We start from the raw sequence: 288,358 nt of genomic DNA, 5'->3' as shown, positions 1-288,358 counted from the left end.
ATGTTGGGCTCTGCACTGACAGCGGGGAGCCTGCTTAGGATTTTCTCTCTCTCTAAATAAATAAAGAAACTTAAAAACAAAAAACAGAAAACAAAAGCTCATGTAGATCAATAGTCAGAGGCTTGCCGAGATCCTCAACCCCCTCACTTTCCAGACAAAGAAACAGAAGCCTGTAGAGGATGAAGTGACACTCTTCAAACAGCTGCTCAGTTGCACAGCTAGAACGAGAACGTGGGATGCTTTTCATGGGAACTCTGCTTTCCTGAAAAGGGCAAACACACCAGGCTGAGTATTTCGGTTGCTTCACGTAGAAATTCACAGTAGAGTGTGCTCAAAAATATGCAGCAAGCTCATAACAGAAATAATCAGGTTAGGAGGAGAGTATACCCTTTGTAAGAGTGTTAAAAAATGGAAATGTTGGGAAAATGGACCCAGGAAGAAGATGATAGGAAATAAATCCTGTATAAGCAAAAAAGAGAAGTTTTCACCCTGTTTCTTTACCCCTGTGAGCCTTGAAATGCCACTATTTGTAAAAATATGAAAACCATGTTTGTAACATATATGCATAAGGGGGGTAATCATTTAAAATATCTTTTCCGTAGTATTAGCATCTCCTAAAATGATTGTTGCCCTGGGGTTCTGAAGCCATTGAAACAATGGAGTTCAGAGTTTCAGAGGAAGGGAGGGGACCAACTATAACAATAATTTCTCATCTCTGAGTAGCAAATAGGATTTTTGAGTCACTAGCAAGATAATAGACTTCAAAGCCAGGCTTTGGTGAGGAGAAATGAATTTCTAAGTCCTTGAGCTCCCATTAATATATGAGGAGCTAGGGCTGGCGGAGTGGCCTAGAAGTTTCTATGAACCTTGAGAAGTGAAGACTCTGGATATAATGTAAGGGAAGTGTTGGTTTCGTGGATGACCAGGGAGAAATCCGGAGTCTCTGGACTTGAGAGATTGGGGAAGAGGAAGGTAGGGTTGTAAACACAAATGTGGGTTTATGGTTTCCTCCCTTTTGGGAGCTCTTGAGTGAACCCAATACTAAAGTTTCCTCCCTTTTGGGAGCTCGTGAGTGAACCCAATACTAAGGTTGATGGTCTGCTTCTCGTAGCAAAATCTCTGTGTTCTGCAACTCCAGGGGCACACGCTCCATTGTATTCTTTGGGAATGGCCCCTCCTGGAGTTGTGTAGTGTTGTGGCCCGGACCCTAGGCATGGCCTGGTGACCACTTCAGGTGTCTAGGAGAAATGATGCTGAAGGAGAGATTGTGGCACAGTAGAGGGAAGTTATCTAGAGAGATGAGCCTGAAGGAAACTCTCCCGGCTCTGCTGCACCTTCGTGTATTGGGCAAAGGGTCTGAAACTTGCTGTGTCACCTGGTGAGAAGCTTTTGGGGTGCTAAGAGGAGAGCCAGGCCAGCAGCATCCTGGGGGTCAGAAAGAGACAACTGCATAGGCAACTGCCAAGGGCATGAAATTCAATGATAAAGGCAACCATGAGCCTCAGGGACACTATTTCGTGCCCGAAGACCAGATGAGACCATCCTTAACAGATGACAATTCTGAGACTAGATCATCATGGCCCTGAGTCCCAGGCTGGTACCTGGGTCCACCACCTCTCACTGCCTCATGCCCGGCTTGCATCCTCCCAACTCCAGTTATTAAAAAGACCCTTGAGCTTTACCTTCACTCAGAAGCCATCTTGAAAAAGAGGACAAAGAAGGGAGAAATGGCTGTTTAAAGAGTTTAAATATAAGTTAAGCAAATATTTGTCCAAAAGAGTAATTTTAATATGGAGACACTGTTAAGTGTCCAGTTAAATTCTGCTTCTTTCCCCTGCCCTGTTTCTCCACTAACTAGCAGGGCTGGAGGGAAGCTGGTAATGAAGAAGATCAAATCAGTTACAGCATTTAAAGAAGCTCTTTCATGTTTGTATTTGTTAGCACAGTGGAGTACGTCTATATTTGCCGTATTGTCCTACCAGCTTGGTTTGTAACTCCTGGCCCTTTAGATGAACAGCTTTCAAAATATTCTATTGTAATTTGTCTGATGTTCCTAGAAATGCCCTGCTGTCCCAGAGAAGGAGAGATTAATTGCGGAGTGCACACGGTCTGTGACAGAGTTCAAGTGTGATACTCTTGGGGCTGGAGGCAATCTAAGAGACCATCTCATCAATGCAATGCTTTTCTTTTCAGAGAAGAAACTGTAGCCCAAGAAGCTTCCACTTCTTGTCTCCCTGAACAGTCTCTGGGAACTCTGAGCTGCTGCAAAAGAGGACATACCTGATGCCAGGTGTAGGTGTCCGGACGCCAGCCCCCACTGAGCCCAGCCTCCCACCAGCCCCACCAGTGTGCCAAACATTGAGCCAGCTGTGGTGAACCAAACTTACTCATTCACCAGATGAATCCACCAAATGATTTCGGTTGATGGCACATGGAACAGAAAAGCCATGAAGCTAAGCCCCGCCCAAATTCCTGCTCCACAAAATCATGAAATAAAATAAAATGGTGGTCATTTTCAGTTGACTAGTTTTGGGGTGGTCGGTGACCGCAACCGGGTGTCAGGGAAGATGAGGTCGATGCTAACTCTGAGGATCTCTGGGATGGAGGAGGTGGAGTTTAAGTATGACCTGGAGGATGGGGGGGCCATGGGCAAGTGGAGTGGGTGGGGACTGGGGGAGTCGTGCCCAACGTAGAGAGGAGATAGAGGAGGCGGTGCACGGAGAGCTCATAGACAATGTGCCGACTGCAGTGAGGCTGGTGTGGGTGAAAACAGCTGCAGGAAGAGATTTTTGAAAATAATCACCAGTTAATGTCAGGGCACTGCCTGAAAGTGGAGATGCTCACTGCCACCAAGAAGGATGTTTTAAGATGAAGGCCTTGCCTCTGGTTATTGCTTCAGTGTCAGAAGCTGTTTAAGGAATTATTTCATGGTGAAAGACAAATTCACTGGCCCAGACTGAACCCTAATGTGAGCGAGCTTTCCTCAGGGAGAGTAGGAAAGGTATGGCTTGCCTTAAATCCGTCTCGGCTCGGGGTGGTTTCCCGGTCATAGATTAAATCTGAAACCCGCATTCCCAAGACTCCCAAAAGGAGTATCTCATTGAGCCTCTGGCCGGTCTCTCCACAATGTACTCCTGCAGCCATGTGTGCAATTCTGAAATTCCAGCTTTCAGAATTCCCCTAGTAAGGCATAACCGTTCTGTTCATTCACTTGTTCAACACGTATTTCTCGGGAGCCTATAATATGCCAGGACCCGTTCTGGACACTTTCCAACACTGAGTAATGCAGACGACGCTCTGGTCCTGGGAAGCTCACATTTTCCTGGGGGAAACTGATGGCAAACAAGTAAACGAGCACGATAATTACAAGAGGTATAAAGAAAGAAACCAGGGCAAGTAACCCACAGTGGTTGAAGGTGGGGGTTGAAGGTGAGTGATCATGGAATACCGCCTGCCTGGGGAGATGATGTTTGGGTTGAGGTCTAAATCATAAGAAAGGAAGGGAAGGGCTTCCAGAAAGAGTGAGCAGCACGTGCAAAGACCCAGAGGCTGGAACCCACGGAGTGTCTCCAGAATGGGAAGATGGTGAGAGCCAGGCCAAGGGCAGGCAAGCAGATCAGGGAGCCAGGTTCACACGTTGACCAGGTAATGCTTTGTGGGGACCAGGGAGGAGCTGGATCTTATTTTAAATTTCATGGGAAGCAAGAGGAGAGAGCACGAGTTGGTTTATTTCTTCAGCAGATTTTTGGCTGATGGCCTGAGTTGTCAATATCAGTTATGAAGTCACTGGGGAGAGATCAAGTGTTGGCAATGCTTTTTTGTAAGAGCCAGGTGAGTACATATTTTAGGCTCTGGGGCAGCCTGGTCTCTGGTGCAACTACTCAGCTCTGCCTCACGAAAGCAGCCATAACTAATGTGTGAACAAAAGGAGTGTGACTGTGTCCCACTAGAGCTCTTTTCTAGCCAAACAGGAGGTGGGCTGGGTTTGACCCAAGGGGTCCCAGTTTGCAGACCGCGAGATCAGGCCATGGGTGTGGACACGCAGCTGAGCACCCCAAGTGGGAGGTGGTGAGTGTTCGGTGGGGGCACAGAGAATTCTAAGACGTAAGGCCATGGGCTCTGAAGGGGAAGGAGTAAAACGATGTCAGCCACAAAGCTTTCACATTTCCTAATTCTGCAAGGGCGGGTCCAGTGAGAGCGTGTGTGTGTGTGTGTGTGTGTGTGTGTGTGCACCTGTCTATGTTCAGGCGATGGACCAGGGCGGTTGAGGTCGTGGAACCCGAAACTTGACAACTTTGGACTCTTCTTCAAGGAAATGGAGATAAAATTACAAACACAAAATTCCAGGACCAGGGCCCTGAAAAGAACCTGCCCGAGTGACAAGCCCCGAAGCCTGTGCTGTATTAGCTGCAGGGTGAATCCACCTCGGCTTGTGTTTATGTTTTTATCCCCTTGAGCTCTTAGCAACAATCGAAGTCTCATTCTTTTAAGTCAGATTGTTTCCCAAAAAGCCTCCTTTAGTGACATCTGGTGCATGACGAATACTTTGAAACGCTCAGAATCCTAAAGATGAAAGAGACGCCTGCTCTGGGGATAGACTGCAGGGTCCTGCTGCGTCCGATTTGTCCCTACGGGGGGAGGGTGTGCAGGCGCAGCCCCATCCAAGTCCTGAATGACACAGGCAGTGGCGGCTGGACACCAGCCTGCTGGCTGGTGAGGCTGCCGTCCTCCGTGTGTCCTCACTCCTGGATTTCCAAATGCAGCCAGGTGCTTTACCAAACGAAATGAGGGGGCTCAGTTGGTTAAGCATCTGACTCTTGGTTTCGGCTCAGGTCATGATCTTGTGGTTTGTGAGTTCGAGCCCCGCATCGGGCTCTGAGCTGAGGGTGCAGAGCTTGCTTGAGATTCTCTCTCTCTGCCCCTCCCCTGCTCATGCTCTCTCTCTCTCTCTCTCTAAATACGTAAATAAATAAACTTAAAAAAAAAAGGAAATGAAATTAAAGACATTTTATGGACTGGATTTCGTCCGTTTTACCCTGAAAGATTTTACATGTGACACTCAGTGCTTTCTCCTGATTCCACGAATCCTTATCGGGAAAGTACTTTGCTAAGCACCTGTAGTGGGAACCGAGTCTCCCAAACATCTAAGTGTGAGCACAACTGCCCTGCGGAGGTCGGGGGTGGGGTAGGGTTTGCTCAGTGGTGTAAGAGAGAGAGAAGAGGGACAGGGGTGATGCAGCCACTGGATGGTGGGAGCAGGTGTCTCTGCAAGTTCTCTCCCTTTGCGCCCCACTCTGTCCCCTGCCTATTGTTCTGTCATATAAACTGTCAGTTGACTCCACAGAAGGAAGGAAGGGAGGAAGGACACAATGTGCTTGAGGGGCATGGATTTCTTTGGAGACAGTGGAAGCTGAGCTCTGCAGCAAGAATGTGGAGGAGGGTGTTGGAGGCGGGCGAGCGGTAAACAAAGCAGGTAAGGAAATGGGAAGCCATGGAAACTCACAGAAATTGGGGGGAAGATTTAGATGGCCACGAAAGCCCTGGAGTGAAGGTTGGTTCCTAACCTAACCGCGGCGATGAAACACAGAGGGCCGCGCCTGTAGCTCTAATGGCAGTAGGCGCATGGTGTGTCCTGTGAAGTCCCTGTGGGGAGTGGTAGCCGCCGGGAAGCCCGGAATGCTGTTGAGCACATAAGAGTAATCCCCGGAGACCCCCAGAAGTACTGGGGGTTTGGCAAGGGCTTGAGTGTCTTTGTGAACAGATGCATCCTTGTAAATCAATGAGATGTGGGTATAAATGTGCTGTGACCCCACTGGAGACCTCACCCGAACGAGCTTGGGACATGTGACCTGCTGTGGGTTTCGTATTTGTCCCCTCCTCTTGACTATGAAGTCACCGAGGTCATGACCCTTGCCTCATTGATTTTTGCAACTCTCCCTGCCCCCCAAGCACCCTGATTCCTTCCTCCCAGGGCTGAGCAGGCCCCCGCATAGTTTCACTCAGTGACTGTATGCATAATAAATACATGAATAAAGGATGCACGAATTAAACACTCTCACGTGGAAGTCTGTCCACGGGCCCACGCCATCCTTCATGCCTGAGCAATTCTACTTCCTTCCTGAGCTTCTGGTCCCTGTTGATCTGCCACGAGAGAATAAATGGTGCTTTCCCGGCATCGTTCAGGCTGATATTTAGAATTCTAGATTGGCGGAGCTGGAAGGGACCTGACACACAGGAGTCCAAAGCTTTTGATGAGATCTGAGCTCCTTATAAGAAAACCCAAGGCAAATTTCAGTAAACTTCCATTTATCTGAAAGCCAAACGACCAGGAAAGGCAAAGGATTGGAATCTCTTACATAGGCTCTGCCATAGTTTTATCTGTAGGAATATGTTATACGTGAAAAGGTCCTCATATGATGTTACGTCCTTTCTCTTACATAATCCCATTGAATTCCCACATGATCCTTTTAGCTAATGAGATCCCTCCAGCCTATTTTTATTTATTTATTTATTTATTTATTTATTTATTTGAGAGAGAGAGAGAGAGAGAGAGTGCATGCAAGTGGGTGAGGGGCAGAGAGATAAGGAGAGAGAGAGAATCCCAGGCAGGCTCCGTCCTGTCAGCACAGAGTCCCACGCGAGGCTCGAACTCATGAACTGTGAGATCACGACCTGAGCCGAAAGAAGAGTCGGACGCATAAGCGACTGAGCCACCCAGGCGCCCCACCCCCATTCTATAAAAGTTAAATTACTTGCCCCGAATTATCAGCTAGCAGGTGGCAACCAGAGTTCAAGGTGGTCTACAGATTATAGGTTTAGATGCTACCCACCGTGTGGTGGGAAACTTACCATTCCATTAACAACCAAGAGGCAAGCTGATCTCAAGTGTCCCCTTGATAACAAACACAGCGTCTAGCTTCTCGCAATCTCGGTTTCTTCTGCAGCCCCGGAGCCATGGGGTAAAATCCCCAAATACAAGGTCACACCACTGTTCTGCTAATTCTCCTGTGTGGTGACCGGGTCTGAAGTCAGTGTTACCCTGGGTGAGGAGGAGGTTTTTGGTCACCATGGCCGCTGCAAGAAATTACCACAAACTTACTGTTTGAGAAGCCTTCCAGTTCTAGAAGCCAAAAGTCTGAAACGAAGCTTACAGAACTCAAGTCAAAGTGTCCACAGGGCTCGTTCCTCCTGGAGACTCCAAGGAGAATCCATTCCTTTCCCCTTCCAGCTTCTGGAGGCCCCATCACATCAGTCTCTGCTTCGGGCGTCACACTGCCTTCTCCTGACTCTTGTGCATCCTGCAGCTTTTCATAATGGCCCCTGTGACCAGAGCAAGTCCGCGCGGTAATCCAGGATCATTTCCCCAAAGCAAGACTCTCAGTTTAATCATCTGCCAAGTCCCTCTCGCCATACAGATTCTGGGGGTTAGAGCACGGCCATAGTTGAAGGTCAGGAAGAATTACGTTGTCCTAACATTACAGGTTCCATGTTTTCCAAAGAAAGATTTTTAAATGTCACTTCCCAAGGGGTTCGTCTGGGAAGACAATGGGAAGGCTATAGAACCCAAGGCCTGCACTCCCAATAAGGGGAAGAAGGTATCTAGCGTGTGGAGAATAGACTGCCTCACAGATCTGTCCCCCTTCGTCTCTGAGTCCAGGGCGGAGGGGACGGCAAATAACCAGACGGCATCCGTGAACAGAGACCACATTCCTCAGTCCTTACGCCTGAGCCTCTGCCATCTGGAAGTGGAAGGAATGCCAAATGCTAGTGCTTACGTGTGTATCGATCAGCCTTTGGTATCAACGTGGGGGAAGGCAGGGGGCGGGATTCGGGTCTCAGCTTGAGAACCTGGGCTGCCTCTGTCCTAGGATTCAAATTCTGTGAACACGTCCAGCGGGGTCTGTGGGGCTGACCCACCAGAGGCGTCTCTGCCTGCAGAACCCAGGAGCCGCTGGACAAGGCTCACCTTCCTGGCGGCCGGAAACCGTGGAGGCCACATGCTCAGAGCGCGAGAGACTGAATGGCTTTGGGGGACGGGGGTCACGCCTGTCACTCACATCACCCCCTGCGCCAGCCCCGTGGGCTCACGGCCAAGGAAGCTAGACAGGGAGCACACGCTAAAAGAACCTTTTTCTCTAAAATCCCTGGGGACAGGCAAGCCCTCATGGACCCGGCAGCCCGGTGCCATGGCTTTGGGCAGCAGTAGGAAGTGGCACAGGCACCTTTTGTGGCGGCCTCCGGGGCTCCCTGGGCAGTGAGCAGGGGAAGAGAACAAACATGAAACCCATTTTAGGACTCCCCCTAGGAACAGTGAAGAGATGGAGAGCTTTGAAGGGGAGCAGAGGCTCCTGGAATTTTGAGTTGCAGTGAAACCAGAGAATGTCTGCAGCAAAATCATACTTTTAAATGTTAGTAGCGGTCTTGGGGTGCCTGGGTGGCTCAGTCGGTTAAGCGTCCGACTTCGGCTCAGGTCATGATCTCACGGTGCGTGAGTTTGAGCCCCGCGTCGGGCTCTAGGCTGACAGCTCAGAGCTTGGAACCTGCTTCAGATTCTGTCTCCCTCTCTCTCTGCCCCTCCCCCGCTTGCACTCTATCTCCCTCTCTCTCAAAAATAAATAAACTTAAAAAAGTAAAATATTAATAGTGTTCTTAATTTCCCTGTTACTTTCTGTTACCCCACAACCCCATGACCTTTCTCTGTTTCAAGCCCAGACTTTGAGGTGTTCATTGCCATGGAGAATTGATGTTATTGCAAAAAAAACAGAAAGAAAAAAAAAAAGCTTTGAGTTTCAAAAGCCTAGCCTTGAGGGTCCTTAAGGCATAAACAATAGATTTGGACTAATACTTGGTGAGTTAGGGAAAGGCATCTTCCCTCAAGACTAATTCAAGGTTCTGGGAGTTTGCTGGGAGGGGTGAAGAAAGAGGAGAAGCCAGGAACACGGGTGTGTGTTATGTGCTGGGCGGGGGTCGGGGGGTTGGAGTGTATTGTCCTCTACTCGTCACTGGTCTGGGGCTGAGAGCATGTCCAGGTCCTGGGGGAAATCTGAGAACAAAGAGACTTTCAACCTGTCTGCCTTAAGTAGCACCCGAGGGGAAAGGCCAGGCCCCAGAGAAGCACAGGATGTCTTACACAGCCTCACAGGGGCTGGAGTCCCAGAACTGCCTCTCGCCCTCCAATGGAGCTTAGTTAATAGCTGAGGGACGGCCCAGTCATTGCTCTGATGCGCAAATCAAGTCCTGATGGGACCAGAATGTCTCAGCAGATGCCGACCCGCAGACGATGCTATTTCCCCAATGATACCATTGACTCCCCTCCCTTTCCAATTCACACACAGCCCCAGAAGGGGAAATCCCCAAATAGATTGTGATTCAGTTTATGCTATTCTAGTATAAAAAGGACTCGAAATAAATCAGATTACGTTGTAGAAAAATAAAGAAAATCACATTCTGCGTACATCTGAATTAGAGGACTAAACTTCACATTCTCTGCTTACTGCGGATGCATTTACAGCAGGCCCCAAAGTCCCCGGCTTATCACAAGGTGTCCTTCTGACAAGGCCAAAGTTTAAATCCTTCAGGTGGGGAAATGAGCTTTTCATGCAAGATATTCATCTCCCTGCTCACCGGCATCTCAACGCTGCTCTCGTGTGTGAACTTATGCTTCCTGAGGGTCCGAAAAGATCATCTAAAATTGCATTTGCATTTACCTATTGCATCATTCAGGACTGGGGGGCGGGGGGGGGGGGGCAGGGAAGGTGGCCAGAGAAAATTCTACACTGCTGGGATGTCTGTGGACTTGAAGATTTGGAACTGCTTTGGGATATATATGGCTCAGAGGTCGTCTGTGCTATGTTGGACTGCTCAGAAACCTGGTTTAAGCAGCAGAGGCTAGTTAGGAAAATCTGCGACTGGTTTTTGAATGTCTTGTGTGCAATTTTGCACACGCCCCAAATTAGAACGGCCTGACAGCGTGACAAGCCCCCACGTTCCCATCCTCGAGCTTTAATTATTGCCATTCTGCCAATCTGAAAATACAGTTTTAAAGTGGAAACACTTCGTTTTAAAAGTGAGGCGATGCTGGGCTGAGGGGCACACGGGGCCTCTCCGCTCGCATGCCCGGGATGCGCGTACTTCTCCGAAGTGAGCAAGATTGTGCCCTGATCGATATTCAGGATTCAGTAGTGATAACATTCCTCGGTCCAGCCATCTGGGGAAGGGGGTGTCGCCCCCCAGCCTTGATCTAGCGTGACCCATCAGACAACTCCCAGAGTAAAGCTGGTCATGCGTAGAGCAACCCAGGGTGGGCTCTCAGCTAAGGCAGAGAGGCACCCAGGGTGCGACAGTTAAAGGACCCTCCGTCTCGGGCTCATGCGTGCACTGGGTGGGCACCTCACTCACCTCCTCCACCCAGCCCTGGGGCCACCGTTTGTTTGCTCCGGTTCCTGACTCAGGTCAATACCGGGAAGCTCAGACGTGTTTCCCAACAGCCTTCCTCACGGGATCGCACTCTCGGGGGGTGTGCAGGTGATAGTGGTCACTTGCCTTTCAGACTCCTTCGACACCCGCTAATGCACCTGGCACCAAGCGTCACCACCTGTGAACCAGACACGGGGCTGGATGCCGGGAGGTGGGTGAATCCAGGGCCTGGCACTTGAGGGCGCTGTAGTCTGGAAGGGGTCGTCTGAATGGCTCATTTGTCCATTTAGGTGTGAAGGGGTGGGTTTCAAACCAGGCTTCACTTACCCCGGGGACCCCCTTGGGCTGCCGCTGGATGGCTAAGGGCCTCTTTGCTCTGTGCTTCCGGAGGATGCTGGACGGGGCGGTAGTGGTTTCCTGTCACAGTGTTTTTCACGCAGGTGTTCTCACTTGGTTCTCACAGCATTTCTCTGAGGTGGGTCCTTCATCAGACCATCTTTGTAGAACTGAAGATTCGGCGCTCAGCGATTCTGAGTGATTTGCAAGACATTCCGCAGCAACAGACTTTCCCTTGTGATGTGAACCCTTGCCCGGCGCCTTCAGTTACATTCTTTAATAACACACCCACACACCCAGATGAGGGGTTTTTAGGCGGGTACGCAGATCTTTGCTTTCAGAAAAAAATACGTTTCTGGGTCGGTCAGGACGGGAAAGGTTATGCTATGGTAACAACCGCAAGGACAAGGCCCTACTAGATGACGAAAGAAGGTTGAAAGCCTGGGGACTTGCGAGGGACATGCTATAGAACAGGCACCTGGGCAGTGGAAGGAGCCTGGGGCTAGCTCACAGACACCCCAACTTCTTAGCCTGACCCTCCATTCTTCCCAATTTCAGAGTCTGAGGAAGCAGCCTTCCATTCATGTACTTTCGAAATTCCGTGTGTCCCCAGAATCGCATCTGCTTCCTCTCCCGACGACAGAGAGCTTGTGTGACCAGCAGCCTCACAGGCAGTAGCCACAGAGGGGAAAATGGGATCCTGCCAGCTTGTACCTCCCGTCTCCCCACGCAGCTGGTTTCAGCCACTGAACTGGGCCTGGGGAGTCTCTTTCCAGAAGATGAAGGATGCTGGCCTCTCAGATCTGAAAGTGAATCCAATTCACTCCTAGTGTCACTAATGGCCCCAGTAGAGTTTATCACAGACAGAGTCTTTCATGGGCAGGGTGTGCAAGAAGGTCCTCACATTCATGACAGGCGTTCGCGGTCTCGGGGGAGACTGGACACAAACCCATAGGTGGAGCTAGCAGGCTTGGCCGATGACCATTCCAGGGCTCTAATGGGTCCCATTCTTTTTTTTAATGTTTATTTATTTTTGAGAGAAAGACACAGAGCATGAGTGGGAGAGGGGCAGAGAGAGAGGGAGACACAGAATCGGAAGCAGGTTCCAGGCTCTGAGCCGTCAGCACAGAGCCTGATGCGGGGCTTGAACTCACGAGCTGCGAGATCATGACCTGAGCCTAAGTCGGATGCCCAACCGACTGAGCCACCCAGGCTCCCCTGCCCAAACTTCTTAATTGTGTAGGACACCTGGTCCCAAGAGCAGGGTATTGTTTCATAAGCCATTGATTTATTCAGGTTCTAGATTTCATTTATTAACGTCTCCAAGTCCCACCAAGAAATTACTAATCTGCTGTGTCTGCTACCACAGACTGACTTTGGGGAATTTGAGGCAATAGTTGGAGTCATTATGGCTCTAAAAATTTTCATTGCTTCCAATCGTGCATCATCAGGGAAATGCAAACGAGGCAACGGGATACCACTACACCCATATTAGAGTGGCCAAAATCCAGAACACTGACAATGCCAAATGCTGACAAGAACGTGGAGCAAAAAGAACATTCATTCATTGCTGGTGGAACAGCCGCTTTGGAAGACAGTTTGGCACTTTCTTATAAAACTAACCCTACTCTTACCATATGATCCAACAATCACGCTCTTCGGTATTTACCCAAAGGAGATGAAAACTCAGGTCCACACCAAAACTTGCACATGAATGTTTATAGCAGCTTTATACATAATTGCCAAAATGTGGAAGCAATACGTTGTCCTTCAGTAGGTGCACAGATAAATAAATGGTGGTCCATTCAGACAATAACATATGATTCAGTGCTAGAAACAAACAAGCTAGCCAACCATGAAAAGACATGGCAGAACCTTAAGTGCATATTACTAAGTGAAAAAAGCCAACCTGAACATGCTCCATACTGTAGGATTCCAATTGCATGATATTTGGGAAGAGGTAAAACTTTGGAGACAATAACAAGATTAGTGGTTGGCAACGGGGGAAGGGATGGGCAGAGAATAGGCTGAACAAAGAGGATTTTGAGGGCAGTGAAAATAATCTGTATGATATAATAATGGTGGATATACATCATTACGCATCTGTCCAAACCCACGGAATGTACAACACCCAGAATGATCCCTTATGTACACTATGGACTTTGGGTGACTATGATGTGTCCATGTAGGTTCCTCCTGGGTAAAGAACATACCATTCTGGCAGCTATGCTGATAATGGGGGAAGCTAAGAGTATGTGGGGGTAGGGGTATATGGGAAATCTCTGTATCTCCCTCTCGATTTTGTTGTCAACGTGAAACTGCTCTTTTTTTTTTTTTTGTAATCTTTATTTATTTTTAAGAAAGACAGAGTGTGATGGGGCGCCTGGGTGGTGCAGTCGGTTAAGCGTCCGACTTCAGCCAGGTCACGATCTCGCGGTTCGTGAGTTCGAGCCCCGCGTCAGACTCTGGGCTGATGGCTCAGAGCCTGGAGCCTGTTTCCGATTCTGTGTCTCCCTCTCTCTCTGCCCCTCCCCCGTTCATGCTCTGTCTCTCTCTGTCCCAAAAATAAATAAACGTTGAAAAAAAAAAAAAAAGAAAGAGTGTGAGCAGGGGAGGAACACAGAGAGAGGGAGACATAGAACCTGAAGCAGGCTCCAGGCTCTGAGCTGTCAGCACAGAGCCTGATGTGGGGCTCGAACCCATGAAACCATGAGATCACGACCTGAGCTGAAGTCAGACACTTAACTGACCGAGCCACCCAGGCGCCCCAACCTGAAACTGCTCTTAAAGATTGTCTTTAAAAAGTAAAAAAACAAACAAAACTGCCTGTTCATCTCAAATGTGCAGATAATGGACACAGGATGCCTTTACTTTCAAATTATCTGCATAATAGCCTCAGTTCCCCCATAAATTGCAGTAAATAAGTAAGTTATATAGGTGTGTGTGTGTGTGTGTGTGTATCACCATAAAACATAACATTGAATAAGATGTTTTGATACGTTATTAATCACACAATCAACATTGATTCTTTTTAAGAACAATCCCCCATAGGCTACTTTGACATGAACATTTCTCATGCTTTCTTTTATATCCTATCTATTTTCCAACCAACATCTGCATTGTTTGATTGTTTAAGTTTGGAACACATGCTCGGTTGGTTCACTTTAGGGTTTGGGTATCCCCAGCCCAGTCATGTAGTGATGAATCCAAGGTCTCTACACTTAGGTAACTGTGATGGTCATTGGTGCTGGTCACCACTTTCCCCGACACTTTGCTTCTGTCACTTCCTGTCTTCCCTGTGATAGGGGAGGTCATGGGATCACTCTAGCTAAGGAGTTGTAAGTAGCAGCATGTGCTCCTGGTCCGGAGCATTCGACTCCTGCCATGAAACGTCTGGGGCTTTCCTTCCCTTTGCCAGGAAAACCGGTGACCTTCCAGATTATGGCTGCTCTGTGAGTTTGGGTGTTGGAGTCAGGATGCCCCAGAGCTGGGATGGACATATAACACTAGAGAAAAGTAAACCTTTGTTATTTGAGCCTGTGAAGACTGTTTCCTCCTGTAGCCTAGCCCAACTTGATTGATAGAGAGTATACTGTATTTCTCAAGAAAGCATTTGAAACAACTACATTGCTTTCCAGTCTGAGGTGATGCTATGTTAAATTTCTTTTCATATATTTTTTTATCTCTATTGCAATCAAGAGATCATATGACATTGCAGTAACGCTAACGGGAAGCTTCTAATCACAAGGACAAATAATCATATATATTTCTATCTATATTTGGACACATTTCCTCAATATTCAAAACAAGCTTGTTTTAAACTGCATGCCTCTGTCAATTTCCCACCATAGGAATGGTGGGTAATGAAAAAGTTTTATGGGAGTGAGTGGGTCATTTTGAATCTGGATTCCTTCTCTATAACCAGAGAAGCGATTCCACCATCTCTACATAAACTTGGTTTCTAAGAAGATTTTACTGTAAGAAATAATCTCATAATATGAAATAAAGTTTGAAGTCTTTCTGGCTGATGACTTCAACAGCCATCATTCTTTTTTTATTTTTATTTAAAAAAAATTTTTTTTCAATGTTAATTTATTTTTAAGAGACAGAGTGTGAGTAGGGAAGGGGCAGAGAGAGAGGGAGACACAGAATTGGAAGCAGGCTCCAGGCTCTGAGCTGTCAGCACAGAGCCCGACATGGGGTTCAAACTCATGAACTGTGAGATCATGACCCGAGCCGAAGTCGGACACCCAACCGACTGAGCCACCCAGGCACCCCGTCATCATTCGTTTTTAAAAAAAAAATTCTAAAGTTTACTTATTCATTTTGAGAGAAGAGCAAGTGGATGAGGAGCAGACAGAGAGAGAGAGAGAGAGAGAATCCCAATTCCGATATGGGGCTCAAACTCACGAATCATGAGATCATGACCTGAGCCGAGACCAAGAGGGGGACGCTCAACCGACCGAGCCACCCAGGTGCCCCAACAGACATCATTCTTAATCTGCTTATGGAACATTCTAAGAAACACATCATGAACTGGGAAGAAAAAGAGTATAGGAAGTCAGACAGACCTGGAAGCACATTTCAGCTACTTAGCTGACTGCTGTGTGATCTTGGGCAAGAAGCATAGTCCCTCTGTCCCTGCTCTAACAGCAATAAAACTGGGACAATAATGTGTCACGATGATTAAATGCAACAATGCATATAAAGTGCTTAGCACGCAGGGTGTTTACTAAGTGGTGGTAGTTGTTTTTGTTGTTACTATTATTTGGCAGATTTGTGAAATGGAAGCAACTCGAAGGTAGAGAAATCATTTTCAGAGAAGAAAGGAAGAGAGCCTTGGTCACATCTAAACTACTTGTTATGGAGTGATGGAGATATCCATTATCAACATTGGGATGGGTAACCACAGAAATACAACTTTCTGCAATGAAATTGCTTGTTTCAGCCAGAGGGTGGAAAAAGAAATAGAACGAAGCTGTGTTCGCTCCTCTTTGGCATCCGGCACAACACGTATTTGTTGAGCGCGAGGAAAAGGTGGTGTGGTCAGAGAGGAAAGCACACCAAATTCAGAAATAGGTGGGATTCCGTGAGAGATCTCGCCTTCCTCCTTTTTTTAAGTTTATTTATTTATTTATTTGAGAGAGAGAGTGTGTGTGTGTGAGCAGCGGGAGGGGCGAGGAGAGAGGGAGAGAGAGAATCCCATGCGGGCTCTGTGTTGTCAGCACAGAGCCCGACCCAGGGCTTGAACTCATGGACTGTGAGACCATGACCTGAGCTGGAATCAAAAGTTGGGTGCTTAACTGACTAAGCCACCCAGGCGCCCCCTAGCCTTCCTTCTTCCCAACAGTAGATAGTAGAGAGTAGAGGGTAGATAGCAGATAGCAGATAGTAGATAGTAGTTAGTATTCTCTTTTCACCTCAGGAACCCTCAGCAGTACGTAGGTATTGGCAAAGTGAGTGTGCCTCCTCTCAGTTTAGCTGACCCGGGGCTGCTGTGAGTCATAGGAGTGATGAACACAAAGTAGATGAGATAATTGAGGCACAGAGGCACTAAAGCTCCATAGCTAGTAAGTGGTGGGACAAGACTTTGAGACTGAGAAGTTTCCAGAGTCTGGGCTCTTAACCATTGGGTTGCATTGCTTCTCCTGCTAGTGCCTGTCAGGCCAAACATCTTGTAACAGAAGCTCTCCCAGCATTATTACATCTCTTCTCTAGCGTAGAATAGCACTTCCCATCCCCCACAAATTTTCCACATCAACCAGGGTGCAGTCAAAGGCCACGTCCTTTAAGAAATGTTCTATCACCTGAGTTTCCTTTGTTCTCTTTCTCTCAAGCCTCTGAGGTACTAACTAAGCCTCTAAGGAGATCTATCCATCAGATCTATTCCATACTGTCAGGAGGCCCGAGTTCTTAAGAGTCAACATTATTCTAAATATTGAACACAGAACACAAGTTTGGTATTATAAATCACCCCACCCCGTTACATGTGGAGAAAGACAGTCTTACCCCCAACAGCTCAGGATGTGTTTCCACTTTGATGGCAGAAAGCTCTGGGACATCTGAAATGAGTAGACATGCACGCCTTTTCAAAAGCTCCCAGCCTATTAGTGAAGGTGGTGATGAGTTATTTGTCAAATGTTTAAAGTTCTAAAGGAACCAGGAGTAATTGGAGGCTCTCTGACCCATTAGTTCCTTTTGCTTTTGATGAGAATTATAGCCACTTAAGGTCCACATCTGAAGTGCTGATTGGTTCTTAACCGCAGGATTTGTGAAACATAAATGACCAGTGGCTTTGACAGAGTTCTTGGAGCCAGAATTAGGGAATGACAGTTGTCTGAGCAGCACGCTTCTGGGACGGGTCAAAATTGAACAGCATCCCCAGTGCAGGGCAGGGCAGTGGCTCTGGCCCAGAGTCTGTTTATCCACAACTTGCTTATTAACCTCGTAGCCTGACCTGGGTTTAACTGATTTTACCATTTCCTTGGTGTCTTAGTCTACTCCAGTTGCTATAAGAAAACGCCATAGACCTGGTGGCTTAAACAACAGAAATGTGTTTGTTTCTTGTGGTTCTGTAGGCTGAGAAGTTCAAAATCAAGGTGCCAGCAGACTCAGAGCTGGTGAGAACTCTCTACCTAGCTTGCATAGTGGCTTCCTGCTGTCCCTTCCTTCCTGTCTTCCTCACATGGGGGAGAAACAGACAGACAGAAAGAGAAAGCTCTAGTCTCCTGCTCTTCTCATGGTTCTAAAACCATCATGGGGTCACCACTCTTGTGGTCTCATCTAAACCCAGTCACTTCCCAAAGGTCCCACCTCCTAATATCACACTGGGGGTTAGGGTTTCAACATATATATTTTGAGGGGGGGGGGCACAAACACTCAGCCCATAACGCTTGGCAGTTATGGCTCCTTATTGAAAATTGGGACCATTAATTGCATCTTGCTGGTTTCTCTCTTTTCTCCTGTTTCCTGGTCCCTGAGTTCCATTCTCCTCCCTTCTTTATCCTGCTCTTGCCCTAAGAGGCCCACCTCAATACACTGCTTGTTCTCTGGATTCTAGTCAACTTGGCCAATGAAAAGTACCAACAGAAGATCAGAGGGTGGAAGGAAAAAAACTACGTCTTTATCCCTTCATACTCCCTCGCCTTCTTTGTGTTGTTCTGGAAACGGCGGCTTCCCTCTTTGAAGAGGGAAGAATCGTTCAAAACGTGGGATCCACGTTTGGAAGAATCGTTTTCACACAGTTTTCACACACTGGATTTCCAAACATTTTAATAGATTCAAAATCACAAGTTTTGGCATGGACTGGGGATAAGTGACATGGGTATAAGTGACAAAGTCTTTTTGGAAAACAGTTTGAGAGGACTAATCAAAATTTCAAATACATCTCTTATGACCCAACAGTTCCATTTCCCCCCCATTTGTATCCCTAAAAACACATTTGTATATAAACGAAGACACAAGGGCAAAGTTGTTCATTGTAACATTCTAGGTAAGGTGAAAGATTGGAAACTACCAGCATGTCATTAGAAGGGGAATAAATGAACAACCAAATATCTAAGAAATACTAGCAGCAGCGAAAAAGAATATGTTAGATGTACATATGGACCAGCTCAGAACTTTCTGACATTGATAGTTTAAAATTAAAGCAAGTTTCAGAACAATAAGCCCAAAATGACATCACTCATATTAAAAACGACACCAAATTTCCATACGTTCGTTATGACATGAATACAAAGAAAATAATTTTGATCATACCTATCACACTGATAATAATTGCTATCTCTGGAGGGGTGTGAAGGAGGATTGCTATTTTTCTGTACTGGTTGCATTTTTTGCAGTAGAAAGTACTGATGTATTTTTTATATAATTTCAATGTAACATTAAGAGTTTTAAGTTTACAAAACATACTTTCATCTCAAATATTAGAAGTTAGTTTTGGGGATCCTGGGTGGCTCCGTTGGTTAAGCGTCCAGCTTCAGCTCAGGTCTGATCTTGGAGTTTGTGAATTTGAGCCCCACATTGGGCTCTGTGCTGACAGCTCAGAGCCTGGAGCCCGCTTCAGCTTCTGTGTGTGTGTCTCTCTCTGACCCTCCCCTGCTCTCTCTCTGTCTCTTTCTCTCGAAAATAAACATTAAAAAAAAAAAAAGAAGTCAGTTTTGAACCTCGTAATGTTAACTGTGTACCTTAAAAGACAAAAATTACAAATTACAAAGCAGTAGGTATAACAATTTAAATTTATATTGAAAAATTAAATAATGAACTCTTACAATATTATTTTAATCTGTAACATACAATGTCTACTCTCAAGACAAAAAGTGAATGTATTTTATATAAAGTTAGGTAATGGTTCTCTGATAAGAATCTTATGCTAATTTGGATAACACAAGTAGATATGAGGTCTAATTTTAGCTCATGTGATAGTTATTTGAAAAGCAATGATATATTATTCTTTCATAAAATATTAGCTATGTTACTAAACAATTCCCAACAGAGTGGGCATTGTGCCTCAGTATTTCACAGTAATAACCAAGGGGAGAGAGAAAGTAATAACAGTATGATTTAATAAACATAGTTTCATATAAAAACTAACAAACAAGTGGAAATATTTCCTTATAATTTCATTAGAGAAACTAAAATGTCCTCTAGGCCATCCAAAGGTGAAAATTATCTTCTGATACTTTTATTACACAGATCAATAACATATATAACTTTTCATGGGAAGGTTTCTTGCTTTCGAGAAAAAACAAAATTGTAATATAATAAAATCTCACATTTATTTTTATTCTTATGTATGAGTTTAAGCTTTTGTTTTTAATAGAAGAAAGGGGGAAAAAACTGCCTTGCTTCATCATTGGGAACACCTTTCTCAAGAGAGTAAACTATTCTGGGGTGTCTGGGTGACTCAACTGGTTAAGTGTCAGACTTCTGCTCAGGTCATGATCTCGTGGTTTGTAGGTTCAAGCCCTGCATGGGGCTCTGTGCTGACAGCTCAGAGCCTGGAGCCAGCTTTAGGTTCTGTGTCTTCCTCTCTCTCTGTTCCTCCCCTGCTCTCTCTCTCTCTGTCTCAAAAATAAAGATAATAATAATAATAAAGAGAATAAACTATTCCAAGTCAGCGAGAGCCCTGTCCCTTCTGTAGTGATATAGGTCCAACAGGAAGGACCTCTGTCTTGCCATAGAGCATGATTTCCCCTACATTTTCACCATCCTGAATGTGTACCTTTTTCTGTCCATCCCACCCGACTCTCTTGGCCTGGAACTTCTTTATTACTTCCCATTTTATGATTCCTCATTCAAATACCCAAACTGGAGCTGGCTTTGTGGTCATCTACTCTCAGGGATCCATGGTCAGAAGGGCCCCGTGCTTGGGCTCATGCTTTGCTGTTACCTGTCTTGAGGTATTTAACACTCCTATCCTTGAACTTGTGTTTTGCACGTGAAGCCTGATGGAACAGTGGGGTATGCACACGAGGCATGCAATGTGCGTGTCTCCCTTCCTTGCTCATTATGTTCCAGATGTTTCATGAGCATAGAATTCTGGTCAGCCCACGATGCAAGAGAATTCAAGGTGAGTACAAGGCAAGAGCCCCCAAACGGAGTGGAGGCGCTGGGTGTCTGAGAAGACACATGCTCTGCTCTAACAGAATTTATTTCAACCCAGAAGGAAGGCAGTGGTTTTCTAAAAACCAAGAACAACGAAGGAATCCCATCGTACCCTTCCTTATCCATGTGACTTTATAAACTCAGGCCACCATTTCACGACACCTAATGGTATTATATTAGCCACCCAGTTTGGCTGAAAATGATATATGACAGGAAAAGGCAAGAGTTCTTTTTCCTTTGGTCCTTTCCTTCCTCAACGACAGGCTGAAGGTAGAACCAGCAAGTAGCAAGAAGTGAAAGCCTAAGAGTTCAGTTAGTTTTGGGCAGTGTTTCCACTGTTCTGGTAAGAATGAAGTACAAGGGTGCTTGGGTGGCTCAGTGGGCTAGGCGTCCGACTTCGGCTCAGGTCACGATTGCGAGGTTCAGGAGTTCGTGTTCGAGCCGTGCATTGGGCTCCGTGCTGACAGCTCAGAGCCAGGAGCCTGCCTCGGATTCTGTGTCTCCCTCTCTCTGCCCCTCCCCCACTCATACTCTGTCTCTCTCAAAAATAAATAAACATTAAAAAAATTTTTTTTAATGAATGAAATACATACACATGTACAACCTCCAAAATATTAATGGTGTAATGTTGGTGATTCTGTATGTTAATTAGATGCCCTTAAAGTTGTATTTAAAACTGGCCATGGCCGAGGCGCCTGGGTGGCTCAGTCGGTTAAGCATCCATCCGACTTTGGCTCAGGTCATGATCTCACAGTTAATAAATTCGGGCCCAGGTCAGGCCCTGTGCTGACAGCTCAGAGCCTGGAGCCTGCTTCAGATTCTGGGTCTCCTTCTGTCTGCCCCTCCCCCACTCATGCTCTGTCTTTCTCTCAAAAAATAATACATAAACATTAAAAAATTAAAAAAAACCTCTGCCATTGCACAATACAAAGATGAACAGTAGAATTCATGCCAACAATATTATTTTTAAACTTTACTTAGAATGTCATTAAATAGCAAATCGAAAACTCCGTGACAAGTTGAGAGACTGAGAAAGGAAAAAAGTTTTTTTTCCTAATTTTGGCACAAAGGACCCCAGGTTTTCATTGTTGCATTGGACCACGCATATTATGTAGCTAGCTTTGGCTCGGACACTTCCTTGGCAATAACGTTGCCTTTGGTTCCTACCACGGCTCCTTCAACATTATTTATTCTGTGCCCTTCACTTCTAATTATTTTTAAACTTGTAATTAGACCTGTATTTCGGCCACGCTGCTTGGAATTACTGTGTATTTCCTGGTGGCTACCGCGAGCGAGGTGTAATTTCCTCCAAATGTCACCTGTGGGTCGCCTACTTCAGAATCACCTGGGAGTGGCTGGGGCTTGGGGCTCTCATAACAAGCTCCCCCTCGAGTTGGGGGACCCCTGGCTGTGGGGCAGAGGGCTTCCAAGTGTGGTCTGAGGACCAGCAGCCCCAGCCTCACCTGGGATCTTATTAGAAACACAAATGTGCCCCCCTTTCCCCACCTCTGGGGCTGGGGCTCAGCCCTCCAGGGTGTTTGGATACATGCTGCCGTCCGGAAACCACTGATGGAGTGGGCAGAACATGAGCCTCCCTCAGCAGCTAGACTGGGGCTTGAACCTAGCCGAATCACTTGTTGACTTTAAAAAAAAAAAAAAAAATTAGGTTATTTATTTATTTATTTATTTATTTAGAGAGAGAGAGAGAAAGAGAGAGAGAGAATGTGCTTGCGAGTGGGGGAAGGGCAGAGAGAGAGAGGGAGAGAGAGAGAATCTCAGGCAGGATCCCAGCTGCCAGCACAGAGCACGGTGTGGGGCTTGAGGTCGTGACCTGAGTTAAAACCAAAAGTCAGAAGCTTAACCGACAGGGCCGCCCAGGCGGCCCTCACTTGCGGACCTTTGAACGAGTTCCCTCTCCCCAGGACAGGCTGAGACTCTGACACCAGAGGAGAAAACTTGTAATATCAGCAAATGCCCTATAAAAAGTCTCCGTCTTTGTTGAGAAACTATACTTTGTGCCTTTAATGTTGCTGTTCAAGAATAGAGAGAAATTTAATGCATTGAGAGGGTTCTCATTGATATTCACAGGCCCCCGGGGACCGCCCCCAGGAGAGCACAAGAAGGAATCAGAACACATGCCCCTCTTGGAATGGGGCCGGGGTCCTCCTGCAGAGCAGAAGGCTGTGGGAAGGGAAACCCTCTCAGAGGTCAGCATCCCGGAGCCATAGAGAGAGCTGATCAGCTCCCGGGCACTCACTGAGGCAGGGAAGGCGGCCAGGCCCAGAGGTCCAGAGGAAAGCCATCACATTTGAGTGTAGCTTGCTCCACATTTATCAAGAGCCAAAACACACAGTGCGACTCTTTTCTGCCAGCTTTTCTCTCCTAATATCTGAGAATTTCTATGTCATTGTGACACAAGAGAATCTAGCTTACGGTTTTCCCCAGATTGGAGCAATAGCCCTAATTTTGATAAACTGTACGAGCTTCTTTCAGCATTCAGTTTAATCAAATGGTTAAAACTGACACATAAGGGAAAAAGATACAGAAACCCTAAGTCCTGAACGGTCCCTCTAAAGTGTGTGTGTCTGTGTGATTAGGGGTTTGTTTATTGTCTTGTTATTTGGTGATTACAATACCAAAGTAAAATGCCAGTCTCAGTAATTCAGTATTATTTTGCATAACATTGAAATATTAGTATTGATCCTGGCATTTTATGGTTTTTAATGTATTCAGAGTTCATGAAATAAAAAGTAAAACCAAATATTCAATAGTAACTGTTTAAAAAATTAGGGGCACCTGGGTGGCTCCGTTGGTTAAGGGTTTGACTCTTGGTTTCAGCTCAGGTCATGAACTCACGGTTTGTGGGTTCGTGCCCCACGTTGGGCTCTGTGCTGGCATTGCAGAGCCTGCTTGGGATTCTCTCTTTCCCTCTCTCTCTGCCCCTCCCTGACTTGTGCTCTCTCTGTCACTCTCAAAATAAATAAGTAAACTTAAAAATTAAAAAACAATTAAATGCACTCCAAAACAAGTAAAAATTTTAAAGTATGCATATTAAAAATACATTGATATTCCAAAATCTCTTATTAGCAATATAATTAATAAAATGGAGTAATATTCAAAAATGCTATATAAAAGGAAAAAATTTGTCAACCATGAAAAGTTACAAATTAAATATTACTAAAAAGTCTACATTGAGTCTACATTGAATTAAATATTGATTTAAATACATTAAATATTACTAAAATGTCTACATTAAGTGTACATTGAAAATATACAGTGTCACTACACTGTATGTTAACTAACTTGAATTTAAATAAATTAAATATATTATTTTTTTAATATATGAGATATATATATATAATCACTGTCATGATGACAATACTTTGGTACAAATTTTCTAGCTATTGATACTCTGATTCTTTGCAGCAGGGATAGTGGTGACGTTAGTTAAAAACTGACTCCAAATATTTTCCTCTGACTTCACATTTTCACATAATGTCATCTCTCGCTGACAATTCTGAGAAGGTGTTTCTGAAAAGCTTTTTCTTCTGCACAAAGCACAATCTTTTTATCGACAGCAAGCTATAGCTTTGTCTCAAAGACATCATCACCAGCATGCCTTTGACTCTTCTGGTTTCGTCATGTGTGTGTGGAATATCTTATGCAGGCTTACTTGCATCAGTTTCAATTTTGTCACGTTTATTTCCCACTTTTTCAGAAAATCTTTGAACGAGAGTAAGAGGTACTCTTTGCAATGGAAGCCTGCTTCCTTGATTGTTATTTTCATTCTCCTCCTGAGGATTGCAGAGGCATAGATGAACGCTTTCTAAGTGCGTGCCGTTTTGTTGGATTTGAAATTTTAATGCAGCGAATAACTCTCGGTATATCTCACGTGGTAACAAAATAAGATTTCAGAATTAAATAGGTGTGCGTCTATTGCTCTGGGAAAAAATACAAGTATTTCAATACGTAAAAAAAAAAAAAAAAAAAAAAAAAAAAAAAAAAAAAAAAACAACACTCCAGTTATTTACATAGATGGCACCATGATCTCAACGTGCTTGCTCACACACAAACACCAAGTCATTTTTAGCAAAAGTTTTGTTCATTTCACGGTCATGTTATGATGATGTAGTTTCAGCATGAGATGTCGGAAGAAAACATATCTTCTTTTGGAAGCAGGAAAGCTCCCGTGAGGTCTAGCCACAAGACAGAGTTGATTAGAGCATCACAAAGTTTGAAAACTCCCACATACCCACTTTGGACTCACGCACATGCCAAGGGCTTATTGTGGCCCTCCCTGGCCTTGGGGCAGCTGCGGTGGGTACCCAAGCCCCTTTTCAAGTAAAACACTCTGGCTGATTCTCCTAGTGGCCCACCTGGAGGCCCCGTGTCGGCTGCGAAGTGGCCACCCCAGCAGACTTAACGTCAGATCTGAGCCCTTTGGATTCTCAGCTCTGTTTCCAGCATGGCTCTGGACAGTTAGACTCAGTGCAGTTAGGGAACTATACACATGAAGTTAGGCCAGCTGCATCAGCAATACAGAGCAAGGAGACCAAAGCAGTTTTGTGAGGGGCTGCCCACAGCCTGCTTCTATTCCTCTGCTCCATAAAGCAAACATGAAGTTTCAAGCGAGAATAATCCATGGTTCTCTAGGAATTCCTCAAGTGCTGAACCCCGACCACTGCCCACTCCAGTCTGGCCTGATTTTCAGCAGGTATTTGAAATGAGGACAGGTCCAGCATTTCTACTTTCCAAATGATCCAATCGTCCAGGGGAATCTCTACCAGCTGAGGAGATGAGGGAAGTTGCTTTTTCAGCAGATCAAATCCAAAGCAGATGGGGACAGGAAAGTCATGGCTAAGAGGTCTGGTGCTTCTCCATGACCCGCTTTCTCGCAGGAGGCTGGAGCCCATCCAGGATTGCATGCCCCCCCCCCCTCCCCAGTAGCCATGGCACGCTTTCTGGCGGCTGCATCTCTGGACATGACTCTCCGGATTGAATTCTTGACATCTTATGAATCTGAAACCGCAGTATGCGATAAACAGAAAAGAAATTGGAGTCCATTTGAAATGTAATTTGATGACCATTTGTGCACATGTCAGGCATTCTATTAGAGCCTCGGATATAAAGAAAATAGAATAAATACCCAAGTATCCAAGAAGCTCACACTGCAGAAATGTAAATACACGGCAATGAATGAGATGGAGGTGTGGCTATGACATTAGAACGAGAAGGTGAGGCAAGGCTTCAGGTCCCACCAAGTAAGATGATCCGAGCTGGGTCTTAAGAGGCGGGCAGACCTCATCAGATGCTAACAGGGAAAAGACATCTACATAGGAAATTGATAGGGTCACAGGTAGGGAGCAAGGAAAACCATGACTGTGGTCCAAAATCACCAGGAGGCGCCATGCAGTTGGGTATACAATTTCAGCAGGTAAGAAATGACTTGAAATAAGGCAGGTCTCTCTCACCAAGGGCAAGGGGCAAGGTCTGTTCTCGATTTCTATCTGGAGTTCATCTGGAGTTCTATCTGCCAGTTCTGTCTGGCATCACTAGATTCCCAGCCGGGGAGTGCAGGCACAACTTCCGTTAGCTGCTAGCTCACAAGAATGAGAAATGGAGGCAGAGAAGACAGTTCAGGGCACCTGTGACGAGGAAGAACGGAGGTGGGGTCAGGTGCGCTTCAGGGAGAAGAGTCTTAAGAAAAGTTCTGTTTGGAGATGGGGGAGATTTGAACACATTGCAGGCTGCCGGCCCGTTGCCACTGACGATGGGGGGATTGAGGAGACAGGGGAGAACAGAGATAATCCATGAAGCCAGATTTGTACGCATGCCTGGCCTAGCCTGCAAGTTTCTCTTAAGTCACTATGTGCAGTGGGTCAGTATCAGTCATTGTGCAGAAGACCACACTACAGACTCTTGGCCGTGACAATGCCGCACAACAAGGTGAAGAGAACAGGAGCCGTTAGAGAAACGCCTTCATCTCAGGGTGGATGGAATGGCATTGATGAAAATAGCCGACCAAGAAGCGGCAAAACGATGGACTAGACGAGATCTATCACGGAACAAGTCACGTTACCGGGAAACCAAAGAGCTGTGCAGGGTTGTGGAGCGGGAGGGCAGGCAGGAAGGAGAGAGTGTAAAAATCAGACAAAGAGCAGTCAGGTGAGAAGATAAACAAGGACACAAGAGTCCCGGCCTTTGTGAAGGGAGAATAATGGCTTGAGGTTGTCAGCAGCTAGCAAATTCCATGGCCCCCTACCCGGCCCTCCCCTTCCCTACTGGGAAGGCTGCGAATGAGACGCCAGCTGCAGCTTGCGGTGTCAGAGCCAGGAAGCCTGTGGGGCCTTGGGAAATGGTTTGCGGTATCTCTGGCTCTCTTGGGTCGCCCCACGGCGAGTTGGCTGTCCGTCTTTGCAACCTGGCCGACCACCACCCATGACTGTAGAGAGAGCTGTCCACAGACGGCCTGGCCCCGAGCTCCTCGGAGACACCGGGATCACTCGCCACCTTCGATCTCCTCTTTGATCTCCTCAACAATGAATATCAAGGAGTGTTTATCTCTCTCCAAGTGACAGGTGGGGACAGTGATGGGCACCGCTGTCCTAATGCTTTCTGGACTCCTTTGGGACGTGTGTTCAGAGCCCCGCTCGGTGCTTCTCAAAGTTTAAGGTACAGGAGAGTCACCTGGGAATCTTGCCGAAAACATGGGTTCTGATTCAGCAGGTGTAGGGTGGGGAGCTGCGATTCCGAAGTTCTACTCAGGCCCCAGGTGATACCAATGCTGCTGGTCCGTGGACCACATCTTGCATAAAAGGGCCCCGGAGCCGCCCCTCAGTCTGCTTGCGAAGAGCTCGTGGTCCGTGTAGCAAGACGCCTGTGCTTCTTGACCACTCGCCGGACGCCCCCGCGAAGCTGTCCTTGGCTCTGCTCAGCCCCGCAGTGCACTTGGCCTGAGTGTTTCTGACCCAAGCTTGTGGAAGTTTGTAAGTACGTTTTCTCCTTTCTTAACAGCACAGACAAGGCAGGCCCGGCGCTCGTGGGATTCTCCCACTTGGCAGAGAAGAGTAGTCGAGCCCACAGAGAAATCAGATTTCCAAATGACTTTTGCTTATGACCTGATTTACATTTTCGTCAAGAACTGGGGAAATGAGCTATTGTGCTGATCCAGGCCCTACCTCCTTGCTGCACTCTGCTTAGGGAGAGGAAAAAAACCCCACAAAACTTGAGGATTTCTGCAAGGTTTACTCGACTAGCAAAACAGAGGAGGGCGAAAGTTTCCTGGAATGTTTATATTTCGGTTCTGCCCAAGGGGAGTTCTTTTTATCACCTGAATGTGTCACTTTAATTTGACAAACAGTGGGAGAGAAGAGACTGGCATTGAAAAATGCTTATAACACTGTGTAATGCTTCACTTACTCTGGCACAGTGGATCCTTATAAGAAGGAAGCTTTATTTTCTGTCCTGTCGTGTCAATTTCGTTCAGTTCAACAAACACGCGTGGAGTGTCTATTATCTAGCAGGTGCTAGGCTGGGTGCCGAGCACACGGGGCAAAGGAGGAAGGGTTGCTGTCACAGGGGAACACTCAGTGCTATGTGGGAGACAGGAAAGCAGGGGATCGTGTCTATGCAGTGTTGGTGGTGCAAAAGTTGAGGTAAGTGTCTGGGGTGCCTCTGAGGTCTCCTTCACTAGCCTGGAGGTTGGGGTGAATGGGAGGCCTCTCTGAATGGATAATACCTGACCTGAATCTAGCATTTCGAGGAGGAATTTGATGGGTGAAGTTTGGAAAAGATGATCCATTAAGACGCCTCATTGACGTCCCGATTGACTACTCGTTGAATTCCTGATTCTTCTCTCTTTGGCACAGGCTAGAATAGGATACCCCTGACTCTTGAATTTAAGTGTGGCCGTACTCTATGCTTGAGCCAATGAAATGTGAAAGGAAGGAGTGTCACTTCTGGGTAGAAGCTTTAAATGCCAGTATGTGATTTATCATTTTCCCTCTACTGCTAAAGAAACTGGGGAAACATACGTTAAGATGAAACTTCCATCTGTCAGGCTTCTTGAATGACTACAATGAACAGAAATAAATCATTTTTGAAAGCCATGAATTTTTCGGTAGTGGGTACCACAGCATTAGTCTATCCTGCCTGACACAGACGGGCATTCGGGGTGGGGAATTTTATTGACAAAAGTTCTGAGACCTGTAATGTCTTTGATCTGGAAAGTGGAAGTGGTTAGTAACACCAGAGAATGTGGTGGAGACTGGGGTGGGTGGGGATTGGGTGGGACTCCACCTCACTTAGGTCTCAGGAAAAGAAAAGCTTGGTTGATTGAAGTAAGGCTCACCAGATGAGCTCTTGAGTTTCCTTTATAATTAGAAACTTTGATTTTTTTTTTTTTTTTTTTTTTTTTTTTTAACAAGACAGGATGCAGTTAATGATGGTTTTCTTTGGGAACACCTTTTGCCAAATTCTCTTACGTGGTTGGAGTTCTTCCTCTTGAGAGCTATTTTTTTTTTTTTTTTTTAACCCATGGTATAGTCCTGAATACTACGCAAAGGGTTTATTTTGGTATCTTCAGTAGACAAAGTTTCCAGATGGCAGTAAAGACTTCAATTGTAATCCCAAGATCCTATACACTGTCTAGGAGTGTAATAAGTGAACAAATGAAAGCGTCCGGCTTTGGATTCTTCATGAGACCTAGTTTTGGTACCTCTTCTAACTCTTGGGACCTCATCAATCTGCTAATCCATACGCTACATGGTTCTGCCTAAGCTACTCTTATGGTCAATTGACTCCCTGTGAGCCCTGTTGGCTGTCCTCCAACAGTAAAGCCTACCAAGACTCTGACTCCTGTTGGCACTTTGAGGCACTGAACCACCTGACAGTTTTCCAAGTACCTGATGAAAAGACAAAGACCCCCCCCCAAGTCAACCTGTGGGGCATTTTTTTTTTTTTTTTTTTTTTACACTGATGAGTGAGGGGAAGGGGATAGCAGATAAATTATCTTTCTGTCTCTACAATGGACTTTTCCATAGGATCACCTATATGGAGTTGTCCCACATGGCTGAGCAGGTACCCTGCCGAGTGATTGGCCACATGGCAAATGGTGTCCAGTGATGACCTGTCCCATTACCCCATTTCATTGCTTCTTCTGTGCCTCCGCTCCATTTTCCTTTATTGTCACCGGGCTCCAAAAAGTATTGGCACATGATCTTTGGTTCTGACTCTACTTTCTAAGGAATGTGAGCTAAAACCATTCATTTCAGAACAGTTTGTGGTTCTAGAAAACAGGTTCTAGAGAACAGTCCCTGGTTCTAGAGAACAGGCCCGCAGAGGAAGATGGGGTGTGTACTTGTCTATGGTCAGAAAACAATAGGATTACATTGGTCGTACTAAGTGGATTGTTAATAACCCCTCATAGTCAATGATCTTAGAAGGACTTCCTATGAAACCGTCTTGTGTTAAGTTCAACCTGGAAATTCTCCCAAGTTGCCCTGGGATTTCTAAAATGTTTAGTATCTAAGCGAAAAATCAGTCAGGCTATGAAACCGAAGTCTGCAACAAAAATCCGATGGCTACAACCTTGACCAAAGAAGTAAGGAACTCCTGGGGGGACAGGAGGTTGCAGAAAAGTAGTCTCAGAAGCACACACCATGGATGGGCCCAGAGAGGACGTGGCCGATGGAGGACCCTGAATCTGGGGTATGAAATGCGGTGAAATTGTCAATGCAGGTGGTTCCAGACTCGCTAAATAACCTTTTGCTGAGTGGTCCTTCTCAAAGACCTGGAAAGCAGACTGCGTCCCCTCAGTTGTCACACTTCCTAAGGGTGTGAAATCTAAAATCACAGCCTGGGCCTGTTGTCCGTTCCCTGCACGGGGCTGGGCATGCCAAGGAGCTGGGTTGCTCTGGGGCCAGTCACCAATGCTCTCTGTGCCACGGGCATGGTTAGCCTTGGCCTTTGTTCTCACTAATGGCTGCTGTGAAATGCAAGGGGGAACTAGGGGGGAGGGGGGACAAAGGGCCAGGGGAGACTTGGCCTGGTCCCCTGTGCCTGAGCCTCCCTGGCGCCATCTGTAAAGCGGGACCGGATGCCCGTGTTAAAGGGGTGTGGGAGTGAGTGACCGTGCCTGCCACCGGTCCTCACTCCTGACTGCTCTCTCCCTGCAGCTGCCAAATAAGATTTGAATTAGAGTATGTTATTTGAAAGAGATTTATGGCTTCAAATGTTAATTAAACTCTGCCTATAAAGTATTCCACGGTAAACACTCTGAGAAGAGCTCCCTTATTAAACAAAGGGGAATGATTTAAAAATCAGTTCCCCCCCTCTGGGGGTGGTGGGGAGCAGTTAGCTCCAGCCCGGAGACTGGCTAGGGGGTGGGGGCCAAGTTCTCGGAGGGGTTGTGCGGGGGATGGGGCGTCGACGCCGAGAGTCACAGAGGCCTGGTCTCCTGGCTGGCTGGCCATCTGGCCCACACAGTGTGCATGCAGGGTCGCCCAGGCCCCTGTAGCCGACCCCGTGGGTCCCACAGCCCCCAGGCCTCGGGGAACCACCCTTCCCCCTTCAGCTCTCCAGGCAGACAGGAAACTGGTGGTGGCATTTGCAGGCACAGGTGCTCAGGGAGGCTCTGTGGCCCAGATGTGCCAGAATATGCGAGCTGGAAGTGAGGATGTGGGCCCTTGGGCATAGAGCAGCAGAGGAGCGGAAGGTGCACGGTGCAGAAGTGGTGCAGGGAGACCAGGAGGATGAGGCCAGCTTGGAACTGGCCCTGACTGGGGCCCACAAGCCTTCATCCTGATGGACGACTGGGGAAACTGCAGCCAGGAGCTGGAGGTCCCACAGGGAAAGCTGCTGGGCAGCCTGGCTAAGCCCCTGCTGGAGAACATCAAGACGCTGAAGGTTGGGGGACCGTAAGCAGGCCTCTGTGTTGGCAAAGGGCAGGTGGAGGATTATTTGTGGGACATGGGAGTTGCCATGGCCAGCATGTGGCCGTCCTATTTCAGGAGCCTCTTCTGTCCCAGAAAGCCCCAGAGGCAAAGAGCTACCTCCTGGGCTTGTCCATGGGTGATGTGCCCATGGACGGCCTATGTGTGAACAATGGGTTCTGTGATGCTCAGCCTGCTGAAGATGGCACAAAAAGAGGTTGGCCAGAACATGGGGCTCAGTGCTTACAAGCACCCCCTTGGAAGCCTGGGCTGTCCTGCTCTCTGGGCACACAGGGAAGTCCTCAGGTGCAGTGCCACCATGACCCCAGAGGATGAGAGCTAGCACTTACCTGGAACCCCGGACCTGGCCCACGCGGTCCCTTTCAATGCCCTGAAACCTGACCATGGCATCCAACTGACCCTGAGGCTCAACCCCGAGGTCCTGTTGCTGTAGCAGCACAAAGCAGACTTGGCTGGGCTCTGACCCTGCCGCCTCTCGGCCCCATCTGCAGGGACGGGAGATGCAGTCACAGTCACCTGGTCTTAGGTGACAAAAAAAATCACAGGCCATTGTTCTCATACACACAAAAGAAAGATGAAAAAGTCAACATGAGTTACTTGTAACTGGCAAGAATTTGGAAGCTAGGGCTCCCAAGTAGGTTAGTCTTTCCTGTCTCTTTAAAAAATTTTTTTTTCAACGTTTTTATTTATTTTTGGGACAGAGAGAGACAGAGCATGAACGGGCGAGGGGCAGAGAGAGAGGGAGACACAGAATCGGAAACAGGCTCCAGGCTCCGAGCCATCAGCCCAGAGCCTGACGCGGGGCTCAAACTCACGGACCGCGAGATCGTGACCTGGCTGAAGTCGGACGCTTAACCGACTGCGCCACCCAGGCGCCCCTTTCCTGTCTCTTTTAAATAAATCGTTGGTATAATCCCTGCTCACAGGAAAAAAAAATCTTCAATCAACACAGCTGGAATGAATGACCTTGGTTGTCCTGCTCTAAAGTATTAGCTCTGCTTTCAAAGGAACCCCATAACTTGTATTCACTTTCTTCATACCACAGGCAGAGACCAACCTCATGTTCTGTACTTAGCAGGTACTTAATGAACATTAAATTAGTGACCAGCCTCCTACTCTGAGGTATGATCTGTCCTTAGGCTGAATCGAATATCGTTCGACTCAAATGGTAACTTTGAGGTGGCGTTGTGGCAGGGGAGGGGAAAGGAGGCTGAAAAGCATGGGTTACTTAAGTTTGCAGATCTTCTAAATTTTAGCAGGTTGGAAATCCAAAATTTCTGAATGTAACTGGTCACTTACATCGGGATTTGATCACCAGGATTCCTCCGCTGCATTTATAATTCCACTTCTAGCCAAGCCGCTCAGGCACCCGGTCTGGCAGTTGACCATTATTAGGCAAGTTGTCTCTAAGAAGGGTGAACGGTGTCTGAAGCAAGTAATTTATCATTTCCAGCCTTTGGTTTCCTTGTCTTTATGACGGCACACTGTCAAAAAAAGATGATTCTGGAACTCTGTTGAGATGTGGGAAATACTTGACTGCAATGAGGCCTATCGTGAGGTGAGCCATTCGGGAGGTGGAAGCCGAGGGGAAGGCATGAATATTCATGGGGCACCTGTTCTGCCCCAGTGGCTTTAGCCATTTATTTTCTGTCCTTCTTTCCAGAGCAACCCTGCGAGGGAATAAAAAGTGTTATTTATTGAGGGTTTACTCTGGAGCCAACCCTTGAAGGTCCTCGCCATGGCAAATTGTCAAAACAACCCAGGGGGAGGTGTTAGGTGCATTTCAGAGGTCACGTGTCAAGGGTTCCCTATCTTGGCCAAAGTCACCCAGCTACTTGGAGGTGGAACCAGAACTGAGAGGCACTTCTCCCATGTCAAAGGTTTTTTTTTTTTTTTTTCTCAAAATAAAAATGCCTTTTTATTTTATAAATAATGTATGCTTTTGACAAAAAATCAACACGGAAAAATTCTGAAATCTCTTTGAATAGGTAGTAGATTCACCTAGAAAAACAATTTTTTTTAGAGCAGCCCTGTTATTAATCTAGGCCTTCTTCTGGAGCATTTTTATGCATATATGGATATGTTTCTATTTTTATACTCAAGGCTGCTTGTGCACACTATCTTAGGCCTTGCCTCAGCCTGACCCCAACTTGACTATATTTTGTAGACCTTCACAAATCCTAGCATGAGACTTCGTTTTAAAGGGCTGCATTGTTTCAATTTTCTTTCTAAAAGTGAATTCCATAATTAACCAGTTCTTAATTTGGCATTTTGTTTTCCATTTTTTTTTTTTTTTTTTGCTCTTGCAGACCGTGTTGAAATACACAGACCTTCCCCTGTCCCAGTGTGTTAACTTCAAGTGCTACTGTGTCTGGGGTGGATTGCTGGATCAGAGGTAAAGACAGGCACTTGTAGTTTTGGTAGATTCTGCCCGACTGTCCTCCACGGACTTAGCCAGCTTGCCCTCTTGCAAGCAGCACTGAACATGTCTTTTCCTGTAGCTTTGCCAGCGGTTCTTATCAAATTTTCAGCTTTTTTTTTTTTTTTTTGGCCAATCTGATAGATGAAAATTGGCAAGTCCGGGTAGTTTGAATTATTTCTTTTTTACTTTATTTTTGAGCGTGTGCAAGAAGGGGAGGGGCAGAAAGCAAGGGGGACAGGGGATCTGAAGCTGACGGCACCAGGCCCAATGTGGGGCTTGAACTCAGGAATGGTGAGATCATGACCACAGCCGAAGTCGGATGTTCAACCGACTAAACCACCCAGATGTCCCAGGTATTTTGAAATTCTTTATCCTAAGATGAAGTTGAATATCTTTTCATGTTTGAAAGATAATTCAGTTTTCTTTTTAGGGCAATATCTGTGCATACCCTTGGTCCATTTTTTTTCTGTTGGGTTCCCTTTTATGTATTAGGGAGTTAGCTTTTAGTGATGGGAGTTACAAGTACTTTTTCCTAGTTTCTCTTTTGTCTTTTGACCTTAAGTAGGTTTTTCCCATGGAGAAATTATTTTTTTTAAAGAGGCAAGTTGACCAGTTTTTTGTCTCTTCTAAGTGGGAGTTCTCATTAGATCATGACTGCTCCAATGTTAAAAAGTAAATCTCCCATATTTGGGTCTGGATTTTGACTTCAGTGTAGGCATAGAAATCTTGTGTCCATTTGGAAACAATCCCACAGTGGGGGGATTGAAGCATGCATCTAGTTGTATGTATTTCTAGGTAGTTCTCCAATTCTAGTATGTTTTATTGAATCATCTCATGACTGATGTGAGATTCCTTCTTCATCATACACTCAAGTTGCTACAGATGGGTCTGTATATGCCTTTTTTTGACTTTGTATTCTGTTCTATTCAGTCTCTTGGTAGATCACTATTCTCTTGTAATAACTAAAGGTTTTAAACATGTTGGAACATCTAGTGTGACTAATTCCACACCCCTCCCACTTCCCCCCATATTGTTGGTTTTCAGAGTTTTCCTGGTTATTCCAACTCCTCTTTCCATATAAGGTTTGGAATCAGATTCTCTAGTTGTGGTGCTTTTCTTAAACTAAATGTGTAAGTATTGGCGTATATTAAACCTACCAATTAGGTTTTGGAAAAGTTGCCTCTAAGTCATGGTGCACGTTGTCATTTTTATTTTTTATTTTTTTAAGGTTTATTTTTATTTTTGAGAGAAAGGGAGGCAGAGCATGAGTAGGGGAGCAGCAGAGAGAGAAAGGGAGACACAGAATCTGAAGCAGGCTCCAGACTGTGAGCTATGAGCTCAGAGCCCCATGCAGGTCTCAAACTCAAAAATGATGAGATCGTGACCCAAGCTGAAGTTGGACGCTTAACTGACTGAGCCACCCATTTTAAAAAGCCGTTTTTTTTTTTTTTTTTTTTTTTTTTTTTTAGGGGTGTGGGGTGGTTGAGTTGATGAAGCGTCTCTCAGTTTTGGCCCAGGTCATGATCTGCTGGTTCATGGGTTTGAGCCCCATGATGGTCTCTGCATTGACCGTGTGGAGCCTGCTTGGGATTCACTCTTCCTCTCTCTCTCGGCCCCTCCCCTGCTCGCTCATTCTCTCTGTCTCTGAAAAATTTTAATCTTGAGGTGTATTGTGAAGTTTCTCTTCTTGTGGCCCCTGTACAGTATTATTTTAATTCCTGATTTGGTTGTGATACTCATAAAGCCTTATCTATGTGGTTGTGTATATGTGCATATATATAATATATATAGTATATGTGAAAGATAATGTATTTATTTTATACTTCTCAAGTGTTTATGAATTTCTTAGTGGTTATGGTAGCTTTTCGGTTGTAGTTTTCATTTGCCAAGTATACCATCTGCAAATAATTTTTCCTGCTCCTTTCCAATTTCTAGTATTAGGATAATAATTTTTGTTACCTAGTTGTGTTGGCCATTACTTCTAGCACAGCATCAACTACCATTTCTGACTTTAATGGTAATGTTTCTAGTGCTTAGCACTAAGCATAATGCTAGCTTTGGGATTATGATAGGAAGATTTTATCTTGTTAGAGAGTTATTTATCTAATGCTATTTTACTGCAGTTGTAATTTATAAAATTAAGAATGTATATTGAAATTTGCCTGGTATCCTTAAATATCTTCATTCCCTTGCTTATATATTCTTAAGCATTGGGGTTTTGTAGCTGACTTAAGTATATATGGCAAACTTTTTTTTTTTTTTTATCAGTGGTTTCTCATTCTCCCTACATGATACCTTGTAGAGTTCTTCCTAAGTTACCTCCTGTAGACGTAGCTCATTGTTTGAATTGCTCCATGATACTCCATGGTGTGGATATTTTCCATTTATTCTGCCAATCCCCTGTGATAGGCATCCACTTTTCTCCCTTTTTCATTTCACTATAAACAAATAGGTAGTAATAATCATCCTGGTAAGTGTAGTTTTATGTGATTGGTCCTTTAATTTAATTTCTAAGGACTATATTCCGAGGGATGGGTGTGCTGAGTTGAAAGTTGCATATAATTTTAATAGCCATGCTGCTATACTCCTCAAGATCACAGAGCTAGAGCTGGTATTCAGTGAGGGCTCTCTGACTCCAGATCTCATTAGACCAAACTGCTGTGCACATCAGAGCCACATAAAGCAAATCCTGTGAAATTACCGTGGCCATGCTGAGATTCCTGCCCAGCTTCTTGGAGTAGATGAAGTGTAAATCTAAGAGAACTCTCTGAAGAGAAGGCTGTCCTCACGAGCATTTGTCTTTGTGACTCTTGGGAGTTAGATGAGCCTTAATTTCTGTGACCTTGGACATGGTCTTTGTTGTGTCTCTCTGATGTGCCCTTTTCATCTGGGAAATGAGAATGATTGTACTTGACACAGGCATGAGATTGGAGCCCATAGCATGTAAAGCCCATTGCAAAGAGTTGGGATTTTCCTGATACATATTTAAGAGTAATAGAAGTTCAGGCTCAAGCCCCCCCCCCTTTTTTTTTTTTTTCACTGTGTGCTTTGAAGTTGTCCAGGCTGGCAGGACAGGTGGAGTGGGAAAGTGTAGCTGTTGGTTGAAACTTGGACTCTTGGGCCAGGAGTAGCCTACAGAGTTGTGACCAGCATAAGAACTCAAAGGCTCCCAGCACCATGGGGCACTCCCCCCCCGCCAGCCACCCCCTCCCCCAGGGCAGCCCTGCTGAAGCAGGGTTGTGAGGCATTGGGGAGGGTCAGGAAGGAAAGGGAAATAGACAAGGGGAAAGGGTGGGGGGAGGGATGTAGAGAGGGGTGCTAAAGACAGTGTATTAGTCACATATGGCTGTTGTGACAAAATTACCACAAACTTGGTTGCTTAAAAGAACACAAATTTATTAGTTACGGAAGTCAGAATTCCAAAATCAGCCTGACCTGGCTAAAGTATGGTATAGACAGGGCTCGTTTCTTCTGGAGACCCTGGAGAAGCTCTTTCTTGGCTTTCCCAGCTTCTAGAAGCTCCCAGAATTCCCCTGCTTGTAAGCTGTGCCTCCACCTTCAGGGTGCATTGCTCCAAGCTGTGATAGAATAACCACGTTTCCTTTTCCTTCTGTGTCCCTCCTGTTTGTCTGATAAGGACCTTCATGATTCCTTTGGGTCTACCCAAATGATCCAGGAGAATCTGACTGTTTCCAGGTTCATCCCCTTAATTACACCTGTGAAGTCCCCATGTGAGCTTTCTGAGTTAGGGGGATTGGTTTGTGCATATCTTTTGGAGAAGTGTGTTTCTCTGCCTACCACAGATGCCATCTGTGGAACCTGTGGCACCAATGCGTCCACATTGTGATGGGTGGGGTCCTCTCCTAATGTGGAGGAAACCCTGGTTTGTTCATCTGCCCTCTGTGCTTCCCTAAGCACTTGATTCTTGATCAGACAAGTTCCCTCCTCCTGCTCATAAGGAAAAGACTGGATCCATTTTGTCCTACATGAGATGGGCAAAGCCTACGTTAGGCTTGGTCATTTTTGCTGGTCCCGGCCTCTGGGTCTTAGAAGAGCCAGCTCCGGAAGCTGAGGAGTTGGAGGAAATGGTCAGAGGAAATTGACCATGGGCCTGATATCAGGTGTGTCTTCTGAGCTGCATCGGGTATCCTCCAATGATGAGATTCCTGGTCTGTTTCCACCAAGAACCACCCTCTTGGCTGGTTCACTTTGTTGCCTTGCCTTGACATTCTATCAGGCTGCTAGGGTTGCCATACTAAGACACCACAGACTGAGTGGCTTAGCCAACAGAAACTTCTCACAGTTCTGGGAGTTGAGAGTCCAAGATCAGGGTGTTGACAGGTTTGATCTCTCCTGAGACCTCTCTTCTTGGCTGAAAGATGGCTACCTTCTCCGTGGCTCTTGACACGGTTTTCTCTGTGTGCTTGTACATGCCTGCTGTTTTTCTTGGTGCTAATCTCTTACAAAGATACCAGTCCATATTGAATTTGAGCTCACTCTAATGACTTCAGTTTAACTTCATTGCCTCTTGAAAAAGGCCAAATACAGTCACATTCAAAATTATTGTGAATTAGGACTTAAACATAGGAATTCTAGAGGGATACAATTCACATAACAACCTTTATGTGCCCCTCCTTTGCCTCTGCTTGAACTTGGGCCATGCATAATGCATGTCAACCCTGATCTCTTGAACCACCGTCTGTTGCCATCCCTTCTGGTGATCTGATAGTCCAGCTGAGACCAGCTGCCTAACACTAGGACCTGCTCAGAATGAAGTAAACCCAGAGAACCTATTCATCATGCGAAGCCATTATGGATCTAGAATAATGCAATTGGGCATTTCCTAGAATAAATTTTGGTTCCTGCACTGATAAACATGACCTCTTTTAAATAGAGAAGCCCCCAAACACCAGTAATAGCATAAGAGTACAAGACACATAATGAAATAATGGTGGAAGTTTCCATGGTTTCACCTCCCACAGGGTAGCTTGACCAGGTGACTGTTTGGGGGTAACAACACTTTGACGGCACAAAACAAAAACTTCACATTGTTGGATTCTGAAGTAAATGTGTAACCATGAAACTTTGTTTAGGAAAAAAAAAACAAAACACCCCACATTACCATGCCCTAGATTTTCTCTGAGTCCAATCACACCTTAGGAGAATGAAGCACAGATTGCCCTCTTACCTTAAGAGGGAAAGTCTAGAAAGAAGATGGTCATTCTCCTTGGCCCCTAATGTGAGAAGTGACAACACTGAAAGCCTGATGGCAGGAGAATTTTCAATTCCAACTCCCTAAAATGGATTAAGGAACAAGGAGAGAGGAAGACCAGCAAAACAAAGATTTTTAAGTCCTAACAGAAAAATAAGGTTTCTAGAAAAACAAACCAAAGCATAGACTTGATGGATTGTGCCTCAGGGATTTTCCATTGTGCAACAATGTGCCACTCGGATGCGGTTATGTGGGGCCTGGGAAGCTCACGGGTAGGGTAGAGAGGGCATATGTCCTCTGAACAACTTTGCAAATGGGCAAAGGATTATCCAGGAGCAGGTATTAGAGGTGTCCTTGACCTCACCTCTAGTGAAGGTGGTTCCTCTGTTTCTCTTCCTGGCTTGGATCTTGTTTGGGTAGGTGGAGGTCCAGGTGGGTGCAAGGAGAGAGAGACTCAGGGAGAGATCAGAGCCTGGGGGGAGAGTGAGGAGTGAGACAGGAAGATAAATCTGGCCGCAGCCCTGTGGCACATGCTGAAACCATCTTACAGGCTGATCTTAATTGGGACTCTCTATCTTGAGGAAGAACCTGAACATCATTTTCAAAAACCATAACCTTTTCCAAATGACCTTCTTTTCCTGGCCTTTCCACAAATGAGTTTCTGTTAATTTACAATGAGGCTAAAGAAACTTGCTATTTTGCCACTTCTCACGGTGAATTTCCGCTTTCTCAAAACATATTTTGTCTTATTTTGCACAGCCCTTTACCCTGCATAATGGTGTATAGTATACCTGTGCAAATGTGCAAGAAATGAAGAAAAATTAATCAACTAGCAAGAGGATTGGAGGGCACACCGTGAAGGAGGGTGAAGAGCTAAATTTATATAACCTAGAAAAGGAAGACTCTGGAGGAACATGATGAAGTTATACTTCACAAAAGCAATATAAATGAAGGCAGGGAATTGTTCACGGTCTCCAAAGATGGTGGGACAGAAGGGCTGGCCCCAAGCCAAGGCCATGAAAGGCAGTTATGATGGATGATCGAGGCAGGAGAGCAGAGGGCGCTCCTGATGTGGGGACCGGGCTCCACTCTTCTACTTAGTGTCAGACAGACCTGGGATCTGGCAACAGCCAATGATCAGCGGGGTGACTCCTCGTGCACCTTACCCACTCATCACTCCCCCCTGGGTTGGGAGGGGCCCCTACTCTGCCAGGGACCGTGAGGTCAGGGAGACAGAGATTTTTTATTTTTGTCTCCAATGTGGACAAACTTCCTCTGAAGGAAACTTTAAAGAACCAAACCTCCCTAAATACAGAGATAATTGCAAGCATAACACTCTAGTGACTTGTGTTCCTTTTTATATTCTATCTTGTTCCGTTTAATTTTTGATCAATTGCAGCTATTTTAATGCTTGTGATGTTTCTCGTCTAGCCAAAGGAGGAGGACAACTCTTTTTATTCTGAGCTTGGGAGCATGAATGTCTGCTGGCTGATTAAAGGTGATCAAGGCTGCCAGGGCCTGCACCATATGGAGTGGTAAATGGAAGGAAGGAGGTCAGGATTCTATTTCTTATTCCACCATTGTATCAGTTCTCTGTGGCTGCTGTGGTACTGCAATGTATAATAAGAAATGTATCTTTGGTCCTCATCTGTTTCTGGCATAAAGCTTTAAAAACCCTTGGAATTTCCTAAGCAAGAAAAAGAATAAGTGTTCTTGTTAGGTTAAAGGAATTGACTTTTGGTGCCCACCTGAGGATGGAGACTGGCTTTCCAGAGTCCCAACCATAGAATGGGAGGAACTTGTAGTCCGTATCTCCAACCGCGGGGAGGAGTGGGGGTTGAATCAATGGCCAATGGCTGATAATTTAAATAGTTGTGCTGATGTACTCAAGCCTTGATCAAAAATCCAAAAGAACAGAGTCTAGACTTCTTCCATGTTGATGAATACATGGGAGATTCTGGGAGAAGGGCAAACAGAGGGCAGGGAAGCTCTGAACTCTTGACCTTGCTCTATGTATCTCTTCCATCTGGTGGTTCTTGAGTTGACATCTTTTTCTAATAAACTGGTGCTCTAGTAAGCAAAACTGAGTTGTGTGAGCCATTCTAGCAAACTAATGAAAGCTGAGGAGGTGGTCATGGGAACGTGTGACGTGTAGCCAGTCTGGTTGGAAGTACAGGTAACATGGTGGACTTGGGATTGGTGGGAGCGGGTAATTGGAGGCTCCAAATGACAGATGGGCAGGAAACACAGATAACAACTTGGGCTTGTGACTGGAAGTGGGGGAGTGGAGGTCTCTCTTGCAGGACTGAGCCCTTAACCTGTGGAATCTGTTGCTGTGTCTGGATAGATCGTGTCAGAATTGAGTTGAATTAGAAGACACTCAGCTGGTGTTCTGGATAATGACTTGGTGCTGTGTGGGGAAGCCTCCCTCAGATAATTGCTTGTTGGTGTGGGAAATACCCACCCCTCAAACACTGGATTTGGTACCAGAATATTTTGTTAATGTTTATTTTTTGAGGGAGACCGAGACAGAGCACAAGCAAGGGAGGGGCAGAGAAAAAGGGGGACACAGAATTCGAAGCAGGCTCCAGGCTCTAAGCTGTCAGCACAGAGCCCGATAAGGGGCTCGAACTGACAGAACGAGAGATCATGACCTGAGCTGAAACCAAAAGCTGGATGCTTACCAGCTGAGCCACCCAGGCACCCCAATACCAGAATGTCTTGAACAGCATAATGAATGACTACAAACTTTGTGGTTTAAAATAGTGACAGTTTCTGTGGGTCAGGAATGGAGGTGTGGCTTAGTTGGGTCTTCAACTTCTGGGTTTCTCTACAGCTGCAATCAAGGGGTTAGCCCAGGATCTTTTAGAAGTTTCCAATCAAGGTTTGGGTTGGACCACATTGTCTCAAGGCTTGATTCAGGGCAGCAGCACCTAATGGTATGCCCACTCAGTGATTTTGGCAGGATTCAGTTTCTCAAAGCTGTTGGAGCAGGGACCTCAGTTTCCTGCTTGCTGCGTTTACCTCTTGAACTTGGGAACTTGGCTCATCAAAGTGAATGAGCCAAGAAGTCAATGGGACAAGAGAAGGCCAGCAAGAGAGAGAGTAAGGAAGACAGAAATCCATCTCCTAGAACCTATTCCGGGAGGTAAGATCGTATCCTTTGCCTGTTGTTCGGGTCTTGGAAGGAAGTTATTAGATCCAGTTGCCATACATAGGATGTAAATTGTATGAGGAGTGGACAACAAGAGGTAGGGACCATTGGAAGCCATTTTAGAATGCTTTCTACAACAGTGTTAAACAGACAAGTGACCTTGGGCTTGAGTACCTTTCTGTTGAACATCCTAATAAAATAAAAGTCTTAAAGATGGCTGCATCCAATCAGGGTGGCAAATCCAACTGCTTGTCAGAGCCTCGTGGGTCGCAATAGTCTCTAGACCTGTAACACTCTAATAAAATTGGTGAGAAAGATAATGCTGATCAGAAAGAATTTCTCAGTCCAGATGGTATCTGTAGGTCATTAGTGTGACCTGATCCTAACTAGCATGTTTTTATAAATGAAGGGTTAATTCTAGGCATGCTTGATAGGTTTTCCTTTACATACTCTGATCACTTGAATCACCTTCCAACTGGCCAAAGCAAAGGACACAGGCTCTTGTGTAGGTCACCGGTCCTGGCACTTGTAAGGAATCAAACAGCAGTAATGACCCTGAAGAGGAAGACTTGGTCAAAACAGAGTGGATCTTGTTAAAACCAGTGAACATTGGTTGTCAAAGAGGAAAGAAGGTGGCTACACAGTTTCCTGGGTCCAGCTCAAGCCCTGAAGGTACTCATCCCATCAAATGAACATGTAGGGGAACAGCCTAAAAGTTAGGTTGAGTAGAGGCAATACTTTTGGTTGATAGAAATGTTTGGTATAATGTCATTTCTTCAACAAATGTTCACTGAACACCTGCTATGCCTGGAGCTGTATTACTGGAAGACACCAAGACCAGACCTGGTTCATTAAATTCTTCCAGTCTGTGGAGGACCCATGGACAATTCAGTGAGGCTCCTGCCACAGAGAAGGGCACACAGGGGACCAAGACAATAGGGGAAGGAAAAACTAGATCTGTGTGGGGTAGTTAGTGGGAGCTTCAGGGGGGACAGTAGGGAGCATTTCTCTATCCTGAGGCATAATCCACAACTGCCATTTGTGCTTTTGTTTCAAAACGTTTTATGAGATTACCTCCGTTATCTTGCTAGGATGGGTTTGCCAGAAAGACCTAGGATAGTATGCTGATAGAAGGACAGCTGCGTAAGGATCCTGCAACATAGAAGCCTCCCTAAAGACCACTCTGGCATCTAACAGGGGATATGATCTGGCAGTGGTTGGTTTGCTGAGCTCTGTTGGGCTCCAGAGGAGCTGATTTGAAATCCTGTTTTTCATGGCATTTATAGATTGCCGCTTTGGGATTATATACAGCTATCTGTGTGACCATTACAGAATTGGCAAGTAGCAAAAAACTAAAACAGCACCGTTTTATCCTTTGTATGCTATTAGCAACATTTCTCATTTGATAGCAACACAGAGATGAGATTTTAGAAAGGGAAGGTATTCTATTCTTTGGAGCCATCAAGGGTTCAGATCCAGAGTTCTCCTAGAAATCACTTCAATATTACTACTGAACCACCAAATCCGGGATAAAGAACAGGTGCTTATATGGTATGTTTAATTTTTAGATCTAGGAGACTCATATTGTTTCTTACTTAGTACTTGAAACATGATAAAGTGGTATTGTTTCCCCCTTTCTCATACCCTAAACTGTCCTGAACACAGGCGTTATTTACAAAGCTGCTCCTTTGTCATTAGATACCTGTTTATACACACACACACAAACACACACACACACACACACACACACACACACACAAACAAATTGGCGTATTAAATTTTACAGGAAATTGCCTGATTTCTCTACTTTGTGTCCATCAATAAACCCAAAGTACTGCTTCTCTATGATCAGAAGGAAAAAAGTTCGGTGTATTTTTTCATCTCAGAGCTGTATAATCAGTAACTCTTTCTTATAACCCCAAAAGACAGTTCAAACAGCATCTACTTAGTTCGGAGACCAATTAAATAATTATCAAAAGCATCAGGAAGACAGCAAGGGTAAGACTCAGAAGAGCGAGTGGAATCTGGCAGGAAAACCTAATTGCCGTTTTGAATTTTTCCCTCACTCGCCATCTATTAAATCACGACTTGCACTGACCCCTGCATGTCAAACGGACCTGGGCACCTTTTCTTTAAGGCACCAACCTCCCCGAGGAAACAAAGTAGTTTCCGGGGGTTTTTTGCAGGCTGAGAGGTAGATGGGTTTCTCACCACCCAACCCCCCACCTCCCCCTGCTAAGCTGCCAGGCCATTCAGACTGTGAAAATGAGCATTTGGTTCAGGACTGAGTGATTTCTGCCTTCTGGCTGCCTGCGCATGAGGAGTTTGCTCCTTGGAACTCCTCCCGACCTCCCCCACTTAGCCAGGTCATGGGGCCATCACCTCTAGGATGCTCAGGTAGGATGGTAAATGTGGCCCTTCCTTTCCACTGATGGGTTTCTTCTCATTGATTCCTTCTCATTCTGTTTCTGCCTTGCTTAAAGAAGCAAGCTCAGGAACATCGGAATCAACACCTTGGATGAACTGAAACCTGCCTCCTCCATCCCATGCACCTGGCTCGTGGGTTTCATGGGCCTGCCCCCAAAGGCTGGCCATTATCTCGCAGGCTCCCCATTACCGAGGCCGAAGGAAAGCAGTGTGCGGTCATCCTGTTGCAAACAAGCTCCACGCATTCACTCTCGCTACAGAAACAAATGGTCAGCAAATGGCCTATTCATCCTGGGTTTGGAACTCATCATCTGTGTCAGAAAACGGGAAATCTCTGAGGTGGCCCGACACAAAAGGATGCAAATGACAAAGGGTCAACAGCAGATGGTGAATAATGGAGCGGGAACAAATAGCATTCATGGGCTTCGTGGTTTTTTTTTTGTATCTCCCACAAATGGTGACTCATTCTTCCCACGTCATTTTCAATTTCAACTATTCCTATTTTTATGTCTGAGGGGAGCGTGAGGGGCATCTGGACTGATTTCCGCTTGATGTTTTCCGCCCTTGGATTGAAGCGGGCCTCTGGTTGCCTTGCCGAATGGTGACCTCGGTCTACAGAGCTTTGTAACGGCCTCCCCCTCCTGTCCCGTGTTGCAGAGATGGCTATATTTTCATGCCTAGTGCAAGTGACTGATAAAAAGTTTGCAGAACGATTTAAAATCCTCTGGGAAGAAAAGGTGGGCCTGTCAGAATTGTCATCTGACCTTGAGCTTGGAGTCCAAGTACGGGGTATATAAATCTTATTAAAATGAGACCATTCTTTGGTGTCAGAAAGCAGGGAGAAAAGATGTATACAAATAAAACCCCTAGCCTCTCTGTGGAGGAGGGGGAGGTAAAGTTGGTAGCTGCGTCTGCCTTGTCCAGCACACAAGATGAGTGAAAGGAGCATTTAAATGAAATCGCACGCAGAATAATCTCAGACCTAGTCAACGTAGGGACCGGTTATTCTTTCCGAGGTAATGTGATCATATTTAATGAAGACTGTTCCAAGGACACTTGTGAGAGCTTCATGGTATTATCTTACTTGATCCTCTTAATTACTTTGAGACAGGTACTCTATCCGTTTCTTACTTGAAATTAAGCAGGCACAAAGAGCTTGACACTGAGATGGGGGGTGGGGGGTGGGGAGAAGGCCTAGGACCCCAGGAAAAGTTGACCCACACCTAACAACCAGAGGGCTTCATCAGCCACAGCTAGGAAGAACTGTGTATTAACAGAAAATTGAAAATCCGACCCAATACATGTAGGGTTTTTTCCTTTTTTTTTTTTTTTTTTTTTGTTGTTGTTTAAAAATTCCTTTCTGGTAATAGAAGCCTGGAAGCAGCCACTCAAGGGTTATTAGAAAAATTTCTCATCACTGGGGATAAGGTTCCTTCTCTTTTCTTTCTTTCTTTTTTTTTTTTGTTTGTTTTGTTTTGTTTTGTTTTAAGTAGGCTTCACAGACAGCACGGAGGAGCCCAATGTGGGGCTTGAATTGACAACCCTGAGATCAAGACCTGAGCTAAGATCAAGAGTTTGATGCTTAACCGACTGAGTCACCCAGGGGCCCCTAGGGTTCCTCCTTTAATTTCTTGTTCCTTTTTCTTCTCATTTTTTTTTTCTTTTTTTCTTCATCTTGTCTCTTTCTTCCCTTTGTTTTTGTTGTTGTTGTTTTGTTTTGGTTTTTTTTTTTGAGAGAGGGAGAGAGAGAGAGTGAGTGCATGGGTGGGAGGGGCAAAGAGAGAGAAGGAAACAGCATCCCAACCAGGCTCCACACTGTCAGCCCAGAGCTCAGGGTGAGACTTGAGCTCACCAACAGTGAGATCATGACCTGAGCCAAAAATCAGGAGTTGGATGCTTAATCACCTGAGCCACTCAGGTGCCCCCATAGCGTTCCTTCTGAACTTTCATGCCACCATCCTTACTTTGTGCTTACACTTAATTTTTAAGTTCATCTCATGGAACAAAGTGTTTTTAGAATCTGTCATCCTATCCAATTCGAGGAAGCAAAGAGGAGGAAGGGAGAAGGGCAGGAAAGAACCCGGTGAACTGGCTGCTCCCGGTGGAAGAAAAGTTTCCTGAAGCCCCATCCACCCCCCACTTACATCTCATTGGCTGGAGCTTTGTCTAGGGGCCCACCTATGTACAGGAGGGGGGTGTACAACTTTTAGGTGGACTGTATCGTCACCGTGGATAGAATTTCGATTTCAGGGGCGCCTGCGTGACTCAGTCCCTTGAGTGTCCGACTTCAGCCCAGGTCATGATTGCCTGGTTCGTGACTTCAGGCCCCACATCAAGCTTGGTCCTGTCAGTACAGAGCCCAGTTTAGATCCTCTGTCACTGCCCTACCCCCTGCTCACATGCTCCCAAATAAAATATTTTAAAAATTAAGAACTTAGATTTCATCTTCAAAGAAGGGGAGAGTGGTTTCTATTATGTAATCAATATATACCAGAGCTGCCGGTTAGTCTCAACTGAAGCTTGAGATCCAACAGCCATAAAGATATGCCCTCATCCTTAATGCCCATTTTTCTCCTTGTTTCTTGGATTATCATGGGCACGGAGGAACCTCCTGGAAACGATACTACATCTAACAGTGAGCTATACCATAAACCACCTGGCATGCCCAATGGATAGGTATGGAGGGACTCAGAAGCCTCTGAGAAAATGGTTAGGTCCCTGAGCGAGTTAACTAGGAGGAAGGGGGTCTTCCAGTGTGAGCATGAGGTGAGCTGGACAGAGTGAAGCTTGGTAGTTGATGGTAAAGTCCTCTCTGTGGATTTGTGTCCCCTGGGGGCAAAGAGGTTTTTGTATATAAACTCAAATGACTCAATTATTAAACTGTATGACAAGCTTGGACCCCAGCAGTTGTGCTGGAGAACCCCTTTAGAGGGTAAAATGGAAGGAGGAAGCCATTTCTTACTGTCCTCAAGTCATTTTTGAGTGAATTTTTCATGACTTGAGAATTGAACACAAGGCAACCAGAGGGAGGGAGGGAGGGAGGGCAGGCAGCCACAGAAGGGCAGCATGATTGAGATCAGGATGGAGTGGAGGACAAGGTCAAGTGATAAGTGTTGGGTAAGCCTGGGTGCTTTTCCAACTTCTGGGCAGGAGGTTCTCGTGGGGATGGAAATAGTGGTCAGAGTATTAGAGTTATGAGCATTCAGATTTAACTGTTAAGATGTCCTATATTTATAAGCTTACGGGAGATTTGGGCTATACTAAGTTCATACAGGCTTTAGCTGAGTTTTAGTTTTTGCTTAAACACCAGACTTTGAGCCTGGATGCCCAAATCCAGTGAAATGAACCACCCCTCTTCCTCCATTCTACATTTTCCTTCTCAATTTCACGTGCAAATGGAAAGCTTCATCCAAATGCAAACAGGGAAGAAAAAATAAAGACAGGATGGGAAAAAAAGTGAAGGGAGGGGCAGAAAAAGTCAAAAGGGGAGGGAAGGAAACCAGCCCAACTCTTGAAGCCGTAATCTTTATTCCACTCTGTGCTGAGGGCAATAGCCTTAAAAGTCATGGTGTTTATTTTGAGGATGGATGGCAGTGTAGCTTGTGTGGAATTGGACTGCTGTTGTGAGCACCTGTTCTTTCCCACACATCCTTTAGCAGCCCTGCAACAAGTATTAGGCAGTCCAGCTCTCTACATGGCATCTTGAGACTCTTCCAGAGTTTTGAGTACAATGAGCATTGAGGGTAAAGGGCACTGAATCAGGAGAATGAAATCCTGACTCTCAGCTCTCACTGCCCTCCCCTCCGTGGAAAAGGAGTACCTCGTCTTGTCCTGCTTAGCCCATGAGGAGGTGGTGAGGGTCAAGTTAGAAGACCATGGTTAAGGTGCTGCATAAACTTAGAAGTTTCATGGAGATACAAGTTACCTGTAGCAGAAACTCAAAGCCTTGGGCTAAGTGCAAGGAACTCAGATTCCTTCAAGCCATTTGTAACTCAACAGATGATTTTCCCTGCATGGTGTTGATGAGGTCTATCAAAGGAAAGAGAAAAAAGCAGGATTCCTCAACAAGCCACATTCTGATTGAAATGCAACCTCTAACAAGGCTTCTCAAAAAGAAAAGGGAGATGACCCAAATAGATAAAATCATGAATGGAAAATGGAATTATTACAACTAATTCCTCAGAAATACAAGCAATTATCAGGGAATACTATGAAAAACTATATGCCAACAAACTGGACAACCTGGGAGAAATGGACAAATTCCTCAACACCCACACACTTCCAGAACTTAATCAGGAGGAAATAGCTTGAACAGACCCATAACCAGTGAAGAAATTGAATCAGTTATCAAAAATCTCCCAACAAATAAGAGTCTAGGACCAGATGGCTTCCCAGGGGAGTTCTACCAGATGTTTAAAGCAGAGATAATACCTATCCTCAAGCTATTCCAAAAAATAGAAAGGGATGGAAAACTTCCAGACTCATTCTATGAAACCAGTATTACTTTGGTTCCTAAACCAGTCAGAGACTCAGTAAAAAAGAACTACAGGCCAATATCCGTGATAAATATGGATGCCAAAATTCTCAAAAGATACTAGCAAATCAAATTCAACAGCATATAAAAAGAATTATTCACCATGATCAAGTGGGATTCGTTCCTGGGATGCAGGGCTGGTTCAACATTCGCAAATCAATCAATGTGATACATCACATTAATAAAAGATAAGAACCATATGAGCCTGTCAATTGATGCAGAAAAAGCATTGGACAAAATTCAGCATCCTTTCTTAATAAAAACCCTCGAGAAAGTCGGGATGCAAGGAACATACTTAAACATCATAAAAGCCATTTATGAAAAGCCCACAGCTAACATCATCCTCAATGGGGAAAAACTGAGAGCTTTTTCCCTGAGATCAGGAACACGACAGGGATGTCCACACTCATCGCTGTTGTTTAACATAGTGTTGGAAGTTCTAGCATCAGCAATCAGACAACAAAAGGAAATCAAAGGCATCAAAATTGGCAAAGATGAAGTTAAGCTTTCACTTTTTGCGGATGACATGATATTATACATGGAAAATCCAATAGACTCCACCAGAAGTCTGCTAGAACTGATACATGAATTCAGCAAAGTTGCAGGATACAAAATCAATGTACAGAAATCAGTTGCATTCTTATACACTAATAAGGAAGCAACAGAAAGACAAAGAAACTGATCCCATTCACAGTTGCATCAAGAAGCATAAATTACCTAGGAATAAATCTAACCAAAGATGTAAAAGATCTGTATGCTGAAAACTATAGAAAGCTTGTGAAGGAAATTGAAGAAGATATAAAGAAATGGAAAAGCATTCCGTGTTCATGGATTGGAAGAATAAATATTGTCAAAATGTCAACACTACCCAAAGCTCTCTATACATTCAATGCAACCCCAATCAAAATTGCACCAGCATTCTTCTCGAAGCGAGAACAAGCAATTCTAAAATTCATATGGAACCACAAAAGGCCCCAAATAGCCAAAGTAATTTTGAAGAAGAAGACCAAAGCAGGAGGCATCACAATCCCAGACTTTAGCCTCTACTACAAAGCTGTAACCATCAAGACAGCATGGTATTGGCACAAACACAGACACATGGACCAATGGAATAGAATAGAAACCCCAGAAGTAGACCCACAAATGTATGGCCAATCCATCTTTGACAAAGCAGGAAAGAATATCCAATGGAAAAAAGACAGTCTCTTTAACAAATGGTGCTGGGAGAACTGGACAGCAACATGCAGAAGGTTGAAACTAGACCACTTTCTCACACCATTCACAAAAATAAACTCAAAATGGATATAGGACCTGAATGTGAGACAGGAAACCATCAAAACCCTGGAGGAGAAAATAGGAAAAGACCTCTCTGACCTCAGCCGCAGCAATTTATTACTTGACACATCCCCAAAGGCAAGGGAATTAAAAGCAAAAATGAACTATTGAGACCTCATGAAGATAAAAAAACTTCTGCACAGCAGAGGAAACAATCAACAAAACTAAAAGGCAACCAACGGAATGGGAAAAGATATTTGCAAATGACATATCGGACAAAGGGCTAGTATTCAAAATCTATAAAGAGCTCACCAAACTCCACACCTGAAAAACAAATAATCCAGTGAAGAAATGGGCAGAACACATGAATAGACACTTCTCTAAAGAAGACATCCAGATGGCTAACAGGCACATGAAAAGATGCTCAACATCGCTCCTCATCAGGGAAATACAAATCAAAACCACACTCAGATATCACCTCACGCCAGTCAGAGTGGCTAAAATGAACAAAACAGGAGACTATAGATGCTGGAGAGGATGTGGAGAAACGGGAACCCTCTTGCACTATTGGTGGGAATGCAAACTGGTGCAGCCGCTCTGGAAAACAGTGTGGAGGTTCCTCAAAAAATTAAAAATAGACCTACCCTATGACCCAGCAGGAGCCCTGCTAGGAATTTACCCAAGGGATACAGGAGTACTGATGCATAGGGGCGCTTGTACCACAATGTTTATAGCAGCACTCTCAACAATAGCCAAAATATGGAAAGAGCCTAAATGTCCATCAACTGATGAATGGATAAAGAAATTGTGGTTTATATACAGAATGGAGTACTATGTGGCAATGAGAAAGAATGAAATATGGCCCTCTGTAGCAACGTGGATGGAACTGGAGAGTGTGATGCTAAGTGAAATAAGCCATACAGAGAAAGACAGATACCATATGGTTTCACTCTTATGTGGATCCTGAGAAACTTCACAGGAACCCATGGGGGAGGGGAAGGAAAAAAAAAAGAGGTTAGAGTGGGAGAGAGCCAAAGCATAAGAGACTCTTAAAAACAGAACAAACTGAGGGCTGATGGGGGGTGGGAGGGAGGGGAGGGTGGGTGATGGGTATTGAAGAGGGCACCTTTTGGGATGAGCACTGGGTGTTGTATGGAAACCAATTTGACAATAAATTTCATATATTTAAAAAAGAAAAAGAAATGCAGCCTTTGGAAGTGAAGGTGGCCCTATGGATTTCAAGCCTGACAAATAGGTCCCCAAATAATATCCTCTGTCCATCATAGGATACAGCATTTCAAAGCTTCTCTCCTAACCGTATTTCATGGGACAGCTCTAAAAAATGCACATACACAAACTTAATTTTCAGATTCTGAGAATGGGAAGTTAAGTGATTTGGATCAAAACTTCAGGTAAAAACATATTTTTAAAAAATCCTTTAAAACCTTAAACAGCTTGTCATACCTAACAGAACTACCCCAGACCTGGTATAAGTGAAAATGAAACTTGAAAAATTAAGAAGAGCTTGGGAATCAAAGCTGCTTTCATTTTCTGGGCATTTGACAATTCTGGTCGTTTTTAAAAACCTCCCAAATCAAGGGAGTCAGAAGTTCAGGCTATATCTCTGTTGGACCCCAAAAGGAAAACTCTCTGGATAAGTGTGAACCAGAGGACCCACCAGAGGATTTCAGGACATAATGCCTGGATGCCCCACAGCAGGAGAGAAGGGAGAATGTCTTCATGAAAAGCTGTGGCCACAGCCAATCTATGTACAGATTTGCATCCTGGGTTTATGCTGCTACAGGTTGACCCACGGGCCCTCCAGTCGTGACCTTGTGTTGAGGATTGATGACCAACAGTACGAGCAAGCAGAAGTAAGTAAAAAGAAATCCGCTTGAAAAGAAGGCACATTCATTCTAGGCTTCAAAAAAAAAATCTCCATAGAAAAAACTTAAGGGCAATTAATGTTCTGCAGTTAAAAATAACTGAACATTAAGGTACTAAGTCACCGTAAGTGACAATCAGGAAATACAGACAATGAAACAGAGCCATAATGATACAGTGATTTTAAATATTGTAATTTGAAAAACCTTGATTATAAAGTAACTATGATTGCAACCTATAAATTAAAAGATAAACCTTGTCGAAATTTCTACAAAGAGCACTGAAGTACAAAAAGGGACCTATTATGTTAGGGAAAAAAAAAAAACACAAATAGGTCTTTTCCAAAGAATTGTTGATGGAGTGAACAAAAATAAAATGTCAATTGATGGGTGAAAAATCAGAGCTGAAAAAAAATAGCCATGGGGGAATTATCCTGAATGCGGTACAGGAAAAAAAAAAAAAATATGAAAGAGGAGCTTGAAGGGTAAAGTGAGAACATTTAACCCGTGCTTTATCAGGTCTAGGAAAGAAGGGGAATAATGCGGACAGACAACATTAGGACCCAACACTGGACAATTTCCTCAAATGATGGCACCTCTCTACAATTTCAAAAAGCCTGACCAACCCAAGAATGATCATAAAAGAATTCTCTACTTAAACATAACATGGAGAAACTGCAGAAAACCAAAGACAAAAGTTTTGTCACATAATTTTCTTTTGGGAAGAACATTTGAGGATCTAGTCTTGTAGCAACTTGGACGTTTATAATACATTGGGTAGACTGTGTTCACTATGCTGTGCGTTAGATCTCCGGGATTTATTAATGTCTTAGTTACAAATTTGTACCCTTAATATCTCCCTGATTTTTTTACCCCCAGCCACTGGTAACTACCATTCTGTTCTTTGTTTTTAATGAATTTAGCTTTATATACATTCTACATATGCGTGATCTCCTACAGTATTCATCTCTCTGACTTCCTTCACTTACCATAATGGCCTCAAGTTTCAATTGTGTTGTTGTAAAGGGGAGTCTATTTTTCTTCCTCATGGCTCAATAATTTTCTATTCTGTTCATAACCACACATCTTTTTCATCCATTCATCTGCTAATTGACACGGTGTTTCCGTATCTTGGCTGTTATTAATAATGCTGCCACGAACATGGTTGTGCAGATATGTCTTTCAAATAGTGCTCTCAGTTCCTTCAGATGTATACCCAGGAGTGAGATGGCTGGGTGATGTGGTAGTTCATTTTTAATTCTTTGAAGAACTACCATATTTTTCATAATGACTGTCACTTTTTATGTTTTTCCTTATTTTTTACTTGTATTGAAATATAGTGGACCCATGGTGTTATATTAGTTTCAGGCGTACAACATACGGATTTGACAACTGTGTACATGATGCTATGCTCACTACAAGTTTAGCTGCCGTCTGTCACCGTACAATGCTATTACAGAATCATCGACTGTATTCCCTTCACGGTGTCTTCCATCTCTGTGATTTGTTTATTCTGTAATTGGAAGCCTATCCCTGCCACCCCCCTTTACCCATCTTTTCCATCTTCTCCTCCCCTGCCCTCAAACTGGCAACCACCAGTTTGTTCTCCGAATTTATGGGTCTGTTTCTGCTTTTTGTTTATGTGTGTGTGGGGAGGGTTGGTTTTTTTTCTTTCGTCTAAGATTTCACATATAACTGAAACCATATGGTATTTCTCTTCCTCTGCTTGTTTCACTTAGCGTATCAACACCAATAAGTTTTTGGTGTTGAATCACTCTCTAGGATCATTCATGGTGTTGCAAATGGCAAGATCGCATTCTTTTTATGGCTGAGTAATATCCTATTTTATGTATGTGTATGTACATGTACCACAACTTTGTCCATTTATGTATCTGTGGACCCTTAGGTTGCTTCCCTATCTTGGCTGTTGGAAACAGTGCTGCAGTAAATATGGAGGTGCATTTATCTTTTCAAATTAGTGTTTTTGTTTTCATTAGGTAAATAGTGGAATTATTGGACTAGATAGTGTTGCTTTTTTCTATCTTTTGAGGAACCTCCATTCCGTTTTCCACAGTGGCTGTAGCAGTTTACATTTCCACCAACAATACATGAGAGTTCGTTTTTCTCCACATCCTTGCCAACTCTTGTTATTTCTTGGTTTCTTGAGTTGGCCATTCTGACAAGTGTAAGGTGATAATTCATTGTGTTTTTGATTTGTATTTCCCTGTAATTAGTAATGTTGAGCATCTTTTCATGTGTCTGGTCACCTGTATGTCTTTTTTTTTTTTTTTTTTTTTTGAAAAAATGTTTATTCTGGTCCTCTTTTAATTGAGTAAGTTTTTGGTGTTGAATTGTTTAAAGTCTTTATATTTTAAATATTAACTCCTTACTGGATATGTTATTTGTAAATACCTTTTCCCATTCAGTAGGTGGTCCTTTTGTTAGTGGTTTCCTTTGCTGTGCAGAAGCTTTTGATTTTGATGTAGTCCCAATAGTTGATTTTTGCTTCTGTTGCTCTTGCTTGAGACTTAACCAAAAAAGGTTGCTAATGCTGATGTCCAAGGGATGACTGCCTATGTTTTCTTCTAGAAGAATCATGGTTTTAGTCTTATATTTAGATCTTTAATCCATTTTGAGTTTATATTTATGCAGAAGTCATCTAGTTTCATTCTTTCACATGTAGCTATCATATTCCCAGCATCACTTACTAACGAGACCGTTTTTTCCCCTTGTAGGTTCCTGCCTCTTTTGTTGTAGATTGACCATAGAAGCGTCAGTTGATTCTGCACTCTTGATTCTGTTCTGCTGACGTATGTGTCTCTCTCTGCACCAGTACCATGGTGTCTGGTTCACTGTAGCTTTGTAATGCATCTTGAAATCTGGGTTTTTGATGCCTCCAGCTTTGTTCATCTTTCTCAAGATTGCTTTGGCTACTTGGGGTCTTTTGTGCTTTCATGAAAATTTTAGTAGGATTTGTTCCAGTTCTATAAAAAATGCTGTTGGTGTTTTGATAGAGATTGCATGAAACCTGGAGATTACTTTGGGTAGTATGGACATTTTAACAGTATTAACCATCCCAATCCATGAGCATGGAAAATATTTCCATTATTTTGGGTGATCTTCAATTTCTTTCATCAATGTTTCATAGTCTTCAGAGTAGAGGTCTTAGTGGTATTAACCTCAAATTTAAATTTTTGTTTTTGACATTTATTTATTTTTGATTTTTTTTTTCAACGTTTATTTATTTTTGGGACAGAGAGAGACAGAGCATGAACGGGGGAGGGGCAGAGAGACAGGGAGACACAGAATCGGAAACAGGCTCCAGGCTCTGAGCCATCAGCCCAGAGCCTGACGCGGGGCTCGAACTCACGGACCGCGAGATCGTGACCTGGCTGAAGTCAGACGCTTAACCGACTGCGCCACCCAGGCGCCCCTATTTATTTTTGACAGAGATGGAGAGAGAGAGCATGAGCAGGGGAGGGGCAGGGAGAGAGGGAGACACAGAATCCGAAACAGTCTCCAGGCTCTGAACTGTGAGCTGTCAGCACAGAGCTCAACGCAGGGCTCGAACCCAGAAACCAGGAGATCATGACCTGAGCCAGTCAGATGTTTAACCAACTGAGCCACCCAGGCACCCCAGGTATTAACCTGATTTTTTAAATGTTATTTGATACTTGCAGTAATCGGAAAAACTGGAGAAACTATGTAAAACTTCCATTTTAGCCAAAGGAAAAATAAGTAAAATGAGGGGGGAATAAAAGGATTAAAGGTTGTGAGATTTGAAACAAAGAAACTATAGAATAGTCCAAAATAAAATTGAAACCACAAAATAAAATGTTAGATTGAAAAAAGCATATAAGTAATCACATTAATGTAAGCAAATCGAATTTTCCAGTTAATAGACATAGATTGTAGGCTGGATTAGAAACTGAAAATAACAGGGGCGCCTGGGTGGGTCAGGCGGTTGAGCGGTCAACTTCGGCTCAGGTCATGATCGTCATGATCTCGCAGTTCATGAGTTTGAGCCTCGCGTCGGGCTCTGTGCTGACAGCTCAGAGCCTGGAGCCTGCTTTTGCTTCTGTGTCTCCCTCTCTCTCTGCCCCTAACCCACTTGCATTCTGTCTCTGTCTCTCTCAAAAATAAATAAACATTAAAAAAAATTTTTTTTAAAAAAAGAAACTGAAAATAACATTAAAATTTAACTATATGTTGTTTACAAAACAGATGCCTAAAACAACAGTAACAGAAAAGTTAAAAATTAAAGAAGATGGAAATACTAAGGTATAGTTGATTGGGCTTCTCCTATATTAAACACATTTTAAGACAAGATAGGCTTCTACAGATGAGTAAGTTCCTTCAAGTAGTTGAAGTCACCAGAAGGCTATTCTGCACAGTTTTAAATGGGTCTTCATGTAATAATTTATCTTCAAAATACATAAAGCAAAAGTTGATAAGAATTATAAGAAATAACAATCATAGTGGGAGATTTTTATCACATCTCTTTTAGGAACTAATAGAAAAGCAGACCCAAAAATGTGTGATGATCTAAAAGATTTAAACAAGATGATTAACAAATTTACTAAACTTTTGTGGAACACCACACTAAAAAAAGAAAAAATGTGCTTTATTTTTTTGAACTACACATGGACTTTTCACAAAAATTTACCATGTCCTAGACAAGGCCAGTCTCAACAAATTTTTAAGGATAAAATGATCTATTCCATGTTCTAGGACACATGGCACTTAATTTAGAAATTCATAGCAAAAAGATAATTAGAAAATCTTTATTGAATTACAAATTAATAATTCTACTTCCAATCTATAGGGCAAAGCACAAATCATAAACAAAAAATTAGTAACATTGTTAATTGAACAAAAATGACTGTCCTACCTATAAGGGGACCAACATAGCAGTGTTGGAAATTTATAATGTAAATATGTATGTGAAAAAAAAAAATTAAAAGTTCAAGTTAATGAGTTCAGCATTTATGTGAAGAAATCAGAATGAAAGCCAAATCCTCCAAGTGCTGGGTGGCTCATTCAGTTAAGTGTCTGACTTGATTTTTGGCTCAGGATATGATCTCATGGTTCATGAGTTTGAGCCCCTCTTTGGGCTCCGCCCCATCAGTGTGGAACCTGCTTGGGATTCTCTCTCCCTCCCTCTCTGCCCCTTAAGCATGCTCTTTCTCAAAATAAATAAACTTAAGGGGAGAAAAGGAAAACCAAACATCCAAAGACAGGAATCAAGCTAAATGAAAAGTAACTTAAAAAACACACACAAAACAAAAGGCATTCATAAAATTGGAAATAGATTTTCATAAAGACTACTAAAATTGTGAGACTTGAGGCAAGATCAAGAAAAGGATGCCAATAATTAATATTAGAAATAATTTATATCCTATAGATGTTGTAAACATTTGCAAATGTAATAAGGGGATATTGTAAGTAGCTTGATTTGGAAAATTTTGAAAGGATCAATTCCTTCAAAAGTTGATCCCAACTGAGTTACAGAGAGGTAGAAAATCTGAACAATCCTACACCATTAATAAAATGGAACCATAAGTCCTAAATCTCTCTCCAAATAAAATCATTGGTGATTTCTACAACAAATCTAAGGAAAAAACACCTTAAATTTTACATAGGTTCTTCTAGAGAATAGAAAGAGAAGGAACATACTGTCTATTAGTAGGGCTAGAGCACAGCCATACTCTGTCTAGAAGAAGTGGTTCTTCAAGAGAATGCAAAGAGAAGGAACATACTGTCTATTAGTAGGGGTAATTAATGCTGTGCCCTCACCTTTCTCCATTTTATAATTTTGCCATCTGAAATACGTGTGATCTCCTGTAGGAAAAAAGGAGAAGCTAGGGCCACTCCTAAATGAAAGTCTTGAAGGGCATGTCTTTTTCATTCATTTCCCTGTTGGGTGATAAAGTCTTAAACGTAGAGGATGTGGAAATTGCATGGTCTTTGCTTCACACAACCCTCGTTCTGTGAGTTAACATCACCACCTTATTAAAACTTCACAAGGACAATAAAAAGAAAGGAAAACTGTAGTCCTGTCTTCCTAATTAATACAGGTACAAAAGTCCTAAGCAAAACATTAGCAAACTTAGTCTAGTAATAGGTAAGTAAAAAGGATAACACATGAGGACAAAATGAGGCTTTTTCCGGGAATGCAAGGTTAGCTTAAAAAATGGATTAGAAATCCAATTAATATAACTAACCGCATTAAGGTATTAATGAAAGAAAAAGTACATGGATAAAGAATAATCAATGGATAAAGAAAAAGATGATAAAATCATCACTTATGATTGGTTAAAAAAAAAAATCTTGAGGCTACTAGTAGTAAAAATGCAACTATCTGATGCAGATAAAGAGTATCTATAAAACACCACTCAGAAAATGTTATGCTTAATGGCAAAACATTGAATGTTTTCCCCTTAAAATCAGAAGCAAGAAAGTGACTGGAATTAATACTGCTATTCAACACGGCACTGACTAGGACCTCAAGTACAGTAAGTCAAAAAAGAAATTAACAATTGGAAATAAAACTCCGTTTACTTACGGATGATAAAATTTTATGATTATAAACATACAAAATGTATTAGGATTAGAATCTAACAACATTCGAGATATAAAATGTGATACAGAATCATCGTACTCCTATGTATCTTCATTACAGGAAAATTTTAAAAATAAGCTCTTGAATAAATCTAACAAAATCAGTGAAAGACCCATAAAGACCATGATTAGGTATTCTTTGAACTTTTTAAAAGAAGCTTCATCAATAGAGAGAGAGCCTAGGTTTGCAGACTGTAAGACTTGTTATTATAAAAATTGTCAAATCTCTGCAAATGGGTTTATAGATTCAGTAGAGCTTATGGAACTTGACAAGTTAATTCTCAAGTTTACGTTCTGGTACAAATGGCTAAAATAGCCATAAACTCTCTTGAAGAAGACCAGATGGGAAGAATTTTTTTTTCCAGTTTTCACAACCTATTTTATAATCAAGATGTTACGATATTGGGTGTGAAGATACACAAACATACCAATGGGACCGTAAAGAGAACCCAGAAAACACATCCATGCATGTATGGCCACTATGTTTATGGAAGAGAAGTCCTGAGGAAAAGAGGAAAGTATATTCAATAAATGGTTTTGGAACCAATGGTAGCAACATGGGTGGGGGTGGGGGGAATAATTGGACCCCTATGTCACACTACAACAAAAAGAATTCTAGTTGAATTAAAGATCTCATGTGAAAGGCAAAATTAAAAAGCTTTAAGAAGATAATAAAGGAGAGTATCTCAAAGATGAGGAAGAATTTCTTAAGACAAATAGGCCTTACACAGAAAAGAGAAGATTGAGGGTTTTCTTTTTTTTTTTTTTTTTTTACACATGGCCAAGTTGAAGAACTTCTGTTCATTGAAATACAACATAAAAGGAATGAAAAGGAAAGCCCTAGAGTGAGAGAAGCTATTTACATTACATATAACTTGCAAAGGACTAGGATCCAGAATGTATAATGAGCTACAAATCAAGAAGAAAAACAGAAACAACCTAACAGAAAAAAGGGCAGAAAACTTGAAGCATTTCTAGAACAAGGAAATCCAAGTGGGGTCAGTAAACCTGAAAAAAGTCCTCAATCTCACCTGTTGTTAGGGATATATATATTAAACAACAATGAGATCATTTTACCTTGGAGATAAACTCAAAAAAACTGGCAAAGAAAACTCTCAGGTACTAGATAATGTCAATGTCAATGGATACATGGACCAGTTGGTTATACCATAGAGTGTAAAATGGCACAAACCCTTTGGTAAGTAATCTGGAATGATCTATCAGAACTGGAAATAATGTGTTAGGATCCAGCATATCTGCTACATATATACCCGAATACACGTGGACTAGGAAATGTGAATAAGAATGTCCATAGTACCAGGACTCGTTATATTGAAACAATCCACATTTTCATAAATAAAAGGAATAAATTGTTTTATCCATACAATAAGAGTATAATTTTATAATGAACAAACTACAGCTAAGTGCAACAGCATGAATTCATCTCACAAATTAATCTTGAGCAAAAGAAGCAAGATGAAAAAATATCATATGGTATGCTTGCTTCTATTCTTAAGTTCAAAAACAGGCAAAACTGAATTATACACTTCATCAACATTTAGGTTCTAAAACTATTGAGTAAAAAAAAAAATCATCACAAAAGGCAACATAGTGGTTACAGATTGGGTTTTGGATGAGAAGGGCATAGAGGAGTCTTTCAAAATGCTGGCAATGCCCTTGTCCTTGATCTAGGTCAGAGGTCAGCAGACTTTATCTGTAAAGGGGTAGATAGTAATTATTTTAGGCTTTATAGGCCAGATGGCTTCTGTCACAACTACTTCACTCTACAATGATAGCCTGAAAGTAGACTATAATATGTGCAGATTTGGGCCCGGAAGAGTTCAGATAAAACTCTGAGGGGGGGCCCCGGGCTCAGTTGGTTAAGCGTCCAACTTCGGCTCAGGTCATTATCTCATGGCTGGTGACTTGAGCCCTGCATTGGGCTCTGTACTGATGGCTGAAAGCATGTGGCTTGCTTCAGATTCTGTGTCTCCCTCTTTCTGTCCCTCCCCTGCTTCTACATGCTCTCTCTTGCTCGCTCTCACTCGCCCTCGCTCTCTCTCGCCCTCGCTCTCTCGCGCTCTCTCGCTCTCTCTCAAACATTAAAAAAATCCTTAAAAAATTTAAAAAATTTTATTTGAAAAAAATAAAAGGCAGTGGGTTGGATTGGGCCAATGGGTCATATTTGCCAACCCTTGTTCTAGATGATGGTTGCATGGATGTTTGCTTTATACATATCTGTTTGATGCTTTTTTTTTTTTTTTCTGGTATGTGTGTCCTACTTCACAAAAATGATTCAGACCCAAGAAAGAAAATTAGCTCGGGAGTTAAGCTTTAGGGCTGTGGAAGTAGAAAGACTTACCCACTCAAAATGTATTGGACCTTGGACAAATATATAATGTATACCTATAAAACTATGGTCACGATAGTACTTACCCAATATGTTTGTTAGAGGGTTAGCCGAGATGGTGAGGTTAGGGGCTTAGTAGAGCTGCTAGCATATAGTGAGTGCTCAAAAAAATTTTTTTTCTCAGGGTATAATTAAGATATTAACCACTCTTAATAAGACTTTAAAGAAATTCTTGCTGTTCATAAAAACTATCTCCTAGGGAAGGAGTTTATGGATGAATAGGAAATATACATAATTCTCTCTATATATAATATGGAAATCACAAATAAACATCACAAGCAAAAATAATATGCTGCCTACTATTTCTTGGAGAGCACTTTTCCTCAGCATACTTTGGGTGCTCAACAGAGGACGTGTGGAAAAATTATTTTTAAATGTGTTCCAAATGTAAATTATAAGAAGGAAAAAAAAAATAGTGTGAAGGAAAAAGTTCATTCCAGATTCCCAAACCATAATGACTGGGCTTTATACTTCAAGGAAGTCTTACTGAGGGGATAAACACCTGATTTTGTCTACGGAAGAGTAGATAGAGATTTTCATACCCTGATTTCTAGAGACTGAATATGTTCCCTTACCTGACAAGGGAGACTTTGCAGCTGTAAGTAAGCTAAGGATTTTGAGGTAGAGAGATTCTCCTGGATTACCTGAGTGTTTTTAATTTAGCAAAAGGGTCCTTATAAGAGAAAAAGGGAGATGGGAAGATCAGAGTAAGATTGGAAATTACTATGCTCTGGCTTTAAAGAAGGGAAAAGGGGTCACAAGCCAAGGGTTGGAGGACTCAAGATGATGGAAATGGCCAGAAATGGATTCTCATCTAGAACCTACAGAAGAAATGCAATCTGCCCTCCCTGTAACTTCAGCCTACTAAAAGGCATTTCAGACCTGTGACCTGCAGAATTCTAAATTGTGTTGTTTGAAGATACAAAGTTTGTGGCAATTTGTTCTAATAACACATGGAAAACTGGGTGGAGTATCTGAGTGGACCAAACATAACTCCTTAAATTCCTTGCAAAATTTTTGGTTACTCCTTTTTATTAAAATGAATTAGCGACTTCCTGGATACTGAACTCTGGGGTTACAGAGATGAATAACCATGGTCTCAGTCCCCAAAGAGCTTCTAGAACAGTGTTGGAAACAGTCTTCGGTGTTTTGGTGCAGCTTGTGGGCAGAGGCACTGATGGTTTTTGGTCAAGACTATCTTTAAAGGAAATCTGTCTGTAGAGCGAACAGCCTTGGAAGATAGAGTGTCTACATCCAGGGCACGGGCCAGACAGGCTTGGAGGCCAATATAAAGGATTCAGGTTTCCTAAGCTCAGGGTTTCTTATAAGGCAACCCACTGCGTGAAAGTATCACCTGGCCCACTTTGTGCTGTCCTGTGAGAACTGGGATTGGAAAACCAGCTCAAGGAAATGTTGATGGTCTGGCTCCTGCCATTTCTGTGAGTCAATGGTCCTTTGTCTCTGACCCCAGGGTTTTAGGTCTTCCCTCTGCATCCACGAAACTGAAATAGGTTAACTTGTTAGCTTACAAATAGGGTAAAGTGTCAGATCTTTCATAGTTGCTGACCAGCAGTAACCAACAATGCACAAATCTCTATGATCACCATGGGTCAGGGTCTCCAAATATATTTATAATCGATATGGAAAAGAGACACTATGTCTATCAGATTCCAACTACTCTGCTAATACTTAAATACTGGTTGAGTGTCGACAATGCTCTGTAAGAGATCTACCGCCATTTTACTGGCCACTTAGATGTCAGCTACAATAACCTAGTTACTTATAATTCAGGTAAAATTGACCCTCCACATCCTAAATGCCTCATTCATCACATGTCCTTTAGAAAATCCAGAGCCCCCAGAAGAGTTCTGAACAGTGGTTCTCAAAGGAAGTGATTTCCCCCTTGCCCCACTTGGCAATGGCTGAAAACATTGTGGTCACAACTTGGAGTAGGAGTGATATTGGCATCTAGTGGCTAGAGGCCAGGAATCCAGTCACACATCCTATAATTACGGTAAGAGCTACCACAAAAAGAGAATTATTCAGTCTAAAATGTCAGTGGTGTGGGAGCGCCTGGGTGGTTCAGGTGATTAAGCTTCCAACTTCGGCTCGGGTCATAATCTCACCGTTCGTGAGTTTGAGACCCGCATCGGACTCTGTGCTGACTGTGCAGAGCCTGCTTCAGATCCTCTGTTCCCCTCCCTCTCTGTCCCTCCCCTGCTCTCTCTCAAAAGTAAATAAACATTTAAAAAATAAAAACAGGGGTGCCTGGGTGGCTCAGTCGGTTAAGCATCCAACTTTGGTTCAGGTCATGATCTCACGGTATGTGAGTTCGAGCCCCGCATCGGGCTCTGGGCTTAATAGCTCAGCCTAGACCCTGCTTCAGATTCTGTATGTCCCTCTCTCTGTACCCCTCCCCTACTCGCGCTCTATCTCTTTAAAAAATAAATGTTAAAAAATTAAAAAATTGATAAAAAATAAAAATAAAAAATGTCAGTGGTGCTGAGGTTAAGAAGCCCTTAGAATATAATCCTCTCTGACTCTGATTTCCTGCCTTCATTGTTATCTTTCGCCCTGTTTTTTATCCATTGGTTTCTTTATCCCACCTTGGTGTGTGTGCGTGTGTGTCTGTGGATACAGATTTATCTCCAAATGTCCAAGGCCCCACTAATGCGGAGTTACTGCATGCAGAAGAAATCTTACTAAATCTTTATAGGTCAAAGGGAGAGGGTGCGAAATCACATTGCATAGCAAATGAGCCAAATCGTTCATAAGGTGACCCTGCTCTTGACTCCTTTCAGCCACTGCATCATTGGAGTGAGGGGGCAGGGGGTGTCATCATGCAACCGCTTGTCTTCTTAGCACCCTGCTGGCTCCAGTCTTCATATATTCCTTTCCCAGTCTGTACTAGGAACTCCGGATTCCTCTCACTCTTTCTAACAGACCATCATTCCATTCTTGTGAGCTTCCACATCGACATTCACATCCAGGCCTTCATTTACCTACACGAGTGGTTCCAAATGTGAGCAAGTATCTGAGTCCCCCAGAGCCTTATGTAGGACACACCTTTCTGGATTTTAAGTCTATAGAGGAGGATGAGACGTTGCATTTCTTACATGTTCCCAGTTCCCAAGTAGTGAGGATGCCATTGGTGTGGGAACAACACTTGGAGAACCACTACATATTTAAAAAAAAAAAATCCAAAAAAAGACCCATTGATTTATGTGCCAAAGGACCTATAGAAGCCCTGAGATGAATGTCTTTTCCCTTAACCTTGATCTGCCTACTTCAGAAAGTAGTATAATTCTGTATAACATTCCCCATTCTCCTGAGTTACAGACAGAAGAGGAATTTGGGAATCAGGGAGGTTAAGTGAGGGTGACCAGGAGAATATGACCCAGAACCAAGATGTGTCTGGTGGTAAGTCCTGGCCTGTGTGAGTGGTATTCAGCGGGAGGTAAGCAACAGAGTCTTATTAGACAATTATAAATTGTTCAACAGTGTGACACAGGTGTGGTAGGTAGACTTCACAGATATAACCCAGAACTGCCTTTAAAATTAGTTTATATACTAGCAGTGATGATGTGAACCCTTTCTTTTAGGTTCCATGATAAATCATTCCTTAGCACAAGTGGGACAGCAGTGCAAACGAATGGATGGCACTTGGTAAGAAGCTGTGGGGTGGTCTTCAGTGACAGCCGGTGGACCTACACGTGCTTGTGTTGTAGGTAGGAGGAGCTGCCCTCAATGGTTAAAATTTCTCCCAAACCTTTGGGTATTAGGCATAAATGATCTTCAAAATGAAGACTGAACAAATGACAGGATATCAGGACACGATGTATCCTTTTCAGAGAAAACAGGCTACTGATGTTCCTCCCTCTGGTCCCCCAAAGAAAACCAGGTTAAGTTTATTGTCTGGGTCACTGGAGTAATTCAATTTAACCCTGACTGGGAATTTGGCTTCTAAGATCAAGATTGATAACTCGGAACACAGTACTTTCTGGAAAGTACTGCTTTCTAGGTAGTGTGATATGTTGCTTTGGATTTTTTTCATCTATAGTCTTGACAGGTTTCTACATCAAAGTGATCTCATATGTAATTCTGACTGCCAAGATAAAAATCAATTGCTGTCAACATGAAAAAGTCTATTTAATTATTAAATGGGCAGAAAGCAAAATGGCTTGGAGGTGCTTGATTATCATAGATAATGACATTATTGATAGTGCATAGAGTGTACAGAATTCAATTCTTTTTGAGGCAAATGTTTTGTGTGCACTCATTTCTTACTTAGAAGGTGCTTGTCCAAATGTGAGTTTGGATGGGCACTAGATACTACATGGATTCAAAATGTTAGAAATAAAGCAGACAGGCTGGCTCTGGTAATGGCTAAAGTATAAAGAATCCCAAAACATAATGACCAATTCAAGGGTTCTCCAGACAAGATTTTTCTCCTCTTTGGAGGTTCACTGGGGTCTGGATTATTTCACTGAAGACATTGATCACATGTTTGACTATCCAATGCACCCAAAGCAGAGGACAGAAATATAGGTGGTCCTAGGACAAGAAAGGTCAGAGGAAAGAAGTAGGGGGGGAAAAAAACCAAAAAACAAACAAACCCGGGCATGGAGCGTGAGAAATCAAGAGCTTGGGGAAGGAGTCAGATATATTCATTTCCTAGAGCTGCTGAAAAAAAAGTACCACAAATTTGGCAGCTTGAACACTGGAAATACATAGTGTGATGGTTTTGGAGGTTAGAAGTTTGAAATCGAGGGCTCAGCAGGATTGGTATCTTCAGAGGGCTGTGAGGAAAGGTTCTGTTCCATGTCCTTCTTCCCGCTTCTGGTAGCCTCAGGCATTCCTTGACACAAGATAGCGTTCTTCTTGTGTCTTCACATTTTCTTCATTGGGTCCCAATGTCTTCTTTAATGAGGACACTATACTATAGTGTCAAATCATATGGGACAAATAATAAATCAGGGCCCACCCTAGTGACGTGATTTTCACTTCAATGCTTCTGATATACCCTATCTCCAGATAAGGTCACATTCTGAGTTACTGGGGGTTAGGAACGTCAATATATCTTCCTTATTTGTGTGTGTGAGGGGTGTGGTCGACACGACTCAACCCCTGAGAGGAAGAAAGAGAAAATTGTGAGTAGGAGAAAAGAAGAAGGGGAAGGGGGTGCTAAATGGGGAAAGAGAAAGAAAAATGAGCAGAGAAATGGGTGAAATCATGAAGAAAGAGCAATTTCCTTACCAACCGTTACCATCCATGGCACCTGGCCAGCTGCCAACACTCAGGACCACTGGTAGCCCATGTCCAGTGATTGTGCAATGTAGAGTCTGGCTTCCCCTTGGGAACATGGCATCTATACTAAAACAGTACCGTGAACTCCATTTCCTAGTGGCTTAAGTGACAGAATTGTCATTTTTAAAAAGCCAATAAATGAAAATACTGTGCAGAATTTTCTAGTACTTGGATTATAAAACTTACGACCTCTGGAGATTTTGGTTTGATCCAAGGAGCCACCACTGAATGGGATATATGGTGCTATTCATCCATCAGTCTGTTTTTCACAAGTGAAAATATATGCCAGATTGAGAGCTTTTAAATATTAATAGGTCCTTATCACCGCCTATATGACAGATACATAAATAGAAGAGAAATCTCAGATTTCAAATGACCACTTCCTGGCTCACCAATTTTCAAATACACAGCGAAAGTGGGGAAGTTCCATAGGAAAGAAATATTTATTTTTAAGATGCATTTGAAATTGTGGGAAGGGCTAAAAAGCTGAGAGCCAAAGCTGGAACAGTAGAACTGTATAGCTGGACAGACTTGCTGGGTCGGTCATATACAAAAACTATGTGTTTTATATAGTTGTGCAAGTGTACTCTATACAAAATGGGATCATGCTATGTGGATTGATTGTCCATTTTAGAAAGTCTGGAGAACACCAGAGTAGAAAGGAGTGGAAACCTATCCATAGCTTATTATACGTCCCAAAGCCAGCCCCTGGGAGTAATGGGTATATTTTCCGGTGGTCTTTCTCTTATCACACATGCTTGGTTTGTTTTAATCGTGATCCGACTGAGCGTTATCCCTCTTATCATTGGCATATAAATCCTATACGTTCAGGGTAAAAATTCAATTAAAAAGCAGGACCTATAGCTGAGCAAACGAAATAAAAATTACCTAAATATCTGTCCCTAAAACTGCATTTGTTGTTTATGTTTTTGTGTATGTCACAAAGGAATTTTTTAACATATTTTGACTTCGGCAGAAAAGGTTAAATATCACCAACACATCCGTGTAGCTTGGGCTATTTATATAAGACATCTGCATATGGCTCTAATTCTTGAGAAAAAGGGCTAACTTTCAAACCTGCAATTATCATAGTTGGCATCTTAAGATCAATCCCTTCTTCCTATTTCCGCCCCCCCCCCCCACCCTCCCTGAATCCAAGAGCCTTTCAGGGAAGGGGATCTTTGCCACCTTTTCATCTCTTAGAGGTATTGTTGAGGTGTTTTGTTTGTCTTCTAATCAGGTGAAAGCAAAGAGTATATAATTCCACTTGCAGGTAGATCAGAAGTAGAATTTCTGACTTGAGAGCAAGATGTTTGCTTCCACTGGCTTTTAAAAAGCAGATGTCTTTTCAAGCCTCTTTAAACACCCAGATTTTTTTTGGAAATTTCCATACTGCATTCCACATAAACCCATCTATCCTTACTCACCCTATCACTAAAGTGTTTAAGGTACACTAAATAATGTATTTTTAAATGTTTTTTTCTGGCAATAAACACTCCTCATTTAAACATTAAACATTAAACATTATAATTCACTACTTAGGATGAATTTTCGGGGCGCCTGGGTGGCTCAATCAGTTAAGCGTCTGACTTCAGCTCAGATATTGATCTCAGGGTGCCGGGGTTCAGTCCTGTATTGGGCTCTATGCTGACAGCCTGGAACCTGCCTCAGATTCTATGTCTCCCTCTCCTCCTCTACTCCTCCCCTACTCATGCTCTGTCTCTCAAAGATGAATAAATAATGTTTTGAAAAAAGATGAACTTTAAAACTCCTTATTTAAACACTCATTATTAAAGAATCACCCATAATCCTACTTCCTAGGGATAATCATCATTAATATTTTGGCGTATTCTACATGATTCAATGCACATATATGTTTGTAATCATAATGTATACATGATTTCAAGTGCTGCATAGTTTTTCATCATATATTGTGAATGCTACCTTTTTTTTTTTTTTTAACGTTTATTATTGAGAGAGCATGAGCAGGGGGAGGGGTAGAGAGACAAGGAGACACAGTATCTGAAGCAGGCTCCAGGCTCTGAGCTGTCAGCACAGAGTCTGAAGAGGGGCTTGAACTCGCCAACTGTGAGATCATGACCTGAGCCGAAGTTGGAGGCTTAACTGAATAAGCCACCCAGGCGCCCCTATGAATGCTACCATTTTAATAGAAATTCAAAAATCAGCTGAATTAAAAAAATATCTAGCTAAACATTAACATTTCTTTGCTCAGTGTATTCCCATCCTGATGAACTCGATCAGTAGCTGTTTTTAGACTCCTCCTCTTGGCTCTTAGCCCAAAACTCCGGAGTTTCCATTTACTGTTTCAAAGACTTCAGTAGACTTTCCTTCCCATCTCCAAGCTACAGACTTTGAAGGGTTTGTGTGTGTGTGTGTGTGTGTGTTTTCATTTTAATTAATTTATTTTAGAGACAGAGGGCGGAGGGAGAGAAGAATCTCAAGCTGAGTGTGGAGCCTGATACGGGGCTTGATCCCACAACCCTGGGAACATGACCAGAGCTGAAATCAAGAGTTGGTTGCTCAAAACGACTGAGCCACCTAAGCGCCCCTGATGTTTCATTTTTGTCTAACATGCAGTCTCTCTCCTGCCTACTTTTCAGTAGCACTAGCTAAGCAAGGTGTTTTTGCCTTTACCAGGGTCCTATTTAACTTCTATTCCCTCCACCTCTCCCTGCAAGACTGCCGAAGAATCAGAAGCCTGACTGGTCTCTGGTCTCTTCATGTCTCCCTTCTCTGTTTCATCCTCCAGCATGTCTTACTGGGCACCTATGAAATGCAGGCTTTCGTTCAGATGCCCAGCTGTAGCATTAACTAAGACCCCCACCAGCTTGGTGCCTCGGGTCTGAAAGGCTACGCTACTTATCCAACTGTAAGCCGCTTAAAAACAAGATCTATGTCTGTTCCATCTGGGAGCTCCTTTGTCACAGTAGTAACTTAATACTGTAGCTATTTGCCAAATGAAGGGATGGAAGTAAATTGCTTTGGAAAATAAATGAGTTTTGCCACAATCCTTGCAGACGTATTTCTTTAGATGAGGGCCATCCAGTCCTAGTAAAGAAAATATGAGTATCTCTAGGATTAATCATAGTAAAACACCTCTAGCCATTAATGGGTTAGCGGGAATAAATTTTCCAACCAACTTCAAAATTTGAACCGGGAGAGAAAAAGGCAACACCTGCGTTGAATTGTCAAGGGGTGCTTAGGAGAGACCTCGGAGCAGTTTGGGAGTAACCAGGTAGCAAATCATGGTGCCTAGTAGGGCCAGAGTGAAGGGTAGGAAAGCCTAGAGGGCTAACTTCCCTAGTCTGGCAATTATATTCTCAAAATTCTTAAAAAGGGAAAGGTACCCAACCCAAAGAGTATTAAAAATGCCTGTAAAGGGCCTCTGGCAGTAACGAATCCTATGCCTTGGCCCGCTTGGGATTTGGGAAGCAAAGATAAAATGAGGTTCCTTTCCCTGGTATCCTGTTGCAGAGAAAGATCCTGCCCTGGAAACGCACATACTCATACTGATGTATCTTCATGGTTTACAGAAAGTAACCCACTGGGAAATTCTCTTAGAAGCAGTATTCAGCTGCTTGAATTTGGGATTCGGGGAAAGCCAGAATGTCCTCAAACTCAGAAATATCAGCAGTGGAGGTAAAAACCACAGCTTGGAGGTAAGCTACAATGTGACATCCTTGTAAATAAGCCCCATAATTTCTCCTCATTGAGATCCTGTTTGTTAATCACTCATGTAAACCTTAATGGAAAACAGATGCAGAAGCAATTTGCAAGAACTGGCATCCATTAAAAAAATCTATAAAGGTACTTTTACTATGGTGACAAAAACACACAATGATAGACCCTAAATCTTTTTAAAAATTTGGAGCAGAATTGGCATGAGAACTGAGTATGGAAAGAGTTAGAACACGTTTCCTGTAGGATCTGGTAAGTTTCCAAATGACCTATTGACTCGCCAGCTTGAAAGTTGAGTATCTTAGGTTTCATCTTTCTTTTGGAAGCTTTTGATTGTCTTTGGCCAAGTGACTTTATCTCAGTGTCTGGAGCAAGAAAAAAAATGAAATAAGGGAAGACAAAGAACATTTCAAATTTTTTGGAAGCATACATGCGTGTATATTTACACAAACACTGACAGACAAGAGCATACAAACATTTAATCTTACGCTTATTAAAATGTCTTCGTATAGTTTAAGGTATCTACCTAGAGAACCAGGCCAGCTTTTTAAAATTCAGGTTTAATTACTTTATTTCCCTGCTTAAATCTTCCAGGGATCCCCACTGACTTTGGATTCAAGTTTATATTCTTGACATGTTATATCTTTTATAATCTACTCTTTACCCTATCCTCATGGGCAACCCCCATCTCCACCATGGCCCTGGCTGCCTTTTTTTCCCTGCCATATATAGTACCTTTTCTGGAAAGTCTATCCTGAATTTCCACATTGGGCCAAATGCCTCCCCTGTAGATCCCCACATGACCCTCTGCATAGTCTATCTTATTTCGTAGTGATCTGTCCTCATGTCTGTCTTCACTAAGCCATGTGTTCCCTAAGAGTACAGATGCTGTCGGGGTGCCTGGGTGGCTCAGTTGGTTGGGCGTCCGACTTCGGCTCAGGTCATGATCTCACGGTTTGTGAGTTCGAGCCCCGCGTCGGGCTCTGTGCTGACAGCTCAGAGCCTGGAGCCTGCTTCGGATTCTGTGTCTCCCTCTCTCTCTGCCGCTAACCCACTTGCATTCAGTCTCTGTCTCTGTCTCTCTCAAAAATAAATAAACATTAAAAAAATAAAAAAAAAAAAAGAGTACAGATGCTGTCTATATCATCCCTGTAGCTCTAGGGATGTAGCCCAACACAGCATAAGTTCAAAATAATTGTTAAACTGAACAGAATTGAATTCATTAAAGCACTTCCTGTATATAGGTGGCTAAAAGCCACCCAAAGTGGATTGGAAGCTAGGGTGACCCTGTGATATTGGCAAGTATCCACCTGGGCAGTCAACAGGAAGCAAACATGCACTAGAACAAAGACGGGCTAGCCACAAGGTAGAGGCAGAACTGACCGGTTCCATTTTCTTTTGTTTCTTGTATCTTGTCCTGTTCTCTCTGCCTCTATTCCCTGCACTATTTTCCATCTAAACACATGTGTATCCACAGGCATGCACCCACAGTAAAATGGTCAGCTGGCCCCTAGTCTTGGCTTGAGTGTGGGAAGAATTTAGTGACCAACTGGTTTGTATAGAAAGCTGGCTTCGATCAGGGGACATAGACTTCTATGACTTCAAGAGATGAGCAGATGTGACTATGTGAAGAACATTCAAACCCAGACTTAAATATATAAATATATATCGTAGGCTGCTTCTGTTTCAATGATTGGTTGACTAGTTGGAAACCTCTGGTCTAGACTCTTGAGGAGACCTCCAATGGTAGTTCCAGGGAACTTAAGCCAAAACTCAAATCACAAATGGCAAGTATTTCAAGGCCAAATGTGGTGAAAGAAAAAAATAGATCCTGACATAAACATAGTTGGAGGGAATGTGCCTCCTACATATAAAATGATCCTACGTTGAAGATGGTGATACTGGGATGGAGAAGTAAATACACGTGATTGCTCTCCTCAAGGTCTTACAGGCTAGTTGAGGAAGACAGATATCTACGTTAAAAAGTTTATTGAAATGTTAGAGGGAACAGTGGGGTCTATGGTAGAGAGTGATCATTCCTGCCTGGGGAAGTTTGGACAAGTCTCCCCAAAAGGATAATCCTTGTGTTGAATCTTTGTAGATGAATGAATAGGATTTCCTAGGGAGATAGGGGCCACACTGAGGGAAACTTAAACGTAGTTGCTTAAACATGAAACAGGCTTAGAAGAATATGGGATTACTAGTAGTTCTGCAGGGTTAGGGAGAGAAAGACTAGCAAAGTAGACAGAATCCAGGTTATGAAGGCCTTAGAAGTCTAGCTACAAATTTTGAACTCTATTCTGTAAAAGAAAAAAAAAAGTATTTGAGGGTGTGGCAAGATAACTTACTCTGATTATTAACTTGCATTTGCCTTTTGTAACAACCCTACTCCACCCCACTCTTCTTTCCAGAAGGTAGCCTGAGCTCTTCTCTTTCCTTACCCTGGGGCATTGGTAGGGCCCAAGGAGAAGCTATGGGAAGACCAACATTCTTTTTTTTTCCAAAGACTCCTGTCTTGGATGAGATTATGCTCATTATCCTGGGTGGGGAGGGAAAGAGAGTCCCTCTGCTGGGAAGAGTAGAGGTTGGACTTCTCAGTTGTTGCCTTCTGGCGCTCCTCTAGGGAAAGAGGAGAACCTCCATTAAGTATGCTGATTGAATTTCCTGCCAGCTGTAACAATAGGGGCTTAGAATTGGATTTAATTGGATTTTTTAAAATGTGATATTTCTCAAACCACCCAAGTCTGTGGAGTAACATTTAAGGAGTAAAACCACAAAGTATTTTCGAAAGGAAAATAACATCATCAGATTGGCGTGACAAAAGGATAATGATTGAGAGGATTTATCCAATATCTGTGAACTTTACTGCAATTGGAGAATCAGATTTTTCCACAAACTGGTAAAAGGGGACAAAGGAACAGAAGTTGCACAAAGAAAAAAATATTATTCTTCTAGAAAAGTCAGCCCTTCCCAGGTAGGGTGAGCACATCTTAAAGACTGTGCCCAAGGAATGAGAGATCAGAGATGGAGACCAGCTTTGGGTGCACCCTCAACAGCTTAGAAAATGCCACTGTCATGCAACTCAATTCAGTTCAAACTTCAAGATGTGTCTCCGGTAGCATACATGTTTACATGGTGGTCAAAGGATCCAAACTTTCAGTTAAAAGATGACTAAGTTCTGTAATGTACTGTAATATAATATATCATATACTTGAAAGTTGCCAAGGGCATAGATCTTAAGTGTTCTCACCCTCAAAATAAGAACAAAACCAAAAGCTATGGAGAAGTCATGGCCATATTAACTAACTTGATCATGGTAATCATTTTACAATGTATAACTATATGAAATCATCACTTTGTACACCTAAATATATATAATTTTTGTCAGCTGTACCTATATGTACCTGAAAAAACAAAATTAAAAATAAGTTTTGATAATAGGACTTTAATAAAAATAAATCTGGCTGAGATACATATACATCACATAGAAATACATGGAAGTTTCAGATGCGATCATAGATCTAAAAAAAGAATCTCAGTATTATTGGTCCAAGCTCTTTCCTTCAGGTATAAAGTATTATTATTCCCATTTTAGAGATAAAAGTATCCAATCTCAAATATTAAGTGCATTCACTGAAGCATTTTTTCAGTGAAAGTAGACTGATCCCCACCCTCTTCTAGATACTTTGCTAAGAACTGCCATTGAAGAAGTCTATAGATGGGAAACAAATGAGTAAAAACGGGTTATGTATTTACATAGATCGATATATGTAAGTCCTGAACACTTGTACATTTCCTTTGGAGCATCTGCCCTCCACAATGACCCCATCTCTCTGAGAACTCTGCTTTTACTCTCCCCTCAGTATTGACCCCTGGCAGATGTGTTTTGCAACTTAATCCAACACTCTGGTTTTAATTGTGTCTGGTGTGGTTGCTGGACTAAAGAGAGGGCCGATTGAATTCTCTCTTCAGGGAATTTAGAATTGGGCTTGAGAAATAGTGTCTTGGTCTGAGTTTGCCTCTCAGGTCAAAGATATTTTTAGCAAATTATGTATTTCTTTGAATTTCATCAAAACTTTTTGAATTATTCACACAAAATTTAGAATAACTTATCTTTTTAATATCTGCAGCATCTACACTGGTAGCCTCTTTGATGTTGATATTGGTTATGCCTTATTCCTCTTTTCCTAGACTGCTCTTGCTAGAGGCTTGTCTATTAGCTTTTCAATAAACCAATATTTGGATTTATTAATCCTCTCTATTTTATGCCTCTCCCATTTTATTAAATTCTTTCCTTATGATTTCCTTCCACTTTCTTTAGGTTTGTTTTATAGTTTTTTTTTTTTAATATCTTGAGAAGGATGCTTTGCCCATTAATTTTTAACCTAACTTCTTTTCTACTACAGGCATTCAAAGCTATAAATTTCTAAGTGCCACCGAAATTGCATCCCATTTTGTTATGGTTAAGCTGAAAATGTTTTTCGTATCTGTTAAGATTTCTGCTTTGACCCCTGGGCTATTGAGAGAGGTATTTTTAAATTTCCACACATGTAGAAAAATTTCCAGGTATCTTTTTGTTACTGACTACTAGCTTTATGGCACTATGGTTGGAGAATACTGTTTTGATCCCTTGAAATTTGTGAAGAGATGTCCAGGATATGGCTAATTTTTGTGAACGTTCCAATCTTGCTTGAAACAAGTATTCTGCAATATCTAGCACAACATTCTATAAGTATCCATTAAGTCAAATTTGTTAATCATGTTGTTAAAATATTCTGAATACTTACAGAATACTTACTTAAAATATTCTGAATACTTTCGTTTTTTGTTGATCTGTGTTCCATTAGTTCTTGATAGAGGTGTGTTAATATCTCCTAGTGCAATTGTGGATTTGCTTATTTCTTTTTGGAATTCTTTTGTTCTTTACTTCATACGTTTTAAGGCTGTGTTACTATGTACATGTACTAAAATGTTATATCTTCTTGGTAAATTGAACTTGTATTACGCAGTGACCGCTAACTTAAGTAATTCTTTTTGCCTTTAGGTTCATTTACCTGATATTAACATACATACACATTTTTATTCTAACTTCTGTTAGCATGATATATCTTTATTCTTTAACTCTTTAACCTTTATATATCCTTTTATTTTAGGTATCTTATAAAAAATTTGTGTTTGGATTTCTTTTTATAAAGCCAGTAGGATAATCTTTATCTTTTAAGTAGAGTACTTGGTTCATGTACAATTAATACAAATATTCCTTTGTTTGGATTTATTACGTACTATCATATTTTGTGTTCTCCATTTTGTTTTCCTTTGGCTTTAAGTATTTTTTTCTTATTCTCTTTTGTCCCTGTACTTGTTTGAAAGTTGCCCATTGTATTTCTATTCATTTAATGATTAACCCACAAATAACAACAGATATAGCTTATCAAATCTATATTTAATAAATACCATTACCATCTCCCTTACAAGTTCTTAGACCTTTTTAAATCTATTAGCTACCACCATTCCCTAACTGAAATGCCATTTATAGTCAATATTTGTTTAGATATCCCACATATTTCTATTTCTTTATTCTTCCCTTCTTGCACCTCAAACTTTCCATTTTAGATCACTTTCTTTTCCAATGACCAGCCTTCAAAATATCCTATAGTGAAGATCAGTAATGGCATATTTTCCCAGTCCTTGTTTCTTGAAGATACTGCATTTTATCTTACTGGTGGAAGATACTTGGATTGCTATAGAATTCTAGGTTGGACTTCATTATTTCTCAGCGCCTTAAAGATAACACTCCAGTAGGGGCACCTGGATGGCTCAGTCAGTTGAGCATCTGACTTTGGTTCAGGTCATTATCTCACAATTTGAGAGTTCAAGCCCTGCGTCAAGCTCTGTGCTGGCAGTTTGGAGCCTAGAACCTGCTACAGATTCTGTGTCTCCCTCTCTCTCTCTGCCCCTCCTGTGCACTTTGTCTGTCTGTCTCTCTCTCTCAAAAATAAGCATTAAAATTTTTTTTCTTAAACTAAAAAAAGATACCACTCCAGTATATTCTAGCATTCATTTTTACTGTTGAGATATCAACTGTCAGTCTTTTACTCCTAGAGGATACTATATAAATTTTTTTGTGGCTGTTGTTAGATTTTCTTTTTGTCTTTAGTGTCTTACAATTTTTCTGTTCCCTGTCTATCTATTCTCTTTCTTTTTGTGTACCCTGTTTGGGATTCATTGGGATTCATAAGAAAACAAAACAACCCCTATCAATTGTGATAAGTATTCTGCTGTTAAACCTTTAGATATTGCCACTACCAAATGCTCTTTTTCCTTCTTTCCATGAAATCTAACATAAATATGTATTTTAGAACTTGTTATTCTTCTCTTCAAGTCCTTGAAGTTCACTTTTACTTTTCCGTTTTATACTCAGTGTTGCATCATAGATAAATTTTTTGAGAATTCAAATTCATCAACTCTGCAGTTAAATTAATTTGCTATCAAACCTGACATTTTACATTTAAATTATTCTATTTTTTATTTCTAGAATCTCTGGGGGTTGAAAAATAGCTACTTGGTTATATTCTTGATTCCTGTAGATGTTTTAAACTTTGTCTTTTATGAGGTAAAAAAGAGTAGACATAATTATTAAAATTCTGTTAGTGAAAATACCAATATCTGAAATACTTGAGTTCTTTTTCTGTTAATATTTTTGTTCATGAAGCATTATTTCCTTGTGTTCTTAAAACTTTTCTACATTTGTTGTAGAGTTTCCTTGGAGAAATTATTTCTGGAAATTCTTTGAGAATTGTGGTAAAGATGCATTCCTCTGGACCAAATTTGCTTTTCCTTTGCTATAAACCCATGAGTACTACCAGTTGAGGTTCCTTTAATAATGATATTTTTAAAAGGTTGATGGTTGGTGGTTATTTTGGATTTTCTTGGTGATTTGAATTGGGGCTGCATATTGACATGAGGTAGTTTATTTCCTGGCTGCTTTTATATTGAAAGTATAGCCATTTGGGGGGTATTCCAGCCTTATGGGAGATTTACCTCTTAGACTTACTACTTTGGAAAAGTCTGAGATTTATCTTCTACCCCTTATTGATGATCCCATGAATACTTAAACCGAAGTTCATTAGATCTGATAAATGCCCTCAAGGCAGAAGCAACTTTCAAGTTCCTCTTGCATCTATGGGTCTCGACCTTTACTAAGATTTAGTACTGATAAAACCTTTTTTCCTTTTTGCCTCTTAGATATTTTCAAAAGGCATATTTTCTATACATGATCATTTATTTTAATTGTCAACATTAGAAGAGTTAGCCCCAATACCAAGCCAAATCTATTTACCAGAAAGAGAAGTTCCAATTTGACCTTGGAATGGTAATTTAGCTGTTAATCTTTGAAGGTAATTTTCTATTTTCTTTAGAAATCTGGGATGGCAATTATTTCCCACAAAATTGCAGATATTATTTGCTACGTATTGTTATTTATTACTTTCACTCAATTTTTGGTAATGTTTAATATTACTAATGTTTTAAGGCTCATTACTACATCCTCTGCCTAGTTAATTTTAAGATTTTTTTCTTTGTCTTTAAAATTCTATCACAGTGCTATTTTACCTATACACCACAAGTTTTAATATGTTTTATTTTCATCATAATTAATACATTTTCTAAAACTCATTGATTTTTCTCCCTTTTGTCTTATGTGGTATCTAGAAGTATATTGCTCAATTTGAAAACATTTGGGAATATTCGACTTACCTTTTGTTAGCGATTTCTAACTTCCACTGTGGTAAGAAAATATACTCTATTTTTCAATTGTTAAAATATGTTACTACTTGCTTCATGGTCAAACATAAGACTACTCTATAGAGGAGCCCTTGTGGCAAGGAACTGACAGAGGCTTCTTCTGGCCTACAACCAGAGAGGAACAGAAACCCTAAGCCTAACAGCTGGTGAGGAACTGAATCCTGCCGATAATCACATTGGAAGTAGATTTTCCCCCAGCTGGACCTTCAAGTAATATTGCCCTATGAGAGATGTTAAGTCAGAGAACTCTAAGCCATACCATGATTCATGATCTACTGAAACTGAAATGATAATTACTCTTTTAAGCTGCTACTTGCTTAAAGTACTTACTTAATACCTGCTACATCTTGGGGCCATTTGTGATACAGTAATAGATGATGCAAGAGAGATTTCATGGTGGAATTATCTACTGTATCGTGTTTATAAATTTTTTTAAATTTTATTGTAAAATCTACATAACAAAATTCTCCATCTTAACCATTTTTTTTTTTTTTTCAACATTTATTTATTTTTTTTTGGGACAGAGAGAGACAGAGCATGAACAGGGGAGGGGCAGAGAGAGAGGGAGACACAGAATCGGAAACAGGCTCCAGGCTCTGAGCCATCAGCCCAGAGCCCGACGCGGGGCTCGAACTCCCGGACCGCGAGATCGTGACCTGGCTGAAGTCGGACGCTTAACCGACTGCGCCACCCAGGCGCCCCCATCTTAACCATTTTTAAACATACATTTCAGTAGTGTTAAGTATATTCACATTGCTGTGCAACCAATCTCTGGAGGAAAACTGAAATTCTATATCCATTAAACAATAACTCTCAATTTCCCCCTTCCCCTAGCCCTTGGCAACCATTATTCTACTTTCTGTCTCCATGGATTTGATTCCTTGAAGTACTTTATATAAATGGAATTGTACAATATCAGTCTTTCTGTGACTGACTTATTTCACTTAGCATGTCTTGAAGATTCATCAGGGTCGTAACATATGTCAGAATGTGCTTCCTTTTCCCGTTGTATCTATTCCCACATTTTATCTATTCATCTATCAATGGGCACTTGAGTTACTTCTAGCTTTTGTTAATAATGCTACAGTGAACATGGATGTACAAATATCTCTTTGAGACATTGCTTTCAATTCTTTTGGCTCGACAGCTAGAAATAGAATTCCTAGATTATATGCTAATGCCATATAATCTAGGAAAATTTACATTTTTGCTATGCTGTTTTTTATAGTAGCTGCACTATTTTACATTCCTACCAGTGGTACCTGAGTGTTGTAATTTCTCCACATTCTTGAAAACACCCATTACTTTTTCTTTTTTTTTTAAATAGTAGCAATGCTAATGGGTGTGAAGTGAATTCTGTTACTTTTTTGCTTTATATATTTTGAAGCTATGTTAGTAGGTGCACAAACATTTATAAAGGATTTATTGACCTCCTTAGAAATTACAAAATACCCATTTTTCTCTTTAATGTTTCCTTTTTTAGAGTATACTTTGTCAGTAATAATGCTATTGGACTTCTTCTCATTGGTGTTTTATATTTTTCTATGTTATTTTCATACCCTGTATCTTTATATTTTTTAATTAAAAAAATGTTTATTTATATTTGAGAGAGAGAGAGACAGTGTGAGTGGGGTAGGGGCAGAGGGAGAAGGAGACACAGAATCTAAAGTAGGCTCCAGGCTCTGAACTGTCAGCACAGAGCCCAATGTTGGGCTTGAACTCATAGACCTGGAGGTCATGACCTGAGCTGAAGTCACATGCTTAACCAGCTGAGCCACCCAGGCACTCCAAACCATACGTCTTTGTGATCCAAATATAGCAGATAATGAGGCTGATACATTAAATATCTAATCTGATAATCTTGGTCTTTTATAATTGAAATGTTTTGTTCACTCACATTTAGTACGATTACTGATGTATTTGGATTTTGTTTTCTCTTTGTTTTCTATTTGGCCATTTCATTGGGTTTTTAAACTATTACTATTATTTAAACTATTAAACTATTAACAAGTTCTATTTGGTTCTGCTTAGTCTCTTTTTATAGTATTCTCTTCTTTCACTGTGTTTTCCTTTAATTTTGTTGTAATGATTAGGAACACCTTTATTTTATAATTTCTTGAACCTTACTACCTCACTTTTTAGGGGGAGTACAAATTCCACTTCATTTTATCAATTCTTCCTTGTGGCAGGTACGTTTATATGTTTTATGGTTTATAGATTTACAAGTTTTATATTGAGCGCATCAGGTTTTTTTCCCCTTTCCTACTTTTCTCCTTAGAAAATCCATATGCACTAAACAAAAAATATTTTCTTTCAGATGAAATAGGAATTTTCTTCAACCAGGACCCCAGGTTGGGTTTTATTTTACCAGAACCAATTCACACATTAACTCATCTGCTTAGGATTTTCATACCACATGGGTAATCTAAATGAGGATATCATACCTGTATTTTATATGGTGTATGTATATTTGAGCTTTTTTTTTAATGTGTAATAGGAAATTTTTAGTCCAATCTCAAGGTCAAGAGATTTCCTGCCACTTTCCTAGGCCAGAGTATAGGGTTTTTCTAATCTTTCTTCTACGAAGGGGATAACCATTTGGTATCCTTGCTTTATGAAGTTTTGGTGCAGGTTTCCTACTCCACTTGAGCTATAGACTATGTCTCCTATCCTTGCATGTATGTTACAATTCTAGGCAAGCCTATGTCTTTCCAATAGGACCCATATCCTAGTTTAATACCACCTTGGGTGTCCCACCATTAACTTCTAAACTCATCATTGTAGACATATACTCTAAGTATTATTCTTTTTATCAAGCTCAGTTATTTTCACTGTTTTTTTTTAAATCTTGCTCTTAGACATATTTGTGTCAGGAAGGGGAATGGAGAAATCCACATTCAATTCATGATGATGCTGGAACTGTAAATCCCATGCTAACAAAACAAGGGATCTGTGTGGGTCCAAAGTCCCTTGTATGTTGGAAATTCTATTTGTGGTGTTCACATTGACTCTGATGTATGTATATTCATGTTAAATTCTGTGGTCTTTACCTGTTACTGATTCATTAAGACCAGAAAATTTTATCTTAGGAGTTTCAACCACAAGCCTCTTAGCAAACTTAGGATAGTGTGACTGACTACCTTGTCTGTCTTCCTTTCCAAAGAGTAACCTCTGTGCTGGCTATCATAGTCACTAAATCTGTTCACAGTAATTTCCTCTCTTTTGTCTTTGAAGCCTATGGTGGGATTGTTATACTCCTCTCTCTTTAGCTTAAATGTGGCCATATGACTGGTAGATGATACTCTTTCTTGGAAGCTATAAGAGTTAATGTGTGCTTCACCACATTCTTTTTCCTCTTTCATAGAAACAGACAATGGGCCAGATAGTGCTGCTGCTTTGGCGTAAGTTCCAGTATGAGAACTTAGCAGAGTTTGTATCTGCATTATAATTGACATGGAGTCTGGGTGAGAAATAAGCCTTTGTTGTCTGAGGATTTAGGGTTGTGCGTTACTGCAGCATAACCCAACCTTTCTTGATGGATTCAAGTAAGTGGGATAGCTTATTTTTCATTGTCTTTTCCGTATGCTAGCACAAGTCCTGGAACAATAAGTGTAGATTGTTGAGTCAAAGTTGAGAACCAGAGCTCTCTAAACCCAGTAGTGACACTGCAATGATGGGGTCTCTGATCATCTGTGAGAGAGGGATAATTATAGTTGACTTAGCCACAAATGAAAATCATTTTGTTTGGTACAAAGCCCATTGGAAAAAGCAATACAAAAGATGAGTCACCTGCTACAGTATTTCCTAAAAACACTAGATGTTCTATTGGCCTTTGAGAAATGATTCTAGGTAAGAGAAGAGGTAAGGTTTTTGTCTTTTAGCTCAAAAGAATGAGGAAACATCTCTGACTGGAGAATTATGTGCGTGGGAAACACTTGGGCATTCATTGAATCCATTCCATTCCCTACAAGTAATCTATCTCAGAAAGGGTATTTGATTTTCAGAAGATATGAGGCCATTCTTGTTCTATGAAATAAGATGATTGGATCTACAAAGAGGATGTCCTAGTCTCTTGGTCACACACATATCTTAGGGATTTCTTTTTTCTCACATGGGTGGAAGAGCCATATTATTTATTCCCAGACATAGAGATGTTTGAGAATGAAAGATTATACCAGGAAAACTAGCATAAACTGATGTTTGCCAGAGTAAATGGTTAGGAACACCTTACCAACCACGACCTTGACCAATGTGCATTTCAAAACATAGAATTAAAGCATTAAGCCCTTTATTCTAAGGGAAGCCAGCTGAGGGACTGAAGAGCCAAGGGAAGGAAATTTCATCCCCCGTTACCTGTTGAAATGGGTAACATCATGTTTCCATTAGCTGATTATCACTAAATTTTTTCACATAGACCCCTAGTGATTTGATACCTTTGTAAAAATGCCTGAACTATTTGCCTGGCATGAAAAGCCCGTTCTTGCCCAGGAATCCCTTGTGCCAAGACCCAGATGAAGTGTTACTTCCTCTGGAAAAGCTTCTCTAACATCCCCTAGATGTAGCAAGGCTTTGGCAACTGGGTTTCCCCAGCACCATGTGGATACTTCTGCATCGCGCTTAAAACATTACATTTCAATTTCCCTTCTATGTCTGCCTTCCCTCATGGGCTGCTCAAGGGCAAAAACCACATGTCATTTTCTCTTTCTAAGAAAAACCTTTCCCCCCCCACCCAAAGTAACTGCTCAGTAAATTATTCCAAGTGTGAACCCAGAGAACTATTTATTTAGGAAGAGATTATGCTTAGAAGGCCTTCCCAGCTTGAACATGAGCTAGAAGAAATAAAAAGGATGAACTAGTTCACCAGCTGTTTCCTGATTCATAGGGGAAGAAATACAGAGCGATTCTGAGCTGAGGGTGAGGGAGAAATAAAACCCAGTTCTTTCATTTTAATTACATTTGGCTGTGGCACCATTTCAGGATGAAACTCACCAAGTTGTAACTGCTTGAAGCTGTGTGTTTATTATGTAAGGGAAAACAAGGTAATGCAGTAATCGTTGAGGGTTTTTTTTTAAAAAGACTTTTGTGGCATAGCTTCTAGGAATAAAAATGAATGTAGATCATATTCCCCAAGTGGTAATTACAGAAATTAGAGATGCAGAAAATTCATCTGGTCAACTCCCCAGCACAGCGTGCATTTTTATGTAGCTCCTGTCACTTCCCAGAAGTAGGCAGTACTCTGAGGGGGTCAGAGCAAATGGCTTCAGATATATAAGGCAGATACTTGGCTCCTTATGCTAAATGGCCTTTGTGTGAGGGATCAGGAATTGACTAATGCTAAATTAGCAGAATTCTCCAAGCCAGGAGTTAAGACTGAAGCCTGAACAATTGAGAAGTCGTATATATTTAGGCAGGAGGAGAGCCCGCTCTTCTCGGCCAAGAAGTGGGTGGGTTAAAGGTACACGAGCCTTCTTAAGCTGTTGTGCAAGATTGGAAGAGCTGATCGCACCAAGGCACGTGACAGGACAGGGCAGCTCTTCTCAGAATCAGAAGTAGTATGGTCTATAAAGGATGGCATGGCACAGAGACTCGTGGGGGTTGCTTTGGGTTTTGATTTGGGGCTGACGTCTGAGCGGGGTGGAAGAATTAATTGTTTGTGTTTTTGTCCAGGGCTAGAGTTTTCATAGCACTAGGCTGGGGGAGGAGTCTCGGTAACCAGGGGTGGTGGCGGCAGGAGATAGCACAGAAAGGGCATCAGATACCTCTCCCTGCACTGAGCGGCATCTGCCCCTATCGTCAGCCTCTTGCTCCCTTCAGCAAGTATACCCCAGGCCTCCGCTAAGCTCGTGGCATGGTGCCAAGCCGTCATGGCGCCAAGCCGTCATGGCAAAAACGACAGCCTTGCCTTTCGAGATCTCCCAGTCTCTAGGAGAAGGCATCTACAAAACCAGATCATCACCATTCACTGCCATGGGTTTGCTGTTGGAAATGCGTACGGGAGGTTGTGAGAATATGGAGGAGGAAGTTGCTTGTTCTGTGTGGTTAATTATAGAGGAATTGAAATTTGGAGAAGCCTTCACATATGGCTCCCATCACAGACCCCAACCCTTTCGGTGGGGCATTCCAGGGTCTCCAATACATGTGTCTTTTTCAGTTTGGGCTGCTGTAACCATTCCATATACAAATACCATTTACTGCGTGGTATAACAAATACCAAAGACCTGGGTGGCTTACAAACAACAGAAGTTTATTTCTCATAGTTCTGCGGGCTGGGAAGTCCAGGATCATGGCACCGGCAGATTTGGTATTTATTTGGTCAGGGCTTCCTGGTTCATAGACTGCTCTTTTGCCTGTGTTCTCACATGGCCGAAGGGACAAAGGCTTTCTCTGTGGTCTCTCTTCAAAGTGCACCAGTCCAGGATACCTGGGTGGCTCAGTCAGTTAAGTGTCTGACTCTTGATTTCAGATCAGGTCATGATCTCACGGTTTGTGGATTCCAGCCCCTCATTGGGCTCTGTGCTAACAGCATGGAGCCTGCTTGGGATTCTTTGTCTTTCCTCTCTGGCTGCCCCTCTTCCACTCTGTCTCTCTAAATAAATAAATTAATTAATATATACTAGTACTCCAAAGGCCCCACCTCCTAATACCATTATCTTGGCTATTAAGTTTTCAACATATGCATTGTTAGGGGAGACAAACATTCAGTCACTGTGTCTACCCTAGTCCAATTTCACCATCCACGATGCTTGACACAATCTCTTACTCCACTCAGCTTGTGTTATTCTCAGTTTTGTCCTCTTGATTCCCCAGTTGGATGCCCCACTTCTCTTTACTAATCCTGAATCTTCTCTCTCAAAGATCAGCTTATGTCACACCTCCTCTGTGAAGCCACCTTTGATTAATACAGCCCTCAGTGGTCTCCCCAGTCTGAACGCATCGTTTAGAATCCTACTTTGACACCTGGTTTTGTCCTGCATTGTAACCTCTCTTGTGTTGTTATGTAGGTCCTCTGTTAGTGATTTAATAGACATGCTTCCTTTTCTGTTCAACTGAAATTAAAGGCATGACGTGGCAGAAGACATTATCCAATATGCTGTATTAACTGTAGTAAAGCAGAAGACACTGCAGTCAGTAAATACTCGTTGAATGAATGAATGGGAAAATGCAGGCATTTTGTTCCTTAGGGGAGATTCAGGATGAAACTCTTTTTTCTTTTTTTAGCACCCATGTTCAATATGAAGAGTCTTCCTCCCTTGTGGCTATTAATTGGCTAATGGTATATTTCCCTGAAGGCCATACATCCATTTACCCATCCATCAAATATTTACTCGGGACTTCACCGTGAGCTACTGCCTGGTTCCCCTGAAGTGAATACGCTCCAAGAACTGATGTCTAAAGGGGAAGGGCCAGCATGTAAAGGGATTTATATCTGTCAGGGTGGGGATACAGAGGACTGAAAGTCAAGGGGAAGTAATAATTTCAAGAGTCAGGGGATGTTCATTCCTGTGCTTGCCGGGGAATGATGTGATCCGACTGGGGACTTGGATGGGGAAGTGTGAACAAAGGAGGAGAGCTCTCTAGAACTTAAGGCAGCCCAGGACAACTACCCACCTCACAATTCGTACACCCAAGTGAGGAGCCTCATCGTCAGCTGGTCGCCTCAGTTTGTGGTGCCTTCCTTTTGCATTTCTGAGTTAATTCCATTGCAACCTTGCACATCTGAATATGGCTTTATTCTACCCTTTATAGATTGATACTTTGGCAGGAGATAACAGTTCATGATGGGAAGTTTCCTTCAGAATTCTTATGGCATTGCCCACTTATTCCTGGCTTTCACTATGTGTAGAGTTATATGCCATTTCTGATTCTTCATATTTTTTTCATTTTTTTTTCCATGTGTATTTATTTTTTGAGGGGGAGAGAGGATGAGCTGGGGATGGGCAGGGAGAGAGGGGGAAAGAGAATGCCAAGTAGGTTCTGTGCTGAGGGGCTTGATCTCATGAACCATGAAATCATGACCTGAGTCAAAATCAAGAGTCGATGCTTAACTGACTGAGTCACCCAAGAGCTCCTGATTCTTTGTTTTTTATACGTGACCTTTTCCTCTGCCATTGGCCCCATTAGTTAGTATCATCTCTTTGCCCCTCATATCAATGATAATGTACCTTAATATGTTTAGTTATTTTGTTGATAGTGTTCTTTTTTGATTCCTGCTTTCATCCATTTTAAATTAATTTTTTAATTTACATCCAAGTTAACATATAGTCAACAATGATTTCAGGAGTAGATTCCTTAATGCCCCTTACCCATTTAGCCCATCCCCCCTCCCACAACCCCTCCAGTTACCCTCTGTTCTCCATATTTAAGAGTCTCTTATGTTTTGTCCCCCTCCCTGTTTTTATATTATTTTTGATTCTCTTCCCTTACGTTCATCTGTTTTGTATCTTTTTTTTTTCAACGTTTTTTATTTATTTTTGGGACAGAGAGAGACAGAGCATGAACGGGGGAGGGGCAGAGAGAGAGGGAGACACAGAATCGGAAACAGGCTCCAGGCTCCGAGCCATCAGCCCAGAGCCTGACGCGGGGCTCGAACTCACGGACCGCGAGATCGTGACCTGGCTGAAGTCAGACGCTTAACCGACTGCGCCACCCAGGCGCCCCTGTTTTGTATCTTAAAGTCCTCACATGAGTGAAGTCCTATGATATTTGTCTTTCTCTAATTTCAGTTAGCATAATACCCTCTAATTCCATCCGCGTAGTTGCACATGGCAAGATTTCATTCTTTTTGATTGCCGAGTAATACTCCATTGTGTGTGTGTGTGTGTGTGTGTGTGTGTGTGTACACACACACACACACACACACACACACACACACCATCTTTATCCATTCATCTGTCAATGACATTTGGGTTCTTTCCATACTTTAGCTATTGTTGATAGCACTACTATAAACATGGAGGTGCAAGTGCCCCTTCCAAACAGTATACCTGTATCCCTTAGATAAATACCTCATAGTGCAATTGCTGGGTCTTAGGGTAGTCCTACTTTTAATTGTTTGAGGAACCTCCAATCCGTTTACCAGAGCAGCTGCACCAGTTTGCATTCCCACCAGCATTGCAAAAGAGATATCTTTCTCCACATCCTTGCCAACATCTGTTGTTGCCTGAGTTGTTAATGTTAGCCATTCTGACAGGGGTGAGGTGGTATCTCTTTGTGGTTTTGATTTGTATTTCCCTGATGATGAGTGATGTTGAGCATTTTTTCATGTGTCTGTTAGTCATCTGGTTGTCTTTGGAGAAGTGTCTATTCATGTCTTTTGCCCATTTCTTCACTGGATTATTTGTTTTTTGGGTGTTGAATTGGATAAATTCTTTATAGATTTTGGATACTAACCCTTTAATTGATATGTTGTTTGCAAATATCTTCTCCTATTCCATTGGTTGCCTTTTAGTTTTGCTGATTGTTTCTTCCACTGTGCCCAAGCTTTGTATTTTGATGAGGTGCCAGTAGTTCATTTTTGCTCTTGTTTCTCTTGCCTCTGGAGACATGTTGAGTAAGAAGTTGATGCGGCCAAGTTCAAAGAGTTTTTTGCCCACTTTCTCTTCGAGGATTTTGATAGCTTCCTGTTTTAAGTTTAGGTCTTTTATCCATTTTAAGTTTATTTTTGTGTATGATGTAAGAAAATGGTCCAGGTTCGTTTTTCTGCATGTCACTGTCCAGTTTTCCCAGCACCATTTGCTGAAAAGATGGCCTTTATTCCATTAGATATTCTTTCCTGCTTTGTCAAAGATTAGTTGGCCATACGTTTGTGGGTCCATTTCTGGGTTCTTTATTCTGTTACATTGATTTGAGTGTTTTTTGTGCCACTGAGTTCTCTAATTCTTTGATCATGCTCTTTGATCATGATCTTCCTCTTTTTTTCAGCTTCATTATTCTCCATATGTTTGTCCTCTGTATCTGTGATTCATTGCTCTACTTCATCCATCATTGACACCCTGGTATCCATATGAGATTGCAGCTCAGTTATGACATTTTTTTATTTTATCTTGACTAGCTTTTACCTCCATAGAAAGGGATTCTAATATGTTTTCAACCTCAGCTAGTATTCTTATCATAGTGATTCTAAATTGTGGCTCAGACATCTTGTTTGTATTTTGCTTGTTGATTAGGTCCCTGGCTGCCATTTCTTCTTGTTCTTTGTTTTGGGGTGAATTCCTTCATTCTGTAATTTTGAAGGAAGAAAAGGAATTATTTTAAAAAATTAAATGAATAAAATTTATAAAAATAAATTTATAAAATTTATAAATAAATTTATAAAAAAATTTATAAAAATAAGAAAATTAAATAAATAAATAAATAAAGATAACACACAAAAAAATCAAAGGATGCTTTATCCTAGGTGTATTTCGGTCTGGTTGTTGAAAGAAGCTTGATAGATTAGAGTAAAAGGGAAAGATAAGGGGAAAAAAGGAAAAAAAAGGAAAACATTTGAAAATTTGAAAACATGAATACAATAAAATAGAATAAAATAAAATGGAAGTAAAATAGAATTTTAAAAATTTACAAAAAGATAAAAAAAAAGTAGAAAAAAATGAAAAACCTTTTTGATAAAAATGAAAAATAAAAATAATTTTTTTCTAATTCTGTATTCAAGAATAAGACAAGAAAAAGAAAAAAAATTGAATAGATGGACCAGCAAACAGAATGAAATACTATTGAAATTACAACCGGTTTCCCCTAGAAGTCGGACAATGAAGCACTTTATCGTCCATAAACTAAGCAGGCAGAGAGACTTGTGCTGTTCCTCAAGTGCCCAGTTGGCCCAGTTGGGTGGGGCTTAGTGTAACAGCTCCGTTCTCCACTAGATGGCACTGCTTAGCTTACTGGGGTGGATTGTTGTGGTGCATGTATGTGCCTATGCACATGAGCGGGAGGGGTGAAAATGGCATCACCAAGATACTCAGTCTCTAGTATCAGAACTCTGTGCTTTCCCTGACAGGCAATCAAGCGCTATTCCTTTGTCTCTAGTTTCTGTCCACTCTCTGCTTCTACACTGTCTGTGACCAAGCCCTTAGGCTGCCAGGAAGCATTTGCCTCCTGAGTTTTATCTGTGTTTCCCGACCCCTCGCTTCTGAGGGACTGTGGCTTTGACCTGTTCTGACCCTTTGGGTCAGGTCTCACTGAGCAATGGCCAGGTGCCAGCCCACCCCCAAGAATGTCCATGAGACTGTGCCAATGCCCAGAGACTGTGGCTGGGTGCCAGCCCACCCCAGAAAAAGTGAGATCGTGTAGCAGCAGCATTTCAGGGATTATGGCAAATCACACCTTGTCTCTGTCCTCTCTCCAAAAGCAAAACAGCTCCCTGCCCTCCATGAGGTCTCTCTCCCCCAGTTCACCTTTCTGCACCATGTGTGTGCTGAGTTCTGTGGTTCAGGTTGTGCAGATTGTGTTAATCCTCAAATCAGTTTTCTAGGTGTGCAAGATGGTTTGGTGTTGATCTGGCTTCATTTCAGGGATTAGAGACACACAAAAAAACATTCCATGCTGTTCTGCCATCTTGGCCCCCTCCCTCTGTTGAGTTGTTTTTAAGTCATGACTTTAATTCAGTTAAATTAAAAATTGGATATTTTTAAAAACTCTTGATCAGCCCTTTGAAAATTGAGATTCATGTTCTTATTTTGTTTGTTTCAAATAATTTACCCTTCTTCATTTTTCTCCCTTTTTCTTCCTGGAATTTCTATTGGGTAGAGGTCTAATACAAACTGTTTCTCTAGTTTTCAGCCCCCTTTCCTATTTTTCATCTCTTTGATCACTTGTTCTTTCTGAGGTTTCTTTAACTTGGCCTTCTGATCATCTTACAGAAGGTTTTCTGTTACCCCATTTTTTATTTTGTATTATTTCTTGCTCTGAATCTTTTTTAAAAAATGATACCTCATTGTTTCCTTCATGCAAAACATTCTCTTATTTCTCTGAGATTACTAGTTAAAATTTTCCTGAAGGTTTTTCGTAGGCCCTTTTATCTTTTTCTGTTAATTTTGGGGTCTCTCTCCCATTTTCGAAAGTTTCCCTAAATATCATTCACCCCTGGTGGTCCATCCCTGGCTAAGAATATGGTGAGAAGAAGCAGAATGAGTGATCTATCTGCAAAGGCAGGGCTGGCTGATGGCAGGTAGTATGGTAAAGCGATAGGTCAGGGATCCAGTAATTTTCCTGTGAATTGCTTGCAAATATCAGTGGATGTTTTCCCTTAAGCTAGGGTACTGGCAATCTGAAGGAAGGGAGTGGGCATCTTAGCATTTGCGGTGTGGACCGAAGTATTGTGTTTTCAGCAGTATTGTGTTTTCTTCCCTGCTTTTCTGTGCCTGATGTGTTCAGCTACATAGCCTGTCCTGTTCCTGTCCTCCAATATACCTGCCAGTTCCTCTGAGTTTGGGGCAGTGAAGGTGTCTGGGCATGACTCACTTCTAGGCAGACTAAGCCTTCCCCACCCCCAATGCCTTCTGAGGCCCCTGGGTTCCCCTAATTGCTGGACTTTCTAGATTTTTGCAGCTTTAATCAGTTTCTCCCCCTGCAGGCTTTATCCACTATGTAGTCAGTTACCACTATTACTGTCTATCTCCTCCAATTTTTCAAAATCTGTCATCTACTGTCATGCACTACTCTATTTGCCTTCATAACTTGGGGGTTTTCTTCTTTATTCTCTGTCATTGTGAAAATTTTCCTGGACAGAATTGAGATAGACTTGCAATGTTCAGATGGCCATATTTAACTGACAGTTCTTTTCCTTACACTGACTCCTGGATTTCTACTCCTGACTGTCTTTGGAGACCCCCCTCACCCTCACCTTCCACCCCACACCCAGCGCTATGGAATAGGGTTGACAGGTTTGGCAAATACAAATACAGGATGTCCAGCTGAGTTTGAACTTTAGAGAAACAAATACTGTATAGAACATAGGTCAACTAAAAAAATTATTGTTTTCCTGAAATTCAAATTAACCTGGTCATCTTATATTCCATTTGGCAACCATGCTAGGAATGAAGCTTCTCACTCTGGCTTTGATGCTATAGAACCCAGTCCTTCCATCTAACCACTTGGTTGGTGCTCACATAACACTCCCTTGTTCTGCCTGCACAGAGGGCAATGCTAGACCTCTCTGTGTTCAGGGCCTTCTGCAACCTTCTGAAACAAAGTGGGCAAAGGTTGGCTCTTTCCAGATTGCATACTCAGCTAAAGAGTTTGAATTTTAGCCTTAGAGCTTGGAAGAATCTCCAAATAGTTTTAGCAATGAAGTGACCTGATCAGATTTGGATTAAAAAATTATCTTAATGTTATACCTTAGAGGCTAACAAGCCTGGGGAGCAGGGAGACCTTTGGATCCCTGTTGTAGTGAATAATTCAAGCAATAACAATATGGCATCCTGAAGCAGGGCAGAACACATGAGAATGGAGAAGAGACATGAGTGGAATATTGAGGAGGTAGGAGCTGCTGGCCTGGGAAATTGAAATCTCTGAAGGGATGGGGAAGGGTTGGAGACGTTTGCTGAGTTGCTGGCTTAGGCAAATGATGGGGAGTAGAGCCTTTCACCAAGACAAGAAACCCAGGAGAACAGATTCTGGGGAGTAGATGGCTTTGCCTTGTCTCCTAAATGATTCTCATTTGCACAGGGGGGAAAGGGTTTTCTTCTGGGAGTCATGAATGTGCTTGGACTTGTCCCAAACTCCAGCAAAAAGAAACCACAAGGATGTACCCTGCTTCGTGAAATCATTTGCAAGTTGTCACTCCTACCCTGGCTGCGAACTCAGCTATTGAGGAAGGCTGCTGATTTCCCAGATACAAGCATTAGAGGGACGTGCTCACGTGATGGTCCTAGCCAACCAACCAGTGGGTGACAACTGTGGCCAATTGTCAGCTCAGCAACTTGGGGACAGAGTTAATCTCATGTTACCTGAGCCCATGGTGAGAGCACAGGGATGGTGGGAGCTGTTCTGTACTCAACCTGAGCGGAGTAACCCAGCCTAGACTGAGACCTGTTAGCACCTGAGGGCGGGGCGGGGCACTGGACCGACTCTCTCATGGGACCATTTTCCTAGCACTTCAGCAGCCTCACTTGCTCTGAACTTTCAGATCACGTCCTTTACATCCAGTTCTCTCCCTGCCCTAAATCACCTGCCTGGAATAATTGTGGCCGAGACAGTTTATCAGCTGCCGTCAGCACATGTCACTCCCCAAGGCAGTGGAAATCCTACGGACTCCTCTGTGGGTGTTCATTTTCTGGCTCACACCAAATCTTATTATTGAATCGAGATGGTTGTGAGTTGAACATTAACTTCAACACCAGTTCTTGGCCCTGTTGATAGTCAAGGCAATGAAGGCAACTGCTCTCTCTGTTAAGCTAATGAGGCAGGGGAAACACTGGGGATGGCAGGTGCGGCCAGCCTTCATCTCTTGAGTGTCTGCGTTGCCCAGGCAACTTCTCCCACAACTGCAAATGGCAGTGTTTTGCTTTTCAACGTTCTTCCGTCTGTCCTGTGTTAGCAAATCAACTGGCCTCTCGTCTTTATTGTCTCAAAGAGGATATAGAATGAACTTGAACGAGCCATCATCTTGGCGATTCAAGGCATGGCTTCCCTTTCTGTTTCTGTTGCCGTTGGTTTAATGTTTTTGTTGTACAGCACAGAAAGCACAATTCTGCATGTGAAATTACCAGCAGAAAAGCGGCAAATTGCCACAGGGCCCGGGAAAAGGAAAGTGGAGTGTTGGGGGGGTACACTTTTAAACTTGTGGGCTGGGGGAAGGTAGTTCTAAAACTCAGGTTTCCAACTGAATCACTGAGCCCATCGAGAAAGGGAAAGAGAGTTTGCAAAACCTGAAGCACAGTTAATTCACATAAGCATTACTGTGCCTGAGTTTGTGTCATTAGATTGTTCATCTTAAGTCAAAGGACAGGGGAATAATAGGTTATCAACAGAGTAGATTGTTCTAAATGGAGAGCTGAGCATACAGAACTTGAGTGGAAACAGGGAGACACTTCACCTTAGGTTATATGAAAAAACATTCATGAACCATGTGAGCTTGCTGTTAGTTTTTTTTTTTAATTTTTTTTTTCAACGTTTATTTATTTTTGGGACAGAGAGAGATAGAGCATGAACGGGGGAGGGGCAGAGAGAGAGGGAGACAGAATCGGAAACGGGCTCCAGGCTCTGAGCCATCAGCCCAGAGCCTGATGCGGGCCTCGAACTCACGGACCGCGAGATCGTGACCTGGCTGAAGTCGGACGCTTAACCGACTGCGCCACCCAGGCGCCCCGCTGTTGGTTTTTTAATGGGATCACCTTTCTTGAGAAATCATGGACTATGATGAATTAAATTCAAGGTTCAAGTTCTTAATGCGCACACACACACACACACACACACACACACACACACACACACACTCTTAAGCATGTTCTGAAGCTAGCCCACTGGTTTCCAAGAAGCACTATCAGGCAGTGGTGAAGAATCTGGCCTCTAGAGTAAAAAGGCCAAGAGGCATGTCCCAGGTCTGTAATCAGCTGAAGGATTTGAGGGAAATTATTCAGTGTCTGAGCCTCGGCGTGTTCCTCTGAAAAGTGGGTGTGACGAAAAGAGAAAAAGCCAGGAGGCATTCAGCAGGGTGCCTGGTACAGTCAGCTATTTTGGGAGATATACCTACATCCTTTCCATCTCTCTGACTCTGCAGCACACCGTCCCATTTCCTCTGTTTCCTCTTGGGAAGTGCTTTCTACATCTCTGCCGCCCCGTTTCGTTGTTGCTGGCCAGGCGCGAGGCCTCGGGGCTCTGGGTCTGCAGAGGAGGCTTGGTTACTTGCCAGGCTGCGAGGACGGGCTCCCCTTGAGGACTGTGTCTGAGACACTAATGAGATCTCTGTTTAACCGTGGCTGTGAGCTCTGCCGGCAGGTGGGGGAGAGCAGAAACACCTTGCACAACAATTAGCTTTTCACAGCCATTAGCAATTTGTAGTCATTAGCACCATGGAAACATTGCAAATAACACTCAGGAAGCAAATACCACTCTGAGCTGGAACAGGGCTTCCCAGCCACATCAGTCCCTAGTGAGTCAGGGGTCTTACAGTGTGATACCCCTGTGCTTGGTCACTGCTGCAAAGGGGACATACAACCCAAAGTGCCTCTGTTCCTTCCCATCACATCTCTGGAAATGGCTGCATCAAAGCTCATGATTTGTTGCAGTGAAATACAAATCTTTCAGAAGGAAAGCCCAGAAGATGAAGTGCATAATAAGGCAATTCTGAACTCCTGCACAGACCCAGAAATCTAAACTGCATTGGAATGAATGGTATGAATAATTGAAATGCAATTTGAACGAAACCCCAGCGCCGTGCTACGATTTAGCCCCAAAGCTGTTCAGAGCCACACTGCCCAACACTGGAACCACCTGTGTGTCTTACAGTAGGGTTTGGTTAAGTAATTGTGCTGCACCTGTTTAATGGAGTATAACACAGCCTTTAAAAATAATAGCCTGGAATTTGGATACCATTAAAAAGGTTAGAAATTACTATTAACGTAGGATTTTTTTTTTTTCTTTGTAAAAATGATTCACACCTAAAAGGGTTGTTTTTGACTGCCGGGAATGATAATGGATGGGTTTTAATTTTTGTTCTTTTGCTTTTCTATTTTATACTCTTTTTCTAAAATAACTGTGTATACATGTGTAATCCTTTTGAATCAGAGAAAGCAAGAGAGAAAAGGAGCTGAGTGAGGCAGTATGCTTTGTCTGGCAAAGAGGATTTAACACACATGCAAAAATTTTAAGCAACTACCTTATTGAAGTCTAACATGGCCAGAAAAAAAACACACAAATACTAAATACACAGTTTGACTCTTCACAAGGTGCATAGACCCAGATGCAGAATGAATCTTAAATACAGTGGTGGTTCTGCTTGTGGTTCCCCACCATGAATCTGGATGGTGAACAATTAGAGCAGAGAGGAGTGGACAGGGAGTCAGTGATCCACGTTGGCAAATTGGAAGCCGGTGATGGTGACTCTGGGAGGAGAGGTGGTGAATCTGTGTTTTACAGAAGCCGTCACGGAGAGAAAGGGAGTGAGAGTAACTTGAATCCCGGGTGGAGAAGCTCAGGGATGTTGCTAGGCTGTCAGGCTCTGGAATCAGTGCTCCTCCAAGAAGAAGAAACGACAGCTGGGCAGCCAGCAGAAGACCAGGACGTTCCTAAGGGCTGGATGACTAGACGGTAGGGGAAGGGATGGAGAAAGGTATATAAGGGAAGTCGGGAAGGCTTACAGGTTAGGAAAGAGTGATCACAAAACCAGTTCCTGGCAATGTGTATAAAAGGTAGAACAGCGGGGAAATTAGAAAGTCTACCTCTGTGCACTGAAGGCCCGTGTGGAACTGAAAGTTGCTCTTGGGGCTAATGGACCAGGGCTGCAGAGCACAAGAGCTCTAGCCTTGTTCAGAAAGCACAGCTGTGTAGGACAGTGGGATCTGACCTGTTTTTTCTTTTTCATTTACTGGTGCATAGGCAAGCACGGCACTCCTTACAACCCCCTTCGCCTAGAAAAACACCCCCCCCCAAATCTTCGCACAGTTACCAGACTTATTTCCCCCCGTGAAATAACTACTCTGTGTGAGCTGTGCAGAGGGTGTACTCTGGGCAAGGGGTGCCTCTGACAATAGGTGGTAAATGTTGAGGACTTTGGGTGATGATGGCATAAAAGCCACCCCCCCCCCCACACACACACCCCAAAAGAAAGTCAGCTGGGGAGGACCATGCTTGGGAAGTTTTCATGGACGCCATTTTGTCAAAGGCATGCGCCTACGAATTGATTTTCTTAATTAACTCAGCGGTGGCAAGTTGGCATGCATACTCCGTGATCTGACAGCTGGATGTGATACTTTGCAAATACCTCTGGTTAGGTCGTAACGTCCTGTCTTGTCGCTTTCAGATTTGCAAGGATAGGGGCTCTGTGGTAAATCATTTCTACATCCCAGTGCATCCTAAAGTGCCTGGCAGGTACAACACGTTGACTAAATGCTTACTAAATGTATAAAACACACGTCCTGAATTTTCCAGGACAATGCCAGTTTAAATACTCCATCGGTTATATACGCTGATTTAAATTCAGAACCTTTGATCCCTGTAGAGTTTGATCTAACTGTGGTTGGAGAAAACTGCTGAGGATTCTCAGGAAATACTTCTCAGTGGTAGCTGCAATACCAGTCAGTGTTGATCGTTCTTCTCTAGCATTCTTTGGCTCTAGTGAGGGTCAGACAGAAGTAAAGAAGTTCCTAGCAGGGAGGGAAGCAAGAATTTTGTAAAACCTAAAATTGAATCCTAATCTTCATGCTTCACCAACTTCAGAAATTTGTTTGTTTGTTTTTAATTTTTTAAGTCTAGTTGACACACCGTTAAATTAATCTCAGGTGTAAGCATAGAAATTCAACAAGTTTATGCCTTATGCTATGCTCACCACCAGTGTGGTTACCATCTGTCACCCTACAACGCTGTCACAGTCCCATTGAGTATATTCCCTATGCTGTGCCTTTCACCCCCATGGCTTATTCATTCCATAACTAGAAGCTCGTATCTTCCACTCCCCTTCACCCAGTTTGCCTGTCTCCCTATCCCTCTCCCCTCTGGCAACCGTCAGTTTATTATCTGCATTTATGGGTCTCTTTCTGCTTTTTGTTGACTTACTCCTTTTTTGTTAGATTCCATATATGAGTGGAATCCTATGACATTTGTCTTTCTGACTTATTTCACTTAGCGTGACACCCTCTATGTCCATCCATGCTGTCGCAAATGGCAAGATCTCATTTTATGGCTGTGTAATATTCCACTGTGTGCATACACACGTTCCAGAAGTTATTATAACCAAAACACCTCCTAAACAAACATTTAGTGACTCTTCCTGAGTGCCAGGATCATACCCAAAGTTAAAAATGCAAAAGTTAGAGGGGCGCCTGGGTGGCGCAGTCGGTTAAGCGTCCGACTTCAGCCAGGTCACGATCTCGCGGTCCGGGAGTTCGAGCCCCGCGTCAGGCTCTGGGCTGATGGCTCGGAGCCTGGAGCCTGTTTCCGATTCTGTGTCTCCCTCTCTCTCTGCCCCTCCCCCGTTCATGCTCTGTCTCTCTCTGTCCCAAAAATAAATAAAAACTTTGAAAAAAAAATTAAAAAAAAATACAAAAGTTAGACACTGAATCTACAGACATGAACTAGAAAAATGGTAACACAAGTTGGATAGTGTTTGTATCCTGTAAGATGTGTTTGTTTACAAGTAGCAGGAAAAAATTGTGGGTAAAACAGTAGAAATTTTTAATCATCTCACGAATTATCAAAGTCTAGAAGTCATTGGTTCCAGATTGGTTCAGCAGTTTAATGATATCATCTAATCTAATGATATCATTCTGTCTTTTCACTGTTTTATCCTGTGCCCTTTGGCTTGTTGCCTCATGATCACAGAATGGCTGCTGTAGCTCCAAGTATCATGTTCCCATGCAATTACATTCAAGTCAGGCAGGAGGGAACTGGCTGTTACTCTTTGTAGCAGAAAACATAAATCTTGGGAGAAGACATCATCAACAGATTGTCTCTTTAGTCTCACTGGTCAGAATTGGGTCACATGCCAGCTCCCAAGTCAATCATAGGGAAAAGGGAATGGAATTGCCATGTTTGGCACAAACCAATTATGTTGCATTCTGTCAGGCTGGGGGAAAGTTGCTCTCTTCCTTGAGCATGTTCCACTCCTTAGAAATGGGGACTTCATGACCTAAAGAAGATAGAAAGAAGAGAAAGTCACCGACTGTGTGTGCCCCTGGCTTAAGCTTAGAGTTGTGCCAGGTCAACATACCTGATTTCTCTGATTTGATGCCCTGTCTTCAGCTCTCAATCCCTTTTCCAGAGTAAGGCAAACAGTCCAAGGCTACTGGCAAACTCTGGCCCTTCACGAACACTGGCCTGAGTGCTGTCAGACTCTGCTTTGGCCCCATTCTTCTTTTTTTTGTTGTTTTTAATTTTTTTTAGTGTTTATTTATTCTTAGAGACAGAGCATGAGCAGAGTAGGGGCAAAGTAAGAGAGGGACACAGAATCTGAAGCAGGCTTCTGGCTCTGAGTTGTCAGCTCAGAGTCCAATGCAGGGCTCTAACTCACAAGCCATGAGATCATGACCTGAGCCGAAGTGGGACACCCAACTGACTGAGCCCTCCCAGGCCCCCCCAGTGCTTTGGCCCCATTCTTGAGCTCTCTTAACCTTAACTGCTCAGTCTCAACCAACTCTTAAAAATGCAGCTTGTTGATGTGAGTGGGAGCCTGGAATGCTGGAGGGGAAGGGTGAAAGTCAGGTCAACAGAGGAGATCGAAGCTGATTTTCTTCCGCAGACACAGAGCTCCCTTGAGGATTCTGAACCCCCATGACTTCTGAGTGGGAAGACGGAGAAAGCCCTGCAAGACAGCCAGGATTTGCCACGGATGCAGCTGAAAAGTCTGAGAAGAAGGACAAGTAGATTTTCTTCGTGACGAGCACTGCGTTCTACTTCGTAGAAGCACCCAACAGAGAACTAAGGAGTGGTCTTGAGTCTGGGGAAGAAAGTCAAGAAGCACTTAGAGGACATATTTTTGAAGGGTGTTACTTTGGCCAACACACCGATAGACACAGGTTCTGCAAGGCAGTGTAAATTTACTAGTACTGTATGTAATATGATACGATACAGCGCCAGGCAGTGCAATAAACGCAATACACAATAAGGTAGGGCATGTAATAGGTAATGTAACCTAATATAATCCTATCTATCGATACAATATAATATAACAGTAACTAAATTTTATTGAGCACTCATCCTGTGATAGACCTGCTACAATGTATTCTCCTTGCATGACTACTTACGATATTCACAGTGCATGTTCCATTATGACCCAGAGATTGGTAACCTGCCCAAAGCCACTTCATCAGATGGTGGACTTGAGACTCTAGGGCCCAGGGCTGTCTGCCTCTGGTTTGCCTTTTCCCTACTGGGGTGTTAAGGAATGTTGTGGTGACAAGACCAGGTGGTGGCAGCAGGCAAGACGGGGAGAGAGTTGAAGTGAAAAATAGCTCATTCGGCTGGCTAGGGAAATAAAAGAAACAACACCAAAGAGTTATTTTAATTCTGCCCAAATGTTCAGAGAACAAAATAGTTAAAGGTTTCTTGTTAAACACAGTTCAGGAGAGTAAAGAAGAGGAAATGCTGTACCGATAGGAATTATACAAACAGATAAACTTCTTTTTCCAGCATAGAATCATGCAAATTTATGCATGCATTATGAAGGTCTTGCAATTCATTTGTACATCTCCACAGTCATTCTCTGCCTGGATAGTTGGTTCATTTCGTCACTAACTCCAACACTCACTTTATTCTTTCCTTCCTTCATTTATTTACCCAGTCACTTGTCAAATGTTTATTCAGACTCTTTCATGCACCCCTACCAAAAAGGATAATGAAGGTTTAAGACTTAAAAACAAACAAACAAACAAACAAACAAACAAACAAACAAAAAACAAAAAGCTGTGTCCTCTTGACTTAGATGGGATGGAATTAAGAGATAGAGATTTTCTTCTTTAGTTCTGCTTTCAGCTCTCCAGTATTGGGAAGGGCTGTCTGCTCTGGACAGACCTCCTTTAGTTCTCTGGCATTGCCATACTATAGAGAGTTGCCTGTCGCTGATTTGTGACTGGGACACTGTGAAGAACAGAGGACGTATCTAATGCCCGGTGTCTGTCTGATTGGAGCATATCCTGGTTCAGGGACCTCCTGTGAGTTTCCATAGGATCTCGAAGACATCAGAGTGTCCTGGAACTAATGAACACAGGTTGGTCCCTTTAAAATTTCCCTCCCCAGGGGCACGTGTGTGGCTCAGCCAGGTAAGTATTCGACTTCAGCTCAGGGCAGGATCTTGCAGTTCAGGAGTTCAAGCCCTGCCTCGGGCTCTGTGCTGACAGCTCAGAGCCTGGAGCCTGCTTTGGACTCTGTGTCTCCCCCTCACTCTACCCCTCCCCCACTTGTGTTCTGTCTCCCTCTCTCTCAAAAATAAAACATCAAAAATAATCAAAATTTCCCTCCCACCTAGGGAGGGCACTAGACTATGGGTAGGGCAGGTGCCTGGGAATTCTCTAAGCCCATTCAAGAGCTACCTGTGGAAACTGGATGGCTGATGGCCATGTCCCTGATCTGGCCTTTTGTCTTGACTCGCAGATCCGAATGAAGGTCTCATCTCTCCAGAGCATTGCTCTCTATACTGAAAACCTAGCAATGAGCAACATTCTTTCCCCTCTAGAATCGTCCACACTTCTATTTGGCCTCTCTTAGAGTTCCTGTTACACAAATTCCTCAGACTAAGACACTCCCCCCACCACCCAAAAATCATCCCATCCTGAGAAGGTGTTCCAGATCACCCAAGAGGACCTATGTCGAAATGGCTTGCTACAGTGATGGCAAATGCCCTAAGCAGGTTTCTCCATCTGAGTCAGGCAATCTCCATAAGTTCCATCCCATTACAGCGATGCTCTAGAAAAATGTGTATTGGTGTGATGGAATGGACACTGGAATGAAACTCAGAACACCACCCCCACGACCACCACCACCAAAGCCTGGGTATTTCTTCCTGCTCTTTGCTATGCCCAGATTTTCTCTACAAAATAAATAGTTCAGATTAAGGCTCCAGATCCTGTCAAGCTTGGAGAATCTATGACTTTTCGAGGGCTTTGTACATTATCTGCTTTGGCCGTTTGCACTGAGTACCAGACTTCAGAGACTTAGCACACCCTAACGTTCATTCAAGTGGCCAGTGTGTTTGGGCTCAGTGGTATACATCTACCCAGCGTCTCTGGCCTTTGGAGTGCAGGAGGTAGATGGAATTCCCACCCTCATCCTGGGGGAGACACAGCAGTTACTTTATAAAAGGACGCTATGGTCTCTGTGGGAGCCAGTCTGTCCTCGTGGCAGAGGGCACCCTGAGCAGAGGACCTACTCTGCACCTCCTGGGCAGAATGCTCTGCAAGCCCACAATCTCAAGCAACTAGGAATGGAGAGAGGGCAACAGTCAGTTGCGGTGTGCTTGTTTGGAATCCTAAGTCCTATTTGATCTCAGAGATTCGGAAGCCTGTAGGACCTGGAAATGCTAATGCCCACGGGCAGTGCAGTGTGGCGGAAAGAGAACTGGCTTTGGAATCAGTTCTGGTTTGAGTCTCAGCCCTGCCCTGACTGGCTACGTGACTAGGAGCAGGTCTCCTCAACCTGCTGACTGTGGCTTTTCTTGTCTGTCCAATGAGGAGAATTGGGTCTTCCCTGATAATCTCACGCACTGGTCTTGGTTGGTTACTTTTCCTGCACACAGTGTACATCCCCTCCCCCCAGTCATCTCTGTCATGGTCTAAGGACATTATTAGGGCAGAATAATGATAAAATTGATACTAGTTTCTGTAGCAAATACAACACTAATAACTTGCTACCAGCTGTTAAGCTCCTAATACCAGACACTCTGCTAAGGATTGTAGAAACATTATTTCATTGCCTGAGGTCATCTGGCTATGGTAAATCTTCGGGCAGGACTTCACACAGACATCCTGAGTTCAGAGCCAAGATCTTAACCCTATGCGTGCTTCATTCCTCGTGACCAACCAGCCAGATTTCTTTGTAGTCCTGACTGGCAGAGAACGAGACGTGCTGGGTTCTCCACGAACATTAGTGAACAAAACCAATTAAATCCTTTAAAACAGGCGAACACAGCAACTTTAGAATATCGTATGTTAAAAGATGTTTTGTGGAGAAGAATGAATAGGAAAAAATGGGATCCTATGTTCACTAATAGTTAAACAACACTGCCTACTATCTTAAGTAAAGCTTTCTCTTTGGCTCATACAAAATGGGCATCCAATCCAACCATCCACCCCCCTTCACCATCTCTAAAAGAAATAATTTGTGAGCACCTGCTTTGCTCCAAGCCCCCAAGCAGTGGTCAGACCCAACAGTGAATGAGGTGTTCGTGCCCTCCAGGATTGTTCCAGAGGAATATGTTAGTAGGTATACAGTTAGATCATGAACGTCCTGTGTTAGGGCATGGGCAGGGTACCAAGGACAAGTAGACAATAAAAAACTAACACAGTCTGAGATTATTAATGAAGGCTTCCCAAAAAGGTGACAGCTAAGTTGAGTTAGAGTCAAACTGTTGCAAAGGAGAAGATGAGGCCTTGGTTGGGAAGGGCGAAAAGGAGCAGCACACTTCAGGACGTGGGAGCATCCTATACGATGGCTAAGAGGCAAGAGAGGCGAGATCCAACCAAGGAGCCAAAGGAAGTTCCAAATGGCTGGGGAACAGGGTCCAAAGACAGGGTTGGTGAGAGCTGAAAAGAGTTTGAATATCCCGCGCAAGAGTTTGAATTTCATTGCAATCACATCTGGAATTAATTGAAGGGATTCATGCCATGGGGGATGGGGGGTAGAATGTAGGTCAAAATGGGATTCGTGTGTTTTGAAGGTGATTTTGAACACAGCATGGAGAATGGTTTAATACGGGGGAAAGGAGGACGACAGCATACAGAAGATAGAACCCTTTCGAGAGCATTTGGAATAGTCCAGCCCAAAGATGAAAATGACTCAGCCTGGGATTCTGGCAGTGGGGCTGGGGAAAAGTGGGTGACACTGAAGGAGGTTGAGAGAGGTGCTGTGATCAAGACTGAGTGAAGGTGTGGTGAGGGAGGGCACAGCTCAGGGTGGCTATGTCTGTGCCAGGCTCTTGGTCCCTGAGAATAAGGGCTGATATGTTTTGTTCCAGGTTCTTTCTAATTGAGGTAGAATTGCTTTGTGTCCCCAAATTTATGAATCCACCCTCATATATATATATATTATATATTATATATATATTTATATTTTATATTTATATTTATATTTTATATTTATATTTATATTTTTTATTTATATTTATATTATATATATATATATTTGTCTTTAAGTGTGTTAACTAGGGCAATGTGAACTGCTGTATCAAACTCAAAACTTGCAGTGGTTTATCCTCATAGAAGTTTCTTTCTTGCTCATGTGGGACTCTTTGCAGGTAAGCCAGTGGCTTCCCTCTGCATGCAGGTTCAAGAAAGCAGACTTCTTTCCATTGTATGGCTTTGCCACTCCCTAGGGTCCCAGTGTTCTTAGCATTCATCTAGTAGAGGGGGCAAGAGAGAGTGGAGAAAGCGTCTTTGCTGCTTAGAAACCTCATTTATATATCCTTAGTGAGAGCTTGTCACATTTAGCTTCTCCTAGTTGACAGTTGTTGATCATAGGAATGACACAAATGTTTCATTTCTCTGGTTCAGATAGTGATGGAGGATGACACTCCTTGACGACACAAAGGACAGGGAAAGGACAACTCAGGAGCTTTCCATCACAGGTGAAACCATGACCATTGTACTGTCACTGAGCAGAGGGCATGGAGATATGAAAGATGGAAATGGTGGGTTTAAGTTCTGGCTCCATTGGCAACTTATAGCATGAGTTGTGCAAGTCACCTTGCTTCTGTGGACTCCAGTTTCCTCATCAGTGAAACAAATGGATTGGGCTATACCAGTGTTGCCCCAAGTGTGTTCTGTAGAACACTAGTTCCATGAAAATCTATGGGAAAATCTTTTCTGGGAAAATGGTTTTAAGAAATACTGTGAACTTGAAACTTCTCCTTGAGGGTAGTCAAGGCTTATAGGCATACTGAAGGGTCTTGGAAATCCTGTGGTAAGGAACCTTGTTCGGCTTTCTTTACATTGACTTCTTCTAACCTTGAGATGTGGAATTTACATTATTAATTTCCAAAATTAATGTTTTACCACGAATCATTGGGGGCTATAGTACAGAGAGGTTTGGACTGATGTCAGCAGAATGAGTTCTCTCAGTAGCTAAGCCTCAATAAGGTGAAGAGGAGAAGCTGAGAACCGTGGTAAGAAGGTAGGCACCTTTCATGTGCCAAGAAGCTATGAGGACACTGACTCCACACCTAAATGTCCCTTTTCTCTCATTGTGGACCAATCTCTAGACAGTGGAGTCCCTGCATGTAAGTGAGGTTTGTTGCTGCCTGTGAGACTCTGCCTAGACCCCTCCACTGTTCTGCATGGATCCATCTCCTATAGACAAGCTACTGGTGGAGGTCCTAGATGCTCATCAGTCCCACAGATCAGAAAAGGACTTTGTCACTTGTGGGGTGATGAAACTGAAGGGAAATCCACCTCCTAATCAAGATGGGGCAGGAAAGGTGAATTGGAAATTCCCTTTTGAGCCAGAGCAGTGGTGGAAATCCCATCCCTCTTATGTGTCCTTTGTCACAAGAGACTGTAGTTGATGTTGTTTGTCCACCTCTCAACTCCACAGCCCACCTAATCTCACTCAAAGCTGTAGAAAGTTCCAGAAAGCTGACGGCTTTCCCCTCAAGCATCTGCCTTGCTTTTTCTAAGCCTGAAGGATTTCTCCAGCAGAAGCTTCTTCTATGGCAGGCAGACACAGCCCAGACGTGAGGGAGAGTTAACTCTTCGACACCAGTCCCCAACTAAGAGGACATGTGAGCTGGTGGTTACATGCCTCAGTCTCCCTATACTCCTCTGGGGCAATTTTGAGACATATTGTACATATCTTCACAGAGTGTCCCCAGTGGGATTGAGCCCCAATTGCCCACTTAAGGCAACCCATGTTTCATCATATCTTTTATTGGTTTTTCTTCCTTTTGTGTCTTTCTCCACTTATTAGTTCTTCCTGCAATTACCACTTGAGGAAACTATCAGAATCCAAGCCCTTATTTGCCTTGGTAGAATCCATAGCAAGATAAAAATTTGTTCATTGGATGCTTCTTAGCTGGTCACTAGACCCCCTTCTTGCTCTAAAATTCAGTGATCACTTATTTGGCCACTTGGAGGGGCCAAGTCCTGATCCTAGTCCCCATTTTAACAAAAAGGCTGAGAAGGGAGAAGATTTACCACCTTCTGAGTTTAATTATTCATCCAGAGAAGTACTTTTGTTTAAGACTAAAAACAGTCTATATGTCTGGAACCATTTTTTTTTTCAGAGCAGCCCAAAGCATTGGGGAATTGTGAGCTGGTTTCTGGGACATTTTAAGAACTTAAAATAAGGAATGGACATATTTATATAAGTCAAACATGTTATAATGATCTTTTATAAATAATAGCTTTATTGAGATAAAATTCATATAACCATACAATTTACCTCTCTTTAGAATACAGAATTAAATGATTTTTATTATATTCACCAAGTTGTACAATCATAATCAATTTTATATTTTTTAAGTAGGCTCCACACCCAATGTGGGGCTTGAACTCACGACCTTGATATCAAGAATTGTGTGCTGTACCAACTGAACCAGCCAGGTGCCCCACAAATCAATTTTATAACATTTATATTACTTCTAAAAGAAACCCCAGACCCATTAGCAGTCTCCCCATATGCCCTCAAGGCCCCGACCCCTAGGCAACCACAAAAGTACTTTCTGTCTCTCCATTACTCGCCTCAACTGGACATTTCATGTGAAGAAAATCACACAATATATGACATTTTATGACTGGCTTCTTTCATTTGGCAAAATTCTGTCACGATTCATCCATGTTGTAGCAGTTATAGTATTTCATTCTTGTTTGTGGCTGAATAGTATTCCATGGTATGGATATACCACGTTTTACTCATTCATCAGTTAATGGACACTTGAGTTCATATCCACAAGGATGGCTAGGATTAAAAAGGAAAAACAAGTGTAGATGAGATTAGAACTCTCATACACTGCTCATGGGAATGAAACATGGTACAGTTGTTTTGGAAAATAGTCTGGCAGTTTCCAAAAAGGTTAAACAGTAGTTGTATTGCCCAGAAATTTGATACCTAGGTATATAGTCAAGAAAAATGAAGACATATGTTTACACAATAATTTGCACATGAATGTTCATAGCAGCATTCTTCATAATATCAAAAAAAGTGGAAGGAAGTGATATTGCATTGTAATTTTAATTTCCATTTCCCTGATGACTGCTAATGTCAAGTAACTTTACATGTGCTTACTGGCCATTTATAAATCTTCTTAGGGAAAATGTCTATTCAGATCCTATGCCTACTCTTTAACTGTTTTTTAACTATTATTGAGTTGTAAGAGTTCTTTATCACTCCTCAAATATATACTTTGGAAATATTTTCTCCTATTTTATAGACTGTCTTCTAACTTTCTTAATGGTGTAACACAAAAGTTTTACATTTTGATGAAGTCCAACTTATCTATTTTTGTCGTTGCTTGAGCTTTTAGTCATATTTAAGAAAACATTGCCTAATCTAAGGTCATGAAAATTTATACTTGTGATATTTTTCTAAGTATTATCTACTTTTAGTTCTTACATTTATGTTGTTGCACTTTTATATATAATGTGAGTTAGGGGATCCAACTTCTTTTGCTTATGATTATCCAGTTGTCCCAGCATCATTTGTTGAAAAGACTATTCCTTCCTTTGTTGAATATCTTACTACCTTTTTTGAAATCAATGGACCAGAAGTGTGAGAGTAAAATCTGGACTCTCAATTCTATTCACTTGCTCTGTATGTTTGTCTTTATGCTGGTATCACATTGTTTTGAGTATTCTAACTTTGTATTTTATTTTATTTATTTATTTTTACATTTATTTACTCTTGAGAGACAGAACACAATTGGGGGTGGGGGTCAGAGACAAAAGGAGAGACAGAATCCAAAGCAGGCTCCAGGCTCTGAGCTGTCAGCACAGAGCCTGACATGGGGCTTGAACTCACAAACTGTGATATTATGACCTCAGCCGAAGTCAGACGCTTAACTGACTGAGTCACCCAGACGCCCCTTTGTAGTTCATTTTAAAATTGGAAAGTGTAAGTCTTTCAGTTTTGTTCTTTTTCAAGATTGTTTTGGCTCTTCTAAGGTCCCTTAACTTCCCATATAAGTTTTAGGATCAGCTTGTCCATTTCTATTTAAAAAGCCAGTTTTGATTTGATAGGGCTTACAGATCATTTTGAAGAGTATTGCTATACTAACAATATTAAGTCTTCCAATGCATGAACACGGGATACTTTGTTTCATTAGGTCTTTAATTTCTTTCAGCAGTATTTTGTAGTACTCAGAGTATAATGTTTGCATTTCTCTTGTGAAACCTATTCCTAAGTGTTTTATTCCTCTTGATGCCATTGTAAATGAAGTTATTTTTTAATTGCATTTTTGGTTTATTCATTACTATTATGTAGAAATACATTTGATTTTTGTGTATTGATCTTAGAGCCCTGCCACCTTGCTGAACACCTCTGCTAGTCCTAATAGTTTTTAGTGGATTCATTAGTATTTTCTGTATACATGATGATGTCATGGGCAAACAGAGATAGCTTTACTTCTCCCTTTATAATCTGATCACTTTTTTCTCATTTTGTTGTGTAATTGTCCTGGGGAGAATTTAACTGTCTAATTGCCCTACACTAGTATGTTGAATGGCAGTGGTGTGAGAACTTGCCTTGTTCCTGATATTAGGAGGGATGCGTTCAGATTTTTTCTTTTCATGTTTCCATGATGAAACATGGACCAAAATATGGCTCACCATGAGTGAATTGGAAATGTTAGACATTCCTTGGTTTAATGTAGGGCAAGGGATTCGAAGACTGGGAGAGACTGGAATGTTAGAGTGTATTTGTCATTTAAGACCTACTCACCTACACTGGAAGGGGCCAAAATGTACACCTTGCACCAGTGCTCTGAGGAATCGATGTGTGAGGGGAACTGTGCTATGACTCTTCTCTGTAGGCCAGACATCCCCCATAGAAACTGAAGTCACTGAAATGGAAAACTGATATGCAGTGAGAGAGTAGCTGGAAACCCTCACCACCACAGGCCAAGTGAGATGGCTACTGTAATGGACAGGAGAGCCAAAGCAGCAATAAGTAGACTGACTCGTATAGGACTATGGCTCTGGGTAATTAATTAGAGTGAGCTAGAAGTAAAGTAAGTAGGAAGCCTACTAAATTCTTTATTGGTAGAAGCAGAAAAATTTTGAGTTGAATGAACCAAAAAGTTCAACCTGAATCCTAAAGGCAGAGTCATGGCCCCTCAATCAATTCCCAGACTGGAGCCAACTTACAGACCCAGAACCAATTAAACAAGTGGGGGGGGGGGGGGCATGTCCCCTTGAAGAAAGAATTTAGGACTACCAAAAGGTTATATTGTTAATCTTTCTTCCAGTCTCCCTAGAGGGACCTATAGCCTTTTTAATAGAGTAGCTGTATACTTGGGGGAAAGAAGTAATCAGACCCTTTGGGGACTACTGGACAGTGGCTTTGAACTAAGTACAAGACACCCAACATCTGTGACTGTGCCCCATCAATCGCAGGAAGAGCTTATGGAAGTTAGGTCAATGGAGTTTTAGGTCAGGCCCATCTTGCAGTGGGTCCAGTGGGTGGTGATTTCCCCAGTTAAATAATGCATAACTGGAATAGACCTACTTAACAGATGGCAGAATTTTCCTGTCAGTTCTTTCCTGTCAGTAGCTTTGGTGTTTTCATAGGTGTTCTTTTTTATTTATTTATTTATTTTTAATTTTTTTTTCAACGTTTATTTATTTTTGGGACAGAGAGAGACAGAGCATGAACGGGGGAGGGGCAGAGAGAGAGAGGGAGACACAGAATCGGAAACAGGCTCCAGGCTCTGAGCCATCAGCCCAGAGCCCGATGCGGGGCTCGAACTCACGGACCGCGAGATCGTGACCTGGCTGAAGTCGGACGCTTAACCGACTGCGCCACCCAGGCGCCCCTAGGTGTTCTTTTTTAGATTGAGGATGTTCCTTTCTGGTCCAAGTTAGTTAGGTGTTTTTTTTTTTTTTTTTTTTTATCACAAAGGGATGTTTGATTTTTTCATTTTTGCCTTTTTCAGCAGCTATTGAGATTATGATGTGTTTTGTCATTTATTTTTATTAATATGTAAATAATTTTTGGATGTTGAACCAGTTTTATATCTCTTGGGGATAAATACTACTTGCTCATGATGTATAATCCTTTTTATATCTTGATCATGACATAGCTTTTTTAACATGTTGCTTGATTTGGTTTGCTAATATCTTAGCGATTTTTGTCTCTATTCGTAAGAGATGCTGATCTATAGTTTACTTCTGATATTTTGGTATCTAGGTAATACTGACCTCATAAAGTGAGTTGAGAAATGTTCCTTCCTCTTCTATTTTAGAAGAATTTGTGAAGTATTGATACTGATACTTTTTAAATGTTTGATAGAATTCTTAGTGATGTTATGTTTTTCTATTTTCCATTTTATTGATTGTACTGTAATCTTTATTATATGTCTATGTTTGTTTGTTTTAAAGTTTGTGTGTCTTCTTTGTCTAGTGTCTTAAAGTGGAATGTTAGGTTATTGTGTAGAGGCATTTCTAACATAGGCTATAAATTTCCCTCTCTCTACTATTTTAACTGTCCCATATGTTTTCCTATATTGTATTTTAATTTTTATCCATCAAAGTATTGTTTGATTTCCTTTGTGGTTTCTTCTTTGACCTATTGGATATTTAAGAAGTGTTTTTAAATATCAACTCATTTCTGAATTCCCCGAATTTCTTTCTGTTATTGACTTTAAAGTTGATTCCATTGTGGAGATGATCATTTCTGTAATTTCAGTCCTCTTAAATTTATCAAGGCTTGTTTTATCATTTAATGTATTTGTGGGGATTGTCTTGTGCACCTGCAAAACAAACACATACGATGTTGTTGGTAGAGAGAGTCTCTCTTAGGTCTAACTGGTTTGCAGTGTTGTTCAACTCTTCTTTTTGTTCATCTTCTGCCTATTTGGTTTATTCATTATTGAAACTGGAGTATTAAGGCCTCCAACCATTGTTGATTTTCAGTGTCTCCCTTCGTTTCTGTTAGTTTTTGCTTCATGTGGTTTAGGCTTTGTTTTTAGGTGTATATGTGTTTGTAATTGCTATATCTTTCTTGGTGGGTTGACTCTTTTGTAATAATTAAATGTCTCTCTTTATCTTTATTAACACTTTCTGTTTCAAAGCCTCTGTTGACTGATAATACTATAGCCACAACAGCTTTCTTATGGTTACTGTTGGTAAGATACATCTTTTTTTTCCATCCTTTTACTTATAATTTATTTTTATCTTTGAATCTAAAGGTATCTTCTATAGATAGCATATAATTGGGTCTTGTCTTTTTATTCAGTTTGACAGTCTCTGCTTTCTGACTGGAATGTTTAATCCATTCATACTTAATGTCACTATTGATAGAATTAGATTTACATCTGCCATTTTACTTTTTGTTTTCTATGTAGACATTATTTTTCTAAGGCAGTCATAACAAAGTACCACAAACTGGAGGGCTTAGACAACAAAAATTTGTTGTCTCACACATGGAGGCCTGAAGTTCTGAGATCAAGTTATCAACAGGGTTGGTTCTTTCTGAGAGCTGTGAGGGGGAAGGGTCCATTCCAGCCCTCTCTCCTTGGCTTTAACTTAGCTGTCTTTGCCCTGTATCTACTCACATCATCTTCCTTCTGTGTATGTGTGTCCAAATTTTCCCTTCTTATAAGGACACTAGTTGTATTGGATTAGGGCCCATCCTAATGACCTCATTTTAGCTGTACTCCCTCTATAATGGCCCTACCTCCAAATAAAGTAACATTCTGAGGTATCGGGGATTAGGACTTCACCGTATGACTTTTAGGGGGATGGAAATCAAGCCACAACATTTTGTTCCTCTGTTCTTTTACTTCTTTCTTTCACATTCATGATTTTTTTTCTAGTGTGACATTACACTATACATATTTTTGAGTTATTTTCTTATTGGCTGCTCTAGGACTTACCATCTGTATCTTAATTTGCAGACTCTGGATCAGATTTCTACTGAATTCCAGTGAAATACAAACAAGATGCTCCTATATAGCTCTGTTGTTTCAGCCCCTTCTTTTGTGCTGCTCTTGTTATGCATTATGCATACCATATCTAGGTAACCACTTCCAAAATACATGTTGTAATTATTACTTTACATAATTGATGTCTTTCTAAGAAACTGAGAGAGGAAAGGAGAGCGAGTACATATTTGTAGAGTTTGTTTTATCGACTATTTGATTTGTCATTTCCGGTTCTCTTCATTTGTTGCTCTTGCTTTCAGTTAGCATATGGTGTCGTTACCTTACTACATTATAGCTTTGCTCCCACCTCCTTTTTGCCATTAGCAAATAGATTGCGTTTCTACATTATAGACCACCAAATACAATTACATGCATATTGTGTGACACAGCTGCTTTTTCCATTTTATTTTGATTAAGATTTTAGTTTTAAGTAAGCTCCACACCTAACATGGGGCTTGAACTTACAACCCCCGGATCAAGAGTCACATGCTCTACCAACTAAGCCAGCCAGGCACCTTGACACAGCTGCATTTTATATTTTTAAATTTTTTTAAATATTTATTTATTTTTGATAGAGACAGAGCACAAGTGGGGGAGGGGCAGACAGAGAAGGAGACCCCGAATCCGAGGCAGGCTCTAGGCTCCAGGCTCTGAGCTGTCAGCACAGAGCCCGATGCGGGGCTCGAACTCACAAACCATAAGATCGTGACCTGAGCTGAAGTCAGACGCTTAACCGACTGAGCCACCCAGGTGCTCCTACAGAGCTGCTTTTTAAATAAGCTAAGAGAGAGAAGAAGAAACATGCATCTACATTGTGTTTTACAATTATGTTATTATCTCTATCAGTGCTCTTTTCTTTTTCACATAGATTTATATTACTGTCTGTGGTCACTTGCTTTCAGCCTGAACTTCCCTTAGTATTTCTTATAAGATATTGTGAGAGCAACACATTCTCTCAGTTTTATTTATCTGGGAAGGTCTTGATTTTGCTTTCGTTTTTGAAACATTGTTTTTCTGGATATAAGTTTCTTGGGAGACCTATATTTGAAATTTCAGCACTTTAAATGTATCATGCCACTGCCTTCCAGTCTCATTGTTTCTGATGGGAAGTCAGCTGTTAATCTTCTGGGTTCTCTTGTACTTGATGAGTTCTTTTTCTCACTGCTTTCAAGATTTTTCTCTTTGTCTTTTAACATTTTAGCTATGAAGTGTCTGGTTGTATATCTTTCTGCATTTATCCTTCTTGAAAGATGTTGAGTTTCTTGGATGTCTAGATTACTTTAAAAAAATAAAATTTGGGAGTATTTAGCCATTATTTTATTAAACACATATTTTTTACTCCCTTCTCCCCCTCCTGTCATTCTCCTAGTCTCATTATGAGTATATTGCTGCTCTTTATGATGTCCTACATTTCTCTAAGGCATTACTCAGTATCACTGTTACTTAGGTTGATACACGTTATACAATCCATCTTCAAGATCTTTGATTCTGTCTTCTACCAGTTCAAATCTGCTTTTGAGTCTTTTTAGTAAATTTTTCATTTTAGTTGATTTTTAACTTGGAAATTTCCATTTGGTTTATTTTTATAATTTATATATTATTATTCCTAATTTGATGAGACATTATGATTATACTTATTTTTGAAAGCATGGTTTCCATTAGTTCTTTGAGCACAGTGCTGCTATAAACTTGTTTTAGGTCTGTTATCTGGGCCCTCTTAGAGGCGGTCCTTGTTGCCTGTTTGCCCTTACCCCCTGTATTGGTCACACTGGCCTGCATCTGTGCATGTCTCATAATTTTTTGTTGTTACTGAAAACCGAACATTTGTGGTAATATATTGTAGCAACTATGGATACTGATTTCTCATCTCTCATCTCTCAGATTTGTTGTTGTTATTTGCTTATTTGTTTAGTAACTTGGCTGGAGAACTTCAGTGAAGTTTCCCATGGGGCATGAGGCCTGTGATGTCATTCTTGAGAACTTGCAGCCTTGGGCGTGGGCACAGTCACCTTTGGATAACCAGTTTTAGCAGGGTTCTCTTTGGCTATTTTCCTGATCTCGCTGCTGAGTCCGTTTTGTCTGTTGGTATCACGTCCAGCTTAATTAGGCTCCCCTTACTGCTGGCTGATTACTCTATGGTTTTTGATAATGTCCTTATACATACATTGCTCCACAGTCTGATCCAACTAATTTGGGACCTTTTATAGAGCTAGTCTTGGAGGTTTTTTCTGACTCCAGAAGGGCTCATCTTAGCAGTTATCTCTTTACCTGATTTTCTCTGGTAATCTAGTTGGCTTAAAGTTTTTCCTTGTTGCTTTCATAGAGCTATCAGCCTCCTCTTAATTGTCTACCCCCAAATCATCATTGTTCTTTGAGAATCTCTTAGGATTAAACTTACATTGTATTCCAAATGCATGTAGTTGGTCTGGTAAGAGCTTCTACATCTTTTCTTCTTTTTGCCTCTCTCTATGCAAAAAAATCTCAGAGTTAAACTGCTTTGGGTGTGGGAGCAGAGACAATGACCCACTTCTCTTGGAGCACCATTTTTCCTCTAATAAGCAGGGCACTGGGCAGGAGCAGTAGCCTCTGGTCTTCCTAGCTTGCCTCTCCCAGTGTGGAATATCCTCTGTATGAGCAAACTGTGGTGATGATAATTGGCTCTAGTATTTTCAGCTACCTTTGCCTGGAGTAGAACCAGTGGGACTAACAGTGGGGCTAGAGGGAGGAAGGGATCCCCTGACCTCTTGGTCACCCTTGTTGAGAAATTAGTTTCACAACAGGCAGCTGGAGAGGATGAGAAATGTTGGCATATGTCCATCCCAGGGAGAAATAGCTCTTGACTGGTAGCTTGGGGGAGAGGGACCCCTCTCTGGAACAGAACCTCAAGCATGCTGAGTTGGGGGGAAGGGTAAGGGATGGAGTAGATCATGACTCAAGTGACATAGGCTCTCACTTGTTCTTACCACAGTTTATTACATTTTGTTGAATAAATGCTTCTTCATTTATTGTACTCTCTTAGGCACTGCATAGAGATTTTAAATAGTTGTTGGTGTTTTGGTTTTTACTAGTTCAGGTTGTTTTGTTAGGAACTGAGACTTCAGAGCTCCTCATACTGCCATTCCAGAAGTTATGTCTAATGATATTTAGATGAAATGTATTAGGGTAAACAAAGTAGTGTAAAAACAAAGAGAAGAAACCTGAAGTCTAATTAATTTGCCCATTAGTGGTGGTTTTTATTTACAGATAGATTATGTGTAGCTCATTAACTGCAAACGTCATTTCTGTTGTAACTCATTAATAAAAAAAAAAATAGGTTGAGTGATAAGGCTCTAATGTAGGTTGACTTTTTAAAGAAATCCCAAGATTTGGATACCAAATTCCAAAAGAGCATTAAATAAGCACTTTAGAAGATTGAAGAATGGGTGGTTATATGCATTTTCTATGATACACATATTTTAGTATCTTAAATGTCAGTTATCTACCCAGAGTCTGGGTGGGTTTCAGGATGTCTTCTCTGCACCCTCTCTTATGTTTGCAGAGCTGGCACAATAAGAAGCAATTTTATCTCATAGAACACATAGTCTTGGATTTAATTAACCAGGAAATATTTATAGAGTATCTACTGCCTAAAAAGCCACTGTGCGAGAACTCAACAAATGTAGTACAAAATACCTGTCTCCAAGAGGATAATATCTAAACACATTAAAAAATAACTTGTAACACAGTATAGCATAGTTCAATGATAGATGGGTACAGAGGGTCTCGTGCTTTAGGATCAAAGTCATGTTTTAGTTAAAATGGGCTTAAAACAGCAGTAATTTTTTTTCCTCATAAATCTTTAATTTGGGCAGGGCTCAGTGGGGTAAGGCTTGTCTCTGCTCCATGCAGTATTAGCTGGAGGTAGTTGGTGGTTGCTGGTGATTAACTGAGGGCTGGAGGATTTGCTTCCAAGATGGCTCTCTTGTATGACTAGTAAATCGGTACCGGCTTTGGGCGAGCAGCTCAACCAGAGCTCTTAGTTTCTCTCCTGGAAAGTTCTAGAAAGAGAGGGCAAGGAAAATGAGGATTTTGAAAGGTCATTGGAATTGCCTACGTTAGAATCCAAGAATATTAGAGTTTTGATGAATGGAACCACACTGCAATGAGGAAAGGGGGTTATTGAAGCAGGTTTATCTCTAGTCTATAAAATACATAGTAAAAGGCAGGAGAGAAATGGGTTGATAGCCAAAGAGACCATTCAGTCAGATAAAGCTTTCTTTCAAGTCAAGAAAAACCAAATTATCATTGAAAGCAGATGAAAAAGAAAAATGTCCCATATGTGGCTTGCTTTAGATTTGGTTTCTAATAGTATTTGATTAATCTACCTGGAATTACTAACGTATTTCTCGGACTCTTCTGGGGTCTTGCTTTGTTTAGATGCTTCTGTACCCCAAGAAGGGAGAGTCTGAGATTTTTATAGCATTACATCTTCATATAACCTGAATCCAGGTACTTCCAGAAAAGAGTAAGTGGCTCCCTATTGCTGTCTCCTTGGAGAATAGTCTCCTTTGCTGATGTGGAGAAGGGTGAGTACTTCCTGGCATCAACCAAAGTAAAACAGGGCTGAGGGGGCAGACAAAAGTATGAATCAGAGTAGAAATGTGCATAGGAATTGTTAACATTTTCTCCAAAGAGCTGTGTGGCTTTATTCATAATTACCTATTGGTAGCCAAAGCTACATGAGACTGGAAGACCGGTAAAGGACTATGCTGATGGGTTGTCAATAGTAGTTAGAAGGATTATTGGCTGCCAAGGGTTCCCATTGTTAGGAATGAAGGCAAGGGTTGGCAAGGAGGCAATTTAGAGCCACCGTTGAGAGCCACCGTTTCTGAGAACAACTGCCCCTGATAAGAGTTCTTGCCACAGAACGCTCCAGGGTATAGCGTTCAGGGGAAACCAACTTGTGCTCCTGACAGCATTGATGGGAGCAAACTCAGCTGGGTTTTTCTTGAAGACACTGCAACCCTGACTGGCAAGGTCAATACACACTGCTCTGAGCCAGAAAGGAAACCCTCCAGGGAGCTCAACTGAGATGAAGAAACTGGGAGCATTCTTTGGAGGCCAGTGACCCAATCTGCCCTCCTAGCAGACACTGGTCATAACACTGATGAGAAAAACAGGTTGACACTCAGTAGAGATCAAGTGAAGAAGAGATGGTGTAGTGGAAAGAGCATGAGCCTTGGAGCCTATTTGAGACAGGTTTGTGTACCTGCTCTGGTACTTAGTAGTTTGTGCTCATTGATGATGTATTTCAGTTTCCTTATAGCCAACATTGAAAATATCCGATCATGGTGTTAGAGAGAGGGCTGAGTGAGATAACACATGTAATAGATCCTAGTACATTGCAGGTACTGCAAATATGACAGCCAGTAGTGTTCTTTTCTATCTGGACCTACTTGAAATGAAGGGCATGAGACTCCAAGGGCATCCAGCCAGTTATTGAGTCCTTGAATTGTAGCCTGCTTTTTACATTCCTATGGAAATAATCTAGGAGGCTGTCATTTGGAAAAACCATTAAATAAAGGACTAGAGGCAGACACTGTGCCTGCGAAATTCAGCGCACTGTCACATGTATGTGGACTTGCGACTGATCCTAGAAATGTCATGCACTCAGGGGTCAGCATGCCTGTTCTGTGCATTTCCAATGTTGATTCCAGGACTTACTATCATAAGACTGTTCAAGGGATCATAGTCACAAAGGATTTTGTTTTCAGAAAAAAGTTTTCAACTTGTTTGCTTCTTATACATAAAAGATGGAAGCCACGTTTCTCTTTTAAAAACCCACTGCTTGATTAATTTCTCCCTGCCCAGCTCTAAGCTTCATAGCTGGATCATTTGGGCATCACTTTGCAATTCAAAATCTTAGCTTTCCAAAGATGCTTCTTGATTTGATGTTCCAGGTGGCTGAGAAGAAATGGACATTAAGTGATTGCTCATGGCTTCGAAAGGTCATGATCAGCTTTGTGCAGGCTAGAGAATGTCAATCTGCACCTGAACTTTAAGCCTCATATTTTTCTGATTATGGATATAAATCATGTGACATTGGCAAGTAGCTTATTCTCCTGCATATCCAATGCTCAATTAAGGCAGAACTCAGAGCTGATGGGCACTTCTGCGACTGCCATTTCAGAGGTATATTTATTTCCTTTCTCTCTGAACTCCAGCATCAAAGGAATTTGCACCGTTTGGCTGGTGGGCAAAAGAGAAAGCAATGCCTCACTTAATGTGTAATCATTTACACATTTAGAGCCCTCAAAATGTGTCATTCTTTCCTAACTTAAATTATGCACATAATCCGTTTATTTAGGATGAAATACCTGGCACGCTTCCAGGAAATATTGTGAGAATTACAGATGTGAGCATTTCAAATCTGTAAAGTTCATAGATATACTGCTATTTTTGGCATAGCATCTGATAATTGATCTAATAAGGAACAATTTTGAACATTATGAAATATTATTTGCATCTAGTATTTGGTACAGATAAAAATACTTTATGGTTAAAATGTTTCCTGCATATACTGCATCATCAATACACTCAAGGTTAATGACATAGATCGACCTGTTTGTTTAATAAACAAATGTTTATTAAGAGCATTCTGTGCAAAGCCTTGAACTAGCATTTTAAAGGGTATCATTATAGCTGAATATATAGACGATATATTTTATTTATGTGTGTATAAAATTTAGAATGTTATATGGGTTATCAAGGAAATAGTGTGCAGCGATGGTGAATTTTAAGAGGTGATCTACTTAGATAAAACGGTCAAGGAAGGACACCCTAGGATTTAAGTAAAATAACATTAAGCTGAGATCTAACATGAGAAGTCACCTACTTAGGGTATATTGGCAGGAAGGATATGTTAGAAGAAAAGCAAGTACAGAATCCCTTCAAGGGAGTTTGGCATGTTGTAGAAACTCAATGTAGTGTCACTAGAGAAGCCTGAGCAACAAGAAGAGTAGAATGATACCAACTGGGTTTTCTGATCATCCCTATATAAGATGTGAAGAAGATGGGGCTCAGAGAGCACCTGTTTAGGGAGACAGAAGCAACAACCAACCAACCTGCGCATGATATCTTGGCCTTTTAATGGTCAATCCCAAGCCTGTCCTGCTCTCCTAAGAACAGGGAGATAAGGGAAAAGATGGATAAAGGGCACAAAAGTCATTGTACCTGGGCTCTTGAAAATTTGTGGTAAGGCTACACGTGGATTTACTTTATATTGTATCCTATCGATTAATTTATCAATGAGCCCTGACAAAATTCTAGTACAGTAAAAATGAGGAAAAAAGAAATTATGGCAAAGCAAAGTAGAAATCAGCAGTCCTTAAAAAATGAGAAAGTCACTACCAGGAAGGCAAACGTAGAACATAACATTATAAGAGCAGTTCTGGTTCATCTTCCTTAGCTTCATCCACTACTGGAAGCTGTTGGGGACCTTTTACCTAACTACATTTATCATTTACTTTGTAAAACACAAGGGAATTGCCATATCTAGGAGTTCTGGCTTCTGTATTTCATGACATTTTGTCTTGACTTGGAAGTAAAATTATTTTAATTCTAAGATACAGCAGGTGCTTCTGGAATTGGATATTGTCTTAACTGGAAAAGATGGCCCCTGGAGGAGAGAAGTAGAGTGGGGTTATCCCCAGACTTGCCAAACATCACAGATGCTAAGAATCTTACCTGGGGTCCAATGGGTTGGGATACTGGCATTTGCACACCCAATAGCGCTTGAAAGATACGGTACCAACAGTAATTATAAAGGCCGTTGACTTGGTGGGCTCAACATAACCAACCACTAATTCAGGGCATAATGTGCAACCCTAAAGCCCTCTCTTGTGGCCTTAAAGAGCCCCCCCCCCCCCCCCCCCGCCACTACTGGAGGCAGAAGGCAGATTGGGCTGAAAATCAGGCCCAGGACCTAATTGTGAGTCAGATTGAAGAGAAGGCTTGACATACAGCTTTACCAAATCTCGGATAGTAAAGCAGAAAACTGAAAGGAATGGCATAGGGCCATCTAGATGGAAGAATCTGAGAAGCCCACATTATCAGCATGACTTTTGAACTCTCTGTGCCTTCAGAAGTGGTCTATGATTTCTTGCCTAAAAAATATTACAAGGCTCTCCTTGAGGCAGATGTTTATAAAATAACATTACTTCCTTACGCTTTGTCCCCCACCTCTCTTATGGCATCCAGGGCAATAACCAGGATTGACTCACTAAGTTTCCCAACCGGTAAAATACTGTTGTGAGAATTCAAATAAAACGTGTGCATTTTAGTTTCTTATTGCTGCTGTAACAAGTTATCACAAATTTACAAAATAAAATTGTACAAATTTGTTAGGTGACACTTTCGTAGGTCAGAAGTCTGGCACGGTCTCCTGAGGCTCTAAAATCAAGATGTTGGCAGTGCTGCATTTCTTTTGGGAGGTTCTAGGAGAACATCCATTTCCTTAGGTTTTCTAGTTCCTAGAGACCACCTGCATTCTTTGGCTCATGGTCCCTTCCTCCACCTTTAATGCCGGCCATGGTAGGTTCAGTCCTTCTCACACCGTATCATTGTGATCTTCTCTTGTGCTTCTTTCTTCTGCCTAACAGGACCCTTATTATATTGAGCCCACCCAGATAATCCAGTATACTCTCCCTATTTTATTTTTTTAAGTTTGTTTGTTTATTATTTTGAGAACGAGAATGCACAAGCAGGGTAAGGGGAGAGAGAGAATCACATGACCTGAGCCGAAATCAAGAGTTGGATGCTTAACCGACTGAGCCACCCAGGTGCCCCATACTCTCCATATTTTAAAGTTAGTTGACCAGCCATTTTAAATTCATCTGCAACCTTAATTCTTCTTTGCCATGTATAACGTACCACATTCACAGGTTCCAGGGATTAGGATTTGACATTTTGGGGAAGTTGTTACTCTGCCTACCACACAACATAAAGATGCTGAAATTAGTGTCTGATGTATAGTAAATGCTCAGGAAACATTTGCTACTATTCCCTGCCTCCATCTCTGGGCTTCTGCTTTCAGATGGAGGAAACCACAACCATGTGAATCAGAGGCATCTCAAACCCAGTGCTCTCCCCAGCTTTCAGTAATACTCTTCTTCTTCGTTCTCTGATGTCCCCAAACTACATTTTCCTCCAGGCACTTCCCCAGTCCCTATGTCCTCAGCAGCAGCAGATGATATTTTGTTGCCGACTTTGAATAAAAAAACTAAAGCCATCTGCCTTTGAACTACATTAACTTCTGTTCCTCCCACCCACGTATTTACCTGCCCCTGCTCCCTTTCTTGGGTCTTTGCCCACTGTCTTGGAACACTGGAGCTCCTCCCTCTTACTCATGGTTATCTCCTCCACCCATACTCTTGGTGCCCATATCAGCTTCTCTACTCTTCTCACTTCTCTACTTTTTCTCTGCATGTTACCATGGACTATTGACTCCCTCCTTGAGATGCTGTCTGTGATCTCTTGGACAACAAGCTTCTGTGGCACTATTCTCTCCTGGCTCTTCTGCCTTTCTCCTCGCTGCTTGATCCCCTTCAAAGTCTCCCCTTCCTTCACTTACCCCTTCGTTTGTGGGCTATCCAGATCCTGTCCTTGGTTCCTCCTGCTCTCATTTCATTGTAAGGAGGTGCACTGTCATCTCCATCTCATGCATGGTACTCATGTTTTTCATCTTCCAAGGCTCAGCACTTTGGGGAGGGCTTCCTGTGAGCTCTCATCTTTGCCTTTCCTCTGAGAGAGATTCCAGAGCACTCATGACCACCTGTATCTAAGAACTTCTATCATAATGTATTGAAATGATATCTTAGCTGGTCTGTCTTCCCTAGGATACTGTATATTACACGTGGATAAAGATTTTAGTGATCTTTCTTTCTCTAGTGCCAACTACAGAGGCTGTCACACCATTCTTTTTATTTTAGAGAGTGCGCATGTGTGCACACGGGCAGGGGAGGGGCAGAAAGAGAGGGAGAGAATCTTAAGTAGGCTCCACACCCAACCTGGCGCCTGACATTGGGCTCAATCTGACAACTGTGACATCATGACCTGAGTGGAAATCAAGGGTCAAATGCTTAACCAATGGGGCCACCCAGGCACCCCCACAATTAACACCTGATGGAAGTTTGATGAACTTTTGAAAAGTAGAAAAAATAATGCCAAATTTATAAAGTCCTGCACTTACTCTATCATGTGGAAACTTTACTATAAATAAAATAACTTATTTCCTAACAAAAGTTGGTAGTGTGATTTGACTTTGCATATGTACCCAAAAAAGCAAAAACAACTTTTTTTCTAGATTGGTTAATATATAAACAATATGATATAAAGTAACTTTTCAGATACCAGCTTCCAGTTTCTGTATTCAGAATGCTTTCATTGATCAACACATTTTTGGAACTGCACTTATGGAAATTTCATAGATTTGTGCAGTGCTCATGTTGCTCTGAAGGTCCATAATATGGCTTTTTGTGAATGATGGCTGATTAAAAAGTCTCAAAGTCCTGAACTGAGGTCAGATTCACATAATACTTACTGTAGCCTTCACCTAAATAGGTCGTTTGAATGACAATGAAATTGGGTAACTTAGGTCTTAAATTTTCTATTTATGTCAGGAAATCAAGGAGGAGTAGCTATCTTTTTTTCCCTGACCCTTCTCTTGCCTCTGCTATAAAACTGCCAAGGTCCCTTGGGACAGATGCTCTGTTTTACTTGTAAGGGGGCATGTGTGTTTTACTGGCAGATGAAGTGATGTATCCACATGCCAAATATAATTTTGCAAAGTCCTTTGACTTGACGGAGGTTGCACAAACAGGAGAAGACACTTGGAATAAGTGGCAACATGCATTCTTTGGAGCTTTTCAAATCCGGGAAATACCAAGTTAGGAAACAGAGTTCAGTAGAATCAGTTAGTGGTTCAACCTAACTATGTACTGGGCCTCTCTTTTCTATATCAAACCATATTGAGTAATCCATTTCCACAGATCTGGGTGGCTTCAGAAAATAATGGAAGCATATTTAGGTCACCTGTGGAGTAACTAATGTGGTGTTGTTGTTTTTAACCTAACATCACAGGAAGGGAACTGTCCCAACTTGCTTTGTCTGTACAGGATGCACTCAATAAATATCTGGTGTAATAAATCCAGGTCAGACAAAGTCCCTGATGCTGGAATACAAAGATAAATAAGACAAATTTCTACCCTGGAGGAGTTCACAATGTGCCGGGCGGGGGCGGGGATCAGAGAAGCTAAAAAGGAGATATTAAGATCTGGTAGAAGCAAAGTGTTACTGGACTCTAGTAAAGGGTAAGATTAATTGTTAGGTGAATCAGGGAAGGATTCCCAGAAAAGGTGCCATCCTTCAGGACCCAGTAGGCAGAGAAGGTAGAGGAAACAGGAAAGGGTGTTGAGGAAGCATCTACGGGGTCTCAGTGAGTGTCTTCATGGAACATGCTGGAGTTTAGTTGGATGAAGCATGAAAATGCTAAAAGGGAATTAATAAATCAGGTGTGGAAAAGCAGGCTGAGGTTGGGTTGTGAAAAGCATCATAAATCACACAAAGGAGTTTGAATTTCATTTTTCCCATTGAAAATTCCATTTTTAAAGCTCCATGTTGCCTGTAAGAGTGGGTTTCCCAGAGGCTGTTCCTGGGCATGCAAGTTCTATCAGATGTTCAAAGGGGTTATACCACAATATCTATTCAGCTTTTAGTTAAAGATGGAAAGGTAATCATCCAGAGAAGATAGTAGGGAACATGGTTGTGAGAAATAACATTGGTGGGGAATCTCCTGAAACACGTACAGTCCATCTATCTCTTAGATAACTGAAGTCAAATCAAATTAAACTGTATACCTGGACCTAACAGTTCAGCCACCTCCTTGGATGGATATTATGATCATATTTTTCAGTGAGAAGAGATTGGTCTGTGCTGAGAAGTGTAATAGGAGATGGTTTGGTGAGCCATTCATGTGTGCTTCGTTTGAACAGAGGGTTGGTCTTTATCTCAGAGGCAATGGGGGTGTTCGAATTGTTATGTGTCCTTCTCTGTCACCAACAGTGGTAAGCCTAGAGTCAAATTCCACTTCCAAAGGAGGGTCTTTAGGGCACGTGTTCTTGGGTGATGACAGGACTCAGGATTTTGTTTGACTTCCTACATTTGTATTCCCTTGGCTTAATCTACTTAGTTGATCCTATTGCAAGCTTTTGCAACCTCTCTCTGATCCTTTTGGGGGAGAAGAGCTGGGATTAGGAGACTACTGAATGTACATCACTTACCACCGTGCCATCACTTAGCAAATAAGGACTCTTTTTTGTTATTGTGGTTTTTTTATCCTGCCTCTGTTGCACAGTACCCCATGTTGACAGAAATGGAAAGGTAACATACAATGCGCAGAAACGATTTTCAAAATCTTTTTCTCATGGTTTTAAGTTCATCACACGGCAAAGTGGACAAGTATGAGGTGAAGAATTAGTGACTGCAAGTCTCCAATCCTTGTGCTGTGAAAGGGACAAGTCCCTAAGTCAGAGCTGGTAAACGGAGCTTCTCATCTAATTAGGGAGCTATGGTATCACTATGGCTCAGAATCCTCATCTATAAAATGGGAATAACAATCAAACCTATTTTATAGAGTCATTGTAAGGATTCTGACTTTGTATATGTATATGTAAAGTGCTAAGAATAAAGTCTGGCACGGAAATATTCAGTTAATACTAGCAGGGGCTCTAGAAAATGAGACAAGTGGGAAATCACTTTCAGAGGAAGTCATCCAGGAAGGCTACCCAGAGGAGACGGGATTTAAACTCGGCTTGGAAGGATGGAGATAATTCAGTTGAGCAGAGAGAAGCAGGGGTGTTGATCCTTCTGGGAGCTGAGTTTAAAAAGGCAGAGAAGAGGGGATATCCAGTGAGGAAGAGACCTCAGAAAGGCAGAGAATAGGAGAAGGGGGCTATTGGGTGGCAAAGCATGCAAAGGCCCTGTTTTCTGTGCCCTCTTGTGTCCTCCTTGGACACTGATGCCCTGCCATGAGGGGAGCCCTCCCCAACCACCTCCTGAAGGAAAATCCACGCTCTTCTCTGAAAGACACTCTGAGCACTCTTCTGAATCTGTGAGAGGAAAACTACCTCAAGGTGTGGTAATTACAGGGAATGACAGAAACCTGGGCCATTTCCCCCACTAAATTCCTACACACAGACTCAAAAACCATGATTCTATTTTGGGCAGTCAAGTGCTCAGGAAGAAAAGTGCAGGAAATGTGAAATGAGAAGGTGGCAGCAGAATTCCCATCTGTGCAGACACTGAAAGGCTTTTATTTCAGAACGTGAGAGAGAAACTCGGTGAGTCCCTGCAGGGATGGGTGGACGGGCTCCAGTGTGCAGGGCCCAGAGAACAGCCAAGATGGCCATGGCCATTTCAAACATCCAGGGTCATCAGGCTCCTTTTGTACATGTATTGGTTTGTTGAAAGAGAAGGAAATGTATTTTTAAACATGTCCCCTAGTCTGGGCATTTCTAGACCCTTTAAAATTTGGAGGGGAAGAAAGATTAATGTAGATAATTTATCTTTGTACCAAGAAGAAAACCAATTTTGAAATGTTGCAATGAAAGGTGAATCAATAAAGTACATAGAAGGTGTGATTGATGTGTGCAGGCCAATAAGCCTATGCCTGTTGGTGACTGAAACCTTAAATACAAAAGGATGAAGATACAAAGAGTGAAATGCCAGTTATAGTTATTTATACGGTGGTACAGCCCCAAATTATTTGAGGTTGCCAAAATTCAAGTTGAGAATCCCAACTACCCAAATGAACACCTGGTTGACACCAATGAGCATCACATTTCTGAAAGCAAATGCTAGACCCAGTAGAGGAAGAGATTTTCACTTAAAAATTTTTTTTTCCATTCTACCATGTGACACCATCGTGAGTGTGGGGAAAAGAGCATTAATCAAGCTGGCAATTCACGTGAAGCAAACATACACTGCCCATTCTGTCACTGTTCAAAATACCAGAGAGACATGTTTCACAAAGGGAACTTTGCTCAATTAAAATTTTTATTAGGGTATGATAGATATGTACACACATCATAAATATACAGCTGGATGGATTTTCTTGGTGTGAAAATGTCCATGAAACCAGCATCCAGGTCAAGGAACAGGACATTACTGGGATCCCAGACGCCCCTGTCAGTTCCCCCTGTACCTTCGAGGGTAACTACTCACATGATTTCTAACATAAACGGAGTTATAGATCATTTACTCTTCTTTCTGCAAATGCTTTCACTCAACATTATGTTTGCGAGATGAATTCACAACATTCATTCATTCTTTCTCATTGTTGTATAGGATTTATTTACTTAAAATGCTGTGATTTACTCATTCTATGGTGAGCAGGCCTGTGGGTTCTTTCCAGTTTAGGACTAACTCCATCAATGCTGCTGTGAATGTTCTTGTACATGTCTTGGATTTGTTGGGTTTATACCAGGAGTGGAAATGCTCGATACCTTTTTGAGTGTTAGCTCTTCACTAGAAACTATGAAAGTAGGCTAGACACCGGAATAAGACCACAGGAAAGCCCAGTCCTTGTTTGCAAGGACCTCACAATCCAGTGAAAGACAGAGCTGAGCTGCACATGTAGGGGTCAAGCGCCAGAGCACCTAGGACAGAGGAGGAAGACAGGCGGTGAGAGTCAGGAAGGCTTCCCAATGGGAATGACACTCAAGGTGACTTTTGAAGGATGAAAAGATAGTGAAGGAGGGACTAAGTGGAGAAGGCTATGGAATAGTATGTAGAAAAGCAGAGATAAGTGAGTAAGTGGGTCAAGGCCACAGACTGCGAGTTAGAGCAATAGAGGAAGGTTGGAAATGCTTGGTGAAGGGGAAGGCTGAGTAGGTAAGTTGGAGACACATCATGAAGGACTTTGCTTTCCATCTATGGAAATACATACATTATCCTGAATGTGATGGGACGCTGCAGAAGATTCTACAGCCATGGAGGTGCGAGATCAGTTCATTCACGTAGCTATGTGGAGACAAGACAGGAGAAAGGCCTGGAAGCTGAATGGAGAAGGGAATGTGGTATCGTAGCAGATGGAAACTAGGTGATTCTTTGAAGTCTGGTTTTGGCCAATATTCAGGCCAAGAACCTGGATGGGTTCTAACGGAATATGTCGTATGTGTGGGGGGAGGGGTGTGTTTGTGGGCCAAGTTTCAATGTGCAGAAACCACCCACAGCAATTCATACGGAAAGCTTTTGGGGCCAGCAGGCCACTTTGCTGACATCCAGACTAGTGCAGGCAAGGAGCCCTCCGCTCGAAAGTGGAGAGGCAAAGCATATGTGTCAGGGACTGATGCCAGAAAGCAAGTGTCCTACAACATGGGGCTCCAGCAGTGGTGCCCAGATCTCATTGCTCTCCGCCCCCTCTGGAGACCCAGACAGAATACTGAGTGGAAACGAACAGGTTCTGATCTCACCCAGCTTCCTGATAGACTCAGGAGAGGATTCTAGAAAAGTCTCCCAGCCTCCTTTGATTGAAATCATAACTTCAGGAGTAATATTTTATGCAAAGCTTAGCTAAGACAGTGGCCTGGATGGAGCCCAGAAAATTGGTGTTAGGACTCAGAATGGCTCCTTGCTATGGCAGAGAGGTGTCTAAAATGAAATATAATGGGGGGGCGCCTGGGTGGCGCAGTCGGTTAAGCGTCCGGCTTCAGCCAGGTCACGATCTCGCGGTCTGTGAGTTCGAGCCCCGCGTCAGGCTCTGGGCTGATGGCTCAGAGCCTGGAGCCTGTTTCCGATTCTATGTCTCCCTCTCTCTGACCCTCCCCTGTTCATGCTCTGTCTCTCTCTGTCCCAAAAATAAATAAACGTTGAAAAAAAAAATTAAAAAAAAAAAATAAATAAAATGAAATATAATGGGGAAAAAAACCTGATTATTAAATTTCCTTCTAAGTATGAAAAATTCATAAAAGCAGCAAACATTTGTCCCACATGCCCCTGGCCAAAGAAAACAGTTATTAAGAGAGATTTTTCTTCCCCTCTTTCCCCCACTTTTCTTCCATCTACACATTTCTATATAGTTGTCATCATAAGGCAACCTTCATTTTTGCCATTATTGGCATTATCTCATATTGCTTAAAAATTTTCGACCATTTTCTCCTTATTGAAAAAATTAAAATGTCATTTCAAAACTTAAAGAAAATTCTATACAAAAAAACCCACCCATATGTTCCTGCTACCCAGAGAAAACTATTATTCACTCTTAGTACGTCTCTTTCTTGACATTGTGTGTTCTTAACTACAAAAATACTGCTTTACCTTCAATTTTGCAACTTTTGAGTTACTACCATGTATTATTTAGTATCCTTCCTAACTGTATTCCATTGTATAGCACCAGATCTTATTGGCATAATTCCTATTTTTGGACACTTAAGTTTCCAAATATTCTTAATATAAACAATGTTATGCTTGTTCAATTTTTAAAAATACATAGTCTTTACATGGAACTGCTCAGCAAAAAAAACCAAAAACAAAAACAAAAAAAAATGTAAAATTTTAAGGGTCTATGTGTCACCAACTTTTGATCCAAGAATTATGGACCAATTTATAACACTAGCAGCAAAGTGGTGCCCATCCCCCAAATTAATCTTATAGAAGAAAATGGAATTTTATCTTCTTTATTACTAATGAGGTTAAATATTTATGTGTTTATGGTACATTCTTATTCTTTTGTGAAGTATCTGTTCAAAACATAATTTTTCTACCAGCATAGTTCTGTCACATGGATGTGCTACTGTTTACGTAAGCATTGTTTATGAAAAGGGGAAAAGCAAAGTATGAGGAGTTTTGGCCAAAAAGCAAACAAATTACTGCATGCGCATAGGACACTGTGACAAAACCTCACTGCCCTCCATCCTGCTGGAGTTTTCCAGGTTTTTACCTACATGTATATAATACTGGAATGAATACCTCTGAGTATAGAGGTTTAGAGAAAATAAAACCTAGTATTAATGTAGAATTAGCTTTTTTTACAGCAGTGAAAGCCAGTAGTCTGAAAACAGATGTCCATAAAGGCAACATAGGCTAAATTTCTGTGTCTTGAGGTATCTTTTTGGATGTAATATAAAGTATCAAGTATGTTGGGAATCGTGCATCACGTAATGCTCTCCTCACATATGCTCTTGGGATTGTGGAGGTCTGATGGAGAATGATGTGTCCTCTGATGCTCACTGTACATGTGCTGGGGGAGACGGAATTGGGAATGTGAGGAAGTGTGAGGTCAGAGATGCTTGCACTCACTCCTTCACCTAGTTCTTTGGAGATCATCTTGCACCATTTAGCATGAATCTCCTGGAGACTGCGTGGAGAAAAATTAGAAATTATCCTTGGTTTTGGATTAAACCTCTCCATGGTTTTTTTTTGGGGGGGGGGGCAGATTTCACTAACACATACTTGCAATCAGTGTGATAATGTGAATATAGGTGTGTGCTTATGTATTTGGTGCTCAGGAATACAAGCGTTTTAAACCTCCTTGAAGTTTTTTTTTTCTTTTTTTTTTTTTAATGGATATTCCTGACCACTACTCAAAGCATTTGGGATAAAACCATAATATGATAGTTTCATATGCTTCTCAGGTGATTTTGATGATTTGAAGGTAGATTTGTTTTCTGGTCTCTATTTTGCTGATGTCTGCTATTCTAATGATCATTCCCTTGTATGTTATCTGTTTTCTCTACCGGATCTTCAACTAGTGTTTGCTTCAGTGTTCTCTTCATACGATGAATCCACCAGATTTGTACATGGTATGCAGCACTCTGCCGATTCAGTGTGAGGTTTCCGGACTTTCCTTAGTTTTGGAAACTTCATAGCCATTTCACTTAAAGCATTGCACCTTCCCATCTTCTCTTGCTGAAGTTCCAATTAGACTTAAGTTCAGACTTCTAATTTAATTGTCCCTATCTCCAAACCTGTCTTTTTGATTTCATACCTCTTTGTCTTTGCAGCACTCTGGGTAATTTCCTCAGATACATCCTCCATGTTATCGATTCTCTCTTTAACTGTGCCAATCTGCTTTCAAAACTGGTCATTGTTCAATTTTATTTACAGTGTTTCACTTTGAGTTGTTCTACTGGGTTGTCATATCTGCCTGTTCTTTTTATGTTCTTTCATGAGGGTTTTTATGTCTCTCTCTCTTTCAGGATTGCAATTATACTTAAATTTATAGAGAGCTTTAGACTGTTAGTTTATCTTATTCTTTTGGTGCTATTCTTCCCACATGTATCTGTCAACTCCCCCATTTTTTGGACTGCTTCCTTAATCTGTACTTTGTATTTTTTCAGCTAGGATATAGTGTCCTTGTGGAATGCTGTGTACTTTAAGATTGGTAGTAGTCCTACAGAGAAGTCTTACACTGGATTTTTCCTGTGGAGTCCAGGAATTTCACTGGCCAGAAATATTTACTGTATCTACATTAATATCTCCACTTGGGATTCCTCTGAGAATGGTCTAAAATTTGAATTCTACACTTACACTGGATACAGATGTTTAAATTGCCATTTGTTGTGGGATCTTTTTTCCATATCTGATCAGTGAGAATTTTGTCAGTAGCTTTAGTAAGGGGATAATGCTTTATAGTACCTTAATACAGTGAGAAGAGGTCTTTCTGGGTTCTAGCTTTGTGTGAATTTCAGTTGCAAATCCTTATCTTTCTTAGGCCTAAGGGCCACTGCTGTCTTCTAGACATGTGTAAAAAGACCCAACCCCTGTATGTCCCTTAGCCATGTCTGATGTCCTCTGTTCTGGCCTCAACTCATGGACTCACACATTAGTTATGAGATTCTTCTTTATTTTTGGCACATAGAGACCAAGAAACTAAAAGACAGAATTTCTCCCTCCATTCTTCCTTGCCTGTATGTAAAATAGTCTCACTATATTTCATCCAGCATTTTTATGTGTCTGTGACATATAGAGGGATGTCCGTGTTAAGCAGATGGAATTAGAAAGGGTTATATCAGTCAGGTTTGAGAATCACCACCAACAGGTGTGGTAGAGAATTCATATCTTTGAAACTGGAACCAGAGTTTGAACTGTGGTTTCACCCCTTTCTGAGTAAGTTAGGCTGAGTGACTTAAGCCCTCTTCAAGTGGTAGGTTTCTCCTCAGGAAAATAGAGGTAATGTTACTAGGGATCTTCTTTAGATGTTCTTCCTTTTTGCTCGAAATTACCTCCATTTTCTCCATCCTCCATTCCTACAAAACCTGGGGAAGACTGCAAGTTTCTCATTCAACATTTTCCTTTTAAAAATGTCCTTAAAAAATTCCTTAAAAAATAGGGGCGCCTGGGTGGCTCAGTTGGTTAAGCGTCTGACTTCAGCTCAGGTCATGATCTCACTGTTGTGAGATGGAAGCCCGCATTGGGATCTGTACTGAGCATGGAATCTGCTAAAGATTCTCTCTCCCTCTCCCTCCCGCATGTACTAGTGCACCCCCCCCCTTCTCAAAAACAAAACAAAATAAAAACAAAAAAAGCTAGTTACCATGGGATGCAGTAGAGGTCATTAGGACAATGATCCCATTCAAAGCAATAGGCCAAATAGCCTGCTGTCTATGTGATCTGTGGCAAGTAGCTTTACTCTGTTTTTCTCACTTCTAAAGTGCCTTTAATCCACCTTATTCGTCTGTTCATTCAACAAATAGCACTGAGTGCTTACTTAGTGCCCGACACTCACGATACTAAATTGAATGATGTTGATAAAGTCACTGCCCCCAAAGAATTTACATTCTGGTGGGGGCAACAAACAGAAAATAAACAAGTAAAAACAAAATTTATATATATATAATCAGATAGTGGTAAGTGTTATCCACAGAATTAAAATAGGCTGAAGGGAAAGAAAATGGCTGAACACTCTTGGTGGATACCCGGGCAAAGATTCTCTGAGGAGGTGACATCTTAGAAGGGAATATAAGCAAGAATATATGCTATGTGTGTGGGCAGAGGAAGAGCTAGGGTAAAGACTCCAGAGGAGGGAATAAGCTTGGAGTGGTGAGGAACCAAAGAAAGACTTGGTAGGCAAAAGCCAGAGCACGTATCTTCTACAGTCATAGAGACTTGTAGAAAGTTTTAAACTGATGGTTGATCTGATCTATGGTTCAAGAAGTTTGCAGTGGCTGCTATGTGCAAGACTGAAAGCAGAAATGGCAGGTTAAGAGCCATTGTAGCTGGTCAGAAAAACATGTTTTTATCTGAGGCAAGAGTCCTAGAAATGCATAGAACTGGGCAGATTCAAGGTGAATGTTGGAGTAGGATCAGTAGTGTGTAGATAAATGGCTTTTTTGAGTTGGGTGAAAGAGAAGAATCAAGGAAAATTGTCAGATTTGGGGCTGGAGCAAGCGGCTAAATGTTGGCACCATTTTCCAAAACGGGAAGAAAGAGGTGTGTAAGGGGTAGACCGTGTGTGTGAAGACAGCACAAGCAGTACAGAACTTCTGAGTCACTGCTAAGCATGTGAAAATGTTGCAAAGGCAACTAGAGTCAGGAGTCCTAGGGATACAACATAGTTAAGGATAAATGTCTGGGATTGATCAGCATAAAACTATGGGCTGGTTGGAATCCCTTAAAGAGACTTGGTAGAGAAGAGAACAGGTGAGTACAGAATCTCAAGGCAGTCTTACATCAGAGGTCAAGTTGAGTACATGGACCAAAGGAGAATGGAAAAAGTGTGATGGGGGACAGAAATGAAATCAGAAGAGTGTGGTAAGCTTTAAGAAGCAGAAAACAACCCAGTGTGAGGCCAGAAAATTAAGTATTTGAAATGCCACATGAAGGAAATCATGTTTAAGGATCCAGCTGTATCTACGACTACTAGTTTCTACAGCACTTAAGGGCTTGGGAAGGAGTCCTTAATAATAAGTTTGCCAAGAGGTTGAGAGTTCCATTGAAACTCAATAGATGGGACTTACAATACACAGGAAGATAACGAAACACGTGGTTTTATCAGAGTCACTGCAACAAGGAGATTAATGCGCTTCAAGATAAATATAATAATGAATGGACCTAAATGCAATAATTACACATTATAAGGAAATAAGGATCATATGTAAGCTGGCACCAGTCTAGAAGTCAAGTTTATCCACAGCTATCACAGAACAATTAGAGTTTTTCACTCCACAATGACGCGTTTGGGTTTATGGCACAAGTGGAACAGTAATTCATACTATCATTTGGTAGCACCACTTGCATTTAGGAAATTTGTAAAGCTGATAAGGGGTCCTTATCAGCAAGAGTCCTGTAGGGGCACCTGGGTGGCTCAGTGGGTTAAGCATCTGACTTCAGCTCAGGTCATGATCTCGTGGTTGGTGAGTTTGAGCCCCGTGTCGGGCTCTGTGCTGACAGCTCAGAGCCTGGAGCCTGCTTTGGATCCTGTGTCTCCCTCTCTCTCTGCTCCTTACCTGCTGGCGTTCAGTCTCTCAAAAAATAAACAAACATTAAGAAAAAGGAGAGAGAGAAGAGCCCTCTGAGGACATGGGTCAGCATGAACCAAACCCCTCTACATTAAAATGTCTCAGAAGCAAGTAGTGGGGAAAGAAAAGACAAGCAAGATGGCAGGGAAGTAGAAACCAAGTTGCAGAAATAGCAGAAGAGGTTCTAGGAACCCCCACATCTAATGTTGAATTTTAATAGATTCAGCACAAAAAAAAAAAAAAAATACCTCATGTGCCTGGAGACAAACCTATACGTACAGACACTTAGAAACCTCCTAATGAAAAAGACAAATCTTCATCCAGTCACGTCCAGTGCACCTGACAAGCCCTGCCCAACTCCATAGAGTTTCCCATCAGCATTTACTCACTTTTTCAAATCTTGAGAGAGAGCTAAAGATTACTTGGCATGTGAAGAAAGTCTCTAACATAAAAGATGAGACATCAAAACAAAGGAGGAAGAAAGGAAACTCAAAAAAAGTTTAATAAAACTGTGTAATGACCTCACAGAGAGAAGCTATTTATCCTTAAAAAGGTCAGGATGCTATTAAGAAAAAGAAATAAGGAGAGATTATTATTAGGATAAGAAAGAGTTCTTAGAAATTTACAGGTGAGAGCTAAAGTTATATTCATAAATATAAAATTTGTAAAAGATTTGGACAATAAGGAAATAAAACCTTTTTCTAAAATATAGAGGAAACCTTGTCTCCCTCTATCTCAAAAATAATAAATATTAAAAAAAGGGGGGGTACTTGGATGGCTTTGTCCAACTTTGGTTCAGGTCATGATCTCACAGTCTGTGAGTTTGAGTCCCAGATTGTGCTCTGTGCTGACAGCTCAGAGCCTGCTTCAGATTCTCTGTACCCTTTGTCTCTCAAAAATAATAAACATCAAAAAAATTTTAAATACAGAGGAAACCAGGAGGCCCAACATCGTACTAACAGATCAGAAGAGAAATATTTCAAGGACGTTTGAACGCCATACCCCACACTATCAAGACAGAATGCAAACATTTTCTGAGATGTCTTCTAAAGGATGGTTCCACAAGAAAGAAGGAACGATACCCCAAAAACCTGGAATCGATGCAAGAGGGAGAGGAAGGAAATCTCCTGGACAATAGTGAGAAGAAATCCAGTGTGAGCAGTGGGCATAGGGATAAGTGACAGCAAGCAATTTGGGTGAAACCAGAGGACACACAGCAGAAAGAGCTTTATAAAAACTTTAGGTTGATTTATTTATTTTGAAAGAGAGCAAGAATGAGCACGAGTAGGGAAGGGGCAGAGAAAGAGGGAGAGAGAGAGAATCCCAAGTAGGCTAGCATATGGAACTTGAACTCACAAAGTTGTGAGATCATGACCTGAGCCAAAACCAAGAGTTGGACGTTCAACTGACTGAGCCACCCAGACGTCCCTATAAAAACCTTTAAATGACCTGGTGGATTTTCTTGAGCTTGGGAGAGTAGATGTAGGAGGCAGAGGGCCTGGGTTCAAATCCTGACTCTGGCACTTAGGATCTTCTGCTAGTCAATTACTCTCTGTGCTGTACCTTTCCCATTGATAATGTGGATTGTACTGGGCCCACCTCACTGCGTTACAGTAAAAATTACATGAGTTACTCTACTCACTGTGCTAAAAGGAGTCTGCTTTGGATTCTGTGTCTCCCTCTTGCTCTGCCCCTCTCAAAAATAAATCTTTAAAATATAAAAAATTTGGGTTTGAAATGCTATTTTCTAAAACAAAGTCATGTCAAGTAAGATATTTAAAGGCAGATAACTGATATATAAACAAAGGGATAAATATCCCTTGGGTGCTCTGAAATTAAAGAGTATCATCCCAAAGATGAGCCAGCAGAATGAGAAAGAAGGCATACAGGTTGCCCATGCAATGACAAAGTTTAAGTGATACCTGATTTTTGTCTGATCTTTGATGTTTCATTTTCTTTTAAGGTTTATTTATTTTGGAGACAGAGCATGAGAGTGTGAGCAGGGAGGGGCAGAGACAGAGGGAGACACAGGCTCCAGGCTCTGAGCTGTCAACCAAGAGCCCAATGCGGGGCTGGAACTCACAAACTCCAAGATGATGACCTAAGCTGAAGACGGACGCTTAACCCACTGAGCCACCCAGGCATCCTTCCATTTGATGCTTCAAAGCCAAGGTAAGCCCTGAGTACTCTGAGCGCAGCCCCCAGGTATCAACGTGGGCTAGTACTTTTCTACCTCAGTGACCATCTCTGGGGCTTGCCTCCCTCTCTGGCTAGGCTGGTATGTAGTCCTCAGCCCCCACACTGTCCTTAAGGGCTGAATAAAATCACAGGGCTAGCCAGCATGGAGGAAGTCACTTTATTAGGCATTTTCCTGTCTGGGGACACAGGTGTTTGGGTTTCAATGAAGGAACTGAAATTTCCACAGCTGAGCTAGAGACAGCTGCTCCAGAAACCCAGAGGGGAACCATGGAGTCTTGTCTTTTATGCTGTATCTTGGCAATACTCCTTGGTGCTGCTAATGCACCGTGGAGGCCCCGCTCCTTTGTGATGGGCCTGGAGGCGATCATCTTTCCAGCCACGTCAGGCAGAAACCAGGTGATAAAGGCACAGGGACCCCTTGCTCAAGTCACAGAAACACCCAGGCACCAACGGAGGATGAAATCCCACTCAAAATATAGATGAACTGATATTTGATGGCATGCAAGGGAAGTGAGGTTTTTCTTTCAAGAAACAAAATGGGCACAGATAAAATTTTTTTAGACCATCTGAAATTCTGACTAAATAGCCTTGAATGTAGACTGCCCAGGGAAAGTGGTGCTTTCGATAATAACCAGGAGTGCCGAGTTTTGGATTTTAATTCGTTTTTCCTATTGAAATGATTCATCCCAGCCATTTTTTTGGAGAAAGAATTCTTCCTAGGCTAGAGTTATGGTAAAAAGAAGGGGGATTTGGGAACAAATATTTATGAAGTGCCCAGAATGATAAGTGGCCCACATCATCACTTTTAACCAGGAAAAGGCTAATGCTTGGTTGAAAATAACATCGAAAATCACAAGGCTAACGAGCAGTGGAGGTGAGATTCAAATGAGGTTCTCCTGATCTGAAACGGTGCTCTTTCCTTCACACCACGTTCCTTCTCCCAAATCCAGACACAGAGCTTTGTTTTGTCTTCTGCTCTGCCACTAACAAAGATGTTGCAATCCATCCACTGACGGAAGTCAAGTAGGACAGTCCCGTAATTTCCAACCGTGAGAATGAGTGCACTTGTCTCTACTTTATCAATTAAGGTTCCTGCTGTGATGTGTTTCCCCATCTTGCCAAGCTATTTAAAAATCTCCATGATGCATTGCTTCTTATCTTGCCCAGTGAAAGTTGGCAAGCACTGTGATCCTTACTTAATAACTCAGGTTACCCAGGGAATAGCCTGGATTAGAAGCTATGATACCTGAAGCTCATGGATAAGCACTCTGAGTCTCCTGTCTGGACTTGATGAATAATTCAGAGGTCTGTTTGGTGGAAATCCAGTTAGGGGTCTGGCAGATTTGATGGCTTCAGAGCTGTGGCATGGGGAATGCTACTCTTGCCTCGGTGTCCTCCTGGCTCTCTGACTGCTTCTCCTTAGGCCAAGGCCTAATTCCCCTAGCCTTTAAAAGTTGGTATAACACAAGGTTCTGGTCCTGGCCCTCTTCATTCAGCCAAAAATTATGTGAGCTCCCATTACTTGTGCATGGCAATTGCCTGTTGGCGTTCAGGTCTATTTCTGGCTCTTTCCCTGGTGTGGCCTCAGGTCTTGCGACCCAACTGGTCACCTCTCTGGGTAGCCCCCATCCTGTGGTTCTAGCTCCTTCCTTCCCCCATGGTTCCTCCAGCTCCAGGGTTGATGGCAGCTTCCAGATGCTACTGATCTGTGGATTACCTCATTGCTCCCTGGTTGGCTTTCCAGATCTTCCATCAACTTCTGTATTAAGTCCCAACTGCTTGCAAGAGGCAGAGGACTGTTTTCTTGGTTCTGTCCTGACCCACACAGACCACCTCCTTAGGCACACGCTACAGGAACCGAACGTGATGGGTTGGCAGGAAAGGAATTGATCACAAAAGGTACTGGAGAGATCTAAGAATCTCTGTGAGGACAAGAGAAGTAGAAGCTTGGAGGTTGCAAGGAAAAGAGCAGGGCTCAAAAATATCCAGGTAGAACCATTCAGGGAAGCCATGTTCTGTGCGTGGTGTTGTGCCTTGAGTGCCGACACTGGATGCTGCAAATGCTCATTCAGGTCGTGGTCTCTGTGACCATCTGTCAACAGAATCAATTCTGGTCTTTTCCTTCTTCACGACAGGGAATGGAGTACATGCGTCTGATTAGCAGAGTCCAGGTCAAGTATCCATCCGTTGTTGCAAGGTTATCTGACATTTTCAGTTCCCATCATGAGATGGGCTCTTTACAGGCACCAGAATTATCTAGATAGAAGATAAAGATTTGGATGCTGTGTGGACATTTTAGTTTGGGCAGACATTTAGACAAAGATTCAAATGCAATTGGTGGAGTTGGGGGACCCCCCTGAAATCATTGGTTAGGAATTGGGGGGAAGGGGCACCTGGCTGCCTAGGTCAGTTAAGTGTCCAACTCTTGATTTCAGACCAGGTCATGATCTCACGGTTCATGAGTTCGGGCCCCTGTATTGGGCTCTGTGCTGACAGTGTGGATCCTGCTTGGGATTCTCTCTCTCTCCCTCCCCCTTGGTGCTAGTACCTATCTCTCTCTCAAACTAAATAAACTTTTAAAAAAAAGAGGGAAAACAGCCAAAGAAGGGTAAATTACTAATCAAGCAATTGCCATGGGGGTAAGTATAATTCCTCAGAGGGGGGTAGGATGTGGGGCAACTGGATGGGGCTTAATTCCCCATCACATCCCCAGGTGTGGTCTGAGTGGGCTTTGGCAGCCAGAGGAGACCTTCTGGCAAACAAATGCAGGGTCTGGCCGTAAAAACTTGGGCAGGTGTGAACTGAAAAGGTGAGGGAGGGCATGGGCTGCATCTGTGCAGCCAAGGTCAGCTAGGAACTGCTGAGCATTGAACATACAACAGCAGGCAAGAGAGAAACAAGCATTCCTGGCTTCCCTAAGCTGGTGCTCTTGAGATGCAGACAGGTGAACAGGCAAGGGTGGGGGGCACAGCAATAATACAGCAGCCTTGGAAGCTAGGGCTGGACCTCTGGCCTGTAAGACCCATGAGGATGGGGACAGCACCCTACTCATTTTTGAATCCCGATTGCCTGAATGCTATCTATTCAATGTATGTTTTCTGGCTCAATAATGAACTGCTGGGCACAGCTCTGGGATGTTACATTCATTGTTTTGGTCTCTCACTCTAACCCAACAAGGTAGGTGTGTCACCATTTACATGGAAGAAAGTTAAGGAACTCATAATTATTCCTGTCTCAGCTTTGAGGTAACGACACCAAACAGTTTTCCTGTCCAGCAGGCCCCATTTCCAAGCCTGGGCTCTCCCTATCAGAGAACTGACCTTCTGGGTTGCAAATGGTAACTCTTTGTTGTATATTCCCAGAAGCAGAGTTCTTTGTGAACAGGAACTATGTCTGTTTTGTTGAACACTGTATGCTCAGCATCTGGGCTAGTGCTGACACATGGATGATTTTCTGAATGCCTTGGATAAATGAATAAGGCTCAGTGGTGGTAACTTCACTGGTTGCAAATCTAAGAGGTGGTAGACCTGAGGCCCAAACTGGGTACTTTGCTGAGCATTACACAACTTATCTGTATGCCACAGATATGTGGCCACTAGAAAATTTACGTTGGCTTGAAGACTGCTGTTTTATGGTCAGAATAATGGGACAGGAAGTGTTTGAGGGATGACCAAGCACAACTCTAGGCCTAAAGGGTGGAGAAGGTTCTTCAAGGACGAGGCCCTATTTCCAAAGCTGTGGCTGGACTGGACAACCTTTAAAATTCCCCATAGATTTACATTCTAAGGTTTTTAACTTACTATCTAGCTAAAAGTCAAAGTGTTTGCTCCAGCACTAAGAACTAATTGAGCTTATTAGGTTACTAAATCAAAATAATTCTAAAATATTGGAAATAAAATATTCATCCAGTACCTGAAGACCCTGTGGAACAGTCATCTCAAACTTTGCACTGTAGGATATACAAAGAGCCACATTCAAAATGGAGGGGAACTGGAAGATCTCTTCTGCCTTATTTATCATGGTCTTATTCTCTTCTTTTTGCAAAATCAACTAGCATGGAATTAATAACTAGTACCAGGGGGAGGGAATAGGAGGTGAGAGATGAACAGGAAATGCAGACAGAATTTACGATGCACACATCCTGATTTTAGCTAAAATGTGTTCCCCCCAAGAAAGTCCACGAATTGAAAAAAAACATGTTAATTAAATATAAAATCTTCAAGCAGTATTATTCAAAAGCCTACATATGGTTGTCCCCAGGAGATTGTTGGGCAGAACTGAAAGACAGTGGGAACAACAGAGAGAGGTTTCACATAAATTACGATTTTGAGCAGGGTTTCTTTGAAGCATGTAAAATATTTGCATTGGTTTATTAAAAAATTATTCACCTGGGGCGCCCGGGTGGCTCAGTCAGTTAAGCGTCCAACTTCGGCTCAGGTCATGATCTCACTGTTGGTGAGTTCAAGCCCTGCGTTGGGCTCTGTGCTGCTGGTGCAGACCCTTGAACCTCCTTCGGATCCTGTGTCTCCCTCTCTCTGTCCCCAGCTCGCTCTCTCCAAAGTAAATAAACATTTAAAAAAAAAAAGGCAAAAAAAAAATTCACATCATGCAAGTGCTTTGATAATGTGAACTTTTCTGGTAAACACTGAAGTAGGATCTAATGTCTACTTTAGCTATTCATCTTCTGGGGAAAAAAAATTAGGGCTGTGCCCCATCAGCTTTTAAATGAAAATATATACATGCAGCCAATCAGATTAATAGTTACTCAGTCATCCCTTTGACTGGATCACTGATTCAGAAATTCAGATGTGAACATTAGGGTGTATTTCATATGGTTCTCACCACTTAATTATGTTCCAGGACAGTCCTGCCAGAGTACCCACCGATAGGGTTAAAATGACAACCAAAAGCAAAACCCCCTTGTCCACAGAGTCAACATTTCACGACTCCCTCAAGGATCTCAAAACATATTCCAAGATATCACCACGAGAATCACGAGCAGGAAAAAGACACTGAGCATATTTATATGCCTAATTAAGAGAAGGTATGAAAGAGAAATTATGGGGCCCTGATACTCTGTTGACCCTTCTTGTGAGCCCTCATTAATCCCAGAGCCAGATGCATCCTCAGAATCTATCTAAACACATTTCTTCAAAAGGGCACTCCGGACAATTAGGAATAGAACTTTAGAATTCTTTGCTTCCATCACTTAGGGCTGAATATTTCCAGCCTTGGGTATCTCCCATAGCTATTGTACCCTGGCTGCACTGAGCTAATCACCTCTGCTTGAGTGTGCCAAGCAAGTTCAAGCATTTGTGCCTTTGTTTATTCCGTTCCCTCCACCTGGAAGTATCTTTTATCTACTCTTCTACCTGTGGAAATCTTATTTATTCTTTGTGGCTCTACACAACAATTGCCATTTTTGTGAGGCATGCCCCATTGGTGACTTCTAACCAAAAACAATAGTTTATAATTGTTTATTTTAGGAACTCCAGCTGAAAGGGCCTGAAGAATGTAAAAAAAAAAAAAAAAAACACAAAAACTTGTAGCCAATAATGATAACCATCATCATATAGAACATTTATATATAAAAGAAATATTTCAGCCCAAACACAAAGCTAAAAAGGGAAACAGTGATTTGTGAACTGGAATTCTTTTCCCCCATTTCTTTCTCAAAGCTATAGTCTCTACTATAAAGTGAGTCAATATATAAAAGTTTAGTGGAAACCTGAGTTCCTACTCTAAAATGTTTACCAAGGATAGAAATTGAATCATAATACTATTTTGTCCTGAGCCACAGTAACTTCTATCAAGGCAAAACCCTCTTCACAAAAATTATTTTTGGAGTTAGCAAATATTCTAGTTCAATCGGTCCCAGGCTGGGATGGTACCCAGAATCATGAGGGGAATTTTCAAGATTCATATGGGCCTGTGAAAGAGCATCTTTGGGGAGTGAGCCCCAAGCTCCCCCTAGGTGAACTGAAGAACCACCAGGCTATCTTCACTGATCATTTTTATAATTAACTGTCTGAGCTGGGGATATTAGCAATGTTCCTCACAAGTATATGTCAAGGAACAGAAATATCTGGACACACAATGTTTGAATTCCATTGAAGCAGGGACAGTATTGGCTGTCAGTACACTCATTTTGCTCATTTGGCACTGTAGTTACAGGAGAAAAGGGACTGCTAAAAATGTCAACAAATTTCTGCAAAGCAAAATACTGACTTGTCTTAGCTGAAATACCTCATGGTTGTCTTCAGCTTAAACAAGAAAAGATTGGGGACAAAACTTTGTTAAAATTCCATTTGATTTATCCAGCCATGAACCATTTTGTTTTAAATGTGAATTGCCAAAACAGCTTAGTTTTTGAGACCTCTGTTACACAATGACCTCATCTTCTTATATTAGGAAAGAACTTGGATTGGTTCAGAAGTATAAAATTATAATAATAGTGTCTTTAAAAATTAAAGTCCCTGAAGGTCTAATACACCGCTGGTTTGGGGCTACCAATTCATACCATAAATTAAGATTCCAATTGAGCAGACTGCATTAACTGGATGTTTTCTGACAATTCTCTAAGTGCTACTCTATGGGCAATCCATACATATCTGGTAATTACCTGTTAGTCTCCTGTTAATATGTTCTATTTATGCATGCCCCAGTGGGGAACCAAGGGACACTGAGGATACAAATGAATGAACCAACTCCAACCCTAGTAAGTAGATAATAGGAAGCATGCATTGGACCCTCAAGCACTACATGAAGTTCAACACAGCCTTATCCATCGTGTGGCTGGCAAGCATAAGGACACCTATATGCACTGAAGAATCTCCTAGCTGTGCTCTTTGAGAAAGCTTAGAGACAACAATTAAAATACAGAGCCCAACCAAGCAAAGGTAGACTTCCACCATCCCGGTCATGAGTTCATCTGTTTTTTTTTTTGTTGTTGTTTTTGTTTTTTTTTTTTGCTTAAGCTATATTTGACAGTTCACAGGGAATTTAAAACTCATGGCTCTGCTAGGCATGGGAAATACAACATGAAAATTTGTTGGGTTTCCCAGCTAAGCACTGACAGCTTACACCGTGCCTTATTTTTGGCGTGAAGAAGTTGCAATGCTCACGTGCAGCTGGGCAGCTGAGAGAATCTGGCTCACTTTTCACATTTTCTCTGCAGCTACAGCTGGTACAGATGACATGGAAAAGGTGAGAATTTCTTGGAGCAGGTTGTCTTTTCCCAAAATGGCCACATTAATATTCCAGTCCCACACCTTCCTGCAGAACCTGCGTAGAGAGAGAAGTACAATCTAATTTTCCTCTCCTTGGACCTGGGTGATGCTTTGTGACCCACCCCCACCTCCACCGCGGACAAGAATATGGAGAAGTGATGGTGTAGGGTTTCTAAGGTTAGGTCATAGAAGCTGACATAGCTTCCACCTGGCTCTGTTTTGGGACACTTACCTTGGAGAGACAAATGACCCCCATTGAACTGCAGTCCCAGCCAACAGCCAGCATCCCCTGCCAACACAGGCATGCCCCTTCAGAGAATTCTACTCGGAGCCTTCCAGTCACCCCACCTGATGCCAAAGAGAAGAGACACAATGTGCCCACCATGCCCCACCAAAATTGCAAACCTGTGAGCAAAATAAATATCGTCATTAGCTTAAGCGACTGTTTCGGGGTGACTTGTTCTGCAGCAAATTGAATGCTTATCTTCTGTGAAAAGTTTAAGTCACTTCTCACCAGGAAAACAACAGTCATTTATCAGGGATTCACATATTGTGATATGGGACTTGGAATAACGGTCTTATATCCACTATGTGGTCACATCTGGCCAGAACCATGTGAAAGCCATGCTTGGTCACTTGGGCACTGTAAATTCTTTCTTTAAAGGTTATAAAATACTTCTAAAAATGCACATCTTACAGATTTTAAGTAAAAAAGAAAAAGGAATGTCCCTTATCTTTCAGACCCTTCTCCACACACTCCCCTGAGCACATCTTCGACTCTTCCCCTGTAGGTCATGAGCTTCTTTTTATTATGCTGTCAAAGCAAGCCTAATGATGATCAAGATAGGAACATGATGATGGTGGCCAGTTTCTATGTGCCAGGCACTGCAGAACTTGGGGAGCTTGAAATTGGCTATGGTGGGAGTATTTAGAGCATAGGCATTGCAAAATATGAAACATCAGAGCTTTTGGTTCAAAAAAACCAGTTGTTAAATTTACCATCAGGGGGGCGCCTGGGTGGCTCAGTCGGTTAAGTGTCCGACTTCGGCTCAGGTCACGATCTCACTGTCCGTGGGTTCGAGCCCCGCGTCGGGCTATGTGCTTACTGCTCACAGCCTGGAGCCTGTTTCAGATTCTGTGTCTCCCTCTCTCTCTGACCCTCTCCCGTTCATGCTCTGTCTCTCCCTGTCTCAAAAATAAATAAAACGTTAAAAAAAAAAATTTACCATCAGGGACCATGTTTCTCTCTGCTAATTAATACATCTCCAGCACCTAGGACAGTGTCCAGCACATGGAAGGCTCTCAATATGTGTTTGCTGACTGAATGAATGTTCTAAGTGCAGGCTCAGACAATATTCCTGCTGATGCACTTCTAAAATGAACGTGACCTACCAGTTTTATGAATGAGCATGCTTCTAAAATGCAACTTCTGATTATTCATTGTTTTCAGGCATTTCCCTATTTGGATAATTGGATTACTCTCTCTGTGGGTCAACAGAGCCAGGGACGTAGCTGAAGCGTGCAATTCACAGGGACGCACAGTGCCCCAATAGTCAACTTGTCATGGCAAAAATTAATTCAAACTCCCTAACCAAAAAGTATCATCCTTTTCATCTCTTTTACCAGCTTTTGTCATACTCCAATGTTTTTTTTTAGGAGTGATCTAGTCAAGAAAAAAAAATTAAAAAGAACATATACAGAAGTACACGTGCACTGCGGGTATATGTGCATGTGCACATGTAGCATGTAGACCTTTTGGGATGGGTCTACATACATATTAAAGATCTTCTTTAAACAGAAATGGTGGGAGGACTGGTGAGAGATGGGGAAGAACGAGAGCAATCCAGGCCTTGTCTGTCAGAGGAAGGAAATCAGATCTGCAAAATGGTTGCCTCCAAAATTAACTACTCAGATAAACAGAAGCAACATATGCACTTGAGGCATAAAAGACCCAAGGTAATGTGGGAATGATCAGGTGGGGACAAAGGCTTTCCCCAAGAGCAACACCATGGACATTATTTAACCATCATTATCCGCTCCAGGTCTCGGGTCACTGACAATAATTATGACTTGTAGAATGACAGACGTCTACATGGCACTTCCCCAAATTCCATCTCCGCTTGAAATGCAAATGCTTTCCAAAGCAGATTTATATTTTCAATTAACCTTCTGGTCGGTTCCAAGAAAATCTTTGGGGGCAGGCTGGACATGAAGGATTGTGGTATTGGTACTGGTTTACTCACCAATTACTCTTTAACGCTGATGCGTGCCAGTGATGGGCTAACAAATGGACATCTCCTTGAAATCTTTTTTTCCTTCCTTTTTTAAAAAAATTCCAGGAAATATTAGGAATCTCAGTTCTGTTTCTATGAAAAAAACTAAGGGCATTATAAAAAATGTTGTGGCTTTGGTGAGTCATACATCACTACTGGAAAGCAGATATTCTGTGATTCTTTGCTTTTGAGACCTATCGATAATTTCCACCACTGAAAACACAGCCATCTTGTAGCATTTCCAAAAGAAAGGACCCTGGAAAAATTCACACAAGTCAGGAGAAATCTTTATATTCCCCCTGTAAAAATCAAAGAGAATGAGATTAAGGGAATGTCTAAGAACATTTCTTGCATGACAAAGCCTTTTCAGATCAGCAAAATAAATTAACTTACCAAGAAATCTTAAATGAAAGAGTAGAAAAATCAAAGCAGGGCACAATGCATGAGTCCAAGGATGAGTCAATATTAGAAAAACCTATTAGTATAATTCACTCATCTACAAGTCAAAAGAGAAAAAACAACTTCTCCTCCTCCTCCTCCTTTTCCCCTTGCCTTCCCAAATAGTTCAGCCCAAAAACTATTAGCTGAGTCTCAGAAGTGGGAGTGTGTTGGGAAGTGAGTGGTGTGAGGCAAGTGTGCACAGGGGAAGGACAGAGGTGATGGATAGACGATTGGTTTTACCCAAGGGTTTGATCACACAGGTAACTATCTTAAGGATATGAGAGGGCAGGTTTTTTGTTTGTTTGTTTGTTTTGTTTTTTTTTTTACTTCCAGGGAAGGGAGTTATAAACATGGAAAGGGAGAAAACTACAATATACCTATGCAACTGGATTGGAGTAAATCTATCATGCTGAACTCAGAGGTTTCTATGGATGGATGGATGGATGGACAGAAGGATGGATGGACAAATGAGAAAATACATAGACATACACGTACATGTAAGCATACATATATTCTCTAGCTCTGTTTACTAAGAGGGGCTTACAAGCAGTGACACCCAAAGAGTAGTCAACAGGCCAAGATGATGGAGGACTCTAGCAGAAGCAGAAAATCAACAGCCAAGTAGGTAATAGGCCCATCTTACTCTCTGATGTTTAGACAAAGCAAGACTGCTGTGCTCAATTACAGGAGGTACACTTAAAGAACAGATTCCCAGGACAGCCCAGAGGGTCCTATGATTAACAGCGAAAGGAGATGAGATTTAATGTACTGAAAAGAATTCAGGGAAATATAAAAATACTCTTCAAATTTCCAAATGGCTGTCATGAGAAAGAGAGATCAGGTTCATTATCTCCGTGGTTCCAGAAATAGAACAAGGACCAATGCATAGAAATTTCCCAGATAGTGTCTAGGGACAAGAAAAACTGTTCCAACAATTAGACTTACTCCACAAAGGAGGAGGAGGTGAATCACGTGATAGGTCTTCCCTCAGAGGCTTCTAATGACTCATCAGGGCTGTTGCAATGCAGTTTCCAGCCGTGGGTAAAGATTTGTACTGAATTGACTCTGAAGACTTTGTAACTCAAAGTGAGGTCCATGGACCAGTAGCACTGACATGACCCGGAAGCTCAAAAAAAAAAATGCATATTGTTGCTTCCACCCCTAAACCTAATGAATTAGAACCAGTATCTTCGCAGGATCTGTTTGATTCACGTGCACGTTAAAGAGTGAGAAGCAGGGGCGCCTGGGTGGCGCAGTCGGTTGAGCGTCCGACTTCAGCCAGGTCACGATCTCGCGGTCCGGGAGTTCGAGCCCCGCATCAGGCTCTGGGCTCATGGCTCAGAGCCTGGAGCCTGTTTCTGATTCTGTGTCTCCCTCTCTCTCTGCCCCTCCCCCGTTCATGCTCTGTCTCTCTCTGTCCCAAAAATAAATAAACGTTGAAAAAAAAAAATTTAAAAAAAAAAAAAAATAAAAAAAAATAAAAAAAAAAAAGAGTGAGAAGCAGATGTTGAAGATGTCTTGTCACTCTCCAGCTTCTCCATCCACTTAGGTTTTCAGTCTCCTTTGGTACTCCTCTTTCACCCTGCATGACCTACTAAATGTCCATTTAATAATTAGTTATTAAAGGCAGAAGACCTGAGGGTGATTTGGGATAGAGTGGATATAATGAGCTTCCCAATTAGTGTAATCTGATAAATGATTATACAGTTGACCCTTGAATAATGGCAGGGGTCAAGAGCAACAACTCTCCGTGTCAAAAAGCCATGTATAACTTCTGACTCCCCCCAGATGTGTCTAATAGCCTGTTGACTGGAAGCCTTACAGATAACCTAAATAGTCAATTACCACATATTTCATATATGTATTATATACTGTATTCTTAAAGTAAGCTAGAGAAAATATTAAGAAAATCTTAAGAGCAAATACATTTACAGTACTGTACTGTAAAGAAATCTGCATGTAAGTGGACCAGTGCAGTTCAAAGCTGTGTTGTTCCAAGACCAATTATATTCCTTATTGGTGGGAATTTGGGGGTGGGAGGTAGTCCACTGAAGGTCACTGACATAGAGATGGGTGTGAATGCAGTCATGTATACTCTCCTTGGACCCAATGAATGAGAGCATACCAAAAGCTCTCACCTTCCTCTAGGTTTCTCATTCATTAGGTCTACACTTGAAGCAGAAATGTGAGCCTGCTATCCACTCTCCAGGACTGTGTACAGAAGGGAAAATAACATCCTGCCTTCCGAGTAGCATACGTGCATGCCTTAGTTTTATCTTCCAGGATCGTCTTATTCTTGTAGAGACAGAAACCTCAAACTTTCAACAGCCAATAGTTCACACAACTTCAGACAAAGAGTGGACACATAGTCAGACCTCATGCGTAAGACAAGAACCAGGGCATTTAATGACGACTAGATGTTAAATGGTAGGAAGACAGGCCTCACTTCTCAGGCAGCTTCATCATCTTCCAGTCCCCAGCTCCTAACACTTTAGGCTGTATAACAACCAACTGTTCCCAGGGCTCCTCCCCAATGGCACACTTTCCTTGGGCCTTCCTGTCACCTCAATCTAGAATATCCTCAAGCTATGTCCTTGCCTGGGTAACCTCTGCTCATCCTTTAAGACTCAGCTCAGGATGCATCTGGTCCTCCAGGAAGCACTCCTTTACCCCCTGACATGCTGCCCTTCTGAGTTGGTTCCCACAGCACCCTCTATCACCGTAGACCATTGCCATCTAACAGAAGCGCAACAGGGGCTGCATAAATTTAAGTTTTCTAGTACTACAGTTTTTAAATTAAAAAAAAATTTTTTTGAGAGAGAGCGTGTGCACGTGAGTAGGGGAGGGGCAGAGAGAGGGTGACAGAGAATCCTAGTCCTGACACAGGGCTCAAACTCATGAACCACGAGATGACGACCTGAGCAGAAATTGAGAGTTGGCTGCTTAACTGAATGAGCCACCCAGGAGCCAATAATAATAATAATAATATAATAATAATAAAGAAGAAGTTTAACTGTCACTATTTGTAGATGATATGATGCTTTACATAGAAAACCCTAGAGACACCACTAAAAAAACTTACAAGAATTCTGCGGACTGTCAGCACAGAGCCTGCTTGAGATTCTCTCTATTCCCATCTCTCCCTGCCTCTCCTCTGCTTGCACACAGGCTCACTTTCGCGCTCACTCTCAAACAAACATTTAGAAAAAAGGAATTCCGTAAAGTTGCAGGAGGCAAAATAATACCTGGAAATCAACTGCATTTGTTTTCTTTTTTTAAATTTATGTTTAATGTTTATTTATTTTTGAGGGAGAGAGAGAGAGACAGAGACAGACAAAGAGAGGGAGACACAGAATCCAAAGTAGGCTCCAGGCTCTGAGCTGTCAGCACAGAGCCCAACACAGGGCTTGAACCCACAAACCACAAGGTCATGACCTGAGCTGAAGTCATTCGCCTAACCGACTGAGCCACCCAGGTGCCTCAGTTGCATCTCTATACAGGAAATAACAGAGAGCAAAATTAAGAAAACAATTCCATTTACAATCGCACCACAAAGAATAGAACACCTAGGAATAAATTTAACCAAGGAGGTGAAAGACCTGTACTCTGAAAATTATAAAGGTTGATAAAAGAAACTGAAGATGACACAAGTAAGTGGAAATGACACAAATACGCTCCTGGATTGGGAGAACCAATATTATTAAAATATCCATAATGCCCAAAGTAATCTACAGGTTCAGTGTAATCCCTATCAAAATACCAACCTCATTTTTCACAGAAAAGATAATACTAAGATTTGTCTGAAGCCACAAAAGACCCCAAATAGCTGAGGCAATCTTGAGAAAGAAGAATAAACCTTACCACATTCCCAGATTTCAAGATATAATACAAAGCTCTAGTAATCAAAACAGTATGGTACTGGCACAAATACAGACACATAGATGAATGTAACAGAATAGAGAGTCCAGAAATAAACCCACAGTTGTGTGGTCACTTAATCTACAACAAAGGAGGCAAGAACATACAAGGAGGGAAAGAGAGTCTCTTTGATAAATAGTGTTTGGAAAACTGGACAGCTACTTGCTGGACTGCTTACGCCATACAAAAATAACTCAAAATGGATTAATGATCTAAATGGGAGACTTGAGACCATAAAACTCTTAAAAGAAAAAAGGCAATAATATCTTTGAGATTGGCCTTGGCAACATTTTTCTAGATCTGTCTCCTCAGGCAAGGGAAACAAAAACAAAAACAAAAACTATTGGGAATACACCAAAATAAAAAGCTTTTGCACAACATGGAAAACCATCAACAAAACAGAAAGGCAAACCACTGAATGGGAGAAAACATTTGCAAATGACATATCCAATAAGGGTTAATATCCAAAATATACAAAGAACTCATGCAACTCAACACCAAAAGACCTCAAATAATCTGATTTAAAAAAGGGCAGAGGATGTTAACAGACATGTTCCCACAGAAGACCTACAGATGGCCAATAGACACACAAAGAGTTGCTCAACATCACTTATCATCGGGGAGATGCAAATCAAAACCACAAAAAGGTATCACCTTATACCTAACAGAATGGCTAGAATCAAAAAGGCAAGAAATAGCAAGTGTTGGTGAGAATATGGAGAAAAAGGAACCCTTGTGCACTGTTGGTGGGAATATAAACTGATGCAGCCACTGTGGAAACCAGTATGGAGGTTCCACAAAAAATTAAAAATAAAAACCCTATATATCCAGTAATTCCACTACTGGGTGTTTACCCTAAGTAAAAGAAAACACTGATGTGTAAAGATATATGCGTCCCTATGTTTATTACAGCATTATTTACAATAGCTAAGATGTATAAGCAACCTAGGTGTCCACTGATAGATTAATGGACAAATAACATGTAGTATGTGTGTGTGTATGTATATAAATGTGTGTATATATACGTATATATATATGAATATATATACATATAGCAACATATGGTCCTAAATATACAACATAGATGGTCCTAGAGAGCATATGTTAGGTGAAATAAGTCAGAGAAAGACGAATACCATATGATTTCAGTTATATATGGAATCAACAAAAAGGGAATAAACAGAAATAGACCGATAAATGGGTAAAGGGGTGGCAGGCACAGGCTTCTAGTTATGGAATGCATATGTCACAGGGATAAAAGGTACAGCACAGGAAATGTAGTCATTGGTATTGTGATAGCATCATATGGTGACCGAGTCGCCATACTTGTGGTGAGCACGGCATAATGCGTAGACTTGTTGAAACACTACATTGTGCACCTGAAACCCATGTAACATCGTGTGTCAGCTGGGCTTCAACAAAAAAAATTAATCACGTATTTAACCCACCATACCCCAAATGTTATTTCAACAGGTAATCAAGACTATACTAACAGGTAAGTAAGACTGAGCTACTCAGGCTCCCCTATACCAACCATTATTAATTAGATATTTTACATTCTCTTTTCAAACCAAGTCTTCAAAATCCAGTATGTAGTTTATATGTAGAGCACATCTCAATTTAGTTTCAGCAGCTGCATGCAGCTGGCGGTGAGTGTATAGGGCAGCCCAGCCTTAAACCGAAATCATCCACTTACAGGTTTGCCTTCCCTACTAGAAGGTAAGCTACCCAAGGGCAAGGTCAACATCTTACTTGTAGTATCATCAGTGTCCTATCAGTCCCCAGCATGTACTGAGCACTCAGTAAATGTTTACTAAACTAGAGTGACCTGAAGGTATCTTGAGAACAAGTAGAATTTCAGCAGCTGCTCAAATCAAAATATATACTTGTAACAATTACAACAATAAGAATAATAGCTAATATTTTATCTTGGACCATGTTCTGTGCTATCTATTTACCTACCTGCCTACCAAGAAGGCTTCACACCTAGTGTGGAGCACAAGGTGGGGTTGAACTCAAAACCCTGAGATCAAGACCTAAGCTATGATCAAGAGTTGATGCTCAACTGACTGAGCCACCCAGGTGCCCCTGTGCTCTTTAGATACTTTATCTCCTCGAGCCCTCCCAACAACCCCAAATAACTATTTGCATTATTCTACTTTATGGGTAAAGAAACTTGCCCCAAATCATATAGCTGCTAAGTGGAAGAATGAGGACTTCTGGAAATCATTCTGGAAAACAATGGAAATGGCCAGTAAACACACACACACACACACACACACACACACACACACACACACACTAAAGAAAAAGTTGAAAAGAATTTATTTGCAGATGGGATAAACCTGCTCCAGTAGGTAAGCCTTCTCTGGAGTCTCCTTCACCAGCCCCCACTGGCATCTTCTCCAGGGCTCAGTGATCTGCTGAATTTTGCCCTATACAGGGTGTGCCATTCTCCAAGGTTTTCAACCAGCCTTATCTGTCTTCAAATTTATCTGTCTCCTATTTGCCTTCTAAGTTGTGTGCATTCTACCTGTCTTGTCAAACAGGTAGAGATTTCCGCAAACGACTTTAGTGAGTCAAGTCACCTTTCTCAGTGCTCATCCTCTCCCAGTGTACGAGGCAGAGGGGCATACCCTGCTTCCTTGCACCCCCTCTCCCCAGAGGGCCCCCCAGCCCCACTGCCCTGGCCTGAGCACGAGGGAAGCAATCCCTGCTGATGTGTGTTTTTGTTTAGGGAAGTAGGCTCAACTGTGCTGAAGAAAAATGATGCAGATTTTAAATTTTGGGGATGGGGGGTGATGTGTGCCCCCAAATCCCATTATCTCTAAACCACAGGAACCAGAACCACATCTGGAAAAGGAAATAAAGCCAGAGAGGTAAGGAAAGAATAGATTAAGAGAAGCCTTGAAAACAGGCTGGCATTCGGATGTGGTGGAGAATGAAGATCCCCAGAGAGTTTCTCAGCATGGGTGTGAGGTGATGAAAACAGTGATTAAGGAAGATGAAATGCAGGCAGGACGGATTGCAGGGAGGGGCTGGGATCTGAGAGGAGGCAGTCATGCAGGCAGAGGAGACAGAGAGCAAGCCTATGAAGGAATCTATGAGTCTACATCAATTACCATCTGCCCACCCCGAAGTCACTTTACTACCAACTTACTACCAAGCTTTTTTTTTTAATGCCTTTACTATTATTGGGAAGGCAAAAATAACCCTGTGAGGAGCTCAAGAGTTTCATTAAACTGATAATAAAATTCCGTCTCTGCGGATATAATGATTAACCATACGTGTACCCCGCTGAGCGCATGAGCCTTACTGTGAGCATGTGCGACACTCGGTGTGGCAGAAATGGAGCTCAGAAAAATGTATCTTAGGCCCTTGGTCATCACAGAATCAATAAGCATGATGAAAACAGAAGTTTTTTTTAGAGCAGCCCCATGTGGGTGAAGCCCCTATGACAGAAGAGAAATGGTAGCCCCATCTGGAGTGTCCCGAGCCACTGCCCTCCAGGACCTACCACACCCTGTCCACACCAGCTCCTAGAGTGACAGGAGGGACAGGCCAGCTCTTAGGCGGGCCAGCACTGCTTACCAGAACTGTATACCCCAAACCATCATATTCTTTAGTTCTGGTTGCAAGTTGAAATGGTCCAGGGATCCCAAAGTTATTTTGATTCATGTTTAGATCTGGAAAGAGCCGTAGAGAGCATCTAAACCCATCACTTAAGAATATTTTCAAGCTGGGGCACCTGGGTGGCTCCAGTGGTTGAACATCCAACATGATCCCACGATTTGGGAGTTCAAGTCCCACTCTGGGCTCACTGCTGTCAGTACAGAGGCCGCTTCAGATCCTCTGTCCTCCTTTCTCTGCCCGTCTCCCACTTGGACTCCCTCAAAAATAAACATTAAAAAATATCTATTTTCAAGCTGCACACCTTCCCCCGCCCATCTACTCATTCTGTCCCCTTCCCTGCTCTGATGCCCACCCCCAGTTTACACACCCTATGGCAGTCCCTGAAATCTTCCCCGGGACCCTGGGGCTGAAGAGAAAGCAGTTTGCAAAATACTGAAAAGTCCAGTATTTTTGCTTTGTTCTGGCATCTTGTGACATATGAAAAATTAAAGCTCAGGAAATTAAAACAGGACTTCCATTTCTAAACATACGACACATAAAATAACCCTAAAAGCCTCCTTCTAGAATGCTAGAAAGCCTCCTTTAGCTAGAGTGCTAGCTATATGCAAATGTCCATTTCAGTGCATAAAAAGAACTCATAAAGGCATCAAATCCTCACTTTCAAAATGGGTCTAACCTCTGATCAAGCAATTCCATGTGTAGGTACAGGTCCCAGAACAGGGTTTACCCAATTCTTAGTGGAAACGGGGGTCAGAGGATCACTTTAGTAAATTGCAACCAGGATATTTTTTTAGACCAGCCTAAACTGGATTATACCTGAATACAAAATAAGGGTCTCATTTTGAGGAACTTTTATTCCACATATATGTGTGCGCACACACAAACGTAGCCTGTGCATGTGCTGGGTTTACATGTAAAGTATGTCCTTAACTGTGGGTGTAGCCAAAATATTTTGAAAAAATGCTATCTTAGAGAACTTGTATGTGAGTGTAGGAAATGGGTAAGGACACTCACTGAAGCGTCGTTTATAATGAAAGTGCAAAATTCAAAGCAATCTAACTGCTCAACAAGAGAATGGTGGTCTGTTCACGAAACACTATAGCAAAGAGCAGTTAAAATGAATGGGCTAGAGCTATGTTGCTGACGTCTAATGCTAAATTAAAAAAAGAACAAGTCGCAGAATATATACAGCGTGTTTCCTTTCATTTAAAGTTTTCAAACATGCAGAATGTACACAGCAGCCACAGCTGAAAGATGTAGGTGTCTACAGAAGAAGTAGGCAAGTCTGCAGGTTTAAGGCAGCATTTATCTTGGGGGCAGGAGGAAGGCAAAGAGGATCAAGGAGGAAGCCATATAGAACTCAGCCAGGTCTGAAGTGAGCTGGTCAAAACGTCAGGATAGCCCGGGACTCAATGGTGGCACACAGGTTTGTTACCGTGTTGGTCCTATGCTTTTGTTGATTTAAAAAGAAATGTATTTGTAGGGGTGTCTGGGTGGCTCAGTCAGTTAAATGTTCAACTTTTGGTTTTGGCTCGGGTCATGATCTCGCGGTTCGTGGGTTTGAGCCCCCTGCATCAGGCTCTGCATGGACAGTGTGGAGCCTGCTTGGGATTCTCTGTCTCCCTCTCTCTCTGCTCCTCTCCCGCTGCTCACTCTCTCTCGAAATGAGTAAACAAACATGAAAAAAACGTGTTTGTCAGTCACACGTACTCACCAAGACCAGACGGCTGACGGGTGGTAGGGTCACCTGGAAGAAACCCAGGGCAGGACCCTGGCTCCCAATCCGGTTGTCTTTCCACACAGCTCCCAGTTCATGATCTGTTTGCGAATGAAGGATATGCATCATTTTGGTCCTTATCTACGTAATTTATTTTTACCTGAGAGATACTGTTCCCTGCAGCCCACCAAGGCCACATCTGCTCTGGCCAGAAATAGCACATAGTGCACTCACTATGTGAAGCTGAGCGGCTGATTCATAGTTTGCATCTTGGCTCTGTTTTCCAGCCTTGCTCGTGCATTGCAAAAAAAAAAAAAAAAAAAAAGGTAAGCCACTGAAAGGTCAGTAGAGAGATAATCTAAACAAAAAAGTATAAGCAAAAAAAAAAAAAAAAAAAGAGAGAGAGAAAGAGAGAAACACAAAGGGGGGAGGGAGAATCAGTTCTGTGTGAGGAAATACACAAATTCACAGGTAGCGATCAAATTAAAGAATATTATTGAGAAAACTTAAGCAAACAGGGAATGTATTTTAGATGACAGGACTAACTTGAAACGGTACCCTTTTTACAGCCTTTAGGCATGAATACACAATCTAATAGCAGTGGGTTCATTAATTTTTTTCCTAGTCTACAAAAACCAGACGAAGGATACCTTGCCAAGGACTGGAGGATCGTACGCAGCGATTGATCGTGCTTTGCAAAAGTTCAGGGCACTGGTTTTTATCACTGGATCTTTCCTACTCTTCAAGTTACATAAGAGGCTCTGACTTCTCTTTATTCTGTAAGCAATATAATTCCAGGCAAGCTTTAGCCTCTCCGGTGGGTGAGCCAGAAACTTCTGCTGTTGGAGGGGTGACGGTGACAGAAAAAGAAAATACCCTTGTAGTAGAGGGCCTGGAAGAGATCACTCTCCAGAGTCAAGCTGTGAAGTGCACATGACTGTGTCTTATAGATACTTCTCACCCTGGGATGTCTACCAGTCATCAGGAACTGTGAACACACTCTTCGTACCGCTGGAGAAAATGCAGAATTCTGTAGCAGAGTTGCTTCTGTTGTGTGGAGAGCAAATGGGGGCAACAATGGACATTTACTGAGCACATGCCTTTTCTGAATGCTTTACCTCTTTCACCTACCTTCCCAGGAAGGTACTACTGCTAGCCCCATTGTATAGCTCCGAAAATTGAGGCAGGGCTAGGTTAAGTGATGGATGCCTCCAGTCACCTGAAGTGCTGGAACTGAGCCCGCTGGTTCTAATGGACTGGGCTTTTACATGCCACACTATGTCCGGGAGGTGGCATTTAACCAAGCTATTGAGATGACAGCACCAAGTTACGTTAGGATCCGTGGGGGCCCTGCCTCAGATCTGGGGGCTGGAAGAGGGAAGTGTTCACCCGCCAAGGTAAGGGGTGGTTCACTATAAGTCACAGCCTCTCCTTAGAGCTCTAGCACCTGAGAACACCGGCTGTGCACCCCATGCTGCCTGAGTTACGGCTAATTTCTGTTTTGCCCCTCCCCCACCAAGGACAAAAGTAGAGATGGACTTGGGAGGACCATTAAATAAAAACCAAGCTGGAGTTGAGTTTTGCCACCTACTAACTAAATGGATTCATCCCCCTCACTTTCCTGGCCTGTGAAATGAGAAAATGGCCACCACATAGGATGGGAAGTCAAACCAGACAGAGGCACAGGGAGCTTTATACACGGCATTGATGCGTGAGGTTGTATTCTTTGTTCCCTTAAGTCACGGCGAATGTTACAACAAGACGCTGTAAACATCTGAGAAAGATGCTTGTGGGTCCCAAAGTCTTTCTCCGTAGTGTGACTATTAACCTTGGTCGGGCCATTCCCCCTTTATCCCCGTCTGTAAGAAGAGGGGTATTAATCACCAAAGTGTCTTTCAATTTTGGTATTTTGGGATTGGTCCCAGATCTAGGAGAAGTGAACCAGGTTTCAAAATGGTAGTTTGGGCACTTCCTCACCAGCTTGCCCTCCTAAGGTGAACAGTCATCACAATCCTGGGGTCCCGCTAATGACACAGGGCCCTGGAGGAAACCTAACAGCCCAGGGAGATTGCGACAGTGGTTCTCATTGCCCCCAAGGTCAAGTGTTAGAGAAAAGAGAACTGGATTCTCTACCAGAACTAGGTGAATATCTGGTTCCTCAGGCAACCTGCCACTTTTGTTCTGGATACTGACAGATACATGAGGTCCGGAGTGCAGTGCAGGAGGACCTGTGAGGAAGCTTCTAGCCCTGTGACCTCAGGGGACTGCTTTACTGATAAGTATCCCTTGAAAATGATGTCAGGCCTGGTTAAGTGTCCGACTTCGGCTCAGGTCATGATCTCGCAGTTCCTGAGTTCGAGCCTCACATCAGGCTCTGTGCTGACAGCTCAGAGCCTGGAGCCTGCTTCAGATTCTCTGTCTCCTTGCTTTCTGCCCCTCCCCAGCTCATGCTCTGTCTCTCTCAAAAATAAACTGGGATGGGATGGGAGATGGGAGATGGGAAGGGAAGGGAAGAAAATGATGTCAGGTCTGACCAGCCATGGCAGGCTGGGAGCCACAGCTGGTGGGGAGGGGAAGGTACCAGGCTTCCTACTTCTCTGCATTGGCCTTTCCACAGGGAAACGCCCAGTGTGGTGACGGTAATTCGAGGTGATTGTGGCATGGTGCTGAAGCAGCTATGAGCCCTCTGGATGCTATGCCAGTCTTTCCAGAATGGGGTGGACCCCATTCCAAAGGAAGTCGGGCCCCCGGGGAGCCTCAGGGCTGCGGCCAAGCACAACGGGTCCATTCTCGAAGGGAAAGGACAGCAGTCACTCTGATCACAGTCTATTACACAGACCCTCCCCAGCCATCCCATCCCCCGGGCTCTCACAGCCTGAAGCAGAGGCAATGGGAAAAGTCACCTGTGCCACAGGAAATCCTGTCGGCAGCCTTGAGATATATCACAAGCCTGAGAATCCAGCGGCCAGAGGGGTTGGCAAGAGATGAACACGGGCAGCCCAGGGGACCCCTGTTAAGGATGCATTCTGTGTCTCTAGCAGGCATGCTTGCTCCTGCCCAGGACTCTGCACCAGCATCCCTCCCGAAGCCTGGGTCTCTTCTCACACGGCTGGCTCCTTTCTGCAACTCAACTTTCACTTCAAATATCGCCATTTCAGGCTTGCCACGCACACACCTCCTATACCTTCCCATCGTGACACCCCTTTCCCACTTCATACAGCACCTCCCGCTTCCTCAAAGGACTCCCTTGGTTTATGATTCTTGTTTACGGCCTGTTTTCCCTTTAGAATGTCAGCTTAATGAGAGTCAGCACCTTCTCTGTCTTCTCCAGTCTGTCCCCAGTACCTGGAAAAACACCTAGTAGATAGCAAGGGATCAATAAAATCAGTACAATTAGTTAATTAACGAGTTGATTAATTCTATCTAGGACAGGTGTTCCGGGTTCTGCAGCCGTGGTGAGATCTCAAGGCTCCAGATGGCTTTCGTAGACAGTTTTGACTCTCTCTCCCTTAAAGATCTGAGACTCCTGCTCTGATCATAGGGACTTGGCTCCCACCATCTGTATTTATACTAACTAATTTTTCACCTAGAAATGGTTTTGGTTGCAAGTATATTAGGTAAAGTGTACTGTGATTTCAAGTACCAGGGTACCATTTTTCTCGAATAAGCACAAATCAGGAGGTGTTCGGTCCAGCGTCACTGTGGCGGCTTCGCTGTAGAAGGACCTTGCTCTTTCTCCTTTGCACCCTCTGTTCCTAGCACAAAACTTTCATCCGGTGCTTGTCACTTCATGGTCTCAACATGGCTGCTGCATCGCCAGGCATTGGGTCCAAATGCCAGAGACGGGGCAAAGCAAAGGAAGAAAGAGCCATGTCCCATGATTCTGTTGCTCCTTTTTATTGAGAAGACAAAAGCTTTTCCGGCATCCGTATCCAGCCTCTTTCTATTTACATCTCCTACATTAGTCTGGGGTCACATGGCCACCCCTAGACCAGTTACTGACAAAGGGAAATTACATTACTGTGACTGGTTTAGACTGTCACCATTCATCCCCTGGGGCTGGAGAGAGGACAAATTTCCCTCAAGATCAAAGTATTGCCACTCTCTCCCAAACAAACAGATGTGTCATAGCTAAATGGACCAGAGTGGACGTTTACCCAAAATGAGAGCTGAGCCTCACAAAAACAGAGTTAAAGGCAGATCCCTGGAGCTCTCATGCTTCTGAACTTTCTTAAGATGTGGCTGTTCAAACTGTTTCAATTCCATCATGTGCTCAAATACCTACCCAAGGTATTTTCTTTTTCCCTTAAGCTAGCTCAAAATCACTTCTGAGGGTCTTTGTTGTAGCCGCATCTAACTATGAGCATCCTGCCCAATCAGGCTGGGGTGTGTGGCTGCTCTAGAACATCCGACAGTCTATTCACACCTCCTTCAACCACGTCACAGCCCTTTATACCCAACACTCTGCGCCTCCGGAGGTGACCCAAACACTTAGACATGATGTCATCAGCCTGACAACCTCCTTCTCCCCCTCTTCACCTTCAGGCAGCTCTGCTGAGGTCCCAAGTATCCAGGGAGGCCTGCTGGGTACATAAGGCCTGCCTTATGTCTGAGGGGTACCAGGCTATTCAGTGGCACCCACCCTGACCAGAGAAGGGACAGAACTGTGAGAGGTCACATCACAAATCTATGACAAAGGCCACAAACACTTCACACCTTCTGATTGTTATCCCAATACTTTTTTCTTTTGTAAGCCATCTGATTATCCAGTCCGCACACACACACACACACACACACACACACACACAGTCATCCACACCCTCACAATAAAGAAAGAACCTAATGAATGAAAAGCCTGGCCAGCCCAGCCTAGTGTTCCATCTCCGCCAACAGTCACAAGGAATCTTTTGTGGGCGCGTATAAGGACTGTCACACGAGTATCTACAGGGATATCTCTGCAAAGCTCTTGCTCGATCATCTACGAACTTATCTACATTCTTTTCCAGTATATACATGGTGCTTCAATAGATCTCTTCAACTTACGTAAATCGTAGACAGTATTTCTCAAAAATGTGTTGTGTGCAACTTACAGGTTTTACGTGAACAAATGGTCCCATGATCAGATGACTCTGCAAACACCTGATTAAAGACAGTTAAATGGCTTCTTCATCACAAGGCATCACAAAAGCCTTCAATATTCCAATATGCACGATGAGTCAACTCTTGGTTCTGGCTTGGGTCATGATCTCACAGTTTGTGGGTTCGAGCCCCATAATGGGCTCTGTGCTGCAGTGCAGTCTGCTTAAGATTCTCTTTGTCTCTCTCTTCCCCTCCCCTCTGCTCTATCTCTCTCAAAATAAGTAAACATTTAAAAAAATATTCCGGGGTGCCTGGTTAGCTCAGTCAGTTAGGTATCTGACTTTGGCTCCGGTCATAATCTCACAGTTTCTGAGTTCAAGCCCCGCGTCAGGCTCTGTGCTGACAGCTCAGAGCCTGGAGTCTGCTTTAGATTTTCTGTCTCCCTCTCTCTCTGCCCCTCCCCTACTTGTGCTCACTCTCTCTCGCTCTCTCTCAAAAATAAACATTAAAAAAATTTAAAAAATCCCAATATGCATGATGAATAGCTAAGAGGGGGGGTGTAGAATATGACATCTTCCAAGTTCATTTAAACACTGAAATTTTTTCCCTTGGTATATTTTGAAAGGCTGGTGATGCTTTGGGAAACACTGAGAATCAGTGGGATATAGAGGGCAAGTCCTAGAAACTACTACCTCTTTTCAGTGCCAAGAGGCATATTCTGTGACTTGGTTAAGTAGGCTTTGTCCAAACCTAAGTATACCCCTTGTGAAGGTCCTAGATAGTTAGAATGGCCCCTTAGTCCACTGGGTCAGAGTCATACATCACCATTGCTGCCCTGGGTGAAAAGCACCCTGGTCTAGAAGGGAGGACATCTGAGCTGATGATGTTTTTCTCTGTTTCAAAATGAGCATGGTGGGCCACATCACAACAGGGAAAATGTGGTCATTATGGAAGAGTCCAGCATCCTGCCATTTTTCTTCTGTTCCGACCTTTAACGAAAGCAATTTTCATTAATGCAAGCCACACTGACCTTGGTGACACAGAACACAAACTAAAAACTTTTAAGTTTTTATTGTTATTTTTTACTTTGTCTTGTTTAGATCTGCCTTCTCTAAAAGACCACTTGGCAAAACATAACAAAAATATCTTGCCTACAAATGTGCAAACACTTCCCTAAGATATCTGGCAACAACGTGGCTCCCTCATAACATTTAGATGCTTTCAGCATCTTGACACTGACAAAAGGATGTTAAGAGAATTAAGTGCAGGGTTGGCAATGGTTCTACCAAAGCCTCATCATGGGACATCCAGAAGGAAAGTTTGCTCCCTGGAAGCCTTTGCTCCAGGGACAGAGAGATCCACATCAAAGAGGAAAATTACTGGACAAACACATTTATCATCACAGTGTGATAGTATCAGCTGCAGTTTGTGGAACAAGTCTGGGAGAACTTCATCTCTCGCTGAAAAGATTCAACACCATCAGCCACAGAATACTAAAAAATTCATTGCTTACCCCCAAGATGATTCTTTTTGGGCTGTGTTAATAAGCATCCTCACTCCTCTGAACGTAACTCGACCTGATATTCTCCTAAACTGAATCACTTGAAATGTCTGAGAAAATGGAAGCTTCTGACCACACCCCTGTATCCTGCCTCTGTGCAAAAAGCAAACATCTCCGCAGTAACGAGAATATGAAAGGGCACGTGGTGCAAGAGGGGAAGAAACGGACAAGGGCATCAGAAGACCGAGGTTCTAGCTACTGTTTAGGCAGCTCTTGTTATGGGGTGAATTGTGCACCCCCAACCCCCCCCCCACCCCGATTCCCATGCTGGAGTCCTAAACACCAGCACCTTGGAATGTGACTTCATTTGGAAATAGGGTCTTTATGGAGGTAATCAAGTTAAAATGAGGTCATGAGGATGGGCCCCACTGCAGTCTGACTGATGTACTTGTAAAAAGAGAAGATTGGACAGAGACACCTTTCCTTCTAGATGTCCTGTGATGAGGCTTTGGTAGAGCCATTGCCAATCCTGCATCTAATTCTCCTCAAATCATTTTGTCATGATGATGTGACTAAACATGGGGAAAAGACAGCCATTGACAAGGCCAAGGAGGGACACCGGGAACAGCTTTGTCCCTTCTCGCCCTCAGAAGGACCCAATCCTACCAACACCTTGATGTTGGACTTCTAGCTGCCGCAAGTGGGAGACAATAAATTTCTGTTGTTTATGCCACTCGGTATGCTGTCCTCTACTATGGCAGCCCCAATATACGAACACAAGCTGTGTTCTCAGCAAAGTTTCCCATCTAATATCTCTGGGTCTCAGTTTCCTCTCCTATAGCATTAGGGGGCAAATGACCTTTGAAATTGCTTTTATCTCTAAAGGTTAATGATCAAGGATGAAGGCGCCCCTCACCAATTCCCCTGAGGGGTCATCACACACTGTCTTTGGAGAAAAGTTTCCCTCGTATCTACGGATCAATGAATATACAGGCTGAAACTATCTCTGACAGTCTGGTGTGGCCATCCTAATTTTATTTCAGTAATGGCTTTGGGAAGCAAAATGAGGAAGAAAGGAGGCTCAACGTAACTCCTAGGAAAGGCCACAAACTTATAAATGTATATCTTTTTACAAGACATTCATCAACAGGGAAACTTGGCTTGTGACAGATTTTTGGGGAGGTGCTGGGGTGGGCTCACATGAAAAGATCAGTAACGAACGAATGCTGGTCATGAAAGGAAACATGGTCTAGGCAGCTTCCAAGTGCTCCTATCCTGTTCTATCTCACCCATAAAACAAGGTAATGACAATGACTTTCTGCAACATTTATCAGTCTCTCATCAGCATGTATCCTGTTGGATTAAATCCTGGGCTATTAATGCATCTTCAAAGCCTGGAATATAGTATTAATGCCAGAACTGTAATGGGTAAGAAGACTGCTTTGGCAACTGAAATTGCGATTCCAAATGCTATTAAACAGACCTGATGTCCCAGTTCCCCATCTCTTCCCCTCACAGAGTAGACTCTCTCCTGCCAATGGAGCTACCAAGATAAGCATTCTATGCAGTGATTTTGTCATTGTTAACCAGGGCGACCTTCTTAAGCAGCAGCTAAATGGCTGGTTTAGCGTCCACTCTATTAAAACAAAAATCAACCTACCAGACAAACATAAACCCGGCATTTATTTAAGTGAACTGTGCTTTTATTAGTTAAGGTCCCATGACTCCTGCTCAGGTTCAGTCATTTGCCAGAACTCAGGAAAGCTAATTTCTATTACCGTTTTATTATTATAAGGGATGTAACTCAGGAAGAGCCAAATGGAAGAGGTGCATTGGGCAAGGTACAGAGGGACAGTGGTGAGAGGTGGGGGATCCAGAATTTCTATAGCTTCTGAGTGCCCACCCTCCCAGCAAATCAATGTCTTCACCAACCTCAGAGCACCTCTAGCCTTGTAGTTTCGGAGGCTATGAGGCTCCGAATTGGAAACTCTAGTTTCGGATTTCCTAAATCACAGGCCACTGGGGATTGAATTAAACCTCCAGCCCCTCTCTTCTGCCTGGGGTTGGAGGCCAGGCTGACAGATGGAGCTCTCTCACTGGTGGGTTCCCCCCCAATGCTATCTAAGGACCCGTATTTAGTCACCTCTTTAGCACACAAAAGACACTTATGACTCAGGAAATTCCAAGGATTTTAGTATAGTGCTGCCAAAGGAATGCAATTCCAAGGATTTTAGGAGCCCTGTGCGGAGGATGGGGACAAAGATCAAATATATTTTTTTCATGCCACATCTCCACAACCTACCATATTGTCTGGTGCGTAACAGTTACATTTGCTAATGAATGACGTAGTTTCAGCAAGCCACTCTGGAGTTCTTTTCCCTTCTTTCATTCCTTCCTCCTTCCCTCCCTCCAATCCATCCTCCCTCCCCCCTCCCTTCCTTCCATCCATGCTTCCTCCCTCTCTATCTGCCTTCCCTCATTCCTTCCAAGAGAGTAGTGAAATTTTTAAGCCAAAACTATACATACTTTAAGATTCTCCATTTTAGTTGGGTATTCTAAAAAGACAAACCCTGATGGGCTTCTACAACCTTAGGGCATTTCATGCCTCTGAGGTCTCCAGCCCTGGAAAACTCAAAGGAGAAACACCCACAAAGACTCCGTAGAGAAGGAACCAAACCTGCTGATTTACAGTCTGTTCCCGTCTCCTGATTTCATACCTTCTTTTCACTTTCACAAACGACAGTGCTGCTGCCCTAAAGGGATAAGGGAAGGTAGGGTTGGACATTTGCCGGGGCTGCTGGAAGGTTTCTTGCTTATGTCATATGTTGTGCAACATGCCATCAAGGACTTCATATTCTGGATAGGTTCCCAGTGATAGGAGTCCCACCTTATGCTTTCAAAATCCCAAGTGATCAGCGTTTTACTTATCGTAGGGAAAACTGGATTTCTGCCAAAGGAAAATCTGAACCCCAGGATGAGGAAAATACGGACTGGAGTAGGGCTATTTTATATGCATCGGGGCGTCTGGGTGGCTCCGTCATCTAGGCATCCAACTCTTGATTTCGGTTCCGGTCATGATCTCACTGTTCCTGAGGTTGAGGCCCACGTAGAGGTCCTTGCTGACAGTGTGGAGCCTGCTTGGAATTCTCTCTCTGTCCATCCCCCCAAAATAACTAAGTAAGTAAATAAGTAAGTAAGTAAGTAAGTAAATAAATAAATAAATAAATGCATTCCCAGAGAAAACAAAAGTGAAAAACCCACAAAGGTTCTTTCAGAGCTAATATGCTTTGAAAATTGGAGTGAAATTTCAGTTGTTTTTTTTAGAGAGAGAGAGAGTGTGTGTGTGTGTGTGTGTGAGAGAGAGAGAGAGAGAGAGAGAGAGAGAGAGAGAGAGAGAGAGAGAGAATCTGAAGCAGGCTCCATGCTCAGCACTGAGCCCAACACAGGGCTCGATCCTATGACCCTGGGATCATGCCTGAGCCAAAATCAAGAGTCAGTTGCTCAAACAACTGAGCCACCCAGGAGCCCCTTAAGTTCCCTTTTAAAAGGGGGTTAGGATAAGGGTGTTGAAGTCTTCCATCTGTCATCAGAGCTGGCTCTCAATCTGATGGAGTGTTAGGCTTCTCTATAGTTAATAATAGCCTTCTAATCTTAACAAAAATGAGCTGAAGTCTAGGACCAAACTCTGAACTCTCAATGTAAACAGATGTGCAAGGGGTATTTTTTGAGAACATGGTTAGCCCCATTCACACACCCAGGGCCCAACCTCCTGTGGAAGTGTTCCCTTCAAACCTGAGCAAAAAATACAAATGGGGCTCCTGAGTTTCCTTACCTGAGTGTCCTCTCTGGCCCCTGCATCCTCTGGGCACATGACAGCGGCATACCGTATCATCACTTCCAGCACTGATAACAAAATGCATCCAGGACCAGATGGTGATACTCAGCTTGCACAGGTTTGCTGGAGACAGATACCTGATACTGGAAGGAAATGTCACAGGCAGTTGTTCCAAAGCCAGTGGATCATCCTAAAGGTCTTAGAGGGAAGAGGTAGCCAGGAACAACCAGTGAGTCTTTTGAAAGAAGGACAGTGAGAGAGAACAGGCTCACCCAAAGGGCACAGAATCCTATCTAGAAGTGGAGCCCAGAGATCTTTTTTTAAGCCACACCCCCCATCACACAAGGGAAAAGAGGCAAATTAATTATCTTTAAAAATATTTTTTTATTGTTTATTTATTTTTGAGAGAGAGAGAGAGAGACAGAGCACGAACAGGGGAGGGTCAGAGAGAGGGAGACACAGAATCCTAAGCAGGCTCCAGGCTCCGAGCGGTCCACACAGAGCCCGACGCGGGGCTCGAACTCACAGACTGTGAGATCGTGACCTGAGTAGAAGTTGGACGCTTAACCGACTGAACCACCCAGGTGCCCCAATTATTTATCTTTATTATCTCTAAAGAATACTCATCTAGATTGGGTACAGTGGACTTACACGGGGAACATTGTGAAAATATACGTGTGCAAGACCTTCCCTCCCCAACCACCCGCCCCACCATCCTGGCAAACCCTACGTGGGGGCAACGTATGCATTTTGTAGGGGCTCCCAGGACTTTCTGATCCTCCCTCCTCCCTGACTTACCCCCAGTTAAGATCCACTGAGCGTTAGTTTGCTATTACACTCAATTACTAGAAAGAAATATATTTGGGTCACATATCTTAATTCCCTGCTGACATACCTTAATGGAATTAATATTTAACAATACACACTTGACTTAGATCAGAAATGCCTTACAGAGGTTATCTACTTGAATTTTACATCGTTACGCCTTCTGGAAAATCAGTTTCAATCATCTGATACATTACCCAGCATCCATCACAGAAACCCTTCCCCAAATTGCCTGTCTGACAAAAGATGGTCCCTCCCAGCAGAACATGTCTGTCTTTTAACAGACAATGACGACATCATGCAAAGCATTTGCCCTGGTACCTTAGCTGCTAGAAAACAAGCCTTTTTTTTTTTTTTTTTAGCAGTAACTGTATACACTGGCAAGGATCCTTAGAAATGGCTTATAAGGCAGGGCTGTTCAGTAGAACTTTCTATGGTAACAGAAATGTTCTTTGTCCACATTGTCCAGTTCAGTAGCCACTAGGGACATGTGGCTACTGAGTGCTTTTAATATGACTGGTGTGGTTGCAGAATGAATTTTCAATTTTAAGTAGCCACATGTGGCTAGTGGCAATATTCAACAGCATCGTTGCAGGGCCACTTTTAAAATTTAAACTTGGGGCGCCTGGGTGGCTCAGTCAGTTAAGTGTCCAACTTCAGCTCAGGTTGTGATCTTGAGGTTTTTGAGTTCGAGCCCTGGGTAGGGCTCTATGCTGACAGCTCAGAGCCTGGAGACTGCTTCAGATTCTGTGTCTCCCTCTCTCTGCCCCTCCCACATTCTCTTTTTCTCTCTCTCAAAAATAAACAAACATGAAAAAAATTTAAACTTATAGTTAATACTTACACATGGTAAGACAAAAGAAAAGTATTATAGTAGTTTCAACTTCGGAGCCAATGTTAGGTTTACATTTTAAGAGTGTCATTGACTTTCAGTAATATTACAATTGACCCTTGAACAGCAGAGTTAGGGGGGGCAGAATTTCCACACACTCAAAAATCCTTCACCAACTTCTGACTCTCCCAAAACTTTACTGGTCAACAGAAGCCATATACAGATAACATACACAGTCGATGAACACGTATTTTATGTTATCTATGTTACAGATAGATAAAGCAAGTAGCTTTATAGATCTATCGATTGATCAATAAATAAAATAAGCTAAAGAGAAGAAAATGCTCCTAAGACAGTCATAAGAGAAAATACATTCACAGCACTGTCCTGTGTTTACTGACAACATCCACGTATAAGTGGCCCCGTGCTGTTCAAAGGTGAGCTGTATTTGAATAGCCTTCTGCACATTGGGGGCTGACTGGAAACCTGGCTGCTTGCAGCAGAAAGGAGAAGGGCTCAGGTCATCTGTGGAACAGCGAGACTTAACTGGACGTGCCCTCTGTCCCGTGCTGTCACAGTTAAAATGCTGGGACCTGACGACAGAACTGATGACCATCCTCTGAAACGGGGCCACCAAGCCCCGCCTGGATGGCATGGCCCATACCCTTTCTTCACCCCTCAGCTACGGACCCTCCCCTGTTCCAAGCCCACTGGGGAAAGGGAAGGCAGGGGGTGGCTTTAAGGCTCGCTTTGTTAATTTGCACCTGCAGAGTGCTCTTAAGGAAGAGCCCATTGGGTTTGCAGGGTGTCTCAGTCTTGGCACTAGTAACATTGTGGTTCTATGCTGTTGGAGGGTGTCCTGTGCATTGGAAGAGATTTAGCAGCATCACTGGTCTCCACTCATTACATGCCAGTAGCATTCCCCACCCATCTCAGTAGGGCCAACCAAATATTTCTCTGGACACTGTCACATATCCCCTAGGGAGCAAATTATCCCCAGTTGGGAACCTCTTAGACAGTAAGTTCTTGGACTACTTAATAGGCCACTTAATAAAGGAAACCGATCCTAGATTTTTGTTTCATTTTTTTTTAATCTCTAGTGTCCAGGGGCGCCCGGGTGGCTCAGTCGGTTAAGCGTCTGACTTCAGCTCAGGTCATGATCTTGCAGTCTGTGAGTTCGAGCCCCACATCGGGCTCTGTGCTGACAGCTCAGAGCCTGGAGCCTGCTTTGAATTCCATGTCTCCCTCTCTCTCTGCCCCTCCCCTGCTTATGTTCTGTCTGTCTCTCTCTCTCTCTCAAAAATAAACATTAAAAAAATTTAAATCTATAGTTACTGTTACTCAATACACACTGAAGCATCATTTAGAGGAAAGAATAGAAGGTCACTATCAGTTTTTTTAGGAGCACCTGGGTGGCTCAGTCCATTGAGCATCTGACGCTTGATTTCAGTTCAGGTCATGATCTTACAGTTCATGAGTTTGAGTCCCACCTTGAGGTCTGTGCTGGCAGTGTGGAGCCTGCTTGGGATATTTTCTCTCTCTCTGTCTCTCTCTCTCTCTCTCTCTTTCTGCCCCTCCCCTGCTTGTGTGCTATTTCTCTCAGAAATAAAAAAATTTTTAAAGGCCACTATTATAATTTTTTTTTAACTTTTTACAAGTCTCCCTCAGTGCCTAGCATAGTGTAAGAATCAATAATTATTTTCCGGTTGGTTAATATTTCTACAGGTTTTTAAAAAAAGAAGAAATGTCTACTAACAACTATTTCTGAGCAAGAAAAATGATGGGGAAAATAAATCTTTTTTATCCCTTTATGTACGTGAAGCAATTTCCTGGCCTGTTGTGGTTTTAAGCAAACAGTGCAAGTCTGAAAATACAGTCTCGCCACTTTTGATTAGCACCATGATTGTGCGTGAGGACGGGATGCCTCTCAAGCTCCGTCTCTTCCAACAGAGGTTGGTCTAGGTGCTGGGTCAGGAGGATCCCTTCCTTACCGACTGGGGGAGCCAATTATCTCCAGCACCAGATGAGACCCCCCCAAGAACCTTTGCTGCCAGGTTCCCTGCAAAGAAAATCAGACAGGTGGCTTCAGTTCACAGTCCCTGAGCCCTTAAGCCGCACTCCCCAGCAAGTGACTCTTTTATCGTACAGGTCACAACCAAACCCTGGAGAATAGGCCTGCTATCTCATGAAAGCCAAACCCGTGGCACCTAAAACTTCGGGGACAGCTTCCCACCATGTACACATGGTGCAGCCCAGCAGAAGGACATGGAAGGCATTCCCACCGTGCCCACGTTTAAATGGACAATCCGTTTGGTACAGTCTGCCCTTCACCACTTTCCTAAACTGTTTACGGTACTTAAAGCTTCTTGGACAAGATTTTTCATTTAAGGAAAAGTATCACTTTCCAAGTTCCAGAACACTGGCTGTCTGCTTGAAGCTTTGCTCTATTCAAACAACCAGAATCATTAAGGCTATTTACCAAGCACAAGGTCAGAGCATTTATTACAATTAGACAAGGCAGGAGAAGGGAAATTCCATCCCTTCCTTTAGAGTACTTTGCTGGAGACATACTGGAATCACCTGGGCAGCTCTTTAAAGTCTTGAGGGTTGGGCCACACACTAGATGGAATCAGAATCTCAGGGTAGTACAAGGCATTAGCCAATTCTTTTCAATAAACGTTTGACTTTAGAACAGCTTTAGGGTTATGGAAAAAATTGCAAAGAGACTACAGACATTTGCCATATACCTTCTAGCCATTTCCCCCTATTATTAACATTTTATAGGAGTCTGGTACATGTGTTACAATTGCTGAGCTAATACTGATGCATTTTTATTAACTGAAGCCCGTACTTTTTTCACATTTCTGTAGTTTTTCCCTAGTTTGCTTTCTGTATCCCAGGATTCCATCTAGGATGCCACATTACATGTAGTTGTCATAGTTCCTGAGGTTCTTCTGGGCTGCAAGAGTTTCACAGACTTGCCTTGTTTTTAATGACACTGATAGTTTTAAGTACTGGCCAGATATTTTGCAGAATGTCCCTCAGTGGGGATTGGTCTGATGTTTTTCTCATGATCAGACTGGGGTTATGTGCTTTTGAGAAGAACACCAGTGAGATGAAACCATTCTCATCGCACCAGATCAAGGGCACGTATGTTGACCTGCCTTGTCACTAGCAACGTTGACCCTAATCTTTTGGCTGAGCTAGTGTTTGTCAGGCTTCTCCAGGACAAAGTTAGTCTTTTGTCCCTTTTTTCTTACTGTACTCTTCTGAAGGAAGTCACCATGTGCAACCCACACTTCAGGGTTATATTCCAGCTCCTTGAGGGCTTAGGATTTACAAGAAATTTTTAGAGTTCTTTGATAGAGGAAATTTGTCTATTTTCTTCCATTTATTTATATTATATTCATTTATTTTCTACTTTGGATTTCAATCCAATACTACTGTAATTATTTTGCTGCTCCAGTGTTCCAGCTTTGGCCATTGGGAGTTCTTTCATTGGCCCTATATCCCTTTGTGGTAGTGGTGGTGTTTTTCTGAGCACTTTCTTACTTTTGGCCACTATATGATGCTCTGTGTTCATCTTATTTATTTCCTACCCTAGTCCTAGAATCAGCCATTTATCTAAGTCCTGGTTCCTTTTGTTGAAGAATGGTATTAGAAGCCACGATCTGTATGCTGGGTGTGCTCACTGCTACAGAGATGTCATCGTTCCTAAACTCTTTCCATTGACAAAACGAGGAAATTATGTGTGTGCATAATAACCGATGCATATATACTTACCTGTAAGTACTTCTGTATGGAACTGTCTTCCTCTACATTAAGCTAATATGAGTCCATATTGATGTCTCCAACTCTAATCCAATTATCACAGGGATGTTTCCACTCTTCCTCTTGCTTTTCTGTAATTTCCTACTCCACACTGAGAAACTTGGCTCCCATCATTGTCTGTTTACTTCACTGATGAATTTCAGTATGTAGTGGTATCAGAACTGTTAACCTGGACCCTCATGGGAAGTTTATCAACTACAGTACAGACTTATGGACAGTTCCTTCTGCCTTTAGTATTAGACTCCATCCATTCATTTCCAAGGTTACTTAGGTCAGCACCTCTTCTCCTCTGTATCTTCAGTGAGGCTGTTCAATGTATTTGTAATACACTGTTCCGTCACAATTCTGCACTTCATCCCGGGATCCTGATCTACTAAATAACTTTTTCAAATTTGCATAAAATTTCCTCTTTGTCCTATAAAGTCCTATGGGTTTTGACAAATGCATAGTATCATATATCCACCATTACAGCTATCATACAGAATAGTCCCACTGTCTTAAATAGTTTTCTGTGCTTCACTTATTCAACCCTTTCCTCTTCCCCTAAAAAATCCTCTGGAAACCACTGATCTTTCTATCATTTCTATAGTTTTGCCTCTTCCAGAATGTCATAGAATTTGAATCATATAATATGGAGCCTTTTCACTGGCTTCCTTCACTTAGCAAGTTGCATTTAAGATTCATTCATGTCTTTTTTTGTGGTGTGATAGTTCATTGCTTTTATTATTTTAATAATATTCCATTGTATAGATGTACCCATTCACCTACTGAGGGACCTCTTGGTTGCTTCTAGCTTGGGAAATTATAAATACAGTGGCTATAAACATTCTCATGAATGTTTTTTTTGTACGGACATAAATTTTCTTTCTTTTTTTTTACACTTATTTTTGAGAGAGAGAGAGAGAGAGAGAGAGAGAGAGAGAGAATGAGCAGGGGAGGGGCAGAGAGAGGAGACACAGAATCTGAAGCAGTCTCCAGGCTTGAGCTGTCAGCACAGAACCTGATGCAGGGCTCGAACTCATGGACCACGAGATCATGACCTGAGCCGAAGTCGGACGCTAAACTGACTAAGCCACTGAGGCATCCCCAGGTATAAATTTTCAAAATGGTGACTTAAGTTTTCAAATCAGTAAATAGTGGTAATTCAATCACTAAATGATAAAGACTACACCTATCTCTGTAAGAAAGTGCCAAACTTGGGGCGCCTGGGTGGCGCAGTCGGTTAAGCGTCCGACTTCAGCCAAGTCACGATCTCGCGGTCCGTGAGTTCGAGCCCCGCGTCGGGCTCTGGGCTGATGGCTCAGAGCCTGGAGCCTGTTTCCGATTCTGTGTCTCCCTCTCTCTCTGCCCCTCCCCCGTTCATGCTCTGTCTCTCTCTGTCCCAAAAATAAATAAACGTTCAAAAAAAAAAAATTTAAAAAAAAAAAAAAAAAAGAAAGTGCCAAACTATCTCCCAAAGCGTCTATACTATCTTGCACTCCCACCAGCAGTGAATGAGACTTCTTTCTTGTTCCATATCCTTATCAGCAATTGATGCCAGGTTTTAAATTTCAGGCATTATAATATATGTGTAGTGTTATCTCATTATTGTTGTAATTTGTAATCCCCTAATGACAAACGATGTTGAATATTTTCTCACATGATCATTTTTCCATCTGTTTCTCTTCTTTGGTGAAGCATCTGTTCGGCTCTTTTGACCATTTAAAAATTTGATTGTTTTCTTCCTGTCACGTTTTAAGGGTCATTTGAATAGTTTGGATAGAGGACCTTTATGAGGTATGTGTTTGGAAATATTTCCTCCCAGTCTGTGGCGTGTCCTTAGCTTTTCTTTTACAGTGCATTCACAGTTTTTAATTTTAATGAAGTCCACTTTCTCAGTTTTTCTTTAACAAATCATGCTTTGCATCATATACTTACAAATTCATCATCAAACTCAAGGTCACATAGCCTTTCTCCTGCGTTTTATTCTATCAGTTTGAAAGTTCTGTATATTACATTTAGATCTATGATCCATTTTGAGTTTATTTTTATAAAAGTGTAACATCTGGGACAAGGTTCACTTTTTTTAAATTTTGTTACATGGACGTCCAGTTTTTCTAGTGCCATTTGTTGAAAAGTTCATCTTTAATCCATTCCATCGCCTTTGCTCCTTTGTCAACGTCACTTGATTCTATCTGTGTGGGTCTATTTTGTGGTTTTCTATTCTGTTCCACTGATATATGTGTCTCTTGTTTCACCAATGAACACAGTCTTGATTACTGAAAGTTTACCATAAGTCTTGACATTGGGTAGTAGGAGTCTTCCAGTTTTGCTCTTTTTCAGTATTGTGTTGGGCATTGCTATTGTTTTTAAGCTTTCCAAATGAGTCCAATGTATAGCCAATGTAAGAATCACTGCTTTGGAGGCAGCTGGGAATAGAAGGAAGAATATGGATCTTAAGGGCTCCTGGGTGGCTCAGTTAAGCATCCAACTTCAGGTCATGATCTCGCGGTTCATGAGTTCAAGCCCCACGTCGGCCTCTGTGCTGACAGCTCAGAGCCTGGAGCCTGCTTTGGATTCTGTGTTTCCCTTGCTTTCTGCCCCTCCCTCACTCGTTCCCTCTCTCTCTCAAAAATAAATAAATATTTTTTAAAAATTAAAAAAACAAACAAAAGAACATGGATTTTCAAGTCAAGCAGCCCTTTGTTTAAATTCTTGGTGTTCAGGCAAGCCATCTGAAATGTTGGAGCTTCAGTTTCCTTTTCAGGAAATGGGGGATTAAAATGCTGGCAGGGTTTTTTGTTTGTTTTTATAAAAGCAATACCTTGGACAACCCCAGCATAGGGATGAACAAGCAGCAATTCACTGGTCAAGATGATTTCCCTTTTCTTCACTTCCAATGCCTTCTTGACTGTTTTCTTAGTGTGCTCTTAGACCATTGCATTCCAAATATTAGGAAGGACTAGCATAGTTTATTATTATGAAATATCTCCCAATAGATATGTAACCATATAAGATGGGTTATAATCCAGTGTTGCTTCCCCCGGAAACCGGCAGCCTGAAGAAATAAGCCTGTTTGACAATCTTTTTTAGAAGGAAGTGATTCATGTTGAGCCCATGGGGAATTAATACTGGTCTATTTTTTAACGATTTGTTGAAGGGATAGGAATTTACTGCCTGCATGGAAACAATAATGAGAATAAGTAGCAAATAGCACAAACGATTAAAAAGAGAGAGAGGGTGAGGAAAGTGCCCTTTTTAAAAAAATAAACAGGAAAATGACCAGGAAGGACATTTTGAAGCAACAATGGGATCTCTTTATGACTATACACCTTTGTACTTTTAATAATTGGGGCCATTGTTACAGAACACATTCCCCTAAGTGAGATTATTGGGTAAAAAATACAGTTTCAGATATTCGTATAAACGTCTTATTTTCCAAAAAACTCTTCCTTTATTCTACAGAGTAAAAAATACTGTATGTAAGCAAGAAATCAAGCAAACAAACAAAAAATAAAAGTCAGGAAGGGTGATAAGAAGGAAACATAAAAGAACTCATTTACCATCTACATCTATGCTCCAAGCATGCTAAGAATTATACACGTTTAAACAAATTAATCCTCATGGCAAATTTAATACCATTCTCACTGCATAGATAAGAACCGACGTCTTAGAAAAGCTACTCCATGTGCCACAAAGCATAGAGTTCACATGTCAGAGCCAGGAAGCCATCCAAGTATACCTGAAAACCAGGCACTCTGGCCCCATCTCAAAAACCATTATGCCATGATGCTCAAATTCTTTAATTTCTGAAAAGGAGAAAGAGTGTGAAAACATTTTTAACTTCCAAAAAAGATGCCCCAAATTACTAGATGTTTTATGAGCAGAATCCTAATTTGGACTAATTTTCTAATATAGCTATCCTAAGAAGTCTGGTAACTGGGCTCAAACGAAAGGATTCTTTCATTTCTTGCAGGACACAGACAGGCACATTTTTACAATGGCCTCCCCAAGACAGTAACCCTCCTCTGGCACCTCCCCAAGAGTCATTAGAGAATCCCGGAGCCCCCGGTACCTCCTCTCAAAAGATCTGCCAGCCCAGCAGAAGCAGTACTAATGAGACTCTGCCACCGTGTAGCAGATGCTGGTGATTCACAGGAAAGAGGGGCCATGTCTGGCTGTGACTCTCCTTCCTGCTGCAAACATTAAGCCGAACCAAATAAAACTGATGACAAAACTCAAAGAGAAAATGTCAGGGGTCAGAAGTGGCCACAGAAACCACCGTAGAACCCAATTAAAAGCTGGTATTTTCCGGCTTTGCTTGTGACAGGTGTTTTTGCCTGCCTGCATCCCTCCTTCCTTTCCCTGGGGTGATGAGACATACACCAGCAGAGTGGAAAACAGTGCCCCAAGAAAGGAACTGTTCTAGAATTCACAGTAGCAGGTGCACAGCAATTTAGGAGTAATTAAGATATTCTAAGAGAAAACAACCCTCTGTCATGTAAACTAGAAGGAGGTGGGGACATGGTAACTTCAGTTTCAGACACTTTATTTGTAAGGGAGACATATGGCTGTCGCCTTGCAGCCATGCGGGGAATCCCAAGCAGAGTGTCTAAAGATCACTCGTGTGGGGTCTGGTCCTCCACGTTCCAAGTCCAGAAACTACATTTTGTCTACTTATTCAGAGACTCAGGGGCTGCCACGCTCCCTGGCTTAGAAGATCCCAAAACACAAACCAGAATGTCAAGGTGTGCTGGGTGTTTTTCATTTCTAATATTTTTGTTTGGATTCTTCCATTTATAATAGACACATTTTTCTGTTAGTTATTGGGCTATTATCAGGGAGCCGTCCTGTGTCGGTTAGCGGTTGCTGTGGAGGAAGGATGCCCAAACTCAGAGGCTGAAAACCATCAGAATTTGGTTTTGCTCACATATCTAGGGTAGCAGGGCAGCTCAGCTGATCTCTCCTGGGCTCGCTCAGGGTCTCATACTCACCTGGTGCTTGGGCCACAGGCTGGCTGATGTAACATGCGTCTAGCACAGTCTGGCGATCGGCCAGGACGGTGTGAGTAAATGAGTTTTGTTTCTCATCACTGAGCAAGTTGGCCTGGCCGTGTTTCCATGGTGGCTGTGCAATGCAATATTCAGCGAAATGTTAAGAGAGAGAGAGGGGGAGAAAGTACTTAAGGCCTCTTGAGAATCTAGGCTCAGAAGAGGCACATCACAGGGCACCGGGTTGGCTCAGCCGGTTGTGTCCGGCTCTTGGTTCCCTGGGTCTGGCTCTGTATTGACAGCATGGTGTCTTCTTGGGGTTCTCTCTCTCTACTCACGTGAGCACACACGCTCTTTTTCTCAAAATAAATAAATAAACTTAAAAACAGCTGGCACGTCATGACTTCCACCACATTCTATCAGCCAAATCAAGTCGCAAGCCAGCCGATATTCGAGGGGTTAAGAAGTCTCTACCTATTGACAAGCTGAGTTGCCGGGTCACATACAAGCAATAATTACAGCTATTCTGGCATTAATCTTTCATGCCTCCCTCTGTGGGGCTCTCAAAAATTGAATTCATAAGCAGAGGTCACTTGATGAAAACAAACTGAAGGGCGCCTGGGGGGCTCAGTCGGTTAAGCACCCAACTTCAGCTCAGGTCATGACCTTGCGGTTCTTGAGTTCGAGTCCCCATCGGGCTCTCCACTGTCAGCACAGAGCCCACATCAGATCCTCTGTCCCCCTCTCACTGCCCCTCCCCTGCTTGCTCACGCTCCCTCTCTCTCAAAAAAATAAAATAAGCATTAACAAAAATCAAATATAATTGGATACGACTTAGGGGTTATTTCAACTAGGCTTCCAAACACTCTGATGAACTATCCTTGCTCCAAACCCAGAAGGTACCCAACACTAGATTGCCTCTCTCCCTCTCCTACCCACACCACCCCCCACCACCCCATACCACCTCCTACACACCCTAAATGTCCATTTGGAGCTGTTCTCTCACAGTGCATTCTTTCTATAGATGCCTTCCATTATGCATTGCCTTTTGCCGGTTTCACTCTTATGGTGGCATCTGTTTCCACGTAGTAGATTTACGTCTGGCAGCCTCTGCGGTAACTACTATGTCTGGTTTTTAGTTCATAATAATTTAATTGCTGCTGAAGCTGTTTCAGGAAGGGATAGAGGAAGACACTGTCTCTTCCTCTTCCGCCCCCTACTCAGGAGCAGAAAGGCAAGGGCACTTGCAAAATCTGGGAGGAGAGAGAACCCTTTTGTCTTCCGTCAGCTATCGCTGTAATAACCAGAAATTTATGGCTCTGTGGTTATTATCCAAGTGGGGGAGCCCAAACATCTGTGGGCCACACAGGTTTACTGCATTCACGGGAACATTTTCTGAAGTACCCTGGAAATGAAACCTAGTTCTTTTGCAGAAATTCAAGGAGCCCGAACTCTGTTAGAGTAAATTAGCACTGAGATATTCAACATGGCTTCAAAATGCGTCTTTCTGTGGAGATGAAGTTTCTAGGTCGCTATTCCATTACACAATGCCCTCCTTATGAGAGCCCAAGGGAGAAATTTCTCTCTGCTCTCAGAATGGGAAACAGCTGGGCTGTTTAATACTTGGAGTGATTTTGTGGTGGCTGTTATTACAGATATTATGGATCATGTATGTGACGGCCGTCTCTTTTTTGGGCAGTTTAACATCAAAGCAGAGACTCAGCTCTAGAAACTCTATAGGACCTTTTGGTAGGAATATTAGATATTAACCTCACACTTAACTTTGCTTTATCTTTCCTAGCTCTGTAGACTCTCTGTTTTGCCTTCCTCACTCAATTATTTTTGTTTATTTTGTCCTATTTAAGATACTTATTAAGCAGACTTAAATACTTTTTAGAGCCTAAGAGAATAAATAAGCAAACAAATAAATGCCAGTTTCTCAAGAAAGCTGTAACCTTTCTGAATACTTAAAAGAATTCTTCAATTTTATCTATCTTGATGGAACTCTTGTACAACTTTTCGATTTCAGATACTGTGGTCCGAGTTTATCGTACTTCTCAATGGTTCGTTATCATTTTTTAATCTAAGAAGAACCCTCTCAATTTCTTCCTTCCTTCCTTCCTTCCTTTTCTTCCCCTGACATTCTTCATGTGCCCCTGGGCAACCATTTCAATACTGCAACCCCTTTTGTTACTTTGTGTTCTTATAAAACATATGGTTTAAAAAAATTTTTTAAGTAAAAAATAAATGAAAAAAATAAAAATAAAAAATAAAACATATGGTTTTACATGCATGAGTCTTAATGGCATGCAACTATTGTTGCTTTTCTTGTTATAAACCTGTTTCCTTTTTCATTCAGTACATCTCGTGTGTACTTCTCTCTAAAGAGCATGAACCCAGGACACTCTGCCATCCAGTCCCCAAATTGCCTCCAACACCCACCCCCAAAAGTATGTCTTGAGGGCAATCCTCGTACCCAGAGTGAACACATTTGAGGGTGACAAGGGTGCTATGAGTAATTTCACCAGGACAGCAGGTGCGCCCTGTGATCGTCCTAGGGGAGCTGCAATGCCTCGTCACCTTATTCAGACAGGACCCTTAGGAACTCCGTGAGAATCCCTTCTTGATATGTACCAACAGTGGATTTGCTGAGTCAGGAGGTACTCACAGACCTCATCTGCTCTTACCACCAGAGTCCCACACAGGATTTCTACACCAGTTTACATTCCCATCAGCAGTGCGTGAGGGCCCCCATGCTCCTGTATCCCTGCCAACACTGGCCTTATCCCGGTTTTGCCAGTCTGGCACATCTAAACAGATACCTCATTGTCAACTTACATCTTTCTGGCAACTAATGCGTTTGAGCATCTCTTCATATTCTTGTTAGCTTTTTGTACTTTTTCCTTTCTGTGAATTTTGATCTTGTACCTTGGCCCCTTTTCCATTGGGGTCTCTGTCTTACTGAGTTGCAGAAGATGATAAGTTTTCCAAAATGAGCACACATTTCTTTGTCTTCTTAAACTGTATGACCAGCATGATTATTCTTTCTTGCAGAACCAGGGTCACATGATGTTGAGCATATGTAATGCTGGGGTTATTAGACACTATGAAACAGAGTTAAACAGGTACCAACAGATTGCAATGGACCGAATGGTGCCCCACCCCCAACATTTCATATATCTAAGTCCTAAGCCCTGACGTGACTGTACTGGGAAATGCGGCCTTTAAGAAGATAATTAATGTTAAGTGAGATCCTAAGTGTGGGGCCCAAATTCACCAAGGCTTGTGTCCTCGTAACAAGAGACAGGTAGCAGGTGGCATGTACATAGAAAAATTTACTTTAGGTGGACTTCCAAGTCAGATACTGGGAAAACTATTCAACTCACTTAAACCGCTTACCTCTTTGGGCAATCGGAAGCATCAGAACTTGCTGTTTGATGCATGGAATGGCTTATAAAAATTAACCAGTTGCATTTCTAGGAAACTGTTCAGGATATGGACTGTTTTCAGCAATCAGGTATTTCTTCCTCTGAAAATATCAGGGATTCCTCTTTCTCGATTTTCTTTCTTTCTTTCTTTTTAATTCATTTTCCAAAGTGATGTCCTCCTCTGATATCACCAACTTCCCTAGAGGAAAATACATGCAGCTCAGACACCTGTGTTGTTCTTAAAAACGTTTTGTTTCTGCTATGTACAATGTGTAAGATACTGGAGGCTCTATGATTTTCCCAAATGGGAAGAATTTGTCCTAGGTCCTATGGAATGGTTTCAGGGACCCTGCTAATGATTCTACTGCTTAATTGCATATTATCTGCAACATACCTAATCCAAACACTGTGATCAGTTCCCACAAACATGCAGGCAACTAGCTGCAAGCTGCCACCATCAACTCCACTAGAAATTATTTACAATACCTGATGGAACACCATGTGGCTGCATTCTACAGACCTGGGCTTATCCCGCTGGACTATTCCCCCTGAGACTTCACCTCTCCAAGGTACCAAACCTTCTACAGAACTCTTTTGAAGTCCTAATGCATGTACTGTGTTCCATAGAAGTGAACAGAACATGGGCGCCTGGGTGGCTCAGTCGGTTAAGCGTCCAACTTCAGCTCAGGTCATGATCTCATGGTTCATGAGATCGAGACCCACGTTGGGCTCTGTGCTGACAGCTCAGAGCCTGGAGCCTGCTTTGGATTCTGCGTCTCCCTCTGTCTCTGCCACTCCCCAACCTGTGCTCTGTCTCTAATAATACACATATACATATATATATGTAATACATATATATATAAATACATACATGTATTTAATATACATATATATATATATATATATATATGTATGTATGTATTTAAAAAAAGTTAACAGAACTTGGCCCAACTTTTACTAAATGGTCCCCTCCTCCATGACCACCTTCATCATTCCCACTCTTCATTGGAGAGCTGACTTCTGGTCCTTTGGTGGGGGCAGAGAGGGTACACTCCCTGTATCTTCAGACACCCAAAGGACTGTTTATCTTTTCCCCATCATAGTATTGCTTTTTCCTTTTTATTTCTCTTTGCCAATGTATTTCTTTTTTACTATTACAATATTTGCTGCTTACAACCACTCTCCTTTCCCTGTCTGCCACTCCCATTTGTATATTTTTTACTTTCTCTTCTCTTTTCTATCTCCTTCTCCTGTTGCTTCTTTCATGCTCCCTGGCTTTGGCTGAGCAGAGCTTCCATTCATTCTCAGTTTGGCCCTATGGGGCATGTCTCCTTCTGTCCCTAAAATTGCCTGGAGAAGCTGTGTGCACACACACACATCTGCACACGTACGTGCGTTTTCCTGGAGCGAGGACTGTGGCAGACCCTATGGATTATCTACGCCCCCAACGATTCCCAATTCCCTATGCCCTTGACTTCCAGTGCCACACAGGCCGAGAGGCTGATAATTTTCAGTTTGCTACCTCTCCTTGGTTTGCCCAACGAGAAGGAAAATACCCTTTGTTGAATAAAAAGCAAAGACTCACTAGGAGAACACCCTTTGCTCTTCATTCTTTCCTGTGATTCTTGCCTGGAATGTAGATTGTAAAGCACGGTCATAAGCAGCCAGCTGGAAAACATGAGGCTGTGAGCCTGAGAACGAAGGCCTGTACATGAGGCACAAGAGCAGAAAGTTGGAAAGAGCTTTAAGTCTCTGATGGTAACCTTGAGCCACCATCCCAGCTCTGGACAGTCCACCTCCAGACATATTCTTACATGTTTTGAAATACACACACACACACACACCATTTTAAAAAGAAGAGGTAAAAATATCAAGAGAAATTCTAAAATTTTCTTCCTGTTCCCAGATCGATTGCTTTGTAGGTGCCCTAGAGGCAAGCATCCTATTTTGAAGACCTCTGTTGAATAACCAGGGCATTGCTATTAACAGAGATCAGCAAAAGTTAAACCAGCAATGATGTAGAAGTGGGGGCAGTGTGTGGGGGGGGGGGACACCTGAATGAGTAGAGTCTAAGATAGGGTGGTAGTGTTATAGGTCATTTGTGTTTTATATGTAAATGGCTGGAAGGATGTACGTAGCTGATGGTGACAGCTTTCAACTATTTTGTGTTTGTAGCTCTCTACATCAGCCATGTATTAATTTGCATTAAGAAAAACAAAGAAAAGGAAATGTTATTTTAAATATCCCAGTAGTTCAGGGCGCCTGGGTGGCTCAGTCGGTTGAGCCACCGACTCTTGGCTTTGGTTCTGGTTATGATCTCACGGTTTGTGAGATGGAGCCACACATCAGGCTCTGTACTGACAGTGTGGAGCCTGCTGGGGATTCTCTCTCTCCCTCCCCCGTCTTCCCCCTCCCCTGCTTGGTGCACTCTTTCTTTCTCTCTCAAAATAAACAAACTTTTAAAATAAATAAATAAATATCCCAATGGTTCAATACAGGTCCCTCCCTCCCAAAATGTCCTTTTTCCTTCCAGGTGGCCCTGTCATGGTGTGGAGTGTCTACCAATCCTGCAGAGATATTCTCCAGGGCCACCCCTTGCTGGTAAGGACAGCCGGGCAGGTGTGGTGGGGAGGACTAGAGAGGAGGGCTCACTGCAGGTGGCCACCAGCCTGCTCTGGGGGGAGGGGGGTGGAACGAAAAAAGGAACACCCAGCGGAGCATCACCCTTGCTGACGAGACCACCCTGCCCTGTATCAGTGGGGTTTTCCCCACATTTCATTCTACTTATTATAGACTTGTCCCAATTCCTAGTCTGTCACAGGATGATGGGCACTTAGCCCTGGAGCACCATCTAGCCTGCTCCTGCCTTTCCAGAGACTTAAAGAGCAAGTGCTGAAAGTTAAGGGTATGTCCAAGGTCCAAGAAGTCACATCGGCAGCAGAGTGGGGATGAGAACCCATTTGGTGGCTAACCAGCACCATCACTACCACCCTGCCTGCCTTGGGGAATCCTTCTTACAGGCTGGGCATTGCCCTGGGTGCCATCTACATCGTCTCTTAACCTTCTAAAAGCCCCACGAGGTTGATGTTGTCTTCTCCGTTTTACAGTTTAAGAAACTAAGGCTCAGACAGATCACGTGGATTTCCAAGGCTAGAACAGAGCAGAACCAGGAGTGGAACCCAGTTCTTTGTAGCCCTTTCTACCACTTCAGCTGACTCAAAACAGTGTTTGTGTGTGATCTCTTACACATGTGCCTACAAAGCAGTTTCCCAGAATTCTTCTAGAGGGGTCTTTAGCTATTGGGGTCTCAGGAAATTTGGGGTCTCAGGAAATTCATCTCAGGACCACCTCCCTCTCCCCTTCGGTGCAAAGAATGCTTCCTGAATGAGCCTCTTCGCTCGGCAGCTGGTGATGCTTGATTTGATTAACACCCGGGGACCCATCACCAGACGTAAAGATGATGTCTAATTAATTGCCTACATTAAAGAGCTGGCATTTCCTGCATTCGGTTCACACTTCCAGCTTCAATCATGTTTTCGTTTCAGCAATAATATTTACATGATTAGCAAATAGTCGATTCATACTCCAGTGTGGACCTAAGCTGTGTGTGGGACTTCCCTAAGCAGATGTCCTTGACAGGTGTAAAGAAATAGGCTTTTTATTCACAGCAAGAGCCACAAGCAAGCTCTTCTGCTTGTTTTTAAATAAAAAATCATGCTTGGATCAACAAATATTCATTGAGCACTGACCTATTCTGTGTCAGTCATCCCATTTCCAAGGCCCCGCAGGGGCCAAAAAGAAGCACACTCACTAAGAAGTCACATTACACTTAACTGTGTTTTCTTTCTTTCTGTTCCAAGATCTAGATGCATAAATTAGGGAAAGCCACTCTGCATCAGACATCTGAAGCTTCAACAGGCGTTTGCTGGCCTCTCCTGAGATCTTATCAGACAAGAAGCAGGGGAGTTTGAGATGTGAAATGACTCCCAGGATGTGAATGGGGATCAAACTGAAAAGAAATGATGCGTCACCAGGCTATCCTATGCAGTATCTTTAATCACAACATGGAAATGACACAGAAAAGCAAGATTCTATCTTCAGACAGCAGGAGATTAGAAGGGCTAAGGCAGCATTTTGGACGACGAAGTTCTTGACAAGGGGTCGAATTCTAACACCACGAAAGTGAGTAGGAACAGATGCCCCAGAACCACCAAAAGCAGTACCACCCAGGGAAGATGTGGCTTCATGGAAGAGGCTTGACTGCAGTCAGCTACGAGCTCAACAAAGGCAAGGGCGTGATGTGTGCCCTGAATCACTAATACGTCGATCTGACTGCATTTTATGAAGTATCTACACTTAGGATTGGGTGAGCCCTGCTCTAATTTTCCCTGGCCCTCCCACAATTATGCAGTGTATTCAACCTAAGGAGGTTGACCATACATCATATTGTTCTAATCAGGACACTGATTTAGAACGAAAGGGATTGCAGGTGTAAATTAAGCCTGGAAATTAGGCATCCGTGAAGAATCCTGGTCAAACTGGGGTCCATGTTACCTGGTGGTAGCTAACTGACTTCCAACAGAAGAGGCTTTCTGAGAGCCTATCTGGCCGTACCCATCAGTTTCTGGTTTGCACGCCTATTTGTTTTTTGAAAAATTCCACGAAGATAGCAATACGTCCAGTGAAACCCAGCTTCTTTTCTTTGAAAGTGTTATTATTGTGTAAATATATGGTGGCGGCTCTCTTTTGAGAGAAAACTTATTTTATTCAAGTTTGCTACACAAGGATCTGTGTTTCCCTCGGCCCCCTCTGTAGTTATATGTTTTATATATGCTTTTTCAGGGGACTATTTAGAGGAGAATTCTATCCAGTATTCTCCCTCGTACAAACCAACACAAACACCCTATTACACTGAATGTAAGACACCAATGGTTATAAGATGTATCACTACTATCTGCCATTAAGGAAAAGAAAAGAAAACTCCTCCAATTCAACTATACTCCAAACTCCTTCACATCCAGCTCTCCTGGATCACCTTTCAACTCACAATTGGCATGTAGTTCCCATTTTCCATATGATATTTATGTCTGTGTCATCAAGAGCATCATGAATGCAGCATTTCTATAAAAAAAAAACTTTCCACTATTTTCTCCAGAATTTTCTTCCAAACAAGTAACACTTGATCTGAAGGTTTGATGTTACTTTTTTTTTTTTTTTTATCTAACCAGCAAATGACAACAGTAGGTTTTCACACAACAACCAGGATTTTATTCTTTCTTCAGATAGTACTTAAATTGTTTGCTGACTGAAATTCTGAGGGACACTGTCCCATTCTGCCACCATGGAGAACAACCAAATCTGTTCTGCATGGACAATGACAACGATATCCCAAATGGCACTGGGCCAACAGATGCCTGGGATTTTACAATGTGAAGTCTGGATGTTATGGAATAAAATACAGTAACTCAGTCTGCCTGTGCCCTTCTGTCCCGGGTTATACCCTTTCCCTGATCATCCCCAGTCTGCTTTCCCAGCTGGCTGTGATAACCTCTCTTCTTCTTTATGCTAGCTAAGATTCTCCTCAAGAGCTCTCCTGAGTTTATGCCCAACCTTTACACCCAAACTTTTTACTCTGGAACTCTTCCTAATCTTTTCATTTCAGCTAGCTTTCTGTTTTATGCCCATCAACTGATGCAAGACAAAGCAAAAATGGAAAGGTCAACCAAGATTTTCCATCTCAAAAAAACACCTGCTTCATCTTTTTTTTTTAACGCTTATTTATATTTGATAGAGAGAGAGAGAGGCAGAGCTTAAATCAGGGAGGGGAAGAGAGAAAGGGAGATGCAAAATTCGAAACAGCTCCAGGCTCTGAGCTGTCAGCACAGAGCCCAACATGGGGCTCGAACCCACGAACAACAAGATCAAGACCTGAGCCAAAGTCGGATGCTCAACGGACTGAGCCCCCCAGGCACCCCTGCCTCATCTCTGTTTTCATGAAGAAAAGCCACAGCTTGAGAGTAGAGAGGTAGTTCTTAGTTCTGGCTGTGAAGTAAAATAATTTGTAACAATTTTTTAAGAGTAGATTCCAGTGGGCTATCCCAAGACCCACTGACTCAGACTCGAAGGGTTGGGAGCAGAATTGGGGGAAAGAAGGCACTTGTATTTAAAAAGAGTTCCACAGATTGATGTGATATGTCATGTAGGTTGTGAACCATTAGGAGGAGGAGAACATTAGGCACTTTTCAGTTTATGCAGGGACAAGTCTACTGACATCCACCAACACAAATGTGCAGTCAAGAAGACCCAACTCTAAGTGTGCAGGAGAAAACAATTTCTATGGATGGACCCCAATTCTATTTAAAGCATAATATTCACAGCATCCTGTACTCAACATGATTAAACCAAGGGATAGGAAGGATACTGCAAATGACTCGGCATGGGATGGACACGTCACAGTAAGGCAGGAAATAAAGGATGAGATTTTCTTTTTCCAACCTTCCAACAACCCCAAATGCTGCCTGGTCTGAGGCCATAAGGAAGGTGACCTCATCCTCCATTCTCAGGCCACAACTTTATAGGCCCATTTTAGGAAAAAACAACCTGAGCATAATTCTGGTTCTCTGATGGGGAGACAGTCTGTAGCCTTAGAGTGGAAAGTTGTACTGATGAGGGCCTCTCCCCAGAAAATATGCAAATCTCTGCACTAAAGGACTCAGGAAGAGGTGTTTATGGCTGTGGGAGACACTCTCCCCTTACCTCCATTTTTAGCAAATGTTCTTCTGAATTCTAGGTAAGGTATTACCCCTTCTCGTCTCGGGTAAGTGAATACCCAGTGATTCCACTCTTAGATCTGTGGTTTCTACACTGTGCCAGGGAATGCACAATGCAGTTTCCACACCAAAGCCCAGACCACCCTTGACCTCTTAGATCCGGGGACCTCTTGCTTATAACCATGAAAGAGTCTGAGACTCTGTCTCCTGTGAATTTCAGCCCAAAGCAGGGGCTGAAAGCCAGAACACAAGAGGCACACATCATTGCAAATCAGTGCTAATGGTTGACATAAATATTTACACTGTACTCTCTTGCTACTACATGAAACACGCATTGTGTGGCAGGCCCTTTATCCACATTATTCATTTTATCCTCACCATAACCCATGAAGTAGGCTGCATGGTCCACCCCAGTGACAGAAACAGACCCAACTTAAGCCACACCCCCAGGGTCATGCAACAAATAAGGGCTGAATTTAGGAATTAAGCCCAGATCTGATCCCCAAGTCGAAGGTCTCTCAAACACTGGTTGCGTTGGAAAGGCAGTGAGGGAGAAGTAATATGGACTGATGGATGGGTAGATGGATAAATATATCATAAATACACAAAGACACATTTAATAATAGAGTCTATTATACAAGCTAGGTGGTTGTTATATGGGTATTCAGTGAGTGATTCTTGCTATTTTGGATGTCTGAAAAAGTTTGAAATAAAGCTTTGGAGTGAGAAAGAAAAGCAGTGAGGGAATCAAAGCCATGCCAATTAAACATTCTTTCAAGGATGTGTCTCATGCTTCTCTAATTATGTGTTTTGGAATTTTAAATTTAGTTTGACAAATATGTATTGAAGCTCTATTATGTACCAAGCCCCAAAATACCTGGCAGCTTAAAATGCTACACGAACGGCAGGTGCCATGAGGACACAAGACGGAACCCTCCTGGGTTCACACTCAGCAGCTGACACTGACCCAGTCTGCCACCCGAGGCCAACTTCGATAAAGGGCCATAATCAACGTGTAAAGTGCCAAAGGAACACAAGGATGGAAAGGTGGCTGGGAACAAATGACATCTGAATTGGACCTTGGGAGAACACGGAAGAAGTCAAAAGATCTGAACAGTGTTTACTCAAAACACTTCTGTCTCCAAACATATGGGTTTTTTTTCCCTCCACACCAACAATTCTCTGATACCACCTGGATGTCCCACAATACAGTTCACTTCTTTTTTTTTTAAAGTTCATTTACTTATTTTGAGGGGGTGGGGGGGGGCAGAGAATCCCAAGCAGGCTCCATGCTGTTAGCATAGAGCATGACACAGGACTCCATCCCACAAACCGTGAGGTCATGACCTTAAAATCAAGAGTCAACACTTAACCGACTGAGTCACCCAGGCGCCCCTGAATTCACTTCTGACACTGTGTGGACTTATCCAGAGCCCACAGGTTAAGGGCTCAATCTCACAAGACTGCCCTCACTTCAGAGGCCGATGGAAGGTTGTGGGGTCTTTGTTACCACGCCAGTGGCACTTGTGAGCACTGGGGATTCTTTCTAACGCCTGCACGCTGGGCTGGCGCATTCGATTCCCACAGGTTCCTTGGACACCTGTACCTTGGACGCCACTTTGCCATTTCTGTTCTGGGAGTTGGCAGTCTCCTTGAGTCCTACAGGAAAGGGAAGGTGACCCAAGGCCTCTGGGGTTTCTGTACCTACTGCTTTTCCTCCCCGCACAAAGCCTCTTTCCAGGGGAAAGAGGGGCTCCCAACCTCCAGGAGCTTTCTCTGTCGCTCCTCTTCCCCACCACTTTCTTTCCTTCCCCCTCACCTCCCTACCAACAACTAGGAGCTCCCGCCTCACCTGCATCGAGATGTCTCCCCACCTCCCTGGCTGCACACCTGCAAACCTTCACGTTCTACCAGAGGCCAGCTTTGCTCCAACTCATCTCAACTACTAAGTGCCCTTAGGGTCTTAGCTTTTGAAAATCATAAGAGTCCCCCCCCCCCCGCCCATTCTTTGGTGAAACTCTGTTTTTCCCCATACAGTAAATGATGCCTATATAGGACCTGCGGGTGCAGTGGGGGAGGGGAGGAGGCAGAAGCAACAGCAACTGCCAGAGAGGGAGCATCAGTGAAGATCTTAAAAATGTCATTCCATCAGTGTTCTTACCGCCGCCTTTAAATTTGGCTCATCCCTTGAGCAAAGAAGGAAAGGCTCACTCCACACCCTCCTTCCTGCTCTTGTGTCTCAGGAGAATTTCACTTCCACGTGACCTGCTCTAGACTAGAGGTTGAATCCCAAGGTGACTTGAATTCCTAAAGAAGCTGAGCCTCACACCTTGAGAGCTGCCTCGGTCTTAGTTACTGCTGACTCTCCAGAGGTCTTCTCAAGAAATGCAGAAGAAGCCCAAAGCTGCTAATCACCGAAGCATAAAACAGTTTAGAAATATAATGATTTATTTATGTTCAGTGTATGGCTGGTGTGCCCGTGTGTTCTTTAGACAATTATAACACAAGATCTTTAATGTGGGGCCATGTACTTCCCGAGTTCCCTGTACCAGTAATCACCAAGGGGATTCACTCTTTCCCATACTGCTACCTGTCCACATGTGGCTTGTCTCTTGCCCATTTGCAGAAATTTCTCCTTTGATCCCTGTGGCATGCCTTTGGCTAGATCCTTTCTTTGGTTTTAGTTCTCTCTCTGGTTCATGTGACAGTCTTGTGTGTCAACCATGAGGCCCAAAGGAGAAATAACTTGTCAGTTAAAAAAAAAAAAAAAGCCAAAAATGCAGATGTTTGAAGAAAATATTAACTGGATTCTTTTCTCCAACAACTATTCACCCCAAATGAGGACTCTATATTAAGAAGGCTCCTGGTTTAGGGGCGCCTGGGTGGCTCAGTTGATTGAACGTCCAACTTCGGCTCAGGTCATGATCTCGCTGTTTGTGGGTTGGAGCCCCGCGTTGGGCTCTGTGCTGACAGCTCAGAGCCTGGAGTCTGCTTCGGATTCTCTGTCTCCCTCTCTCTCTCTCTGCCCCTCCACTGCTTATGCTCTGTCTCTGTCTCAAAAATAAAAATAAAAACATTAACATATAATAATAAAAAAATAAAAAGCCTCCTGGTTTGAAGTCGATAAATACCCATAAGGCCTATCTCCTATTATACACCCATATAGGTAGGAGCCAGAGATGTCTCTCCCCATTTAGCAGAAAGAAACTTTCCTGATCACAAATTAAAACTCTCCCTTTTGGCTGTACATTTATCAGCAGACTTGCTCACAATGGTCTTGTTAATGATGACTGGGAACAATAAATCATTTCCTCCTACTACAAAGTCTGCTCAAATTAGTTCAAAATGGCAGACCTCCTGTTGAAATGAACCTTCCCTGGGTCAATGATGTTTCTTGGAAAAAAGTATAAGAGGAAGGTTTGCAGTGGGGTGGGACCCACATTTCTAGGATTTAAAGGGGAATATTTAGCAGCATGTGGCTTCATCACCTTACATGTTTTTTTAATGTTTATTTATTTTTGAGAGACAGAGACAGAGCATGAGTCAGGGAGAGGCAGAGAGAGAGGGAGACACAGAATCTGAAGCAGGTTCCAGGCTCTGAGCTGTCAGCACAGAGCCCAATGCGGGACTTGAACTCACAAACTGCGAGATCATGACCTGAGCCAAAGTCAGACGCTGAACAAACTGACCCAGGAACCCCTATATATGTTCTTTTTGAAATTTTTTTTAAATGTTCATTTATTTTTGAGACAGAGCAAGTGGGGGAGGGGTAGAGAGAGAGGGAGATAGAGAATCCAAAGCAAGCTCCATATGGTCAGCACAGAGCCTGATGCGGGGCTTGAACTCACAAACCGTGAGATAATGACCCGAGTTGAAATTAAGAGTTGGATGCTTAACCGACTAAACCACACAGGCACCCCTATGTTCTTAAACAATATCCAGAAGAAATATTGACCCAAAATGTATTGAATTCTTGTTTATTTTCACCCCAAGAGTTGAATACTGATTATGCCTTTGAGCTTTTATTATTCAATGAAAATAATACAAATACAAAGAGTATACCTGTGCTCAACACCATACCTTCTCTATTCTTCCTTTCCCTCAGTGATAGAGGAAGCTTCCTTTTATTTCAAGAATACAAATTTAGATCATATGACCAACAAATTCTAACTTGACGTAAATAATACATTGATTGGGCTTTGCAGTTCTGACAACAATAAATCACCAAGAGCTCAAGCAGTGATCATTTTGAATTAGATCCAGAAATCTATCTTTTTAACTTGGTAGTCTTCTCCACTGCCTTCTTGGTACTGGACAAAATGCCCAAGAAATTTCCCTCACAACATCCTCCTCCACGAATAATGCAGATACTTGCAAAAAGTATCCCTCACCTAAAAAGACATTTTGGGAAGCACATGAAGTATTTTAAACTCAAGGCAACATTCAGACCTGTTAAGCATTTTCCAACTCCTCTGAAGACTTCAATAAAGCAAGAAGAATCCATATGCCTCACTCCGTCAGCCTGACTTAAAGGAGTATGAGGCAAGAATCATCCACATGCAGAGTTAAACAATGCGATTTTCCAAGTATACACCTGCTGTGAGAATCAGTAACTTCTTCTCAAACCAGCAAATTGGTTTCAAGTATTTGGTTCACTGGTTCCATCCAACAACCACGGATAAGAGGCCACCTCCGGAGTGAAAGAGAAGGGGGTGATGAATCCTGGCAAAATGTGTTCTCATCAGAATTCCTATGCTTTTTACTGCACGGATGGTATTTGCAAAACTCTTTGGAAAGAACACTGGGTTTAATTTCAGGCAATCCTCTTTGCTGGAATTTTCACAAAAAGCTTTTGCGGAGTGTTCTATGATCTCATTTCAGGAAAACAACTCGTGCTATGGAGCTCTTTCTATAATGTGGTATTTTCTGGATTTTAGATTTTTCTTAACGTTGCAGCCAGATTATTCTTTCAAAAATAAAAGTGATAGTCTCTAGAAAGGTGTATCCGAAGTAACTGGCCCTTCTCCTGAGCCATGCGCTCTGGGAATATTTGTCAGAAAACCTGGTTCTTGAATTAAGAGAATATCTGTGTCCCTTACTCTCAGGCAAGAAGTCTGTGTTTTCTCTTTTCTCCCTTCCTGCCTTGTCATTCCCCAAGCACCATGCACCTTCCTCTTCAGCCAACAATATCTAGTATCACTTCCACAAACTGACTTCACTCTCCTGCTCTCTGAGGGCTTCTGGGCCAATCCCTGCACCTTCGGAAACGCCTTCCCTTTTCTTCCTCTTAGGATAAAATGCTCATGTGGAAACTCGAGCCCAAAGTACAACTACTTCTGTGGTCAAGAGCAAAGAAAGGTTTTTGTCAAGCAGGGTCTTCTGCTTAAGAGGACACACTTTCAAAGGGGACATACACAAGAGGAAAGGGGACCTATCCTAGCCAGTCCTTCCAACCGGTTATGAGCAACTTAATCCCGTGGATGGTCCCCAGACCTGCCCTCCATTCCCATCTGCCTATCCCACACTTACCACTAAAATGGCCGACCTTAGAACATGTCTCTCAGAACATCTTGCCTCCACTAGTAACTGAAGTCCTCTTTCCTTCATATTGCCTGTGTCCCTCTCAAGACACACAGAAGCTTAGGAGATTTCAGGACCTAAAACTACTGTTTTAGAGACACTATGGGTTAACCAGGCCTTTATGGGCTGGCCTACGAGTCCTACTAACATGAATTATATTTTAGGTACTGATAACCTTATGCTCCTACTTGTAAAGGGAGCTTAGAGTTAATAATATTGTTCATCACTAGCCCAGTATCTAAGAGAAACTGAGTTACAAACAACTGAATTATGGAAAACAAGTCTTTGGAAAAAAAATGAGAAAATTGGACTGCTTTTTTGGGGTTTGCTTGCTTTTTCTTTCTTTTCCTCTTTCACATATGTATTCATTCATTAAATATTCATCGATCACCCTCTCAGGGGCCAGGATCAAAGCAGAGACTCCCTGCCCTTGTGGGGCTTACAGCCTACAACAGAGACACAACAAAACAAGGAGAAAAAAGGAAAAGAGAAACCATATCTAGGGCATGTGGTAGAATGGATGGGCACACAGTGCTCTGCTCGGAGTAACAGGTCTAGTCAGAGAAGCCAAGGAAGGCAGAAAGGAAGGTTCCAGTAGAGAGGACAATGTGTGCAAAGGCCCCATAGCCGAAGAAGACTGGTGGGGCCAGGGAATAAATGGAAGCCCACGAGGAACACAGACAGGGAGGGGAGTGGGGGCCATATGAGGCTGGTAGCTGGACAGCCGGGGTCCCTTACAGGGCTTTGTGGGGCAGAGCAAAAGAAAGCCTCTCCAAGTCTTACCTCGAGGAGGTGACACATCAATTGGGCATGTTTAGCAGGCTACTCTAGTCACAGTGTGGAGAGACAATGGTGCCAAGACTGGCTTCTGGCAGTCCACTTACAGAAGGTCATGGCATGAGTCCTTATGAGAAATAATGGCCGCTCAGAGTGGACAGAGACAGACCAAGAGACCACTAAGTGGGAAAAGAGACAGGATTTGGCAGTGGGTTGGATAGGAGGGCTGAAGTTTGGGAAGCACAGAGGAATGACTCTTGGGTTTCTTGTGTATCAATTTGGGCTTTGGCTGTATCATTGACTACTATGTATAATTTTAGGCACTTTCTGTTTTTCTCACCTCATGTTTTTCACCTTGAAGGAAAAATTTCCTGCTACTTCAAAACTAAAAATGCACGGAAGCCCCTCAGCATTATCCTACCTATCCCCTCAAATCTGTTTTTAATATAGACAATTCCCAAATGATTTCTGTTTATAGTTTTTAATTTTTTTCCATGTTTATTATTTTTTTTTTTGAAAAAAAATTTTTTTTTCAACATTTATTTATTTTTGGGACAGAGAGAGACAGAGCATGAACGGGGGAGGGGCAGAGAGAGAGGGAGACACAGAATCGGAAACAGGCTCCAGGCTCTGAGCCATCAGCCCAGAGCCCGACGCGGGGCTCGAACTCACGGACCGCGAGATCGTGACCTGGCTGAAGTCGGACGCTTAACCGACTGCGCCACCCAGGCGCCCCTCCATGTTTATTTTTGAGACAAAGACACACACACACACAGAGTGTGAGTGGGGGAGGGACAGAGAGACAGGAAGACACAGCATCCGAAGCAGGTTCCAGGCTCCAAGCCGTCAGCACAGAGCCCGATGCGGGGCTCAAACTCATGGACCGTGAGATCATGACATGAGCCGAAGTCAGACACCTAACTGACTGAGCCACCCAGGCGCCCCTCTGTTAATAGTTTTTAAACTAAATTTGGTCTCTTCCCTTTATCTGGTTTCTCTACATGGTGCGGTTTCCTTCAGTGAAATGGGAAATCTGAAATTTTGATATAGTGGTGGAGGATCTTTAGTCACAAATAATTCAATCCAACTCTGACCAACTATAACACAAAAATAAATTTACTAAGAAGAACACAATCGCGTCTCAAGGCATCGAATAGAACTGCAACCAAGACTCAGAGGCAAACTGAACCTGCCCAGAATTTCTCTCCATATTGTCTGCTCTTCTCTACACAGTGGCTTCAGACTTCGAGCATGTAACTTGAGCTTTCTCCAACCTTCAATCCGTACGACCGCTCTGCGCCAGTCCCCATATTTACATGCTCTGGGTTTTGCCACAGAGACTGACCCTCAGTCCCTCACTGTCTCAATTCCAAATCTCCAGGATGGGAATGGAGCCAGCGATGGTCAGGTGTTTGACCCTGGCCAATGAACTATGGCTGGGGGTGGGTGGGTGCAGGAATTCGGAGAAGAAACAGCCAATGCCAATTCTGAGTTCACAGAGAAGGGAGAATTGTTACAGACTTGGCAGACACCCCATATAGAGGAGGAGAGAAACAATAGCTCCTTTACTTCAATAAACACGTATTGAGCGCCAACCATGTTCCATGATCAGTCCAGGCCTGTGGATACAAAAATAAGTGCAGCAAATTCCTTCTTTAAGCAGCGTAACACCCAGCACTGCCTGTGAACACCTTGGCCTCTACTTATATGTGGTCACTTACCTACAGCACATGCCTAAAAACTCACAGCGTACTACAGAGAACCAACACGTATGGCATTCATACCGTGCAACCAACACTTAGCTCTCCTCTTGCCCCACGCCAAAACTTTTGCAGACAGCGGGGCGAAGCTACAAAATTTTATTTCCAGTGGCTGACAGATGCCAACAAGTGGGCAGGAAATAAAATGCAAAACCTATAATGCAGATAACGGTGGCCGTTCCATCTACCATCATTTCATCCGTCTTCAAGGTAAAACGTATCTACCTGTACACTCACCGGGAGAAAAAAATGTTCACCGAACATCTACAACGCTTCAGACAAGTTTCCAGAGAGGCCCATGCAGCCAGAGCAGACAGCACATCCGACCCCGAGGCCAAAGACCTGGAGCCTGGACACCCCAGCTGTGGGACCCAAGGTGGGTTGTGCACTTGTAAAGTGAGGCTCACACCTACCTCTCAGGGTCAGCGTTGGGTAGCGGGAACAAAAGGGAAGAGTCTGAAGGGAGAAAATGATGCATGAGAAGGCAGTCCGGGTGGAATAGGAGTTACAAGCAAGAGTATGGAAGTAGGAACCCACGAGGATCGCAGGGAGGCTGGGAGATGGGACTGAAAGAGAGGATTTACAAACGGGAGGCGGGGAAGTAAGAAAGAGCAGGAGTAGATGGACACGGGCCAGGCAGCATGAAGATTCCTTCCAGACCTGCGCGGGATGACCAGACAGCTAATGTACAGCTTAAGCCCCAGTGTTCCCTGACACGAGACGTGCCCCTCGCCTTGCAGACATAGTTGTACAGAATCCTGCCTTTTCGTACACATCAGAAAAAAAAGCTACCTAGTTATCATAGTACCTGTCACCTACAAAGAAAAGACAACATGACTCCCTTCAGCTTCCTTATCCAGCAGTTTCCCCTCCATTCTATGCCTCTCAATCCCCCGTTTTATGTTTCCTTTTCACGGTAAGCTTAGATTCAGATTAGCAGCCTCTCTCGAAAGTTTTCATCTCTTCAGTGTGTCTTCTATATTTGTCCTCTAGCAGATCTTATTTTTGTATTTGCAGATTTTACTAAATCCCCACTCATTTGTATGAGCACGTATTTTAAGTTTATTTATTTTGAGAGAGAGAGACAGAGACAGCGTGAGCACGGGGGAGGGGCAGAGAGAGGGAGAGAGAATCCCAAGCAGGCTCCATTCCCATCACGAAGGTCCATGTGGAACTCAATTTCATGACCCTGGGATCACAACCAGAGCAGAAATCAAGAGTCCATCGGTTGAACCACCCAGGCGCCCCAAGACTACAGGCATTTTAAATCCACGGTATTATTTTCAAGTCTCCTATTGCTGTCTCAATGTGATTCCAAATACAAAACAGATAATAACAAGCTACTTTTAATTTAAGAAGTAATCACAACATCACGGAAAAAAAAATACTTCTGTTTTCAGAATTCATTCCCTTTTATTTAGGACATGCATTCTCAGCGGAGGGAATAGGGCCACAGAGGGGTGAAATTGGTTCTTCTGACACACACACACACACCCCTTGCATATCATAGTGGCTGTGGCTCTCAACCCTATCGGACTTCATAGATACCCAGCATACCTGTAGTATTAACATGTCATGATGGGAGGAAGTAATTAGGGGGAAAAATGTCTAAAAAGACACTTCAGTGGGAAAATGAAAAAAAATTTTAAGGTAAGGAAAACAATTTAGAATGAACCTATACTTGCACAGTATGAGTTTACAGAAGAGTTAAATACAGTTTTTCATTTGATCTCCACAAACACCAGGTGAATCAGGTGCTATTAACCTCTTTTCCAGACATGTTCATTGACCATCAGAGGTTACTTCTTAATTGTGTGACTTTGGTGGCAAAGTCACCCCCTCCATCTATGACAGTACAGCATATACATCCTTTTAAAGCAGAAACGCAGTTACCTACACTATCGGCACTTGGGGCAGGATAATTCCTGGTTATGGGGGGTGTTCTGTGTACTCTAGGGTATGCGACAGCACCCATGGCGTCTGCCCAGTTGATACCAGTAACACCCCCTTCACTACCACCCCCTCCATCAGTTGGAACAACCAAAGATGTGTCCAGACATTGCCAAACGTCCCCTGGGGAATGAGGTGAGGGGAATCACTCCTGGCTGAGAATCACGGACTTAAAGCCTACTTAAAGGGAGACTACCACCTATAGTTTTTTAATTCATATGTGGTGTCATGATAACTAATAGTTATTGAGCATCGCTGGTCACCAGGCACTTCCTATGTATCGGCTCATTAAATGCTCCCAACAGCTCGGTGGGGTACATACTAGCCTCACGCCCGTCTCGCAAAGAAGAAAAACTTAGCCCGGAAAGACTGCAGTTAGTAAACTATAAAGCTAGGATATATAAATGTTGGCCTTTTATTTATCACAAAGAAGTACTTGGGGGGGCATCTGGGTGGCTCAGTCAGTTAAGCCTCTGACTCTTGATTGCGGCTCAGGTCATGATCTCACGGTTTAAGTTCGAGCTTAGCGTTAGGCTCTGCGCTGACAGCATGAAACCTGCTTGGGACTCTCTCTCCCTCTCTCTCTGCCCCTTCCCTGTGTTCTCTCTCCCTCAGAATAAACAAACATTAAAAAAAACAAAAACAAAAACAAAAAGACTTGAACATGTGACCCAACTATAACTATTTTATTCATACAAAATAATCTACATTGTGATTATGATTATTAGGTTGATTGAGTTTAAACTCAGGTCTAAGCACTAACAACCACGTCTGCTTCAGACACAAAATGCCCTCAGCCATTCTCCTCAATTCTGCATTACTTCCTCTTTGATGTCCTGATTTACATACAGGTGTAAGTTTCTTGTAGGTGTTTTTTTATTCATTCACTTTTAATCTACTCTTAATAAGCTCAAAAGGAAACCCTAGCAAAAACATGTCCAACATAAGGATGGTTATGTTAATACATGAGTTTTTTAAATTATAGCCCTATGTTTAGGATCCCGTTGTTATAAAAGTGTGTGTATACTGAAGTCATACTTAAACACACGTACAGAAAAAAGACTGGAAATGCACATCTCATCTTAGTAGGATGTCTCTATGGGAAGTAAGGTAACAAACATTTCTGTCTTTTTGTTTATCTGGCTTTTCAATCTTTTCTATGATAAGTACATTTAAAAATCATACAAGTAATGGGGCACCTGGGTGGCTCAGTCTGTTGAGGGTCTGGCTTTTGATTTCAGCTCAGGTCACGATATCACAGTTTGAGTTCAAGCCCCACATTGGGCTCTGAGCTAACATTGAGGGGCCTGCTTGGGATTCTCCCTCTCTCTGCCCCTCCCCTGCTTGCATTCTCTCTCTCTCTCTCTCAAAATAAGTAAACTTTACTTAAAAAATCATATAAGTAATCATTTTTAAAAAGATGATTGGATCAGTTAAGTGTTTAAGAGTTTAAAGGGTAGAAAAAAAGTTTTATGTTACACGAGGTCCCTAAATTCAAACTGCTTACAGAGTAACAAAGAAGGAATACCATGCCCAAAGATGATCAGAGACAAGACCAGTGGTTCTCAAACCAATTCTCTAATAAGACTGAATGATAACTTTTTCAAATGTTCAAGGATAACAAAATTCGAAGAGAAAATTTAAAGTTCCTTACCTTTACATCTTCCCTAAATCTTAGATATCTGCTTCTGCTTGTTTCCAGTTAGATTATAAAAAGGTGAAATATGAACAAATGAATGGACAGCAAAATTTAGACATCTGAGTAGCTTAAAGTACTTATTTGGTGAGCTAGGTAATCACACGCATATTTTTTTCATGACTTCCCAATACTCTGATAGCTAAGAGTTGAGCAAGATTGGATTCCAGGGAGGGCCCTGTACCTGATTTTTCTATGCAACTTCCATCAACTGGCATGTTGTAGGAGCCCATTATGGTATCAATGGGTTTATCAATGAATGAATAAATACAATGAGCAAAGTGTTAAGCATCTAAAGAAGAATAAAGGAAAACAAGTGATATGAGAATTGAGAGAGAGAGATGCCAGGATGAGCTAGTGAGGCAGACTGGCTAGTTGTTCACCAAACAATTGCCCTTTTTTCTCATGGGCACACTAAGTTAGACATTTCCCAGCATGCCTTGCGCTTAAGGGTAGAAACATGATTGTTTCACTTCCAAGAGAATGTGGGAAGAAGGCAGCAAATCAGAGCTAGACGAGGCCCGTAAGCTGAAGGGAGAGGATTCTGAGGACCTGGAGGTGGGTAGAGCCACAAGAGAGAAGAAGCCTGAGTCCTTGAAACACTGTCTCAGGGAGAACTGCCCAACCAGGAACACTGCATTGCACTGCATTATGGTAAGTCTCTGGATTTGGGGAGCTGGTATGTTAGTTAGCTTCCCTAATACACGTGGTTCAATCTGAAACCATCCAAGTGCTCAGAACCAACCATGGCACTTGTTCAGAATAAAAGCTTTTTCAGAGAAGCTGCTTCATAAAATCCCTAACACTGCCACTCATCTGTTTTGCCTCTAGAGACAGCAGTACCACCATTAATAGGATAAAGGTAGATATATAAATAAAATACCTAAGGTCACATCTGAACTAAGACATGTAAAACAAAAAAACTTCCCGTGAACCAAATGTGCTTACAAAGGTCTTCATTTCCAAGTACCTTTAACTAGTATAACAAAGGGCATGCCTGTTTTCACCATGGGTGGGAGATAAACATTAGCATCTGAAAATATGGCAAGAACAAAAATTTGTGTGGAAAAGTATGGATGGTGGATGTCCGGCAGACCCAAGGTAGCCATCTTGGATCCTACCCTGTCCATTTCCAGTTAATGTTTATTGAGCACCTACTATATATGAGACACTGCCAGTGGAGTATATAAAGGGAGATACACTTCACACTCGCCACTGGAGATATAAAGGGAGAGAAGGCAGCCGCTGTACTCAGGAAACGATCTGTTCAGGAAACAGGTGTGCACACCATCAATTTATAGTGTGAAAGAGGTATTTCTAGTCTATTCAAATAGGACACAGTGGGGACACCAAAGGGGAAGTGCTCACCTCTACCTGGGATAATTTCACACAGGGATCCTTAAATGTCCCAAATCTCTCCTTGAAGGGGCAGCTTCTGTGACTCTTCTCCAGTTTTACATAAATTAACAGCTTTGACCAAATATTAGCTAATGACCCAGATGTGAAAACACAATAAAAAATTTGGAGATCCCCTTATCATCAAGAATTTGAGGGGTGCCTGGGTGGCTCAGATGGCTGAGTGTCTGACTCTTGATTTCGGCTCAGGTCATGATCTCAGGGCTATGGGATCAAGCCCCACGTTGGGCTCCATAATGAGTGTGGAGCCTGCTTGGGATTCATTCTCTCTCTCTCTCTCCCTTTGCCACTCCCCTGTTCGCACTCTCTAATAAAAAACAAAAAAGAAAAAAAGAAGAACTTGAGCACGTACCATCTATGTATATGTATTTGTAGTCAATATCTGCTAATGCTATGTAATATAAGAAAAATAAAGAAATGCAATATTAAATTTGAAGTGAATATAAATTTACTGCATTTCCCCCTGTAGTTAAGTGTCTTCGGGCAGATATTTTGAAACTATGCAAATCCCTTTGTTCTTCCAAGATTTGCCCACTGTTGTAGCATCCCTTGGTGGTCCATCTGCAGCAACGGTCACTGAAGGGGGTGCCTGTGGGGCTGGCGATTTGCTGTGCCCTTCAGTCTGTTCATTTTTTTTTAGAGTTCTACTGCCAGGAAGAGTGGTCAGTTCTCCCCCATATACAGTCCATCCTCATTATTAGGAATTTGAGAATTCACCTTCAGGCTGAAATTTGTTTGTAACCTCCAAATCAGTACTCATGGCACTCTCTTGGTCCTTCATGGGCACATCCAGAGCAGTGAACGCTTTGAGATTCATGAAGTACACACATTCCCCACTGAGGTCCAACAAGGCAACATTCTACCTCTTTCTTTTGGCTCTCCTACTGTAAAGAAGTGTCCTTTTTCTGACCAATCGAATGCCACACTTTTCACATTTTTGTGATCTTTGTTGGTAGCTTCATTGTTTAAAATGTCCCCCAGAGTGCTGGTGTGCTGTCCGGTGTCCCTAACTCTGTGCCCTACAGAGAAAATGTGTAGTTAAATGAGCTTCCTTCAGGCATGAGTTATGGTACTGTTGATGAATGAATCCACAAATGAAATTAAACTGAGTCTTTAAACAGAAAAATAAAACCAGGTTATGTTTGGAGCAGCTGATAAAGAGGTTCTGACCCAAGGCTTACAGGAACCTAACCCTGTATTTCCCCTAGGAGCAATGGTTCAGTATGAGCTAGCTCAGATTCACACAGTGACGTCATAGAACTTAACCACAGCAAATAACAAGACTTGACTGTACCTATTTTATCAGTTACTTATTTATATCACCATTAACTCATATTTTTTATTTTATGGGTCACAATCTAATACCATCATTATCTATCCTTTTGCTCAAATTGTTCCATTGTGGCCATTGGGATAGTAACTTTATAGTGGCAAAGTCTGAGGTGACCATCTTGACCAGGCGATTGATACCAACTTGGACATCATAAATGCTGCGATTTGATGTACCGAGAAGGATGAGGAACCACTTGTGTGGTGCTTCTGATGGGGATGCATGGCCTCAATCCAACCCTATGATTCCAGACAGGTCTCAATTGCGGGACATGTGGTGAAATAAACTAATCAGTATTCTTTGGAAGCTGTCAAGGTCATAAAGGAGAATGAAAGACTGAGGAGCTGTTGCAGATTATGGGAGGGCAGAGAGAAAGAACAGCTAAATGCAATATGGAATTCTGAATTGCATCATGGGAACAGCAGCGATAGAAAAGGACAGGAGTGGAACGTCTCAAAGTGAAGTTCAAATGACGCCTTTAGTTCATGGCACCATATCAATGTTAATTTCCTGGTTATGATAATTATATCACAGTATATAATATGTTAAGAACACGGTATACCGGGACGGGGACATCTAGAAACTCTTGGTACCATTCTTGCCAATTTTCTGTAAGTCTGTAAGGAGTTCACAATTTTGACCATTGACTGGCCTTGCATACCCTGATTGCAGAAATGGTCGGAGAGTGGGGCAACCCCATTTCAGATCCTATGAGTTTGCAAAGCGTTCACTTTTCCAGGTCGTTTTTCGAAATCCAAAACCTTTGGCAAGCAGTGAATAAATAAGTGCTTTCTGCTTTAAGATATTATAGAGGATTTGGTTGCACATGGGCAGGAGACTTCCCTCTTAGCTGTGAACCTTGGGCCAGCCATAAACTCAGTTCCTTCATCCAAAAAAAGAAGAGGCTGAAATGAATCATCTTACCTTATATCTCATATCTGTTACAACATAACATCTTATTGTTTTAACTTAACTTTGTTATTCAGTACTTGAAATCAGGAACTGCAAAAATACCATTTTGGATGCTTATTTATTCTGCTTTCTTAATAATCAGCAGTAGTGTTGACATTTCATAGGAAATCCAGGAATCAAATGACAGTGGTTGGAAGAAATTCTGCAGCAGTGCCTCCTGAAGCTCATTTATAAAAGAGATACAGTTGACAGGCTCACAAACAATATAAATATATCTAAAGAATCAAAATTATGCATTCCTTTAAAATGTGTAAGTCTATCAACCATTACGCAGAAAAGCAGATTAAAAATTTGCACATGTATAATGACTTCAGATAACATTTTCCACACAAGTGTCTTTAGATGGAGATGAGGTAGAACTTCTAATTAGCCTCTGGTAGAATATTATTTAGGAGGGCATCCATCACTGGTAGAAGAAAATGCACATCACATAATGATAAAATATCACGTTCAGAACAGCAACGTTTTATATACATTTCATCCACCTTCTATTATTAAGTAAATTCTGTCAGATGTTGCTATGTCAGCTGAGAACTTCGACTTCTGCCCATTTTGTGATTAATGCCACTGGGGAAATAGCAGGAGAGTGAAATGAGAGAGAAAGCAACGAACGTGGTGTTCACGGTACTTGTCACTCTGCCAGGGCGGCAGAAGGGCTGAGTGAAGAAGGTGAATGTGAATCCTCTGGGGGCTAACAAGATGAATTCTTCTCTTCCTCTTCTCACCTGACAAATTCATCAGTTCATTCAGAACAGTAAAGAAAGAATTAGAAACGAGGAAAATGACAAGAAGGGGGTTCAGTTTAGGGCATTTTGCATGGGTAATAATTCCCCACCCCATTTTATAGAAGGCAAATGGTACTCTGTTAAGAAATTAAAATGTAAAGGGGGCACGTGAGTGGCTCAGTCGGTTGAGCATGCGACTTCTGCTCAGGTTATGATCTCATGGCTCATGAGGTCGAGCCCCACAGTGGGCTCACTTCCGTCAGCCTGTCAGTGTAAAGCCTGCTTCAGATTCTCTGTTCTGTCTCCCTGCCCCTCCCCTACTTGTGCTCCCCTAAAAAATTTTTTTTTCAACGTTTATTTATTTTTTTGGGGACAGAGAGAGACAGAGCATGAACGGGGGAGGGGCAGAGAGAGAGGGAGACACAGAATCGGAAACAGGCTCCAGGCTCTGAGCCATCAGCCCAGAGCCCGACGCGGGGCTTGAACTCACGGACCGCGAGATCGTGACCTGGCTGAAGTCGGACGCTTAACCGACTGCGCCACCCAGGCGCCCCTAAAAAATATTTTTAAAAAAGAAATTAAAATTTTGAGCCATCATTAATATGCATTTAATTATTTTTTCCAAGATAAACTCATCAGGTTTTGAAAGTTGATCCTCTGATCACTAATAAATTTAATTTTAATAATGAAATCTAGTATCAACGGAGCAGAATGGTAACCAGAATAGCATGGAGTTAATATCATGGACTCTTATCTATTTGTTTTCTTCCTCATTCACCTGGTCAAGTAATTTCATTCTCTGGGCCCTATTTCCTCATCTTTAACCTGACAAAAATATAAACCATACTTCATAGGGTTGTCACGTAAAATGTTTAGCACAGTATCTAGTACATAGTAAGCACTCTACATAGACTACAGAAGAAGACAGAAAAGAAACACAACAAAATATTAAGTGTCTACCCTGCAGAGTAGGATTATGGGTGATTATCTTTTCCTGTTAATAAAGGAAACATCCCTTATTTTGCCAAATTTCCTAAAATGGACAAGCATTTCTTCCATAATCAGGAAATGTGTTGTTTCATTTAATGTTTCTTTATGTATTTTGAGAGAAAGTGAGCAGGGAAGGCGCAGAGAGAAGGAGAGAAAGAGAATCCCAAGCAGGCTCTGCACTGTCAATGCACTGTGAGGCTGACACGGGGCTTGATCCCATGAACTGTGAGATGGTGACCTGAGCCCAAAGCAAGAGTCAGATGGTTAACTGAGCCACCCAGGCATCCCAGGAAATGTTATTTTAAAAACCAAGCAGGGTAAACAAGAGCTGTAAATTCACATATACATTATTTTATGTTCTCCTGTCTTTTCCATAATACATCATCTAGTGATTTTGGACCCGGGAAAAACAATGGGTGTAGACAGCTCAATTTCACTTAATCCAAGTTAGGCTGGGTTTGCAAGGAGTCTTGAAGGACAGAAATGAAAAATGATCAAATCAATGGGAGAAGGTGGAGAACACAGAAGTGAGATCTGGAGGCAGCAGCAGAACTTGAAGAAATAAAAACACAGGAGAGGAAGAAATCAGAGAAGAGGCATCACCAAAATTCTCACGGACCAGATTAGTTGCAAAAGGGGCGTAAGAAAGGACGCACCGGATATCTGATGGGGAGCGTTTTGAACAAGAACTATCCATAGGATAATTAATTTCATCTGTCAAATATCTGAAAAAGCACCTCTACTTCGAGTTCACTGTGGTGACTGGATCTGGCCGCACCACTCCATCACCATCAATGGCTCTTTTCCAGTCCTGCCTCTGAGGTTAATCATTACCTGTGCAATGATTTCGAAATTCTGTGAAGAGACTTCTGACAGCGATAAGGATACAAACAACCAGCAGATTAGACAAGAAGCTTTTTATTCACACTTCCTACTCCTAATTAAACGGCCACTTTATCCTTGATGACTGCTATTCCACGAAACTAAGTCCTCATGGAAAACACTGCCAACACCCTCACATAACCCCCAAGGTAGACTGGGGAGTAACCTCCCCTACACCTCTCTGAGATTGTAGACTTCTTTTAACAAAACGTGACGTTGCCTACCCACCACTCATCACTGGGATGTATTTTCCAGCAGGGCTAAGGTCATATCACCACTCCACTTTCCCAGCAGTCAATTGCCTCCATGGTAAGGCGTACATCCTGTGGCCATAGGAGAAAATTAAATTGGCAGTATGACTAGGGGTTGGATCCATGACTTGATTTCATTTACTCTGAGAACCAGATGGCTGCCCATCCAGTCGGGAAAGGGTCAAGGTGAGATGGATGATCCGGTAGGCTGTGAACAGAACCACATACCCAGTTCAATTCCACGGACTTCTATTTTTATGAATGGCTAGAGACTCTTTACTGGTAAATTACTAAATGCATTATTAAGGGTTACTCAAGTTGTTATTAATAAACTAAACTTGGTCTATTTATTTATTCTATATTCTCCTAACATGGCTTAGTGCCCGGCAATGCTTGCCAACGTTCCAAAGCTCCCACTGGGCATGCCTCATAGGAATAGAATTCTTGTAAATTTTTAGAAAGGATATTTAGGGAGGATCCTCACCCCTACAGATGTGAGTTGGTCAGGTTTTCAGTTATTGTTCATTTAATTATTAATTATTGTTAATTTAATTATTGTTAATTCCTTTTTAATCATCAATTGCTCTTGGTTTAGCATCTTCATTATGAGTTTCGTTTACTGTGGAGTGTTTGGCTAATAAATACTGTGTTTATGTTAGTCCAGACCCTATGCCAAGATGTTTATAAGCTCATTTACTGCTCTTAACACCCCTTTGAGGCAGGTATTATTATTGCCCTCATTTCACAGTGAAAAAACTAAGGTACAGAGAGGCTAGATAACTTGCCTGAGGTCACACAGCTAGAAATTGCAGTTAGGAATTTGAACTCAAGGATCTTTACTTTAGATTGAGGGTCAGCAAACTTCTTCTGTCAAGGGCTAGATGGTACCTATTTTTGGCTTTGTAAGCCATTTTCCATTGAACTGTGCTGTTATAGCCTGAACGCAGCCATGGGTGCTACGTCAACAAATAGGCATGGCTGTGTTCCAATAAAACTTTATTTATAAAAATGGGCAGCATGCATGATTTAGCTTATGGGCCACAGTTTACTGACTCTTGCTTTAGAACGCTCACTGTTCACCTCTATGTCATTAACATTTGCCTTCTTAACTTCTAGTGAAGCGCCTATGCAGATTAGGAGACTAAAATATTCTTATAGCTATACTGAGACAGGAAGGCATTGCAATTCAGATATTAATCAAGCATGCCCTTATTGCTAAAGAAGATGTAAAATCTATGTTCGTACAGCAGTATATTCATTACTGATGTGAAGAAATTTTGTTTTTTTAATTGCAACATATGATCAAGTTAAGCAGAAGATTTGATCATTTAAGCTCATACTGCAATTTTCTACAATATAAAATCTATATATAAGCTTGTCATTTGATTTTAAATAAGTATACAATCCACCTATTTTGGGCCCCATTGCTTTATATAATCTATTTGGACCCCAGGAAGTAGGGAGGCCAAGGGATCTTTGGAGCTATCAAGGATCAATACAGTCCAAAAATGCTCAGGAGACACCACTCTCAAGACTGAGGGAAGCTTCTGAGGCCCCATTATGTCTGGAAGGAGAACCCAATGCCAGTGGTAAGGAGTGAGGGCATTTTACTGTTTTCAGCAGTTGTACACAATGGTTCCTCTTATAAGCTGAACTGTGTTTCTCCAAAATGCATATGCTGAAGGCTAAACCCCCCATGTGACTATATTTGGAGATAGGCCCTTTAAGCACGTAAATAAGGTTAAATGAGATCGTGACTGTGGGGTCCTGATCTGACAGAGCTGATGTCCTTCTAAGAAGAGGAAGAGTGACTAGAGCTGTCCTCGTTCTCTCTCTCTCTCTCTCTCTCTCTCTCTCTCTGTCTCTCAGTGCACATACAGAGAAGAGGACAGGTGAGGACAGAGCAAGAAAGCAGCCATTTGCAAACCAGAAAGAGGACCCTTAACAGAAACCAACCAAGCTGGCCAAGGACTTCCAGCCCCGACAACTAAGAGAAAATAAATGCCGGGGCACCTGGGTAGCTCAGTTGGTTATCCAACTTCAGCTCAGGTCATGACCTCATGGTTCGTGGGTTCAAGCCCCACATCAGGCTCTATGCTGACAGCTCAGAGCCTGGAGCCTGCTTTGGATTCTGTGTCTCCCTCTCTGCTTGTTTCTCTCTCTCTCTCTCTCTCTCTCTCTCTCTCTCTCTCTCTCTCTCAATGAACACTAAAAACAAAATTTTAAAGGAAAAGAAAAGAAATGTCCATGTATAAGCCAATCTGAGGTATTATGTCATGGCGACCTGAGCCAACAAACATAGCTCCCAACTTTAGAATGTGAAAAATAATATGAACTTCCATAAGGTGTTAGTCATATATTCACTATCTCTTGACTGAGATTATATACAAATGCATACATACACACAAATAATTCGATATGACAACTTCAGTAATGCCCACGTTACTGTTCATAACAGTATATAAATATCTTCGGGACAAATAGGTTTTGTGGGGTTTTTTATGTTTCAACCCCCTTACAACAGTAATTCCATTGACTACCCTGACATCCCCAGTCTTCTGGGAAAAAAAATCATCATTCCTAGCCCCTTTTAAGTCTGACTAAATTTGCACTACTCTTGGCTCAGTCCCTCTCCCCCAGCTGTGCCCTGACTGAGGGTGGGGCATGCACAGAATATAACATGTCAGATGCAGTTTAAGAAAATGATCTAAGTGCAGGAATCCCAAGGGCCAGAACAGGCTTTAGGCCAAGGAAGAATCATGGCAGCAGTTACACCGAATGCTGACCTCGTGCCATGTAACTAATCACGTTTCATTCTTATGGGCCTGACACTGGGAGCCCAATGGGAAGAAGCACCAACATCTTCAACTTGAACCTCTTTATAATTATTTTTTATTTACGTACATTCAAGGTATTTAATATATAGTGTAGTATTGGTCTGGAGTAGAACCCAGTGATTCATCACTTACATAGAACACCCAGTGCTCATCCCAGCAAGGGCCCTCCTTAATGCCCATCACCCATTTAGCCCATCCCCCCCCACCTCCCCTCCAGCAACGCCCCTCAGTTTGTTCTCTGTATTTCAGAGTCTCTTATGGTTTGCCTCCCTCTCTGTTTTTATATTGTTTTTCCTCCCCTTCCCCTATGTGTATCTGTTTCGTTTCTTAAAATCCACATGAGTGAAATCATGATACTTGTCTTTCTCTAACTTATTTCACATGGCACAATACACTCTAGTTCCACCCATGTTGTTGCAAATGGCAAGATTTCATTCTTTTTCATCGCCGAGTAATATTCCATTGCATATGTGGCAGATATATGTGTATATATACACACATGCCACATCTTCTTTATCCATTCATCAGTAGATGGACATTTGGGCTCTTTCCATAATTTGGCTACTGTTGATAGCACTGCTAAGAACATTTGGATGCATTGCCCTTTTGAATTGGCATTTTTGTATCCTGTGGATAAGTACCTAGTAGTGCAATTGCAGGGCCATAAGGTAGTTCTATTTTTAATTTTTTGAAGAACCTCCAAACTGTTTTCCAGAGTGGCTGCACCAGTTTGCATTCCCATCAACAGTACAAAAGTGTTCCCCTTTCTCCGCATCATTTGTTAATTTTAGCCATTCTGACTGGTGTGAGTTGGTATCTCATTGTGGTTTTGATTTGTATTTCTCTGATGATGAGTGATATTGAGCATCTTCTCACGTGCCTGTTGGCCATCTGGATGTCTTCTTTGGAAAAGTGTCTATTCATGTCTTCTGCCTATTTCTTCACTGGATTATTTGCATTTTGGATATTGAGTGTGGGAAGTTCTTTACAGATTTTGCATACAAACCCTTTATCTGTCATTTGCAAATGTCTTCCATTCTGTCGGTTGCCTTTTAGTTTTGTTGACTGTTTCCTTCACTGTGCAAAAGTTTTTTATCTTAATGAGGTCCCAATAGTTCATTTTTGTTTTTATTTACCTTGTTTCTAGAGACATATCTAGTAAGAAGTTGCTGTAGCAAAGGTCAACGAGGTTGCTGCCTGTTTTCTCCTCTAGGATTCTGATGGTTTCCTGTCTCACATGTAGGTCTTGCATCCATTTTAATTTATTTTTGTATATGGTATAAGAAAGTGGTCCAGTTTCATTCTTCCGCATGTTGCTGTCCATTTAAACCTCTTCCCTATATCCCTTGTAAAACTTATCCTTATAAGCACTTAATATTGTTGAACAGAAAAGGGATCTAGACTGGGGGATTTTCAACCTTGGCTTATCATCTGTATTACCAGAGTAGCTTCTAAAACCATGGGCACCCAGCCCTACCCTGAGGGGGTGGACTCTGAGGAATTATGAGGTATCTACACTCCTTGCACCCTCCCGATGGCAATCGAACACAGCTACCTTGACACCATTTCTCAGATTTGCAATTTGATCATGGCATTAGATGAATATAACCCATGGCCTCAAATAAGGGCCACCCCATATCCTTGCCCATTCCCCTGTAACTTTGTAGCACCCAAGCATCACACTTTGGCCAAGAGAATTTTAGGAAACTTGACGCAAGAAGAGACGTGGAAAAGTGTCTGCTTACATGTTTCCATTTGTTCCCTTCAATCCCTGCCACTGCAATGAGAATATCCCAGCCTAGTCCAGTGGAATGATAAGAGGCACATGGAATAACACGGAGTCATTCCGGGCAAGGCTAGGCTAGACCAGCTAGCCTCCGCCCTACCCAACACTGCAGATGCATAAGCAAGCCCAGCTACGATCAATCAAGACCAACCCAGATCAGCAGAATCACCTAGTGAACCATTGACTTGGGAGAAATAATTAATGGCTATTATTTTAAGCCAGTAAGGAGTGGAGGTAGAGGAGGGTTTGGAGGATGTGTTCCACAACACAGCTGGCTGATATAACTTTGGTTCAGGGGTGCCTGGGCGGCTCAGTTGGTTAAGTGTCCGACTTCAACTCAGGTCACGATCTCACGGTTCATGAGTTCATGCCCAGCGTCGGGCTCTATACTGACAACTCAGAGCCTAGAGTCTGCTTTGGATTCTGTGTCTCCCTCTCTCTCTCTGCCCCTTCCCCACTCGTGCTCTCTCTCTCAAAACTAAACATTAAAAAAAAAAAAAAAAACTTTGGTGCAGAGCAACCAGGGGGACAGAGCAACTCAATGAGAGGCTAACATTGATGCTGTCGGAGACTTTTGCAGAACTTTTCAATTTACATTCCATAGGAATGTAAAAGAATGTAATAGAAAGGAAAGAGAGGGTTTCCCAAGGTCAAGTATCCGGGAAATGCTAAGTTAAAGTTTAGCTTAGCTGGTTTCTTTGCTGCAGAATTCCAAAGCCTTTAATATGAGCCATGATAAGTCTTCTAAAGGAAGAAATTATAAGCAATGTTTCCAAACGTATTTGAGCACAGAAACTTCACTTTCCTCCACCCCCATGCTGAGCATTACATGAAATGAATATCCTGTAGAACATATTTTGGACACTATCTAAGGCAAATCGGTCTTTGTCCTGCTTCCGTGTTGTTCCAGGGAGAAGAACAACAGCATTTAAAGCGTGAGAGCTACAGTGATAGGAAGTGGAACTCAAAGAAGTCAAACAAAGACTTGGCAACTATGAGAGTCATCTGAAGACAGACTCGACTGCCTAGGGAAGCAGTGGCTCTAAACCCCAAGACTGGAAGCGTCCAATCAGAGATAAATATGAGGTTTAGAAATTTTGTGTGTGTGACTACTAGTTACTTTCATTAATATTTAACAGCATGAGGGGCACCTGGGTGGCTCAGTCGGTTGGGCGGCCGACTTCGGCTCAGGTCATGATCTCGCGGTCCGTGAGTTCGAGCCCCGCATCGGGCTCTGTGCTGACAGCTCAGAGCCTGGAGCCTGTTTCAGATTCTGTGTCTCCCTCTCTCTGACCCTCCCCTGTTCATGCTCTGTCTCTCCCTGTCTCAAAAAATAAATATAACGTCAAAAAAAAAAAATATTTAACAGCATGAAAAATTTAGATTCTTTCAGTTAAAGGTAGTATGATGGTTAATTTTTTTTATTTTAGAGAGAGAATATGAGTAGGAGAGAGGAGGAGAGAGGAAGGGGGAAGGGGAGAAAGAGAGAGAAAGAGAGAAAGAGACAGAGAGAATCTTAAACAGGCTCCATGCTTAGTGCAGAGATCTATGCAGGGCTTGATTCCACGGCCCTGGGATCATAATCTGAGCCGAAATCAAGTCAGGCACTCAACCAACTGAGCCACACAGGTACCCCTATAATGGGTCATCTTATGTGTTGACTTGGCTGGTTATGGGGCCCAGTTGTTTGGTCCAACACTAGCCTAAACATTTTGCACATGTGATTAACATTTATAATCAGTAGACTTTAAGTGAAACAGATCTGTCTCCACCCTGTGGGTGGGTCCCAGCCAATCAGACTCCCTCAGTTTCTCTCTCAATCTCTCTCTCTCTATTCACACTCAAACACACATGCATACAGATAGTCTTGGTCTGTTTGGAGAGCCTTGGCAAAATACAAGTAGCTAGCAAGCATCATTTATATTTTAATCACTGTCCTGGATTTAAAATATCCCCTAAAAATTCTTTTCTAGCTGCCTCTCAGTACTTGTCCCAGGCAGATCAAAGTGCTAGGTTTTCCATTTGTTCCTCTGAGGACTCTCCTAGGCAGTCAGCTGAGAGGAGAGCTCATAGTTGCATTATAGTGATAGCCAGCAGGTGACATTTCTAAAATTCCCTTTTTAAGAAGGGCCGATTTTATGGGTCACCTGGGGGTAGCCTCATAATTTTGCAGCTGTGCAATATTTGTGAAGAACTGACAGTCCCTTACAAGCCACAGTGACCCAACTTGGCAGGGCCCCAGAACCTATTTATGGCCTGAAATACAGGGGAAGAGGTTACAGGAGGTGGTTCTCTTCTGGAATTGAGTCAGACAGATGATAACACTCCAGGTCAGAGTTAACACAGAGTTTCATTTACTGCATCAAGTTCTCTGAATGATTTCCAGGGAGCCTAATGGGAGCCTCAGTAAACCACTACAGATCTTGTGTGGATATCCAATACTCAGTCATTTAGGGAAAAACAAAACAAAAACAAAAAAACAGACCAACAAACAAAAGCAAGAAAAGAACTGGAGAAGGTCAACAAGAAAGAAGACTTTAAAATAGGAGGGGTACCTGGATGGCTCAGTCAGTTGAGTGTCTGATTTCGGCTCAGGTCACGATCTCACGCCTCATGAGATCGAGCCCCACGTTGGCTCTGTGCTGACAGCTCAGAGCCTGGAGCCTGCTTCGGAGTCTGTGTCTCCCTCTCTCTGCCCCTCCCCCACTCATGCTCTCTCTCTGTCTCTCTCTCTCTAAAGTAAATAAACATTTAAAACATTTTTAAATAAAATAGGAGAAATAAATAAGGAAAAGACTACATGTAGTCCAGTGACTGTGGGGATCCAGAGCCAGAACCACCACCCTCCCATGTCAGGTGCCCTGTTCAAGTATTTGTCCCAAGCCTTCTCACACTGTAGCAATGACCATCCGTAACTAGTTCCTCGAGGACAGATTCCTGTACCAATCATTCTTCTATCTCCTGTACCTAGTTCAAGGCCTGGTACATAGCAGGAACTTAGAAAATGTCTGCGGAGTAAATGAACGCATAGAGGCATACAAAGCACTTGGCATCCACGTAGCTAGAGTATCTAGGCAGCATTATTTCTCACCCGACCATTGGGCATAACAAGCCCGTCGTGACCCAGAGCCTGAGAATATTTCTTTCGAAACGTGCCCTGATAAATATGTGCAGATGTGAGTTCTCAAAATCTTTAGGGCTGGAGTCTTCCAACTGTGTGTGTATATTTGTACTATTTCACAAGGGTTGCCATAATAATGCACCATGGCGGGGCGGGGCGGGGTGGGGGGCACGGGGAGCTTAAACAATACAAAGGCATATCCTCACAGTCCTGGTAGCTAGAAATCTGAGGCCCCTTTTTGGCTTCTAGATGGCTGTCCTGCCCTGTGTCTACATATGGTCTTCCCCTCTGTGCCTGCCAGTGAGCTCATCTTCTTTTATAAGGACACCAGTCATATTGGATTAGGGCCCGGCCCAATGACCTCATTTAACTTAATTACCTTTTTAAAGCACCCTACCTCTAAACATAGTAACATTCTGAGACACTAGAGGTCAAGACTTCAACATAGGGATTTGATTGGGGGAGGGGGACGCAAATGTACACACACATAACACATATGTATCATATATATGCAAGTATTTTCATCGTTTTAAGGTCAAGAAGGGAAGGTCTTCATATGTATTCTATGTCAATATCACCTCTCTCACCGAAGAGACCCCCTCACTACGTGTGATGGGAGCGGAACTAGAAGCTATACTTTTTGTCTCTCTCCTCTAACTGGTAATGAAGTCACCTTCCAATTCATCGATTTCTTTTTCATTTATCTCAAGTTGTTATTTCTCCTTTCAGAATCCTTGAAAGCTGAACACAAGAGTCTAGCTGTGGCCCGCAGAGAAGCCACTAGATCCTGAGCTCCTTGAGAAATGACTGGAACGTGTATCTGTATGTTGCCAGCATATAACACATTACCTGGGATTTAGTACATGTTCTAAAAATACATGGTTAAAATAATGCATACAGGAAAAAGAACCTCATGCTAGGTTCCTGTTTTCAAGTTCCAGAATAATATTGGCCCCGTAAGCAATATTCCCATATGCTGACTCATGTTGAGCCCATTGTACCCTTAAACTTTTTAAAACCACATTTAGGTACAACCACCTACTTCCTGGAGTTTAACAGACTTGTGTGTGCAGCCATCTACATTAAAACAGGAGCTAACAGTCTTCAGAAACGTACTTCTGCATAAACAAAAACCAAATGGCATCACCTGTGACACAGTCAGCATTGCTGACTCAGGCACCAACCCCACTGATACATACACCAGCAGCGATGCATGGTGCCCTCTTGACTTCCATCACTGCTGAGGCAGCGTATTCAAGAGGCACATACCTGGCAGGGTCAGCTTGACTCATGATCTGGCCTTTGCCCTGGCCCAAGTGGCACCATCCAGAGGAAAATGTGGGTACTCGGCTATTCTTCAGGGCCCTCCTCGTCTAATACCAACCAGCCATTCCTCTGATGGCCCGTAATCCATCAATAAAAGGCCCTGTTGCTAAAAATCTAACATCTAACATACCATATCTTGGACCCGTGGCTGGCTCTTTGACTCAGATCCCTGAACGCATGATTCTGATCTGGTTAACTTCCTGTCTTGCAGCTGTGGACCCAGACTCCATGCACTCTAGTTCCTGTTATGACCTGCTTCTCTATCTACTATGGGGTGAGGACATCAGTAATGGCCACTCGACCCAAAGACTAATCAGCAAGTTTTCTCCCTGTTAATTCAGAACACAGTGGTCAAGAAAACAGAAAACTAAACCCCATAATCTCCAGATTCAGACTGAAAGGTCTTATTTTTTTTTGAAGTTTATTTATTTTGAGAGAGAGCTTGAGAGAATGCACATGCATGAGCAGAGGAGAGACAGAGAGAGGAGGGGGAGAGAGAGAGAATCCCAAGCAGGTTCTGCACTGGCAGCACAGAGCCTGATGCAGGACTCGAACTCGCAGACTGTGAGATCATGACTTGAGCCGAAAGCCAGAGTCCAACATGCAACCGGCTGAGCCACCCAGGTGCCCCTGAGATTGAAGGGGCAGATGTGTGGATGGGTCACAGCTTAGCTCCTTAAGAAATGGCATTCATCTTCTACAAGAGCAGTGATAATGGGGCACCTGGGTGGCTCGGTCGGTTGGGCGTCCGACTTCGGCTCAGGTCATGATCTCGCGGTCCGTGAGTTCGAGCCCTGCATCAGGCTCTGTGCTGACAGCTCAGAGCCTGGAGCCTGTTTCAGATTCTGTGTCTCCCTCTCTCTCTGCCCCTCCCCTGTTCATGCTCTGTCTCTCTCTGTCTCACAAATAAATAAACGTTAAAAAAAAAAAACACACAAAAGCAGCGATAATGTAGTAATTCTGCCCTAGCACTGAACATCAATGCCAAGTCCTAGAATGTCACCACCCAGCACTCAACTAACAGTGCCAAATGGTTTCCCATCACCAAATGGAGTTAAAAGTATGATATGATAGGGATGCCTGGGTGGCTCAGTTGGCTGAACGTCCAACTTCAGCTCAGGTCAGGATCTCATGGTTCTCGAGTTCTGGCCCCGCATCGGATTCTCTGCTGTCACCACAGAGCCCGTTCAGATCCTCTGTCCCTCTCTCTCTCTGCCCCTCCCCCACTCATACTCTCTCAAAAATAAATAAAACATTTAAAAAAAAAAGTATGGTACCATGAACACTGCACCAAGGGTCATAAAAGCCCAAATTCAAAACTCAGCCCCATAGTGACCACATTCTTTAAGCAAGGTACCAAGCTTGCGTTGCAGTTTATTTACATCAGAACACCCGTATGTAACAACATCAGAATTACCAGTACTGTAAGGATCCCTTAAGATACGAATCATTCTGTCCAGTAGTCAACAAATACTGAGTGGGGCCACACTAGGTACCCAGCATCATTCTAGGATCTTGTGATATAACTGTAAGCGAGCCCTGGAGGGGCTCATATTTTATTGTGGGGCGAGACAGCCAAAAAAATTAACGCTCATATACATGAGTAGGGCAAGGAGACACAACTTCCGGAGCCTCTTATTTCAGACAAGGTGGTCAGGCAGGGCTTTTCTAGTGCAAAGACATAAGCACAGAGCTCGGGATGGAGTATGGGACTGAGACACGCACATAGTAGAGGGAACAGCTGGTGCAGGAGCCCTGAGGCAGGACGAGGATGTTGGAAGTAGCATACAGAGGCCAGTGTAGATGAAGCAGAATGAGCAAGGGGAAGATGGCAGAAAAGGAGGTCAAAAAGGTGGCTTTTTATCAGGTAGGGCCTTGCAGGGCAGGGATAGGAGTATGTCTGCGTTCTGAGAATCACTGCTGTATTGAAAAAGACCAGTAGATGAGACTGGAATCGGGGAGAATGGTCTGGAGATCACGGTAGTGCGTAGGTGACTAAGAGTAGAGACCTGGGCTAGAGTGATCGGGGTGGAGGATACATTTTTGAGGTGGAGCCATTGGGATTTGCTAACAGGTTAGATGTAGACATGAGATTAAGTAGGTGGTACACAGTATTATTCAGTCATGTTGATTTGGGAATACTACAGGGCGGCATCCTCCTCAAGAACACAGATCAGAACAAAAAAGATTACACCCAGGCATAAACTCTAAAATCAAGGCAGAATCCTTCATAACCAAGATCTGCTGTGTCACCTTAACAAGACAATCCAGTACCACTGCCAGCAAGATGAGACCAGACTTCAAAACTTTTCATATGGCCAAAGAAGGGATGTGTCAGCCAAACGGAGGTTTCTCCAACATGAAGACATATATAAAAAGAAAATTATGGAGTCAGAAGCTGCCTGTGTCTTTATAAACACCATCCAGAGAATGGGGAGCCTTTGCCAAGGGATGTTAATTATTATGTTCCCATTGGCCAAGCCAGCTCTACTGTAGGGATTGATGTAAGAAACTATAGCCAAATGACTTCGAGTATCCTGGACTTTTGGCAAGATAAGCCACATTGTGGTGATGAATGTTGATTATTTGGTAAGTATGGCAGGCGGTAAGAAGGGAAATTTGGCTATTGAGTCCAGGAGGTGGCTATTAACAGGAGAGAAGGCACTAAGACAAAGGGCAGACAAATCAGCAAATTATTGTTTTTTGGCTCAGGTCTAAGAACTGTGGTCAAACGTAAGTCCTCTATTCTATCTAACCCCCGGTTTGCAGTATCACCTTTAAATTAAAGGATACTAAGACTTGTCATGCACAGACATGCTTGGATAAGAAGGCATTTTGATAAATTTTTTTTTAACCATGGTGCAAAGCAGTGGAGAACCTGATGGGTTGTTTTCAATGACTGAAATATCAATGCTAATTGTGTTAGCTCTTGCATAATTCAGTTTGAAAGGAATTTTTCCTCGGGGTGCCTGGGAGGTTCAGTCGACTGGCCATCCGACTTCAGCTCAGGTCATGAGCTCACGGTTCATGAGTTCGATCCTGCTTGTGATCCTCTGTCTCCCTCTCTCTCTCTGCCCCTCCCCTGCTCGCTCTCTCTCTCTCTCTCTCTCTCTTGCAAAAATAAACATTAGAATTTTTTTTTAAAAAATGAAATTCTTCCTTGAAAATGGCATGCTCATGCTACTGACACCCTAGAACATTCTTTTTAAAAATGTTTGTTAATATGTGAGACTTATCAGGTTTTAGAAGACAGACCATTCCATCTCCATCAAAATACCAATGGTATTTTTTACAGAACTAGAACAAAGAATCCTAAAATTTGTCTGGAACCACAAAAGATCCCAAAGAGCCAAAGCAATCTTGAGAAAGTATCACAACCCCAGACTTCAAATTATACTACCAAGCTATAGTGATTAAAATGGTATTGGCACACACACACACACAAAAAAAAACACATAGAACACAATAAAGAGGCCAGGAATAAACCCATGCTCATTTGGTCAATTAATCTACAACAAAGGAGGCAAGAATATATAATGAGGAAAAGACAGTCTCTTCAACAAATGGTGTTGGGACAACTGGACAGCAACATGCAAAAAAACGAAACTGGACCACTTTCTTAGACCATGTACAAAAGCAATCTCAAAGTCAATTTTTGATTCTGTCTCCTCAGGCAAGGGCAACAAAAGCAAATATAAACAAATGGGACTGCATCAAACTAAAAAGCTTTCCCACAGCAAAGGAAACCATCAATGGAATGAAAAGGCAGCCTACTGAATGGGAAAAGACGTTTATATATAACATATCCGATACAGGGTTACCATCCAAAATAATAAAGAACTCGTACAGCTCAATTAAAAACAATCCGGTTAAAAACTAGGCAGAGGTCCTTAATAGACAATTTTTTCCCCAAAGAGAACATACAGATGGTCAACAGGCACATAAAAAGATACTCAACATTATTCATCATTAGGGAAATGAAAATCAAAACCACAGTGGGATACCACCTCACACGGGTCAGAATGACTATTACCAAAAAAGACAAGCAGTTGCCAGTGTCGGTGAGGATGTGGAGAAAAGGGAACCCTTGTACAGTGTTGGTGGGAATGTCAACTGGTGCAGCCACCGTGGAAACCAGTATGGAGGTTCCTTAAAAAGTCAAAAATAAAACTACCATGTGACGCAGCAATTCCACTTCTGGGTATTTATGAAAAGCAAACAGAGAGACTGATTCGTAAAGATACATGCACCCCTATGTTCACTGCAGTATCACTTACAGGAGCCAAGATGTGTAAGTAACCTAAATGCCCATAGATTGATGAATGGATAAATAAGTTGTGTGTATGTGTGTGTGTGTGTATGTATATACATATACATGTGTATATGTGTAGACACACACACACACACACACACACACACACACACACACACCATGGAATACTACTAAGCCATAAAAAAGAATGAAATCTTATCATTTGTAACAACATGGACAGACCTGGAGAGTATTATATTAAGTGACGTGTCAGACAGAGGAAGACACATACCATAGGATTTCAGTCATATGTGGAATCTAAAAAACAAAACAAATGAACCAATGAAACAAAACAGAAAGAGAGTCCTAAATACAGAGAACAAATTGATGGTTGCCAGAAGGGAGGTGGCTGGACAAAATAGGTAAAGAGGACTAAGAGGTAGAATCTTCCAGTTAGAAAATACAGAACACATGGGGATGTAACGTACAATACAGAGCATACAGTCAATAATAATTAATGTAAAGACTTGGTATGGTGACAGATGATAACTAGACTCATGATAATCATTTCATAATATATAAATATTCAATCACTATGTTATGTATCTGAAGCTAACATAATATTATATGTCAATTATACATCAATAAAAAACCATTTCACATTAATGGGTATTTCACATGATTGATTGCCACCTGTAGACAAGCCAATGTTTAAAGTATACTGACAAAAATCATTCTAAAATAGAGTACTGTACCTTCTTTCTTCTTAAATAGAACTCTCTGAAGACCCTTCATACTTTTCTTAATGAATCAGACTCACTACTATGAACATTAGCAATCATGATGCCCTCAGGAGCCACTGACCTCCACAAAGTGACATGCTCCATAAATCAATGGTCTCTCTTAAAAATAAAATGTTGTATGGGGCGCCTGGGTGGCGCAGTCGGTTGAGCGTCCGACTTCAGCCAGGTCACGATCTCGCGGTCCGTGAGTTCGAGCCCCGCGTCAGGCTCTGGGCTGATGGCTCGGAGCCTGGAGCCTGTTTCCGATTCTGTGTCTCCCTCTCTCTCTGCCCCTCTCCCATTCATGCTCTGTCTCTCTCTGTCCCAAAAAATAAATAAACGTTGAAAAAAAAAATTAAAAAAAAAATAAATAAAAAAATAAAATGTTGTATTAGTTTTTTCTTTGATCACTCCCCATTGAAGGCCTTATTTATACTTTCTTTGGCTGTTGCTGCTCTACGTGACTTTAGAGGGTGCTGTGGAATGAATACTGTCCCCCTACAACACATATGCTGAAATCCTAACCAACAATGTAACGTTATGAGGAAGTGGGGCCCTTGGGAGATAATTAGGTTTAGATAAGGTCATGAGGATGGGGCTCCCATGATGGAATTAGTATTCTTATAAGATACCACAAAGCTTGTGTGCTCTCGCTTGCTCACTCTCTCTCTCTTTCTCTCTCCCCTCTCTCCCCTCACACGCACATAGAGAACAAGCCATGTGAGAAGACAGGAGGCTACAAGCCAGGAAGCAGGCTCTTACCAGGAACCAAGTCAACCAACCTTGATCTTGGACTTCCGAGCCTCCAGAACTCTGAGAAATAAATGTCTGCTGTTGAAGCTCCCCAGCCTGTGGCATTTTGTTATGGCGGCTGAGCTGACTGAGCCACGGGGGGACCACATTTCCATTTTGGGTTCATTGCTTCCAATCTGCCGTGAACTGCTTGATCAATTTTTGCTTAAAATAAAAGTTTGAATGTGATCCACGGGTGCTATTTCATTTATTTTGACTGCTCTGGTATCTTCACTATTTACTTTCAAATTCCCAGTTAAATTTGGCACGCAGACGTTCAGTATTTACATTTGTTTCCAAGGCTGCTAATCGCTCAAAGTTGGTTTACCAAATTAAAAGCACAGACTGTGATTTGGTGGGTTTTGTTTCTTCGTTTCAGGAAAGAAGAAGAAAGTGCTTAGTTGTCCTTCTAACTGGCTGAGCTAAGAGAAGACTTTTAAAGCTCTTGAATTCAAAGAGACAAGAGTTCCTGGGAGAGGCCATGCTATCTTCTGACTTTCAGCAGTGGTGGGGGTGGGGCGGAGAGCCAAGGGAAAATGTCTATGCTAGCATTTGTTTCATCTTCAAGGATACAGTGAAGACGTTATTTTTAGATGGTTGGGAGTTGGGGAATCTTGGGGGGGGGGGCCAGGGAGAGCTGTTGTCATAAAGCCTCTGAAATAATAAAAATGATTAGTATGCAGTTCATGTCAAATGTATTACTACCATGGTTAGATGACAAGAGAAGCAGAAATTGTAAAAGGCTATTATTATTTTCAGAGGACATAATCTGACCTCGGACCAGTTTTCTGAGTAGCGGGAGCTAGTAGTTTGCAAGGGTCCCTTGAGATGTTTTTTCCTAAGGTTTTTAGCAGACAGCTTACCAATGAGAGGCTAGGGTGCTCAAGAGAATGGGGTCAAGGAATACCCGACGAGGAGCCTGCTGAGGAGATGACATTTTAAGATTATCAGTTGCTAATAAGGCCTTGAAGAGGAAAAAAATGTGCTTTGCAAGTAATGACTTGTTATTTCATGTACATTGTCTGCCATGTGTCTAGGATGAGGGCTCCAGGATGTAAGAGAGAGGAAAGGAAATGGAGCTTAGTTAGAAAGCAAATAAAGAGACCATTTACTTATTTCAACTTCCACCTTTGGAGCAGAGCCAAGTGCGTCAGGTGGGCCATATGTAGGATGAATACAAATATTCTGTGGGCCAAGTGCCGGAATTTTAGGAGTGGCAATTGAAAAATGAAAATTAAGACAAGCAAGAAAGAAAATGCTGGGATTCTCTCGTCTCTGTGATAAGCACAAGATCACATGTGGAAGCGTCTATCTACTGTGTCCCTCAGCGAATTGTATAACCTGGTCAGGCACAGTAGCTCACACAGTAGGGCAGCTGACAGATACTTGGGCACGAAATAGCTACATTTGTGAAACGGTTTGCTGTGCACTTCCCCCTAATTTATTCCAACAGCCTCTTAACACGTGGCATTCTTCTTTCTAATTTACAGATGTGGAAGGCAAAACTCACCAAGTTGAATTTTTTTTACCTAAGATCAAATAGCCAAAGAGGATCAAAGAGAGGCTTCTAACTCAGACTTGACTCCAAATTAAACACTCCTCCCTACTCCTATGTTTTGACAATAGACACCAGAGAGGCACGGGGATCCCCAGCACTGGCTTCCAGCATGGTGTGGCAGCACAGGAAAATCAGCCACAGAGTTAACAACCCACATCCAGGTCATTGGTTTCACAGAATACCTTCAATTTCCTACCTTATTCCAGATACCTCAGTCTAGCCAAAAGGACAGTGACATCCTCCCTTGGGAAGAGCATCTAATCACGCATCCATCATGAACCGTCACTGTAAGACATGCATGTAATTGCTCAAAAGCTTTCTGGCTATCATTTATTGCTCAGTTTTCAACTGTTTGTCTGGTGGTAGCATCTGAAATAACACAGCTTGTTTGCAGGGAATGACAGGGTCATTTCTAGGGAAGCTCAAGTTTATGGACCAGCAAGACCAAATATGTAAAGTGAGGTTGAAAATGCCAGCACATCATACAGTTTTGAAGGCGTTTCAATATTTAAAGATTTTTCAACGGATGCCTAAGAATCACCCAATCACTCATACATGACTTTAGCGTGAGTGGAAAATAATTTCAAAAGCTACTTTTCCATGACGACTTTGAACAGGATTTTTCCCCCAGAATTTCTTATTTAAGTTCTTTGATCTGATCCGCCACCTGCAGCATTTTCTATCCTATTCCATCACACATCCTGTAGAGCCCAGCTCACCCTCCATGGAAAGGTCATGAGGGTTCCAGGGGTTTCTCCTTTCCCTGAGCTCCCGTGGCCTTCTCATGTAAGTCATTAAGGCCGACACATAACACAAGGTCATCTGTTGTTTCTTCCTATAGAGATGTCTTTTGTTCCTTGTCAAGATTATACCTTCCCTGAGGGCAAGGACTGCATTGTATACACATCATACTATAGCAACATCCACAGACAGATAAAGTAATTGAACTGGGTCTTTAAAATAGTGGGGGTCAAGACATGGTAGGAGCTTAGAGGGTTATAGAAGGGTTGAAAAGCCAAGTAGAGGAAGGCACAAGTTAGCAACCCCACTCTCTTTGGGGTCAGGGAGACCATGGGACAGTGGTGTTACCACAGCCCAGAAGCCAGGGCCTTCCAGTAAGAGCTGGAACCACACAGGAGGCACAGCTACTGTCACAGACACCAAAGGAACAAAAAGACAGGTGAGGAGACCCTGATTTCTCTGTGATCCCTAGTCTTGCCCTCCTGTTTTTCACCAGTGGCTCCTTTGGGTCCCACCTCCTTGGAAGCCAAAGAGTGAGAGAGCCTCTGCCTGTGATATAAACCAAAGAGGCAAAGGAGCAAGGAGTGAATCTGATGGTAAACAAGCATTTTGCAGAAACAGTGATCCATAAATTCCTCCTGGTAGACACGGACATCAATTAAATCCTATGTAATCATTATACATTACAATTCAATTTCCTTCAATTCTTCCTCTCTCCCTTTTCTTTCTTCCTTCCCTTCTTCCTTCCTTCCTCCCTTCCCTTCCCTTCTTTTTCCTTCTCTTTCTTTGAGAGAGCATGCATGCAAGCAGGGAAAGGGCAGATGCGGGGGGAGGGGGGGGAAAGGGAGGAGAGAGAAGGTTGAGAAATATTTTTTTTTAATATTTATTTTTTTGAAGGAGACAGAGACAGAGTGTGGGGGAGGGGCGGGCAGAAAGAGAGGGAGACACAGAATCCGAAGCAGACTCAAGGGTCTGAGCTGTCAGCACAGAGCCCAACGCGAGGCTCGAACCCACAAACCGTGAGATCATGACCTGAGCCGAAGTCAGACGCTCAACCGACTGAGCCACTCAGGCGCCCCAAGAAATATTTTTTTAAGATGGTAAGATGGTAGAAAACATAGAAGTTTTAACATTCTTCTGGAATCCTGGAAGGAAAGGAGAGAAAAAAAAAATGAGGCCAAAGGAACTTTGAAGAAACAGTGTCTTGAGAATTTTCCAAATTGATGAGAACCAACAAATTGTGTATTCCAGAAGCCCTCTGAATTCCAAGTAGGATAAAATAAAGAAATTCCCATGTACAGGCAAATCATAGTAAAACTGCTAAAAGGCAAACAAAAAGAATATTTTTTAAGGCAGCTGTTGGAAAGCAAGCAAGAAAAAGAAAACAAATGCTTTCAAAGAAGCGATGAAACCAACATAAAACATAAAAATGAGAGCCAAGTGTCAAAGGAATGATTTCTTCAAAGCCATTGCCTTTTGGGGGAGAAACAGTTCCATGCGTCCCAGGTATGTAACTAAACCTCACCTAACTTCATCTTTCTCATTTCTGATCCCAAAGGAAGCCTGGCTGCAATGAGCAAATAAATCTACTCATCGCAAACGTTCCTATCAATAGTATATGAAAGATGCTTCCAGAGCTTCTTCTTAAAAGCCATTGTTGTTCTCAGGGCCCACTGCTTTTAATTATTTGTCAAATTTTAAGTAACAAATTCAATAAACAAAGGGGAAAAGCTAGGTCTTGTAAAATTAAGCCATCGTTAGTTGTACGATCTCAGATCCCTGACGTTTCTAATGTCTGCCTGCTATCAGGATGATCGAAATGGAAACGAACTTCATTCTAGTGGTGGCTGGACCGCATCCCTACCGCTGTCACACGTGCCCCCACCTCCCACCCAGGGGCTGTCACTAAAGCATGAAGAAAGCTAACTGCACAGACTAAGAGTTTTAATTGGGGAGTACCTGACCATTATAGCAAGTTCTACTTCCAGAAGCATCCCAGCTGACATGGTTATAGAGTAGCATCACTGAAAAGAGAGGGGCTAATTGGAACAATTAATTAAAAACCCATAATTAGCTTCCATGGTAACTTTTTTTGTTGTTGTTGTTCTTATCCTCCTAGCTTGAGGCCTGTGTGGATTTTATTGAGTCTTCCCACACTGGAGGCTGTCAGGGCTGAGAATTAACAAGGGGAAACTCGGAAAAAGAGGGTAGAGCTCTAAGCCCAACCGAGTGATGGAGTTCGGCCGGTTTTCCTCCATGGCAAGCCAGAAACAAAGACCAAGAGCCTGAATGAGAACTCCAAGTGGGGTCTGAATGAGAGCCACCACAAAGGAGAGATTTCATTCTCTTGGCCCTCTGTCTGTAAAGGCGTAAGATTCCCCCTACTTCCTAAGAATATGGAGAAGCCTCATTAGTGGCTACAGCGTTAGCAGCAAGAACACCACCCCTTTGCCGTTGAACACTGTCACCCCCCAGCCTGACCTTTGGGGATTTCAAGGTTTGACAGCTGATTTCTAGAATAAAGTCTGATTTTTTTGGTTCCAACTTGGAATGATAAGGAGTCGGAACATCTCTACAGGGACATGAAGAGTCAAAAAGGGATATATTCTCCTCCACCCACTTCCTGATTGCACAGACAACTGAGCCCACTATCACCTGGAAATGGGTAGAGACTATACCAGTAAGCCCAGCATGCAGGGTAGACCAGAGAAATCCCTTCTATATACTTAAAATCAAGATGTCAGGTGGCTGAAGCTTACACCCAGGTGTCTGGCCACAAAGGAAGCTCAAAGTGAATGACTGAACTCAAAGGAAAGAGTCTCATTAATCAGAGCCTTCTCTCTGGAAAAGGTCGCTACACGATCTCATACGTCAGTGTGCAAAGGACCTGCCTGGGTTTTCCTCCACAACCTTTTCCCGGGCACTCTGCTAGTAAATAACATTCCACAGAGGCTTCCTTCTGCCCATGAGCAATCTCTTCCAATCAGATGGAGCTGGATCGTGGTGACCAGGCTCTGTGAAGGAGATGCTCCAGTGAGTAAGTAATATGAATTAAGCTCTTTTTCATAGCTGCTTTCAGGGTCTAGTCATGTTATATTTGAACAAGAAGATCAATTTGATAATTCCTGGTTACAAATAAACCAGTGCCTTTGTTTCTTAATTTCAGTTCAAGCCCAGAACTTGAAATACCTAATTTCTTTTAATGTTTACTTATTTTTCAGAGAGAGAGAAAGAGAGAGAGAACGGACACAAGTGGAGGAGGGGCAGAGAGAGAGGGAGACAGAGTCTGAAGCAGGCTCCAGGCTCCGAGCTGTCAGCACACAGCCCGACACAAGGCTCGGACTCAGGAACTGTGAGATCATGACCAGAGCCAAAGTCAGGTGCTCAACGGACTCAGCCACCTAGGTGCCCCAGTACCTAACTTTTTAATTATACTTTTATAGCCTTATGACAATCTAGGTGCAGAGGCAAAATACTGACCAGTTCTATAAATGCCTACACATTTAATAGGAACAAATAGTGAACAGATAGAAAACAGTGCAAAACCTATCCAAAAATCACTTGGCCAGAAATCTGAAATCAGTAAAGCTTGTAACAATGACTCAGAGGAAAGAGGTTCAATGTACCTTTATTCAGCTCTCCCACTTAATTCAGCTCTTAGCTCTTGTAGCAACGACTGAACATTTGATAGATTTCTCTTTAACCTCACACATCCTTGCATTTTCTTGGCCAACCCCCAGCTGAATGCACATAAATCCTATCTACTTACGTTCGGTAAATATGTACCTCACATAGCCAATCAAGAATTTATGATGCTTCAGTGATTAATGCAAAATGCCAAAAGATTTTAATTGCTTTATATACCCCAGGCTTCCAGCTCACTCTAACAAAACCAATTAAGGCACCGGCATAACATTTGGCAGAATAGAATGAATAGACGTAACCTCAAATTGCATTCATTACCAAAACTGTTTCAATCAATCAGGGTGAGAGAAACTGTGTCAAAATGAGAGTATTACAGAGGATATTTAGAACCGTAGGTACTGATATTCTGCCTTAGATATCAACCTCTTCACTCTACCAGGATTGCAGAAGATGAGAATCCACAAGAAACAATAGCATATAGGGGGCAAGGAACTACCATGTGTGTTTATGGGCCTGATATCAAAGGGGAAAGCTTGGAGAAGTTAGTACACATAATAACTCCCCATGTTGTTCTATTTGAATTAGCCTAAATAGCTTTAGCCTGAAGCAAGCTGACCTACCAGCACAGGCAAAAACACAATCAGAAACAGACGACAAAGCGGAGACTTTCCTTGGATCTTAGTCCAAGAACTGGCCCAAATTTCACCATTACCCAAGGGAGAAGAGAATAAAAAGGAGGTAATGAGATCGCTCATCCTTCCCTCGTTTAGGAATGGTCTTGACCTTTACAATTCAGCTGTTATGTGGACAAAATGGAAACAGCAAGCTATGGTCTGTGGCTAAATGTGATCTTGACTAATATTCGAGAAGCAATAGTCATCAGGAATGCTTTCCGCGGACAGTAAGAGAAAGCCCATCTAACACTGACTCAACTAGAGTATGTTTTCTTCCCAAAGGAAGGCTGGAGGCAGGCCATGATTAGTACGAGTTCACCAGCTCAAATACAGCACAACCTGTGTTCTGCTCTTGGTCTTTCTCTTAGGTCTGGTACCTCACGGTTGCAAGATGGCCGCCCAAATCCAGGCATCACATCAGAATTCAAGGTTGGCAGTAAGGGAAAGGGTTCCACTATCACTGTGCCCTCATTCAGAAAATGAGACTCTTGCCCCAAACCGTCAGCAAAGTTTTTTTCGCATGCAATTGGACAAAGTTGTGTCACATGGCCACTTTTTGCTGCAAGTATATGGGGAAGTGGGAAAGGAAACTGTCCTGGACGAGAGTGAAGGGTGACACCAGGGGCAAGACAGAAACAAGAAATCAGAGCCCTGACAGAGATTATCAGACTCTGAGGTAAGATCGCTAGAGGTGGCAAAGAAACACTGCCTTCCCGGATTTCGGTCACACAGGAGAATATTTCACCAAAGAGCAGAATATTTCACATCAGCTGACCCTAACAGGGAGAGCGTAAAGGGTTTCCCTGCACGAATACAATCAAAAGTAGGATCCAGAAATGCCAGAAGCTTCATCAAACCTGGCCGGCCAAACTCTTTATAGGGCTTTCTTTAAGTATTTTTATTGGGCTATTTATAGTCTTTAGTATTTTTATCTTCCAAACAACAAATAAGACGGGAAGATAAATGTGGCAGTAAGACACAGTAAAAGCCCTCGCACTGACAATGCACGGCCTGGTATCGAAAATGTGAAAATAAATAGAACATGTGAATACAGATGAGAAAGGCAAGATAACTGAAACTTACTACTTCTAAAAGCACCTGAGAGAAAGTTTAGAAGTGAAATGGGAAAAAGGGGAAAAACAACCTAGAAAACTTTTCTAAAAATTAATTGGTGAGATGGTCAGGTCAGCTCAAGCAGAAGTGGCTTATTTTTTTGCAAGTATATAGAAATCCACTTGGAGCAAAATACTTTGGCCAGGACTGTAATTTCATAGTATGTTTTTCAAGGCAAACATACACTACTTAGAGTTTAATGTGCTTTGATGTAAAAGGGCTTGGAAGTAGTTTTCATTTACACAATTAGCCAAGTTTTGGGTTTTGTTTTTTTTTTTTTTTTTTTGAGAGAGAGAGATGGAAAGAGACAGAGAGAGACAGAGACAGAGACAGAGAGAGATAGCATGAGCCAGGAGAGGGGCAGAGAATCTGAAGCATGTTCCACACTCAACACAGAGCCCGCTGCGGGGCTCGATCCCATGATCCTGAGATCATGACCTGAATCAAAATGAAAAGTCAGACACTCAACCAACTGAGCCACCCAGGTGCCACAGCCTATTAACTAGACTCATTGTAGGGCTTTGAAATTTCCAGATGTCTTGGCCCCCAACTCCTCAGAAATTGATTTAACTGGTCTAGGGTAGAGCTCAGGAATAGGCCCATTTTGTTTCTTTGTTTATTTAAGCTTCCTGCATCCATTCCAAAGCGAAGTTATAGTTAAGAAAAATTGGATCCGGGCCCCTGGGTGGCTCAGTTGGTTAAGCTTCTGACTCTGGATTTTGTTTCAGGTCATGATTTCATGGTTTATGAGCTCGAGCCCCACATCTTGCTCAGCGCTAACAGCACAGAGCCTGCTTGGGATTTTCTCTCTCCCTCTCTCTCTGCCCTCCGCCACGTGCACGCACATTTTCTCTCTCTCAAAAACTAAATAAATAAATATTAAAAACATTTAAAAAGAAAACGTTTAAAAAGAAAATGAAAAATTGGATCAAAAAATAATACTCAATGGCATTGAGGATATAGTTAAGTCAGAGCACACATCAACACTGATGAGTGAAAATTAGTATCATCTGCCTAAAATACAATTTGGCAAGATGTCAGATGCCTAAACAAGTTGATTCCCTTTCTAAAATCAGATCCCAACGAAATGGGCAGAGAATCAAAGATTAATCTACTGAAATGTTCACTGCAACATTAGTTGTTGTTGACAAAATCCAATAATGGGTGTAATTAAACAGTCTGACACATTTGTGTTAAAACATCTTCAGTGAAAACCTTCACAAGTAAGCAGCCACCAATGAGATGTATCTAAAGTTAGGATAAAAGTGTATATATGGGCTGGTTATGTGAAAAATACATACACACACACACACACACACACACACACACACACACTAACGTATTAACAAGAGTATTAACAATAGTCTCATGATGGGATTACCTTAGCAGTACTTATGTTTTTATACTTTTCAATATTTTTTCAAACATGTACACATAATGATTTTACAACCTGGAGGGAAAAGCGCTTCTTTTCAAAGCCTTTGGTTGTAGTATTTGTGGGATCCTTATTTGGTTAGAAACCCCTAGATTACTGCTACATTCCCTAAGTATAGGGGCTTCTGGTTTGAAGAAGAAACGATCATGTTTTCATCATGAAATGATCAAGTCAAGTAAGTGGGAAAGGAAGTACTCAAAATACTTTGTAAGAAAGTTTCCACAGCTCCTTTACAAAATTAGCTCTTCTATTTTATAACAAGTATAATTTAATCTTCAAAAATATAATTTTAAAGGAATGGAACTCTCTACAGTATGTCTGATGAGCTCAGGCCAATTTTCTATTATGCTGTTGCCAAACATATTAACCCCTTGGGAGAAATTTAACCATAACTGATTCTTAACATGTTAAATATGTTTAGGTAATCCATAATACAATAAACAGTAACAGGAAGGCTGTGGATAGTCATTTATTTTTATTTTTTTAATTTAATTTTTTAATGGTTTATTTTTTGAGAGAGAGACAGAGACACAGCAGGAGGTGGGGGGGGGGTGCAGAGAGAGAGAGGGAGACACAGAATCCGAAGCAGGCTCCAGGCTCTGAGCTGTCCGCACGGAGCCCCGATGCAGGGCTTGAACTCACGGACTGCGAGATCATGACCTGAGCTGAAGTCGGACGCTCAACTGACTGAGCCACCCGGGCGCCCCCGTGGATATGCATTTATAAAGGTGTTCTCCCAGACCTGGATACTCTTTTTGCTTCCCTTCTTGTGTTCCCATGACCGTTTCCCCAAAAAAGAGAGGTAGTTCACTGCCCCCTCTAAACTGAACTATTTATGATACTTGCAATATTTGGAATGTTTAGTTTTGTCTCACGGAAGCTCAGGGCTGAGGCAAGCACATTGCAGCAGTGGTCTCCAACTGCACATTTCCCCAGGGAACCAGCTGGCCTAATGTCATGGTTACTGAGTTAATTGCTGTTTTGATGACTTGGGGTAATGACTTCTATAACCCCCTAATTTAAACCACTTCAGAAAATATGCACAAGCTCTGGAGGGTGTGGACAAGAGTCCAGTCTGAGTCACGACGTTACAGAGGAAGATGGCTGGTGCCATGTTGGCTGAAATGGTAGAAAAGGAAGCTGGCTACATTGCTGGCATTATAGGGTGGGGACACCTTGCTACTTGCTTATCAACCTTCCAAAAAAAGGCTGCTTCTCAGTGGTTTGGGAGAACCAGACTTGAGCTACTGTTGAAGCCAGGAGACTTCAATATACTCAAGGGGGGGGAAGTGTGTAGTTATCACTGGACACACAGAGGAACATTAGTTTACATGGATTCAGTTCAGCCAAATTAGTGCATAGAAGAGGCCAATCTAAAGGCCAGGGATGGTTAAAGAGTCTGCAATTGTTAAGGGTGAAGACAGTGGGCTCTAGATAGTATCCTAGGCAGTCCCAGCAAAGAAGCTGAGTGTAAATGAGCTCAGTAAATCCTATAAAATAGGCTGTTGGTCTTTGGGTATCACCTGCTCTACACTCTGGCACCAACGCTGCTCCCCAGGACCCACCTCAGGTCCCTTCTTTGCTTTCAAACAATTGTCAGTTAACTCCCACTAACTCTAAAACAGCAAACGGATGGGCTGATGGGCCACACTGCAAGGGGTGACCCTCTTCATGTCTATTTACATGTTGGAGGGAGAAGTGAAGGGATGTGCAGAAGTCCAGGAAAAAAAGACCTTACTTGCTGCCTTGCAGGACCAGCGGCTCCTGTCCTCCCAACCCCTCAGCAGCAGCTTCTGTGAAGGGGACATAGGCATCTCCATTTCTCTGTCATCATCCTAGTGGTTGGGGGTGAAGTGGGGGCTGTACTAGATAGAATTAAAGGGACCCTAACGATCGCTTGAGACTCACTTAAATTTAAATGAACAAATCAAGACAGTATGTCTTGTGTGAAATGTCACTGACTGCTCATCTAAACCTTATAAGCAGTTTACCCTATGCCCACCTCAAGTCTGCTCACACCCCCAGAAATTCAGCAGGGATCTAAGACTTTGATCACTGAGAGAATATTAATCATGTTATAACAACAGTTAGTGGACATTCACTACGCTCTAAACTCAACTTCATTAAAAAAACATGAAATGAACTTGGGTTAGACTATCACCATTACTGTCATCCTCCTCCTCCTCTTCCTCCTCCTTCTCATCATCATCATCATCATCATCATCGTTATCATCATCACCACCACCACCCTTTCCAGATACAGAAATAACCTCAGCAAAGTGGAAGGTTTTGTCCCAGGTGACGTAATCACAGTTATTTCCAAGGTCAACCCCAGGCAGTCCCATCACAGAGCAATGTTTTGAACCACTGACTAGACAAGGAGGAAGAGAAGGAGAGGACGTAGAGGAAGAACAGTAATCGTGAGGCAATCACACCAGAGTGCTGATTCTATGCCACCCTCTCTGCTAAGCACATTTTACACACTACATCTGCTTATTCCAGCATCCAAAGATAGGCTTGTTTCATCTACTCCTATTTTACACATGAGAAAATTGATGTTCAAAGGGGTTACCTGATCTCTGTTCCCCGGGCTGGTAAATGCCAGAGCCAGCCAGTGTCGCTGGACCCAGTATTCCTTCCGCTCTCAGGAAGAGGGGCTCCCTGAGAGGTCTGGCTGGTACTTCGATTTCTGAGCATGTTCTAATTTCTAGGAGGATGAAGAAAGTTTTGTTTTGCGTTGATATTTTATGTTGTTCAGTTTGTTTCCCTTAAAAAAGTATGGGGCGCGGGGACGGGGAGAGGGTCCTCGAACACTGTATCTTAACCTTGAAAAGAGATGCCATTACAGCACAGAGAAAAAGTGGTTTAAGTACTCTTCCTCATGGACCTCAAGTTTCATCTTTGGGGAGATACAGAATCCAAAAAAAAAAAAAAACCACTAAAAATGGTACATGCAAAAACAGGGTTGTTCTTTAGTAACATTATCTAATCAGAGACTCTAAATAGAATCCCCCCACCCCCACCCCTGCAAATCAAATACAATTGACAGCCTGAGTCCTGAATCTCAGATGCCTGTTGGGGAGCCTATTACCCACCATATTATTTCCCTGGTTTTTGAGAAAAGTGTGAAGAGATGATGAAAATTTTGGCAGGCTTTATACAGGGCTGATCAATATTTTCTATTTCCCCGTTTTATGTGCGTCTACAATTCACCAGCTGAGAGGACACGGTAACCGGATGGAGCAGGAGAAAGCCAAAGGGACCCATAAGTCAAGGCAAAAGGAGAAAAAAATTAATGGAAAAAAGCTGGAAGAAGAAGGGTTAAGAGGAGCACAGCCTCAAGAAAGTCACAAAACGGCTTGTGAATTGACCACTACACGCAGACAAAGGTGGCCAAGCTAGCGAGAAAGTCCCCTACCTACACCCAGCACTGGCCCAGCATGACCAGTCTCTGGCTCCACGGTTTTGCCAACAGTTCTGGGAATCCCAGGTGTCAGGTGCCAGGCTTAACACCGCAAGGAGACCCAGAAGAGAACCTTGGGACCATGGCCAATCTCAACACCCACTCCCTCCCTCCCAGATCGGCACTGGTAGGCTGCAGGTGCCTGTTAAAAGGGATGTTGAAGCTTAGGCTCTAGGCTCCAGAGCCACGGACAGTGCTGAATTTTGGTGCCTTGCTTCCTGGGCACCCCCTTACTCCCGAGGACTTGAGAATTGGCAGTAATGAAACAAAGCCGTGCAGATCCTGGGCAAAGTCACATCTTAGCCAGATGGATTACCAGCCCCTCCCTCCCTCCAAGCCCTCTAGGGGGTGTGAGGTAAAGAGAGTGAATCAAGCCCACTGCTGGGTTTCTTCAACTAAATCAAGCAGAGCCTGGGGACGGTGTACATTTAAGAATATCAAAGTCAAACCATCACACGACCAGGGGATCAGGAGACAGCCAGGAGTCCAGGGTTAGAAATGTGGATATCTGAATCCCAAAGAAGACAAGACAACAATAAAGAGTGGCATCAGGAATGCTGAAGGCCCAAGCTAGGGCTTCTGGGATGGAAAGGAGACTAGGAGAGGTCATTAAGGATCTAGCTGCTTACACAGATGGGAGGCTGGGGAGACAGAGCTCCAGAAACAGGCCCTGCGGCCTCCAGGGGCCAGCTGCACCTGCTACAGTCTCCTACATCGGATTCTTCCTCATGAGTTTGCCATTCCATCTGCTTATTTTCCCACCCAGTTTGGGTAAAAGTGGACATTTATTCGATTTGCTTCTGAAATAGAGTCCCGCCTAGCATGCAGGACCTAATGATCATGTCAACCGGACCTTCACAGAAGCAAGAGGACAGCCTTCTGCTAAGCTCCAGTTGACATGACTGTGCAAAGAAGGGCCATCGGATGAGTCTTTGAATTAGTGAAACACACACTTGGTAAGGGTTACCTCTAGGACAGGCAGGGAAGGATATGGGACCAAGCATCAAAAAGAACTTTATTTCTATCTGTAATTTTTTGTTTTATCTAAAAGGTGACATTTGGAGCTTAAAATGTTGACTATAAATGCTGCATGGTGGAAATAAATTGTTATTCCCAGTGCTTTTCTATTTTTTTTTAACGTATCAAAATAAGAAGAAGAAACCAGGGGGCCTGGGTAGCTCACTTGGTTGAGCTTCCCCCTTTTGATTTTGGCTCAGGTAGTGATCTGATACCAGGGTCGTGGTATTGATCCCCACGTCAAGCTCTGTGCTGAGTGTAGAGCTTGCTTGAGATATTTATTCTCTCTCTCTAATAAAAAAAAATTAAATTAAAAAAAAAGAAGAAAACACCACACTCCCCCCCCCGCAAAAAGATGACAGGGAGGGAAGAAGGGCTGGGGATATAGAAGAGGGGGTGGAACTAGAGTGAGGCAATAGGAGGTGAGGGCTCCATGGGAACAGAAGAGGGAGGGACGAAACAGTCATGGTGAAGAGCTCTGTGAAGGCTAATGAACCCAGTGATTAGCGGACACTGAGACCCAACTCCATCTAACTGCTCACAAGTACCCAAACTAAAGGAAGAATGGAGATGTTCTCAAAATCCTGAATACAGAGGGACATGCTTAGAATCCAGGGACAGACCCAGACAAGTCCTTCTAGAAACAGTGCTACCTGAGGCCCCAAAGGAGAAAAGAGAATTACAGGCCACAAGTAAATTCCATGGATGGTCACAGAATCGCAGGGACCTGGTAACCATGTGAACCTCCCATCAGACGTTTCGAATTGGTTCCTGTAATGTAGCATCACAGTGTCCCTCTGGATTTAGAGTAGAAGCCAGTAAGAAAATTCACTTGACCGTTACATTCTGAGTCCATGTGTCAGGAAATTGGCCTTTTCCATGACGGAGCACCTCTCCTGCATTTACGTTTCTGAAATACAAGCATGGGCGGTAAACATGCTACCTGGTGACATCCTACACGTGCCAGATGCACAACTATCGGTTCTTTTTTGGAATAAGAAAAAAAGCTGGGTGTTAGGTCACTGTAGTTTTTTTGCATACATAAGACTGTGACATCCACTGGTAAAACAAGCAGCTTAAAAAATTTTCAATGTTGGAGAGAAGAAACCATTGCCAACGTGTATTGATTGTTTCCTTTCATTAACTGAATACTGGTAACGGAGGAGGATTCGTAGCTGCAGGACAAAATCTACTCTCTCATCCATCCTAGCTGCTTAATTAAATCAACAGAAAGGTTCTAATTTTATTGTGTCTTTTCAAATACTCGCCTTCGTGGATTGGGAAAGGAAGATTTTAGATGGCCCAAGTCACATTTGGTTGAATTTCCTCAGAAGAAACAGTCTTGTACTACAAAAGGGATTGTCTGAGACAATCTGACAGATTCCCTCCCGGTACTTTTTAAGGCTGTCAGAGAACAAAGCAATCATTCACAGTGGGACTGATTTCTATGAGCCACAGATGATAAAAAGAAAAAAGGTTAGCCTCTTGGCTTCATAGTCGCACTTCAGTCCCTGGAGACAATGGAATTGTACCGCAGCATCTGGCCTGCACAAAACTACCGCAATTTCAGAAAATGCACTTAGGTCTCCCTTCCGGGAACGGAAGGTAATTCAAAAAGAAACGCAATAAGAAATCTACAGTAAAGGAATGTCAGAACCTAGAGGTCATTCAAGACAGGACTTCAGTGAATTTGTGATTGTATTTAAACATCGGCAATGTTGTATTTCTGGGAGGAAGAAATGCAAAACTGAACAAGGTGAGTGAGTGATTGCTGGGATGTGTTTGCATATGAGGACGAGTTTCAATGTAGACGCCAGGGTCTCCTTCCATAATCAACAGGTGACTTTTGGCCCCTTTCTCCCCAGGAAAAAAAAAGAAAAATCTTGACCATGAAACAAAAGGGACACCTGGAAAACCTAATTTAAAAGAGAACAACTTAAAAAAAAAAAAAAAAAAAAAAAAAAACAGGGCGCCTGGGTGGCTCAGTCAGTTAAGCGTCCGACTTTGGCTCAGGTCACGATCTCGCGGTCCGTGAGTTCGAGCCCCACGTCCGGCTCTGGGCTGACAGCTCAGAGCCTGGAGCCTGCTTCCGATTCTGTGTCTCCCTGTCTCTCTGCCCCTCCCCCATTCATGCTCTGTCTCTCTCTGTCTCAAAAATAATAAAATAAACATTAAAAAAAATAAATAAAATAAAAGAGAAAAACTTGGGGTGCCTCGGTGGCTCAGTCAATTAAGCATCTGACTCTCGACATCAGCTCAGATCATGATCTCATGGTTCGTGGGTTCGAGCCCTGCGATGAGCTCTGTGCTCACAGTGCAGAGCCTGCTTGGGATTCTCTTTCTCTCTCTCTCTCTCTCTCTCTCTCTCTCTCTCTCTGCTCCTGTCCCGCTGGCACATACACTCTCTTTCTCTCTCAAAATAAATAAATAAACTTAAAAAAAAGATGGTCTTTTAAATAAATAGAAAGAAAAGAAAGAAGAAACACTTGCCCAAGAGTACCACTCTATCACATTATTTGACCCATTCAATGTTCTATCTCTTTTTATGAAAAAGCATGCATATATGTTATAAAGTGCTACAGGAGATGCACTTGTTCCATCGCGAGATACACATGAAATTGAACCTCCAATCCCTCTCTCAGCGGGGGGGGGGAGGTGTCTCAGAAGGTCATAAATCCATAGGGGGCTTCTGATTTCAGTCAGACCTCCCTCTGATTCTCAGTTTCTGCTGAGTTCCCCCCCTCCACTCATCTCACCACTCGCACCCCACACACCCCACCACCACCAGTTGCTTTACTCATTGCCAATCCATTTGAACAGCTTCTTCTCATTTCCCCCAAGGCACCGCTTACTCACGGCATATCACATTTTACGGAAGGTCTGAAAACCATGGAGGAGAGTATATCGCAGCACGACATATGCCCCAATAATATCAACCATGATAGTTTATTCTATGCTGCTTAAATGAAAAGTGACACAAAATTGTATGTAAATTCTGATTTTGTTGCCATTACCCATGACGAAAACAAAAAAGGGAAGGAACCATAGCCAAATGTTAACAGTAATCACCTTAAGGTAATACGATTATTTTTTTTTCTTCCCCATTCTCCCTCTTCTTTGATGCACTTGCACCCCTACATTCAGCCTTATCTTCCGGCCCCCATACCTTTGCTTTTCCTTCTTCTATCTGTAAAGGAATGTCATCTCTGCCCCAGCTTATCGACCAAGTTCAAGCCTGTGGCTCTGCATCTATGGTCTGCAGAGAACTGCATTCCAGGAACTTAGGAGAGATGACCTCCAACTCTTTGCTGCTCAATATTTTGCAAAAGTTCAGTTGAAAATGAATAGTATAAATGGAGAATTGCCTGGAGGTTCTTTCTTTTCCTTTGTAGAATTAAACTTTGGCAAAATGCCAACAATGAGGGCTGTTCAATAAAGCAGTCCTATATAATTTCAGTGGCAGTCACTGTGGGGCATTTGAGGAAATTCATCATCAGAGCTCAGAATAGCCTCTTTATGCATACCTTCGAGAACACATACTTCTGTTTCCAGTGGCAGGGACAAGCGAGCTCCTCCTAAGAAAACTCATTTTTAAAAATCATGTAACCCAAAGAGATTTTTCCTCTTTGCCCTGGTCTCTGGGAAGCCCAGAGCTAAATTTCCTTTCTGCGAGCACACATTTTCTATATGTAACTTTCACTATTTTTCTTTCCCCTTAGTCCTTCTATTTGGTACTCTTATTGTTTACATTGTGCTAACGTCTTTATGAAACAAGGCAATTGTAAGAAAAGTGCTTGCCTTAATGTTATAAAGGAAAACAAACTTGAAAAAGTGCCCAGGAAGTGATGGAAGCAGAAAAAGCCAGCATCTTCTTTGGCAAAACAATGCCAATAGAAGAAAACAGAAACTTCCTCAACCTTTAGGATTGTCTCAAAGAATCCTAGGCTGCTTTCCGTATGAAAGCTGGATCTCTTCAAGAAGTTTCTGAGCTAGCAAAATGTTTTCACTGAATACATTCCAACAACTTTTCTCTGTGGTTGGTCCCTGGAAAATGTGTGTGCATGAGAGTGCCTGGTTGCTTCTTTTCCATCCAGATAACCACACATTAATATTTGCTTTTTAGGAAAAGAGTGTGGGTCAGGGAGAATCACATGAATTTTTGTCCCAGGTCCCTTTCACGCAGAGCAGTGATAGGTTCTAACTCAGCTTAGTTAAGGATAAGATAACAAACCCGTGAAACCATGGTGGCCATCGCATTCACCTCCAGCTGTATCAAGATTATTGTGTGGCTGTCATAATGCCTTACTCAGAGGTCCCTTGGGACCCAGTATGAAGTAAGAAGAATCAATACCCTTACATGTTGAGGGTTAAATAAAGATATCTGCTTTCATGTTTCAAACACTCCATGCAAGACAAACCAGAGTTTGCACGTTTTCCTAAATTACTTTCTAGAAAAACTCCCATCCCATCCCTTTTTGCTGAAATATAACTGTACCTTGTCACAAGGCTGTTCTAGGTTGCCTCCACTGTGACTATGCCATTCCCCACAAAAATAAGCCCTCAAAGGATGCCCGTATCACATAAGAAACAGTAGTTCAATGGATTATCTTCTTACCATATGCCTGAAATCCTACAAAGCTCTTTACTAAAGATGTCACAATTCCTTATCATCAAAGGAGGAGGTCTTTCCTATTTTCATGTTGAGGTTGACACCACGAGTAACTTGTCCAGGGTCACACATCTACCAGAAGACAGAAACAGGTTTCAAACCCGGATCTAACTTCCAGTATACCCCCTTAAACATAACCTGATTGGATTCTGCTTGTCCAGAAGAGCCCCAAGTCTAAATTCTCTTTCCAGGGCCTGCCCACCTCAATAGATCTAAGGACTCCCCAGGCACTTACCCAGGGACAAAGGGCCTATTAGTCCTTCTTGCTCCCAGTTTTCCCCTAAAGCCAGGACTCAGACATCCTCCTTTAATATCAGAAGACCGTAATAGCTTCCAACAGACGATGGTTGCTTTAGAAAATAAAGTTAGGCTAGAAACTTGGTTTGGTTATGGACTGAATGTTTGTGTCCCTCCTCCTCCCCAAAATTCCTGTGTTGAAGCCCTGGAGGGGAGTTCTTTGGGAATAATTATGTTTAGATGAGATCATGAGGGTGGGGTCTCCAGGATGGTATTAGTGTTCTTATTCAATGAGGAAGAGACCAGAGTGTGCTCGATTGCTCTCTCTCTCTCACTTTCTCTCTCTCTCTGCCTTTAAGGATGCAGAAAGAAGTTGGTCATCTATAAGCCAGGAGGAGAGTTTTCATCAGGAACCAAATCAGTCACTCTGTCTTAAAATTCCCAGCTTCCAGAACTGGAGAAATAAATTCTTGGTGTTTAAGCCACCAAGTTTATGGTATTTTTAGTACGGCGGCCCAAGTTGGTTAATACACCTGGTGTCCCATTAAGTACAAAAAGTCTTCCACTGGGGTGCCTGGGTGGCTCAGTTGGTTGAGTGGCCGACTTCGGCTCAGGTCATGATCTCGTGGTCCATGAGTCCGAGCCCTGCGTCGGGCTCTGTACTGGCAGCTTGGAGCCTGGAGCCTACTTTGGATTCTGTGTCTCCCTCTCTCTCTCTGCTCCTCTCCTGCTTGTGCTCTATCTCTCTCTCTGTCTCTCAAAAATAAATAAATGTTAAAAAAAAAAAAAAACTTAAAAAAAAGTCTTCCAATGATATATAAAGAACTTATACAACTCAACACAAAAACAACAAATAATCTGATTAAAAATGGGTAGAGGATCTGAATGGAAATTTCTCCAAAGAAGATCTACAGAGGGCCAACAGACACATGAAAAGATGCTCAACATCACTCATCATCAGGAAAATTCAAGTCAAAACCATAATGAGACATCACCTTACAGCTGTCAGAATGGCTAGAATCAAAACAAGAAATAACAAATACTGGCGAGGATGTGGAGAAAATGGAACCCCTTATAAGCAATATATAGATTCAGTGCAATCCCTACCAAAATACCAACAGCATTTTTTCACAGAACTAGAATAAATAATACTAAGATTTGTCTGGAACCACAAAAGACCCCAAATAGCCAAAGCAATCTTGAGAAAGAACAAACCTAGAGGTACCACCATTTCAGATTTCAAGATATACTACAAAGCTCTAATAACCAAAACAGTATGGTACTGGCACAAATATAGACACACAGATGAATAGAACAGAGAGTCCAGACATAAATCCACAGTTATGTGGTCACTTAATCTACAACAAAGGAGGCAAGAATATACAACGTGGGAAAGACAGGTTCTTCCATCAGTGGTGCTGGTAAAACTGGACAACTACATGCTCAAGAATAAAACTGGACCACTTTCTTACATCATTAAAAAAATACCCTCAAAGACCTAAATGTGAGACTTGAGACCATAAAACTCCTAGCAGAAAACATAGGTAGTGATAACTTTGACACTGGCCTTGGGAACATTCTTCTAGATCTGTCTCCTCAGGCAAGGGAAACAAAAACAAAAATAAACTACTGGGACTACATCAAAATACAAATATTTTGCATAGTGAGGGAAACTATCAGCACAACAGAAAGGTAAACCACTGAATGTGAGAATATATCTGCAAATGACATATCTGATAAGGGTTAATATCCAAAATAGAAAAGGAACTCAAGTAACTCAACACCGAAAGAAAGAAAGAAAGAAAGAAAGAAAGAAAGAAAGAAAGAAGAAAAAAAAGAAAAGAAAAACTGATTTAAAAATGGGCAGATGATGTTAAGAGACAGGTTTCCACAGAAGACCTACAGATGGCCAACAGACACATGAAAAGATGCTCAACATCACTCATCACCAGGAAAATTCAAGTCAAAACCACAATGAGACATCACCTTACAGCTGTCAGAATGGCTAGAATCAAGACAAGAGATAACAACTACTGGCGAGGATAGGTTGAAAAACTCTTGTGCACTGTTGGTGGGAATGTAAATTGGGGCAGCCACTGTGGAAACCAGGATGGAGGTTTCTCAAAAAATTACCAATAGAAATACCCTATGGTCTAGTAACTCCACTACTGGGTATTTACCCAAAGGAAACAAAAACACTAATTCAAAAAAAAAAAATGTAGACAGCCCTATGATTATTGCAGCAATATTTACAATAGAAAATTATGAAAGCAACCTATGTGTCCATTGATAGATGAATGGATCAAGAAGATGTGGTATATTCACAATGGAATATTACTCAGCCATAAAGAAGAATGAGACCTTGCCATTTGCAACAGCATGGATGGACAGAAACAGTATTTTGTTAAGTGAAATAAGTCAGATGGAGAAAGACAAATATCCTGTGACTTCACTTATGTATGTGGAACCTAAAAACAAAACAAACAAAAAGCAGAAACAGATTCATAAATACAGAATACAAACTAATATTTGTCAGAGGGAAGGAGTACGGGGGGATGGGCAAAATGGGTGAAGGGGAGTGGAAGATACAGGTTTCCAGTTATGGAATAGTCATAACGATAAAATGTAAAGCATAGGGAATACAGTCGATGGTATTATAATAGCATTGTATGGTGACAGATAGTAACTACATTTACTATGGTAATCACTGAGGAACATACAGAATTGTTGAAACACTAGGCTTTACCAGAAACTAATGTACCATTGCATGTCAACCATACTTCAATAAAAAAATTTTTATTAAATATAAAGTCTTCCATTGGCTATCTCTGCCATCACTGGAAGGCGTGGTCACTTCCAGCTACATTCAGAGGAGTGTGGTGAGCTGGGCCTCTACCCTAGTGCCTCTCAGTGATAATGGTCCTACCTCCAGAGGGGGTTGGGGGACCGTAAGAACACATTTTGGTTGTCATGATGACTGGAGGTGTGCTGTTGTCCCTTAGTGGGAAGGACCAGGGATTCTAGACAAAGACAAGCTGGCGACATATAGAACACACCAAGAAAAGTGGCCCACACGATTCAAACATCCAAAGATATCCCACCAAGTATTAAGCGCTTATCCTCTGCTGATAATGATCTGAGCCTAGATCCCGGTTCTGTTTTCTATGTAAGCACAACATATCTGCGTGGTTTTAACATACGCCCAAATTTCCAGGAATGCAGCTACCAGGTCCGGTACAGGGAAGATGGCTGTTTATTGTGTTTCGAACACGACTAATTATGGCTCACCATTTCAAAAAACCGTGTAAGTAATAGCTATGCCCCTTGTGATAGGAGTCTCCAACTCACTACACCCTTGGCATCCATGATCATTGTGCTCACAAATATCGTGCACGCACAGTATCTGACTACTGGGTAGTGTCTTCCCGTGTGGTTGTGTCATATTGCCTTATGACAAATCGTTTATCATTCCTTTTTATGTTACACTTAGGACATTATTCTGATATCTTGTGGACTATATGTATATATGTAATATTATCTATGATTTTCATTTCAGGAGAGGGAAGGGCCATTTCAAGATACTACATAAAGGGAACAAGTGAGTAGTGAGAACCACCCCCGTCTCTCACCAAACAGAGTGCAGACTCCTGTCTGAGGAACACGGATCTTCAGTTAGAGGGACAGAGGGCCTCCTATTCAGTGTTATCTCAGCTGAGAGAACTTGGGATGCCATTCAACAAACAACCTGGGATCCCACGTGCCATTTCTTCGGATTCATCCACCCAAGCCATTTGCTCAAGGCCAGATCTCTTGCTTTTTCAAACAAGCCATCTAGCACCACTTTCTTCCAGTACATTTTTCTATCCCTAGTGCTTTGAATAGAGGCCTTTTTATCCTTCTATGCTATCTGATCACCCAGCCCACCCTGAACGTTTCTATAACCTGAAACACAATAGGAAGGCATTGAGATTTTGGACCCCTTTTCTTCCCCAGGAGGGTCATTAAAGTCCTTAAGTAGATTTACTTACCCCACCCCCTCCTTCCCTCATAATTTTATTTATTTATTTTTAAATGTTTATTTTTGAGAGAGAGACAGAGCATGAGTGGGGAAGGGGCAGAGAGAGAGAGAGGGAGTCACAGAATATGAAGCAGGCTCCAAGCTCTGAGCTGTCAGCACAGAGCCCGATGTGGGGCTCGAACCCACGAGCCGTGACATCACGACCTGAGTTAAAGTCGGGTGCCTGACCGACAGAGCCACCCAGGTGCCATATTCCTTTATAATTTTAAATTCAGACCATCAATACACTGTCACAGTGAAAACTTCACTCGATGCTCCGTGCAAACCACTGACAATCACTTCTATGTACATTCTCTCTCTGGAGCCAGATGAAATGCTGTAGGAAGGAGGGAGGGAGAAACTGGTCTCCCTACTCCAGCTAACCAAAGTGAGGTTCAGCAGGAGTTAAGGAGCCTCCTCAAGGAGGCAGAGCTCAGGACGAACAGAGCCTAGATGCAAACCCCAGTTTCTGAATCCAAATGCCAGCACGGGTCACATCGCATTAAACTGATAAAATCAAAAATGTTGCAAAGCCATCCCAGAGTGAAAAAAAAAAAAAAAAAAGTCCCTTCCACAACACTCCTTTGAAAATGGATCCTTTGTTTCTTAAACAAGGCAATAGAGTCACCCTCTAGACAAGCAGAGAGGACATGACTTACATTCTGGGCATTATCTTCTCACCAGGAGGGTCCAGAAATCCTTCTCAACACACATGCACTTAACCATCTCCTACCTGTTATTCACTCAGCTGCTTAGTAATGGAACATGTCCAGGCAACTTAAAATTGTTTAATTTTTAAGTTTATTTACTTTGAGAGAGAGTGAAAGCGAGAGCAGGGGACGGGCAGAAGGAGAGGGAGAGAGAGAATCCCAAGCAGGCTCCTCACTGTCAGGGCAGAACCCAATCCAAGGCTGGAACTCAAGAACTGCAAAGTCATGACCCGAGCCTATATCAAGAGTCGGACGCGTAACTGACTGAGCCACCCAGGGGCCCTCCAGGCAACTGAAAATTGTATCCGAGGGCTGCATACTTCTTACTGGAATTATCAAACACCACTGATTATTGCCCAGCACGTTCCTGAACTCAAAGGCCCTAAAGAACCCAGGGAAGAGCAAAAACTTTCAAGAGTGTCACTTTTTAGTATGTTCCCCATCATGACAGGAGGGCTATGTGTTCTGAAATCCCATGTTGCTTTGACAAGGGCCATTCTCTCTTTTCCTTACCAAACATGGGCACCTGTTTCTCCGCACAGGGCACCTGTGAACTCCCAGAGAGCTCTCCAGGTTCTAATGGAATCGCTCTCCTGCACACGTCTCAGAGCTGACCCAGATCTGTGAGCACCTGCCGCTCTGTGAGAATGGCTATAGGTTTCTGAGACCTTAAACCAGTGCTCACTACCATGAACTGGAGCATCTCCAGGTTGCAGGCATAGGACAGACCCTCCCCCCGCCCCATCTCCAGTGCCTACCCATCAGAGCTCATTCCTTAAGAATGGTGTATATTCTGGGGCACCTGGATGGCTCAGTCAGTTAAGCGTCGGACTCTTGATTCTGGCTTAGGTCACGATCTCACGGTTTCACGAGTCCAAGCCCCGCGTCGGGCTCTGTGCTGGTAGGACAGAGCCTGCATGGGAGTCTCTCTCTCTCAAAAAGAAATGGATAAACATTCCTTAACAAGAATAGCATACGTTCTATATAATCTAGATCACTGAACAAGTACCACGGATCACATCCAATGGTTAAAATTACACACAGTGGAACTCTACTGGTAACTTCTTTCCATGAACCAATGTTAGTACGAGACAGGTGTCTCTTGTGTCCAGCCCCAGACCCTGTGTTGCCAACTCACACAAGAATTCTAGCATAAAGCATCACATGTAGGAGAGGCCCGTGCTCCATGTTCCAAAGGACAGAACTATATGAAAACTTCAAACACGTTAGATCTGAGATCTGATTCCAGTAGGAATTTCAGCAGTTTATAGAAGGTACAGTCACAAGATGCAGATTATTCTCATGAACCACTTAAAGGCCCTTTGCATATGTGTATGTGCTGGAACCTCCTAATTGTTTGGGCTCCATGGTTGTGATCCCCAGAATTATCAGAATGTCAATGCAGTTGAAGAGACTGGACAGAGTCCTAAAAGTTTAAGAACAACAAATGGAAGGCAGAGTTAAGTGGAAAATAGTAATGCTTTGTGATCCCCAATCTTCTCGGGTATGACAACATGTACGTAATGGCAAAATACTCGTATACCCCTTTGCACAGGATACTAGCAACCAGGGTCAAAGGTAGAATGTGAGAAAACACAGGACTATAGCAGGGGTTCCCGAGTAGGAAGAGGGGATGATGAGCTCACAGAGATAGGCGGACGCAGGAGACCCCAAGTGTCCAGACTAAGGGGGTTAGCTTTTGGAAGGAAAGACACTGGAAATTTCTCACCAAGTGTAATGTGTACAAAAAAGGATATCTATGAGGATGAATTTGGTGGTCCAATTATAAATAAATGTCGCAGTCTCTTTAATCTCTTTTTAACATTTTTTAATGTTTATTCATTTTTTTGAGAGAAAGAGAGCACAAGTGGGGGAGGGGCAGAGAAAGAGAGAGAGAGAGAGAGAGAGAGAGAGAGACAGAGAGAGAGAAAATCTGAAGCAGGCTCCAGGCTCTGAGCCTGACATGTGGCTTGAACTCATGAACTGGAAGATCATGACCTGAACCAAAGTTGGACCCCCAACCAACTGAGCCACCCAGGCGCTCCCACAGTCTCTTATTCAATGCAAATACATCAAAGATTCCTACCATACCCCCAAGAAGATATTTTTTAATTAGGGGAGTATGTGAGGAGAAAAAAGCCCTCCAAAAATCCAGACAGCCACATGAAAAGGCACAGTCGCCTTGTTACTATGGTGTAAACTCAACGTGCACACTGCCAAGTCTAGATACAGAACAAGTATTTATAGCTGAGCAAGATTTAAATGGCCAGTAACATTTCCTTCCAGAGGTGCTTTGGTGATGAAGAAAATAAAGATTCTCCTCTATCTGACAGGGTACCAGACCTGTTAGCAGAAATAAACGAACTACCACCATTTCACATCAGAGCCCAGGGAAATGGGAAGAGAATTGACCTGATCCGTAAGTAGTTCCTGCCTTCGCCTTCATTTCCCAAAAAATCCCTGCTGTGATATTTCCAATAATTTTTCCAGGGAATCTTCCCCTGAAGTGGACCTGATTTCAGGAAATATTAGAGCTACAAGACACAGTTGCATTCCTTTTCATATTCTCTGAATTTCCTTCCATGGGCAGAACCTCCTGAGATTTCCTGAGAGAGCCAGTCAGGAGTCAGGGCAGAGATTGAGGGGGTACGGGGGCGGGGGGGGGGGAGGCAAATAAGCAATTTTATTGGATGGGATTAAAATTTCCTTGCAAAGACAGGCACAGGAATTTAACTGCCACAAATGAGAACTACTGCTCCCCACCCCCCTCAAGTTATCAACAAAATCTCTCACTACTGCTCTCTGCCATGAGATCCTAATCAAAACAACAAAGGGAGATGGGATGTTTTCATTTCTCTCTTCAAGGACCCTTCCCTAAGACTCCAGGTTCTGTGTGAGGTGAGCCAATGAAAACACAGATACTACTTGGTATCTCTTGTTCTTTTTACTTTTGTCTTGTTTCAGAAACAAGTGCTAGGTGGAAGCCTATTCTAAGCATGGCCATTTGGGGGGGAAAGAAGAAACTACAAAAATGTTCAGTGTGCCTTTGTAAAGCCTGTGGCATAGGGTGAATCAAGAGACCTCACCTAGACTTCAGCTAGCCGCCTTCAGTGTGGACGCCCATCTTTCCGTGAGATTTACAACCCAAACAATCTGGAAAGACTCGCTTTGACTCAGAAAGGGCACCGATGTGTGTTCCAGCTCCTCCAAACTGCTGAAGGGAGATGATTCCCGAGTGTGGGTCCACTGTCTCCTCCCCGGAGTAATGAGGTCATGCGTGCAGAGTGCTTTGAGCCTTCTCAGAAGAAAGGCAGAGTGCCAATTCAAGACATCCTTCTCACCCCATGTAAGACACAGCCTTCATTTTTTTTTGGTTTCACCTTTAGAAAACTGCCCCTCTAGACAGACTATACCAGAAAAGAAAGAGACAACCTTCTATCACCTTCACAGATTTTCTATCAGGCATTCTGAATAATCTTTATGCCAACCAGCCCTCTCTCCCTCACCTCTCTGTTCTTCGTTGGAGTCTTTGGAAAAGCAAAGGAAGAAATGAAGAAATGTCAGGTGGTCAACCTCCCTGCAGTCACTTATTCCCAGAAAGGTGCCTCTCAGGAGTTCACCAAGAGAACCAAAGAACCCAGGGGCGTCTGGGTGGCTCAGTTGGTTAAGCGTCCAACTCTGGATTCCAGCTCAGGTCATGACCTTGCTGTTCATGAGATTGAGCCCCCCCATCGGGTTCTGCACTGATGGTGTGGAGCCTGGTTGGGATTCTCTCTTTCTCTCTGTGCCCCTCCCCTGCTCATGCTCTCTCTCTCTCTCTCTCAAAATAAAATAAAACATAAAAAAAGAGGGAGAGAGAACCAAAGAACCTGATTAAAAGATCTGCTCGTATATTCACTCTAATTCAATTTCACAAACATGGCAGGCCCTCACATATTTAAAACCATAACTTTTACCCTCAAGGTGCTTACGTCTGGGGGCAGTAAGGAAAGGAGTAAGTTTTGATTGCAAAGAAGGATGTTGGGGATGTTGGTGTGTTAGTGTTAAGGAGGTGAAACGTAAGCATTAGATTTAGTGCAGGTCTCAGGTATGTGTCTTCTCCCAAATCCCCTTATCCCAGTTCCCGTACTATCCCCCCTCTCCATCTCTATAAAGACTTCTGATCTGTGCTTCCAAATAGCCTTCCATTACCTTCTTCCCAAGGCAAAGCCAAGCCAACTCAGGAACAAGCTCTGATTGGGGTCATTAACCATCAATCATCCTTCCATATCGGTCAGTAACAGAGAACGATCCTTCACCTCCAGAAGGAAGCCTCTCCCAAAGGTTGAAGCATTCTATTTCCCTCCCACGCAAGAACCATCCATCCAGAAAAACAATCAGACCCAGCCCAGAAAATTGCTGTAATAAACACACCTTCTGAGAGAGTTCCATTTCTCCGGGATGGGGGGAAATAATTCTTAAGATTGCAAGATAGAATTCCAGTTTCTAGCAGGTGTTCATTGTATTCCCACCATAGTTATCAAAGCCACAGCCTGCACTTTGTGATCCTATCCGATGATCTGCTGAAATCATTATTCGTTTATGTTCAAAACCATACTTTCTCTCCCACACAATTTATTCCAGGGCTCCTTTAAAGATTTCAGGGGAGGGCTCAGCTCCTGCTAAAAGTACTCCTCCAATTACAATGGAATCCCCTTAAGTCTTTGATCTGTCTATCCATTTATTCCCGACTTCTGACTCCAGGAATCATTAAGTGGCCTTTCCTCTCTTAGATGGCAAACTCTGTCATGCCTCATAATTGAGTGGGCACTCGATAAATGAATGCTACAGTGCTCTGAAGAATAACACACTTCCTATTGGCAGCGAATCCGAGAGAAACTTCCTTAGAAGAAAGGACTGTCAATTACCACTGAACAAGCCTGAATTTTGGCTCCTGCAGAAAAAGCAAACACAACAGTAACAACTCACCCCCAACAGCAGCCACATCGCTATCTGGCCACTGCCCTCCTGTCACCTGGCAAGTGGCTGGCCCCACAGCAGATCCATGTTGGTAGACTGACTCATACAGGCCTGAGACCGGTGATATGTAATCCGTCACTGATAGGTAGACGCCAGCTGGGTGCCTGACCGTCTGGCTCTGCAGAGCTTCTGACCTCCCGTGGTCCTTGGCTCTCTTACAGATGACACATCTAGCTGCCTGAGAGATGTCAGGGCTGGGAGCAGGATGCACAGGGAAGGCTGGGAGAACATTCTGGAACACTGGACTTGCCTTTGTTCCTTCTGCAGCAGGCCGCCACGACTTCCCCGTCTCCCTGAGGATGAAGCCTGTTCCACCAACTACCCCGCCTTGCTTCTACGCTGCCCTGGGCCAGCCTACAGCTTCAGGCTCGACACCAAGGCATCCACACATAGAATGCCAGTCGCCTAGGAAGCTCACACCCGAGCTCCACTTCCAAACTTCATTTCCCAACTGGCCTAGGGTAGAACTTCAGTGTCGATATTCTGACCAGCTCTCCAGGGGATCTGAATGTGCAGGCAAGGGGGCAGGACCACTGCACCCACTTTTTCCCACCCCAGGGCCCACACCTGCAATCGCTTCCGTGTCTTTTACAGAGGGGAGGCTGCTGCTGACAAGAAATGTCATTATCAGTAATAGTAGCTCAGGGTGCCTGGGTGGCTCGGGGTTAAGCTCCTGACTCTCGGTTTCGGCTCAGGCCACCATCTCACGGTTCGTGGTTTGGAGCCCCGCATCAGACTCCATGCTGGCAGTTTAGAGCCTGCTTGGGATTCTGTCTTCCTCTCTCTCTTTGCTCCTCCCCCGCTCATGCTGTCTCTCAAAACAAATACATGCAACTTCAAAAACATAGTAGCTAGGGGCACCTGGGTAGCTCAGTCAGGTAAGCATTAAACTTCGGCTCAGGTCATGATCTTGCTTTTTGTTGGTGAGTTTGAGCCCCGTGTCGGGCTCTGTGCTGACAGCTCGGAGCCTGGAGCCTACTTTGGATTCTGTGTCTCCGTCTCTCTCTGCCCCATCCACCACTCGTGCTCTGGCTCTCTCTCGCTCTCTTTCAAAAATAAACATTTAAAAATTTTTTAAAAAAAAGAAAGAAGATTAGATACTTCAACTATCCACTTTCACAAAACTCCTAAAAGCTTAAAAATTGAATTATTGTGATGAAATGGTAGATACTTAAAGACCTTGCTGCATTACTCCTAACTTGCAGATTAAAATTCTTATGCCCTAATGAACATTTAGGCTTAGCTGGCTCCATAGCAGCCACAAAGTCCCCATTTCCTTAGAAACTCCCTGTGTATGTGTGTTTTATTATTTTTTTTAATCTTTATTTTTGAGAGAGAGAGAGACAGAGTGCTAGCGGGGGAGGAACAGAGAGAGAGGGAGACACAGAATCCAAAGCAGGCTCCAGGCTCTGAGCTGTCAGCACAGGGCCCGACGCAGGGCTTGAACCCACAAACCATGAGATCATGACCTGAGCTGAAGTCAGACGCTTAACCAACTGAGCCACCCAGACGCCCCTCGTGTGTTTTAAATGCTATAGCACTACATCCCAAAACCTCCTATAAACTGCGGTTACGACATAGGAGACCAATCAAATTCGAGGCCAGAATCTTAGGAATTAAATATCAAGAGTTTCTGGAAAATAAACTTAAAACTGGTCCAGCGCTTCGTTCCTTGACTGAAAAACAGGCAAAACAAAACCCTGAACCCTGGAAATACAGGACAGCTGTGTCACAATGCAACCAGGCTGTGGATGTCCTATATTAGTCTACTTCAATTTGAAATATAAACTTCGTGTGGTTCACTTTACTTTTCCCAGGTCGGTAAATCCCCCTACGGCCCTCTGATGCTGCATTCACATCTGTTTTTCTACTGAACAAACCCCCAATCGTGCTTTCTTTGTTCAGACAGAGAACGTCTCTCTACCGAGCCATCCAATTTCCAAATAATGTCCCCTGACCCTACTCATTACATACTGCACATTACAGAATCATCTGACTTCTCTGGGTAGCTCAGGATGTCTCAACCGTGGCACCACTGACATTTTGGACCAGACAGATCATTCTTTGTTGTGGGGGCCTGTTCTGTGCCTTGTAGGCTGTTTGTCGACCAGCAGCCTGGGCTCTATCCACTGTATGTCATTAGTACCAGTCCCGGAGGCATGAAAACTAAAACTCCAGACACTGCCAAATGTTCCGGGGGGGGGGTGGAGGAGAGGTGGGGGGAGCAGGGGACGTGGGGACAAGATGACTGGCAGTTGAGAGCCACTGGTCTAACCTCATCCTCAACCTATTTGGAGTTTTATTCCGGCTGTAAACTCTTTACCAAGTTTGGCTACATTTTCACTTTCTGAAATTGTTCAAAAGCAGCCCGCAAAACAGCATTCGGCCTTGAGATTTCTAACGAGGTTTTGCGAGAAGGTAATCCTCAGTAGGGGCATTGAGCATTTGATTTGGGTTGAGGGAGGGGTGGGAAGCTGACTTGACCATGATGCACAAGAAGGTAGCTTTTAGCAGAGTCTTTCCTAGTACGCTACCCTCTGAATTCCCTCCAGGATGAGCAAGTTACCCTCACTGGATGGAGTTTTGCCCAGTGCTTTACAGGATGCCCATGACATCCCTTAAGAGGGCACCTCGAGGGGCACCGGGGCAGCTCAGTCAGTTAAGCATCTGACTTCGGCTCAGATCTCACAGTTCGTGGGTGCAAGCCCCGTGTCGGGCTCTGTGCTGACAGCTCAGAGCCTGGAGCCTGCTTCGGATTCTGGGTCTCCCTCTCTGCCCCTCCCCCACTCACACTGTGTCTCTCTCACAAAAATAAGCATTAAAAAATTTTAAAAAAGAGGGCACCTGTGTCAGTTACTTCTTACCAAGTGAAAACGCAATCCAAAAGGCCTAATGCAAACAAAGGGAATTCACGGGCTCAGGTAAGCGGGAAGTCCTACAGAATCACAACTTGCAGGAGACTGGCCTCAGGCTGGGGGTCAAGTTTGAGGGCCGTCTCTCTGATTTTCTCAGCCTCCTCTTCTCCGTGAGTCAGGCTGGCCTTCAAACCGGCTTCCTTCAAGGTGGCACAATGTCTGTACATGTTCCGGCCAAACGTCCATACACCACGTTGCTCTAAAGAGGGTGCCTTTCTAGCCAAGAAAAGTCTTGTATTTCACTGCAAGGAGACAGGCCTGAGTTAAATGCTTAGGGCTGAAGCATCCCAACAGCGTGGCCAGAAGGCCATGGGCTGACAGGTTGAGGCCCTTGAATCAATCACAGGGGCTGAGGGGGGGTAAGTTATGTTGAGGGGTTTAGAACACTGGTTCTCAAAGTGTGTTCCCTGACCAGTGGCATCAGCATGACCTGGGAACTTGCTGCAAATACAAATCTTCAGGCCCTGTCCCAGACCTGCTGAAACAGCAAGTCCGGAGTGGGGCCCAGCAATCCATGTTTTCATAAGACCTCCGGGTCATTTCTGACAGAAGCTGGGGTTCATGCCCACGGGTTTAGACCACCAGGCCCCGCTCACAGAGCCTGGAGTGGGGTGAATCCCATGCACGTCACTGGCCTGTCACTCGATCAGAAAAGGATCTGGCGGAGGCCCCAGAAGTTACAAAATCCTTTGAAGGGAGAAAGTTTACGTCACTTCTCCCTATGGCACAGCTACGGGGGAGAAAACGCAGTAATTAGTGCTTCAAACTATCGGTTCGAGGATGCCTTCTGCTGCCCCTATTTGCTAGTGCACAGGGCTTAAAGAAAAGGAAATGTCCCACGTTCGCACTTGCATTTTCTGGGGCCCCACCCTGCCGGCCCTGGAGACATTGGACAAAGACGTGTACGCATATCTGAGAACAGTGAAGCTGCCTGGCTGTTCAAATTGCAGCGAAGGAGACGTTCTCTAACAAAGTTTCTTAGTTGATCCTAAGAATCAACTGGACTGAGATAACACACACGGCCCTCTTGGGATCCACTGAGTCAGGATCTCCAAGGGAGGATCTGGGAACCTGCGCTTTCAGCCGCCATTGCTAGGGAGCCTCATGAATTACGTGTTTTTGGAAAACTCTGTTCTAAGAGATACAAGCAAAGGACTGAGGAGAAAAATCTCACAGGAGCGCCTGGGTGGCTCAGTCAGGGAAGCGCCCAACTTTGGCTCAGGTTGTGATCTCTCAGTTCGTGGGTTCGAGCCCCACATCTTGGTTCTGTGCTGAAAGCTCAGAGCCTGGAGCCTGCTTGGGATTCTGTGTCTCCCTCTCTCTCTGCCCCTCCCCTGTGCTCGCTTGCTCTCTCTCTCTCTCTCTCAAAAATAAACATTAAAAAAATTTTTTTAAAAAAGAAAAATCTTGGGGCATGTGGGTGGCTCAGTCGGTTGAGTGTCCGACTTCATCTCAGGTCATGATCTCACAGGTTGTGAGTTCGAGCCCCGCGTTGGGCTCTGTGCTGACAGCTCAGAGCCTGGAGCCTGTTTCAGGTTCTGTGTCTCCCTCTCTCTCTGTCCCAACTCACTCGCATTCTGTCTCTGTCTCTCTCAGAAACAAATAAACATTAAAAAAAATTTTTTTAAAGAAAAAATAAAAAGAAAAATCTCACAAAGAAATTATATGAACACGACTAAGCACAAAAATAGTTTCTTCCTCTTGCGTACACATTCCCCTCACTACCAAGGCCCCTAAGTGTTCTTCTTCTCATCTTACCTGCTTCCCAAATATGTCATTCTTCATACCACTGCCAGTGTGAACGTTCTAGACTGCACCGGATATCAGGGCTCCAATCAAAACTCAAAATAACAGTGGACTAGATGTGTTCACAGGGAATGACCTCCATAGATAGGTGTTATTGTCAATATTCTGTTACTCGGGAGCAGCAGTGGGCCCGTGGATTTTTTTTTATATTTACAGAAGTAAATTAGCAAATAAAGGGAGCCATAACTGTACCGATGATAGGAATGTCGATATAATTTGTGCCCTGAACATAAAGTTAAATATATTTTTAAAAGTTAAGAGATGGAATATGTTAATCTCTCTCAATACTCAGAGTAAGGTTTAAAATACTTTTTTCCTGTGTATTTTATAATTACTCCTTAGTGAATTATATAACTTACTAAATTAAAGTAAAATTATTTTAAATAGTTATTTAAAGTTAAAAAGAAAAAAAAGCCCATCACCTCGCCACGGCCTTCAGGATGGAGAGCAAAGTCACCATGACGCACAGGTCTCCACGGAATCCAGTCCTGACCTTTCCTCCGCGGCCTTCTTTCACCCCATTGGCCCACTTGAAACCCACCCTTGAAACATCCTGCATCCCTGGCATGGCCTTGAACACCTGATTCTCTTTTGCCTTTTTCTTAACTTGCTCAACCCCACCTTCCTTCTCCATTCTCCCAGTGAGTCAGCCAGGGTTAATGCTAGTTAATGCTTCTCCCGAGACCCAGGTGGCAAATATTTCAGGCTTTGCGAGCAACATAGGGTTTCTGTTACATATTTTTCTTCTTTGTTTTGTCCGTTTGTTGTTTGGGGGTGGTTGTTTTTGGTATAATCCTTTTTTAAAAATGTAGAAACTGTTCTTAGATCCCTAAGCCCTCCAAAAGCAGGCCGCTGGCCATTTGCTGACCTCTACTCTAAGTGACCACTGCCAGACCCATATAGACAGCAGAGAATTACTCACATAGTCATCCACAGATCGGGTTCACGAAGCAGTCCTATCTTGAGCATTTCTGGTCATCAGACGGCAGACAAAAGACGGGGTCTCACTGCAAGCCATGAAATGCTCCAGTCCCCAAGTGGCGCCCTGTGACTTCTCACAAATAATTGGCCAAAATTCGTCTTTCGGTCCCGCCCAACCAACAGGGGAGCCGGAAGGTGGGATCCCAGCACGTGCCCAGCAGTTCTAAGAACTGGAATAAACGTGGAATAAACATGATGCGTCTACTCAGCCCCAAGACACCTGCTCTGGAAAGCCTTGTTGGACACGCTTGTTCCCCAGCCAGATTAGCTACTCTTCCCCTGTCATCTTATAGCACCTGGAGCATTCCTTGGGCTGTGCCGAGGATGCCGGAGCTGCTGCTTCTCTGCCTTCCCCAGCAGACCTTGAGTTCCTTGGGGAGGCATCTCCATATGCCCACCGCATAACACAGGGACCACGAGCCAAGGATGCCCTATGTCTGTCGTCTCAACAACAACAAAAATGAATGTGATGGACTGTGGGAGTGAATGGCTGCCTCTGCATTTCCCCGAAGGCTCCTGGAGCTAGCAGTGTTAACCCTTCTGAGACCAGCTAGTTCAACCACACCAGTCTCCACTTGTGATAAACATCATCTTGGTTATCCAGCCCTTTTCTCTCTTCGTCAAACTCCTTTCTTCTTATAGCTGTTTTCTTCTAACCATCAATGCTTTGCAGCAAGCTGGTCCCTGAGACCAGAGAGCACTCTGACTTTACGTGGACTGGTTTGTTTTCAGTTTACAGGGCAGAAGGCAGGCACAGGGAGGCACCGTGATTTTCCTACACTGCACAGCCAATCAGCGGTAGAGCCAAGAGTTACGCTTCCTTTCGAAGCAACAATAAAGCGCCACGATGGAGCCCAGAGCCTCAGCTAAATTCACCGGCGGTTTATTTATACCCCTTGGAGAGGCAGACATCATAATACGTGTGTGTCAGCCGTGAGCCTACTCCGTCATACCCGTGTTTAGGTCGTGGTACCCAGGCACTGATCTCCGAGCAAACTATTAGAAACAAGCCCCATGACTATTTATTAACGTGGCGCTTTTTCCATATCGCTTCCACTCATCTCTTCCTCTGGAAAGTGACACAGCTCACTCTCAGACAGTTTCTCAGAACCCTGAGGATACCGGAGACGATGTGCCCCGAAGGCTGTATACACCTTCATGCCGACGAGGGGAACGACCCTTGCATGCGTTTTCACTGCTGAACGGCCTACAACAAATTTGGATTCCGTTTCACATGCCCCATGTGTATGGCTGCTGCAGTTCGTGCGGAATGCGCAAGCAGAGGCTGGGCAAGACAGCATGCAAAAAGCCCTACAGTGCCATACTCCACCAACACACAGGATGGAACCCTTGAAGGCTGATCAGTCACCACCCTGACATCCTCTGGCCCCAGCAAAGTGTGTCCTGACCTGAAGTTTTCCCCTCTGGCCATCTCCTGGAGACAGGAAGTTCCTAACGAACGTCCCATCTGGTGGCCAGCCTTGACAAATGCCCAGAAGCACTGGGGCAAAGAGAATATAGCTAAGCAGTGCCCACCAGATCACCAAGAGACTCGTGCTAGAATGAGATCCCCTCGAAACCTGTGAATGTGGGGTCATCCCATATAAAAGCTTAAAAGCCAAACAGCTTGGTACGCCCTGCAACTCTCATGAAGTGCTTAAAAGACCACAGCAGACCCCGCACCTCAACCAGGGGAAAGTGTGCGAGAAAGAGGAAGCACCCCAAACAACAAATCGTAAGCTCAGGTAGCGCCGGGCACCAAACAAGAATCAGTCCTTAAAAGGAATCCTGGCCTTGACTTCCTTTTTCTCTTTCCCTAAGCCTCATAATTGAATGTTACAAAGTGTATCAGGAACCGCCAACCCAGGTTCCCCCCTTCCCCCAAACAAGAAAAGGTTAAGCTTTTAATTACAGGCCCTCAAACTACCGTTCTGTGCAATTATCAATTAACTATAATCGTGGATGAGCGAAGGCAGGGCTGCGCTAGCAAATTCCGTCCGCCCAGGCTGGGTTATTTCAGTCCCGTTCCATTACCGAGAACAAACCACAAACGCACGCACCCTCGCGCGCGCACACACGCTCTCGCTTAAAGGCACATTTCACTTTTGGCGAAAATGGCACCTCGGCGTGCAGTTGAGACCCCCCCCCCCCCCCCCCCGCCCTCGGGCTCCATCACTTTCGGGTGGAGACAGGAGGCCCAAGGAAGACGCTACCTACCAGCCTTAGAGTACCAGCCTCTCTGGGGCGCAGGAGAGGGGGGAGGGGGAGAGAGGGGGGGGGAGAGAGAGGGGGGGAGAGAGAGAGAGTGAGATGCGTGTTGCCCTTGGAAGCCTCAAGTCCCCCCGGGCGGCCAGCCCCGTTAGCGGGAAGGCGATGGCAACAGCAGCAGCAGTTGCATCAGCGCTAACTACTGCCGCCGGCCGCCGGGAGGGTACAGTAACGACCGCAGGGAGCGTGCAGCTGCTGCGGCGGCAGGTTCCCTGGATCAGGAAATTAGGGCAGGCACCGGGGATTGGAGGCGAGGGCGGCGCGCGAGCCAACCAGCGGCCGCCCCAGGCCCCCGTGAGCCCCGGGCGGACGCGCGGAGCCGCCGGGCCCCAGGAGCAGTCCCGGTGGCGGCGGCGGCCACGGCCACTCACGCACGCACACGCTCGCACTCAGACTCGCACACCCCCTGCGCAGGCACCTGGCTGCCCGGAGCTTATAAAAGCGGCGCGTCTAGGGGAAAGGAGGGCTGGAGCCGCCGCTCCCCACCCCCTCACACCCCCCTCACCCCTCGCTGACCACTCCCCCTCCTGCCCCCTCCTCGCAGCTCACCCCGCGCTCCGGAGGCAGCCGCCAGTGTGGGTGCTCCGCGGCCGGCTCCGCTCTCCTCTGCCTCGCTCCTCTGCTCTCGGCTCCCCACCCCACCCCCTCCTTCCCCTCCCCTCCTGTACCCTCCCCTCCTCTGCAGCGCCTGCATTATCTTCTGCCCGCCGGCTCGGCTTGCACTGGTGCTGCAGCCCGGGGAGGTGGGTGGGTGGGTGGGTGGCTGGTGGGGAGGAGATTGTGCAAGTTGTAGGGGAGGGGGGGTGCCCTCTTCTTCCCCACTCCCTTTCCCCCTTGCTAACTCCTTCCCCTCCTCCTCCCCCCTCCCCCCTCCCCGCCCCCACCTCCTTCCTCCTTCGCGAAGGGCTGGTAACTTGTTGTGCGGAGCGAGCGGCGGCACCATCCAGGCGGGCACCATGGGCACGTCCGCGCGCTGGGCGCTCTGGCTGCTGCTCGCGCTGTGCTGGGCGCCCCGGGAGAGCCGCGCCACCGGAGCGGGTGAGTGAGGACGCGCCCCTCCGCTGGCTGCCCGGACCCAGCCTGGGCGCCAGTGGGGGGGGGGGGGGGGGCGAGGCCCGGGTCTCCTTTTGCCCACCCCCCTCCTAGGAGGCGCCTCTCCGCTCAGCTCGCCTTCTTTCCCTCCCAACCCTGGTGGCGCCTCTGAGCCGACTGTCATCGCCGCGGCTACGGGGAGCCGGGCTGGGGGGGGGGGGGGGGGGAGGGCGGGCGGACAGCGGGATTTGGGGTATCCTAAAGCCTGGCCTGAACTCTTCATTCCCTAACACTGTCTCCCCCAGAGCCACTGCTTTGCCTCGTTTTTCACCCTGCTTGGTTGGGGCTGGGGAATGTGGGCTTCTGAGCCACTGAACAATGGTTCTGTCTGCCAGGCGGAGTGTTAGGAAGGAGGCAGAGGGCTGGGTCGGGCCGAGACGCGCTCGGGAGCCGGGGGCGCGCTCCTGGGACTTGAGGTGGTGGTGGTGGGGGGTGAGTGGGCGATGGACGCAGGTGGGCGTGTGCGGGGACGCGGGGCGCCGGGTGCAGGTCCTGGCAGCGAGACCCTGGCGGCGGCGGGGAGCGGGCGCACGTTCAAGGGGCGGCAGCGGGCGGGCTCCCGGGGAGCCACTACAAGTGCACAGCCTGCTCACCCGGACTGCGACTCCCCCGGCGCCCGGTGGTCGCTCTGGAGTACGGGTTCAAATAGGACTCCCCACTGGGTGTTCCTCCCCTGCTCGCTCCCCTTCGCGCAGTGTTTGTAAACCTCTCGGGTCTCGCGTACAGCTGAACGGGGGAGGGGAGCGGAACGAAGACTTAATCAGGTTAGTTTGCTGCTCTTGGTTCCCGGTGAGATTTCCTCGAGAGAAATTGAGCCCTAATCTGGTGACTGTGTAATTAGCCTTCATTCCAAACAATAGATCAAAGGGAGTAGCGCGAGTGGCGGTGGTGACGGTCGTGGAGTCCCCAGGGTCTGCCGCACTGGGCCCGGGAGCCCTGTGCTCAGCCACGCTCCGCTTGGAGCCGCACAACTTTGCTGGGCAGGCGACAGCAAGCCCTTCTAAGGATTCCGTGGGAAGCCCGGTGGGTCCCCGGAGTGATCTTGACAGGACAGCACGGGGCTTGCTGGCCAGCTCTACGGCGGTGGGACAGGAAGGTGCCCCCGTCCCGAGTACCCATTTCAGAGTCCCTAGCTCCTGCAGCCCGGTGGCCTAGGAGGCCGGCCTGCCTGCAGTCACGTGTCTCCTAAAGTGAGCCAACTTTACAGTGTGCGGTCAAGCAGCCTCTTTCGGGCAGGGCAGTACGTGGGGGCTTCAAGCCTCCGACCGCCCCCCTGCCCTTTGGTCCAGCTGTCCCGAGCGAGCATGTGAAGCAGGGACGGGCTTTTCTGCCCTCCGCGATTGGCTGGCCGCCGGAGCACGTTTGGGTTGGTCACATGTCTCCGCGTACAGCAGCCAGAGGAGTATTATCTTTAAGGGAATGTACAAGACCCGACAGGCTCCCCCGGACTGTTCGCTGAAATGCTTTCCCCTTGAAAAAGGCGAGTCCTGGAGATAGCCTCTCATGTGCCACACACGTTAAGAGCCTGGAAAAGTCCTGCCTACAAGAATTTGCAGACTGGAACATGAATCGTTAATGGATGAGCAATCCCAACTTATTCAACGATTTCTCACAATAGTGCGGTGCATTATACTTTCCGTAACATCTCAAAAGACTGAGGTATGCCAGAAACTATTGCTAACCGGCCAGGAGGTGGGAGAAAGACTCATTTTTGGTGCATGTTCTGTTCCTATTCTTTTAATTTAACATGTGATAGCTTTCCATGTGGGGTTAACTTTATCCTACAGGAAGCTGGGGATGCACTTGAACTGCTGAGATGGGTTAGCTGAAGCTCTATGTTCACCTTGGAAGAGGCAGGTGAGGGTCCCCTTGGCTCCCCTCCATCCACGTGTGAAACACGTGCGGTGCCATGACTAGTGAAAAGTAGGAGCCCGTGCAAGACTTAAATTCTTCCAAGGAAGAGAGGCACATCATTTTTCACGTGGATAGAATCTGGGATTGGCCGAAGGAGGAATGGATCCCAAGCCAACCCAGACTGGCTCCTGTCTGAAGTTCAAAGTCCCAGGCCATATGGGCCGGCTCTTGGCCGTTTTCTCTACATCCCTTCTTCCCAAACCCTCCCCACATCCATACACGCTCACGGTAGCCATATAAAATATTCTAGGATGGGGGAGGGGCAGCTGCGCCCTGATATCCTGGCCTGGAACTTAGGCCAACAAGAGAGGTTGAAGTTCAGTAGTGTAGTATGCCTGATGGCAGACACCTGGGAGTTTTAGCACGTGTTCCTCCAGCCCAGGTGCTCAGGATTAGGCTGTGGGGTACCACATTTTCAAGCCAGAGTCTGGAAGAACCAAGGTGTTATGAGGGGTATTCAGATGTGGCCAGCAACCAGGAAAATGAGCAGGCAGAAACTTCTCTAACTTCAGGAGTCGGTTGGGGAAGCCGGCAGTAAGAGGAGACCTGGAGGGCAAGGAGCAAATAAACTTGAGCCAGCCTGTAGCACCGCGGGAAGGTGTCACGGCGATCACGAGCCTCAGGCCGAGGAATGAACATGTGAGTCTGGACTCCTTAAGGAGGATCACCAGGCAAGTGACAGCTTCCTCAAGCCGGAGCACCTCCCTTCCGGGCAGCGGCCTGTTGCTACTCCATGTGACATTTCGCTGTAATGTCTGTCCTGTGTTGTTAGGATTCTTTCCTTTTCCAGCCTGCGGCCCCAGATGCCTGATGCCTGTGTAAAGGCCAAGTGCAGCCAACTGTTGAGACTTTACCACAATAAGCAAAGGTAGTAAGGGCACGGCAGTCCCCTTGCTTTGAAGAAGTCCTGATCGCAGTGTTTCTGCCTTTCGTAAAGTCAAATAATCATCATTTTGATTTCACGGGAGCAGTTTGACTACCACCTACTGCTCGAGACGCGATGAAAAGTAGTTCCAAGCCCCTTCTACTCCACAAGTATCAAACTGATAAGACCACAAGAACTCCTCAAACATGGCCGTAAGGTCAAGGGAGTAGGTAGCTCTCAGGCACATGGCTTTGCGTTTTGAGCCAAAGATGGGAAGACTCAGAGCACAGCATAGGTAAATGGGTACCTCAGATTAAATATCTAGAGCGTTTTCCATTTCTTTTTAAATTTTTTTTTTCAACGTTTATTTATTTTTGGGACAGAGAGAGACAGAGCATGAACGGGCGAGGGGCAGAGAGAGAGGGAGACACAGAATCGGAAACAGGCTCCAGGCTCTGAGCCATCAGCCCAGAGACCGACGCGGGGCTCGAACTCACGGACCGTGAGATCGTGACCTGGTTGAAGTCGGACGCTTAACCGACTGCGCCACCCAGGCACCCCGAACGTTTTCCATTTCTTACAGAACGTGAGTGAAGCTATCCTTTCTGGTAGAAAGAAGAACGATCAAGGGTAGGCGGTTACCTGTTTTATGTCAAGTCATAATTACGTTTACTGTGGCTACTGACCATTCTTTGGAAAGCCACCTTCACCTACTAGCCTAGAAGACATTAAATGCCTGAAAGGGCCGTGATAAGGTCTATAATGATGTTTATGATACATGTACCTGCCTTAGGAGAGCTATTCAGGGTGTGCCTCTCTCTAGATGGTTAGTTGATAGACTCAACATGGTCGAGTGTGTTCCCTTCTACTTTAAGTCAATCTCAAGAGAGTTCTCAGGGCACAGCACAAAGACCACTTCCAAGACAAAGGGCCCAAAAATACCTTCTGCAGAGGGGACGGAGGAGATGTATCTGTTGAGCAGAAGTGGTCCAGGGACATTTTCTTCCCCCCTCTCCCCAGCTGAAGAATTTTTAGCTAGGAAATTGGAGGACTGATCGCTTTTTAGTTTGCAGACTTCACTGTAGCAGAAATCTTGCTGGATCATTTCACTCTGCCCTTTTCAATATGAGTTGGTGTCCCTTGGCTAACCTGTTTTGTTGACTTAGCAGTAAAAGCTCTAAGCATGGCTAATGCCACCTGGTTAGATACACTAGCCCCGCAGCAGCAACGCCCTGAGAGGGCAGGTGATACCTTAAAGTTAGCCTATTTTTTCCTTCGTGCGATGTGTCCTGGGAAAGCTTAGGCCTGCTGGTTATATGGGGGCCCTAAATTAAGCACAAGGATGCCTGCTGGGTGCTGGGAGACTTAGTACAGAGATTATGCAAAAAAAAAAAAAAAAAAAAAAGAGGGGGGTGCTTAATGTTTGCTTGGAGAGCCTTTGACTTCTTTGTATTTTAAAAATGTTCCATGGGTGGATAGAGTTAGGGAAGGGCATGCACGCTCTTGTTTTTAAAAGGTAACTTTGGGGACAGAAACTAGAAGATGGGGACCACTGGCTGGAGTGGATGATTTTGCCACCAACTCAGGTCTTCTGGGTTGGCCCTCCTGGCTAGGAGCCTTTATGTATATAGCCATTTATGTATATGCTTTTGGCGGTAGGGGGGTGGGGCCGGGCTTGCAACTTGCCCAGCAAAGGAGATGATAAAACCTTGCTGATAGACAACATTTGCAAATTGCTTCGTGGGTTCAGATGTTATAACCTCACACTTCCCCCTAAATACATTTGCAAATTACTTCACGTGTTACCACTTAATTCTTCCCACCAAATACTGTTGAGTTGTAGACAGCCTCTAGTCTTTCATTTTTCTAAAGACTTCCCAAGACCTGACTTATTAACTCATCTGCAGGTTCCCTGAGTAGGTGGTAGAGTCACACTGGCGTCCCTTGTACTTCTGCTTATAACCACTGGACATCCATCTACTGAGCACCACCAGGCATGGCCAGGGGGGTAGGGGTGGGGGGTGGACACAGTAACTACGGACTTGGTCCTTTCTTTCATGGCATGTGGTCTAGTGGGGAAGTCAGATCAGAAGATCAATTCTCCAGGGGCACCTGGGTGGCTCAGTCAGTAAAGCGTCCGACTTCAGCTCAGGTCATGATCTTACAGTTGGTAGGTTCAAGCCCCGCGTCAGGCTCTGTGCTGACAGCTCAGAGCCTGGAGCCTGCTTCGGATTCTGTGTCTCCCTCTCTCTCTGCCCCTCCCCCACTCAGGCTCTGTCTCTCAAAAATAAAAATAAACGTTAAAAAAATTTTTTTAAAAAGAAAATCAATGCTCCAAAGACAGCCTGGACTACAAGTTCTGGAGAGAAGTGAGCAGATCCGTATTAAGGGCTTAATCATACAACAGGCAGATAGCAGCCAAAGGTCACAGGAGTTCTCCCCTGCTACGTGTGTGATAGCCTATGTTTTCCCAATCGTCCCCAAGCACTTAGACCTGAATCTGACCAAGCCAGACACTATTCCACCTCTGCAGATGATCTTACAAAAGTGACGAGATTCGAGCAAGAGTGGGTTGCTACCAACGTGACCAAAGAGCACTAAAACATGTCCAAAGTGAAATCCAGGTCCCCTACGTCAAATTTCTAACTTTACCAGTTAGCTGCTGCTACCGTTTCCCTGGGTCTTGGAAGCTTGCTACTCACAGGAAAATGAGGCCGACGTACCCTCACTGACACACTCCCCCCGGCAGATCAGTGTGGAAAGCGCACAGTTTTTAGGTAATAAAGTGGCACAAAGATGAGGTGACGGTACGCCCACAGGCAGAGGGAAGAGTGGATTTTATAGCATAGAGTCTCTCCACCCAGGAATACTCATCAGTGCCCAAAGAATCTTTAGAGGTCAGGAACCTGGTCCCAAGTTACAAATTCTAGGCCCTTCCTAACGGGCCTAGAAGATATAGAGATGGAAACAGGCACGTAGGACAAGTATTCCCAGTACGTGACACCCGTGTGACAGGCACAGGGGACCGTGGCGAAGCAGCCAGACCTCACCTGGTTGGTCAAGAGAGGACCTGACGGCCTCATTCAAGGGCAGACCTCTGTGCACACTTATCCAGTGGATAAGTGGATGGGAGTACTGTGTAACGGTGCAGACACAGGCCTGGGGAAGGGGGTGGGTCCCTGGGTGTACTCGCAGCAGGTGGCTGGTGGGAACCAAGAGGGAAAAGTTGGGTGAAGTAGGGAGGGAGCAAGGCTCAGCCCTAGAGTTGGTGAGAAGCCTAGAGGCGATACGACCCTTGGCTTTTCAGGCCGTATCGATTTGAATGGAGACTGTGGCAACCCGGAGGCAGAGAAACTGGAGAGGAATTCACATCAAGTAAGGGATGAGAGCCCGGACAGGGCCAGGGCCTGATGGCGAAACATCAGGGGACAAGAACCAGGGCTCCCTACCGGACCACTGGTTTCGAGCAAGGGAAGGAGCCCCTCAAGAATAGGGCTCCTGGGGAAGAAAAGAGAGACTTTAGAACTTATATATGGTGCATGGCTGTTAAGGCATCTTGGCTGAGTTTGACCTGCCTCAGGTTGTCACCATACTGTCAGCCTTAAGACCAGCATTTGTCACCTGTGTCCATCCAGTGATGGGCAGGACAGCTTATGGGGGCAAGAGATGTGCAGTCCAATCCCTAAAATGACATAGTCCCTTCTGCTGTGGTGGAATCTTAGCCTCCTAACCTTGAGGGAATGGTTTCCGAGTGTGATCAGGGCCCAGCAACACCAGTTCTGTCTGGAAACTCAGCAATGCAAGCGTGGGCCCCGCTCTGCTCCCAGTGCATTTGGAACTCTCGTGCTGACTTAGCCGTCCACCCACCACAGAAACTAGTAGCTCCCCAATATGCCGCGACTTGGCCAATGTGCCCTAGACAAGAACCAAGCTCTGTAGTCCTTGTAGAAGCCCCCCTCCCACCTCGCTGAAGATACTCTAGCAGCTTTTTCTTTTTAAATGAAAATGGGGGAGGGATGGAAGACCATCCCTCAACAATAAGACTGTGTTAGGATAGCGTCATCCGGACAGGTGAGACTGCCTAATTCTGGATTGCTTTCAACTGACTCCACTACCTGAGTCACCAAAAATCAACAGAAATATTCTAGCGGGAAGTAGTCCTGAGTTAGGTGTTTTAGATTGTGGGCATGCTCAGTGTCTGGAGACAGAATGCCCGGGTTCAAATTCTCATACCACCCAAGGGCTGTACCTCCCCCCGTTCTGTGGACAGGTTTCCTGATACATAGATGGGGCATCATAACGTTCAAAGTATACCATTCAGAATCTACCTGAATTAAAAGACTAAAGTCTTAGAGCTGCATTTAGCAAACGATGTTTAAAAAATTATTTACCCACAGTTCCTGAGATTATCTGAATCTAATGTCAATGGAAACACAGTGGGACTGTAAGATTCACTTGTTTCAGTGAATGAGAAGGATTAACCTACGTATTTAACAGTTTTTCGCTGGTTATGGCAAGTGCTTTAGAGGCTGACTCGAGGGCAGGGACACAACATTTGTGCCTGACACTCAGGCTGTTTTCCTGACTTCCTGTCACTAACTAGCCTCCTCTCCCGAGAGAGAAAACTGCTTTGCTGACTCAGAAGTCAGCTTGTCCTGAGAGGAGTTTTAGCCTGTAAATAGAAAGATTGGCATTAAAGTAGCAGCGAAAGTGAGCGGGACTAAAAATAAATGCCCTCGGTGGCCCCAGAAGTAGCAAAACAAATGGACTCAAGAAATTCCTGTAGATAACACCCGTGTGCTCCAGCGATGAGAGAGAGAAAGAGAGACATCTGAATGCTTGGCCCTGCTGGTCCCAGCACAGTGACAGCCTGAGCCCCTTGGTGCAGGTTCAAATTCATACCTGAGCCCGATACTGAGAAACCCCTCTGCACTCAGGGCCGCCCGGAGCCCTCTTGGGAAATGCGTAGTCCACGTTGGAGGGTTTGTATTTACTGTGAGATCCGTACAGTTCAATGAAGCTTCCATACTGTTCTTCCCTGTTAACCTTTGCGGGGAAAGTTAGACAACAGCAGATCGACTTCTATAGGCATTTAAAACTCTGAATTTCTTGGAGCCAGTCCATTGCCAACCTGTCTGGGAAGCAGCATTCACTCTTTAGGTAAACGAGGTTCCTGGGACAAGGGTGCCTTGAACTAAGTTTGCAAGGTCTGATTCCATGTGTGCGAGTGACAGAATTAGGCAGCTGGCCTTTGACAGACACTCCTGGGCCTTCGTTCATGACACGATAATGCAAACAGCTGTGACTAGGTCCATAGGTGGCTACGTACAAGCGACTTCCTACCCACTGACCCAAAAGGGGAGGGATATTCATTCTTAAGTAGCAGAGCTAAAAGAAAACCCAGATCTAGGCCAACAGTTTGAGGTCTTAAAGCAACAGAAAGAGCCCTTTTTAAATCCTTAAACACAAAACTCCTGTGTTGAAAAGAAAGACTTCCCGGTGGAAACAGGTGGATTCCCCTGGTTCGTGACCAGGTTCCCCACGGTCATGGCCTTTCTCCCTGGTGCAACCACCCTTTTGGTGCTAAGGCATTCCCATGAAACCTCATGGCTTTGAGGAACCTGCCAAAAAACACATTTACTCCAACTGTTCTCCTTTCTGAGCTAAGAGACGCTGGGATACAGATGTCTAGAGCCTCTACTTACAGGGTTATTTTTTGAGGCATCGGCGGCCTTAGCTTAGCCTAAGAATTAACAGCACCTTGGGTATAGATGATTGCAAGCTCACCCCATTTGCTTTATGCAAGACTAATGCTGAACCTGAGACTTAACTGTCATGGATGAAAATAGACTACAGGTCCACAATCCTGTAATCCCCCAAAAGCTTTGGAAACCAAAAGCTTCTTAACTTGTTTCGTGCTTTCGGTTCTCCCGGAGCTGTGTTCGGCCACATTGCCAGCTGAGCACCAAAACGGGTGAGGGAGAATCTTTCTGAAACCTGGACAGAAGACCCACAGCCCTGCAGCCTGGCTGAGGTCACAGCAGTCGAGATTCTGGCGTCAAAGCCCTGGTTGCTGTGCACGAGGCAGGGGATTAAACTGAACCGGGAGGACTTCCTGCCCAGGAGGCATCTCTCACAAGTGAGTGCTTAGATAACCAGAAACTGAGGCAGGGCCAAAAAGACTTAAGGTCTTTACTCACCTCTCTTTAAAGAAGGCATCCTTTATAAGGCAGCCAGCCAGCCTTACCCACCCCCACCCCGACCCTGCTCCCCTTTTAAACAAGCAGCAACAGTCAATAGCTTGTCTCCACATCTAACCCCCATGGTAATGGAGAATCTTGTGTGTGTCCCGGCAAAACATACTTTTATGACAGTCGGGCAGAAGCTTGGGTGAAGTAGAAATATCTGAGATCACAAAAGGTAGAAAGTAAACTTCTGTTTGTCTTACGGCCTTGGAATACACACGAAGAAAACAGTTATGACTCCTGGTGTCAGCTCAGGTCATGGTATCACAGTTCGTGAGTTCGAGCCCCGCGTGGAGGCAGCGTGGAGCCTGCTTGGGATTCTGTCTCCCTCTCTCCCTGCCCCTCCCCGTGCACTCATGCACGCTCTCTCTCAAAATAAATAAATAAACAAACAAACAAACAAACTTAAAAAAGAAAAGGCTAATGTCTGTCCGGAGTCTGCTCAGGAGCTGCCCTTAAAGCAGCGTTGCTGGAATTTTAGTATCACTTAGGACTGACTGTTGGCTACAGCTGTGTTCAGAGACCCTCCTTAAAGGTGCCGGTGAACCCAACGCCAGCCTTCCTGTACTGCGTGCCTGTCCCGCATCCCTGGCCAGCTTGGGTGTCCATGTATTCTGCGGCTTCCAAACTCACTGTCACCATCTTTCGGTACCTCGCCCTCGGAAAAGCGACATTTGACACCTACTTTCTTCTCCCCGTCCAAGCCTGATTGTGCGGTTACCTTTTGGGCGCTGTAGATATCCATGTCTGAGTTTTTGGCTCATTTTGACTCAACAACCTTTGACACTAAAACCTTGAGAAACAAATTTAGAGCCTTCCTGTCTCCACAGCGTCCTCATGGCAACCTGAGGTCTTCCCAACCATATTTCTATCGATGTTCTCTGATGACTGACTGTTCTTTGTCTGCTTTTCACATAGAGTACTCTAAGTAGATCCTGACCAGTCCTATAGCCCTCAGAAGTCGTGGGGACAGAGAACTGAAGCCAGTGGCCCCTAGAGCAGCACTGCGAACAGTCACAATCTATCGAGACTATATGCCTGGTGTGGGGGGGAGGCAGCCACTCCAAATCAGTTAGGAGTATAAAAATCAGCAGGTGCCACTTCCTGGCAACAACATCTACCCTTCTTTTTTTAACTTTTTAAAAAATATATATTTATTTATTTTTGAGAGAGAGACAGACAGACAGACAGACCAGGAGCAGGGGAGGGGCAGGGAGAGAGGGAAACACAGAACCCGAAGCAGGCTCCAGGCTCCGAGCTGTCAGCACGGACCCCGACGCGGGGCTCGAACCCATGAATCCTGAGACCGTGACCTGAGCCAAAGTTGGACGCTTAACAGACTGAGCCACCCAGGCACCCCAACACCTACCATTCTGAATCCCTGACATCTTACCCCCAATAACCTACTTGTGGAATGAACACATAGTATGAAACACAGGTAGGGAATGCCATCAAACCACACTGCTTTGTAGCTGGGGCCCCGCTTAGCTAGACCCTTGACAACAGAATGGCCCATACAGCTACCGATACATTTAGTAGCTAAGAATGTACATTCATAGGGCAAAGCTGACTTGGACCCAAATTCGTGTCCGCCAGGGAATTAGCCACGCGGGTCTAGAATGCCCCCGGACAGTGGGGAGGAGCCGAACGCAGGGAGGCCAAGGAGAGTATTGTGTACTCAGCACAAGAGTTCTAGTCTGTGCTTGGCACTGTCCCATCTGCTCTCAGGCCAGCAACGCCACAGCTGCAGATACTGACAGGTGGCAGGGCATCGGAGGGCTTTCTGCCGGGAAGGCCTCCCTAAGTAATCTGTACGAGCCACGGGGCACCTCTCGTCTTCTCGCCTCTTTGCAGTATATACTTGCATTAAACAACCAGATCCTTGCCTTTGAGCTCAAAGAAATCGCATCCTCCAGAAGGACAGACATGATACTGGTAGGAAACACCTGAATGCTAGCTGTCCCATGCCAGGCAAAAAAAAAAAAAAAAGACGCTCTACTTACAAGTATGAGTGTATACCACTGTGTGAAGTAAATACCCATCAGAAAATGGAGATTCAGAGAAATAGACCCCAGGTCTGCGGTTCTACCCGCCCTTCCCCGCCCCCGTCACTAAAAAGGATCTCTTCACCTCTCAACTGTACCTTCTTGATCTTTGTCGTTGAGCCATTTTGTAAGCTTGTCTTTTTCTAATTAGACCTCAGATCCTAAGATGAAGAGCCATGTACTAAACCTCTATTCTGTCCCCTCCTTGCTACCCCTTCTAAATCTCCCTTAGTCTGCTTGTAATAAGGGGCATCCTCTGTGAATCACAGTATAGAATATGGCCAAGAAATGCTATTAATGGATTAGGATTTGGCTGTGTGATTATAGCTACACGAATGAGTTAAAGGAGGGGAAACAAGGGGCGCCTGGGTGGCGCAGTCGGTTAAGCGTCCGACTTCAGCCAGGTCACGATCTCGCGGTCCGTGAGCTCGAGCCCCGCGTCGGGCTCTGGGCTGATGGCTCAGAGCCTGGAGCCTGTTTCCGATTCTGTGTCTCCCTCTCTCTCTGCCCCTCCCCCGTTCATGCTCTGTCTCTCTCTGTCCCAAAAATAAATAAATGTTGAAAAAAAAAATTTAAAAAAAAAAAAAAAAAAAGGAGGGGAAACAAGGCTAGAGGCAGGTGAAGCCCGACCCCACTCCCCGTGTTTTCTGGACAATCCAGGTTCCTTCTTTCTTGGTCTGGCTCCATTAGCCCAGGATCACTACTGCAGACACCAGGGCCACTTTTCACGAGCCAGAAAGGAAAAATGGGCAGGAAAATAGGATCCCTATCCCTTCGAGGACAGTTCCCAGAAGTCCTATTTACTATTTCTGTTGATATTCCAGTAGCCAGACCTTAGCCCCATCCATGGCTATGCCTCACTGCAAGACAGGCTGGGAAATCTAGTCTTCCCCAGATGGCATGTGCCCAGCTAAGAACTCAGTCGCAGTCAGTCGTTGCTCCAGTGCCCACCCCACCCTGGCCCCTAGAATGTTCTACCTGCCGAGTCTGCAGCTGCCCCTCCAAGAAGGACCCTATCCACGGGTTTTGGGGTAACTTGCATGTCTGAATTACCACACTTGTATCCCAGCTTAGCTAAGCGCTCCCTCCTGATTTTAGGAAGAAAAGCCAAATGTGAACCATCCCAATTCCAGTGCACAAATGGCCGCTGTATCACGTTGTTGTGGAAATGTGATGGGGACGAAGACTGTGCTGACGGCAGCGATGAAAAGAACTGTGGTAAGTAAAGAGCCTGACAGCATCACTGGCCTCCCCACGAGGACATATGCACTTACCGTGACGCTCTTTCTAAATGTATTGAGGTTCGGAAACTATGATCCATGGCTAAGAATTGCCCTGAACTAGATTGATTGAATGCTGAATAAATAAATAAATAAATAAGTAAGTAAGTAAGTAAGTAAGTAAATAAATAAATAAATAAGGTGCCTGAGGGGCTCAGTTAAGAATCTGGCTCTTAATCTCAACTCAGGTCATCATCTCGAGGTGCATGAGTTCGAGCCCGCATCAGGCTCTGGGCTGACAGCACAGAGCTTGCTTGGAATTCTCTCTGCACCTCTCCTGCTCGTGCACTCTCTCTCCCTCTCAAATTAACATTTTAAAAAATATATTAAAAATTATATATTTTAATACATTTTATTTTTATTTAATAAATATAAATATATTCAATATATATTTCATATATATATGTTAAATACTTAAATATATAAAATATAATAATAGGGGCGCCTGGGTGGCGCAGTCGGTTAAGCGTCCGACTTCAGCCAGGTCACGATCTCGCGGTCCGTGAGTTCGAGCCCCGCGTCAGGCTCTGGGCTGATGGCTCAGAGCCTGGAGCCTGTTTCCGTTTCTGTGTCTCCCTCTCTCTCTGCCCCTCCCCCGTTCATGCTCTGTCTCTCTCTGTCCCAAAAATAAATAAACGTTGAAAAAAAAAATTTAAAATATAATAATAAAAGTATTTAAGTATATTTAATATATTTTATATATTAAAAATATATAAAAACTCCAAAGAGTCTATACGTCCTGGCCTAGAGGAATATAGTTGAATGTTTGACATGGGGCTATCAACCTGAGTGTGGGACGTGGAAGATAAAGTGGAGGTGCTTTCAAATGACAGGACCTGTTTGTAGATCAGGCAAACATGTGGTAGAGGAAGCAAGGAGAGGGGACCCCAGGACCCGAAGCAGAGACAGACAGAAGCTTGCTTGGAACAGACTTCCTTTTATTTAATTCTCAAATGGCTCTGATCCCCACCCCTGAAAATAAAGCAAGCCACGAGCAGTAAGAAATCCCCTAAGGTTTTATAAGGTTAATAAACTCCTGGAAAATACAGGCCAGTGCAGATCATACATCACAGTACAGAATATGGTAAGGATTTTTTTTTTTTAATTCTCTACCTACCACAACGGATAATTCTAAAGCATCAAGCAGAGTGGAAGACAGTCTTTCCCCAGGAAAGTGGGGATATACCATCATAAGCATTGATCAGCATCTATCCAAAGATCATTGTGAGAAATGCCCCTATGCAATCTGTGTACCCTCATGTTGACCCACCATAGCTGAGAAATACATATCAAGGTGGCACGGAGGTACCCTGAATATATGCCCCAGTTTGCTTTTTGATCCCTTTGTTCTGTGGTATAAAAATCCTGAAACGATGTTGTGTACGAATGCCGGGGACAACACTGTCATTTGCCTCTTAAAAGATGTTATATACACATGTCTGCTGTACAAATTAGAAACACACAAGAAAAATAGAAGCCAAATGTAGATTGCATCAATTGCCATCTCGTTATGCCTTTCTCTGCTTTTTCATGCATCATTACAAAAATGGCATAGCCTAAGCATCATGGCAGACGATCTTATGCTTGAGCTCACCGAGCAATAGCATAGGTGTTTGTACATCGAAATAGGGACTAGCAGCTCATTTGGAAACAAGAGAAAGTCCTTTCTAGTCTCAGGGAAGAGACTCATCTCCAGTCTCAGGACCAAGAGTCTTCCTGGCATCAATATGCCCCTATTTACACCCTAAAACTGGGATTTTAGTCTATCCTACAAGACATGGAATTCTTGCCACTGCTAGGTTACGTAGGTGAAATAAATCCTTCACGAAGTATCTCCCTGCAAGGACTCACTCTTGGCAACTCTTCTTTTGGAAAGTAACAATTCTTCCTGCATTCCCAAATGTATATTTGGCAAGACCCATTGTTCTTTGTCTTTCATTGTTCTTTCCAGAAGCCTCCTTTTACCATCTAACTTGGTAGCACCTAACCTGGGGCCTCTTAGGGGTCACCCGCTGGCTTTTCCTAAAAATAGTCTCCACCTCAGTAACTTCCAGACACACACCAGGAAGATTGAGAAGATTTGAGGAGGTAGATGTAGTTATCACTCACAATCACATGAGGTGGTAAAAATGAAATATATCCTTGGCCAGAATTGGTCTCTGCCTCGTGGTTCTGAAGGTAGAGAAGGAACATGGGAGCCCTGCTCAGGGAAGCTCTGAATGCTTGTTTTGAGATCTTCCTCCCCAGAAGAAAAAGGCAGCAGAAATGCTTAAAACTCAGAAAGCCTTGTAGTATTCTTCCTATCCAGCCTCTTGATGCTGAACTTGGTTGCAATTTCAGCAGGGCTGTTTCTTTCCAGCGTGTCGACCAGCATTTTCAGTCAGTTGAAGGGGAGACTCCAGAAGCCAGGTGCTTCTGTGGGTCTCAGTAACTCATTGTTTTACAAGTGTTGGGCTGATCTGATTAATCAGTAACTTAAGCTCTCTGTGGAGGAAACAGGTAAGCCCTCCTTCCCGGTGGCACACCTGAATCTCTATCCACCTCTTCAGGTCCCATTCCAACAGCCTTTCTTGACCCTCCCAGACTGTGTTCAGAATGGAGAGAGACAAACTCAAGCAATTTGTCTGTCCCTGTTTATCTTTTGCCGTCACACTTTGCAGGGTCTCCCCTCTTGCCCATCCCTGTACCATTTTAATCTGTCTTCAAACCAGTGTGGTCTCCTTAAAGCCATTTCCTGCCTCCTCTTCCTGAGGACCATCACAGGTTGAATTGCAGCAAGCAGCTCTACGGATGTTCTAGCACCTTCCGACGTGCGCGGGAGCACATGGGCCCTGGATATGGCCTTCACCATTAATACTGGGGTTTGAGTATTTCAGGGATTTTACAAACAGGTGCGAATCCAAGAGCCAATGTGGCTTTTCTTGTTTCCTTGGCTACACAATTCAAGGAGATGAATAATCCTTTTCAGATCATCATGATTCATCACCACAATGTGAGTTCTCGGAATTGACCGTAGTCACCATTTCCCCTGCCGCACGGTGTCTGAGGCGAAACGAGAGCGGCCCTGTACTTTAGCGTCCCCTACACCCTGCAAGTTGTATGTAGCTCAAACCCTGGACCTGAAGCAGTCCCTTTCAAGTTTTTAGCAAATTAATGGGGTTTATGCTGATTTACCAGTACAGAATATTCAAGAAGATCTTAAACTGGAAACTTAGGTAGAAAGTATAGGCACATGAGAGAAGAACAACATAGCCTGGGAAGGATGAGCCTAGAACACCCTGTGTGGCTGCTTATTGAGATTCCTCTTTCTCTCTGACTCCCTTGTGGAGAAGGTGACCAAGCCACCCGGCTGGTTTAAGAGAGTCCAGGTTTATGCTGATCTTCCTGGTATTTAACAGTGTCCCCTTCCTCCTGAGATTTTCCTTATTTGGACAACAACCTGAGTCACCAAAATTCTAGGAGAAAAGTCCTGCCCTAGTAGGAATTCACAGACACGGGATACCTTGTTATAGGCGACTTTCACTCTAGGCCTCAAAGAGACTGGTAGCTTCCACAGCAGCTTCGGTGACTTTCAGTCAGTCGATGTTAGTCTGTCTCTAGGACTCTAAATGTGACTTCTTTTGTCCTCCTGTTTAAGCTTTTTCTGTTTCTTACTGGGCAGGTTCCTCCACCCCAACAGACCTGTAGGAGTGACAGTATTCAGTCCTGAAGCGTGTCCCAACTCTACACTAAACCCGTGGGCTGTTTAGAGAAGCCCCTAGAACAATTGTACTGTGATCCAGTCATAGGATGGAATGTTTGGCTTTTAAACCTTAGGAGGTTATTTGAATGACTTGGAAGAAATGCATAAAAGCATGAAACTATGACTTACACTCAACAATATGAAACTTGCAAGAAGTTCATTAGGAGGTATCCCTGAGCTGTCAGGTAATGAGCAACCTTACCGTGACTTCTGTCCCCTCCAGCTCTCTCAAGTGGGCCCCTTTCTCCTCTGGAAACGTGAAAATAGGTTTTTCTAGTGTTCTCCTGGATACTGTCAGTTGAGAGCCAATTGACTCAGCCTTATTGTTAGAAGCCAACGTACCAGCATTCATTTTTACCCCCCATGGGAATATAAGCTCTTGGGTGACTTCGACTTTAACCCTGCAAATACACTTTTGTAGTGAAGAAGACATGTGCCGAGTCGGACTTTGTTTGCAACAATGGCCAATGTGTCCCCAGCCGGTGGCAGTGTGACGGAGATCCCGATTGTGAAGATGGCTCTGACGAAAGCCCCGAACAGTGCCGTGAGTGACTGCTTTGGACCTTAACGTTTCCAGGCTGGTTTGTGTCTCAGAGCTCCAAGTATGGTTTCACCTGAAACTTGGTTGTAGTTTCCCTTTGCCGACCGTGATGTGTAGGCCCTTTGACTCCAAGGTCAATCGAGTCACGAGCACTCGATCCGTGTCCTTTAAAGAATGTTCTCCCTAGTCTAACAAGACTCACGTCCTCTTGGGTAGCTTCACTATTGAATATTTACGACGGAAGCCAGCAGATTTGATGAAGAACTCCTTGACTAGGTGCATAGATTGCAAATGTTTGGTAATCAGGACTCCGAGCAGATGGCACTGTGGTCCTGGAAGCTGAGCTCTATGAGGGACTACTTGCGCCAAGGATAAGCTTTTAGATGCACAGTTTAGGCGATTGGGAAAAAAAAATCAGTTACTGATGGGGTACGGTGGCTAAATATAGGGGGACATCGTGATTTTTAACAAACCTGCTACCTAAGGTTATTGAAGTAGGGTAAAGCTTACAGCTTGTTCTTAAATAAGAGAAACCTCATAGGTATTCAAAGGTCTATCTGTGTCCTTGGGCTGATATTCAGGAAACGGCCTGTGACATCACAGAAGAGGAGGATTTGGGACAGATAAATTGGGATCCTTTGACTGTCGTGGTGAAGCATGTCTTGGCGTTCATTTCAAAGCAGGAGAGACCTGTGAAAGCACTGAACACGCAGTCCCAATAGGAGCGAGGTTTAGGTCTGGAATAGGATTTACAAAACACAGTGAAGCAGAAAGGAAGCTAAACGTGTCCATCTCAGTTTTCTAGGCAAGAAATAAGGGGAGCGATCACAACATTGGTCAAGGCAGGTAAGTCCCCACAGGTAAAGACAGGTTCCGCCAAGACGTGGCCCTGAGGATGGCCCGGTGAGGTCAACCTGCAGGAGCTGTCCCCGTTTTGCCAGTCTAAAGTAGGTTGTGAAGAAGCCTATAAAGGAATCTAGTCAAAGGAAGACTTCACAGGTGTTAGACCTTCCAGCCTTTAATGAAGTTGGCATCGGGTGACCTTATCTGATACCCGATATAAAAAAAAAAGGTCAAGGAGCAGGCCGGCCAGTAAGCCTAACCATGCCAAGTAAAACAAAAGCCAGGACTGAGCGCGCCATGGAACCCTGAAGGAGTAACACGGTCCAGGCTCTCAGGTGCACTGCCAGGTGGCACAGGTTGGCAGGGCTCCCGAGCCGCCCCGGGCTTCCGCCACGGTAGGTCCGATCGCATCCACCGGCCAGGCCGCTGAGGTGCAGGTGTGACCACTCACAGGCAGCACAGGAACAGCAGCTTTGCCCTGATGAGTTTGGAGGCTCTTTTGAGACTGTATATCGTCAACAGATATGAGAACATGCCGCATTAATGAAATCAGCTGTGGCGCCCGCTCCACTCAGTGTATCCCCGTGTCCTGGAGATGTGATGGTGAACACGATTGTGACAGTGGAGAAGATGAAGAGAACTGTGGTAAGAAGACCAGTGTGGAGTGGCTTGTATCCCAGAGACCCCTTTTCTCAAGGGTGGGCAGGGAAGCTCCCCGGAGCGTGAAGAGAACAGCTCCGTTGACGCGCTTTTCCGTGATCTCACTCTCTGCTCGACTCCTTGGCTTTCCTCACTGCCCTGAAACTCGGCCACACGTTCCCATGGTAACTGACCACGGCTTGCTTCGGGGTTTCTTCTAGGCAGATAGCGAGAAGCAGGTAAGTCATTCAGGGCACGAGCGTTTAGAAGCAGCTCAGTGAAGCCACAGAATCGTGCGTTGGGCTCCAGTCTCCGTCAGGACAGGAAGTCGTGGGCCTTCCTCACTGGGGCTCGATGAAACGAGGAGGGGACTAGGGCCAGAAAGCTTATTCCTCGGTCTCCAGTGGGTCTGCTGATTGGAATAAATTACGTGAACATCATACAAGCCTTTCGTAGCCCCCCACGCCCACGCTAGATTCTAGCTCGACCTTTCCCAAGGGTAACTTGGTGCACAAACGTTCGTTCACATCTTGCCAGCACATGCCCAAAGAAAACTCCATCCCACCGATGGTACTTTTGTCTCTTCTCACGGTCCCTGCCTGTAAAAACGAGCTCGGTTTCCCATGCTTTCACGTGTCTGTTCCTGGAAAATGTGTAATAAAGTGCCCCATGTCTCAGGCCAGGCCCTGGGAAAATACCTAGGTTGAACAAACACTGCTGTGAGCACTCTTTCAAGCTACCGCCCTTTTATAGGGCCCAGAAAGCTGCACCTCCCAGGTCTGACGGGCACGGGCCTCCTGATGCAGCAGAGTAAGTGAGCTGAGGGTGTTTGCGGTCGAGACGTCCATCTTGCATGTGTACAAGTCGACTTCCAAGGTCAATATCACCGCACCTAGTCCAGTGAGTTTTGGTGTTCAATCTTAGAATGGAGCTTTTATGGCTTGGTAAGCCCGGGAGCTGCTCAGAGTTTCCCTCTTTAATCTAGACTTTGCTTCCCAAGAGAGTCGTGGTTTCTACCCTAATTACCACCAAACTGTGACCTTGATTCATTCGGCAGGAATCTGAATCCAAGCACAAACTGGCTAGTCTGCCTGGCTTATCGTTATCAGCCTAGCCGGCTGCTAGATTGAGATTCTAGCCCTAGCAATGACTTTCTAACACTTGAAAATATTTAAGACCCGTGATTCCGGATCCTCATGTGAAGGACCAGCAGAGAAGGAACCATGTGTGGTAGTATAACATGATGACTTCTTTTTGGTGACAGTGTCATAATCCTTATTGCGAGTGTCTTGCCTGTGTACCTGGTACACAATAGTTTTAGCTAACCATCCGATCCGTGGTCTATCCATTGAGAGATAACTGAGTCTTTGCCTTTCAGAGTGAACTGCCCCTTTCTCGTTCAAGTTATCCGTCGCTTTACGTTACCGATAGATTGTGGTTCTCCTCTCCAATTAACTTAAGAGTCTTCAACTCTTTTCTTGGTCCTTTATTTCTGTTCTTATTCAAGAGTCCCTGCCTCTTGTACATACCGGGACGGCTTGCTAGATACTCCACGAATTTGGATATTGATAGAGATCCACATTAGCTTTTTAGTGAAGCTGGAAAGCTAGGGCTCGTGATCTGAGATCCCGCATGCTACACTGTGGGACCAGAGTCTGGAAAGCACTTGCGGGACACGTGCTCAGCGGAGCCCACTGTCTCTCCGCAGGCAACATCACGTGTGGCCCCGATGAGTTCACATGCTCCAGCGGCCGCTGCATCTCCAGGAATTTCGTGTGCAACGGCCAGGATGACTGCAGCGACGCCAGCGACGAGCTGGACTGCGCGCCCCCGACGTGCGGCGCCCACGAGTTCCAGTGCAGCACGTCCTCGTGCATCCCCCTCAGCTGGGTGTGTGACGACGACGCCGACTGCTCCGACCAGTCCGACGAGTCCCTGGAGCAGTGCGGCCGCCAGCCGCGGATGCACACCAAGTGCCCCGCCAGCGAGACGCAGTGCGGCTCGGGCGAGTGCATCCACAAGAAGTGGCGGTGTGATGGGGACCCCGACTGCAAAGACGGCAGCGACGAGGTCAACTGTCGTACGTAGCCTTCTTATCAGTAGGGCCTGTTCCCTCCTCCCCCTCCTCCCCCTCCCCCTCCATGCCTCGGCTGGGACGGCTTGGCTGACCATCCCATGGTCTTGCCTCCCCCCGCCCTGCAGCTTCGCGAACCTGCCGCCCTGACCAGTTTGAGTGTGAGGACGGAAGCTGCATCCACGGCAGCAGGCAGTGCAATGGTATCCGAGACTGCGTGGACGGCTCTGATGAAGTCAACTGCAAAAACGGTAAGGGTCTCGCGTCCTGGGGGTGAGTCGCAGGATTGCTCTGAGCGGCCCCACCATGGAATCTCACTTTTGTGTTTCTCTCTGTAGTCAATCAGTGCTTGGGCCCTGGCAAGTTCAAGTGCAGAAGCGGGGAATGCATAGATATCAGTAAAGTATGTAACCAGGAGCAGGACTGCAGGGACTGGAGTGACGAGCCCCTCAAAGAATGTCGTAAGTGGACCCCGGTGGCCTGAGTACAGGGTGGGGAAGGCCAATGACCTGGCCCACAGTTAATGCCACACAGACCCGTACAGTGCCTGCTTAAACCACTTGTGGTGAACCGACTTCAGTGGTTGGGCTCCAGAGTGGCATTTTTATGCCTTAGAAGGCGAAGCAGTGACAAACTGGTACACAGTCTTACCTCCTTATAAATGACAGATCAACAATAGGGAAATTGACTAAGTACTACTTAGCCAACTAGTAACCTGCCAAGGAGACGGGTTTTCTATCCCCTGAAACCCTCCAAGATGCATACCTTGAAGACCGATTATTAGATCTAAGGAGGAAAACCATGGGTTGGGCCAGACAAACTAGATACCTTATCACAAAAAGCCCCAAGGTTGAATGTTCATCAGGGCAGACACCAATTTGGAGTAAGGTGCTGAGTAACTCTAGTCCCTTTTTATTTCAGATGTCAATGAATGCCTGGTTAATAACGGTGGCTGTTCTCACATCTGCAAGGACCTTGTTATAGGGTACGCGTGTGACTGTGCAGCTGGGTTTGAACTGATAGATAAGAAAATCTGTGGAGGTGAGTCAGGGAGGGAGCCTGAGCCCTGGCCGGGGTCGGGGGGGGGGGGGGTGGCGGTGGAGGGGGGGGACTTGGAAAAGACTGTGTATCTCTGTATCATCTAGGCACAGCAAGACTGATTCTAATTTCCCTCCTAGACATTGACGAATGCCAAAACCCGGGAATCTGCAGCCAAATTTGTATCAACCTAAAAGGCGGTTATAAGTGTGAATGTAGTCGAGGATATCAGATGGATCTTGCCACTGGCGTGTGCAAGGCAGTAGGTAAATGGACTTGGGTTCGTGTTGCTCTGGTACCTTAGGAGCAAGTGCTTACGAAAGCTACAGCCAGTGACTCCAAGAGTCAACTCAATATGGAATTAAAACAGTGCAGCTCTTCCTTGACTTACGATGACGTCACAATCCAATAAACCCGTTGTAGGCTGAAAATATCCTAAGTCGAAAATGCATTTAACATACCTAACCTGCCAAGTCACGTGGCTTCGCCAAGCCCACCGTAAATGTGCTCAGAACGCTTACATTAGCTTATTGTTAGGCAACATCATCTAACACAAAGCCTGTATTATCATCAGGTATCGAGTAGCTCCTGTCTCGTATTGAGTACTGTACTCAAAGTGAGAAGCAGAATGGTTTTATGGGTACAGATGGGCGTTGGTGGATCGGTTGGTCACTCGTGTAATCGCGGGGCTGACCCCGAGCTCCTGCGCAGTATCATGAGAAAACATCCCAAGAGAGGTTGGTAGCACCTATCCCTGGCCCCGAGAAAAGATCCAAACTCTGAATTCAAAGTGTGGTTTCTACAGAACGCAAACCCCTTTTGTACCATCGTAAGGTTAAAAAGTCCTAAGTTGGGGACTATCTGTACTTGGGAACCGTGCTACTGACTCACAGTGCAGTATCATAGGTTAAACAGACTATCGTTTCCCCAGACACCTGCCTTAGTCAGTTTCTTTTGCGTCTGACACCATGAACACCTCCCGGGTTTGCTTACTCTCTGCTTCCCAGACTTGAGCGCAATCCCAGTAAGTAACTTACCCATCAGCCACCCTCCCATTGAGTGCTGTGACCCCAGGACGGCCTTTTTCGATGGTGGGAAGTACTTGCAGTCCCAGGGAACACGGAGTGCAGCAAGAATATTCCTCAGGTGTTTAGCATTGCCCTTACTTTACAAGTGCTCCTCCTCCAGGAGGAGCTGACTCAGAAGGACCTTGCCTTCTTACAGCAAAACCAAATAAACCTGACTCCTCTCTCGCAGGCAAAGAACCAAGTCTGATCTTCACTAATCGAAGAGACATCCGGAAGATTGGCTTGGAGAGGAAAGAATACATCCAACTAGTTGAACAGCTAAGAAACACAGTGGCTCTGGATGTGGATATCGCTGCTCAGAAGCTGTTCTGGGCTGATCTAAGCCAAAAGGCCATCTTCAGGTAACTTCAGTTCTGTGCATGGCGTCTCGACATCAAGTCCTTGTCACTTGGTCTTTGGGAAGGTTTGGAGGAATTTGTAGCTCCAACCTAGTATCTGATGAGCTGGGACTCTTACATCTGAACGCTGATTGATTCTCCAACTATTATATGACTATCAGTTCCTCCTTAGAAACTAAATCATCTGTCAAGTACAAGGTGGCTATAGCTATAGGATTATCACAAAGCACGTCTTAACTTTTCCTATTTTCACCCCTTTCTCTCTAGTTAACTGACAATTGTTCATAGCTGCTATAAGCTAGAAATGGTAGTGACAGCTTTTTCTTAACCGCAACTATGGAAACGCAGACGATGGTTCCTGAAACAAATAGCTTCACTTAAAAATGGGTCATTCTTGGGGCGCCTGGGTGGCGCAGTCGGTTAAGCGTCCGACTTCAGCCAGGTCACGATCTCACGGTCCGTGAGTTCGAGCCCCGCGTCAGGCTCTGGGCTGATGGCTCGGAGCCTGGAGCCTGTTTCTGATTCTGTGTCTCCCTCTCTCTCTGCCCCTCCCCCGTTCATGCTCTGTCTCTGTCTGTCCCATAAATAAATAAAAACGTTGAAAAAAAAAATGGGTCATTCTTGCATATCGAATACGTAACAGCAACTAAATAATGGACAGTATTGTGTAGGACCAGTAAGAGGCATAGTGAAATAATCTGAGTGGTGAGCTGTGGTGTTACTAGAGTTTCTTCTGAACAAAGCTGTTGACCATTTTGTAAACAGAAAGTCCATTCTCCAGGCTCTGATGGTGTCAAACTCTTAAATTTCTTGTGACCTATTCTGTTTCAGTGCCTCAATTGATGACAAGGTTGGTAGACATGTTAAAATGATCGACAATGTCTATAATCCTGCAGCCATTGCTGTTGATTGGGTGTACAAGACCATCTACTGGACGGATGCGGCTTCTAAGACTATTTCAGTAGCTACCCTAGATGGAGCCAAGAGGAAGTTCCTGTTTAACTCTGACTTGCGGGAGCCTGCCTCCATAGCTGTGGACCCACTGTCTGGGTTTGTAGTCTGCTTTTCATCTTACAGCCTTTTGGATGCTATCTGTGTATGCCAGGAGCTATCCCCGTGGCTGAAATAGTACTGAAATCCCAAGACTTATCAGCTCTCCACAACAGACGAGGTGGGGCACGTTCAGGGTGGTGTGGCCGTAGACTCAGCTCCCCACAACAAACAATTATCCAGTTCAAGATGTCGGCGATGCCATGGTGGACTGTACCACAGGCCCTCCCTGGCTGTATGACCACTGCTTGACATTAATGAAACGACAGGTCTGCTGTGACATGCACCAAAAGCTGTACCTGAGCCCTTGTGGCCACCCACCTTCTTTCTGAGTGATTTTTAATTTTTGTCTGAATTCTTTGTTACGTTAGCTCCCAATGAGCAAACCCAAGTACCAGCACGAGTCGGGGGATTGTGGTAACCACAATACCTCAAAGCTTTCATCTACATGTCCAAGTTGTCTGAGAGTCCGGGGGAAATAAATGGACCTGTCTAGCAACACTTCACAGAGACATCTCCCTAAATTGCCACTAAATAATATAGGGAAGCAGCTGGGGAAGTTGACTGAGCCTGTAGTACCCACTGTTGACCCCCATGAATCCTCACTAGAACATAATCAGCCAGCCCCTACCCTAAAACTTAGCATGTATTTGTTTTTGGGTCCTCTGAAAGAATTGGCCTTTTGGAAAAGAAAGACCTAACCTGTGACTTGGGGTTGAAATATAAGTGCCACACTTATATAGATTAATATAGTCCATAATGAGCTTGTAGATTTCTCAGTGTTCACTTTTGTTTCCCCAGAACATAATTTAGACCCTGAATTGTCACTGATCGTCTCTCGAGTTTTCTATCCATTCTTTAAATGTGTGTCGCAAACTACGAGTTTATGCCTTCCACACCGCTGAGGCTAATCTCATTTGACTCTTCCCAGCTTTGTTTACTGGTCAGACTGGGGAGAACCCGCTAAAATAGAAAAAGCGGGCATGAATGGATTTGATAGACGGCCTCTGGTGACAGTGGACATCCAATGGCCTAATGGAATTACCCTTGGTACGTATGTTCTTCCTTCCTTGACCGCCAATTCTGCAGTTTTCGCTTCTCTCTACAGTTTATTCTGCACTATGGCAGACAGTTCTCTATGGTTCCCTTTGTAGCAGGACTTTTGGAAGAGAGTAACTGAGCAATTCAAGTGGGACAGTGGACTTAACAAATTACTTGCTGCACCACCGCTAGCTTTTATGTCCATTTGGACCCAATAGGTGACGGGAATTCAGGGAAGCCTGAACTTGGGCCTTGGAAACTCTCATCCCGTAGGGGCAGAACAACACGCTAACTTAATACTTCTATATAATGTAACATTTCTCAAGGAAGCTCCTTGGAGAACCTTAGGCACTCCCTTAGTCTCCCAGAATGAATATGTGTACAGATTCTGCCAGCTGCTTCACAAGGTTTGTGGGACCCCCTTACGAAACTGGGCTGGGGAAGGAACCCATGAATGTAGAATGTTGGACTTTTTGGATATTTTCAATGGAAGCCAGAGCTGTGACAGCTTATCGTGCCTTGACAATTCTTTTCTTCCCCAGACCTTATAAAGAGCCGTCTCTATTGGCTCGACTCCAAGCTGCACATGTTGTCCAGCGTGGACTTGAATGGCCAAGATCGTAGGATTGTCCTCAAGTCTCTGGAGTTCCTAGCTCATCCTCTCGCACTAACGATATTTGAGGTGAGATGTGTGCCTCGTGTCTAAGTGTGTACCTCTGAGTTACTGTAGCGTCCTGGGGGAGAAAGAACAGGCACGCGAGAAGAGGGGGTTGGACACTTACAACATGGGACAAATTCTATGCTGATTTCTTACGGCACTTTAAGAAACCTCAACTTGCATCTTTTATAGTCTGGGACATCCAGTGTCCCAGACCAGTGTTCAATAAATTTGGTCCATTAAATTGCAAGTAAATGATGATGACTTCAGATAATGACTTGTGTTAATCCCAGGTACACATACTCGTTTGGGTGTTCTGTTTTAGGATCGTGTCTACTGGATCGATGGGGAAAATGAAGCAGTCTATGGGGCCAATAAATTCACTGGATCAGAGCTGGCCACTCTCGTTAACAACCTTAATGATGCCCAAGACATCATTGTCTATCATGAACTTGTACAGCCATCAGGTAATGTGGATGAGCACGGCCCCGCAAGGCCACTGTAAGGACAGCAGCATGATGTAGTACCTGCTTGGGTATTGGTAGCTCTTTAGCAACTCAACTTGCTCTACAATGGAAAATTTCCCTTCCTTCCCCTCACTTCAAACACTTCAAAGCTGATGTTTTTTTTTTTTTAATTTCTGACTTCCTCGAGAGCTGTAGAACTTCAACTCATGTGTTCCCTTCCAACCCTCAGCGTTCAGTCTTTTATTTCAGGCTTTCCATAACTTTTGGCCGTCAATCTCTTATACTAAGATGATTGTACTATCATCAAAAGTAGCTTTATGCCAGAAACTTTCTCTGCCTCCCCATCATGACACATCTTCTATGTAGATCCTCAACCACATCTGTTCATACTATCTCCTGCTCAAAATACTTGACTGGTTCTATGTAACAGAAAGCCTTAAACCTCCCTGTAGCTGGGTTCCTTCCGCTTTGTGGGAGCAAGGCAAAGCAAAGACGAAGGAGAACATGCTAATCTCCTTCCCTTGAGTCTTCACTATAAGCTTTGGACCAGTAGTGGGTACCTCCTTCCCCCGCCTGCTCCCTCACCACCCACCTGTTCAAGGCATAATCCTTATGCGACTTCCCACAAGTTTCTTTGGATCTGTGGTATCCTTAGAGCATGCTTCCTGTACCCTTATATTTTTTCTTCACTGTACTGGTTGAGCTCCAATGTTTGACAGATAGACAAGTTTCATCTCCTTGGGGACAAGGGCTCATGTCTTCAGCATCTAGAACAGGGCTCCATGTATAGTAGGCACCAGAATACCTATTTTAAAGGACTTTTATTTCTCAATAGGTAAAAATTGGTGTGAAGAAGACATGGAGAATGGAGGATGTGAATACCTGTGCCTGCCAGCACCACAAATTAACGATCACTCTCCAAAGTATACCTGTTCCTGTCCCAATGGGTACAATCTAGAAGAAAACGGCCGGGAGTGCCACAGTAAGGCTTTTTCCTTTACAACCACCAACGGGACACAACAGTAGGCAACAGAATAAGACACTAGCCATAAAACCAGCCTGGATTTTTAAAGAATTCTGTTCTGATTCTTGGAATAGATTTGGGAATGTATCTGCTACTTGCACGCCAGGGTTTCATGTCTGTACTTCAGAACTGACTTCTAACTCACATCAGCATCAGGCGAGTCTATAGCTGACTCAAGACTGATTGCGACTATACTGATTTGTACCAGTGAGGCCCATAACAGCACTGAGCTAGCCAACTTGCAGATAACTAAACCGAGTCTTAACATTTTCCTCCCAAGAGGCCATCATTACAGGAACCCCTACGGCCCCAGTGGGCGATGCCATCTCCTACTCACATTTAAACTTGACTTTCATCTTTTGTCCTTAGCTTTTCATTACGTGGCAAATTAAAGTCACTTCTTGTGAGCAAGGAATTTGCAGTGTGAGGCTTTTATTAGCTTACTAAGGAGTCCCTGCAGAGATTAGGTCAGTTTACTAAGAAAGTCATTGCAAGGCAATCTGACAGTAAGAATAGTACGTTTGCTAATCTGGTTTTGAGAGCGTTTCTTGTAACTTCCAGGATGGTGCTGACAGGGGTAAGTGTGGCTGTGCATCTTCTTGAATTGTCAAATTCCAAATGCTGACTGTTCTGTCCCAAGTCTTACGTGTCTTTGGTTTTGCATGAAGACTTTCTTTCAGCCTTGGCCGTGCAACTTTAGCTCAGCAGTGATTTGTCTGTCTCCCGTGGTGTTAAGTAACCATTCTCATGATTTATCTGGACGAAACAGCTAGCCACTCTGGAACCTTGGCATTAACCAGGTTCTTGGTCTTTGTAATTCAGGTACTGCAACTACTGTGACTTACAGAGAGACAAAGGGTTTCAACACAATAGAAAGTTCGCCAACTAGTGGACTAGCTCCTGGAGGTACTGGGCCAGTACTGCCAACTGTGAATTTCAACTAACAGCCACACTCCCTGTATTTATTGCTTATGTAATTAATGCAGCCTGTAACTACTCATTCTGCCCCTGATTGGTAACATGCATTTGAACTCCAAAGACTTAGAGCCTGCAATTCTTAGCCTGTTCTGACTTATTAAGATTTCTATTAGCAAACTGTTAGTGAAATAGCTGTTCTAGCACGTGCCTCTCAAACACTTGTAGACCAGTTGCTCCTGGTATACACAGCAGTAGATACTAAACATCAGTAACGAGCACCGGGTATGAGGTGCTCCGCCAGATGGATACATTTCTAAGTCTGAATTCAGGTCCATCTAAACCGATTCCTTTTATTCTCCTGTAGGGATCAATGTGACCACAGCGGTAACGGAGGTCACTGTTCCTCCGAAAGGCACTTCTGCTGCCTGGGCCATCCTTCCTCTCTGTAAGTACATTCCCTACGTATCTGGGTCTGATGAATTTGTTCACCACCCACCAGATGGACATTTCTCATCCATCTAGAGAGAGACCCCTCTCCCATGGTCACAGTACTCGTAACATTGACCACATTCACTCTGTCCCCAGCATGGCACACGGAGTCCATACCTTTCTCTTCGATGGTATACTTAGCACAGTGACTCGCAGTGGTAAATTCTCAGCTATTCCATGAATGGTGCTGATTGCTCTCTACTTCACAGTTGTTAGTCTGGCTCTTCCCCTTTCACAACACGTCCCTTTAGGTAAAGAACACAGGTCTATTCCCCTCTTTGAAATGTATATGATGCATCACACAGGGGAGACATACAGATACTTTAATGCCTTCCTGAGGAGTTGGAGGACTTGTACAGGGTAAATTAAAAATGGTTAAGAATTATTAAACTCCGGGGAAAGAACTTTTAGAGCAATTTTTGGGCATGAGGATTCTAAAGCACTGGGCTAAAAGGGTCACTTTGTCCTCAAATACTGGATTCTAAGCCTAGCTAACACGCCTCGGGGAACACTTGGAAAGCCCTCCAGAAACTTGTGCAATTTTAATTCAATTGGCCCAGGAAGGGGCCCAGGACTCCACACTCGCCCACATGGCTGTGTGGAACTTAGCACCAGTCCACAGAGTGACACTTAACCACTGGTCTGAACTTGTCTCAAGCTCCTGACCCATTTATCTTCCAACATTTAGCCATGCCAACTTCCTAAAACCTAAAATTTGTATTCATGTCACCTATCACCAATCCCTGAACATGACCCTTTTTTTTTGAACGTTTTGAGACTAGAGGCTGCCTAGTCACCTTCTCACTTTTTTCAGTGCTCTTGGCAATGGCAGCGGTGGGTGGCTATTTGATGTGGCGGAATTGGCAGCACAAGAACATGAAAAGCATGAACTTTGACAATCCTGTGTACTTGAAGACTACCGAAGAGGACTTGTCAATAGACATTGGCAGACACAGTGCTTCTGTTGGACACACGTACCCAGCAGTAAGTCAGCTTTGTGTCTTGATACACCATGGCTTGCTGTAGGACTTTCTGGAAAGGAGACGGCTGACTCAAGCTATGGTTGCTTGGGCTGGAAAGAGCCATTGGGATCACAGAGCCACAAAATACATCTACCACCCGGAGAGTAGACAGTGTAGCCTGTTAGAACACATGCCAGTCAGTTGCTAAGCATCTGCCCCATATAGAGCAAGTAAGTCGATCTAAGGTCATCACTGTACTATTGGAGATATTTCTTGGTTATGGAAAATGTATGTACCAACTTATATGAACCAAGTGGCTCCTATTTGAACTGTTAAGGCCGCTGTCTACTGGACACTTAAAAATTAGCACATCCTATATAGGGGAGTTGGCTTAAAGTCAGTGTATTAAGCGAGATTCGTTTAGCCATCAATACCAAATGCTTCGAAGTGGCCTATCCCACCTACTATAGCTAGCTTCCTTTCAGCAGCAGAGTCAGCTGCTTGTTCTTCAGTTGAAACGCAACTGGAGTATTTGGCCTTCACTTAGGGAAGAGTGTGAACCAAACAAGTACTCAGCACTCCCTCTCTCAAGCTCTTGGGCAAAACAAAGAATGGTGGTCAATTGATGGCACACATGTGTCTTTTCCCTATTCTACTTAAGATCATTAAGTAGAATGGCAGCATCAGTTCCACTGTTTTCTCTGTCTACCAAGTAGATACCAATGGATTCAAGTTAAAATGCATCAAGGACACAACTCAATACTTTTTTGAGATCTGACTTCCTTGGATGCCCCTTTGGTCTCTGAATGACCAGCCCAAAAGCAAGGTCCTTCATTTCAGAGACTGGAGTTACTACCAGTGAGTGACCACCAAGCTCATTCTGTACTCTTTCTCTTCCACAGATATCAGTTGTAAGCACAGATGATGATCTAGCTTGACTTCTGAGACGAGTCTTGACCTTTGAGGTCTAGACCAATACCCTCCCCCCACTTCGGAATGGTAACCGAGCCAACGCCTGAAGTCTTTCTTCCTCCATTCTGGAAGAACATCAAGATATCTTTACATGGATCAAGCTTGTCTACTTGACCGTTTTTATATGACTTTTGTAAATATCCCTGCCCACATTCTACTTCAGCTTTGGATGTGGTTACCAAGTATCTAACCCTTGAACTTCTAGACAGTATTGCCACATCTGGCCAAATATGCACTTTCCCTAGAAAGCCATATTCCAGCAATGACACTTGTGCTATAGTGTAGACCACCTGTACATACATTGTATAGGCCATCTGTAAATATCCCAGAAAACAATCACTATTCTTAAGCACTTTGAAAATATTTCTATGTAAATTATTGTAAACTTTTTCGACGGTTGGGACAATGGCAATAGGATAAAACGGGTTACTAAGATGAAATTGCCAAAAAATTTGTAAACTAATTTTGTACGTATGAATGAAACCTTGGACCTCAGTGGAGGCTTGCAAAGACTGAGTGTTCAAACTACTGTACATTTTTTTTTCAAGTGCTAAAACAATTAAACCAAGCAGCTTACCCACGGTTTGTGCCTATTCCTCTAGGATAAACTTCTATAAACAGCCTGAGTAGAATCAAGCGTTCTAATGAACTATAGGAGCTACGTGATACAGACCTTGATGTTGCATAACTAAGCCTGTAATTTGGCTACTTTCTCTTACAACCAAGTACCAAGAGAACAAGGTACCACTTAATATTTGTTCCCCAATTATTTATTTTGTAAAAGAAGCTGACTTAGCCTATACCTAGAATTCCTCTTGTTCAGGGGAAAGTTCCTTTTCTCATTCATTTGTTCCCTGATCTAGAAACCTGTGCTAAGATTTCTGCCAGTTCTGCTTCTTCATGCTTAAGTCTCTGTTTTCCGTGTCCTATCATTATATGTAGCTCCAGGATGAGTGCTTCTTGTCCTTGAGCTAAGTATGTTCTGCTTTTATACGTGTACACAGTCTTCCATGAAGAGGGCTGGAGAGGTAACATTCAGTGCCATTCTTGAACTCTAAGGTAGTGGTTCTCAGTGGGGTTAACATCTCCATCCTCTGAGAACTTGTTAAAAATGCAAATTCTCAAGTCCCTTCCCAGACCTGCCGAATGAGAAACTCTGGGGGTGGGGTCCAGGAATATGTTTCCGCAAGCCCTTCAGGTGATTCTGATGTAAGCTAACATTTGAAAAACCACTGTTCCAATGTGACTTCATGGATAACCTGCAGTACCTTCTAATTTTTCAATCTGGCTGGCATGGATTCCTTCTATGGAAAATGTCTGACATTTTTAGTATGAAGGGCAGATAAGGAATTTGGGTAGAAGAAAAAGTAGCACGGGGCTTTAATAAGTTTTCCATCAGGTTGGCCATTGCCTCGTTTCTCTCAAGTCTCAGGATGTGGGCAAGCAAGGGAAGATAGGAGGCGTGAATTCCTGGGAAGATGCTCTAATTCCAAAATGAGGTGCGGAGTCTGCTGCAGAAGGCAGGATTCCTTTTGGGATTAAATGACCAATGCGGGAGCAAGAGGATGAAGAAGTATTTTGAGAAAAGTGGATGACAGATCGGTGGGTGACTCCCATTCCACTTGCACGTGGAATATAAGTAAGGCAGTTGACACCTCGGTTGTGGCTTAGGCAGAGATCAACAATCCAAGATGAAGTTGCTTCTGCCATATTGTTTAATAGATACCTGTTGTGATTTTGGTCAGATGGATCAAGGTGAAAGGCATGGGCTTTTGTTGGGGGGTGTGCAATTCCGGAATATAGAAGGAAGAGGCTGTAGCCGTGAAGGCAGGATTCTTCAACTGTCCACCTGTTACTTCCTCTTCAAATAGTCACTACACTAAACAGGATGTGGCCTGCCGACATAGGGTATCTGAAGTGCCCATGTGATAAGTAGGTTAGCATTCATCGTATCTGAACTCTGAAGGCCCTTTGGTTGTCTGGTACTTTGACCCTATGCTACAAAACCCACTGATTTATTTTTTTTAATTGGAGCAACACAAAGTTCCCTCCTGGGAAGCTTGAAGATACCAGTGTTTTCCCCCATTACGAGGTCAACTTTAAGGCCCAAAGCCATAGTTTTTAAGAATAAAATCAAGCATTATTCTCCATCATCTCCTCTTACATTCCAGTCCCACCTGTATTCTTTTAGGTTCAAGGTCCCAGTCTCCAACCTTCTAAGAGTCTCCAACCTCCATCTTTTACCTTGCCCTACCCCCTGTAAGTAGCCAAGGACAGAAACTCTAACTCAAGTGCTGAAGATATGAAGTAACTACGTATTAAGAATAGTTAATATGGCTGGTCAATTCAGCATGTAATGACACTTTATGAAGAACTAGAGCCTTGGGCTTCAGTATCCAAATAAGAGCTATAAGAATCCTACATGAAACATATTGGCCTAAGTTTGCTATGTCCACAGAGTTTACTAGACAAGGCGAGAATTAGTTAAGAGGTAAAATATGAAACTTATCAAACAATGAAGGAAGATGCTTGG

General features: G+C 43.4%; 1 protein-coding gene, 2 long non-coding RNA genes and 1 pseudogene across 9 annotated transcripts; 2 read left to right on the top strand and 2 right to left on the bottom strand.

Annotated features, from left to right (window-relative positions):
- The first annotated feature begins 25,307 nt into the window (after positions 1–25,307).
- On the top strand, positions 25,308–31,632 carry LOC147574698 (nmrA-like family domain-containing protein 1 pseudogene; annotated as a pseudogene).
- A 65,730-nt stretch (positions 31,633–97,362) lies between these two features.
- Positions 97,363–104,020, bottom strand: LOC147574697 (uncharacterized). Its single transcript, XR_015243427.1, has 3 exons — positions 103,100–104,020; positions 98,955–99,170; positions 97,363–97,840 (listed from the first exon to the last, which is right to left on the bottom strand). It is a non-coding gene; the product is annotated as an uncharacterized LOC147574697 (long non-coding RNA).
- Positions 104,021–111,835: 7,815 nt separating this feature from the next.
- On the bottom strand, positions 111,836–255,127 carry LOC112868720 (uncharacterized). Of its 4 annotated transcripts, XR_015243426.1 has the most exons (17): positions 255,050–255,127; positions 252,174–252,395; positions 187,800–188,017; positions 178,169–178,396; positions 177,608–177,873; positions 174,709–174,905; positions 167,851–168,027; positions 164,309–164,509; positions 163,154–163,229; positions 154,547–159,964; positions 153,894–153,997; positions 144,158–144,486; positions 142,147–142,262; positions 141,810–141,969; positions 139,074–139,238; positions 125,976–126,084; positions 111,836–115,029 (listed from the first exon to the last, which is right to left on the bottom strand). It is a non-coding gene; the product is annotated as an uncharacterized LOC112868720 (long non-coding RNA). The 4 variants fall into 4 exon arrangements; XR_015243423.1 differs by lacking the exons at positions 111,836–115,029; positions 125,976–126,084; positions 163,154–163,229 and adding an exon at positions 134,827–136,941 and having other exon boundaries at positions 154,547–154,943; XR_015243424.1 differs by lacking the exons at positions 111,836–115,029; positions 125,976–126,084; positions 163,154–163,229 and adding an exon at positions 134,827–136,941 and having other exon boundaries at positions 154,547–154,735.
- On the top strand, positions 254,835–286,406 carry VLDLR (very low density lipoprotein receptor). 4 transcript variants are annotated; one of them, XM_086684930.1, is made up of 20 exons: positions 254,836–255,243; positions 255,405–255,538; positions 267,760–267,879; positions 272,105–272,227; positions 273,590–273,712; positions 275,415–275,786; positions 275,909–276,031; positions 276,119–276,241; positions 276,702–276,821; positions 276,959–277,084; positions 278,076–278,247; positions 279,076–279,294; positions 280,226–280,344; positions 280,878–281,017; positions 281,319–281,460; positions 282,296–282,442; positions 283,307–283,390; positions 283,767–283,847; positions 284,706–284,875; positions 285,756–286,406. In XM_086684930.1, the coding sequence occupies exons 2-20, from the start codon at positions 255,457–255,459 to the stop codon at positions 285,789–285,791; spliced, it is 2,622 nt and encodes an 873-aa protein (XP_086541056.1). In that variant the 5' UTR covers positions 254,836–255,243; positions 255,405–255,456; the 3' UTR covers positions 285,792–286,406. The 4 variants fall into 4 exon arrangements, with proteins under 4 accessions (XP_086541058.1, XP_086541056.1, XP_086541057.1 ...); XM_086684932.1 differs by lacking the exon at positions 273,590–273,712 and having other exon boundaries at positions 254,835–255,243; XM_086684931.1 differs by lacking the exon at positions 283,307–283,390 and having other exon boundaries at positions 255,225–255,243.
- Positions 286,407–288,358: the final 1,952 nt, after the last annotated feature.

The sequence above is a fragment of the Puma concolor genome, chromosome D4 (assembly GCF_028749965.1).
Source record: "Puma concolor isolate L17-30 chromosome D4, mPumCon1.1.hap2, whole genome shotgun sequence".
In the NCBI taxonomy this organism is placed as follows: domain Eukaryota; kingdom Metazoa; phylum Chordata; class Mammalia; order Carnivora; family Felidae; genus Puma; species Puma concolor.
The sequence above is the reverse complement of the archived record's forward strand: the minus strand, read 5'-3'. Positions and strand labels throughout refer to the sequence as shown.

Excerpts from the sequence above, each read along its gene's own strand:
- VLDLR (XM_086684930.1), top strand. The coding sequence starts at position 255,457 with ATGGGCACGTCCGCGCGCTGGGCGCTCTGGCTGCTGCTCGCGCTGTGC. Across the intron at positions 267,880-272,104 it reads CAGCGATGAAAAGAACTGTG|TGAAGAAGACATGTGCCGAG; the intron begins GTAAGTAAAGAG and ends ACACTTTTGTAG. Across the intron at positions 282,443-283,306 it reads AAACGGCCGGGAGTGCCACA|GTACTGCAACTACTGTGACT; the intron begins GTAAGGCTTTTT and ends TTTGTAATTCAG.